The following is a 273595-nucleotide window of genomic DNA, read 5'->3' as shown; positions in this document are numbered from 1 at the left end:
GACTCGGTCGAATAGCTCGATTGCTGTGCAGACCATGACGAGTCTTACCGGCGTGAACGTCATCCAGGTATGTGTCTCACAAACCCGATGGAGATAAGATGCTAACAGAGCCCTAGTACTACCAAAGTGCGCGTTCTTGCCCGCCCATACCCCCCCCTCCAATGACGAAGAATACTGATGGCTGTGATCCAGCAACACTCTACAAATCCCTCGGAATTGACTCCCACACCATCTTAGCCCTAGCTGCTGTGTACGGCACCGTCGCGTTTATAACTAATTGCCTCACCACCAAGTATCTCACAGATCAGTGGGGTCGTCGCAAGTGTGTCTCCAGCCCAACCTAACCCACAAAATCCCAGCCACCCCAGAAACTAACCAAACGAAGTATGATCCTAGCCGGCCTCGCCGGAATCATCATGATAGAAATATATGCCGCCGTCATGCAGCGAGAGTTCCAGAACACGGACAACAGAGTCGGGAAAGGCTTTGCCATCCTGGGAATCTACCTGTTCGTGGTGGTCTACTGTATGTCCGCAGAAGACACGCAACCCATATCCCCATATTCCCGGTTACTAAGTGCCATAAACTTGCACAGATGGTATGCTCAACAGTACCACCTGGCTATACGGCGCCGAGGTTCTGCCCATTGCGCTTCGTAGCAAGATCATGGGACTGGCCGCAGCATCTCACTTTATAGTCAACGTCGCAAGTAGGATTGCCCCTTCCTCCTCATTCGCCACGACAAGTACCTCCCCCCAAAAGCCCCGCAGAACATCTACTGACACCATTGTCCTTGTTTCATGACGCAGTCACCGAAGCCGGTCCCAGCGCCTTCGCGAACATCCACGAGAACTACTACTACGTCTTCGTGGCCTGCACTGTTTTCTTCTTGGTGATCGCCTATTTCTACTTCCCGTAAGTCTCTTCTCCACGAACTTGTTCTTCTACCTTCTTGTGAAGACAAAAGCAAAACAACAATACTGGAAGGTGATATGACTAACGTGCCCGGAACGGGTGATAGGGAAACCAAACGCAAGACCCTGGAGGAGATTGCCGCGTCGTTTGGGGACAAGGTGGTCGCGGCCGGCGAGCAAGGCGAGGAGGATCCGGATGCGAAGCTCCATTCGCAGCGGGTGGAGGTTGTCTACGAAGGATAGGGTCAGAGAAAGAAGGATCACTTTTCTGCCGCAACGCTTTTCCGCAATTCAGAATATGCGCTTGTCTATACCGTTCGTCACTTAGCATCATTGGAGTCTTTCTCATCTGGCTCTTGGAAATTATCCTGATCATGTAGCAAACTAGCTGGATAGCCTATGTCCCGTGAAAGGGCTCTACAAAGTGAAGGAGAAGAAGAAACATGGTGCGGATAACGTACCGTCAGGCTTCAACTCCCACCAACCGGGCCGTTTATCCCTCGCATCAGCGACGCATCTTCTCATCAAGACCACGCCATCCCCTGTCCATATTCCCTTCCTCAAGAAAGACAGACGGGCAGGAAACAAAGATCTGTATGGAAGTGAAAAGCAAGCAAGAAAGGGCGTGTGCCCCCCTCCCCCCTTTCCCCCCTGCCCCCCTGCCCCCCGGCCGAGAGCCGCCCCTCGTTCGGCTCCGAAGCTAGAGCTAGGTAACTTATGTCTGATATCACTACGAGGGAAACGAACACAAGAACGAAAAACGGCTTCGTCTTCTATACCTATGGTAGGTACAAATTGACCTATAACATTGTGATATGTATTGCGCTGTCGATGGGGATGGGAGGTGGGCGGTGGGGGCTAGCTACATGCCGTCCGTCCCGTCTACGGCAATCAGGGCTGGCGCTGGCGCTGGCTCGAGTTTACTCCTGACGATCATGTGGGTCAGGTGTACCGGTAGTCGTGTGTGCAATGATTCAATTCTTCTACATGGGATGATGGGAATGTGAACAGGGAGGGGGGCTTGAAAGAAGGAAGACCCTGGCGAGGGTCAGGGGGGGCTCTTCTGGCGTGGAGTTACTGTACTGTACATACAGGTTACTGTGCACGGGATGGTGTGCGGAACTGAAGACGGCGCTTTCACCATATTCAGGGTAACAAGTAAGTGAACCTGAGTCAACCACTGCAGGCTCCGTACCTCTGCATGTTCTCGAGTACTTGCTTGATAGGGTTATGGTTCATGCATGCCACCAGTTCAGGCAAATGATCAGATCGGCGGATCGTCAGGTGACGACAAGTGACCGCCCTCCTGCATACTCCATGGAAATCCTTTCGGCCGGACGTCGGACTTCATTGACATTCATCCAATCATTCATTCATTAACTACCGAGATTGTCATGATCATCACGTCGTTACTACATTAGTGGGAAAAGAAACATCAGGCACAACAAGGAAAGAAAGATAAGGTGCAAAAACAAAACCACAAAAGCCAGTTAAACAAAGACACGGTTGATTCCCCTGAGCAGTGTCTCCAATCCGTCCGCCAAAGGATCATCGCCGGGCTGGGGTAAAAGGCGTCCCTGCGAGTCAAACCGGTCAGGCAAATCAATAGTAGAGTCGGAATCAGATTCCACCCCATCTTTGCGGGACCGATCTTCAGACCGAGTACGTGCAGCGAACGGCTCAGAGGACGAGTGGCGGCGGCGTGGAGTGCGGTTGCGCTCATGGCCATGTATTGATGCAATGGTAGAGTCACTATCATCCGTTTCGTATCCTGGGTCATGCTGTCCTTCATGTTCCGATTCAAGGTCAAAGGCAACCGATTTCGGCCTTGCCGGCTGGCTGGCGGCGCGGGGTCGTCGCTTTTTCGGGCGGGGGGTTCTCAGCGATGATCGTGCATCTAGACCTACATGCCATGTCAGCAAGGGCCCCTCTGTATGCAAGGCAGCCTTCCCTGAACGCACCATCTGATATGTGATCCTGGGCAACGGGGTGATGGGAAGTTTTCCATGCGGCACTCACATTCTCTTCTACCCTTCGGGGCCGAGGTGCATACGGGTCTGACTCAGGATGCGCAGGATGAGCATACGGCTGCGGTGGCACAGCGCCGGGTGGAGGTGGGTAATCGGCAGGGTTGTAAGGTGCTGGTTCCGTGCGAGGCGCGGAGCCAGGAGGTGGGGGAAAGTAATTGGTATTAGGGTAGTACTGATGATCGTCGATCGGCCGAGGGGCAGCAGGAGATGGCGGATACGGATCATGCTGGTACGGAGCTTCTTCATCTGGCTCATGATTGGTCAGCACCTGGAAACTTCAAGAGACTCAACCTTCGCTTACCCGATCTGTCTCGGTCTCGCTCTGTCTTCTTACGCTCATTACGCTGCGCAAGCTTGTGGGCTGCGTAACCGACTCCTGCAGCTCCTAAAGCGGCCTCGGCGAACTCCCGCGAGCGACTGCGATGCCGTTCGTGCCCGCCTCGTCGTCTTCTTCGGCTGTCACTTTCTGAGTCAGACGAATCACTACTGTAGCGAGCTGCCCGGCCTCGGCTGCGACTACGACTGCGGCTATAAGGCCGGCGTCTTGTTGATCCGAAGCCTGCTGCGCCACTTGCAACCGGGTCAGATGCATCCGAGTAGTATCCATGTGAGCTCCCAGGCCGACCGTAATAGTTGGCAGGAATACTACCATGGACTGGGTGTTCTCCATACTCGATCAGACCAGGAGAGGACTTGGTTGGATCAGAGTAAACCTCTGAAGGGGCGCGGCTGCGAGATCGTGAGCGTCGGCGTTCCCTGTTGCGCGAGGCTTCTCTCTTGTCCTTGTTCTTCTCATATAATCCAGTAGCCGCAGCTGTCCCAAGGCCGGCCGCTAGCACTGGCAGGGCTTTCCTGATTACGCTTTTGGACCGAGACCGATCACGTCGCCCTGGACGTGAGTGGCTCCGGGCCCTCTCGATCAGGCCTGCCACTGCTGCTCCAGCAAGGCCAGCCTCCGCCATGTGCTTTCTACTTTTGGACTGGCTGCGCTCCCCATCTTTGTTCAGCGGCAACGACCGTGTGGAGCTGGCAGCACGGCGGTGACGAGACCGGCTGCGTCTGTCCTTGTTGGAATTGGACTTGTTTCGTGCCAGGGCGACAGCCCCAGCAATAGCAGCGGCACCCAGGCCGAGTTCCGCGAGCGTCCGCGCGCGCGAGTGGGAGTGAGAGCGACTGCGACTTCGACGGCTGTGGCTATGACGATGATGGCGGTGGTGACGGGAGTGTGATCTGTGATCGTCATCGAAAGAGTGGGAGCGATGACGACTCTTGCTGCGATAGTGCTCTCTTGCACGTGAGACTGCTTCAGCAGCGATGGCACCCAATGCACCGGCACCGACGTCCCGCCCCAGGCGGCCAACTCCCTCGGGCACTTCTTCTCCTTCTTTCTTGTGATGGTTGCGAAGAAGTTCTGCGGCCCCGACACCTACTAGGGCACCCTCGGCTAGATGTCGCCGCCGATGGGGATGATCATCGTACTCCCGTGTTTCTTTGCGAATGTACACCATGCTCTCATCGCTGCTGTAGTCCTCTTCATCGCGACGGCGGGTAGCCTGCGAGACAGAGTCGCTGGGGCTCAGTTCGCGTCGGGAGCGACGGTCTTCATCCCACTCGCGGACCCGACGATGATAGTAATAGCCTCCAGGCTCGCGATCCACTTCCGACCGCCGCACAATATCATAATCAGACTCTCGTGGATTGACGTAGACGGGGCCGCGTGCTTCAAGAAGGATTATTGGCTGAGTTTCACGAATGATAACGGGGGCAGGGTGACTGCGAATGCGCTCGGGCACATAATACTCACGTTCGTAATAGTCTCTTTCGGAGCGGTAGTCAAGTGGGCGCGAGTCGTAGTCAACCTCTCGTTCGTACCTCTGGATCATCACCGGCTCTTCTCGCTCATGAGTGCGCCGGATAACCAGCTCTCGGTCGGCGGGGTCCTCATGGCGATAGAAGAAATCACGCTCACGCTCACGCTCCTCCTCCGAGGGGATGACGTAACGCTTGATAGATACGGTCGAGCGGGGTTCATCCCAGTCCCGCTCGCGATCGCGTTCTCTGTAGACGTATGACATGAAGAATATAAGTCCAAATGTGTGAAGGTAATATTGAAGTGATGGGAAAAAAACGAGTTTGTCTTAGGCAAGAAAAGATGGAGGAGAGATGAGAGGCAGTTTTGAGAAGAAGAACGGGAAGATGGAGGGACTGCAGCGAAGTGGGGTAAGCGAGGCTGATGAGAGAGGCTGCCGAGTGTCAACAACAACCGACGGGCGTCGGCGGAAGGCTGTACGAAGGTTCAACTTGATTCGAGGACGAAACAAGGCAGGCGTACACCGTCGTCAGAAAGACGAAATAGGGTGCAGGATAGTCAAAGATGACTGCTCCGAGTGAGAAAACGGGCACCAGAGGAGGGCTTAGTCCAGTCCTCGCCAAAGATCAAGTATGCCGGGCCGCAGTGGTGATTTGCTGGGGCTTCATTCATTCATTCATTCATTCATTCACTAATCATCTGTCATCTGCTCAGAGTGTTTTGATTTGCGTCAAGTGTAACACAATGTAGCATGCAGCATGTATGGAAGGAAATGTGGAACGTAGAACGTGGAAGGTGAAAGGTGAAAGGTGAGAGGACGCAATAAAGTCGATGAACGATGAACGATGATGAAGTGGAGGAAGCACAGATAAAGCAAGCAAGAAAGAGGGAGGGGCAGAGAATGAAACCTGAGGCCGCGAGGGTAGGCAACCCAGGCAAACCAGGCAAACCAGGTGATCCCCCACGTGAGGGACTGCTTCTTGCTTTGTGACAATTGCAACTCCCATCATCATCATCGTCTTCTTCATCGTCCTCCATCGTCATCAACAACCCACTATCTTCTTTGATCTACGAGTATCTGCAAGTCTCACCAGAAGGTTCAATCTGGTCTTGGTCCCTGCGGGTTCATTATTTCCATGGAAATCAGAGCATGGTTATCCAGATCTTGCCCAACCATGGAATGACAGCCGTCATACCATCGGTTTCGGACACCTTGTGCAAACCTCTTCAACCTCTAATTTAGCAAACATCAAGTTTGAGGCCCATCAGCTACTGCAGGGATCCACTGAAAATTTTTATCATTCAGCTAGGTTCTTCATACGCTAGTCGGATGCGTCAGTCTCATCCGCCTTAACCGTGTGTAAAGTACTGGAAACTTCTCCCGCGAGATCTGGAGTTGCCGAAGTCGGATCTCGGACACTGCGGTCTTCGGTGTGTTTTTTAAGCAGCCAAGCGGGTTGAAAGGACCCTACACCTGTTGCATGCTCGGTATCACCTTTACGCTGTTATCAGCAATCGAGAGAAGAGCAACCCAGTAATGCTTCGATCACCGTCATCTGAACCCCGCTTTGCATGTTGAAGGCAGTTGTTATGGATTTTCCGTTAAAGGAGGGTCTGCACGATAATCCCTGCATGGTGCTTTTGAGCCGTGGACCTAGCATACGTGCCCTACGGGGCTCAACCGTGTCAGCAATCGAATGATGACTGCCGCTTTGACCCCTCGCCTCAATCTATTCTGTGGCTTAACCACCCATGCAATTTTCGAGACCTGAGGCGCCATCTCCTTTGGGATTTGCCAAAACGCTAGCATGGTGGGTACTGCTGGTATTCTGACAGCAGACCAGAGCACCATGTGCAGCGAATCTCACCCCAACTGTGGCTGGAGCCCCTTTCGAAGGAAATATGGGCCTTTGGTGCAAAGCAAGCTCAAACAAGAACAATGATTGACAAGAAGGACAAATAGATTTACGAATTAGTCTCATAACGACCCCCTTTCTTGCCCGGATGAACATACTAGAGGATTCTGAACCATGGTTGTCTGTGGCGGTGATGCAGGAATGGACTCAGTCTGTATGCACCTAGCCACAATCCGCCGGACACAATGATTGCGACGGTTCGAAGGTCAAGCCCCACAATGCCGTCGACCCGACTTGTTGCACTATCGATGCTGGCAGACGTCATCGCCATTCCGCGCTCATCCCCCATAGGCGTTGGGTCTTCCCTTTGATCCGGCCATTCTCAAGCACGGATTGGTCAACACTGTATCCTTCTAGAATTTTTCCACCACCAAATCAGTATGAGGTCCTTGTCGGGGGCTAATAGTACGGGGATTATAGGTGATGGATACGGAGGCAGCAGAAGAGTTTTTAGATGCAAGCTGCGATCTAACCGATTCGGACGCGACAGTTTAAAGTGATAATAACGTTGTTGCACTGGGACGGAAATCTCCGTGAAGCAGCTTCCTTCTCTTACTTTTCTCGGTTGAATTAGCACCACGCCAGCGCATTCATTGTTCTTGAGCATCGGCCCAAAAAAGTTCAACTAGACCGGCGATGCCGAAAAGGGACATTGTAGGTGATAACCCAGTACAAGACTCCTTGCTCATGGGCTGCTAGACAGATTTACCTCGATATAAAGAGCACACAACACATCCTTAGAACCATTCACTTAGCATGCTGTGTTCTTCTGCACCCTGAGATCCAGAAGGTAAATTGGCTGATGCCGCGTCGGCCTTCTGTTCCATCCTGGCATATCCTTTTTCTAGATTACCCTTGCGCAAGGGCGAGCTCCAACGCTAGCTTTCTATTCTGCGTTTATTTTTCAGCGCCGTCATGACTACCTCCAATCGCTCGACCGGAAAGAGATTGCCTATCAGCTGCCAGGCATGCAGAACGAGGAAAATCCGCTGCTCTCGTGACGGGCGCCCTTGCCAGACCTGTGTTCGTCGTGGTCTGGGTGCAGAGGACTGTATTTACCTGGGTCAGCCGAGACTTGCTTCCCAACAAGCCATGACGGCGGCTCCACCTGACCAGAATGAGATGCTGGCACGAATCAACAACCTCGAAGAGTTGCTTCACGAACAGGTTCACATTCAGTCCAACGACGTTATGTCACCCCAGACTCAGAGATCGCCCAGCGGGACCGAAAGTGGAGCCGAATATGAGCCTGCGTTTGATGTTAGATCCCGAGAACTCAGATCCCGATTACCCAGTGGCGCCGGCACTCTACAGACATTCAATGCCGGATACGTTCGCTACTTGCCGTGGGTGAACAGTCCTCCGATCTTCAGGGGTCAGTCAGCACCCAATGTCGAGACCGAAATCCCAGACGAGAGCGATGATCTACAGCTGCCATTCGCCAAAAATCATGTTTCTAGGGAGGAGCTGTTAGCGATCCTACCCCCACGGCGATATTGCGATGCTCTTAAGGAAATATACTTACGGGTCTTCTCGCCTGTAAGTGATTGTCATGTTTCCTGTCAGCCTTGTGGCTCTTTGACGCGAGAGTCCCGATCTGAGTGGAACTTACTAACTCAACAACCAGCTGTTTCACGTTCTTCACGACCTCACCTTCGAAACCGAGTACCAACAATTCTGCCACGACGCCAACAGTGTGACCACCGCATGGATTGCACTTCTGTTTGCGATTCTCTCTATTGCTGTCACCGCACTCGAGGACGATGAGATTCTACTCTCCGACATTGGGCGCGAAAAGACGGCTAGTCGAAATATCAAGGCATTATCCGCACGCTATCGGTCGGCCTCACTGCGATGCCTGGCGGCAGATAATGTCCTTTCTCGACACTCGATTCACTCACTCCAGTCTCTTATCCTCGTCAACTATGCTCGAGTCCACCGTGGCCTTCCCATCTGGACCCTGCTAGGGTTTTCGCATCATGTAGCCATCTCCATGGGCTGCCACGTTGATCCTAGCCGATTCGATCTCGGACTCATCGAACAGGAGGAGCGCAGACGTGCCTGGATGGGGCTCACCTCGCTATTCACTGTCCAGAGCATAGCCTCTGGCTGTCTTCATAACACCATCACACCCAACGATGTGAAGCCGCCCTTAGACATCAACGATGTTGACCTGCTGACGGGTTCTTTCTCGGGACAACCGGCGCATCCCACGCACATGACGTACCTACTGTTAGAATCTCATCTCAACAGAGTTCTGATGATGGTGTGCGATGCGCTATTCAACACGTTCCCGAGATTCGGCCCATACCAGCTCGAGACCCAGATCCAATCCGTCCGTGAGATGTGCGACCAGCGGTACAAGCCCAATTCCGGCCTCGAACCCATCTCACCGCCACACCAGGCCAACCTAAACATCCTCTACAGCAACATCCATCAGCTCCTTCTTCTCCTTCTCCGCCCCAGTCTCTGCGCCTACCTGCAAGGCGAATTCACCCCAGAGACATATGCCGCGCGGACCAAAAGCGTCTCCTCCGCCCGGGCATCGCTGGCGATCTACCAAGCCCTCCACGAGTCGCCCGCGTACGCTTCCTACAAGTGGTACAACAGCTACCTCGGCAGTTTCCACGCCTTCCACGCGGCCGTCGTCCTCTCCGTGACGCTCATGTCCCCGGAAACGCAGTTCGAGTTCGACGAGTCCAAGACGATCCTCTGGGATGCCCTCGAGACCTTTGCCGCTCTATCCAACCGCAGCAATTTCTGCAGCAAGGCCGTGCCCGTTCTGCGTCAGATCATGTAGGAGCTTCCTCCCTCGAACACTAAGACAACACCCTTTGATCGGAAACTCGTTTGAGACTTCAAGGTTAAGGCTAACCAGATATCCATCCAGTGAAACCACCTGCACTCACGGCCAACAAGCCCTAGCATCGCTGGTCGGAATCGACCCTCATACCGCAGGCCTCATCAACCCCCCGGGTGACTTCGTGCCCTTTCCCCCGATGCAACGGATCCCCGAGCCACTCCTCGCGCAACTCCAGCCGCAGAATTGGATCAGTGCGGCGTCAGTCCCATGGGACGGTTGGGGGATCCCCAATAAGTGAATCACGACGAGAGAGAGAGCGAAAGACTGGCTAGCTGGCTGGCGGTGAACACAAAAACAAGAAGGAAAGGACTGTCCATGGTCCATGTGCAATGCCTCCTAGCACAGTGTCATTGATGATCCAGGCCCTAAAGAAAATAGTTTAGTGCCGCTTACGAATACAAAAAAAGAGTTTGGACTTGTTGCCTGGGTTGAGCTATTGTACTGTGCTGTATTAGACATGTTTGACCCTGTATTGCCATCAATGGCCTGGCCACGGATTGGACCACGAAGGTACTGATCGATCTGTCGTCCGCAGTTCTCTGAGTTATTGGTTCCGGATCTACCTTTGCGTGGCGGCACGTTCTGTGGATGATATCAGGTTCTGGAGGTCAGTGAGTGGGGCTTGGTTGGATACTCGAGTCTGAGATTAAGCAAGCAGGCCCTATGTACAGTAGTACTCTCATGCTACCACGACTGTGATCACGTCTTCATCAAGGCGTTTGACTGCGCGAGAAGAAGGCATGGCATGTATGCCATCAGGTTATACGGATCTATTAAGCGTTACCTTTCCCACACCAACCACCATTTCACAGATGCAGCAATAGCAACAGCGAAGAGCAAAAGCGCATATGTAAACGGCGCACTTCAATGCACCGGATGGATAACACATTATGTACAAGAGAGACCATACATAAATACATACATAAGACATAGAAAGGAAGCGGGCGAGAGGACGGATGTCCGATCCTGCACGCAAGACAGCACAAATTGATCAAGGCAAGAACCAGAGAACGACGCCTGCGCCACGCCCGTGGGTGTGTGGCCCCTGTGTCTGCCTTTTTTTGCCTGTCTCTTTCTCAACATCCCTCCTTCCCCAGAATCCTCCCCACTCTAATCAGACAAAAAACCGCAAATGAGTCAAAAAACTCCCAAAAGTGTATAGAAGCGCCGTTGCTGATGCATGCATAAGATGAAATGCCTTTTTCCTTTTTCAAAAGACACCGCCGCCGGTTCTCCATGCTCGCGCTGCCGGGTCAATCATGATAGATTATGTCAGGTCATCACACATCAGTGGGTCAAAGATGAAAGAGAAAGCAGATCCAACATCACAAAGGAGGATAAACAAGATGGTATGCGCCCGCGAGTTGCATAGATTGTATTGGAGCCGTGACTTGCCAAGAAAAATGCAAAGTGAGGTAAGAGGCATCGCTGAACGCTCGAGCTGTACGCTCCCAAAACGCCAGGAAGAAATCGGGAAATTAACGTGAACAATCTCTATTAAGCCGTCAAGGCTCGCTTCACCACACGGAATGTGTTTCGAACGACATCCAATGGGCTTGCAGGATCTCGGACAGTGCGCAAACTGCGTGAGAAACGTTTCTTTGCCGATATTGTAACCGTGCCGTTGCCCCCGGGACTCTGGTTGTGGTCACCATTTCCGTCATCGTCATCTCCGTCATCAGGTATGACCTTGATGCTAGAGCTGACTGAGGCAGAATAGTAGCGCGAAGTCAGGGGTAGTTGATATTTAACAACACCACGGACGATCAATTCGAACGGGTGTTGAAGCACACGTTCCCACCGTTCTGTGCCGCCCTCTTCTGTCTTGTTGCCGGGGCGAGCAAGACGTATCTGTCCTTTCGAGGTCGACGGCTCATAGCGCCATGGCGACGGCTCCAGCAGCAGCGGTGAGTCAAAATGGAAAACACGACCGAGCAACATAGTCTGGGGGTCACCCGCAGGATCGGTGGGCATAGGATCAGTGCCCTTGTCCACACCGCCGCGAGCGAGTGCCATGCTACTGAATTCGGTCTCATTCGCTTGACAGCCGACCGAGCTAGCACACCGAGCGAGTCGAGCCATCTCCGCCCTTTTCCTGCTTCGCTCCACTCGAGGGAATGGGCTCTTGTCAAGATCATGCTCGCGCCAGAATTTGTCCGTCCCCACAAATCGACTCTTGGCGAAGATATTCATATCCATATCGTCGATAGACACCGGGAACAGATTCGGATTGATGGCTTGCACGTTCAAGTCCAGCATGATTTCCTGCTCGGACGCTAGAACATTCTGGATATCGAGCACCTGAACATCAACGAGTGTCTTCGTGGTCATGATGGCGAAAGATGTGATCGCCCCAACAGCGAACAGGAGTATAGCGGTGATGAAGAGGCATGCGCCGTAGCGGGAGAAGAACCCACGATGGCGCTGCTGCATGTACTCCATCTGGCGTAGACTGGCACTGTTCGGGCGTCGCCCGCCGCTTTGACGACTTCGCGTTACTCGGGGGGAGCCAACGAGCGGAGTGCGTTCATCATCCGCGCCTTCGGCATCGAAATCATAGCTGTAAAGATCGTGTGGCTTTTTGCTACCACTGATTGTGCGATAGTTCGGGTTTGCGCGTGATCCAGGATGTCGAGATTGTCGGTAGGCGTTGCCAACAAAGTGGCGGGGGGATTTGGCACTGCCCTGAGACTGAGGGAATGGCGAATCACTATCGAACAAGGACGGATAGAGGTTGTTGTTGCGGCCGTACCGCCCGATATGGTGGTGCCGGGGAGTGTGCGTTCCGCTACCATCGGCTCGAGGATGGCTGCGTATGGTCTCATCCCCAAAGTCATCGGGGTTACTGGTGAAGGTATTGTTGGTGAACTTCATGCTTCGCTTGCCCGTAACGCTGTGGTTCCCATCTCGAATCCCGGCTCGACTCCGACCGGCCAGCTGGTCGACCTGACTAGCCATAGATGTCGCGCTCGGGGTCCGAGAATGATACCGGTTCTGTCGAACTGGATACGGATCCGGGGGATTGGACTCGTACACAAATGTCTCGTCGGAGTCCGATACATCGGCCTCGTCTACGGCACTGGCCACTTTCGCCTCGAAAATGTCTGCCTTGGACGATGCTGTGCTGGTCGTCAGCGCAGCCGGCTTCCGGGTTCGCTTCTTCTCCTTCTTCGGCCGAATAGTCTCGGTACTGGGTTTCATTCGAAGGGTCCCCGCATCCACTCGGCCAGTGTTGCCTCTATCACCCGGCACCACACCGAGAGAAACCTGAGGAATAGAGCTGACAGTTTCGGTCTCAACAATCATATTGCGCACCGAACCATCGGTCGGCTTTGCGCGAGGACCCCCACTCAGTGAGGTAGTGGATCGTTTCGGGATGATAGTATTGTTGGAACCCCGGGAACCCGAGGGTGCATGACGGCGATAGCTATCGACTGGCTCCGAGCTCTTATTCCCACCACTGTCGCTGCCACTTTCATTGTGCTGCACTCTCGAGGCCTTGGGCGTCGCATCTTCGTCGATCTTCTGCAGTTGTGAGTCTTCTCGTAATGGCAATCCCAGGATAGTCTCGGTCGATGGTGTGGACTGATCACTGGCCATTTCCTGCACAGTTTCGAGGGCCGAGCCTGGTGTATGATTTCCCCGATTGACGGCCCGGGGGACACTTCGATCGGTCTTCGTCGCATGATCATCCGGTCCGGGCGTCGAGCGCTTGATCGAGGTGTTCGGTTGGGCGGTCTCCGGCTCCGACCGTCGCGAAGTGGCCCACAATGGCATGGTGGACTTATCCGGGCTAGGCACATCGGAAGACGAATCGGCATTGGGAGGCGGGCTGAGGATCGGAGGCTTGGATGATTTGGATAATGCTCGTTGGATGGCTGTGGCCGAGGGAACGGTGCCCGACCCGCCAGAAGTGGTAGTGTTGGAGGCAGAACGATTCGGACTCCGGTCGACGCTGCCTTTTCGTGATCGAGATGCGATCCGGGGGGTGGAAGGTGAGTTGCGCGGACGACGAGAGGACCGAACCGGGGAGGTTTCACGAGAGGATATAACGGAGGGAGCGGTGGGCGTCGGGATGGCGATGCCAGGAACGACATGCGAGAACTTAGGCAGCTGTGACACGGCAGGCCCCTGGATTTGGGATCTAAAGGTCGAACGTGGCACTTCCATCATGTCGCTCTCACTGGCAGATCGGCGAGGCGCTGCAAGAGCAGCGGCAGCCTCATCGGTTTGGGCCACTCTAGATCCGCCAGCGGTCCCGTTGGGAGGAGGTGACCTCTCGGACTCCGCCGCCATGACTTCTGCTGCGTCAGAGATTTGCTGACAACCCTTTCAGAAATCAGGAGGTCCGAGAGGGAACCAGGATAAGAGTCGGTGGAAGGCAAACACGAAGAGGGGGAAAAGGACTCGAAAAATTCGGTGAGCACCAAGCGGGCGCGGGAAAGCCGGGACCAGGGCGTGGAAAAATAAAGATTAGAGAGAAGGCAAACACGGAAAACGCCCAGATTGAGACACTGGGGTTGCCAAAAGAGTCAGGAGATTCGGAGCTTGAGAATGCAGAACCGCAGACACCACTGAGTGGTCGCCGCACTTGCGAATCAATGGTTTCCTGTTGTACAACACGACGTTACACAGTCCAAAGAGTAGTCGGAGGGCGAATGGAGGCCGGCCACATGCTGCGAACGGACAAAGCACCTCGGAGCGGGAGAAACCGTTATCGAGATAGCGCGGAGAGGATAAACAATAGTCTCCACGGTAGCGGTAGCAGCCGATTTAGGATTTAGGTTGTAGGAGAGAAAGAGGGAGGACAAAATGTTGGGACTGAGGATGTATGTGAATTGCGCAAAGGTCGAGTCAGGAAAAAACCAAGTAAAGATCCAGGCAGACCAAAGCCGTAAGGGCGGAGACAGTGGTGCACATAACTTGATCAAGCAGTGAGAAGGGAGGGGAGGGGTGGTGTGTGGTGTGTGTGTGTGGGTGTGGGTGGGTGTGTGTGTAGGTGGTGGGAAATATGGACAACGTCTAGAACAAGCTTCCAAGCCGTTGGTGAGTTAGTCGAGGACCATAGGAGGACATAAAATCAGGTGAGAGCGATGTGGATAGGCTGGAGGAGGGTGGAGGGATCGAGAGGAGGAGGGGGGGAGGGGGGCGGGTTCTATTGGCAGGTGCGGGCCCAGGTGGCAGGACGCAAGGACATTCGCGAAGGTTGAAAAGAAGCCAGAGGCAGAGGCAGAGGAGGAGGAGGTGTTGTACTGTACCAGCAGTAGTAGCAGTGGTGGCAGTGGTGGCAGTGGTGGCAGTTGATGATGATGATGATGGTGGTGGTGGTGGTGTACGTTAGTGGTGGGTAACTTACAGTGTGTGGTGATAAGGGCGACACCCGCTGGCTTTTGCCCACTCAGGGGACTGGAGCACTCACACCCAATGACAGTCGCCCACGTCAAGGCACCGGCAGCTCTAGTGTCCTTCACAGGTGGCTAATGGGAATGGAGACAGTGGAGGAAGACATTCACATCCTGACTTGACCCGACCTGGACAATGACCAAAGCTGAAGGAGAGAAAAGAAAGAAGGAGGGGGGAGAAGTGTGTATGTTGTATGTGTAAGGCGAGAGAGAGAGGGAGAGAGAAGAGAAGAGGAAAGGAAGAGAACGAGAAGGAAGAGAAGGAATGGAAGTACCTACTGAATACCTAATACGGAGTACTGTACACGCAGAGAAAGAAGGATGAGTGATTCCGGAGTACGGAGTAAGTTACGAGTATTTTACATTACCAGCAGTGACGCAACTGAGGTAAGATTACCAGCCGCGTGAAGGTAATCCTCTCTTACCGCCTGTCACAAGACGTACTGATCTCCCCCCAGTCATGATGACTTCATCCGAGCCTGCCTTGGAATTATTAAAGATCGTTCGAACCATTACGGAGTTAATAATAATAAGATCATAAACATTACCTCATCGGGGTGTTCAAGATATCTGAAACACACTCATCTATACTTCTTACATTGGTAGTAGAGATACTCAGTACTTACTTGCTTCCCGCCTGATTGGCTGGCTTGCTCCCCGTATATACAGAAAAAGCATTGGAATAGGAAACACCTGGAAGCAAGGATAGGTACTGCGCAACAATAACCTTGAAGATCATCCTTGAGACCAGGAATGATTCCAACATTAAGAATGATAAGAATGACAGCAGGAGTATCACACGATTGACCCGTAAATCCCTCCCCCTCCCCCACCTGTCACGAGGTCTCCCTTCTATCCCTCCGATCTTACTCCAAAGAAGCTTTCCAGAAGGACGCCGCCAACACACAATACAGTTAACTTACCCCCTCGCTCCAAAAGCAATTCTATACAATCCCATACACGCGCTTGGCAATGTAGAATGATGCGAAAGCAAACAGAATTAATCCCCCGGTAACTGTACGCATGCAATTAGTACCCTGGTTCACCGGAGATGCAACCCACCAACCGTGGTGGAGATAAGAATCATAAACAAAAAATAACTTACTAGACCAGAACCAGGTCAGGCTGTCTACATCCTGCCCCGGTACCTTGACGTTCATCCCCCACATACCACAGATGATGTTCAGTGGCAGGACGATCGTTCCCAGCACCGTCAGCTTCCCCAGCACATCGGCGGTCTGTTCTTGCCGTTCGTTCATCAGAACGTTGATCTGCGCCAAGTAGTTCGAATGCGCCCGCGACAAAAGCCTAAGTAAAATCACCGCCCCCCATCAGTACACCACAAAACCGCCGTGACCAAGAATGTGGGGAAAAAAAAAAAAACAAAGACTTACGTCTCATAGTAGGTCAGACTGCTCGTCATCGTCATGATATGATCCTGAATATCGCCCAGGTACAGGCCGATTTCCGACTTGGGCGCCACCTCCCACTGTTCGTTACACCGTTTGGCAAACCCCTTGACCACATCTGCCTTGTTGCTCAGCAGTCGATACATCCCCATGACCTTCTTGCGGCAAACCCCCACGCGCCGGAGCATCTCGCCGGGCGCCAACGAGGTGGAGACGCTGTCCTTCTCGTCGTCTTTGGTGTTCGACACAAGCCCGCGCTCATCGGAATGCATCTGCATGATCTTCTCGTCGATCTCATCGACCTCATCCTCAATGGCCTGGATCAAGGGCCCGAACACGTCGGTGATGTCATCAATCAGCGCATAGGAGATCCAATCCGAGCTCAGAATCAGGTAGTCCATCAATTGCCGGATGCGCCGCCGCACATTCGCCGGGTGAGGCGTCTGCGAAAAGTGAAAGGAGAGCACCCCCTCGCGGAAAACAACCACGTACATGTTGACGGGCTGGAGGTAGTTCTCGCTGTTCGGGTCTTGTTCGAAGGTCCGGTAGTTGACAAAGTAGTAGTTCCGGAACAACTCCACCTTCTCGCGCGCCTCTTGCATCATGATATCTTCTGTTGTCAGCGCGTGGATGCCAAAGGCCTTGGCAAGTACCCGCATTTCGGTATCGGTCGGAGACAGCACATCGAGCCAGAAGGTTGGCCGGGGTCCGTAGCGCTTAGGTCTCGGTTGGCTCTGCTTCCGGGCAGGGGAGACGTCCGTTGACGTTCGAGCCTCCGAGACGGCCTCGCTGATCACCGACATTCGTGGATGTTGCTTGGGAATGTGGTTGTTATGATTGTTATTATTGACATCACCGCTGTGATTGGCCGGATTGAAATATCCTGTCCGATTAGCGTCATTGTGTCCATTACCAGGCTGGCTGCCTTGGCGACTACCATGGTTATTGCCTAGAGCCTCTTCCCCGTGGTGGTCTTCCGGCTCGCTCTCATCCTCGTCAGATGAGACTTCCAGCTCGGGTGGGTCGGGAATGAACAACTCGCGGAAGCTACCACCCGGTTGTACCAACTCGGAGATAGTCTGCGCGTGGATGGTGCTCTGGAACTCCTCGTTGAAGTAAGTGAATCGGTAGGGCGCTTCTTCCTCTTCCCGGCGCCAGAGTCGATACTGAGGGCGAAGACGACCCTCAACGAGCATCGGCTCGCTGATGGTCTTGGCACGCAGAGCCCCGGATCGCTCCTCCTTCTCTTGCCGACTCCATTCATCTAAGACGGACAGTTCAGGCCATTCGCGGTGGCGCCGTCGTCGACGGTGGTCTTCCCGGGGCGCCCGCAGCTCGTCCTCGTCAGCGAGTTCCGATGCTGCTTCCGTTGGGAAGCAGACATCTTCCTCCGCGGGCATGGTCTTCCGGCGCCGGAGGCCCTCATGAGGAGCCATGTGCGGCGAAGGAGGCGAAGACCCCATGGACGGCGGGGGTCCCTTGGCCCCTCCAGCATCCACATCAATCAGCACATCGTGTGAACGAGCCAGATTCTCCATGCGATTGTCGATGGATTTGGCTAGCATGAAGTCGAATTCCGCCCCCGTAACCACCGCATCGTCGTAGTTCATCTCCGGCCCCAATTTGGGCGAGGTGGGCATGGACGGGGGATTGTTGATATCGTAGTCACGATCATGCTCCACGAGGCCAGGACTCGGGATCGCCCGGGGCGAGCATCGCGACGAGCCAGACTGGCCCGAAGAACGCCGCTGACGAAAGGAGAACGGACTAGACTTGGAATCCGTCCCATATCGGGGAACCGTAGGGCTATGGGCCGAGGATGGCGGGATTAATGGCGTTCGATCGTTCACATCTTCTCCGTCGCTGTCCTCCCCCGCCCGAAAGGACTTCCCCCTCGACGATAGACCGCGGGAACCGGCCTCACCAGCAAGTCGATAAGGGGTCGAGAGCGATCCCGGCCGAAACGACTGCCCAAGGCGGCTGTCTCTCCGAGGCCGCATAGAAGGTTGATTACTGCACCGCAATGTCCACTGTTAGCCACACCAGACCTTTGCAACAAGGTTGGAAACCCGCAAGGGTGTCAATCAGACCACACATACCGATGATCCAGCAAGGCCTCGCTCTCAAGGCTCGTGCTGCTGAGGTCCCGCCTCAGGTTGTAGAAGGGTAAGGGTACCTGCGTGTTGGTCTGCCCTGCTGCCATCATGCTCAGATCCTCAGGATCAGCGACCGACGATCCAGCCGCGCCAGGGTGGGAATCTTCTGCACCGAGGAACGACTGCCGGCGATTACGGCGTTTCCGATGACGGGGTTTTCGCCGCTTGGTAGACTTGGGCGTTCCTGCTCTGCTCGCTGTGCCATCGTCCGGCTTCATGCCCGGCCGGGAAGTCTCCAGGTTGACAGAGGCACGAGGTGTTCCCGAATTGGCGTCCGCACCTCGGCCGTTGTGGACAGAGCGCTTGCTAGGGCTGGGGGCGGTCTGCCGGGGAGTTGACGGTGTAGGCTGCATGATGCTTGAGGAGGGGCTTTAGGGCCGCATGCACGAGGATCGGTTTAAAAACGCAAGTGGCAGCGAAATAAACAGGCCCGGATTTCCAGGACTGCAGCAGGAGGAAACACTGAAGGACCAATAGCTAGACCGATGAATCATCAATCGAGTAATCCAGCGCACCGAGTCTATTTCGGGGGGGAAAAAAAAGCCAAAAATAATTAAAACCAGTCACAGAAACAAAAAAAATACAACCATAGAAGAAATAAGACTAAACGGACTAAGACGCGAACGAGGGGAGATCTGTAAAAATGCAAGGTTGAATGTTCATGCAGGAGCTGGACGCCTTGTCGAGCTCAACATAGCATTCGCAGAGACACTTCATCAGGGCCCGGGGCGACGAACGAGGAGCGATTGGCGAGTGAAAGGCAGACTTGGGTGGAACATGGGGGGTTTAGGGGAGGTACGTCGACGTATGCGCAAGACAAGACTTGTCCGAAGAGGGAAAGTAGAGTGGAATAGTAGGTAGGTAGCAGACAGACGGGGAAGAGAGGAGTCAGAGGTTGTAGAGAGAGGGAGATAAGGAGAGGGTCTGACTGATTGATGGTCGATGGTGGTCGATGCTCAATGCATGACGGCACACGCTACTACTAAGGTAGGCTGGACCCAGCCCACTTTCGGCTGCTCACCGCCTTCTTCTTGCGAAGGTTCAACTCCAGCCATCATGACATCACGCGCCCACGGCACGGTAGTTGACTCGCTCTGTCGTGTTACAATTACTTATCAAAAGAAGATCGGAAGCATGAACAACTTTCATTCATCGCGTCATGTACATATAAAAAAATTATTACACACCCTTCAATCCACTATCCAACAGGAGAAAGGCAACCAAATACAGAACCATACATAAACAACACATGAATAACCTAAGTAAAAAGCCGTGATAGATCGTCAACTCTAAAAGAGATTGCGGACATCATCATTAACATCATCAATTTTGCAGATACTGAGGATGAAACCGTTCCTCATGCATCTGAAATTATTCATTACCGTTTGTGGGACGGAACCAACCCAGCCAGTCCTCCCTTGTCCAGGACGCCTTCAAGTGCAAATTCCCTGAGAAGTAAGAATCAGGAAAGAAAGAAAAAGAGAAAAAAAGAGGCGAACACATAGTGTCCAAGGAGATAGAGGGTATAAGAGCCGGTGTGCAACTTTATACCCCGTCAGAACCACCATGGATCTTGAGCTTCCCATGATTCAAGTGTGACGCCTCAAATCACGTTGCTCAAGTCCATCGTAGACGACGGAGCCGCGCTGTGCACCGATCGGGTGGCATCGAGCGACATACGATCACCACTGAGCATTTTGGACACCCTCTTATCCTTGTTTGGTCGTGCAATGAGCACTTGGGCCGGACAGACGACCACTTCATCGTCCCCGTCACCCGCATCATTACCCTTCTTCACCACCAAGGGAAATAGAACAATGCGAACCACAGCCTGCTGAGACTCCAGCTCCTCATTCGACGTGGTCTCGCCACTGCGCTCGTTCATTAGCGAGGCGTTGAAGTAGACCTGGCGGGCGAGATCGCCATTAGTGTCGTATTCCGGCTGCAGCGGAGGCAACATGATATACTCCGCCAGTTGCGTACGCATCTCAATTGACAGATGGACAGCGACTCGCAGCACCTTGCGCAGAGAATCCAGCAGCTGCGCTTCAACATTGCTAGGCGGCGGAAGAAGGCGTGACAGCGTGTCGAAGATCTCGAGAGCCACCGCTTCAGTGTCGGTCTCCCGCTGCTTCGAGAATATTGGTCGTCGTGCAAGCAGGGTCAAGGTAGTGGCTCGCCAACGGTGAATCGAACTCCGCGTCCCCACCTCGGACAGCTGCTTCTCCAGTGATTTGAGCTTCTGTCGCTGATCGCGATCCATGCCGAAAAGATATCGAGTGAAGATGTATTCCCACACCATGGTCATCACGACCGACATAAACACATCACGACGTCGGACACGGTCGGCAAGGTAAAAGTCGACCTCGGAGCCATCCAAAATGGCATTGTCGAACCGGTCGGCGATCTTCTCGTCTTGCAGATCGCTTAGCTTGCGGCAGCGACGATGATCGGAATGTTTAGAAAAGCGCAGGACCCACTGCTGCACATGCCCGCAGAGCTTCTGGCACGCAGCATCGAAGTAGTCCTCATCGCGAAAGACGAGCACCTCGTCCCGCATATTCTCCGCAATCTGTTGTTGTAGCTGTTTGACCCTGTCGCGGGTCGTCTCCAACTCCTCTCGCAATCGTCGGAGCTCGTGATCCTTCTGAGACACGGCGCCGTCAATCTCCTGGCGAATCTTGGTCTGCATTTCGGTAGAGAGTTGCTGATTTGCAGTACGCAGTTCCTCAATTTTGCGATCGTAGGCGCCCTGCATGGCCTGAACTTCGGAGGCATGGGTGGCGGTCAAACCCGAATTCGCGGTCAACAGAGATTCGTTTTCTCCTGTCAGTCGGGAGACCTCTTTCTGCAGCCACTCGACTGAGCTCTTGAGTTGTTCCACCTCTGCTGACCGGTCGCGCAGGTCAGCATCGCTTCGGTTGAGGGCATGGTCGCTTTTCCGACGAGCTACACTAGCATTACGCAATTTATCTTCGGCCGCCTCGCGAGCAGCAACGAGTAGGCGATTTTCGGAGATCAAGGAATCGAGACGGGATTCGAGTTCTTGAAGGTGTTGCATGCTGCGACGATGGCGGATGCTGGGCGGTCGGCTCGGCGACCGAGGCGAACTGGGTGTTTCTCCCCACCCCTCCTGTGACAACAACAAACAAGCACAACCATGGTTAGTTCTTCTTCTTTCTATCGGCAAAGGTAAAAAAGTAAAAGAATCCACTTACATAAACATCGGTCATGTTTCGGAGGGGCCGTTTGCCCTTGTCGGTGACGGGGTCATAGGAAGAAGAAGAAGCGATGCGCTCAATGTTCAGGTCGGAAGCAGAAGCAGAAGCAGAAGCAGAAGGAGGCTGGCCCGCCTCCGCCTCCGCCTCCAGCGCTTGACTGACCGCCCGCAAATCACCTCCGCTCATCATACTGCTCATACTGCGAGGCGTTCGTCGTAATGAGCGCTTACTCCTCGTTGGTCGCAGGATTGGTTTTTCCTGTTCAGGCGTTTTCATCATTTTTCCCATTTCTCCTGAACCACCTGATGATAATTCGCTCGGAATCCCCCGCCAATGATCTGGTAGACGCTTTTGAACTCCCTCCACTTCATCATCATCATCATCATCATCATCATCATCGCTCCTTTTGGATGTTGGCCAGGCCTGGCGAGCTAAAGCATTGTCTGTGAACTTCCTGCTTGGCGGAGGAGTTTGAGGAGTGGGTGAAAGCACATGCTCCGGTTTCATCTCCAGATGGGGTGTGCCACGACCGGGGCTGGTGGGTCTCTTCGATCGATCCCCGAGCTCATGTTCCTGGATGGTATGCAGTGGCGTCCGGGGGGGCGAGGCTGAGCCTCGACCCGCTCCTGGCGGTGAAGGCGTTCTTCCTGATGCACTTGACTGTTCGTCTAGAGACCATGATCGACGCTGAGGGGTGGTGCTTTGCCCGTGCCGCCCATGAATCGAAGGGCTACGTCGAAGCTCACACGTAGATTCTGGTTGTGATGGAGTCGGCAGTCCAATTTCCACGTCAATCGGGGGCGAGGATCGAACCAGCACCGATGAACGTTCATGTAGGGGTGACAGTGCGTATAGAGGGATCTGATGCTGGATGGGTGTGTCGGTGTGCGTTGCAGCATGTTGATCCTTCTCCTCTGTCCCCTCCCATTGAATCTCGATCGATCGGGATGTTTCGTGTGGCCCGTCCGAAAGCACGGAGACATTGTATGCAGGGCCAACCTCGACGTCAATAACAGGATTTTCAGCTTCATCCACTTGCCCGGTTTGCTGCTCTGTCGTAGTCATGTAGTCATTCAGCTTCACCTTAGGCGTAGGATCCTCGTTGCCTGAGCCTTCTTCGGTCGCGATGGGAGCTTCCAAGACCTTGTCGCTGTCGCGAATCGCTTCCTTGCCAACGGTCTCTTCCTCAGCCCCATCTTTTGCTGACCCGAGATCTGGAATCGAAGCCGGCCGACGGAAAAAGCCGCGCTCTAGCTCCGGAAAGATACTTGCTACCAGGCTTGGTTTGCTGGATTGAGCCTCGGATTCTTGGGCACGAGCACCTTCCTCTTCGTGGTCCACATCCTCAAGCTGATCTTTTCGAGTCTCTTTCCCTTCTGTAGTGGAGGCGTCAATTGCAAGGGGAGCTGTGTCAAGCCGGAATTTGCCTTCTTGGAGATCTTGTCTTTGTGATAGGCTAAAATCCCTTGCTCTGCTATATCTGCCTTGCAAGCTCGATCGTCTTGTGATACCTTCGGGGATAGCAGTCTCGTCGAATTCGGCAATGCCTGGCTCAAAGGGAATAGCGCGGGCTTCTGGGGACGAATCCGGGGTTCGCTCTGTGGTATCGATCTGTGCTTTCCCCCAGTCTATCAAGGGCCAGCCATTGTCATCCTCTGCGGGCTGCTCGAACGTAGGGTCTGTTTCCTGAGGCTTACCTTCGGAGGGATTGATGGGTACCCTTTCGGCATGTACGATGCTGGTTGCTGGCAAGACAGGAGATATTTCTGGTTGACTGGTTTCTATCTCGTACTGAACTTGCTGCACTTGACGCGTTGTTTGAGCAGCCTCCTTTTCAGCTTTCTGTTTGGCTCTTCTTTTCTCCTTCTTAGATAGCTTCCGATTCAATGGCACCGTAGTATCTGGTTCGATCCAAGAGCCTTCTGCCGTATCATTGTTCATCTCATCGTTCTTGATCAGGGGAGTTTCCGGAAGCAATTCCGAAAGAGCTTTGGAGTCATCATTCGATCTGGATCCTGGAGTTTGACTGTCTTCAACTTTCTGAACCTCATTGAAGCTTACTTGCTCCGCGGATGGGTAAAGATCATTGCGTGTCGTGAGCTTGTCGGCATGTGAACTACCCAGCGGCGAGGATTCAGGACCATAGTCTTTTACTGCTGGTAGAGGCTCTAAAGCCTCTTGTGAAGTTGTCGTTCCTTCAGGGGCAGCATGATGACTTGTATCCTGCAACAGGGCGCTTTTGGGAACGCTCTTCTCGAGCTCATTTTGATCAAGTACTGACTCTTCCCGAGCGGCTTCGTCTGATGCTGCGTCTTCCGCAAGAACCGGCTTAATTGGTTTCTCTTGGTCTCCTTCAGTTACCTTTTTCGCCTTCTTCTTTTTCCTCGCTGATTCTTTGCGACTTAAAGTCCTCCCATAATTCATCTCTTCAGTAGTCTCCTCGTGACGAACTTCTGCTATCACCTCTGTGGAGTCTCCCGCCGAATTCAGGGTTCCTTCCGTTGGCTCCGGATCCATCACGCCTTGTGCTAATGATGACGCCTGTAGCTCTGAGATATGAGGCATAGGCTCTTGCTCAGAACCGCCTTCACGACTAGGACCTACTTCGACCATTGAACGGAGATCCTCGGTCTGATCGATTGAGCCTGAGAACTCCTGCGCACCGCTCGACTCGGCCTCAAATTCTGGAACTTCTTCGATATCAACACGTTTCTCAGCTAAGGTTTCGGAGGTAGTTGCTGGCTTAGGCAGATCATTCGGCTCCTGCTCAGCCTCGACCGACGTTTCAACTGGCTCCGGGAGCCTCGCTGTCTCTTCATTCAACAGTGATGCCTTTTTGCTTTTTTTATTCTTTTTTATTTTCATGGGAGGAGACTCCTTAGATGCCTTTGGCTCTTGACTTGCATCGAGTGTCATATCCGGGATTGGGACCGAGTCTCCCTGGAACACGGAGTTCAAAGGAATATCCTCTGGCCCTGATAGACTTTTATTCGCAGGGACTGGAGCCAGAGCCTCTGGGCTCATAGCTATCAGGGTTGACCCCGCAACGTCGGTCTTTGCTTCTTCAACTTCTGCAACGGGCCCCTCCGGACGGACAATCCCTGGCAGCACAGCTTCTGGCGATTCAATTTGTGGTGCTGTGACGCTTGACCTTTCCGGTTTTGCGGGAACGGCTTGGGAGACAGTCTCAGGAATTGCCCCTTGCTGAGAAACAGCCTCAGCAACAGGTTCCTCCTGGAAAGGAATCTGCCCAGGAACAACAGCTTCAGGAACAAACTCCTTTGGGACATTCTCCTCTGGGACAACCTCTGGAACAACCTCAGAATTGCCAACATCAGGCTCAACCTCCTCACCAAGAGCCATATCTCTAGAAGTGACAATCTCAGAAGCAACAGGCTCAGGCGTAACAACTTCTGGCGCAACCTCGCGAGAAGCATCATCGAGAACAAAAACATCAGGAGTAGCCTCTGATTCTGGAAGCTCCCGCCTCACATCTTCTAATGTAACAGGCTGTAGAACATGGTCCTTCCAGTCGCCAGCCTTCGAAACAGAATCCTCCTCAACAACATTCTCGGGGATTACAGAACTTGATTCACGGTCACCGACTGGAATATCATCCTCAAGAGGGGTCACAGGTGAGATATCTTTTGCTTTCTCGAGTCCTTCATCAGGATGGACATTCGTTTGAGTATCAGCGATGTCCGCTTCAGCTTTTTCGTCTAAACTTGAATCAGGTTGTCCCAATGTATCCGGCTCTAGCTTCGCCTCTGTAGCAGGAGCTAGTGTTGCAGCAAGACCTGCATCTTCAACTACAGTTGTGGCACCAGACACCTGTCCCTCCTGATGATGACCGCTGGCTGCTGTCTCTGCTTGGCGTTTATTCCGTTTCTTGTCCTTCTTGCTCTTTTTCCGCTTGGGCTTCTCTCCGAGAATATCCGCATCAGGTAGGGAGTTGTCCTTGTTTACTTCCATCCCAGGGACAGTTTCAAGTGGTTGGACGGCTGGTTCCTCGCCCGCTGCCGGGGGACTAGCATCGTACTTTGTATCTGTTCCGGCAGGCAAAGCCTGCTCTTGGGATTCAGTGTGTTCAACACCTTCGAATTCTCTCCTGTCGACCGATGCAATACTCGTATCCTCCACGTTATCTTGACCTAGGACCTCGGTGACATATCCCGTAGTCTGCTGCTCGCCAACTTTATCCTCTTCTTGCGGTATCACTGCTTCAAACTCGCTCTCCTTCCCTGCATTTCCAGGTCGCAGCGTAGCCAGTTCTTCATCCGCCGCCTCCCTTTGTGCCGAGTCTTGGACCACGGATGACTCGATTTCTTCTGAGCCCTCTCTGCTCGGAATAATGTCCCGAAGTGGTCCAACGGACTTCACAGAGGCTGGTGCAGGCGCGGATTCGGGGTTCTCAGGTTCGACTTGGGGAGGACAAGCTGGCGAAGTTGCTTGCTGTTGCTCTACCTGCGGAACCATGTCATCAGTCCAAGTCAGATCTTTATCGTTTCCGCCGTGCAGTTCGGTGCCGTGGGACTGAATATCTTTACCGTCATCTTCGGCAGGTATGATTGCCGCCTCCTGCGATGCTTCCGCGGTCTCGGTCTCGGTCTCGGTCTCGGTCGCTAATTGAATATCGCTTGGGTCTTGAGGTTCTTCGGCGTGGATCTCTGCGCCTTCCGATAAAGGTAGAGTTTCATTGTAAGCAGCGTTGTTCGCATGTTGGAGTTTTGACAAGCGCTTCTTCGCCTTCTTTGCCTTTTTTCTTGCCTTCGCTGACATTGAAGTGGTATTTTCATCGGCTTGCTCGGCCTGCTCGACCTGCTCGGTTTGCTCGGCTTGCTGCACCGCGTCCTCAGCACGACCGGTCTCAGGAGCCGTAATTTCCACGGCTGTATCTGGCTCGTTTGAAGAATTTGGCTCAGCAGGAGTTGCCGGTTCCGTTGCAGTGCTGTCAACTGCGGACTCTGGAGTCGTAGCACTAGCATTCTCAGCGAGAGCTAATGACTTGCGCTTCTTTTTTTTCTCCTTTTTCTTATCCTTCTTGGACATGGCGGAACCGACTTCCGGCTCGGTAGTCTGAGTGAGGGTCTGGTCCTCCAGGGTATTGGAAAAAGAAGGCTCGGACCTGTCATTTGCTTCTAGACTTTCAGCCACGGTGGTTTCCGGTAGGGTGGGGGTGTCATGCGCTGTTTCCGAAATGGCCAAAGTTCCTTCCGCTTCATCGGCGCTGCCAGCGGGCATACCAGCTGATTCCATGACTTGAGATTCTTGAGTGGATGCTGCTGCCGCCTGAGACTCATTGTCCATTCCTGGAGCTGTCGGTTCTTTCTCTATCTTGTCCGAAGGCGAATCAACAGTCTCCTTCGCTGCTTGAGCATCGAATTCCGGACAAGCCTCATCAGCGACATCTGGGTTGCTTTCCGAAGGTGCAGTTTCATCGACCAAGCTCGGGAACTCTTCATTGACAGGAAGCGATTCATTGCTTTCGTTCTGCCCGGATTTCTCGGTAAGAGATGCCTCAATTGCTTTGCTTGACTCAGCTGAAGCGTCGTCTCCAGGCGTTTGCGTGAAGTCCTGGTGTAATTCCTCGCTAGCCTCCTCAAAAGGCTCACTCATGTCTGTAGACTGTCCATTTGCAAAGGCCACGGATTTGCGCTTTTTCTTGTCCTTCTTAGCCTTTTTCTTGGATTTTGCGGTCTGGAGCCCCGGCGTAGTTTCCACGGGTTGGTTTTCGGGCTCTGATACGGGTTCTTCCAAGACCTCTACCGAAGGCTCTTCTGACAATTGACGCTTGGGCTCGTCCTGGGGCCCCTGCATGGCTTCGCCTGTAAGCGCGGCTTCGACAATTTGAGTCTGCTCAGTCACTTCATTAGAACTAACATCCGCAGCTGCCGTGACCTTTGCATCGTCAGTAGAGGGAACGGCTTCGATGTCTGCTGTAGAAGACGCTTCGACAGGCTCGGTCGATTCGACTGTTGGGACAGCCTCCGGTGTCTCATCTAAGGACATTGATTTATTCTTCTTCTTTTTCTTTTTCTTGTCCTTATTCGACTTGACTGAAGACGAGGTTTGAGGCTCATCTTCAACTGATTCCTCTCGCGAATCAGCTACAACATCGTCCTGAGACTCGTTGACCTCGGAGGGATTGTCGACCAAGCTTGCCTGAGCATCTGCCTCAGACTTACCCGTACTTTCGGAGATACCATGAGTTGGGGTGTTGCTCTGGGCAGTAGCTACTTCTGTTCCTGCTACTACTGCGTCGTCCTTTTCCTGATCTGCAGCAAGCTCGAATTTTGGCTCTTCGTGGTGGGTCACAGGATCCAAGGCAGGAAAGATAACGGCCTCAGGCTGTTCTTGCGGTTGTTCAGCGGGGTCTGGATTCTGTTGTTCAGGGTCTATACGTGTATCAGCGAGACCCTCCGGATCTTCGACGCTAGGCCCTAAAGTATCCAGTGCATCAGACGTCTCGTTTCCGTTCCCCACATCTCCCTTGTCGGCATGAGCATCTTCTTGCCCCTCAACTGGAAGTGCCTCGGCAGTTGCCAATATTTCTGGTGAGAACTTCATCTCAGCAACAGGAGAAACTTCATCTCCGGCTTGCTCGTCGGCTGGTTTGGTAAGAGTCTGAGGCTCGGCTGACGTATTTTTGCTCAAGTCTCTGGCTCCAGGCATCGCTTCGGAGTTTTCGGCCATGTTTACCTCCTCTGCTGCTGCTGCTGCTGCCTCATCTGTGGCGGTATCTTGAGTGTATTCTTTGCCAGACTCCTGTTCCTCATTCTTGTCACCCAGAGTGATCTCCAGCCTTGAAGGATCTAGAGGAGTTGTAATTTCTTCAGTAGCTGAGAATTCCGTATCTCGGGGGCTCTCAGAGGTCTTGGGCGTTCCGGGCTCAGACAGAGAAGTGCCATCCAATGACTTAGCCTTCTGCTTCTGTAGCTTCTTCTTTTCTTTCTTGGCTTTCTTCTTTTGCGCGGCAGTCATCGGAGGCTCTTCAGGTGCTTGGTTTTTCTGACGTGCAGCTATTGTGTTCGATTCCTCGCTCACAACCTGCTCTTCTTGCTTGCTATGTGGAGTCGTCGCGGCAAGTTCATCCTCCGTACGAGCTGGAAAGTCCTCAAGATTTGTGGAATGTTCTTCGGGCTGAGCAGAAGTCTCTTCAGTCAACACAGGGACGGTCTCTGGAGTCTCCACAGGGGCCTCCGTCACAGTCGGGACCTCTTCGGTGAAGGCAGGCTCTTCAGTGGAAGCGGGGGCGCTCTCATTTGATGCAGAGATGACCTCGGAGGATTCGACGGGAGCTTTTGTAACAGCTGGAGCACCTCCCGTAGATGCAGGAGCATCCTTGTCTGCCGACTTTTCTCGGTTGGAGATATGTGTTGTGTCATCATTGGCTTCAACACCTTCCTCCAACGGACGATTCGTGGAGTTGAGCTCTGTGTCCGGGACTATGGCGTCCGCTGTCACGTTATCGGAAGGAGTCTCCAAGCTCTTTGAGTGCAAATCCTGGCCTCCGTCAAGTGAAACTTCACCGCTTGTTTGGTGCAGGGGTTCGGTAGCAAAGCCCGCATCGGCAGCCTGTGTGGCATCGATTTCAGGCACGGATTCAGGCTCGGGCTCGGGCTCGGGCTGAAAGTCGGTCAAAGTTGTAGACTTCCGGTTCTTCTTTTTCTTCTTGCTCTTCCCTTTCTTATTCGATTGATCTTCCTCGGTCACGTCACTACTTGCCTCCAACTTCATTTCGCCGCAGTTGTCTGTTTGACGCTCAGCCGAAATACCAGTCACAGCTTCTGGGGCACTTTCTTGGGCCCCTTGGCTTTCAACAATTTCCACCTTAGCGCTCTCAAGGGGATCTTGCCCGGATGGCTCAGCACTCGATGAATCCTCGCCGGTCGCATCTGGCTCCCCAATGTCTTCAGGCCTAGCTTCCGTGTTTGACTCGGCTTCAGCCTCCAGTACTGGTTGACTAGATGGTTCTAATTGGGGTTCATCGACGGTGGGTTCTTCTGCTGTTGCCTCTGTTGCACTTTTGCGCTTGTTCTTCTTCTTCTTTTTACTCGCTTTGCGCGACAGAGTCTCGGTTTCTGTACTGGCACCTTGAGCATCATTTGCCATCGAGGTTTCAGGTGTATCGACTTGCTCGACTAGAACAGGAACGTCGTCGCGAAGCTGCTCGGTGGTAGAAGCGCCCAAGTTGGTCTCTTTGGCAGTCAGGTCATGCTGAGCACGGCGCTCAAGACTCTCGTCCCTTTTTTGCTCCGTTTCATGCTCACTGCCAATCAAATCTGGCTCAGTTAATAGCTTGTCCGTCAGAACCTCTTCCACGGCTGCTGGTGACACCATCTGATCGACCTTATCATCTAGAGCAGAGCGCTCATTGTCATCACTGGTCACGGCTTCAGGCTTTCTAAACTCCTCAGCGTCTTCAAAGACATCTTCTTGAGTGCTATCAATCTTGACGAAGACAGGTTCCGCATCAGGATCGAGGGGCTCGCCAAGATTTTGAGATTCTTTGCCAACTCCTGATTCTGCCGGCTGGGCTGCGGGCTCCTCTATCGTTGGTACGTCTGTTGCGCTGGGCTCTACGGGCTCAGTTTCGCTCACGACTGTTTCGTCAACAACAGGGACAGGCTCTTTGTCCACTTTTTGGGAGGCTTCTTCCTCAATTTCCGAGCCCGGCTGCATGAATTCGGTATTACTTGCAGGTGCTTCATGGACCACGGCACTCGATGAAGCAGGCGCCTCCGATACAGTTGCAGTGCCTGTCTCCGAGGAGTCGGGAATCTCCTGTGGATGCTCCACCATAATATATCCATCAGATGGTCCGTCAGACTCCATTGTAGACTCCTGCTTGCTGGATTCAAGCTTCTCCGTATCATTCTCCTGAACAGACTCGGCAGTAGGCTCAGCAGCGGGTTCAGCGGTAGCCTGAGTGGGAGGCTCAACGGAAGGCTCAACAGAAGGTTTAGGCTCAGTAGTGGGCTCAGTGATAGGCTCAGAAGCAGACTCAGCGGTAGGCTCGGTAGAAGGCCCAGTGAAAGGCTCAGCGATGGGCTCAGCGATAGGTTCAGCGGAAGGCTCATGGGCAGCCTCAGTGGCGGGCTCAGGTACAGCCTCAGCAACAGGCTCGGTAGAAGGCCCAGTGGAAGGCTCGGGCTCAGAAGTGGGCTCAGCGGAAGACTCTTGAATAGCCTGGGTGGTGTGCTGAGGAATAGCCTCAACGATAGGCTCAGGCTCAGCAACAGGCTCAACGGAAGGCTCAGTAATGTCAATAGTTGCTGGGCCCTCATTGTCTGTCATAGAGACTGAGCCCTTGCTCTTCTTTTTCTTCTTTTTATCCCGCTTGGCCTTCTTGCCCGAAGCCACAGTATCCGGGGTTATCTCTTCAACGTCGATGGAAGATTCCAATTCAGGTTTCGCGACGCTGTCCAACAAAGGAGCCTCAGCAGAGTTTCCCTGCTCGAAGCTTTCAGCGAAACTGTCACCTTCCAATCGAGTAATTCCTTCCGCTTCCCGTGCTTGCCCATGCGCAGGCTCGGGGTCTACCACTTCGGCCGGAAGTTGTTCGGGAAGGAGAGATTCCTCAGCTGGCAGTGGCCCTTCATCCGTTGCCAACCCGGCTGGCTCTTCTACGGCTGCAGTTGAATGTTCTGAGCCGACTTGCTCATGTGAAGGTGGATCTTGCGAGGGCACCTCCACCTCCTTCTCAGACCCCGCTGATCCTAAACTCTCCATTCGGGGTTGCTGTACCAGCGACTGGGTAGGCTCTTCAAGATGCGTCGAGAGCTCAGGAGCATCCAAGTCGGTGCTTTCGCCCTGCTTTTGCTTCTTCTTGTTCTTCTTCTTCGACAGCTTCGGCGGTGCACTCTCAGTACTAGAGACATCGAGCTGTCCCTCAGTAGCCTCGTTGCCAGGCACGGCCGTTGTCTCAGTCGCCGGGTTGGAACCGCCGGGAATAACTTCTTGGTCGGCTAATTTACCGTCCTGCCCGTCACCAATGCTTTTGCTTTCGGGCAGCAACTCTGGCGTGGAATACTCCTCAACCGGCTTCTCAGTGACTTCTTTCAACTGTACTCCATCTTTCGCTTGATCGGAGACACCTTCCGCATCGGTTGTACTCGTTTGCAGGGGCTCTGGCACTTCGGTAATTTGTTCTGGGGTTTTCTGGGCGCTTGGCTGTTCACCGTGTTGCTTAGGAGGCTGTTCATCCTGTGTCACGTCTTCCGATGTTCGCTCTGCTATAATTGTGACCGGACTATCCGGTTCAGGCTCCTGAAACTCCACGTCAGTAGTAGCGGGTTCCGGTATGGTTGCAGTCGGAGAAGCAGTTGTCAGATTTGCAGGTTCCGGGTGAAAGACCTCACTAACAGTCGATAGAGGTTCGGTGTTCAAGGCGCCCCATCGTAGCTTTCCATCGTCCAGACAAAGACGACTAGCTTCGTTGGTGATATTTCTTGCTGCTGCATCGAAGCCCTCTGTCTTAGGTTCATGCTCCTCGGAAGGCATCTCCATGTGCATCTGTCCCACATCACCCTTGGGGTGGTCTCCTGAGTCTGATATTTTATCTTCCTGGGTAAGACTTGACCCAGATGACCGTTTCGCCGCTGCAACCGCTGAGTCAGTTGGACTCATTGGTTCCGTGGGCATATCTGCCTGAGAAGGTGAAGTTGATCGTTTCTCCTCAGTATGCAGCGGCATCGGATCGGGTGTTTCAGAAATGGCCAAGCGATCTTCGGCCTGAGTTGTTTCGCTAGCGAAATCATCTGCGACCTGTCGGTCTTGAGTCTCTGGCCTTGTTCCATCTTCCACGGCATATAGATGGCCAATATTATCATCTGCGCTACTTGTAGAAGCAGCAGCCATACCATCGACTCCGGCAGATTTTAGATTATCACTAGGTGCGTGCACTTGCGTCGGAAAGGCCGTTGTTGCTTGGGTTGGCGTCGTGTCAGTGGTCTCCGAGGGTTGGAGAAGCTTGCCCTCTGGGGTTGAAGGCCGCATTTCAAAGATGGGGGCCATGGTTGGCTTAATTTCCGTACCATCTTCGTCCTTCAGGCCAAGTGAAGAGCCCTCCGCCGACGGCAGCTCGTTCAAAGTTGGAGATGGAGGAAGATCAGGGTATGAGCTAAGATCCTGTAGAAGCTCAGAGGGAGAATGGAACTCGTACTTCAGTGCATCTCTCTTAGACGGAGGATGGTGAGGAACGTGATTGAAAGAATTTGCTGTGGGAGTCCCTTGTTGTGAATCGAGAAGTTCGTGGTGATGATCGTCACCAGACATGCTCTTGGTGTTAGAAAAGTCCAGATCGCTGGGTCGTGGTGGTCCATGGATGTATTGACTCAAATCAACCATTTCCCAGTTCTTCTCCTCTGGGAGAGCCGTGAGGTCTTCGGCCGACGCATTGACTGATGTTGTCTTGCTTGAGGGTAACGACGGCAGGGCCTCGTCGGGTTGAGTTTCAGCTTTGCTGGTACTATGCCGTTCTACGAGCCAGAGAGGTCTGATCTCCCGAGAGTTTTTGAATTCTGTTGAAGCTGGTCGGCGGTGACGGCCCTGGGTGGGAGAGCTTGGGGAAGGTGTCACGGATGAGAGTGAGGGTGATCGAGTTGTTCGAGGAGAAGTGGGAGGTCGGCGAAAATGCAGAGGAACCGCGGTGGGCGAATCAACTGTACGCAGCACAGACGACCGCCGAGACCCTCCTCCCGACTCCTCGTCTTGAGCCTCTTGAGCCTCTTGGGCCTTCTTCAGCTCCGGGGAAGTCGGTCTACTCTGGGACAGCGGAGCCGGCTGACATGTCTTCTCTGATGCAGGCGGAGACGCCGAGCGACTTCTAAGTCGTTGATCCAAGACATTAAGTCCCAAGCCCGTAATTGCAGAAGCCTCAAGCCCTGAAGCACCATGATTCGAACCGCCTTCGTCTATCTGACCTGGCAATTCAGGGCTGTCTCCTAAAAAAGCCCGTGGCTCATCGTCTTCCTGAGAGAAGCTCGGTTCCTGTACGGGGGGAAAGACGAGAAGAGAGATCTTAGTACGTGGGTCATTTGTAGCATTTCAAAAGCAACATGTGGGGATATTCAGGGTAAAGTCATGTTTACAGGTCATGCAAGATCATTCAAGGTCATTCAAAACGGAACGGGAAAAAAAGGAATGAAAGACAGCCAGGCACTATACCTTCTCATACTCTTTCAACCTTCCAGAGTCAAGAACATCATCGTATCTTTGTCGCCGTCTGCCCTCTCTTCGCTGCCTGCTGGACTTATAATTCTCAAGGTTAATGTTTTCTTTATCGGGCCCGATCAAGCTCTGATCGTCCAGGTCTCTGCTCTTCCGGGTCTCCGACTCGTTGTCCAGCGAGTCGGCTCGGCTAGAACTGCGCCGCCGAGAAGACTTCTCTTTACGCCGGGGGCCAACCTCGGATTGAACTTCGCGCGAGGAGCGCCTATCGGCAGATGAGCTTCTGCTAGCTATCGGCTCTGAAACCCTCGAGCCAAAAAGGTTACTCAAAAAGCCTCCTGAACGTTTTTCCTTGTCTTTTTCATCCGCTTTTCTGAACTTCTCTGCAGTGTCTCCGAGTCTAGTCAGGGAGGAAGCGGCTGAAGCGGTGTTTTCAGAGTGGTCACTATCACGCTTGGTACGTCTTTTGCGTCTTTTCCTTCTTTTGTCCGAAGTGCCGGCTTCAGCAAGTGACGATTTGTCATCTTCATTCGGCCCTGAATCGCTTTCACTCTGCTCTTCCCTCTCTTGTCTAGTGGGTGCATCGATTTCTCCAAGAACAGGCGCTGAGACCACGGATCTTGAATCATCCTTATTCGCATTGTTCCAGTCACTGGGTGTCTTCATTTGAGTCAATGGCGCTCCTGTGTCAAATCCTCCAGGCATAGAAAGAACCTCTTCCACGGGCGCGGCAAATTCATCGCGGGGACCGCGGAGGATTACAGTAGGTTTACTACCACTTGTCTCGAACACCCGTCTCAAAGTGTCTTTTGGTTCCTGTCTTTGGCTGAGTTGCTCAATTACCTCCTGGGCAATTGAGATCCGTGGCGGAGCATCTTTGTTCATAGTAGTGTTAGGGGGTTCGTGCTCCGGGCTAATAGAACGATCTCTACCGGACGACTCTCCAATCTCCTTGTCATAGCCGTCGTCGTCCGGTGTCTCGACCTCCCCTTCGACAAAGCCGTGAGGCTCTGTGCGCCGCTGTTCAGCATTATCCCATGGAGAGACAAAGATAGTGCCAGCCTCAGGGGCGGCGGATGCCCGCGTATGGTAGGTTGGATCATCCGTGACAAGGGAGGGGTCGAAGCCTGCGGCGGCGGTAGCTGCAGCCACGGCAGCTGCGAATTCTATGTCAGCACCACTTACATGCGGCATGCTGCCAGAACGTGGAACATCCCGAAAGTCTGCGGGAATGTCGTGAACATCTTGCGCCAAGCTTGGTTCACCCCGTCGGTCTTGTTCTTCTCCTCTAGGGAAGTCCTCAACAGACAGCTCGGAGGAAGTGGAGGGCACCTCATACTCATGTGTCTCGTGTCTGCCCCACGACACACGGGAACCAGTTGTCGGGCGCTCAGTATGTTCGCTTGCTTGGGGGCGCGCAGGAACCAATGTTATCGGTGACGAGGCACCTTTGACAGAACCACTGAGACTTTGAGGAGGCGTGGGTTCAATAAGCTTCAGTGCTGGCACAGGCCATGGAAGACCACTATACTCGGGATGGGGCTCTTCTGTCAGACGCAAAGACTCAATCGCAGGTTCCGCTTCGATGATAGTCGGCATTGAGGTGGGCTCCCGGCGCTTGTAAGTGTCGGGGCTATAACGAAGCTCCTCGGGTGCAAAGAATTGCGCATAATTGTCGTAGACTGGCTTTTTGCGATAAAGATCCTTGAATGCATGGGTCTTGACACTTTCCTGTCGACGCTCTGTTTGCGGACGTTCCTCCACCGTATGCTTCGACTCTGCTGACAATGGAAGGCTTGATGCTGTCGAACTCGAGTCTGGGATTCGACGTCTTTCGGCCCTGCGTTTCTCTCGTCGTTCCTCGTGGCGCCGCTGGCTAGCGGCTTCAGACGCTTCATCGTAGGAGCCCCTACCGGATAGCACTGTCGCTGCAACAGCAGCACCTATAGTACCTGTTGCTGCTGCACCAACCCATGATACTGGGTCTCTGTCGTGATGTGAGTGCCCATCCTCACTTCCACGTCTATCATAATCTCGGTCTCTTTGGCGGCTTGCTCGATGCTCAGACTCCCAAGATGCTAATTCCTGCTCTCGATCAACAAGCTGAACCCCATTCTGATATCCTGCATCCCGTCCCATTTCTTCCTGTCGAGTGGAACATCGCTCTTTGTCCGCCTGTTCGTCTGTGAGGTCGAACTGCACAGATGCCTGTTCCTTGGTTGTGGAGCGACGCTTCACGCCGGACACGGGAGCTTCCTCGAGAGCTTCAGTAGGCAAGACAGGTGACGAGTCGCTACGTCGGTGTGCGCGACTAACATTTGACACCATCTCGCTTTGCCTGTCGTACTCTGGAATTCTGTTGGTGCGAGCATCACTCCTCCGGTCATAGAACCTTGTTTCGTGAGGTATGATAGATTCCTCGAAGACAGGCAGTCCGCTTGGTGCACTATACGCATGGATAGACTCCCCTTGACTGGTGTATACAGCTTGTGAAACCGGGGTGACAGGCTGTGGTTGTTGTAAGGGAATAGGCCCTGGTCGAACTAAGGGTGGCTGATTGAGAGGCATTGACGATATGTCGAAATCGTTGTGAGGCGAGGATTCATTGATGGGCATTGGCGCCATCTGTTGAAGACTTGCAACGCTATTGGCACCATGGCTGGATGACTTCGCGTCTCGGTGATAAGTCGATGCGAGGGCAGCCGTTCCGAGCCCGGCAGCTACTGCCGCACCGGAAGCCAAGCGGTGTTCAGATTGGCTGGGGCTTGTCCTGTTCTTCTTCTTCTTTGTCTTCTTCTTGCTTCCCCATCCCCATGTCCACCTGTTTGTCTGGGAGTCAGACGAGTGCTGAGATTCACTGCTAGAGAACAGCCCACTGCCGCCAAAAGCGAGAGCGGAGTTGACGCTTGAAGAAGATTGGTCGCCCGAATCTAAGTCTTCCCATCCATCATCGTTGATTGCAGAGGACGCATAATCTGACCGACCCGATCGATAGTCTTTGCCGGCAAGAATCTCTCCTCGTCGTCGACTGCTTCTATGAGATGAAGCGGCCAAGGCTGTTGCTGCTGCGCCCAAACCGAGCAATGCTGTGTCCACATCTCTTTCCTTCCGACTCCGCCTGTTGGACTTGTTCTTGGGTTTCCTGGCGAAGCCACTTCCGAAGGCAAGATCCGCGTCCAAGGAGGATGACGACGAGTTATTGAAGGAAAACAATCCCCGGCGTTTTTTGGTCCTCTGCTTCTGCCGATTTTCAGATGAAGCTGTGAAAAAGGAACTGAGACCACTACTCATGGACTTTCGAGCTGGCCGTGAAATGTCAACGAAAGATTCGTCAGAGGAGGATGTTTTTCGCTGTTTGTTCTTGGACGAGGTAACTCGGGTGCTAGTCTCATGACGTGGCTCAACCTGGGACAGAGTTGCCGTGCCAATAGCAGCACCCAGCGCTGCATCTCTCAGGGCAGAGTGTCGCTGTGCCCGGGACGAAGATCTAGACCTTGAACGCGAGCGAACGTGGCTAGTCTCGAACTTGCTGGTTCTCGTGTCCGAGTAAGAGCTCCGGTCAGCCCGTTCACGGGATCTGCTGCGATTAGACCGACGATGCACGCCACGAGATGTTTGACTTCGTCGGCCAGAGGTTGGCGCGCCCTCACTGCTGTGAGAGGAATGCCGTGAACTCGCGACTCGGCCTGTTTGAATACTATAACTTTCGTCGAATTCCTTGTTGCTGAAGATCGACTTGACTGCATATCCTCCGAGCAAACCAGGCAGCCATGAGCTTCCAGATGACCTTTTGCTACGTCTCCCTTCATCGTCGGAAGATGAATAGCGGCTTGCTTTATCGATGCGGGAGGCCGTGCTATAACGATCGCCCTGGCTACGGCCAGAACCGTGGTTATGCTTGCGAGGTGCGTCTCGGGATGATGTGCCCGGCTCAAAACAATATTTGCAGATACCGATGGACTCTGTATAGTCCTCGAACATCCCCACTGCTTCGGTATCGCGCCAAAAATCGATGATTTTTTCCAAAGGTCCACGCTGACGTTGTTGAAAGGCTAGGGCACCAGATTGAAATGGAGCACCATGGTAGACAGCCGCATGATGCGGATGGAGAGGACTTGCTGCGTACCCGACTCCTGCTGCATAAAGTGCTGCCTCCTGGTGAGGGGGGTATGTCGCAAGACCGCCGTGACCCAGCTCGGTTTGGGAAAGCTCCTCGTAATTCTGCATGGTGTACTGAGAAGAATGGACACTCGAGGAATGATGATGGTGTCCCATCATGTAACCTGCTGCTGCTCCTGCTGCGGCCGCCCCAACACTTGCGCCCATTCCATGCGGAGGGGATGGGTTGTGTGCAATCGGAGGATTTGGCGGAGCGTATGTTGAAGGAGACTCTGTGTACACTGGCTCTGAGAATTCAGCTGTGGCCACTGATGCGGCGGGTACGACCGCTGGCGGCGATGCCTCGGCAACCTGAACGAATGGCTTGGGTGGTTTTGGTGGCTTAGTCGCTGGGGCCGATGTGCTTTGTGTCGGGCCCTGCTGAGCATTCGAGGAAACCGGAACCGCATCGTCATCATAGTACGAAGCCGCAGCGCCAACCTGACCCAAGCTACTGGGCTCAGGTGGCGGGTTCGGTACCGAAGAAGCCGTCATCAAATGCGCTTGGCTACTCGGAATCACCATCTGAGGCTTCGGACGAACGCCGGGTTGGTCCTGGACCGATTGGCCTTGATCGCCATAGTAGTCCGCAGCTTCTCCAGCAGGGTTTGGCGGCCTGTACGGTTCGGCGAAGGTTGTAGGAAACTGGTCGGGAAATTGCTGCTGCACATGAGGGTCGAAGAATGCCGGCACATTCGGGAGGCCCGACACCGAGGTGCCTGGGATGGAGTCATAAGAATGTGCGGAGTGGGGAGGTAGACCGGAGATATCGTATTCGTTCCTTGATCGCGACTTAGGTGGATCCTCAGCGAACGCTGTTGCGTAACTATCGCCCGACTGTGTCCGTCGACGCTCTGCACGATCACTGTCAAGACCACCCGACATCACCTCACTCCTGCGTTCATCCCGTTCCAGTCGCATGCGCTCGCGCTCGCGACTGGGGGACCTTGCCCGCTCGCGCCTGCGGAAGTATGTGTCCTCCCTCTCGCCATTGTCCCGATCCCGAGTGCGACGGTCAGTGAAGTCGGAGTCACTGCGTTTCGGGGTACGTTCAATTACAATGCGATCGGATTCAGCGGGCAAGCCCTGGTCTGCTGTCGCATAGCTCGAAGCCACGGATTCGCCGGTCGCGCTGGCGGCATACCGCCTGCTACGGCTACCGGAAGACGGATAGGTCGATAGATCACCCAAGCCACGATCACGGTCGTCACCCCGTGATGATTTGCGGCTCACTGTGGAGGATCTCGAGTCGGTGCGGCGGCGGCGGCTACTGCTTTTGGAAGTCGAACTGCTGCGGGCATCGGAGGACGAGCGGCCCCCGCCCATCAGGGCCTTGAACATGATAAGCAGCGAGCAGTAAACGCTCTAACAGCTCAGGCAACCATGGGGGAAAATTTCAACCCGTGGGGAGGTTGATTGCCAAAGCAATGAAATTGGTATTGTCTCTGACCCACGAAAGGGGCGCTGGAGGGGGGTTAGTGGAATTGTGCGCGAAAGAAAATCCAAAAGCTGAAAAGTGATAGATGGGATAACAAAGATGAACGGGGGAGGTTGGAAGGGAAGGAAGAGAAGAAGGCAGGCGGTGGGAGAGGGGAGAGAAAGAGCGGATGCAAAAGAGAGGAAAGAGAAAAAGCGAACCTTGAAGGATGAGGAGGCTGGGGTGATTGATTAGTGTGCTTGGTGGATGAATATAGCCTAGGTGTAGGTAGGTGGTGGTTAGATCGGCGGCAGCGGTAAAGGTAAGGTATGGATTGTGGTTGTTGTGTGGGACTCGAGTCGGGAGCCGGAGGGACCAAGAAAAGTAAACAAGTGAACCGTGGATCTTTGCTGGTGGGAAACCGGGAGGGAAAGGAAGGGGAAGCAAGCGGAGACGGCAGAGCCACACCCTGGGGCTGGCTGGCTGGCTGGCTGGCTGGCTGGCTGGCGGCTGGCGGCTGGCGGGCTGACAGTCAAATCCTCACGAAGGCACTGGACCAGTAATCGGCCTTAGCGGGCTGGGCAAGACCCAGAAAGGATGGCTGATGCTGGGCAGATAGATGAACTTGACAGGATTTAGAAGAAGAAGATGATGATAATGATGATGATGATGATGATGATGAAGGGAAGCGTGCGTGGGAAGGAAGGCTCAAGGAATGTGGGGTAAATATCATGGATGATGGGAAGCTGTGTCAGAATGCGGGTAACATAGACTGGAGAAGTTGAACAGATGGGAGGGTGAAAGAATCCCTGGGTAGTGGATGTGGATGAGGATAGGCTGATGACGATGGAACTCAGGTAACGTACTCGTCGTAGCTGAGCTGTCAGTCAATCTGTTTGTGTTGTGCTGTTGTTTAACCTAGCTGATTATTGAATGGTTGGTGGATCGATCGATGCAAGTCCGAGTCCGTGGCAGTAAGACGGCGAGGCTGGGCCCGACCGATCGATGCACGTGCACCGGCGGAAATGACGGCTCTGCACCTGAGCTGAGCTGCTTCAACTAGGTACTGTACTGTACCTACACTAAGTCACTGCCTACTGCGTACTCCGTACAATAAGTACAGTACTGTACATCCAACTGTAATGCAAGTATTGGCTATCTACTTGCATGTGCACGCCATCTAGCCTCTCTTCCAAGTCTTTGCGCTTTCCCCACAACAATGTGTCTAGCTACATTCGGCCTCGGCGGCATAGAGTCGATGTCGCTCGTGTATATACAGATTTAGTAGGAAATGGGCCGAGAAAAGGAGAAGAAAAATGAAAAGGAAGAATAAGGAGAACAATGGAGAAAACTCAGTGTATAGTAAGTACCCATACACAGATTCATGAGGTGCACCGCACCACAGACGATAAGGCAGTCGCCATTCAACAGACTTCCCTCGGTCAGAAGATTAACAATGCAGGGGAAGACCACCCCGACCAAACTCCAAAGAAGAGCAATATAATGAAAGAGAGACCGCAAGCATTGTAATATACGTGATCTTCACCCTCGATGCGCTGAAAATGCAAAGCAGATATACCTCCCATTTCACTGTTCACCTCGCGAGCACGAGACAGTCGACGCCACATCAACTCCCAAAAGCAGGGCCTATGCCCTTGGCCCAGATCAACTCCTGAAAAAGAAATAGAAACCGAATATGACCAACACATGATAACGGGCATTGCAAGTGGCTGTCCTGCTCCGCATTGATCCAAGGCAACCGATGAGACATACATTGAGTAAGTGAAAGACAGGCTTTTGATAGCAATCCACAAAGAGTAACATATAGCCACTGGGCATGACCCCGTGTATGACCAACATATCCCAGAACACTGAGCAGGGGAAAAAATGGCCCGCGTAGGCCGGAGTTGCCAATTGGGCACAAATCATCAATAAGCGTTGTATAAGAAGTATGAAGGGTGGTTGAAAAGAACCGGTGGCAGGAGTATCGCACAATCATTCGCAGGAATCTCTTCGGTCTGAGGCTAAGGCATCGGAAAGATCCATATGCGTATCACGCCTGGATGAAGCTTTCAATCGAATCCCCGAAAATCTTCTCGTATATCTCGCTCAGAATCTTCGCATCAGCTCGCAAGCTAGGCGAGATTTCGCGACTTTGGAGAAGGAAACGGATAGTTCGCTTCATGAGTCGCTCCAAATCGTTCCGATCGACAAGCTCGGATAAACTCGACATATACGTAGCCGACAACACCAACATGTTACCAAATTGACTAGCAAACAAAAGATCGGTCAGTACGATGTGTCAGCACGTAGGGTATCAAGAACAGCAACATACGCGTGAGCTGTGCCGAAGATGTTGGTCACAACAGGACGACCATCAATTCCGTCGAAGGCCTCGGTGCTCAGCATGGCGGAGTCGATGCACACCTTGCACGCTCTCCGCATCTTGGGTTGGAGATCGCGATATGCGTAGGACGCCCAGTTCCCACCCCCTGGGGTCGGAGTTGGAGCGCTCCGCGCGGTTGGGCCGGCATCACTAGCTAGACGTGCCATGCCAATGGCGCGTTGGCTGTGGGTCAGGGAAGGGGACACTTGTTGTGACCTCGAACCCGAGATCGCTGATCCAGTAGGAGAGTCGACGGATGCTGAGCTACCGGTGTCGTTGGCAAAATGTAGAGCATGGAATAGAAGCGGCCGATGAATGATGTACCGTGCCCCGTAGTATTTGGCACGCATGCGGGCCACATTGATGTCTTTCGATGGTGGATCCGTGTCTTTCCAGCGCATCACTTCGGGCAGACTGCTCCTCCAAAGTTCCAAATTCATGCTCAGGATTTCTTGAACATGGGAAGACCAACGCGATTCTCCCTTTCCTTGGGTGGATGTTAGCTGAACGGTTGAGGACTTACGCGGGCAGTTCACTCACTTTCAACCTTGTACAGATCTGTATGAACGCGATTGAGAACCTTTCTGAGGTGAATCTGCGCGGAATAGAAGAACATCATCATGGTGCTCGGGGCAGAGATCTCGTTCGGTAAAGTCAGTGTATATTTTCCTTTCGGCAAGGAAATTCGGCCTTCTGATCGGGATATGCCGCTAGCCGGAAGATCGAGTTCCGCAAGAATATCACTACATGGAGGTGCGAATTAGCTTGGTGAACGACCTGTCGGTGTGAAGCGGGCCCAGACTATACCTTTCCAGTTGCAGACAGGTCCAATATGCGAAGTCAATGGAGTCTTTGAGGGGTCCATCAACATACTGCTCATATCGTTTTCTGCCTCACTATGTCAGACATAAACTGCACATAACAGGTATAGAATTTGGAACTTACGTCCGCACAAGCACCTGACAAGCTCTTGCTGCTTGATAGATCCACCCGTGGCTCTGAAAAGGGTGCGCCAGTTGTCCGGCATATAATCCTGCAAGTAAGGCTGCTTGAACGTGATCGAGGCCATTGGCACCTTGTAAGCTTCCCAAGATCTGAGTCGCATAGGCATAAAATGCCAGACCGGGAATGACGTCTATGTTCCGCGGTTTCCGGGGGTGGAACGCATGCCCTGTGCGATCCGAGGACGCCTTGCGACCATCCATCGAAGAAAAGGATTGACCATCCGCCTGAGAATAGAAGCTGCCTTGCGGTGGCACGGCTGACAGAGAATCTGCCCGTGAAAGCATGTTTCGGGAGGTTGGACCTGGGATACACTCGTCTCGAAAGTTTAGAGGGACATCAGTAACCGGTCCAGGAACGGGAGGTTTTGTTGCACAGATGCTACCAAGTGCAAGAACTAGAAGGCTGATTGCATTTTTCAAAGACTTCTCGACGCGACGGCCGCTTAGGCCATCGGGCGTAATGGAGCTGGGGGATGGGACATCGCAGCCCGCACCATGCAGAGTCTCGCAGGATCGCTTTCGCTTTGCGCTCCGCGGGCCATTGCCATTGCCGTTGAGAATAGGCGCTGAAGTTGCATTCGCCGGAGGGCAGTACCGTGCAATGAACCTTTCCATTCGTTCTTCCAATTCATTCTGGTTGAGGAACGGGTGGAGTTTGTGTATGTGGTCCATGTAGCTCTGGTAATAACAGCGAACGGTAGCGGCATCCGTAGTAAAGTACCCATTCTCATCCAGAGCATCTGGCCTGGTTCTGATGGGCGTGCCTTTCTGATGAGGTACAGAGCCCCATGGTCCACCAGCAGCCGCATCATTTGGGTAGGTATGGTCCCGTGCAGGATTCCCGTTCGGCGGAGGTGACGCGGTCAGGTCCTCGCTGTCGTTATGGCCTTCACCCCGCCCATAAACAAGGATCAGACCACGTTCTTCCTCAAGCCTCATCACATAATCTTCATCATACTCGCGTGGGGAAAGAAGACTTTTAATTGACGGCCACATGAGCAGTTTGTGGGCCGCCGTCGTATGCTCAACGGGAATAGAAAGTTCACCGTCCTCGCCGGTTACCAGCATCTGTGGTTCCCCTTCGGCAGCCTTCTCAAGTTCCCGATTCACGAAATTGGATATTGTCTCGTCTTTTGTCTCGGTCTTTTGGAGGAGATCGGCGATGTCTGGTTTCGACATTCGGCTGAGTGACTGTTTCTGCGTTTCGGCAGCCTGTATGATCTTCGTGTCTGAAATTCCGGTACCTTGCAAGATAGCCGTGAGCTGGTTTCCTTGCTCAACTTGCATAGATACCACCCGTCTTATGTGTTCTATCACTGCATCTTCCAGCTGTTGCACACGGTCCATCATTTGTTGGGTCGCTCTTTCTTGTCTTGGGAGGCGGTCAGCATGCGATCACCAAGACCTAGACGAACTAGAGGGGAGGGCGGGTCACAGACTTGTGAGGGGGCACTTCTTTATAAACACATATCAAGTTATTTTCTTTGCAGTGACTGCAAGCCGGACGACCTTCATCGCACTTGGCCTTTCGTGCTCGGCATTGATCACACGCCTTGAAGGATAGCGACATTACGGAAGTCAGTCGACACGATTCTTCAGCAGCCACAGTTCCAAGAGAAGAAGACGTTCAATTACCTGTTGAGCCCGAGCTGCCTTGCGATGGCGCATCCCGAATGCCTGATTTTGGAAGTAGGCGGGATCGTAAGGTGTAGGTGTCTGTGAGAGGGGCACCGGCGGAGTATACGGGGCTGGTGGTAGGGTTTGTGGGGGCGGTGCAGGGTCACCGACAGCCACAGGCGTCTCCGGGGGAGGGAATGACATTCGTGCTACCGGAGGTCGATACTCTGGAGGTGCGGAGTGAGGTGGCGGCTCATGAGGCGCTCCGTTGATCGGCGGGCGGAAATTGGGGTGAGGCGGAGGTGGAGGCGGATGCGTCTCTGGGGGCGTATGCGTTGGTGGTCCAGGTAGACTAGTTTGCCGGGCATATGGCCCATCGAGGGGAAGCTGCGGCAGTTCCCGATTCGACATGACAGAATACGGGTGCGCGTGGAGCGGAGGCTGAGGTGCGCTCGACGTGCGCCGCTGGTCCGCAGGGTGGGTGTCGAAAGAAGGCGCGTACGGAGGACGCCATGGCTGGTCAAACACGCCGGACGTGCTGGGCAGACCGTGCGACCCTTCGGGGAGCGGTATGCGATGCATTGAAGCGAGCAAGTGCAATGGGCGATGACCAGTCGATGCGACCTGCCTGCGTTTGGGCTTCTGTTGAACAGATACTTGCGGGCTAAGCCCGGAGCGTCTGGTTGTCACAAATCAACAACCGATAATCAGCTCAATGGTAGGTAGGCCATGCAGTCACGAGGACATGATTACGATCGAAATGAGCACAAATGCTGTTGACGTGCGGCCGGAGTGCTGGGGGTAAACGAAAAGCTTGAGCTGTCCCGGACAACAGTTGCACCTCGCCCAGCGATCAGGGTGTCAGAAAATCCAATGGCAACTTCTTCGCTGCGCGTCAGATCGCTCAGCAATTGGCTTCAAAGCTGTGGGATTCTCTTTGTTGCTCGAGATTAGATCGAGGAAGACCAAAGACCATGCGCCGCACCTTGCAAGTAGCGATAGAATCGCGAGGTGAGGGGCGAGAAAGGATCAGCAGGTAGTGGTCGCTTCTTGCGCAAATAAGTAGCCTGGCAATCGTTAGCTTTGTTTGGATAGAGAATGTGAACGAATGGATGGCCGAGTGATCAAGCAACAAAGGAGCATTTTGGGCCGTACAGGGTTCGCAAACAAGGTGATGAGAGTGAGGGATTAATGGGACGGCCGGCAGCACATCGTAGTAAACAGACACAAGACTAGGGGGCAAGCCGTGCTTGCAATATCATTCGGCCATCGGTCGCAGCAAGAAAATCAACCATAAGACGGGTAGAACTCCAGGCGCATGTACAAAAAGCGTGAGAGGGCGAGTGATAGTAGCATGTATAGCAGGGGAGAGGGGTTGAAGGAGGAGGGGCGGTGGAGGGGGAAGGGGGGGGAGAGGGGGGGGAGAGAGAAAGAGAGAGAGAGAGAGAACTGCCAACGATCCGCGCAGGTAGAGAGACTAAGGTAAATCAACGAGTTAGAGGAGTGGAACACACCCAGACTGGTTTGTCGTAGTCCGTTGTGGATGAATGGATGTATGGATGGGTGGATAGATGGATGGATGAATGAATGTACGGTCAGAGTGTGTGGCTACTATTAGTGGCCGTCGAAAATAGGCCGATAAACTGGCTGGGTGAGAATCACAGACCCCGAGCTCTATCGGGAGGGGAAGGGGGTTTGGAGATTGAAAGTCGTCAGAGTCGGCCCAGTAGATAGTAGTCGCAGCGCTCGGTAAGCACTTGGAGAGGGGGAAGACAAAGAAAGTCTCGGATACAATGTCCCAGCTGCAAGAGGGACCATTACCCAGGCTCCTAGAGATGTTTGGTGGTGTCAGGCTTCGTGCATATCATGTGAGAATGTGTGAGGAGGAGAGGAGGAGAGGAGAGGAGAGGAGAGGAGAGGAGAGGAGAGCAATTCCATCACAAGAGGGGAAAAACAGAATCAAAGCAACAACATGAAAAAGAAACTCGAGAGAAAAAAAAGAAACGAAAAGAAGAAGCAAGGCAAGAAGGAAGTTAAGTGTAACATACGCAATGGGTTTTTTCCAGGTCAGATTAAATCAAATGATGATGATGATGATTATAATAATAATAATAATAATAATAAATGATCCAAAGAAGAACCCTTTCAAGAAAAAAATATTAATCCAAATAGGGTAAAAAAAGAAAAAGAAAAGAAAGAAAAGAAAAATAGATACGACGCCGACGACGGGAGGTCAAGTCTGGCAGTTTTTCGATCCAGCGGGAGATATTTAGGCAGGTAGCTAAGCCAAGCTGTCGGGTCGCCTGGGGGAAAGGAAGAAGAAAGGAAGGGGAGGAGAGTGGATAACAACTGATTACCTGGGTAGGACTCCGTACCGTAGTTAGTAGATCGAACGGTGGTCGAGGTTCGGAGGATTCAGGTTGTGTGGGCTTCTTTTTCCTTAAGAAGAAGAGAAGGAGAAGAAAGAGAGAATTTCGGCAACGGGTCCCAGAACGAAGCAGAACGGGGCTACCGGGGCGGGGGGGGGGGGGGGGGGGGGGGGGGGGGGGGGGGGGGGGGGGGGGGGGGGGGGGGGGGGGGGGGGGGGGGGGGGGGGGGGGGGGGGGGGGGGTTTGAGGGAGAAAGGGAGGGGGTGTAAAATCGATGATGGATGGATCCTCGAGGGAATTATTATTAAACTGTTGTTAAAACTGGAATTGGGCATAAGTTGTTGAAGCAGTCAGTGACTTCCCGCTTGATGACTGAATGAAGAACAAGATAAAGTCAGTCAGTCAGTCGGTCCTCTCTCGGCAACAGCGGGTTGATCTGATGGGGTAAAAGGTAAAAGGTCAAAGGCGGGATCGAAATGCTGGAAAGAGGAAATGACGATGGATAGATAGATTGATTGTTATTCCTCCTCTTCCCCTTCCTCTTCTTCTTCTTCTTCTTCTTATTATTATGGTGGAAGGGGGAGGGGAAAAGGACCCAGAGATCAATTTCACACTCACTCACTCACTCAAAATGGGGGGGGAAGTCAGGCTCCAAGGTGAGGAAGAAAGGAAGAAAGGAAGACAGAAAATTGGGGTCAAAATAATATAATACTAACAGGAATGGATGTGCGTGATGAGCAAAGAAACGAAGTATTAGACAAACGGCGGAAGAAGGAGCAGTGACAGCGACAACTGTAAGTTGAGGGTGTCGATGCCCCTCTTTTCTTCCCTCCAAGTCTCTTCAAGCTCTTTCTTTCCTTCCCTTTCTCCCTTCGAAGCAATCTACCTCTCTAGGCCAGTACCTCTACCGCAATTCAATACTTCCATCACTTCCATCTGCTTTACCTATTGACTCTTCTACTGGCGGAGGGAAAGAAGACGGATCAGGTGTGAAACAACAACAACAATAACAAAAATTCCAAGAAAAGGGAATGAACAATAGCAGCAGTACGCCAACTTAGCAGTAGGTATACCTAGTAGTTAGAGTATCTGCCCCTACGATCCTTACAGAAAAGAACGAAAGCGATTCATTTCTCACTTTTGCTGCGCAACCCTTCTGGGCCCCTTCTTCCCCAGAGTCCCTATTCTCTTCTTCAACTATTGCATATTCTGGTCCGGCTGCTGTTGCTGCTGCTGCTAGACTAGCTAAACTACTTCTACTTTCTCTTCTTCTTCATCTTCTTTCTTGCTTGTCTGCCTGCCTGCCTGCCTGTCTGCTTGCTTGCTTGCTTGCTTGCTGCTTGCTTGCATGGTCTCCGTCAGGTAAATTGGGACTGGTAAGCTCGAACCAGGATCCTGGTTTGCATGAATCAACACAAAGCCACCAAAATTGACAGATCGCTTTTCTCGAGGACCGCTGGGCTGGTCTGGGTCTGGGCTGTCCTCCGCTTGGTCTTCTTTTGCGAATAAGAAGACGGTGCCTTTTTTTTTCACTGGAGATCCCCGTTTCCTCATCCGACACCTATCTCAAGGTTCAGAATCTAGTAATCCACCGCAAAACATAGAGCCGAAATAAGTTGATCCCCCAACATAAGAGGAAGAAAATATAGTCTCGGGAGGGAAAGTCAGCGCGCGTGTGGAAATAAAAACCATTGTGTGTGAGGAGCGCGCGCCGCAGCAGCAAGTGGAGCCGCAAACTGGAGCTGCTGATAGGCTAGGATTGACTAAAAATGCTACCTAGGCTGTGAATCGTAGGAGCCCAGTTCAGCATGAACACAGCACTTTTTCGAAAAGCCCTACGGAGTACTGAGGACCTGTACATCGGTAATTTAGAAGCCCGTCATATTCTTCGATCGTCTGAAGATACTTATGAGTAGTAGCAGAAACTGAACTGGCTGAAAGTGGAAGCAGGGGGAGGGGTGACCGTTCGGGAAGTCAGAGAGAGCCTGTAACGCGAGGGTGGAAGGGCCCGCAATCAGTTCCGGTCCTTCCCAAGTGCCACATGGGTTTGACTGGAGACTTTCGCTCGGCTTGACCCAAAAGGCTTATATAAAAAAACAATCATACTGGGTAGAAGGGGAAAGCAAGGATAATACCATGGAGGTGTACCAGAGATGAAGAGCGAGGGTGTGACCCCGGTTGATCTAATATCAAACATGTTCCATTGGCAGATGCAGAGAACTCCGTCCGTAGGTGCTACTTGCCTTAATTTTCGGGTCCGATCGAGAACGGTTTTTCTTCGGCTGATGGTCGGTGCCCAAAAGCGCCTGAGGGGGGGCGGCTATCCTATTCACATGTGGTAGGAGGTTAGGAGAGTCAATGAAGAAGAAAGATGGTCATCAGGGAGGGAGAAAATGCGGTATGGGTAAGGGTGGAGGGGAATGATGGACTGATGGACTGATATTCGATGGGGCATTGTTGAAGAATAGGTAAGATGATCTGAGGGGACAGCAAAGTTGATTTGTCCATCAAAGAATGACCCAATCCCTTTGCCCACCAGCCGAGAATGGATAAACACCAAGCTACGAGTAATGAGGACACTGACTGGTGGTCAATGGGAGGAGCAAGGGAAGTTTACATGTGCTTATTGCTTCAAGCATGCTTGCTGTCGTTAGAACCATTTTTCCGGTCTCGCAGTGCCCATTCGACTAGGTACAGTATGTTTCGGACTCTTCTTACTCGTGTCTCTGGTTTCTTGTGATCGAAGGTACTCTACTCCGTAGATCCTTAGACTATGGACAAGGGGGCGACATCCGTCACCTTCAAGGCGTCTGACTGACCGAGCGGTCAGCTCTTCTTTCGTCGGTTTCCCTCCTACCCGGCCACGACCGTTGATGCCTAACATGAATACATCCAATACTGCGAGCAGCGAACGACGAGAGTTTGAACCGGGGGAAAGAGGGGGAGGGGTGATAAGGTTGCCCCCGGCAAAAAGAAAAAAGCAGAAGACGGTGAGCGTGGTTACATAAGTAGTGCAGCAGTTCAGGAGAAATTCCCAGGCGGCGAGCGCCTCGAAAAAGGCGGAGAAACAACCGAAGTGACATGCGGATGCGGTGGACAACGGATTTCAATAGTCGATGCAAACAGCCATCAAACCAGTCAGTCGGCAGTCAGTGATCGTAAATCTCATGCTGAAGAAGCTGAGGGTCACGCCACAATCCATGTTCTGCCCGAGACTCTGACATGCATATGTTTCGGACTAGGTAAGTAGCTACCACTTTTCCTGGCTCAATGCTGCCAGTTGAGAGCTCCAAGCTGGAGAGGAATGGATCTGTTTCCGACCCCACAACCAGAGAAGCGAAAACATAGTGGCGATATTGTTCCCTGGTTCAACTTCCGTTGGCATCTATTCTAAACTTTCAGCCAGCGCCTCCCCCCCCCCCCATCTTCTCTTTTCTCCCTGCCAGGAACGAACTGTGAAATAATCAACCGCGGGAGAGAGACTCTCGGGGCGCGGTAATCTACGGGAAGAAAAACAACTGCGGATAAATTACAAGGATTGTAGATCAACACCGATCACCAAACAAACGTCACCGGTCGACCTTTTGTTTCCACCAAACGCCGTTTGTAGCACTGAGATTCTTCATTTGCCGGGTGTTCTCCATACGAAATCGATCGAGGACAGGATTTTGGGTCTTGAGCTTCAAGAGATTAAGACCCTCAAGGCTCCTTTTCTGGAACCCTCTCCTTCTGCCCACCCCCCAATTTCGCCACTGGAAGGGGGGAGGGGGGCTTCGCTTGGTGTACTGTACTCCGTAATGCGATACACATTCATTCGGTATGCGGACGGGAAACCCCTTCCTTCAGGTTTGAGCCTCAGCTCGTAAGACCTCGCGCCCGGGAGAGGAGCCAAACGTTAGTTAATTGATGCGAGTAGTTACAGGAAAGGTTAAAGAAATGCACGTAACAAATCATTCTGATCTGCTTGCAGAGGCTCCCTATCATCAAGGCCGCTCAAAGAATGGTCACAGTAGTACAGTGCTTGGTCACTTCGGGGAAACTGTAGGTAATCGAGCTTAACCTATTACTGCATTTTCTATGGGGCTACGGAGTACGGAGACTCAATCGCACACTGTTGTCCGCCGGCGATCTCTTAGCCTAACCTGGTAGATAGCCAGGTAGCTAGACAGCCAGGGAGCCATCTGTAGATACTCACTCACTCACAGTAGCGTACTCATTACTACCGGTATAGATCTTTTGACCAGGATAACAATGTCGGCTTACCGTAAGTCATAAGTCATCGGGTGGAGAGACTGGGGCACAGTTTTGACGGCCGTGATCGTCCAGGGGATCGATATACATGTGTATTTTTTTCCACGGTCGCTGGACCACAATATGTTCTAGTCCCGACTCCCAACCCAGCTGGGACTGACCGACCGACAATACAATGGGGCCAATAGTTAATAAGAAGCAGGTATTATGAATCTCAAGTTCGCATATGAGATTCATTCGGTCAAAATTCCCATCCAGCTACAGAGACTCATCACCGCCAATCAAGATCCACACCACCCCTCTCCGCTTGTCATGTCTTATTCAAGTTCCATTTTCTTCTCGTCTCGCATAAGGCGATCCGCGAAGATTTAGTATCCTCCCACGATCCCGTCTCCTGGAACCCGCCCATCGGCTGGCGGCATTGTTTGTTCGATCCTCTCGGTCTGTCAAGGATGAAAAAGGGTCTCGAAGAATTGAATGGGGATTCACTTCTGTTTTTCTCTTTTCTTTCAAAAATCGAAAAAAAGAGAGATAGCATTCGATGTAAAGAGAGAGAAAAAGAGAGCCACCAGCTACTATTTTCCCCCTCTCGATTACTCACAGGAAAAAGAGTGGGGGATTGTTAGCCTCTCGCTCTCTCGATCTGTCGACTCAACTGGCTCTGATTGAACGAAGATCCTGCAAGGTTGGGCGCGCTCGGCAAGATTAGTGGCGGATGATGTGCATATTTGTACTCCGTGCGACAGCGCAAGGTAGGTAGCTCCTCAATTAGTCCACGGTAGATAAAGTAGTATGTGGATTGGATAAGTTAGGTAGTATGACCAAAGCGCCAAGGGGGGGGGGGGGGAAAGCAAGGGATAGCCCTGTTCGGTACAGATTGATTGTCCCTGTAGTTGGGTATCCGTTGGCCTTCATTGCACGTTACACGCGTTGACTAAAAACCCATTCGGCTGGAGGTGCAACTATTGTCAGCGACAAAGAGAAGGGTCCAGATAGTGAGGAAATAGTTTTGATTTCAGGGACCTTGAGTAGGGTAGAGAGGGGGTGGTGGTACTCCGTACTAGACCTGGGATCCTGATCGATTGACCTTTCAATGCTGCTGTCCAACATGAATTCGGCATCGATCCGTATCAAGGTGAAAACAAAGGCAATTCTACCCTACTGACTGATACCGTAATGTAATGGATGGTTGGAAGTCTCCAATAACCACCCTGGTATTGAAGAGTTGCTGTTTCTTCCCTTCAAGGCCTAGTCCAACCCATTTCGCTGTCTGAGCGCAGACAGCATCGAGTCGTCGATGACTGGCCGGTGCCCATCTGATAAGGATAACCTACCCATCTTCCCACTGGAAAACGGGCACCGCCACTTTGCCCAACCGCTGCACCATCCATCCATCCATCCATCCACCCATACCGTATGCTTCTTACTCTGTAGCTTGATCATTTGAACGACGATACGAATCGCAACTATAGACGGCAGCCCAAAGACAAATCCTTCAAGACGGGCCACCACCCAAAGCCCCCGTTTTCACAAAATGGCCGAACTCCGAGACTGATTCGCCTACCCTCACAGAAGGGCCCTGTGCGCAAGCGAATAAATTTCGGCGACATACTGGGAGGAAAGAGTGTTTGCTCCTGGAGATCTGGGCGAAGCTTCCAGCGAATAGACGATGGAGTGGGAAGCAACTCATCACGAGGCCCGGGCTCCATTCCGAAATCGGGTCAGACAACCTTGATTTTCATCATAGGCTGAAGTAAAATGTTGATCAATAGTTGGGCTACGGAGCTGAGTTGGTAGGGACCTAGGATGGAATTTACGTCCGTCCCATCAAGCTTGTGATTTGCCCCATCAATCTACCTCTCTCCTCGACTACCTACGGTAGGCTATTCACCTGCCCTACCTAACTCTACCGTAACCCCTATGGAGGTGCATGGTACATGTCCTCACCACTGCCGAGGGGGTACAATAGAGGTCACGAGGTACAACTTACCACTCTGTAGAGGAGGTCAGAGGGTCAGTGGCCTGCCTGACGACCGAGTAGATCTGTGTCCGATGACTCCTTTGGGGGTTCCGCCCTTTCGATGTGATACTTCCCTCCCCTTTAGTAAAAAAAAGTGCCGTGCGGTCTCGGTCTCCTCTGGGCAAATGACAGCGGGACAGCCCGCTTCTGGTGGTGACCCCGAGAGGTTGGTTCGGGGACGGATCATAATTCTACTGGTGCGCGGTAGGATCGCTGAAAAGTGAGGCTGGGGAGATCCTGGACGCATGATTGGCAATAGGAGAGGGTTTATACGGAGATTTGTTAGGGCAATTGGGTTATTGTGAAGCTTTCAGGCTGTGTGTGGCTATCTGCTACGATATCTCAAGTAAGTTATTCAATGTTGCCGGTTGTTGAGGGAAGGCTCCTGTCTACAGGAGAGTTGCTAAGTAATACTACCGCTGTGTCTCCGTCAAAGACCTTGAGAGAGCTCCTCTCGGTCATTTGTAGGGTGGGCGTCGAGACAACAGTGACCCTCCTTGCAGCGACTTGGAGAATCCGAGACCGGTCAAAATTGCTGCATCTAGTAAGCAATCAACGGTCTGACCTGGGACGGTACGCGAGGTGGATTGTAACGTCCTGGTGACGCTATATCACAATCGATCTGCTGTCGATCCGACTCACTCAAAAGTTGAGCTAAAGCCTCGTTATTACTATGAGTATGTGATGCCGTTCCCGGAAGAGCGGCGCGTTTATTTTGTTTGGACGGCTTATCGTATCAATCTCATCTTGACTGAACCAGTGTGCTACCCGGGAACGTCTCCAGCATGATTTCTTATTGCGGTTTGCTGTTTTGTTGCCAGAAGGAGCACGCCATAAGAGTATCTGACTGCTGTCCGTCGAGGGCAATCTCCCTCACACACCACGGACATGACAAGGTAGTGTGTTCACGACAACGTGGCACTGATGAGTAACATGTTCTGTGCTGTGTGGGGGGAGGAGCAGTCGAGTGACAGGGCCCTCTCTTGCAGACTGTGTGCATGATGACCTGTACGATTAAGGGAGAGGGGCGGAGAGGAGTTCCTGTACTGGACTCCTCTCATGCCAGACACCCGCACCATTGCTCCCAGCCCCAGGGTATCGGTTCTTGAATCGAGCTGCGATCGGGGAGGGGGTTCACAGGAGCTGCCGGTCCGATCGCTCGATTATTACTCGGGTTGGGGCGGCGCGCATTTGGCGCAGAGGTCAATCCAGGAACCAATCTTCCCAACTTGCTGCTTGCATGTGCAGTGCACCCGTTTCATGCAATTTGAGGGGGTCTCTATTCTCTATTCTATGCATTTGGTGCAGCGGGAACGAAGAGACCATGAAATGCGGTTACCACACGCGTTAGCCCGGCGTTGGACAAGCGTAAAGCCTATCGTATGGGAAATGAGATTCCTCTTCAGATTGGACAGTCAGTTGAAGCTGAAACAATCGTCTCGCGAAGTGAGAGGGAGCGAGCGAGCGAGAGTGAGTGAAGAAGGTGGGGGGAGCGGGGTGGATTAGATCCACAGCCTAAGTTAGCTGGCAGAGGGTGATACATAAAGACCTACGTCGTACATTCAGAATGACCTTCGATTCGACAGATGACACTAACCCATCTGGGAAGCACAGGTGATTCGGAACCCTTCGACTAGTTGTGGAGAGGCTCAGGAATCTTGCGATGTGTAAGATTTTGTGGGTAGATGAGTATGCGACAGTCTTTTGACTCGAGCACAGACTTTTTTTGCTTTGCAGTAAGTACTTAGTAACTTATGGCTCGGCTCACCCATAGACATCTTTCTGCCGGACGGGCCGTGTTGGCGGGATCGGGAAGCTGTTTTGCATGAATTCCCTGTAGGAGTACAGAATGGCAACAGGGTGCAGGGGAGATGGAATGAGAGGGAAGTACCCGGATACTCTTGCGATGAACTGAAACTTGAAGGAGGACGCACAGGGCGCACACGAGAAGGAAGAAACCGAATCTACCTACCAGAAGCAAGCAAGCCCGAGGTCCTTGTAGTGGTTTTGCACGCCACTGGATTCATCACATTTCCTATCGGTCTGCGTCCTCTCTTCTCAGATTCCCCCGAACATCGCCGACAGACAGACAGACAGACAGACAATTGCGGAACAATTGTGCAGCAGGTATCTGCCTATAACTATCTTCAGGTGAGACAAATATACTCACTACCTAAGGCTACATGACAGTACCTTATACATCAACTGCAAGCCATAAGTTAAGTACAGTACATACCGTACGGAGCACTCCGTACATTAACTGGCTACCGAATGGTAGGTATTGTATTGTAAGCCTCCCTCGGCTGACTCATGGGCGCTTTCTTCCCATCAACATTGTTGATGATGGTTGGTGATGAGACAGACTATCAAGTAGTAGTTAACTTCCTCTGTACTACAGTACTGTCGTGTCTATTTACAGTACTAACCGGTCACACACTATCCTACGAAGTACTCCTCAAAGAAGCAACCAGCCAAGACCACCTATCATCTCTTGACGAGCAATTTCACAGAGCCATATATCATGTCATAGCTTCGGAAGCAACCAAAAAGTACCTGCCTGTTGGAATACGATATCCCGCTTCCCCTGATCAGCAACCATGTGTTTGGAATGATGCTTCTTCAGGCTCTAGACTACTCATAGCTCAGCCACGACACCGTATACTTTTGTTGCTGTATGTACTCCGTACTGTGCCCCTGTCTAGGTAGTGCTAGTGCTGGCGCAGAGTACAGAGTTTACTGTATACCGTAGACTCTGTTCTTAGCAAGCGAGCAAGCAAGCAAGCAAGGAACAACAGCGGTTCTCTCGACTCCTACTCCAAGACTGTGTCATCAAACCAACACGCATTGATCGATCGACAATGTGCGCTGTCAAGTTAACAAAGGAGACAGAGAGCTTCCCTTTGCACAAGTCAATCAAGCCGGAGAAAGAATCCGTCTTCGATTGCGGGAGCCCCCCAAGGTGAGCAGACTGATGATGAGTCCAAAACCGGATCGCCTTTGCGAAGTATATGAACCACACGACTGGTTCATCAGATGGCGACGCTCTTCAAGACTTCCCACACTTCCATTTCTCCATCCGTTGCCTTGCGCTCGCTCCGACGCATACGTCTCGATAAGTCATCCACCCTAAGGATCGATTAGCAAATCGCAACCTCTGACTAGCTGGCGATCTACGACAATCCGATGATAAGATCATAAACAAGCTACCAGGGGCCCTATCGATCAGGGAGCCACATTTCCAAGCCTTTCTCATCAAGATCGCGCACGTACTGTGTACATACATGGAGACCTGTGTGTGATTTCCCCCCAAACCCACTTCTGCAGAGTATCAGACAGTGGGGCTCACGGTGTTGTCCAGTGAGAAACCTTTGCAGCCTTCGCTAAGTGAACTTGACTAATTCCTCTTTACCTACTCGGGCCTGCCAACTCAATTTATAACCGAGTGAGTACTCCGTACAGTTATGACCCGCGTTAATGTCAATCTCATAACATTCGACAACCATCAATCAGACTTCCAGGCAGCCAATGTTATTTACCTACTTGATTGAGTTCTCACCCATTTGACTCGTCTCTTCTATAATTACTCCATCTCCTAGCAGCGATAATAACCGCCCCCAGCCCACCCCATAGTTGAGGCCTACATGCATCCACATCTCCCTTTACCTTTACCCCCACAACCACAAACCTCGCCAATTCTCCCCGATCCCCCTCATCCAATCTAGCCGCATGCCACCGGATGTACCCAGCGGACGAAAGCAAACATTCAACCCCCACGCCCACCGCACTCGCTACAGAAAAGCAACCAAAGCATCTATCCACCATACAGATATCGGAGTAGTCCGACCGTCCCCAACAAAACAGATCTGGCCGGATCTAGGTACTCCGTACTGTACGTAGTATACACAGCTTCGAGGGCGAGAGGCCGAGAGGGCACCACCAGAAATGGAACCCCTTCCCCCGGCGATCCAACAACAACACCTATTCCCGATAAACCAATCATCATATCTCGATTCAGTCCATCGATGGCAAACCCCCATGGACACTTCTCCTTCTGTTCCTATTTCGTTGTTGCAGGCTGATCTTCTGATCCGATGATTGTGGGTGTGTGTTCGTTTGCCCCTATACTTTGCATAAGCGGGGACGGGTTTGTAGATGTATGTCCGACTACTTAGCTACTAGTGCCAGGGTCTATTGAGCGGTGGAAATGCTGTGCTGGGGTTGTGGGGTTACATATATGCAGTTATTCTGCAAATACGTCTTTCCCCTAGATCGCATTATTTCCCATCAATCATGCTGCTGCTCTTGATGTTGTTTGTGGTTCCATTGGTCCCTGGAGGCTGACGAGACGTCACGCCGGCATTGATGCGGCATGTAGGGCACCGAGGTGCATCTACTAGAGAGTTCGCTGCCAGTCCATGAATCAGTCAAGTTGATGAACGGTGGGACATCAGCAGTAGCCTCCTAGCTAACTACTAGTAGGTAAAGTAGCTTGTCTCTAAGGTAGGTAGGCACCTAGTATACTGTACCACCTTCCTCATTGCCATTAGACTCGAAGAGCTTGCAACAAACCCGAGGAGAAATCCAGACCACAGTTCCTACCTGTATGCAACTACCTACCCCAACTCATCTTCATCGACAATCTACATGATACAATAGGATAAACCTCAACTCCCCCGAGCAAAAAGAAAAGCTCCAGAAATCCCTATCATCTTCATCATCATCCCCCCCTATATCCCAAGACAGAAAATGCAAAGAAAACCTGTCCAACCACAAGAGTATCAGAACGCGACACACACATCCCATAAAAAAAAAGACCGCGATAGTCTGCCCCCCCTCCCCCTCCTCTCCAGCAAAATCTACTCTTTCTTCTGGGTACTATACCCCAAGCTTCCGCTTCCTAGCTATTGGAGCCGAAACATCCACAAGAGAAGGTAGTTCCCGATGTGGAACAACACACAGACAGGATTTTAGAGTTGAAATGGCATGGATGACCCCCGGACGCCCGGATAGAAGGATAAGCAGTACGACTACGACTTCCAAAAAGCCCCATGAAGTGATGGGCTACATCGGGACGAATGAGGAATGGCAGTGGGTGGATGGCTGGGTGGGTGTCTGGATAGAGAAGGTTCTCTCGCACCCACTCATCCGAATTTGCTTGCTCTTCACGGCTCTTTTTTTCGTAAGACTCGTGCAGGTAAGGACATGATTCAGACCTTTCGGATAGTTACAGGAGACGGAGAGGAAGCAAGGGAAGAAGGAAAGGCGGGTGTGTGGGGGATGTCTGTCACCGGCGCGATCTACAGTACCTTTTTTCCTTCACCGCATGCTATGCTATCGTTCTAGGCTTCAAGCATGAACGAGACGCTACCGGAAACATGGATAACGTGGGTAATGCATTGGGGCTGGGGGATGTTCCTTGGAATATCCCACCCTCAGCATCACCGTAGACTGAAGATAGTGGTGGTGGTACGGGGGGTACGGGGGGTTACGGGGGAGTGGCATGAAAAGTGGTGTAACCCGAGACTCTCTCCTGCGGAGCGGGTTGTTTGATGGGCATGCTTTTATGCTGTGCTGCCTGCATTCGGTAGTTAAGTATCCAGTTAGATAGGCATGCAGTAGGGCAGTAGGAGAGTCTAAATCGGGAGTAGCCGGAGACTCAGTACACAGTACTCGGCCCGGACTACTCAGAACAAGTCCGCGACAGGTAGGAGAGGCCAGGTCAAATCAAGGAATGAGTATCATGGGGACGAATTGTATGCTTTCTATCGGTGTCTATGGTCCTGCCATCTATATATGATGATATGATGCAAGAGAGTCATGATAGGACATCAGTCCAGGTAAACGCTGTCGCAATGTCCACCGTCAAATTTGACCGGGTGTGGACGAGAATGAAGAGCAGAGAAGGCTAGATCTGAAGGCTAGATCTGGATATCATAGAAATGCACACACGAAACAGGTATCAGTTGAGATGCTGGAAAGGGGAAGGTTGTTGCCGTAAAAGATAATGAAAGATGCCCCAGATTCCCTTGAACACTTCAAGTCGATCTTCGGCGTCGAACAAATCGTACCACTTGGTCCGTCGGAGCTGGAGAACCTGCCATGGTTGATCACCGTCCGAGACTGGTGGGAAGTCGCTGCGCCCGTGGGTAATCATTTCGAGATATCGCCGATGTACACGCAAGTGCAGAATAGCAAGATGGTGATTGATAGATGATAGCATGTAAATCTGCCCTGTCTGTCAGTATGCCTGTTTTCGTCCGCAAAGCAAGTTCGGGGGTACGTACATCATCGAAGGGACTCTCAATGGGCTTCCCGATCTGGATGTACCTCATTCGCCTATCCCAAAGACTGGGACCGGGTTCCACGATCTTCCACTTGGAGTTGTTGCTCAGTTTACGGACCAGACTTGGCCGACGCAATGCAAGGAATGGATGCTCAATCTGATGACGCTTGCGAGCATTCCCTTGCTCCACTGAAGAGGCATCATCTTCACCTTGCCCATGGCCATCGCCATCGGCATGGTTTGGCGCACCACCCCACCGCGGCACGGTCGTCCACCACTGACCTTCCCCTGGTCTGGCTTCAGTGGCTCCCTGTCGGGCTCGTTCCTGTGCGGTCAGGAGCATGGCACCCACTTCGCGGAGCAGATCACACACATCGCCGACGCTTTCACCGGGGGTGTCTTCGGGTCCTCGAAATGCAGTTTCCGGTCGACACTGAGCCGTGAAGACGGGCCCTTCCATGACACCACTACGGGCCAGCTGTCGGTCTTTGGGAGATCGAGCGGCCACGAAGGTCTGTCGGACTGGGAAGAGGACCGTCTTGGCGGCCAACTTGGGAGGAGCAATTGGCAGGGCGACCTGACATCCAAAGGGCCAGGCAGCCATCTCCGTCAATGCTCGAATGGTTTCGTCGCGCGCATCTTCCGGCATTTCACTCCCTGAGCCAATACGGCGACCTTTGTATCGAGTCACAATCTCTGGTTCCGGATCCCGAGGACCTGGTGGGCTGTCTGCCAGTTTTTCGTCCTGATCTACACCGTCCACATCCATGCGAATCTCTGGGATGTCAAGGTCCTTGGATACTTGTGGCTCCTCGTTCGTCTGCATAGGTTCATCGTCCTGAACAGGTGGCGGGGAGGCCGGGCGCTCGAAGTAATCGTCCAAGCTGGTATCCCAGTACTGAGCCATGCGCTCCAATCCCGTCCAAAACTTGCGTGTGTGTGTGACCCTGACTCGATCCCGTCCTTCCTGGGGAGGCAGTCTAGCCACCTCTCTGAATGCGTCATCGTTATCGAGTAGTAATTCACTCTGTAGCAGTTCAAACCGGTCTCGCGAGGGGTATGGGTTCTCATTGTCCATCAGAATAGGAGTGCCATCTTCATCCACCGGGGAGGATCTGGCCGACATGTTTTCCCATGGAAGTGGGGGGGCTGTTTTCGGACCCGATTGACGGACAATGCGGGCGGCAGGGACATCGGATTCCAACTTCAGATTCAGGGCCTCGAATTTCTGTGGATTGATATCTTGCGGCCGTCGGATGGAGGCTAGCACTTCGTTGAGTCTGGCCAAGGATGTTTCGGACCCATTTTCTGCAAGATCGGGGACGTGGTAGACAGGGAAGTCGAGCTCTGTGGGGGCAGACGGTGGGCAGCGCTCTTTCTCCGGTGCTGCGCTCACCGGAAGGCCTGCATCGCATCATGTTAGCAATGGAAAGAGTCAACAGATGATTTGTGTCGGGCGTGGCTCAAATTGGGCAGAGAGCCGACCGACGGGCCACCGGGGGTTATGGGGCCCTCGGAAGCATAGGCACAAGGCAGAATTGACCCCGAAGACCATTGCGCGACCGAAGCAGAAGAACTCTGTGGCTTCAGGCAATCACGAGGCCAGCAGAGCCGCCGCTTATGTCGCGGAGTCTGTGCTGTAATTACAGGGTCCTGCATGGGGGCCATCGAGATAAGAACAGTGGTTGATGTACGAGAGCAACGATTTGCATGAGAGGGAAGATTGTCCAAAGAATAGTGGGAAACGGGCAGCCTTACCCAGCGAACCAGACCACCCGAACATGATGCCGGGAAAGTCGATCGATCACACAGGGGAGAGACGTGCAAGCGTGGGAGGAGATAATCTGTAAGGTACCGGGGGTTCGTGTGCACGCCACCCAAGCAGAGAGGAAAAGAGAGGGGGAGAGAGAAGAGAGCGCTTTGATGGGTCAAATGTAAGGGAATAAATAAGGAGAGAAAGGGAGAGGAAGAAAGCTATCCAAGCCGAACTGCACAGCACTAATTAAACCGAGGCGGAGCAACCAATTGATCGATCGATCAACCAAATAGTACACATGTAGACAAATTTGGGGGGGTGAAGGGAGGGAGGCGGGGGAGATAAATAGTAATCTCCCAATGTTAGAGAAGAAGAAGAAGAAGAAGCAGAAGAAGAATGAATGAAGGGTGGGTAGTGAAAGTTGGGGTGGAGATTAGCGCCAACCAGCGATGGCAAAAAAAGTGGGTGGTGGATTGGATTGGGGGGGGGGGGGGTGAAGAGGGAAATGTGGGATGATTAAGAATGAAGCAAGAGAGTACCTTTAACTACCTATCTTTTCAACAGAAGCGAAGCTCTTGTGGTAAGAGGCAGCAAGAGGCAGAAAGGATCAACAGCGGGTTTTACTCCAATCATCCATCCATTCATTTATTCATTCCCCGGTCATGGTCATTGTCATGCACTCACTCACTCACTTCTCACTAGACTAGATAACTAACCACTCGAGTACTTACTGACTAGTTATTATCGCTTCGAGGGGATCTCCTGATCCTATCACTCTTACCAATGACCCTCATACTGCCTGCCTATCGATTTGACTGAATACACACTCGACTACATTCTACTCTTGTGTGAAGATCAACTACTCAAGTATAACCTACACGACACACACACAATGCGGGGAAATTCTGGAGTGGCGGGCAAGAAACAGGAGAAGGCCAGGACAAGCCCAAGGGACGTGGACAAGCTCATTTGGCAACCATCCTTCGAGGGTCTCCATGCCCATTAGTTTCATTAGTCTCATTAATGAGTGAGTTTTGGCGGAGTTTGGGGCAGATCCTTGGGAATGTCAGGAGCCTTTCCTTGGGCGCAGGCGAGGAACCAGAACCACTCTTGCCATGACATCAATCGTATGGCACACCTTTGCATAGATCCTGCTCTTTGCCAGCCAATGAATTATAGACAGAGCAACAAACCAGATAATGTCAAACTAACCGTCTGCTCACATTACATGACATGACCTTGTTCCAATTGTTCCTATTGTCAAATCATTGAACAATCAACTAACAATTGAGGGGAAAGGCAGACGTAGGCAGACGTATCATGGATCCAACCTCAGGCAACCATCACCGCAGCGGGAGAATGGGGCTTTGTTCAAATATGGTTAGTCTATGTGACTCAGCATGCACCTGACGCCGAGACTAGTCTACTTCGGGACTAGGGGAGCATCAGCCAATGACCAAGGGACGATCAGGTGGTCTGACCTCGAGTGAGTGAGCTGAAGTATCCCGTATCCCGTCAGTCGAGTCAAACACTCTCCCCAATCCAACGCTCATGCTTAACCTTCAATTCGGATTGTTGATCTACCTAATATCTGTCAAATATGCCTAGGTATATGCCTATATACCAACATGCTCGCATGATTGCAAGCCAATCTCATTTCACAGTTCACTCTTCATGGCCTTTCATCGCCATTCTCACCCCCATGATTGGCTCGAGTCCCGCCATCCATCACCTTGCTCTCTCCACTCAATCATCGTCAAGTGTTCCCTGAGTGTCCCCTGAACTACGGAGTACTAGGTATGAACTCTTCTACTCCTCACGCGAGGGGGGCCAAAGGGTCTGAACCCCTCTTATGCAACCATATGACCATCTTGTCAGAGCTGTCTCTGCTTCCAGGTCGGATCGACTTTGGTGGCTCTGCTGTTTCATCCAGCTTTTCATCCCCTGCTTCGCATATCAGCTTCCAATTCTACGTACATGCACACATACAAGCGCCTGGCCCCAACACATTCGGTAGATTAGCTTGCCTGCTGTTGATATCATCCTAGGATGACCAGCCGTTCTGTTTTCTTTTTTCTTTCCTTCGCGTCAACCTCTCGTGTCAGCTTTTCTCGCCCTTTTCGAGGCTGTGTTCCTTAGCATCCTGGATACATCAACTTCGACGCCTCTTCACGTGCAATCGCATTTGACCGTTTTTTTTGGCCCTCTACTTCACCGTTCGCATCCTGAAACAATACCGTCCAACCCGGGCCGTCGTCGCCTTCGACGTCCCTGTCATGGCCTGCCTGATTTGTCCAGATAGAGGAAAAGAACAATGAGAAAGATTTAGTGACTATGCCCTGAGCTGCTGTCATTCCTGCTTTTCTGTCACTCCCTCCGTTCGTTTCTAGTCGATCGTTTCAGCTTCCATCGTGCTCTCGGCGCTATCACTCTTTTACGCGCCTGTGGCCTCATAACCTGAAAGTCTCTCTTTCTAGCAATTATACCAGGCGTTTATGCAGTCTATATCTTTAAGTCTTCCGCCTTGGATCCAGCAAACTTGCATTGCGCTATTCGGCCTGCGGGCTTGGCGACATGTCCATGCCTAGTGCTTGTCTGCTTCTTCAGAGTACCAGGTGCACCAGAGTCCCACAAGAGTCCAGCATTGCTGTGCCCTCGGGGGCACCTTCGGCAATAACCAGCTTGTCATGGCCGGCAGCAGGAACTCACATCGCCGTCCCGAACACGGATGCTTTGTCGTTGATCGACAATGAGACTGTCCCAGCAAATGATCCGATTGCAACCCGCACAGATTCTCAAATTTCACTTGAATATCCTGCGCAGACCGCAGCAACGCGGCTGTCGCAGGCTCCAGCCGCGATTTCTACAGATACGCTTCCCAGTTCCGTCGCAACCACCACGACAACAGATAGTCTTAGTGCTTTCACAACCTCATACCTTCCTAGTGTTCAACATGAACACGTCCCACTGTCTTCGCAGACGAGCACCCAAACTCCGAGTCTCAGCTCCAGCCAACTCGTGCAACCGTCGTCGACGGAGCACTCTGAGTACTTGCTTGGTGCAGCCAGCCTCATCACATCAGCGCCCCAGACGTCTTTAGCAATCAGTACTGCATCGACAGCCATACCTACCACGACGGATGTGACTTCCAGCAACCACACCACTTCAGCAGATCCCGTAGATTTCCCCCACGACTCTAGCTCCAGCACCCCCTTACGTACCATCTTGGGCAGTGTGCTAGGTGGACTGGCCTTCGTGGCGCTCGCTTTAGTCTTAGGTTATTACTTCATGAGCTCGAAGCGACGCACTGGTCGAGGCTCTCCGAGCCTCGGCACAAGTGAGGAAGTTTTTACAGCGGAAAAGATACCTACTGTAGCACTCCCAGGTGGTGCTTCTCGTCCAGGGTACCGATCGCGCCGGTCCTTTCTTTCCGGCTCCTCCTCTTCTGTCCGCTCACACCCCATTCACGTGGCCAGAGTCCCCGTCTCCAAGCCCGAATACACCTACTACGACCCCCGCTCTTCCGCCATCCCCCGCGCTGCAAACGCTAATCCATTCGTCGAGCCCCTCGAACTCACCTACAAGTCCACGTCATCCCGTGGAACGACCGTTCAACGCGACCGAGTGATGCGCAACCCTTTCGCCGACCCCTATTCCAGCCCGGGAATCGTATCGCCCACCACCTCCACCTCCACCTCCACCCACTTGCGCCGATCGCAGATGTCCCAGCAGCAACGCCCCGTGTCCATTGCCTGGGGCGGCTCCGTCTACAGCGGCGGCGACGTCAGCCTGGGCAGCACGCTCATCCTCCCGAATGGCCGCAGCAGTGTCGGAAGCAGTCTCCTCAACCGCCTCAGCTACCCTTTCACCGTCAACGAGCTCTCGGACGCCGGGGGTGGCGAAGGGTATTATGATCCGGGCGCGCGGGTCAGCACGCGCAGCGACCCATTCGATCTGGAATATCCAGTCAAGGCGGCGGTCATGCATCGTCGCAGTTCGACGACCATCCCGCTCGCGCAGGTGTAGTACTCAGTAAGATCTGATTCTCGGGGATTCCGTAAGACTGGATGTGTATAATGATATGACCGAACCGACCCGCTGTATGATGATATGCTGCGTCAATGTTTCTGGGAAGAACAGGGAGTCGTAGTTCCATGTTTCTACTTTGCTTTATAACCTTCGAACTTCATGTACATGTATGATTTTTTCTTGATCTCAATAATTCCAGGAGGCACGGAAGGTGTTCTTTGCCGTGGTTCGGGTTGTATGATACTCAGCCGGTTTCCAGTCCTACCGCAAATAGGATCGATCAAGATCTTGTGCACCTATTTTTATCTCTTGAAATTTACTCCAGTACACAAAATAAACAGATTAGAGAGATGAAATGAGCACAAGCCGACAGTCCATCACCTGAAGACTAAGAAATGGCTTTCCTCCCGACCATTTAACCCTTTACCTTGGAAGGGTCGGCGCACCCGCAAGACCAACTCCACCCACCACCACTTTATATATCCAACCCGCCATCCGAGGGCATCTATGCATTAATTACGCCCACGCTGCAGATTGCCGCTTCCCAACAAACCACACGAGGTGTGGAAATCGGGATTCGTAGTTTGAACTGTGCCTGACCAATTGAATTTTTGCAATGTGTTTGGAGTAAGATGCGATGAAGCCAAGATCATGTCATACCCCCTCCCCCCCGGGGAGGCATGACTTCATTGATAGTGTCCGCCCACACACCCGCAGTGGAGTAACGGGTTACGTGCAAGTACATATGTGCAGTAACATAAGAGTTATGTAAGTACAATAAAGTTTGCCGAACATGGCAGGGCCTGATTCCTACCTAGTAGGTTGTCCCACACGATACTCATAGCCACTCTGTCAGTTTTGCTGATCAACAGAAGGAAAACAGAATTCTTTGAATGCGGGAGTCGCGTGCGTGGGCGGGTTTCCCTATAGACGTAAAACCTGGTGACAAAAAAAAAAAAAAACGGAAAAAATGGAGGTGTTTCTGTGTCAAGGCGGGCTTCCACAACCTCATGGCAAAACAAGAGGGGAATGGATGATGATCCCAATTCCCATTTCTCAAGGGCGAGTGGGTTCAATTCGGTCAAGATTTCTCTTAAGTGGGGCTCTTCATTGTACAGCATCGCGACGATGGGGTATTTATCCTACGAGCGAGAAGAGACCCCGCGATTGGACTGGACTGGAACCCTCAAGCGTGATATTCAGGAAACGTTACGACATTAAACAAGGACGTTGCGGGGGAGGAATTATAGCCGGAGGATGGGGTAGAAGGGTAACCCGACCGGAGGAAAAGGGCTAGACCAGGCCTTAGAAGGGGAGGAAGGAGGAGTTAAGAAGATAAGGTGGAGAGCAGGGCCCGAATGCGATGGCATGAGATAACGAGAAAGAAATAAAGACATCCGGGGTAGTGGCTCTGGCTGATTTTTTGTCCGGGGTATAAAAAGAGATGGAGAATGGGAAAGACCATGTGTGTGAGTAGAAGATAGAAAGAACAATGTTCGGGAATTTCGTAACACACACAAAGCGCCATGCCATTGTTTTGGACTTTAATGAAAAAGTTGGTCATTTCTCTTTTTTTTTCTTGTCTTGTTCCATATTCACATGCTCTAGGCTTTGCTCCCCGTGGTGTAAACGGGCAAAGAGGTAAAGCCAGAGGTGATATATGTTAATTTCCCCGTGTCCCCGACGAACCCAGGTGTGCCGGGTTGCCTCCTTGATACGATTCAGACAGAAGCCATGTGTCCCGGATGCAACTTTTCTTGTTCTTCTCAAAGCCAACGAGCCAGACCTGCAACGAAAAAACGGGGAAGTGTGTAGTTTTGGTCGACCTGATTTATATTCCACTGGCTGATCGATTAACCCATTATCCCCCGCTTTTCAACCTCCGCACCGCCAAAGTTCGTCAAACAGAAGAAATTTACTCCTGGGCCTCGGCGACCAGAGCGTTCTGCTTGGCCTCCTTGCGCTCCAAGCGGCGCTCACGGAGAGCCTTGTTCTTGGCACGCTTAGCGTCCATCTCCTCCTTGAGGACACGCTCACGGTGTCTCTCGGCCTTGGCCTTCTGGATCTGTGGTGGGTGAAAGAAACCGGGTTAGTTCCTAGTCTCCATCAAGTTCTGCCAGTCCGCCATAGGACTGTGTGTAGTTCCAAGAAATGTGGTGGGTTCGTGACAAAAAAGGCGGTTCGTGCAGCAAAGCAGACAAAGGAGTCAACTTACGTGCTCGATGAGGGCACGCTTGTGCTTGAAGGTGTTACCCTTGCTCAGGTGGTAGAGCTCGTGGTACAGGTGCTTGTCGATCTTGCCGGAGGCACGGTAACGGACGAGCAGGCGGCGGAGAACACGCATGCGGCGCATCCAGAGGATCTGGCTGTAGTGAGGGAAGAAAACCGCATGTCAGCACCTTCTGTCTCCAACCCAGATTTCCAGTATCGCGATCCAGTCATATCCAAAGCCTAAGACCGATCCTTCCGTTGCGTGGAGGCGAGAGAGAGTCGGGAGTGCATACCTGGGCATACGAGCCTCCTTGGTACCCTTGCGCTTACCCAGACCACGGTGTCTGCCGATTCTGCGGGCGGCGGCGAGCTCACGGGCACGGGCGCGGGAGTGCATGGTGACGGGCTTGCGGATGATGAGGCCATCGCTGACGAGCTTGCGGATGGTCTGACGGGAGTTGGCGTTGGAGATCTCATTCATCTCATTGGGGTCGAGCCAAATCTTGCGCTTGCCGCAGCCGACCACGGAGGCCGCGAGGCGCTTCTGGGTGCGAAGGTTGACCCTATTGTGTGGGAAAAAAATCAGACGGTCAGCATGCAGTCCAACGCGATCCGAGAAATTCCTTTGCTTCGTCGACGAGTGGAGGAGTGATAAGGGCCCCTCGATGGGCATATGCGGAGGAGGTAGTGCATGGTTGGGCAAAAGGGCCAAAAAAGTAGTCCATCGAAGGGCCGTAATTCTCCTCTCAAACGACACGAGCACAAATCGATGATAGGACTCACATCTTGATGTCGGCGTATCGACGGTCGTTGGCGGATGATGTTCGTTGCACTCGACGACGGGCAGAATTCCCAGCTGAGGAGTTTGAGATACGCCCACTGATTAGCTAAGCCACTGTGCTTCTAAGCGAGAAAATCCACCCTAGGGCTTGTGCCCCAGCCGCTTGTCCCGATCTGGGGTTCCGCCGCCAGAGCCTCACCTCCATGTACAGACGAGTCAGGTATAGGGTTCGCAGTGTTATCTGACCTAGACAAGTTACATGGATGATGAGGCTGTCTGCCTTTTTTTCTTGTTTTCCACTTTTCTCTGCATCCACTTGCTCGATTCTTCTCTTGATGTTTCTCTGGTGTTGGTTTCCGCCGACCGCCCAGCACGTGACTGATAAGCTCATGGTGTTTCTTATCTATCCGTACTCCATGGATAAGTAAGTAGATAGGGCTAGTCCAAGTCTAGACAGCCAAGTACGAATGGAGTCGACACTAAGTACCACCAAGTAAGATCATGGATACCTAGTCTAGGCATTAGTAGTACTTACCTTATGATATCGAATGACATGGACCATATGCCAATAACATATAACATTCCTATAAACATAAAACATTCCTAAAACCTTTTCCTTCTTTCCTCCAAGGCTTCCCCATCAGAATCAACCTCAACCCCCGAGACAAGGGTATAAATCTAATTCATGCCACTGCTAGATCAAGTCTACTTCACAACATCATCCTACCATCAATCATCTCCAAACTTCCCCTCTCCAAGATCGACCTTGCCAATGCTCCACACTTCCTTCTCGTCATCAACCTCATCATTCGACAGGCCTAGCCCACCCTGTCCACCCTCCGCCTCCTTTCGCTCTCGGGCCTGGCTGGCAAGACGCAAGGCAACACGCTTGAAGTAGTCAGACATGCTCCGCTTGGGGCCCGGCGGAAGCTCAGCCCCAGGGCCAGCCATGTACTTGTCGAATACGGCACTTTCAGACTCTACCACAGAGAAGATCGCGAGGAAGGCAGCCTCCGCCGCCAACTTCACAGGGATGACCATGTCGCGCACACTGCCGAAGATGGGGGGCGCAAGGAGAGCCAGGTGCGGCCGAGTCAACTCCGGATGAAGTCGGCTGACGGTCCGCAGGACCACCAAAGCCAATCTCCGGGTATCGGAGGGCCCACCAGGCTGAATGCAAGGCGCCAACGCTTCGAAAATGGCTTTGTTGACTTCGAAGTTGCGATGCTCATCCTCAATAAGCAGATACTTACCTGCAGCCAAGACGCTGTTGTCGGAAATAAAGGGCTATCAGGAGTTAGCGCGGTCCGTGGTCCTACATGCTGGAAACACTTACATCCTTGTTGGTGACACCTTGGCAGATGACAGCCTGCGTCTCAGTGGCAAAATTCTCAGTCAACGCGGAAGGCGCCTCGACAAGCAGAGCATTGAGACCCAAAATCGAAGAATGAGAGACATTGGCTGTCAGGACTCTGTTCTTGATGAGTGGGCCTGCTGTGGCTGGTGGAAGCACCTTGACCAAAGCACCCAGAAGCTTGGCATTGGTGATAGCTACAGTGTCAGTCTGATCGCTGGCTTCGTCATCGATCAGGGCCAGAATAGCATTCTTCGAAGCTTCACTCATGTTGGCGCCGGCCTTGCCGACAACCTCTTGAAGAGCCTTCATCATTGCATTTCTCACTCCAACGTCAGGTGTCTTGGTTCCAGTAACGAGTTCCGCAATAAGAGGGTCGACCCTAGGAGTCAAAGTGATCAGGATTCCAAGGCCCTTGGCGGCCCTGTTGCGCAAAGTCTCGCTAGTAGAGTCGGCCAGACCACGGGCGAACGTCCGTTGAAGTTGGGGCAAGAATGGCTTGACAGCCAACGGAATTTTCTCCAGGAGTTTGTTAAGAGTGAAGAAGATGGCACCTGAAGTTTATCGTAAGTTAGAGGACCGAAGACAACAGCGTTGTAAGAATGAAGAGAAGGACTTACATTTGATATCCACCGACCGCTCAGACACTACACGGATAAGAGGACCCGTGATTTGCGTGACGAACATCTTCAGAGAATCCGCACCAGTGCGATCAATGATATCGCTGATGGCAAGAGCGGCTTGAGTACGCTGCTCGACGCTTCCGTTCAAGAGACCTTGCAAGAAGATCGGCAGAACAGCAGTAATACCTTTGGGGAGGCTGAAACCTGGAAGGTTGGCGCCAGGAACGCCCACAGAACGTAACGCCTGTCGCGTGGGGATCGTAAGAACCTCCATCTCTTCCTTGCGCAGATGAGATGTAAGCTCGCTCTGTGCTGACCATGCGGCCTTCACAACATCCTTGTCGCCGTCATCGAAAGAAATGAGCAAGACCCGGATCAAGTCTTGATGGTATCTGGAATAGTCGATTTCAGCATTCGCGAAGAAGTTCTTGAGATGAACCGCAGCAGTAGCGCGACGGACGTGGTCATCGTGCTTCAGAAGAGTCATCATGGCATTCACCATCACATTGAGACCGTCATTCTCGTCAACAGACACCAAGATGGTATCAAAAGCACTGCTGAGCTCTTGTCGAAGCTCCTCGTCGGTAGTAGACACGATATTATCCATCAGGGAATTAAGAATCGTAGGCAGTCTACGTGTCATAGCGCTGCTTGCCACTTCCGCGAGGGAGGCGAGAGCCCGGGCATTGAAGGCTGAAATCGGAGAGGTGAGAAGAGTAGGGATGAGGTTCGGCAGGATAATGTTGGCTCGCGTCTGCTCAGTGAGGAGTGTCAAAAGGGCTGACAGTGCCTGCTCTGCCTCGTCGCTGTTCCTCAACAGAAGCAAGAGATGAGGAAGGACCTGATCGACGGCCCTCTTGCCAAGAATCTGTTGTAAAGCGTCAAATGCTTCGGCGGCAGCCTCACGCACGTCCTCATCATTATCAACCAAGGCCACCCGGACAGTCGAGATGAGAACCTTCTCGTAGTCCTCAAGAGCCTCAGGAGAAGCAGAGGTGATAAGTTCTCTCAAAGCAATGCAGATACCCTGTCTCACATCCACATCGGGAGATGACTGAAGACCTTCCTCGAGGGTAGGAAGCAAAGTCGCGAGGACAGACTCTCCGGCCTTCTTGATAAGGTCTCCCAGAGCGTTGCTAGCGATGACTTTGTGCTCCATGTTAGAAGAGCCAAGGCGGCGGATGATGAGCTGAGATAGAGTGGGCACCATATCCTTGAGGGTCTTGGGCGAAGCGACAAGTGACTTCCAGACACCCATAGCGGCGCTCTTGACAAGACCGGAAGTATCGCAGCGACAGATGAAGAGCGCAGACAAGACCTTGTTCCTTCTCTCCTCTCCGAGAACTTCGAGAAGCGACTGGCCAGCTTGGGCGGCCTCTTCCTCTTCCTCTTCTGCATCGGCCCGGGCCGTGATACCAGTGATACTGAAAAGAAGGTCACCAACCAGCTCAACGGAACTCAACCTGATACGGTAGCTATCGTCCGCAAGACCACGTTCAAGCTCCGGAAGAAGCAGGTCAATGGCCTTGGAGGAGAAGTTCTTGACCAACAAGCGACCAGCCTTGAGCGAGACCTCACGAATAGATTCGACGTCGTCAGCCAAACCAGAAAGGATTGGGGGGATGATCTTGCTAAGATAGGAAGCGAAGCTGTTTCCAAAGCAAGCGGGAAGGAAGATGAAGAGGGTCATAAAGCCTTCGCGAACAGATGGCTTCGAGCTGCTGACATTTTGCAGAATGGTAGGCAGCGTCTCCTCCAGTCTGGTAGTACCCAAGCCTGCGAGCACCTCCGAAAGAGCTTGAGCGGATCCCAGCCTATCACCAGCGCCGGTATCTGATTTGAGCGTAGCCATGAGATTGGGAATGAGATCGGGAAGGGCATCTTCTCCAAGCTTTTCAATGAGCGATCCAAGGGCTTTGGAAGCTGTAGCACGGGTAGTGGGTACAGGATCAACAATAGCCAGCTGCAGACCGGAAACGATGATCGGTAGGTGAGAGATGAGGTCTTTGCGCTCCGTAAGATGAGCCAAACTGCCAATAATCTGGGCAGATTTGCGTTTCGTATTCGACCTGTCGCCGAGACCGCGCTCGAGGATACGAACGACGAGAGCCAAGGAAGGAGCATCCAGATAGTGAACGAAAGACACCTTGATGAGCGAGTCGAGAGCTTCGTCAGTGTATTTAGTGGGGTCACTCAGCGCCTTGAGGAGTACGTTGACCAGGCTCTTGACTTCAGGGTTGCTGATAACTTCACCGAAGCGCTGCAAGCTGCGGTTGGCTGCATTACGCACCTCCTTGTGCGTGTCATTTAAGACAACTGTTAGCGGGGGGATAATGTCAGGCAGACTGGCCGCCAGCTGCTGGGGATCCAAATAAGCCATAGCACCCAGAAGATCACAAGCTCCCTTCTGACTACGCCACTGCGTGTCATCGAGACCATCAAGAAGAGTCGGGAGAATCTGCTTGACACCATACGAGCTGAGGTTCGAGAAGCAGGCCTTAGCCGCATCGAGGCAGGCATCACGGACGTCTGCGTTCACATCTCCGAAGCTAGCGAGGAGTTGAGGGACAATCCGAATAACATATGGCTCGAATGTTCGACCAAGAATGGTCGCGAACAGTTCATATGCCAGTAAAGCACCCTGTCTCTGATGGGGCTCCTTTCTGTTCTCCGAAGCATCCTGTAGATGAGCCATGACCTGGAATTCGCGCAGCGTGGAGATACCCCGGCCACTGACAATACCAGCGAGACCATAGGCTGCACCACGTTGAGTAGCATACTTCTTAGACTGTAAAAGTTGATCCAGCATATCCTTGACATACTGTCCGCTCTGCTGAGGGCCGCAAAGTCGGATGAGGGGTGGCAAGCACCCAGAAACTGCAGACTGCACGCTTTCCGAAGGCGTAGGCAGAGTGCCCAGAAGTTTCTTAAGGACAATCTGTAGACGAGGGTCGTCTGCTTTAAGATGCTGGGCCAAGGATCCGTACAGAACAACCACAGCCTCATTGAGCAAGTCAGAAGTCTCGCTCCCCTTGTCGGATGTTTCCAATGTAGTTTCCAGAAGTTTCATCAACTCCTCCACAACCTGCTGGCCACGTGCGGCGATGACGGATCGACCACTCTCCGCCATCTGGGATCTCACCACGGAGCTCTTGTCAATCAATGGACCCCTCTCAATCAGGAAGCGCAGGAACTCAACAATCTGCTCGCCCTCAAATAAATTTGTCATAGCACCGAGCGCGAGGGCTATACCACTGCGGAACTCCCAATGGTCGGTCAAGTCCATCTTCTTGGGCATTCCGTAGCTGTCCTTCTCAGGGACCTTGGGCTGGATCTCGATTGAATACTTCGACTGCAGCTCCGAAACGATCTCATCGAAGATAGATGGGTTTGACTCAATAGCATGGGCCAAGGCGCGAGCAGCAGCACCGCGGAGATGCGAATCCTTCGAGGCGAGATAGGGAATGATCTTTCCATATGAGGAGTCATCAACCTCCAGCGCGTTTTCTTCCCAGATATTCTCAGCGATTTCTGCATTCTCTTCTACATGATCATGGCATTCTAGCCAGATGTGCTCCGAGAAATCGAGATCGGTCAAATCGATTTCAGCTTCGATGACTTGCAGCACAGATGTACGAACAGACACCTCAGAGACAATTGTGCCCTTCAACAGAACATCCAGCTCGGCTTGAGTGATATTGGATGAAATATACCGGCAGAAGTCGAAAAGGGTGTCCTTGATCAACTTATAGTGTTGAGTGTACCTTTGCATTGCTGACAGCAAGTGGTTCAGAACCTCAACCCGAGGGAGGCGTTCGTCGGTAACTGTACATATAAAATCAGTTCCACAAAATCAGGATTCAAGTCGGATCATGGGTCTTACAAGAGCTTGAATGGAAGGACAAAACTTCTATGGCAAGGAGAACTTGCTCGCCTTCTTCTTCCCCCTTCTGTTCCTCAATGCCGTTCCGATCGAGGATCAAGAAGAGCAAGGGAAGAACGTATGCCAGTGACGAGATATCAAGAGGGCGTTGTTCAGAGGCGAACCGCAATCGGTACAGAATCCTGGTTACGAGTTCTACAGGCGTGTTAGTTACGTCGTATTCGAGTTCTTGCCGATAACGGTGACTTACGTCCAAGAGACTCAGATTCCATATCAGGAGGCAGATGTGTCTGGCCGATCGCGCGAAGAGTTGCAATACCCACGAAAGGCCGCAACGGACCAAGCCGTGAAGAAAGCTTCTCTGCACACTTGATATAGGCCTTGGAAACGACATCACCGACAAACAAACCTGCACCAGCCTCTGCCAATGCGAGCAAGGCGCTCACAGCAGGGTTAATCCAGCCATCTGCGTCAATTGCCGGGCCACCAGCAAGACCTTGGATAATTCCAGTTCCCCTTTCGATCTTCTTGATTTCTTCAAGGACCTCCTCACGGATCTTGGACTCCTTGGCAAGCTGAGCTTTGACCTTTGCCTGCTCATCAGCAGTAAGCTTCTTTGGCTTCTGGCCTTTCTTCTCCGCCAATTGCACACGTAGCTCTTCTTCCCACTTGAGGATATTATAGTCCTTGTTGTTCTTGTCGAAGGCTGGCTTTGATTTAGTGCTAAGGACATCGACGAACATAGTTCCCTCAGGTGTGCGTGCGATGGCGACATCAGTTGGAGTGAACTTGGAAACACGAGACACATCCAAGTCCTCCCGAATTTGGGCGACGAGTCGAGGTACCATAGCATCGGGGGCTACAAAGCTCAGTTCGCCGGCCGCGCTCCAGATAGCGGCATTCAGTCGAGGGATTTTGGACTGAACGGGATCCTACCAGCTGTTAGTAACCGATTGTAGAAGAATCAGGGCCATGCTTACCCCCTGCACGCGGGTCAATTGCTTCAAACAGTCATCTGCAAACTCGCGCACCAGATCACCCGGATCGGTACCTGTTCTGAGACACAGGGAGATCCAAGACGCATTCGGGATCAATTCAGGTCGAGAAAGGAGAAGTAAATCAACAAGCTGGCTCTTCAGATCGGCTGCGTTGTGTTCCACCGCTTGCAAGGTAGACGAGAGCGGGCAAATGGCCTTTAGAACGAGATGAAGGTGTCTTTCGCTTTCGGGACCCGCAGAGATGGGCGCGGATTCCTTCTCGCCTGTTCTGAAAGCAAGAATCCAAGCCCATAAGCCATTGGTGATGATCCGGCTGGTGCCAGCCACATTCTTCAAGTATACCTCTGTCAGTGCACGAGCAGATTCATCACGGAAGCTAGTGTGAAGTGCAGGGGCAGTGATGCTGTAAATGAAAGCCTGGGCCCATGCAGTCTTAGCTGCATCTTCGGCGCCATCAAACCTGGAGCTAGTGGTGACTGCAGTAAGTGCTCTCACAGCCCACTGGATCTCAGCTTGAGAAGTCAGCTTAGAATATGCCTTGGGGTTAAGCAAGAATGACGGCTTGGGGTTGAGCACCGTCGCCTGTGCGATAGTCTCGTCCCAAGCTGCCTTATCGAAGCTTGCGAGGGGAGAAGAGCGCTCCAATAGGGCAAGGTAAATATGAGCTGTGGACAATGATCCACCCTGAGCAGAAGGCAATGGGTTGGAGAAGACCTCATTGTATAGTTCTTTCATTTTGCCCAGATACTTGTTGACGAGCGGTTCAACCTCAGCGCTTGCCAAGGTCGACGCTTCTACCTGCCAGAATACCTCACTGACATTGAGCTGCCAAAGCTTCTTGAACGGTACGCGCTTGTCGGAAGACCCCTTCACAATTGCGCCGACGACATCGTCGTTGACCTTGACCTTGGAGTGTACAAGGAATGTCAGATGCTTGCAGAACGATTTGATTTCCTGTTCCAAGGCGGCTTCATTGGATTCACGCGAGAAAACAGGGACAAGACCTTGGACCACTTCTTTTGAAATATCGACGGAAGGCAGGATAGCAGCAATGGCTTGGGCGTACACGGCACGTTGTTCCGGATTGGTGATTTTTTGAGTCTTGAGAGGACCAACGACTTCGCTGGTGACCTTGAGCAAAAGGGTGTCACTCTTTGACTTCGAAAGCAGTGCCTCAAAGGAACGGACGGCGCCTTGTCTGATTGCGGGGTTGGCTGACTTCATACTCGACAACAAATGTTTCAAGAGTCGAGTATGTAGAAGCTCCGCAAGATCAAAATCATCTGGCAGGGAGGTGCAGAGAGATGGAAGCAAGCCGCTGAATACCACTTCGGGGGACCGCAGCATGGCCTTCTCAAAGGGCGGCGTCAACTCAGACGCAACATCTTCGTAGGTAACAAACGCAACGAAGAAGTCACCCAATGCATCGGCGACATGCGAAGGCGGAGCGGACTTAGAACCGACTAGTTCTTTGGTGTAGAAGGCGATGATGGCTTTCTTTTGCTCCTCCAGGATCGGCTTCCTGGTCGGAAGACGAGCGCAGACTCCGGAGATGACGCCAAGGAAAGGTGCATTCTTTTGACCCGCGGTAGCGTCGCTAGTCAATCGCTGAACAGACTGACGAATTGCATCCTCACCCCAGGTAGCGGAGCCGAAGACTGCACGTAGCGCACGTCTAGTGACTCGAAGGGCGGAAATTTTCACAGCCTGCTTGAAACCAGCAGCAGCCAGACAAGTATCTAGAGCTCTGGCGTCCACCGCAATCGTGTCCAGAGCGGCAGAAAGCGGCGCCGCGGGATCTTCAGCCACAATTTGTAGCACAATCGAGCACCATTCGACAAGAACCAAAGCCGGACCGGGAGCCAGTGGTTTCGTAGCCTCATTCTGCAATTTCTGGGTGAAGTATTTTAGATCTTCGGTCGGGACCGGAGCCTTGAGCAGCTCGCGGAGGCATTGCTGAACGGCCTGACGAGAGGGACGGTCGACATAGCGAGGATAAGTTGTGAATAGAAGGCCAATGACAGGCTGACGGATTTGAGAGGGTAATGTAGAAGCTGATGAAGCGAAAGCGCACAATTAGCATCTCCATAGAGCAGACGTGGTGAAGGAATGGGCAAAGCTGGACTGGAGGTTGGGCTGGTGGGCTTTTGCCGAGAGGACGAGAGGACGAGAGAGAGGACTGGCAACACTGAACACTGACCAATTCTATCGCGGAGCTCCTGGAGAGCACGGATTCTGCGAGCAGTCGAACTCGAAAAGAGAACGACCTGCAAACTCTCCAGGTTGCCGGAATCCACCTGTTCCCATGGGAAGTCGTCCATGTTATGTGGTGGACTGGAGCATGCCGGCGTGACAAGACAATGGGCAGACACACGCACAAACGAATCGGGGGGCCGATGATGTTGTCATAAAAGTTTTGCGGCGGTTGTGGGGAGGGGGAGGGGAGGGACTCGGGAGGGGAGCCAGCCCTCCCGTACAGTAAGTACTGTACAGTATAGTAACTACTAGTAACTACTACCTTGGTAACTTCCTACTCTCCAACTCTTGTGCGCGCAGTCAGTCCCTCCCGACCGGACAAGGCTATGACGATATCTCTCTTTCCAACCTTTCAGTCTCGACTCACTACTCGAAATATGTGCTTGGGCTAATCTTAACCTTAAAACTAATTTCTCCAAACTCCAGTTGAACAACAGAACCAAATCGCCATCCCATTGACCGACTGGCCTCTCTCCGTTCCTCCCTCTCTCTCTCTCTCTCTCTCTCGCTCTCTTTCGCTCGCCCGCTTCCCCTCCGTCCCCTCTCACCCACCCACCATCATGCCGCCCAATAATAGGAAAAAAAAGAAAGCTGTTTCTAATCCGGCTCGAGGTTTCGCAACGGTCTCAGTACCCTCTAAGCCCAAATCTACAGAACCTTCACTACCGCCCTCCACTGTGGAATCCAAGTCCGTATCGGAAAGTGACCGTCCTACTCCCGCCGAAAACCAGCAAGCGACCACAAACAGCGACAAGGACAAGGCACCTTCGCTCCAGGACTATACCCCCGAAGAACTCGAGAAGCACTTTGAGGAAGCTGAGCTGCAGCTCCTCGTGGAAAAATACGCAGCGAAATGCAGGAATGACGCAGCCAGACAGGTTACTAAGCTGGACACCGAGCGGAGGGTACTTCGGCAACAAGCCGCCTCAATCAATCTCTTGGAATGGCTGCCCTCGGACGTTTTGAATACCATATTGAGCCTGGTCGAGACCGAGGAGCGCGAGCTCAACCCCGTTCCAAGCCGGGATTCCAGCTCGAAGAAGCCCATCCCGGAAGAAGAGTTGTATATGAGACTGTGGACACTCAAGGAGACCCTTGTTAAACTCGGCTTTTCAGAAGAGAAAGTTGATGAGGCCTTAAAGCATCTACTGCTGTATTTCCCCGGTAATTTCACATCCACAAACAAAGAGGTGGTCTGCAACCTGGACGAGGCTCTAGATTGGCTGGCCTTGCACTGCGACCCCAAAGAACTACCTTCTTACACCCAGACTAATACCCAACAACGAAGCGAGCTCGATAAGAAAATCTCTTGGATCACTGGTAACCTTAGACGCTTGGTATCGCGTAAGGATCGGATGGCTAACTGGCACCAGATCGTGAGCCATCACAAGCTTCTACCCCAGCACAGACTCAAAGTGATAGCAGAGCGCAGAAGCCTAAGAGCGTTGTAAAAGGATCAAGTCCCTCGCAGTCGTATGCCTATGATTCGGACAGCTCCCTCGATCCTGATACTTTGACCCCCAAGTACCTGGAGCTGCAAACCCGGCTTTACGAGCTGCGGCCAGAACTTTTCGACCAGCCCAAGAAAGGCAAAAAGGGAAGCCGTAAATCTACTGCAACTGATAGTCAGGACCCGCAGGCAGCGAAAGTGCAACGCAAAATTGCTAGTATTGAAAGTGATGTACTCTTTGACCGGCATGAGGCCGAGTACAGGTGGAGGGAAAAGCTTGACGACTTGCGAAAGGAAGCAGCTTTTACTCGCCGAACCGAGCCCGAAGAGAAGGCTCCGGCCGAAGAGGTCACCGAAAAAGAGCAATCGGAGGAAAAGAAGGCAGAGCTAAATGGCGATGCAGCACCGGGTATCGGAGAAGACGCAGATTTACTAGGCGACATGTTTGGATCTGAAGAACCCACTCTGGAATTGGGTGTGATTACAGAAGAGCTGAAAAAGGCTGCGATCGAAATTCGCGACTTTGGAAAATGGTCTGGACTCAGCCCTCGACGAGTCCTGGAGGAGACCTGCAAGGCAAGGTAAGTTCATGCGCTCTTCTTCATGGACCTGGATGATGGGATAAGCCGGTTTACGAAACTTTTAGAGATACCGGATGCAAAATAACGTACAAAGACTGCTCATCATCATCGCATATGAATCGACACGCGGTTGAAGTGCGGTGGTCTAAACCCCAAGAGATCCCCTTCCCATTCCAATGGGAAAGTACTACACACAACTCGAACTCATATGCCACGTTCGTCTCAATGGATAAAGTGGCAACCCCCACATCGCAGCAAGCTGAAGCATTTGTCTCAACCCTGGCTCTTTTCATTCTGTTTCCTCAGACCTCCAAAGAGGGCAAAGCTTATCTGCGTCTTCCTGCCGTATGGCGAGATCTTTATACAGAATTCGCCAACGCAAAGAAGTTGCAAGAAGATGAGGCTGATAAGAAAACGGTGAAGAGTTTGAAAAAGCTACTTCAGGAAAATCATGGCACATTTGAAGATGACGTTGTCCTGTCAGATAATTTCCGGCGCAGGAACGGAACTTCCAGCAAGCCAGAGTCTCCCGTCCGTGGAGCCGGCGCCAGGGATGGTTCAGAGCCTGATGTGGAACTGATGAGGATCTGGACTGAGAAGTCCTCTACCGCATCATTCCAGTACATGGTTCAGGGCAGGATGAACCTGCCCATCTGGAATTTCCGGGACGAGATTTTGAACACTCTAGATACACACCGCGCGCTTATCATTTGCAGCGAGACGGGAAGTGGTAAAAGTACCCAGATCCCGTCATTCATATTGGAACATGAGATGCAGCAAGGCCGCCCTTGCAAAATTTACGTCACAGAACCGCGCAGAATTTCCGCTATATCATTGGCTCGACGAGTCAGTGAGGAGCTTGGGGAAAATAAGAACGACGTTGGGACAGCTCGCTCTCTTATTGGATTTGCTGTCAGGCTGGAAAGCAAAATCAGCCAGGCCACGAGGCTTGTGTTTGCGTATGTCGCTGTTCCCTATAATTCGCCGAGTGCTTGCGACTGACTTTTGGTAGAACCACGGGAGTCGTGGTGCGAATGCTGGAGCGTCCGGACGATTTCCGAGACATCACACATGTCGTTCTTGATGAGGTTCATGAGCGTTCTATTGACAGTGACTTCCTTCTCATCGTTCTCCGCCGACTGATGGTGAGAAGACCTGACCTGAAGTTGATACTGATGTCGGCTACACTTGAAGCACAACGCTTCTCGACATACCTGGGCGGGGTCCCTGTGCTGAATATACCTGGGCGGACTTTCCCTGTAGAGATGAAGTTCTTGGAAGACGCTGTTGAGATGACTAACTATCGACTGCTTGAGAATGAGTCGAATGGTGTCTTGGACGAAGACTCAGATGAGTTGGCGTCTGAGATGGCTCAAGGTGAGGCAGCGGGTGGCGGTCTTTTATCAACGCTTGATGGGTACTCGAAGCAGACCCGTGAAACCATCCTGAAATTCGACGAGTATCGCCTCGATTATCAACTCATCAAGCGCCTTGTCGCCAAAATCGCCACATCGCCCGACATGACTCATTACAGCAAAGCTATTCTCATCTTTATGCCCGGTATGGCTGAAATCCGCCGCCTGAACGACGAGATCCTCTCCGATCCCACTTTCCAGCAAGGCTGGATTGTGCATGCCCTGCACTCTTCCATTGCCAGCGAAGACCAGGAGAAGGCTTTTGTCGTGCCTCCAGAGGGCATGAGAAAGATTGTGATTGCCACCAACATAGCTGAAACAGGTAATAGTCATAGATTCTGACTACCGTAATTGTACTAACCAGGGCCAGGTATCACGATTCCGGATATCACTGCTGTGATCGATGCAGGCAAGGAGAAGACCATGCGGTTAGTATCGAGTTTGCAACAAGCATGTCGACTCCCCTCTAATGAAAAATAGGTTTGACGAGCGACGTCAACTTTCACGACTTGTGGAAGCATTTATCTCACGCGCTAATGCGAAACAACGTCGAGGACGAGCTGGACGAGTACAGAACGGAATCTGCTTCCACATGTTCACCAAATATCGGCATGACAACGTAGTATGTGTTCCATGATAACCAGATTAGCTTCTACATGCTAATCTTCTGATTGCAGCTTGCGGAACAACAAACGCCAGAGATGTTGAGGTTGTCTCTCCAAGACTTGGTACTGCGAGTCAAAATATGCAAGCTGGGCGAGGTGGAACCTACCCTACTAGAAGCGCTCGATCCACCATCATCCAAGAACATTCGCCGTGCGATCGACTCATTAAAGGAAGTCAAGGCTCTGACGAATGCAGAGAATTTGACTCCTCTCGGAGTGCAGCTGGCCAAATTACCATTGGACGTGTTCCTTGGAAAGTTGATCATTCACGGCGCCTTCTTCCGGTGCTTAGATGCCACCGTCAGCATTGCAGCCATTCTTTCGTCCAAGTCACCTTTCGTCAACACGATGGGATCTAATACGCAGAAAGATATAGCTAGACTGTCATTCCGCAAAGGTAAGCTACCGACGTTACCCTGAGCTCCTCGACACCAGACTAATAGAACTCTTTTCTTGTACAGGTGACTCGGACCTCCTGACAGTATACAATGCATACTGCTCTTGGAAACGCACAAGGAACACACCTGGTGCAAACGAGTACGCGTTCTGCCGGAAGAACTTCCTCAGCTCACAAACATTGCTCAATATCGAAGACATCAAAATGCAATTGGTAGTGTCAATTGCTGACGCCGGTCTCTTGACCCTCGACCCGATACAGAAGGCTGCTTTGAATAGGTAAGCTAGTGGCCCCCCCCCTCAAACTTCATTGTGGTTCAAGCCTCACTGACTCGGAAAGATCGCGCTACGGCGGCCGCAATCGACAATTTTTCGTCATTCCTGAAGAATATGACACCAATAGCATCAACGACACGGTCGTCAACTCGGTCATATCTTGGAGTTTCTATCCAAAGCTGCTCACCCGTGAAGGCAAAGGCTGGCGCAACGTCGCCAACAATCAATCCGTTACCCTTCATCCTACTTCTGTCAACCGCAACCCGGACCCATCTTCCCCCCCTCTCAAATGGCTTTCTTATTACAACATCATGCAGGGCCGTAACCGAAATTATAATGCTTTTGAAACAAGCGTTGTCGATGACTTTGCCATTGCCATACTCTGCGGAGAACCTGAATTCAAGGTGCGTTTCTCACTTCCCTTTGTGGATCATCCCACTACCTGGCATGGGGCCATACGCCATCGCCAATGATCCCCTTACCTTGAGTATACACACCGAGCGAGCGAAGATTAACACCCGTTTTAGATGTACTCCGGCGTCATCTCCATCGACGCCAACCGCATCCGCTTCTCCATCCGCGACTGGAAAGCCATGCTGGCGCTGAAACTCCTCAGCGCCCGTCTGCGCGAGATCCTGCAGGCGACCTTCCGCGAGCCCCAAAAACTCACCTATCCTTCCTACAAGCAGCAACAGTGGATTGCGATCTGGCAACGGATCTTTGAGCAGGCGCATGCTGCCAAACGAATTCCTTAAAGTTTATAGATTCTTCCTTTCTAGAATCCCGTGTGGAGAATCTTTCGAAGTTTGTCTTTCTATTGTTTTTTAATCTTTCTCCCCTTCTTCTTTTCTGTGCAGATATAGCTGGAGTGGACGGTGGCTTATGTGAGTTTGGAAAATAAAATGGGCTCTCGTTTCCGTTTCCATGGTGCTTGTCCGGGTTTTTGGTACAGTACATACGCGCGAAGGGGTTGTTGGCGACTGTATACATCATAAGACCTTTTGCTCTCGCTTTTGCGTCCTCGCTTCTGGTGGAATCATTTTTTGTTTCGACTTTTCTTCTGTTTTCTTGTCCAAGGCAAAAGTTATTCAAATTCTTGAAGATGGTTGGACGGTTTTATAGATGAGATACACGCTTTCTATTCACATCTACAAACTGAGTTCATCTTGCGCTGTACATGATCGGCTTGCAAAGAGAACATAATGAAGCGAGGTGCATGGATTGAATGATTTTTTTCATAGGTATACTACACTTCATGGTTGCAAGTGGCCAGTTTGGCCATTTCGTCTGTCTTTCCTTAAGCACTGCCAACAAGATCATTCCACCTACAATATACTGGTTCTCACACTTGATCGTAACGCTGAATCTGATTCATTACTCATTAGAAAATATCTGTAAGACCACAAGAAAGCTGAAACCCTGCTGAAATTTAGAGCACGAGATTCAACTATCTAGCCCCAAACATCTTCTTGCCACTTTCCCTTCCTCTTGAAGGCTTTACTCCAATCGTTCCACTCCGCATCACTCCATCCCTTCATCTTCCGCATGGCCTGGCCGACCGTCTTCTCCACCTCGCGCGCCATTCCTGCCCGCCCGCAAATGTACACGTTCGCGCCCTCCTCGATCAGCCTGACCATGTCTTCGCCGTGCTCCCCGACCCGATCTTGAACGTATTGGCGAGGCGTCTCCTCGTGCCGGGAGAAAGCCGTCACGATGCGGAGACGGTCACTCAATGCGGTTTGGAGAGCTTCCAGCTCTTCGCGATAGATGAAGTCTTCATCGGGCCGCCGGCAGCCGAAGAATAGGATCATCTCCCCGACATCACGGCCGACCTGCTGCAGCTGGCGGCGCTCGGCGATAAAGGCCCGGAAAGGGGCCAAGCCCGTTCCGGCGGCGACCATGATGAGCGGACAGTTGGCTAGGCGAGGTAGCTTGAATTTGCTCTTGCGGAGGTGAGCTAGGACTTGGCCGCCCTCGAGCGCGTCGCTGGGGCCGGGGAGGTAATAGGTGAGGCCGTGAGGGTGAGCACCGGTTGCAGCGTCGCGATAGTGCTCCGACAAGGCGAGGAGGTAGTTGGAAGTCACGCCATGGATGATTTCTGTGGGTTTCTCGGGGACGGGGCTTGAGGCGACGAGGACGGTGATGGAGGGTTTGCGAGGGGAGAGAACACTACTTGATGAGATTGAGTAGTAGCGGGGCTGGATCGGGGACATGGTTTCAACAAGATATGACAGGGGCAGTTGCGTCCAGATCTGACGGGGAGCGGCCAGCTGAAGAAGACGGCCAAGATTGACATGGGTGCGACGAAGGAAGTCAGCGTATGCGGCCTTGTCTTGGCCAAGGCGAAGCAGAAACGCCTTGGCTTCTGGCGTGGGCGCAAACGGGGCCAGCCCCAGAATTTGGTCTCGGTTGACCAGCGCTCCGATCTCAAGGTAATAGCGAAAGAGCGCAGCGGGGGTCGTAGGCGTGGGGATCTTGACTTTGGTGGCTGCGTCCACGGATCGGATTACAATGGGCACATGACGACGGTCCGTGCGGCCCAGCACTTGTAGTAGACGCTCGACCTCGACGTCAGGGTTGCCAGGCCATATGGCTAGGTGGTCACCAGTCTTGTAGGTAAATTCTGGCTGACGAGTTAGGTCTAGGTCCAAATGCAGGCAATGGCGGTCCGCCGTCGAGAAAAGCTGCCGCGCGCTGGACACAGGGAGGGCGCGTATGGCGGAGCACTGCGCAGACACCTTGCCTGAAGGATCGCGAGCATCTGGTACACCATGATGGATGTCGATGGGCTCCAGTGATTCATCTTCGTCCACTGTCAATGTAGGTAGGTATTGAGCTTCGCCTTCCTCAAAGCCCAGCTGGGTGCGGCAGGCAGCGAAGAGGTCGTCCTTCCAGCTGATAAAGTCTTCTTGCGTGGTACCTTCAGCATCATTGGCTCTGCCTACAGACAGCAATGATCGAGCACCGCGCTGCTCTAAAGCCTGGACAACCACGTCAACGACTCGGTTGTAGAACTTGTAGTTGCTGTTGCCCAGCCCGAAGGCGCAGTAGCGGAGATTGGATAGTGATCCCTCGGGGGCCTTCTGAATCCAATCCCAAAATTCCGCTGTGTTGTCACTCGGATCCCCCTCTCCATATGTAGAAAGCAGAAAAATGGCTATTTTGGAGCTTGGAATCTCGCGGATTGAATCTGGATCATAATCTGACAGATCTGCCGTCATGGTGGACTGCTGGAAGCGCAAGGCGATCTCGCGTGCTAGGCGATGAGCAAAACCCTCTGCAGTCCCCGACTGGGAGCCCCAGAAGACGACAATGTTTTTATCCGCCTCAACGAGTTTCTGGGCAATATTGCGTGTTTCTTGATGTGCGTTGGTGCCGGATGCACCGCCCATCCTCAATTGAGGACGCTCATAGAGCAAATGACGGTAGGGGTCAGGCTGATCCCAGAGCACACCACGAGATAGATAGGTAGCAGCGGCCATCGACAGGACCGTCAAGGCGGCATAGTCGGCGGTCCCAGTAGGGGTCAAGCACCTGGCCAGCTGTTGCAAGGCTTCAGGTGAAAGATGCCATGGGGCACTCATGCTGGGTGAGTGGAAGGTGATGGATGACGGTGTCTGATCAAGATGGTTCACAAGATGGGAAGCAATGCTTTCTTAAAAGCCTCACCGCAGCCAAGTCTTACTCAAGCCACCCTACTGGCTTGAATTGGTACTGTAGGTCTATGGATAGGCCGGGTCGGCATTTGACGGCCTTTCTCCATCTGTAGACGGGGCGGAGCGGAGAGGTGTGGGGAGAGGCGAGGGGGAATTGGCGAAAGGCGGGGGAGAAGCGGGGGAGGCGAGAGATATTCAAAATGGAAACCAAGGAGGTTTGCAGGTGGAGGTTTTGGAGAGCATGAGTTGTCCCTGCTGGTGTGTGAGAACGATGACACTTTCACTTCTACTCCATCATTGTGGAAGTATTCTCTCCGTACTAGGTAAAGGAAAGGGAGATATTCCCCGCTCACGGACAATATTTCCTCCCCTGGCCTCTACGCACCCGCGCCAGTTATTTACCCCATTGGGACAGACCCTCTTTATCCTGTCTCGGACACTTTCTCCCCTTCAGGCTCAAAGTTCATTCAACAGTTCCTCTCCAGTCTCCACCATCCATCCATCCATCCATCATCATCATCCCCACGGGGAACCTTTGCAAATCCTTCACATGCATATTACATGCAGAATACTGTGGCATTGAGCTATGTCCGTGCACGTCGATCTCTCGAACAAAGATTACACAACAGGTCATTCTCCAACTGATCTGTCTCGCTCGGGTATGTACTGTAGTGGTGCAACACCACCTAGGCATAGAAGGGTTACTGCAGGAATTGATCTTCGATTTCCAATAGTTACACTGCGATCAATCTATGCAATAAGCTTGTGTGGGGCAAGCAACAACAAATAAAAGTCATCAGTCATCAATTGGATCATCCTATGCCTTATGCCTCGAAATCTAAGGTGAAAAGGTAATGTGAGAAGACGCAAAACAGTTGGGGCAGAAAGCCAAGACTACGAGTCATGCATCGGTACTTTTCGCCGCCAAATCTTCACAGGCATATCACCCAAAATAAGATTCATTGTCTCCTCTCGCTGCAGTTCCCACTCCGGAGACGGCAGGGCGAACTCATACCGGCGTACCAAGGTCGCCAGAATTTTGGCCTGCTCTAGGTACGAGATGTTGCGTCCAATGCATGAACGGGCGCCAGCTGAGAAGGCAATGAAGTACGGCTGCAATGCTTTCCCTTCCTCGCCCAACCAGCGCTCTGGGATGTACTTGTCGGCTTGGCGAAACGCTCTCTCATCTCGATGAGCCACAAATGCCGACATGCTGACGGAGGTGTTGCCTGGGACCCACTGGCCAAGGATCTCCATTCCCTCCGGTGGCGTTTCGCGCGGCAATCCGTGAGAAGTAGGTGGGAAGATACGGAGCGACTCGTCCAGACATGCCCGTAGATAAGGCAGGTGCTTTACTTTGTCGTATGGCGCAATGATCTCGTCCGGGTCAAGGACGGCATCCACTTCAGCTCGCAGCTTCTGCAGACATTCGGGGTTCTTCAGCAGCTGGTACATCACGTTGGTGATGGCGATGGCGGTGGTCACACTGCCTGCGTTCATCATGATATTGACCTCAGCCAGCACCTCGCCCCATTCGAGTTGGTTGGCACGGCCGTTCTTGTCCTCCATCAATGCTTGGAAGAAGTCATCCAGTCGCTCGCCTTCTTCATACCGTCGCAGCCGCTCGGTTCCGCGACGCCAGATGATGTTGTCCCAGTGATCGGAGGACTGTTGCATGCGCTTGAAATACGGGATCACGTTCACCAGCCGGTTGAGGGTCGGATACCACTCGTAGTTCCAGAGGATGAGTGATTGTTTCCGCGCTGTAGGGTAGAGAGCCTCACGCAGGGACACCTCATACGTGCTACCATCCTTGCGCTCCGCCACGCAGAGATCATGTCCTTGATCTAGGAAGCCCAGCTTCTCTGACAGACCAATGTCGGCAATGGCATCTAAAGTGAAAAAGTTTGTCCACGCCCGGAAATCCAGAGTCAAGTCAGCTGGATCGGGAGCTTGCTTTCCCGCTGCCACTGCTGCGGACGGAGCTGCTGTGCACACACGGTCAAAGTGTGCGACCACCTTCTCGCACTTGTCGCTGACCTTGTGCTCCCATGTCTCCAAATTCTTCAAAGCATATGCCGAAGACAGAACTTTGCGCTTCCGGGCATGATCTGGCTTGTTCACGACATCGGCCAAATGGTAATGAGTGCCTGCCGTGATGACGTACGACGGGTCCTTGATGCACTTGGTGTTGTGTCCATAGATGTCCTTGATGGCGCGCACGTCTCCGTATGACAGCATATTAGGGCCCGTGCGGATAACGGGCTTCTCCCGGTGTAGCTCCATCAGCTCGCGAGAGCGGAATCCACGTGAAGCCATGAACATGAAGGGGATTACAGACATCCCTGAGATAGGAGTCAGATTAGGATATTTCCGCAGCCCTTTGAAGAGGTTAGCGGTTATGAACCTCGACGAGTTTTGCGTCCCTGATGCCTACCTTTCGAGTCGCGGAGGTACTGCATAAATGGCCAAATGAAAAGATACAAGATGCCTACCAGCCCGACCACAAAAGCATACGGCGCAACGCTGAACATAGACAACATATCGGTGGCCATGGTTTCCACCGTTCTCTCCGGTTGAAGAAGGTCTGTAAAGCGAAGAAAGGGTGATCGAGCCCCAAAGGGAGACTAGTTGTCTGCGAAGATCAAGCTCGAGTCAGATTGTATGCCAGCTGGTTTCTTGCCAGGGTGCTGGGAGGCAGTACTTATAACCTCAGAAGAAGCAAGAAGTGGCATTCGCACAATTTTTGAGTACCCGACGAGGAGCTGAGCATCCTGCTGAAATCAGAGACCGACTTGCGCGTACAGTGAAACCATGGGTGAGTACCACAAGGGTCATGTCATCATCTACTGTCTCCTCTTTTCTTCTCCACCTTCACTTTTCCTAACATCATCGCCATCGTTTCCAAACGCAAGCAGCAGGTCGGGTAAAACTACCCTTCGTGGCAACCAGCAAGAGCGGGAAGAATTTCCTCTAGAATTTAACACACTCCGGGATAAAAAGCCTCGTTGAACTCAAACAACGAATCAAAACCAATCCATCGAGGGCGGTTTCTTCAAGAACGGGAGGCATATCCTTGGTCGAGGTCAAGTCCTTGATCGACAAAGAGGATCCAGGCGGCATTTGAGAACTATGACCCTGGTTGGCGAAGCAGCGAATCAAGTCGCCGCGATATGGAGCAAGTAACAGGCATCTGGGGAAATCCGGGGTATTCTGTCAACCATGGAACCGTGCCGAGCCATGAAGCAATACCCGAAACTATGTCCATCTGAGGGGGAATGAACATGGGTACTGTCAAGAATGTCGCTGCCCCCTCACGACCAGCCAACGATGCTCAGCGTAAATAAGCCCGAGGATTTCGTCAATCTGGTCTATTCCCATTTCTGGTCAAGGTGTCTCTGCGCCGAATGTAGATTGATCCGTTGGGATTGTTCAACCTAGACTGCTCGGGAGCACACAGTGTTCTACTCTACCCTCATTCTACCATGGCTGCCGCCGAAGAACTTTCTAAAAAGTCATCAAACGACGAGGTGAAGCCACATGTGTTTCATGACGAGAACCTGGTGGTCAGTAACGGCCTAGATGACTCTATTGAGTCAACGCTGCCGGGCAAAGCTATCTGGTTGATAGCGTGCACTGTCTCTATGGGGGGATTTCTCTTCGGTAAGCATGTTATCCAGGATCCCGTCGTGTTGTTCGGCAACGGCAGCAATGGAATTATTCCCCTCTCCTGAGCTTCAGCCCCCCTTGCGTTCAGCAGATGTACTGACCACTTCTTATCGGGGCTATTGCAGGCTACGATACTGGTGTCATTTCGGCCGTGCTTGTCAATCTGGGAGATGATTTGGGCCAGATCTTATCGTCCAGTGATCAGGAATTGATTACATCTATCACCTCTGGAGGGGCCCTCATCGGCGCGGTCCTCGCCGGCTTGACTTCCGACAAGTATGGGCGCAAGCTAGCCATCTACGTTGGCTGTGCTGTCTTCTTCGTAGGGACGGTCTTGCAAGCTGCATCATTTTCTCTGGCACAGATGGTGGTTGGTCGATTGATCGTTGGCTTTGGTGTAGGGGAGGCAGCCATGATCGTGCCTCTCTACATTGGAGAGATGGCTCCGGCCCGGTATCGCGGTCGAATGATCGTGTTTGACAACATCTGTGTGACATTTGGACAACTCATTTCCTATGCCCTCGGAGCTGCGTTTACCAACGTCTCCCAAGGATGGCGATACACCATTGCTATCGGCGCTGTGCCGGCTGTTGTCCTCGCGGCTACAATGCCACTCTGCCCTGAGACTCCCCGACAGCTAGTCTCCCATGGCCGAGACGAGGAAGCCAGAAAGGTCATCGCGCAGATCTTCCCTCGGGCAACGGATCAGCAGGTTGCCGCCAAGATCCAGGTAATTCGACATAGTATTGAAGAGTCCTCGGTTTCGGTGTCAGAGAAGAGTCTGTGGTGGCAGGCCAAGCAGCTCTTTACCGTGGGAGAAAACTTGCGCGCCTTGATCACTGCCTGTTCCGTTATGGCCGGTACGTCCTTCTCTTGTCTCCGGGCCTTGGAAAGTCCACGCTGACGCACGTTAGTCTCACAACTCGGAGGATTCAACACGTTGATGTACTACTCTGCCACGCTGTTCTCCCTGGTTGGTTTCAACCAAGCAACGGCCGTATCCATTGTGGTTGGGGCAACAAATTTCATCTTTGGCTTTCCCAACTTCGCCTTCATTGATCGATTTGGCCGACGTTCGATGCTGCTGGTCACACTTCTAGGGATGGTAAGCAGTACCTTTCGCTGACTTCACTTTTGCGTATCTTCTCGCGTTCCTGACGCCAAGCCATCTATAGTCTCTCTCGCTGGTTGTCGTTGCCGTCGTCTTCCATTGGATCCCTGTCAACTCGGACCTCAGCTTTTCCGGCCCTCGTGAGATGACCTGGGCAAGTATCGTCCTGCTGGTTGCCCTCATCATCTACATTGCCTTCTATTCCGCCGGCGTCGCTCCCATCTCATGGGTCGGTACCGAGTTCTTGCCGCTAGAGGTGCGGGCTCTCGGGACCATGGTCAACACTGTCACATGCTGGGGCTGTAACATTATCATCTCATCGACGTTTCTGTCAATGATGAAGGGCATGACCCCAAGCGGAGCCTTTGGTTTCTACGCAGGGATATGCTTCCTGGGATGGCTCTTTGCGGTCTTCTGCTATGCCGAAGTGCACAATATGCCCCTAGAATCAGTGAGGGAGATCTACACGGACGGCTTCGGAGTCCAAAGGGCCAAAGAGATCCAGAGACAATTAAGGCAGATGCGGCAAGATGAAGAACTCGCCAGACAGACAGAATAATCTTCCCGAGCCGGGGATGCTACACCCTTGACTAACTTGCATCATGCGCTCCCCACGATCAATCCGAAGTTTAACCGCCATTGACAGCGTTTGCCGGGGACACACTCCTGGGGAGGTCACGACTAGTTATTTGCAGCAGCATCTACAGCAGACCTATCGAATCCAAGCGCGGAATCTGCGCGACCAAGGCGCTCTGCGCAACAGAATTTCCTCATGCACTAGGTTGTGGCAGCTCTTTTCTTTTTTGTCTTTTTTCTTTTGTTTTTGTGTTTCTTTTTTTTTTCCTAATCTCAGGTGGAATGTCAGGTACACGCAGCGAGTTTCTTGTTTCTTCCTCCGCTTCTTCCCCTTCCTTCATCTCTTGTCCGCAGTACACTCACCATCTTGTATTCTATTCCTTCTCTAGGCCTACTCACGATTCCATGACATTGATGATTCTATCGAGCAGTTCAAACATCTCTTTCCGTTCAATTTCCCCTGCATGTACGAATGGTATGGACGTGCAGTGCATACTATACTTCACTTTTCACTTTCACCCATGTAATATCGCTATACTGTACATTTACTGTACGTTAGGCGGCGCAGTCGCCGCACACCGGTCGATGTATGTATTTGCAATAGCTAGCAATCATCTTGCACTGGTAGCCAACATGTTTCAGAAGCACATACCTCTCACTGTATAAGCAGTCGGATGGGTCCAGCCAGCGTGACCAGTGCAATGTTTTCACCCATAAGCTGGGTGCAGTAGCTATCTCCGTTCAGGAGAACATCCAGCAGAAGAAGAGACGTCTTCCTTATGGACTTTCCGCCAAACGTGGCAAGCTCCCAGGCATGAATTGCTGCGCCGCCTGCAGCAAGTAGGGTTCTTGCTGCCCCGACCACCGCTTCTCAAGGCCGGGTCACTTGTCATTATGTCGTTCACTTGCACGTGACCTATTGCCTCAGGCCTCTGGGCCCTACGTTGTCGATCGGTCTTTCTCTAACTCAACTCAACAAGCTACACTCGAACCCCAAGGAACTACAATCAAAGGCTGGAAATGGAAACCCATGGAGTTTTAGATGCCCATACATGTAAGATAAAACAAATGCGCAAAACATGAACATCAGGAACCGACTCCAGTCAGCTGGGTCCCTGGAGATGCAGGAATGGAGAGAAAGGACGATGAAAACAAATAGAAAAGGGCTGGGCCACAAACAGTATAATCCAAGATTCTCGTCATAGGAAATTCGTGACATCATGGTCGTTAAATATAGCCGGTCAGAAACAATGCGCAAACCAACACAATGACCAAAAACCACACACCAGAACGCTGACCATCCCTATTGTCCCCCGAATCCGCACAGACACAGTCCTCATGATGACTGTTTTCCGCGGCAACCCACCATGCAAGAACCTCATGCGTAAACCTTCCAGACAAAAGACATTAGATGATTGAGAATTTGGGTCTCGACGGAGGCCCACAAATGCATGCATAATCCCCCCTAGCCTGCCGAACCATTACCTGGGCCCAGCCGGGTACAGGTTGTCGCAGCGGACACTCAACAAGCCGAATAAATGCTTCTTCGGTGGTGGCAGTGAGAGACCCCAACAAATGGTGGTGCAAGCTCAGAGCAACCACGCCGAAGAGAAGGTCTATTATAAAGGCGAAGAAAGCGAAACCCCCATAGTACACGCCATTAGAGAGAGACCCTTCAAAGAAAACATTTCGTCTTTTCTCCAAGGAAAAGATTGTGCTTTTCGTGATTGTTTTTTTTTTTTCTTTTTTCTTTCCCTCTTAATTCGCGGTTGTGTCTCCCTTCAGGGCCCGCACCGGTCACCGACGACGAGACATGACACCCCCTGCCTTCATGGGCTGCAATCCAAGAGCAACACCGCCAACAGGCCCTCCGACAGAGGTCTCGCTAAGCGTCTTACGCCGCTTGCTCTCAAAGTCGGGGCCCCGACTGTCAGGGCGGGCAATTCGGTCCACCTCGTCATCTTCCCTCATCCGCTTGGTGGAACCGATCGAACCATTGAGACCATTTGAATATCCCGAGGTTGGATTGGGGACTGAGTAATTTTCCGAGGTGGCACCGTTGTTAGACGTTCCGCGCGTGTCGCTGACAATGTTGTAGAGACTACTGGCAGCCGCAGGGCGCGGGGGGGTACTGTACCCAGAGCCCCATGGCGGAGGACCACCACTGGTGCGCGGGGTCATTCTTCCGGAGCCATTCTGCTGTGTAGGAGAGCCAGTGATCTCGGGTGTGAGCTGAGAATGGTCTCCGGTTAGGCTGCCCACAGATGGATTGGTGGTATAGGTGTAGGAACCGCGGCTAGTATTGTAGCCGGAATTGTCATGCTGCACGTATTCCGACTCATGCTCCGCAACCGATTCATTTCCAGCGCTGGTCACATGCCCATTGCTCTGGGTATACCGTTCGGGCTTGACATCAGTCGACTCTCCTTCCGGTTGTGCGCCCGGCGTACGGCTTGAGGGCGGACCCATCTCACTCTTCAAATATGGCTCACTCTTGAGATATGGCTCGCTCTTCAGGTACGGTTCACTCTTCAGATAAGGGGTAGAGGACATCGTCTGCCCGTAGGGTGCCATGCCACTCGGTTGCGATGCATAGTGAGGGTGAGAGGGCGGCGCCGCAGAGTAATAAGGCTTGGAGTCATAGCCTGACTGACCCTGAAACGATTGCATTCCTTGCATGTTATTCCCTGGTGGAGTTGTAGCTGGTGTGGTTGGCATCGAGCGGGCGTTGCTCAAAGCCGTGTCGATGGAGAGAGGCTGAGAGTTGGGCACACCTGATGGCATTCCCTGGTTGTTCCAGTCGTATGAGGTGTTGGAGTTGGTAATACCCATGAGACTCGAGGCACTCGCAGGAGGAGTGGGGAAAGTATGAGCCCGGTCAAGCCCCGGCCTCCCACCTTGTTGCGAGGCCACTGTGGGGGGTTGAGCCATGTGCGACGGCACACCAGCTTGCAGAGAATGATGATGATGATGCAAGGTAGGCGGCTGAGGCCCCTGAGACGTACGTGCGGCTGCTTGAGAGCCCTCCATGCGCCGCTGCTGAGACTCTTGCACAACTAGATTAGTTCTGCTTGTGTTTGTCGGGTGATACAGAAGTCCCCCAATGTTGTGAACAAACAACGGATACAGCAAGTCTGTAATCTTCTCCTTGTTAGCGAACTCGAGGGCCCGCTCGAAAGGAATCCTATTCCCAGAAGGTCAGCGTTCACGTAATGGCTAGAGCCGAGTTTCTAGAGCAAGATCATCGTACCAAACGCCCTTGAGGTGCATGGGGCCAATCTTGACGACATGACGGATCTTTTCGCTTTTCAGAATACCATCACGACGACCGCGGGTCATTCCCGCCACATTCAGAAGCTTCGTGCCATTGATCATTGAGTTGTCTGTAGAGCAGGGTTAGCCAAATATGAGGTTCTTTGTATTCGCCAGACCGACTACGATGTGCTCTAGCTCACCTTCACGTCGAGCAACACAGACTCCTTTGGCTTCAACCTGATAGCAGAGGCTTCCCTCATCCTCCCACAGTGTGGCGGTCACGCGTGGCTTCGATCCCGGCGGAGCGATCTGGCCGGTCAGATCGTATACGAAGCCCTGCGCAGGGGCGCCGGTTGAATTGCCATAGTTTTGAGTTGCCACCGCATGGCTTGTCACTGCTGGTTCGACGGGATCGGTTAGAGTCTCTGTATGTACGGTCAAAGGGAACCACGAGAATCACTTACCGGGTAGGGGCAGCAATTGAGCCGGGACCTGGCCACTCAGAGATGTCGTTGGGGGCTGGAGGCCAGGCTGGGATGAAGTTACGCCGCCTGGATAGGCATACGGGGCATAGGAGCCGGCCGGCCCATATGTCGTGGATGCTGGCTGCAGAACCGTCGGCTGCTGGTGGTATTGCGGGTAGTGAGCAATACCCCCAGCGGTGGCAGCATGCGAGGCATAAGGCTGGCCAGATGACAAATGCGAAGAATGAACGTCCATGTATGGTTGCGTCTGGTTCATGCTGCTGATCGGTGCTGGATTCTGATAGTAACTATCGCTAACCTGATTCTGCGCGAGCGAGTACTCTTGGGGTGCAGAGCCGTCCAGCGAAACGCGACCCTGGTTTGCCGCCGTTGTGAGGTCGGTCGAGGATGTTGGCGGGCTTCGAGTATCACTACCCCCGGGCGCGGAACCCGATAGACTGGTACGCGCGCTGGTGTTGTTGGACCCCAGGGCGGCGGCGGAGGCGTCGTCGTAGCTCGCCCGATAGGACTGGCCCGAGATGGCCTGCGAGGCCGTAGGGAGACTGAGAGCCGGAAGCTTGTCACCAGACAACAGAGGTCTCTCTGCGGCGTGGTGGTTATACCAAGGGATATCAACAGGACCTCTGGTGTGGACCTGCGAGATCGACGGTAGCTCCAGCTTTTCGGTTGACGGGGGTAACAGTTCTAATAATGGTAGTGAGGAGGTGCGGTGGAACGTCGGACTGTAAGATATGTCCGGCGTACCGAGAAAGTGGAAGAGAAAACGCTTGTCTGTGTTCTCGGCCTAAGCGTTCGTTTTTTTCTTCGATGAATTGGGTTCTGAGATCAGTCGGCACTTCGGGCACTGAGCTCGTTCCTGCTTGAACGTGCAATGTATCCGGGGCGAGTCTCTCAGGATAAACTTGTGCGGGGTCTGCAGCAAATATACACACCGAGTCAAGTGTCAATGCAAGTGGGCAGGTGGAATAGCTTTAGCAGGCAATGCAGGACATGCGATAATGTGCAATCGTGGCAGGCTCGTGGGCAGTCGTAACCATAAGACGCTAGAAGAGACCACTGGCGGAGACCAAGGAAATCGCTATGCAGAGACTTTGCGGACAGAAATCTAGATCCGAAGACGTGGGAGGATTTTGATTCTCACAAGCAAGCCCAAGGAAGATAGATAGACAACAAGCGCTTGCGTATGGTTTAGAGGGGAAAACGCTCAGCCGATTCAGAAGCACACAATCATGGGTCTCGTTTCAAGTCGTGATAAGCAAAGCGGAGAGAGAAAACGACGTGACAGTCCAGCATCCAACGTCGAGTGTCTTCGGGGATGCTAGACACAAAAGAGAAGTTGGTGTGCTGCGATAACGACACGAGGCGAGCAAAGTGGACTAAAATCGAGTCGTAACAGGTCGTAGAAAGTCGTTGCGTGCGGCGGGTGCAATGCTAATGTATGCTGTAGGCTCTAGGTAGAACACGGTCAACAACCGAGCCTGAAGACGCGGGAAAGATGATTGCAAGTTGAAGGTGCAAAAGAAGAAGGGCAAGTGGTAGCAGACAGTAAAGATAGCAAGAACAAGAACATTCAGGTCATCCACATAAGGTCATCAAAGGACAAGAGAGAAGGAGAGAGAGTTGTCAGATTGGAAGTAGGGGAGGAATTGTAGAAAGTAGCGGCAGAGAGATGGAGGTCCGATGTATGTATAAGAAGGCGCCAAACGGAAGGGATGGCACACTAACGAAGGCGGACAAGGGAGTGCCGAATTGGGTTTTGGGTTGGGGGGGGGAGGAGGGTGGGAAGGGAAGAAAGTAGGGAAAAAATAGAAATCTGAACCAAGGAAGCAGATCCAGCAAAAGAAGGATCGGGGAGGAAGGAAGGTGACAGAAGAAGAGGTTAGTGTGAGAGAAGAGTGGTGAAGGGTGAGGATTAGGATAAGGTGAAAGTGCGTAGGTAGGGAAAAGGTCAAAGGCGCAAGTGACAATCCAGACAGGATGCAACTAATTCTCTTTTGGGAGAATTTTGGGGGCAAAAAAATATTATCGCATAAATTCCCAAAAAGGAAAATGAGATCAGAGCAGTCAAGAAAAGAAAATAGTATAGAAAAGGAAGAGGAAATTGAGCAAAAAGGACGAAAAAGGACGAAAAATAACCGCCCAAGTCTGAGACAATCCAGATGTGGGCGATCATGACCGACCCCGAAGGGAGGAGAGAGAGAAGGCGGTGGAGGGGAGATGAATGGAAAAGAAACGAGTAAAGATAAGTTAGGTAGGATGAATAGGTGAATGAACGAAATAAAACGGATGATTGAATATGTGGATGAATGAATGAATGACTGACTGACTGACTGACTGACTGCTGCAGCGACTAGTGCCGCGGCAGATCATGGACGGAAAGGTGGAGGCTGGGACTCTGAGGTGGAGGAGGAGGGGAGGGGGAAGAGGGGGGGGGAGAGGCCGGCCAGCAAACGCAGGCTAAGCCTGATGTTCTCTGCAGCCGCCGGGGGAGGGTTTCTGGACCGCCTATGGACTTCTTCTTCACTGAAGTGGCCCAAAATGGAAATGACGATGGTTGGGAATCCTATCATAAGGAAGTCGAAAAGAAATCAAGCAAAAAGCAAATTACCAAGGGAGAAGCCAAATAATAGAAGAAAAAATACACCGATCCAGCAAATTGAGTAAAGAAGGAAAATAAGAGTAAAACAAGTGAACCAGATACAATTCAATGAGTACTTGAGAAGGAGAACAGAAGAAACTCACCTGACTTGAATTTTGGACTGTTTGAAGCTGATTATGATGGAGATGGTGATGATGCTAAAGTCGAACAGTCAAAGAATGGCGCTGGAAAGGGTGGGGAAAGTCAACCGGTGGTCACAGACGGCTCCCGCCCATCGAAGGCTCTACCATGGTCCAGAGAACAGCCAGATCGGGTCTGGGTGCGGGAAGGTGGGAGGGGGAGACAAAAGAAAAATAGGCGACAGAGAAAAAAAAAAGAAGAAGAAAGAAAAAAAAAAAAAAGAAACGAAAAGAGAGAGAGAATGAGAAAAGAAAAAAAAAGAAAAAGAACAAAAAAGAACCAAAAAAAGGTTCAATAGGTAACTGATGAATGACGGTTGAGGATCTTCGGGGCTGACGGGTGCAACCGAAACACCTCGCCCCTACTCCCCCAAGGACAAAAATGATGACAAGATAGGAATGCAAATAAAAGGGATGGATGGATGGTTCTGCTTGAAGCCACCCCCGACCTTCTTAGGTTCTAGAAAGAAGGATAGGGACCGCTAGCTTTCTCAGATCCTCTCCCAGAACTACTACATTCGATCTCTGAAGCTGTTTCGATGCAGGTGGAGCAAGACAGCCCAGTGTCTCTCTGCAGGAGTTCCAGTACCCTCATCGATGGCAGGACCATTCACAACCCCGAGGTGAGGCGGCTGGGCAGCAAGGAACAAGAAACCGCTGCAACAGCCAAAATTCTAACCCAAATCCAAAGACCAATTCAACAGGGCCAAAAAGCAATGAAAAGAAGGGGCGACCAAAAGCCCACCGAAAAGAAGATCAAGAAAAGTCGAGAAAACCAAAAGAGATACACCACATACCGGCACGTGTCTTTGACTCGGGCTCGAGATCGGTTTCTTTCTTGAGACCTGCTGCGCGGGAATGTAAGAGAAGCTGCAAGGCAAGCAGTCGGGTGCGAGATCGAGAAATGTCTCTGACGCGCTTCTGGTCCGGACGTGCTGAGCAACCTCGTTCTTCTTAGTCCGGTTTCTTATGATCCGTCGCAGGCGATCTACTCTCGAGGGGATTCTCTGTCCCGGTATCGGCTTCTTGCGAGTCACAGGCCCGTTGAGGAAGAGGAGTGGTCGGGGTTGATGAAAGAAGAGAAAGGAGAGAGGAGAAAGGGCGATTGAAGAGAAGCTGAGTGAGGGACTGGGTGGTGGATCGCTGGGCTGGCTGTCACTATAACTGTCGCCTTCTGATCGGGCAAGAAGAACAATAATAAATCAACATCCGAGGGAAAGGCTCGAAAAAGCGAGAAGCAAGAATTCAATCTAAGGGCAATTTAGGAAATCGGGTAAGAGAAATCAGAAGGAACAAGATATTGAGAGGGGGGAAAGTCCTAAAATCAGAAGAGGAAAAAATGAAGAAGAAAAAAAAGAAAAGAATTCAAATGGAAATAATTAAACTGGAAAAGAGAAACATAACAAGATGAAAATAATATCAACTGAAATAAAAATTGAGTGGAAGAAAATAAAAACGACAGACAGCATTAAAAATAAAATGGAATGGATGCTAGCAGTCAGATGTGGATCCCGCAACTCAAAACGAGCAGCAGGAGAGGAGAAGGAGTGGGATGGATTTTCTGGGACAAGAACCGTGCGTCGTGCGGAAGAGCGGAGAGATACACCGTGGGATCTGCTGCTGCTGCTGCTGCCGCCGCCGCCGCCGCCGGGTGGTGGTGGAAAGTGGTAGATATAGTGAAGTGGTTAAGTGAGATTAGTGGTGGTAGTGGTGGTGGTGCTGCTGCTGCTGCTGGTGCTACTGCTGCTACTGCTCCTGCGGCGGCGGCGGCTGCTGCTGTTGCGGCTAGTACAGTACTTACCCACCTAGTCTGACTCTCTCACTCACTCTTTTACCCTTTCAACTACTACAGGTACCTAGTATGAAGAGTACCGATCCCAATACCCTTCGTCTTTTTCGCAGGGTCCAGAAATTCCAGCGTCAAGCTCAGACAGCGCAAATGCCGCCAATCCGCCACGAAGCAAGGACCATTCGGCCGGATAAGCTAAACAAGACGCCGGGCAGGAACCACCGTTTGGGCTAGGAAGAGTATGCACCTCGGCTCCAGATTGGCTGCCGACCCAAGGGTGAAAAAAGGGAAGCGGCGCCAAATCTCGATGGCGAAAGAGTAGGCGGCAGAGCATGACAAGATCAAATGAAGAAACGTGATGCGCGATCCCAGTATCCATATCGTAGGGACCCAGGACCCTCAGCGGCAAATGGAGCAGAAGGATCAAGAAAAAAGAAAAACAAACCAAACCACAGCAAGCGTGAAGAAACAGAGAGGAGGCATGGAAATAAGCTGACAGACACATCAAGGAGAGTTCACTTGCTACGTACCTGTGACTGTAGCTGTATTGTTGGGATTGATACTGATGCTCGATAATGGCAACGTCAGGTACCCGATTCGCAGGTGAATCTCAGAGGAGCAGTAGGCTAATAGAAAAATAGTCTACGGAGTAGATAGACAAGGCCGCCCGAGCAAGTCTGCAGGGTTCAGCGAGCCACCATTAAGAAACAATTGATTGCGGGTGAAGCAGAAGCTGATCACTTTCAATCATCGATCGCGTTGGGAAAGCACAATGTGAACTCCTAATATTATCTACTTCTGCTCCGTACATACATCGAATTACGATTGCAAATGGAAATCAGAATGATCCAGGTAGAGGTTTCGAATCTCTCATGCCAATCTCACTCGGGAGACGATGGAGCAAGAGGAGATCACCACTAGATAGTAGACAATAATAAGAGCACATCGGGAAATGAGAGAGAAAAACTTGATAAACCAAGTCGAGTTTCGAGAACAATACTAAGCATGATACTATGACCATCTGTCAAGGAAAGGAAGAAACCCACTGGGAAAAATGGAAGAGGAAAAAGGAAAAAGGAAAAAGGTGGTGAGACCATGAGAGTGACTTTTGGACTCCGGGCGGTGCGTGAGGGGCCACACGGTGAACTGTTGGGACGGATGGATCGCGCACTGCTGTAAGTCATTCGATCGTCCTGCGCTGCCGGGTTGATGCTGAGACTAGTACCTAGTAGCCATCGGGCACGGAAACGGCGAGAATACTTTAGCACGGAGTACTCCTAGATAGTATCTTCAGTAGTTAGATAGTGCTTGTAGCTACAGAGCACAGGCTGGCTCTCTTTGCTTCTGCCGGGGGCTTTTCCATGTTCGTTCGTGCCATATTCTTCGATTCACTATCCTGAGTAGATAATCTCCGAAAGACATTCTACAACAAAGTGTTCTGTAGTTTGATAAGCACAGGACCCCGCATGTATCTCTGAACAACAAATTCAAGAACCTGCCGAGACTAGGCAGCCGAGACCGTTACCGATTGAAAGGCCCACGGAAGCAGGAAGAGAAGAAGCCGCGGCGAGGGCAGCATAGCAGCAGCAGCCGCCAAAAAGAAAATTAAGAAAAAAAAAAAAAGAACCAAGAGAAAAAACAAAAGCAAAGCAAAGCAAAGCATCGAGGGAAAGAAGGGGGAAAAACAAAAGAAAATGTATTAAAAATAACAATATTGATAATGACAGGCGCGTGTTCCAGGTTCGAGCAGCAGTTGTCTCCACGATGGCCGCGGGTCCCACTCAGCGTACCCAAAGTTCAAAGAAAGAATTGACCATGGGTAAGCTCGGCCACGAAGCGGCGAACCAATGGTCAAATCCATGGTCTGGAATGACTGCCAACCTAGGTACGCTGTGATTACTGTACAAAAAGGTACCGTGCTTGACTAGGTGAGTTAGATAGTAACACTACGTGGTGAAAAAGGCAGTAAGCAACTTAGATTCGAGGACGTTGAAAACTATGAGTATGAGCATGCAGTCAATGATAATCATGCTTCTTGTGCTTCGGGCATAGGATCGGTAGGCCGGCTGGCCTGCTAGCCTGCTTCACATCCTGCTGTAAGGTATTCTTAATCTCGTCAAGGTTGATCGTGAGAACGCACGAAGCAGTCTGTTGGGTGCATAGAGTGCTGACGGCGGTCGAGATCATCCATGACCAAATAAGGTCTACAACTTGAGAATGCATGTATGACAAAGCCAGAGATGGAGAGAATGAGTGTACCGGTATGGTACTCAGTTTGTACTGCGATCGTACCGGCTGGTAATCGATTGCTTCTTCTGGGTACTGCAAACACACATTGGTAGCAAGCTAGCTCACTGCCTCTCATCCCATCAAATAGTAAGTACCCTGCGCCAGTGGAGAAAATAGAGAGGGGGGGCGGTGGGCGGGTTGATTTGCGCAACTCAGCGCCTGGGGGGGGAAGTCGCTTTCTCTCCAGTCTTTTCTCCCCTTCCCCCTTCCGTTTTGCCCAAAAGACCATTTTCTTAATATGAGTAATATAGAACTAGCAGGGATCCATCCGCTCTAGTGAGATGGTCTACAGGGAATGCCAGTCATTGCCAGTTATCGTCAGTCGAAAGAACAATAGAATGGGAGATGGGGGGGGGGTCCATTAGATGGATGCAAGATTTGCGCACTCTAAACGGTGCAGTGGATCGTCCCAGCATGTAAAGCAGCGGGAAGCGGTTCGACACAGACCACCCCCAAAACTATCGGAAGCGACAAAGCTTTGAAGATCTTACCCTACCCTAGAACCAAACCTATCTCTTAGCCATCATCCACGAACGACAACGGTCAGCGGGAGAATAGTTACAGAGTCACCCACCCGAAAGAAAGGAAGGGAGGAATGGCGGTGACTTGAGCAGCATGAGGAGAAAAAAAGAAAAGGAAACAATAATCATATCGGTCGAAAATGGAAAGTCGTGGATAAGAAGCTTTTACAAGGGATAAGATACGACATATAATGCCTGGAGCAGCTCAACCACAATTGCCTTACCCTGCACGGCTGCTTTACCGGTAGTTCTTCTCAACTGATCGTTGACGCGGCGCATCCTAGATGGGTAATGGAAAATGTGCTTTCACTCTCCTCATTGTACTTTACGGCACAGGATCACATTGTTTTATTCCGAAGCATGCCGTGGGCGCTCATTGGCATTATTACACTAACTTAGCTACTAGTAGCATTGTACTTCTCCGACGCCGATGAGCCGAATGCTGGGATTCTTTTCGGTCGCAAATGGTCTACCAGCTGATGACATAACAGGAATAGTGAATATGACAATAGGTATTATGATTATGATGGGACCGATCACAAAGATGGTCCGGAGGACTCTTAAGTTTCCATTTCAATCTCAATCAGAATGAATCATCAGAGACTCCAACTTCAGATCTTTTCATTTGCTTGGAACTCAGGAAGTCTTCCGCGACAAGGCTAGAGAGCGCCAGTCCAAGAAATAGCCTGACTAGCCAAGTGGAGCCAGCCTTCTTGGACTGGCACTGGGCTCTTTTCCACCCCCCCCCACCTCTCTCTCTCTGTGTCTTCGCGTTCCTTACCTAGTAGTAATCCATCACCACCGTAAATTGCAATTACTCTTCCCTTCTCAACTCCTTCATCATCTGTCTTCCCCTTTCGTAAAATGTGAAGCGGATGGAGGATCCATTATTCAGGTCTTTGTGCACCCTACTATCATCGGCTAGCTAGACTTGGCTCATGATGCTGGGGGGTTGGATGCGACACTTTATTGGTTTCATCAAAATTATGATTTTTATTATGGTTACCATTATGATTATTGTCATAATTTCTACTCCGTATTATCACCATTATTACCGTCATCGTCATGGTTGTTAACAACTCTAAGCTGTTGGGGGCGATCTGGAGGTGGGCCCCGCCTGGAACACGGCCCCTTTCGCAGGTGGGGATGACAAGTCATCCAAATCAGACCAGTCTTCTGTGACTGATCATGGCGGAAGATAGGAAATCGGAAACGAGGCAAGTCGGTGGAGGACGATGACGAGAGTCAAATTAAATAGATCCGACGTATTTTGAGGTAGGGACGCGGACGAGCAAGAGAGCGACAACGAGGGGGTGAGAGGCGATCACGAGTCAAGGGATTATTGGATTTGGGAAAAAAAGTGAGCTTGATGGGCCAAGAGAGAGGGGCTAAAGGAATGATAATTTGTTCAATTAATTGATTTCACCCCGGTGCTACTTCGTACCCTGACCGAAGAAGTATACAGGGCTATCTATTCGAGGTATTCCGGACTCTAAGGTAGATAGTTAACTCACACCGTACCTAGTACCAGTTACTACCCTACCCAGTGGTTCGTTCCTATCAGCAGTCCCTATCTAGGTTAGTAGTCAACTAGACAGGCACACGGTAGGTAGCTACGGACACTGTTCCCAGCCAGATAAACTTATTTTTCCAACGCAGTCCAGAGTAGAATATACTGCAAGCAAGCGAGGCGATCCCTGGGTTACACAGCGCAACAGAAGAAATCGACCAGGATAGGGCCGGATTGGCAGGGATACATGCAGATGGCAGACCAAACCACTGGACCAGAGTGCACCACGCAGGCAGAAGTGGCGTGCAAGCAACATTCGATCAGGTCTGTGTTCTTCGATTTTTCCCTCCCACCCCATCATCCTTCAAGAGCACTATCCACATTCTGGGTTGGTCGGTCGGGGATGAGCACTGTCAGTTTGTCAGTCTGTCAGTCTGTCATCCAGTCCATTAACTACTAACAACCTTACTGTTTTAGGTTAATCAACAGCGGAGTAAACACCAGTTGTTGATTCTCACCTCGTTGCGGATTCTTAGTCACCCTTTTCCCGGCCGACTGTGAATATGCAGTGTTATTTACCGGGGGGGGAGAGGAGTGAGTCTTGGTCTGTCTCATTTTAATTCGGTTCATCAAGCTAAATTTCTGGATTAGGGGAATTTGGCCAAGGAAAGAGTGATGCTATACAAAAGCCGTTCGGTCATCCGTGTCTCTTTCTCCGCCACACACACACACACACACACACACACACACATTCATACTATTCAAATGACACTATTTCGAACAGCAATGCAGTGATCAAAGATAGGTTGCCGTAAGGCTTTCCAACAACTCAAGATTCACAAAATTCCGCCTGTTTCATCAATAGCTTAGTCGAATAAGGAACCTTCACGCAGGAAGCAAAGAATGAAAAGATGTTCAATTCACCTGACGAGGCGGCTCCTTGGATACATCAGACGGAGAGCTCAAGCTCGCGAGTCGGTCAAGAAAGCCCAATCCCGGGTAGTTAGGGATCATGACCCTGGCCACCATAGCAATAATTCTCCGCTTGAGAGATCAACTGGCGTTTACCATTGGCTCCACACGACCGGGGGGTGAGGTCAGAGATCGCTGGGTCTTGGTTGGTGTTTCACAAAACGAAGCTGAGAGATCTGGAGTTAATTTCCATCTTAGGTAGGCCAGCTTAAATCTTGCGGGCTCGGGCGGCTTTCCAGCCTGATTGATCTACGTCAGAATCAACGATGAATACCTGGAAAGCGGTCTCCTCGTACAAAACAAGTACCTCAATACCGTCATCTGTCTTGGATCTTCACCAGGAAGGTTGTACAGAGAGGCGACGGAAATTCTGGTGATCCTCCTTTCTAGATTGAGTACAGTACAAGATGGAACGCTAGTTCTCGTGGAATGATGGCTTGTTTGCCCCTCCGATACCGAAGTAGTAATTTCGTGCTCACGAACGACCTTTTAGCTATATTCTCCGCCGTATAGCATCGCTGGTCAACCATTAGAGCACCAACTAGTTAACTGCTCCGCACGATCCGGATGGGGGATCCATGCCCACTACGGAGTGTTGCGAACTATGAACGGAGGCGCGCGTACCATCATCAATATAGTGATCTTGATGGATCGATGGAGACGGTGAGAGGCATGAGCCGCCACCTTCTGGACTGCCAGGCCTTCATCTGAGTTGTTCTTTTGGCCATGTCTTTCCACGTTTCCCGCTCTTCATCGCTTTTTTCTGAAAAGAATTGCCTCAGAAATTGAATCCGGGGTCCAGACGAATCGGTGTAAGTCACAACCCGGATTTCAGGCGTGTTCAGGCGCAAGGGCAATGAACAACGGTGACCGACAAGAGCGAGAAGCTGGAGAGAAGGACGAAAAAAGTGACTCCAGGCCTCACCGCTGGTTTCATCGCGATGAGAATGACATCGAAAGTCTGATTTGGGCAAGAAGGGGGGATCAAAGGGAGGGGGGAGGAAGACTGTCATTTGACTGACAAGCTCTATCATTCCAGCTGTCCATGCTCGGCTGATGGCGCCAGGGCTGGTGATAGGCCCGGGAAGCTTCTTCCTGCACTTGCTGCAGCACCTCCTCGCAACCCCTTGCGTGTAGATAGTGGAGAAGAGGTGCAGCGACGATGTCCCACTTGGGCGGCCCAACCCCACCTTTCTTTTGTTGTTGCTGCTTGCTGTTCGGTCACTGGCCCATGAATTATTCTCGACGGACTCAGAGGTACTGTACGGATAGCGCGCCTCCATTGTTCGAACAAGGTCTTGTCTTTCTTTTGTTTCCTTTCTCCCTTCTTTCTTTCTTTCTTTCTTCTTTTCCACCCTCCATGCCTCGTGGTGGTGGGAGGAATGAAGAATGAAGCTGACAGGTCAGGGACGAATGTCGTACAGGAAGTGGATGAGAAGACGTGGTCCTCAGTAAGAGTGGTGGTGGCGGGGGTGGAGGTGTAGAGATGACGGAAGGGGGGAGGGGGGGAGGAGTGTGCCCTTCCCACTGAAAGCTCTCACGTTCTTTCTTCTTGATCTGTCTTCTCTACCTCGAGAATCAACCGAATCTTTGTTGCTGCTCTTCTTGTACTGTTAAGCGCGTCTACCAAATTAGCTTTGCACTTCCTTCTCGAACGTTCCAGATTACTGTAACATTCCACTGTTTCTCTCTTCTGTTAAGTCTGTTGCTGCCTCGTGTTCATGTGCTCTGATCTCGACTGCTGATTACCGGAATAGAGAAAACATCATCCAGCATACCACATGCTTCAGCTTACATCCAAGTCAAAACATGGCCTTCCTGCCGACAATTATGCAGGTATAGGGCGGAGGGGAGTTCACTGTATGCACATCGAAAAAGCACAATGCGCTGCGCGGTCCGTGTTGAGTCTGACACGAACTATGGACGATGTGTGGGATGAAGAGGATGATCCTGTGGAGATAAGTCCAGGGCTAAAATTATGATCGGCCTGTGGATGCTAACTGCAGTTGTATTGTACCTACTTACACAGTAGGTACTACCCTACCAAAGCTCTGACAACTTGGCTACAACCCTGTCAAGTTTTCCTAGAGACTAGGTTCGAGAGACAGCTGAGAATTAAGATGTCAATGAAATACCATCGGACCCCGGTTATTATCCCGTGTCAGGTATCATTATAAGTACTCCGTACGGAGTTAGAAATCAAATGATGGGACAATCAAAGGCCGAGAGGGAACCAAGAGGGAAGGGAAGGGGAGCCCGCTACGGACGGGCCGACTCCCGCAGCCGTCGTACATACATACTTACATACAAGGTTACATACCAACTTACTTACCTACCTGCGGGGTCCAGCCCGGTCAATACCTAGGTACTCATTCGTAGGTATAGTCAGTCACCTTTATACTCTTCCGTCTTCCGATTCGGAGAATTGGCCTGCGTAGGACAAGATATAGATAGGAGATAGTAATATAGTCCCAATTGGGAATCAATCTTCCCCAACAATATAGCAAAAGAGCGGCATAAGACAAATTGAGAGAGAGAAAGAGAGGGAAACAAATGAGAAATGAATAGGGGGGTGCAGAACAACACTCATTCCCAGTTCAAGGGATCCGTTCGGAGTTACAGGGAGGATCTAACCATAGGCACTGAGGCAGGCATACAATAGTGCCGTTACGTAAGTAGGTGTCAAAGCAAATCAGTTTGACCTCAAGTTTTCTCCCAGTTGGCATCCTAGCCGCCTGTCATTAGCAGGCAGTAGTTAGCAACAGCAGCATCAATCAGCATCATTCATTATCATTACTACAGACTATTATCTATTCTATCTTCCCACCGTCAGCGGTCCAGCCCAGGGATCATTGATGGCTCTGCGCTAAGTCTGCGCCTGATCAAGCTTGGAGGCTTTTTTAGTTCATTTAGTTCGGTCCATTTAGCTTGATGGGCTAAAGATTTCCATCCAGTGCACACCAATAATCTCTTCCGATCCCCACCATTAATTCATCTCGGCCTACTCCCTCTCTTTCAGTATCTACCGTAGTTTCCCCTCCCCCCTCTCCCCGCCCCCCCCCACTTCATTGGAAATTTCAATCAGCCAGATGGTTGGCAATTGACATTTCACCATTGACACTCACTGATTGTGACACACTGACAGAAAAGAAAGACTAACAGACTAGCGGCTCCCTAAAAAGTGAACGGGCTCAACGGAGTCAACCGCCGGCCCCTTCAGCATCCGGGCCTATCCCTGCCACGCTAGGACGAACTGCGTAAATGCACGGGGATCAAATCAGATCAATCACGGCCGGGGATCGCGCGCCGTCTCGCTCATTCGATGCACCATTCAGGACGAAAAGGCTTGGGGCTGATTCGTGATGACCGGTCCGGCTGTGTCTCGCTTTCCTCGAAGGTGAGGAATTATCCCGGGTGCAGATGTGGGGAACGAATTTGACTCATTCACTGCTGTCCTCCTATGGGTGCGTAACTTACACTCTAGTACGATAGCCCAAGGATTCTTCTACTTTCAAGATTATTTTTCTTCCTGGGATGGAGCTTTGGGTCGATTCAGTCGGACTGGTCACTGGCGTATGTAAGGACTACACAGTATACTGACCATACTCAGTACTAATTAACTTTTAGGAAGGTTGCGTTGGGCTAGCCATGATTTTACCTGTCAAATCCTCGGCTGTACCTGCAGCTGCCATGCAAGCGCAAGCAACGAACCACCCTTCCAGGTTGCCTCGCGCCTAGTCTAAGAATTCTTCAGCTGTCTGCCAATTCTTCTCCGTACCCTACAGACTTCCAACCGGATGCACAACAGTGCAGCTCCGACGATGACTAGCACGGGTGGGGGAACTGACCGGGAGCTCCGACATTCTCCTTCCTCCCTCCCCTCATCTTCCATCCGCCTATCCGGGGCTGAGAGGGTTCGAGCCGAGGCCATCGATAACGAACTAGCAAGTAATAACCCCCTTCACTGTCTGAAGACCCCTTGGGGGGGGGGAAGGGCAAAGACAAATCTCCGTCTGCAGTGCGACCTATGCATTAACTTACTGATAGGCGATGCGGGAATAACCGATCAAGAGAACGTAAACGTATTCCATCTGAATTCTTTGTTCCGACCGGACAATTTGCACCACCACCACATCATTCTCGTATCATCAATCTCAAAATCAACTTCAAGTACTACTGTACTCTCCGGTCTCAGAAGACACGAATACCGTGCGGATCATCGAGTCGAGTAGGGTTAGGGAATGGCCCCCAAGGACATCAGCTCCGAGCAGGGACTAATTTTACTCCATTCGTCCACCGGCCGGCGCTTACAACACCTGATTTCGCGCAGGGATTCAATGACCGGAATGTTAGTCGGTTTTTGCAATGATACTGCGGCCTATCTTTGCGATTGGCTCTACTTACTGAGTATTTCTCCTGCCCTTTCCGTATTTGTTCGGCACTTGTCGAAGCCGCCCAGAAGTCCTCGATCCCATCGACCGACCATAACAACCCAGCTCAGACCGAGTCGCTTTCTTCGTCCGTCCGTGTCCGACTACGAGGGCCGCCATGGCTATAACCAATGAGCCAATCAAAGGTCGCCTATGGCCTTAATATATGTTTCTACTGTTCTTTGGGGCGAGGCGGGTAAATCCTTCATCATCTGATGATCCGAAGTCGCTTTTCGGTGGTGGAGGGCGGGCTGCACGCAGTAATTAACCTTACATTGCATGTTCCGGCGAGTTACCCGTGCACGATCGACTGCGCAGGTGGACTGCCTTGCGTTAGATTAGTGGAGGACCAGGAAATTGCGGATGTGGGATCCTGCTCGCCATCTTCTTGCTCACTGGCTTTCTTTCTTCCCTTCTTTCTTTCTTACTGTGGTCTTTTTCCCAGATCAGATCCCAAGAATAATTCTACAGAACAAGATATGCTTACTTTCCACTCTGGTAATCCTGAGCGATCTGGATTCGATACACAGGGGGCCTTACCTGGGCCAATTGCGACCTTTCGATCCAGAATATTGTACGGCATGTCACGATGGCATCATCCCATACCCCAAGAAGAGGGTGTCACAGACACACTGAGAGGTGCCACACATACATGGTGGCGATGGTTGGCCACCGGGCTGAGGATCCATGTCCCCGCGACACGGACCCCTTCTCCTCTTTTCCCCCCCGTTAATCATCCAAGAACAGCATCTGAGCTACCTATATTAGGGGACAATTAAGACTCTTCGGATTGGCCAAGTTTGATCATGCATTGATTGGCAGCAGAGGCAACCACGTATGTGCTGGCAAGGACATCTACTAAATCTTTCTCTCTGTCCCCCTCCATCTACTATTTTTCCCTCTAATTCTTGATTTTCTTTCTTTTTGTCTTTTCCCCCTTTTTCTTTTCTTTTCTTTTTCTTTTTTTCTCTCTTTCTTCTCCCTTCCGTCTTTCATTTCTTGCCTTGCGCCCGTCTACCGTTGATACCGGCAGCCGGAGAACATGGCTGGCTGTTGCAGTGCCTTCAATTGGAGACCTCGATTGATTGACTGGCTGACTGACCGCTTCTCTTCTATGCCATCCTTGCCGCTCCTCGCGCGTCTGTGCCAGGGTCGGTTTCAGCTGCAACGACCCGTGATGCATATGCGGACGCAGGGTTGGGTTGGCCGTTTTGCGAGGACAAGTCGCTAGCATACCCGGAGGTGGTGTTGGGGATGTCGTTTCTGTACTCCCCCGCTAGAATTCTTTTGATCTCTCTAGTTTGTGACCCTTTGCACAACTGTCGAGGATTGAGCTACAGCACGTAGTGTAGTAGTGTGTGCACATTCCAAGGTGACATACATATGTATGTCACTTCCATAGCGGCCGATCCACGGCCCCTCTCTGGAGGGGACGATCTGCCCCTAATTATAGCTTGTCCAGCTGATCAATGGTGATTGAAGTCGACCATCCATCAGCCATTCATCCTTCCATCCCTTGATTACACCACTGGCCGCCCACCCAGCCACGCATTCGCCTCGCTTCACCGTCTTTCTGCTGCTGCTGCTGCTGTCGCCGCCGCCGCCGCTCCGGAATGCGTGCGTTGTGCGCCGTGAGGCAGGATTGATTGGAGTATTGAGATAATGGCGAAGAGGAAGTCCCTCTTTGTCAATTGCCATCTTAGCACGCATTCTGATTGGAGGTAGACTCAGGGAGTGAGGTGGTGTCGCGCTGCGATGCGATGTACTGTAACTTTATTGATATCTGGAAAATGATTGCATCGGTGCTGCCCACGGTCAGTGATATATAGATCACAACTGTGGACATCTGAGTAAAAATGTTGTACTTTTTTTTTGTTTTGTTTTTGTTTTTTTTGTTTATTCTTTTTTACCCACTCAGAATCATGTTGAGGATGTGCATACTATGAAGGGAAGAATGACCCATTCGTACTCATTCTCCTCATCTCAGTACCAGTAGGCAAAAAGTTGATTCCCATCATTCCCATTGTACAGTAAGTCAACGATAACGACCTAGCCAGCTTATCGATAAGCCCCACCGCCCCCAATCATCACATGACTCCATCCCTCCCTCTCCGCCTACGCAACCAACTGTATCCATGGATCGTAAACAAAAACATTCTTTTTCATTTTCAAACCTTCGACACCTAATCGACAAACCACCAAAGTCTAAACGACAAAAGCTTCCAGCCCCCCTCAACTTACAGCCGGCAGAATATACCCCACGCGTACTTGATTCTGCAGAGAAGGAGAACCCCAAATCTAGCCAATCTGCGCCTTCTCTCGGGAAGTAGCAAAAATCAAAAAGCGCAACTTGCAAGGGAGGTGAGTGGTTCCGGCCTTAAAAAAAAAAGGCAAGAGACAATGCCACCACCACCACTTCACAAGGGATCCACATTCAGTCCGAACCCACAACCTCGAGCCCGCTTCTTCGACGTCTTCAACTCCGCCTCGACGGGTCATCAGGTTGCCGATGGCGGCGGCGCCCGCGGGCGCGAATGGCGGATCACCCGGCAGGAGAAACTGGCGCGGCAGTTTGGGTCGAGGGATGGGGATTGCACTTCTTCGCCTGTCTTGACACCTGGTGCTGCTGCCGCGGAGGGAATGAGGGATGAGGGTGGGGAGGAGGAGGCGGGGAGGGGAGAGTGGGTGTTTGCTGCTGCTCATTCCGATTCTGTTTGCTCTGGAAACAACAACAACAACAACAACAACAACAACAACAACAATAGCAGCAGCAACAGCAACTACTCCAACAACGTCGGTGCGGGGTCGCTGTTCGCTGCTCAGCAGCACTCGCAATTGCGCTCGGCGCATAATGGGTTGAGACATGTCCAATTGGGGGTTCGGGCTTCCTCCCCATCGACAGCTACGGGTCAGATGGATATACGAAATATGCTTGGTGGGCAGGTTCGCAAACGAGGATACCCTGGGGCTGTGAGTGATGGCTGTGGTGGTAGTGAATCCAGGGCAATTGGGATGAAGAAAGCGAAGGTGCAGACGCGGTATAGCCTTGACTGGGCTACAGGGATAGCACCGCCAGCAGCAGCAGCAGCAACGACGACAACAGCAACAAAAGGAGGTGTATCTGCGATACCCCTCATACCCACTTCCTTCAAGTCTCATCCCACACCTACACCTACACCTACACCTTCCATCACCTCGACGACTACGACCACGACCACGACCACGATCAAGAAATCAACATCAACACTTCCCTCAACGACATCTGCAACGACCCCATCTACCTCATGCAAAACTATACCGCCATCCCTGCATATCGAACCAATGAACAACAAAAATATCTTCAACTCCCTCACCATCCACATCAACGGCCAAACAACCCCTCTCATCTCCGACCACGCTCTCAAGCGCCTCCTAGTCTCTCAAGGAGCCACCCTTAGCCTCTCCCTCTCTCGGAAGATCACGCATGTCATCATTGGAGTCCCCAATGCGGGACCGGGCAACGGCGGCGCGGGAGGTGGACTCGCCGCTACCAAGATCCAGAAGGAGCTCCAGCGCGGAGGATGGAAGGGGGTGAAGATTGTAGCGGTCCAGTGGTAAGTTTGCCTCACCCCCGCCTTTACGCCCCTCGCATATGCCACTGTCTTTCAACAGGGGAATCCGAGTTAGAAAAGGTGTAAGCAGTAAGTTAGGTAAGTAGGAAATACCCGTGCTGATTGAGACCTAAAATAGGGCTTTGGATAGTATCAAGGCTGGGAAGCGGCTCGCAGAAGGTAGGTATGCGGTTCAGTTAGGAGGGAGGCAGAGGAGTGTGCTTGGGTTCTGCTCCTCGTCATCTGCGGCAGTGACACCGACATCTGCAGAGGGCGTATGATGCATACATACACAATTGCTCCTGCAATACATTTCCAACATTGACATCGACATCGACTACGACTCCATTCACCACTTGACTTTGAAAGATACCCCATGCAATCTGCGCTCCATCCTCACCAGGCCATCATACATTTGCGCAAGCTTATCACGATAATGCGTTAATCTCAACAAGGATCAAACACGTACACACATACATACATTAATATATCCAAATCCTCATATATACATTATCGAGTTCATCAGTCATCATTTATATCATATATCATACCATTTGGCTCAGTTCTTAAAGAAATGCCCCCTTCTTCCCTGGAAGGCCTCCACTCCCTCCGCCACTGCTCCGTCCTGATTGATGTCTCCGCCAGCCCTCGCTGCTACCTCCTATCCCGCTCCCGCGGGTCGGCGGGGACGAGACGAATGTTCCCGCGCTACTGTCGGACTCGCGTCGTAACCCCGCCATTCCGATTGGCGCGTATGGATCAGCCAGCGGTTCTTCATCGGGCAGAGGGGGCAGCGGGTTCACGCGCAGTCGTGCCGGATACAGTGATTCGCTGGAGAACATGCGATGCGATTCAAGAGAGTCGGCTCGGTGGGATTGACCCGATGGTAACGGGTCCAGTCCGTCGTTCCAGATATCGTCGTCATCATAAGCACTGCCCAGGGCCTTCTCGTCCAGGTCATCCGATCTCGAATCCCCTCGCACCAGGCCAAGGCGTTCTTCCTCGGTTGCGCCCGACGAGCGGTGATAGTGGTGATGGAGGCCGCTCTGCCGTGAAACAGGACGAGCCGCGACAGGTTCGGGGCTACCGGCTTTCATTCGTCCGAGGACACTGGTGAACGAAAATTGCCGTTCAGCGCCTCCGTGCGGAGGGGGGCTCGGAGGAGGAAGAGGGTGATTGTCATTCTCAGTATCGACCGCTGACTTGATGGAGCGGCCGTCTCGGCCAGCATAGTGAGTATCGGGGTATTTGCGGTTTGATTCCATAGCCTTCAGCGACATGGGATCAGCCTCCGAGAGATGCAACGGCTCTTTGTGTAGCGGTTGCCACGTCGGGTGGAAGATACTGTTCGCGCGTGAGCGGAGGTCATCTAGGAATGAATTGTTGCTCTGTGTCGTAGTCGGTCGGGGCGGTTCATCGTCCTCCTCATCCTCGCATTTCGGCTCCTCTGGTACGCGGGCCATACCCAGCGGTGGAAGTGGATGGTGTCGGACGGACGGGGTGCGTGTGCGAGCTGCCATGGTGGGACCCTCGCCGAGAACGGTCTTGCGCCGGCGCAGTCCATCCCACTCAATGATCTCATTCTCGGCCAGCGGAGTGTGTAGGTCCTCCTGGCGGTCGTGATAATAGCGGCGGGCTTCTTCGGCCTCCATGGTCCGGCGTGGGGTAGAAATGCGGCGGATGATGGCAGCGGCGCCGCGGATGGAGTCGGCCTTGGGCTCGAATTCGTGTTCTTCCTGCGTCGCAACCTCGCGGACCTGGTCCAAATCGCCCTTGAAAACGGCAGCATCGGGGACATCTTTGGCAGATTTGGATAGCTGTAGCAAGACCACGCCTGCGCAGATCTGTAGGAACCCGAGGACGACGGTGACGATGTCTTTGACAGAGCCGTGGAAACCCTGGAACAAAACGGCGGAGGTGACGATGGTTGCGCTGGTGAAGAAGACGTAGTAGGTCGGAGTAACGAGGGCAGCATTGAAGATATTCAGTGCTTTCTGTATTCGGTCAGCAGACATTCATCTTGGGCAGGTGGGCGGAAGGAAGAGCACACACATTTAGATAAATGATTTCTGTCAAGAGCGTTGCTACCACAAACACTAACAGAACATACAAGAACCATTCCTTGAACTGCGACTCCCCATTGATCTGCGCCAGAATGGCCGAGCCCAGCCCCTGTGTCGCAACAACGCTCAGCCCCCCAATCAGCGAGCAGATACTGAGATACACGAACATGGACTTTTTTCCGTATCGCGGCCCCAGATATAGTGCGACGAAAGTACACCCGACGATGATCACCCCGGCATAGGACAGAAACCCGGGGGTGATCACATAGTGTTTCATCTCCTGTATGTCGCTGACGGACGACTGCTCGGGCGCATTGAGCGGGATCACCACGGAGCCAATAATGCAGCAGAAACAGCCGACCTTGCCGACGAAGCTGAGGCGTTCCTTGAGGAAGATGGCGGAGAGGATGGTACACACGACGACGGTGAGCGCGCCCAGCGGGGTTACCAGGATCGCATCAACGAACGCATAGGCTACGAAATTGCAGATCTCGCCGACGATCATGAGGGTCATCCCCCCCCACCAGTAGAGGTTCTTGAGATAGCCGTACCCCTCGCCGGCCTCTTCGTTGTATTTGACATTGGCGCGGAGGAGGCCGATCTTCTTGAGGACGAAAGAGGTGCCGATGAAGAAGCCGGAAGCGACGGCGAGGCAGATACCGACGACTTTATAGGAGGCGGGTCGCGAGGAAGAGGAGGAAGAGGCGGCGGAAGAAGTTGTTTCTCGTGCGGCCAAGAGGGCGGCTGTTGTGGTGTAGTTGTAGAGCGCTGTCATCGCTGCGGCGGTTGTCGTGGCAGCCATGATGATCGAGAAGAGGGCGGGAGAAAGATAAGGGAATGGGAAAGAAAGTGGTTCAGAGCGGAGAGAACCACATGGAGATGGGAGATGGGAGATGGGGAGAGGGAGAGAGAGAGAGAGAGAGAGAGAGAGAGAGAGGTGATTTGATGAAGACACACTGCCAGCAGTGAATGACTGAAATGGTGGTACCTAGTCAGCAGAGAACCCCCTTTTTCTTTCTTTTCCAATTGATCCTGTGCCTTTCCTGTGTATGGTCTCAGGCTGAGGTTGGGAGCAGGAAGGAAGTCGGGGCGAAAAAGAAAGATCGAATATAATTAGACGGCGCTAAAGAGCGTGGGAAAAGAGCGTGGGAAAAGAGCGTGGGAAAAGAGCGTGGGAAAGACGGTGGCTGAGTTGCGACAACACGGGAATGTGGAGTGAGCCGGTGGGTGGGAATGTGTCAGGTTGATAACATAAACATTCTAATCTACTTGCCAAAACCTGGGGCTGTCTGGACTCTGGACACAAAAGAGCAGAAGCGATGTAGTAAGTGAATAATTAAAGTTGCAGTAATGTTGATAGATATCTGAGAGTCAAATTTGTGGTCATTGTAAGATGGACCGTCAGAAAATAAAAAAAAAAACAATAAGAGAGAGGCTGGGGAAGCACAAAGAAAGGTTGAGCTGCACGTGCAGCGGGTCTGTCTGTCTGTCATTTACGTACAGTACAGTACATACTTCACTTACTCGATACTTTAATTACAGTACAACATGACCTCTCAACAGATCTGGAAATATAATAGGAAATTCATTCACTCATTAGGGTATCCTTCGATTCAATATCATCAAGTCAAGTCCTCAGTCAAACTCCTCTCTCTGGCCTCCTTTTCCTCCACTATGCTTTCGACGGGACTTCTTCGGGTATCCTGACACCATAACGTCAGCAGCCCCCCCTTTCTCCATTCCACAAAGTATTAGGCAGGTCATATCATAGAATTATCTCCCTCATCGAACATGATAACTCGGTTTCCGCTGCTTGTTCACCACGGGGGGTTCATCCATAGGATATGGCGGTCGGGTCTTCCCGCCCGCCCCGGAATATCCGTGGCCACTATTTGTCGTCATCGGAGGCATCACTGTCGGCATCGGCATGGGAATTCCCCCAAGTTCACTGGGATGGTCAGGATAAGGAATGGGGGTTTTCGGGGGCACGGGTGGAGGCATTTCTTCCCCGTTATGATGCGACGGCAGCTCAAAACTAGGCCGCGAAGATCCATGGGGACTTGGACTGGCCAGATCACTGCCTGAGCCACGCGCTGGGGAGCCTAGAACTGCATCGTGCGGCGTCGGATGCGCGGGGAGTGTATCATCGGTCGCCGTCATCGGTCGTAAAACAAAATCGCCTGGCAATTCGGCAGGCAATTCCACCGCCATCGGATGGGGCAACGGAGGCTGCACCGACAGGACGGGACTGCCCAGGATGGAACTGGTCTCCTCGACTGCCTCATTCCCTCCAGTCGCCGCCGCATGGTCGGCCAGTCGTCGATGCTGTCGGTTGATTTTGGCAAATTTGACCCCTGCATCGAGGATCTGTCGCTTTACCTCTGGTCGAGTCAGATAGCGCCTTGTATTAGTGCTGATGTCCGCCAGGCGATTCCACTCGTTCATGCCGAACTCGCCTACCCCGACCTCAACATTCAATCGGTAATAGTTGTCCTGGCTCACGTTGCGCTTCGAAAGATGGTCGCGCAGCATGGCCACATGAATGTCTTCACAGCCCTCGATTTTGGCGATCAGTCGCCGACGTGCCTCCGCGAACGAGCCCAGCGCATCCCCGAAGAAATCCTCCCACCACTCGTGTTGGCGGTTGTTCGTGCCGGGCGGTCGCTTGCCGGTGCCGACGCTGACGAACACACCTACTTCACGGCCCGGCCACTCGTTCACCGTCGCTTCGTCCAATACCTGTGGCGCCGGATTATAGGTGCCGGCCCCTTCATCAATGAACACGTGTTGGCCGATCTGGATCGGCTTGAAAGCCATTCCGGTGGCCGAGGTGGCCCGACCGGCCTGCCAGATTGTACAATTGAACTCGGGTGGGGGCTCTTTGCGGGAATCGTATGAACGGAGCATGACAGACGACCCATTTCGGGTAGTACCTTTGTAGAGAGCGGTGACCGCGCTGAAGAAGTTTAGTAGAGTCCATGTGACAGTGGGAGCGCAAGAGGCCATACGTTTTGGTTCGATATTCCCGATTGTCATACAATAACGCATCCGGGTTTCCCCACCGCAAGCCGTTCACAAATGTAGAATTGCGATGACTGTTGTGACCGGACGAATGTGCCGTACTGGTGGTGCTGAAACTAGCGCGACTACCCGAGCGCTGCGGAATGGCGATCGCATTGGGGCTATAGGGGGCACCGGCGAGTGAATTTCGCGCGCTGCCGGGGGTCATGTCGTTCCCCTCGGCCTCGAAAACGGTATGTTCACGGACGCATTCGCGAATGGCCTCTTCGAGTCTGGAGGCCTTGAACAAGGTGGAGCGAAATGGGATGCCGGCAATGGTTTTGTCGGTTTCGAAGACCCGGCGGGTCATGCGCACATAGACTTCCTTGCAGGTTTCGAGGTCAAGGCGGAGACGGCCCAACATGAGGGCAATGAGACCGCCGGTTCCGGTACCAACGATCAGATCAAAATGGTCGCATGGTTTGGGAATCTCCTCACGACGAGGTGCCTTTCCTTCGCATTCAACGTAGACACGGTACATGAGTTCTTGGAGGATAATGAGCATGGAATAGCCCCGGACGCCGCCACCATCTGGGTGTTGAGAGCATAAGAGTTAGTATGGGAAGTAAGAGCCGGAGATAAATGCCCTACCTAGCGAGAGAATCCTCAAGGGAGGGCCCTTGGTGGTATCCTTGCGGCGGAGATTGACGGAGTAATCCATGACCCCGCGGGGTTGAGACACGCACGATCAGGCGTAAATGGTTGTGGTTGTAGGCAGTAGAGGCGAAGAGTAGTGCTCCTGATGATCCTGGTGAGATGGCACAGAAATGAAAGTAGACAAGTGCTGACCGAAGATTGGATGAAAGATAATGGTGGGAGAGTGACAGATATTTTTTTTTTCTTCTCTGTCTCAGCCTCTGGCGGCAAGAAGCGAGGAATGGAGTGAAGAATGGAGAATGACTACAAAATGATTACTCCGGAACGAACGGTGATGGCATGAACGGCTGATGCCGGCTGCTGCGCCACGCCCCGCTGAGATAATCAGTTGGGAATCAGAGAAGACACGAGCGGGTCTTGTAGGGCAGATAAACCGTCATCTGATTGGTCTCATGCAGGGTGCCGTGCAGGTGGCGGTGCAGAAGAGAAAAAGTGGAACCGTGCGTATTTCAAGGTTGCCATACGAACTACCTTCACTGGGCTGCCTACCTAAAGGTACCTGACGTAATGAGCCCAATTGGGCAAACACTACGGCGGGGAGTACCTTACCTTGCCTGTTAAAGTACTACTACGTACTAGGCACAGTACTACCTAGTACTCGGTAGGTACGCGAAGTATAAGTGGTACGAGTAGTTTGTCAGGTTTGCGTTGAATCGGATGGGCTGTATATTTTTGTAATAAAAAATGTCATTGATGAGGGAACCTATCAGTACCAGCAGCATCCAAGCTTAGCTCTATAGCCAGTTGGCCGCTTCAACCATGGGACTGCCCATCCCAGGAACCGGAACAAGATCTTTCCGCGGTGCATTGTTGTTGACTTGTTGACTAGGGTCTTTGTCCCACATCCTCCTCCCTTACAGTATGCTCCCTCTCGTATCTCGTGCCCAACCCCCTAGATTTCAATTGGTCAACCCGGGCCAGTCTATGCAAGTCATTCAGTCAGTCATGCCAGTCACCGTCGAGTTCGTATCACAAGTCATTGTGCTCTGCAGTCAGTACTCACCGTACACCATTCGTTCATCCATGCGTCGAGTGACAACCACCTCATCACCCACCTGCACTGTCTGACCCTCCGACTCACCGTCGAGAAAGACATACCGACCGAAGACTGGGCTAAATTTCGCCCCTTTGTCGACCCTACGGTCTTTCATCAATTTCTTCAACACATTGCCCATCTCCCCCTGTGCCATCGCGCCCGTCGCATAGTCGACATTCAGACTCTGACACCGAACGCAGTTGGCTGTCAGCAGCAGCCGCGCTTTTCCTTCTTTGCCAGACCCAATAACCACCTCCGCCCAGAAGTCTTCCTCGAAGGCCTCTTTCGCGCCAGCCACAACAATGTTTGGGCGGAACTTGGTGACATCCATGTCCAGGCCCCCTCCCAGCCGCTCCGACACGTTGTCCACCGATGTCGCCGACACTAGCAGATACGGGGCCGTATCCGCGAATGTGATGCGTTCCTCTCCTTCCCCTCTTGTACTGACTCGATCATAGATAGCCTTTCCCCCAAGCATAACCACTAGCAACACGATCACCGCTGCCGCGCTGGACATCGACAGTGCTTTCTGTGCGCCCGTCGTACTCAAGCCCACTAGTAGATTGAACAAAAGGGTCATCCCAGCGATCCCAACCACTGTCCCCGCAGTAAGCATGCCCGCATCATTTTTCTTTCCTTTTGGCTTTCCTGTGGTTTCTTGCTTGATCACCCCCGCATGCGCTGCACTTTTTGAGGGCTCGAAACTCCCGAGAACCCGCCTCGAATGTGGTCCCAGGTAGGCCAGCACAACGGGGTATCCGAACCACTCGCTGAACCAATCATTATACTGCGCCCCCATATTATATCCCTTCGTGGGGCTCTGATGCATCACGATGGCCAGCTCTTCCAATTGCCGCGTGTCAGGACAAAGGGGGAGGTGGAGGATGCGGGTTGATTTGGTGCCATTATCATCGCTGAGGGTCTCGCTCGCAGCTGGCCGAAAGGTCACTATAATCTGTCCTGGTTCCGTACCACCCTCGCTAGGGAGGACAATCTCGGCTTGGAAAAGGGACATTTCTGGAAAGTGTGGAACATGCATGTTCTTCAAGGTGCCATCGTCAAGGACCTTCAGGAGCATGAACCGTCGATCGTAGAGAAAGCCTGTTCGGGTGACGGTAGCGGACGAGAGGGCCGTCCCACGAATCGACTTGATAGGGTAAGTGTATAGCTAGATAGACGATGAGTTAGTCTTCATGTATTTCTGATCACGTAAAGCGAAGGGTTCCAGCCCATCTCTCGGAAGCTTGGAACCCTTCATCTCGCGAACGAAAGTCAGGTGAAGATGATGTAGAACTCACTTGGAGAAGTCAGAGAACAGACATACCTGGCTGATATGCATGGCTGCGAGATGGCTGGGTATGCAGCGTAGTTGTTGCTGTTTCTATCAATGATACTTCAAATCAAGTTGGAGCCTCCCTCCCTTGGACATTGAAACAGGATACGGGCGTCATGTTGTTGGGGGCCAACTGATACGGAAACGAGCATCTATTGCACGTGCTGATTAGCTATCTTAGGTATGTATCAGTCTGACTAAGACTCGATCGATTCCATTGATCAGTTACTCAGTAACTTGGTAAGTTAAATATGTTGTTGTTGGGGCTGTTTCAGGTTCAAGACAAGATAGAGAAAGTGTTTTATCGGCAGTGATGGTATCTGGTCGGACATGTTGCAAGAAGTGGTGGTCTAAGCAATGTGCAGCACAGTACGCAGGACGGAGTACATAGTAAGTCAACTGTTGCGACTTGCAAGTGCGGTACAATGTCTTGCATACTGAATCATAAAATTCGGGTGATGACAAGCCGCTTCGGACAAGATATTATCCGGACCGATTGGGAGAGACAGTGCCGTGGGTGCCAGCCAGTTGACTGACTGTATCCCACTCAAATGCGGGCGAAGAATAACCCTACGCTCACTACAAATTATTCCTCAGTACGGAGACTTGGTTGACAATAATAAAGTCTCCTTTTTTCCCATACTATCCGACTTTCGCATTGGGAGCCAGAGCCAGAGCCAGAGCCATAGAAATTAAACTATTTCCCTCCATTAATTGAACCTTGTTCTTTCCCGAGACACCACAGGCTGAGCCATTCTGAAGTGGGCAAGGATGGTCAGGAGTCGCCCAATTGAATGGGTCGGTCCATCCATGACTTCCACGGAACACCTCCTTCTCAGGAACACCATCTCCCACTCACAGAGTCTCCTCAACATACTTGGTTGACTCTAAAAACAGAATCTTTCTGACTAGTTAGGCTGATTGAGAGTAAGACCCTGGGGAGGGGAGGGAGGGGAAAGATGAGAATAGACCCCTAGTCTAGTGCAATGAGGAGCTCGAATCCAAGTCTAGCCTCGGGCGGAGGGTTGGAATTGTTTGTTTTCCCCTCTGGTACGGAGTCAGTTAGTTGGTTAAACTACAGTACATATACTAAGCAAGTTGGAGACCAGCTGATCGAGCCAAGCCCTACCTGGTGCCTTGCGTCCTGCACTACCATCACCATTATTACCACCACCAACCACTATTGCCATCAAAGTACGGAGTACGGAGTACACACAGTGACACACCGTCTCTTTGCACGAACACTGCACTCGATTCCCCTAGTCAGGCACACACGAGCTGAAGAACGCCTTCATGCGTGGAGCCCTGGCAAATATTACGGATCCGCCCCCGCTGGAGGTGAAACAGGCTAGTAAAGCAACTAAACCCTCATGGATTGCCCGCGTTGATGAGATTTCATTTAATCTCCCATAGAAAAATGACTAGTCAACCACCAGTCCAGGAAATGAGGTAGTTAGTCTAGTCGGCTGTAGTCTAGTCCCTGAGTGATCATCCGTTGGCCTCCTTTTTCTACGCCTCCTCCGCCCTCTTTTCTACCTCTTCCTCCCTCTCTTTTCTCTTCTCTCTTTCTCTCTTTCTCTCTCTCACCCCACGCACTCGCTGTTTCACCTTTACAATCCCGGTCTCCGCGCCGATTACGTTCTTTATCTCGACACAGTCGATCAATCCCGTCAATTCGTCACTCTTTTTGACACCAATATAAACTCAGCGCAAATCAATTCTCCGCCAATCTCGAGCCCTCTACACACACAACCACAAACACACCAAATCCATAAATCACCCGTCAATCATTCATCATGCGTGTCTCTTCTGCTGCTGTCGTTGCCTCCCTGGCTGCCGGTGCCATTGCGACCGAGTACAAGACCGTTGTTGTGACTGAGTATGCCACTTACTGCCCTCAGGCCACTTCTCTGGCTGCTGGTCCCGGTACTGCCAGCCAGGGTAACCCCTCTGCTGCTCAGGTGAGTGTTTATGTGTGAACCTGCTTGGATGCCTATGTGACTAATTGCTGGACAAGCCTTCCACCGTCACCATCTCCGGCACTGCCTACACCTACAGCACTCCTCTGGTCACCTCCACTGTGACCCACTGCGACAAGTGGTACGTCTCTCTCGTGTGCCTTCAACGGGGAACCAAGTGAATCGCTTTGACTGACAAGGACGATCTAGCTCTGCCACCGCTGCTCCTGCCACTGAGACCGGTGTTGCTGTTGTCACTGGCACTGGTGCCACTCCCAGCACGGGCTCGGGCTCGGGCTCGGGCTCTGGCTCGGGCTCCCCTAGCTCTGGCTCCGGCTCCGAAGCCTCCCCTAGCGGTGCTGATGCCGTTGGCACCGGGCCTACCCCCAGCTCCGGTTCCGGCTCGACCCCCGGATCCACTGGTTCTGAGACCTCCCCCAGCGGTGCCTCCTCTGGCAACACTGGTTCTACTCCCAGCTCCGGCTCGGGTTCCTCCGGTTCTAGCACCGGCTCTGAGTCTTCTCCCAGCGGTGCTTCCTCCGGCAACACTGGCTCCACCCCCAGCTCCGGCTCTGAGACCTCCCCCAGCGGTGCTTCTGCCGTTACCGGTGGTTCCCCCAATGAAGGCTCCAGCTCCTCCGGCAGCTCCTCCGGCAGCTCCTCCGGATCCTCTGGATCCTCTGGATCCCCCGGTGCTGGCGCTTCCTCTCCCAGCGGAGCCACGGGAGCCCACCCCCAGGGAGTCAAGCCCACCCCTGGCCCCAGCGGAATCTTCTCGACCCGCCCCGTGATCCCCTCCGGCCGTCCTTCCTCCTCCAAGCCCATCCCCTCCGCCTCCGCCAGCCCCGTGGCCAGCGCTAGCTCCAGCTCCAGCTCCTCTTCCTCCTCCAGCACCGGCTCCTCCCCCGAGGGTGTTTCCGCCCAGGGCACTGGCTCCAGCTCCGGCTCGGCCACCAGCCCCTCCGCCCCCGTCTTCACTGGCGGTGCTTCCCGTGCTGCCGTCGGCGCTGGTGCCGGTCTCGCCACCGTCTTCGCTCTCGTCGCCTACCTGTTGTAAGCTGCCTTTCACTGTACCTGAAATGCTGAAAAGGGGGGCGGCTCTTGTTGTATAGATGACCCGGGTAAGAAGGGATAAACCGAACAGATGGAGTGGTTGTAGGGAGCCCCAAAGCTTCCCCCCATCTCTTCTTCTTTTCGGAACATCCTATCTTTCGCTCCGGGCCCATACCCGGACTATGAAGAGAGCAGAAAACAAAATCTAATCCATTCCAATGCCAAATCACTACTGCTGTTTCCGATGATGTATCTCCTATCGTCCTCCAGCTGCAATCAACCACGTGAATTCTGTTGTTCTACCTTGAAGGAAGAAGAAAAAAAAAGGAAGGCGACGCAAGATGGTGGCAGCCAACTGCAGTGGGAGGGGAGAGATGCCTGATCTGATCTCGCCGTACGTGACTGAAGTGATTGGTAAATGGGCGGGGATGTTGGCAAGGACGGTCTCCTTTGTTCGCGTGTCTTTCCTGACTTTGACATCTTTTTGGTGTATTTGTGTGAATATCTTTTTCTTTTTCTTTTTCTTTCTTCTCCCTCTCATGACTTGCCATATAACTTGGTTTGATTCTTTTATGATGGCTTGCGCTTTTTTCTTTTTCTCTCTTTTCCCCTTCCTAACTTCGATGACCCATATTATCTGTTTTCCCTGGGCTTGGGCTTTGCATGTCTTTACCACCTCCCTTTTTTTTTCTATCAGCCCTTCTCATCTTGTGTATAATTTTAATGTCGATGTGTGAGGCATGCTCCTCGGACCACTGATTCGATTGACCTAAATTGTTCAAAGTGAAAAGAAGTCGAAAACCAAATTGATTCTCCGTCCTTCGATCCCATCCCGACTCCACGTCATCACCAGCGCTCTCCTCGTAGCCCATATAAAGCTCATCCAGATGATCGGGTTCCTTTGAGCACCATTCCTGCGTCATGATGGTATCCCCACTACCACTTCCCGCGTGGCCGACTGACACCCCCCCGGCCCCGCTTTGTTTATTGCTAGACCGCGACAAGACTTTGCCATACGGTGCCCCAGTACCGCTAAGGGAGAAGAGATATGCAAACTTTAGACATGCTCCTCCCCACCGTCATCAAGCGGTAACTCAGGTTAAGTGGTAGCTCAGCACTGTCGTGTACGAATTGGGTGAAAAAAGGGCCTGGGTAGGCAGCCTGTAATGCAAGTGACCTACATTACATTCAAGTCGTGCTTCGCCTCGAGCAATGCCACCTCGTTGATCAAGATCAAGTGGGCATATATGCTACAATCTCCTGTGTGCTCATCCAATTGTGATATGGGTGGGATTTTCCTCCCTTCATCCGCGCCCCTACAAGAGTTCCGGTTGTTCGACGCAGTCTTCCGTGAGCGCCTCCTGGGTCTTCTGATCGTCTAACATTTCCCGCAAAACTAGTCTGCGGGGGAAAAAAAAAGAAAAGAAAAGAAAGGACTGGCCCAAAATTTCCTGGATTGAAGCGTTTCATTCAATTTCTCCCTGGATGGCTTACTGATACTAAGGTACTCTCGCCCTTACCTCTACACACACAAACACACAAAGACAAGGAAAAAGCAAAGGGACTGGGAGAGACTGCAGCTATCCGTGCTGGAAACCACCACCACCACCACCACTTTTTGTTATTGTTAAAATATTCAACAGACGAGGGAAATGTGGGCAGTACCTGGTGGTGCGTAGGATCGGCAGATACTTCAATCCCAACCAAACATCTCCATGGTAAAATCCTTCGTTAAGGACCAGAATGTTTAAGTCAGAGCATCGGGCTAACAAAGTGACCTTAGTTAGCCACACGGACAAAATAACACGACGAACTAGAAAAAAAAAAAAAAAAAAAAAAAAAAAAGAGACGAAAGCGCAAGGCGAAGAGGATACTGGCATGAACTCATCTCCTCTCACCGGTAAGAAGCAGAACGCCTAGACAAACTGGTGCAAAACGCTCCCTGCGGGTAACTGCCTCAGAACGAAATTGTGTTGAAACCTAGCCTACCTTAGCCCCACAGTTTCTGCAGATAGCTACTCGTATGTCGCAGAGCCCGCCAAGTATTGCGACGTGCATTGGGGGGGGGGGCACTTAGGCAAGATATCGATGATGTACAGTACCCAGAGAGCTGCAGGCCGAATGGGTAGTACGATCTTGTCCAGAGATCCTCCCCGTCTGCCACAACGGGGTAGGGGAGTTGCGTTTTCTCCCCCGTCAATCATACTCCAGAGCATAAGTTGCCATTGCTCATTTGGTGGTGATGGATGCAGTTGTCATTTGTTGAGATCTCCCCATCTTGTAATTAACTTACCCGGTAGTGTCGATGGGCTGTAGCCAAATCGGCCCCACTAGGCAAGATCCTCGGATTACCTTAATTATTGTTCATACTATAATGGCCGGACCACTGACCCTGGTACGGCTAGCATGTCACTTGCAGCTGTGCTGCATGACGCCATCGGAAGCGCCCGGGACCTTGAAGAGAGATCAGATGAACTCGTTCCTGCGTAAGTAGAGTGAAGAACGTGATTGTCTGCTTGCTTGCTTGCTTGCTTGCATGATCTAAAAGATCAGCGTTGTGAGGCAAAACCACTAGATTTGCACGCGCACTAGAGAAAGAGACTGAGTAGATCCAAAATATAGTATGTAGATAGACAGTAGAAAGCTGTGGGAGGAGATAACGTCCCTGGCCTCAGATGATCAGGGACACCTCGTGAAGAGCATAGCGTCATTTCCACATTGCATTCTATCATTTAATTTATTGGGTCTTCTTTTGGTCTTTTGGTCTTTTGGTGGGGGTACAGATGCGTCAACATGAGCACAGCAAAATCAATGGGTTTAGAACAGAAAGGAGAAAAATAGAGGAGAAGGGGGGGGGGGGGGGGGGGGGGGGGGGGGGGAAGGATATAAAGTAAAGGGAACAGAACAAAGCACAACTCATAAGAGTTCAGCCGTAGGGTATCATATCGCAATGCCTGCTAAACGGTCGACTGCCATATCGTTGCTGGCTTCCAAGCGAACCATTCATTGAAATCCCATGTCCACCAATAATCTCCATTGCGCCCATCACACTCTACCACCCTGATGTGGCTGTCATCCATTTGTAAGGTTGTCGGTTGCTTTCATGCTGTTGCCTTGCACCATGGTGAAGCAGGGTTGAAAGCAGAATTCATATCCAGGTTGGGGCGGGGCCAACGGGCATCGAACCACAATAGCGATAGAAATAACAAGATAAGAATAGAACAGGAAGAATGAGAACCACACGCAGATTATTGCGAAAGAGCGCAGATAACAGACAAGAAAGAGGGCACATGAGGTGCGATACTTTCTTTGGTACTGGGAGCTCCTAGATCCGCAACCCTTTGAACCACAACACCCTGCTGTAGTCAAAACACCCTGCGGTAGAATCCAAGAAATGATCACCCGCGTACAACACAGAGAATAGATAATCGCAATTCATGCATCAAGCATAGCCTGATGCTCTGCCTGCATTGGTGGAACAAAGTGCACCCATGGTAGCAAAAAAAAAAGTGCTTTCAATACAGCATAACACAGCAAACGGAAATGATTTGCAGGCTGCACTCTCATATAGGCCGTAAAGATCGGCGAAGCGTCAAGCAGCCAATATGAGTAAGGGTACGATAATAGATAGATGTCGTGAGTTGGGTTGAACGGGTTTTCGTAAGAAAAGTCACATATGCGGAAGGTTTTGAGCCCTGCCACCGGCCCATTTCCTGAATCTCGGCAATTGTGTCTTGCGCTTCCTTGCAGGGTCTAGACCAGTATTGAACGGTCCGAAATAGAGCCAGGCGGCTGCATGTTTATATATTGCCAAGATCATAGGATTGTGCACTTGAATGGACGTCGATGACTGCCATTGCGGTCAGGTCGGAATGACCGAGGATATTCGGGGCCAGGATCACGGGCTCCTCCTGTCGGCCGCCGGTCTTGCGAGCGGCCCTGCTGCTGACGTTGCTGACGGAGCATGCGCACGACGTCGTAGAATGCCTTTTCCACATTGATGCAATTTTTGGCGGAGGCTTCGACAAATTCGCACCCGAGGTCTTTGGCGAGAGCCTGTCCTTCCTGTGCTGAAACCGCGCGCTCGACAGCTTTGTCGCTCTTGTTGCCGACCAACATGACAGGCACAGGGAGCGAAGGGCCAGAAGGGGTGTGTATGGGCGAGCCCAAGTAGCTAGCACCTGAGGGCGATCCGGAGTTGGCCGATTCTTTCACCATCTTGATCTGATTATAGAACTTCTGTATGCGGGAAAAGGAAGCTCGCGAAGTGATGCTGTAGACAAGTACGAATCCCTCTCCGTCGCGAATCCACTGATCCCTCAGTGCTGTGTACTCTTCCTGGCCGGCGGTGTCCAACACCTCCAACATGCATGATTGCTGGTCAATGACCACTTGTTTTCGGTAGGAATCTTCGATGGTCGGATCGTAGGTTTCAACAAAGTGATTCAAGCACAACTAGAGCGAAAGAAAGGGGGTCAGTTGGCCGAGGTTGAGCGCAGACATTTATGGTAGCAGCTAACCTGGATTGTGAGAGCCGTTTTCCCTACACCACCGTCTCCGAGCACCACCAGCTTGTAAAGTGTCATTTTTCCCGACATGATGAGTTAAGTATCTGTTTCGTGGCCAAGCAGTATGATCACTTTTTTCAAGACACCTGGCGTAAGGCGAAGAAGCCAGAAAGCGGTATTCTGGTAGAACTGCCGAGTGTAGAGAGAATGAGGGAGAAATGAAAAGGCGAAGGCGAGAGAGATGTATGCGGGCTCCACGGCGAGCACAGACGCGGAAACGGAGCGTTGCGAAACGATGGGGGTCCGAAGAACTAATTGGGTAGTGCGATTAGCCACTCAAAACCAAAGCTCTTAGACCGCTGCCCAAGCTCGCATACCCACCCCGGAAATGAGACGAACAACAAGTGTCCACGGCAAGACTTCGGGAAGAGCAAAGAAATTATGAGAGTAAAAATACTAAATGAGGCATACCTGGATCAATTGATATGGTGATGGAAACAGGTTTTGAGTAGCAGTGCGATAAAGACGTATTGCTGGTAAAGTTGCGTTGGCGACCCCCGAGAAGGTGGTGATGTGGGCGTCTGAGAAGCGGGTGTGAATCAAGGAGACTGAGGTTGAAGTTCGACGAGAAGTTCCGAGTTGACTCGAGGAATCTCAAGTAAGCGGCCACCCACAGTTGCAGAAGGGTACAATCAAGCGGGCGGAGTTTGATCGATTGGCTGACCCGTAACTCCGCGTGAACCGGGGGGGAATGGGAAAGCGATTGCGGGAGAGTAGGGGGAGAGGGGAGAAATTCCCCAGAAGAGGAGGAGGAGGAGGAGGAGCGGGAATAATCAAATTAAGGAGGAATCACTGAAGTTCGCACAAGTTGCGAGACAAAAAAAAAGATGACGATGAAGTTCGAGATTATGGGTGCTTCACAATGAATGCTAACCACGTGAGAAGAGGGGCGAGATTGCAGTGAAAAATTGTCAGCAAGGGATTAATTGGCAGAGAAGTCAGCCTGTGTAGATGAGCTTAAGGTAGAACGAACGACTTTCTGAATTGAGTTGGCGGGAAGGGAGAGAGGGGTATATGCGCAGGACCAAGAAGCAAGAAAGGCTTGGCCAGTCGGAGAAGTGTCAGAGGGAGGGGTTAACCTATAGATCTCTGTCTCGATCCAAGACCTTCCCTGGTTTAATACTGGAGAGATGGGGGGCGGGGGGGGCAGGGTAGCAGGAGAGCTGAGAAGACAGGGAGCAATGAGGTAGAGAGGGATGATTAGAAGTAAGTGGGAGAAAAGAGGGAGGGAGAGAGAGGGAGGGAGAGAGAGAGGGTGAGAGATGGGGTGAGAGATGGGGTGAGAGGGAGGTAACTAGAGACGACCGAAAGATGTGACTAAAGGTAGACTAATCGGGAGGTAGGGTTAGGAAGGAATGGCTGAAAAGAAAACAAATTCAAGCTGACAAGAGAAAGAGAGGGACAGAGAAAGCGCGAGAGAAAGTAGAGAAAGCAAAGAGGCGAGGTTAACAGAGGAGAAATATTGGTTGATAAAAATGAAGCAGCGGAGACCGTGATCCCTGTCGCCGGAGAACAACAGCCGCGGTTTAGTCTGTTTAAGATTGGTTGATGACTTCGGTGCAAGCTGTGGTGCACTAGCTTTAAAACGACGAGTCCCTAGGGGAAGGGGAGGGGAGCGTAGGGGGAGAAGGGGAGAGGGGGGTGGTGGAGGGCAATATGGTTTAGGAAGGGAAAAGATACGAGAGGGAAAAGAGGAGAGATGGAAATGTGGGAGGTTAAGCAAACAGAAGTCGGATGTGGCGTCGTGACTACGGAGTACTGACTATGTAACATAAGTTAAGTAAGTATTGAGTAGTGAAAAGTGTGCCAATTGCCTACCTATGTACTCCGTACATACTGTACAGTTACTTTATCAGGCAGGTAACTTATCATACCTAGTAGTGAAAGGCCCCGGGGAAGAAGAGAAACTGTGCAAGGTGACTTGACCACGGAGTGTAGTACATTACAGTACAATACAATCCTCTGCTAGCAGTCAGCAGTCTGCATGCAGCCACTTTCGGCTTGCCATTACCATACAATATCCCTCTAATAATCCGTCTCTTATGAAAGGATTGTTGACTGTATTAACCTATGTAGTAGCTATCGAGAGAACTCTTACTCTCATAACATAGCCATAGTACAATCGCTAGACGCCAACTCTGCGCTTCAATCACACTCTCATGGAATATTCTAAGTTATGTAAGTTTCTTATTGCCTCAAATCCAAGCATCCCCTTGGCTCTTGTTACACATTTGAGCTGAGAAATGGAAACAAACCAGCTACAACAGCATTCACTTACTCAGCCATGATAGACTCGAGATTCAAGACTTTACTCTTGGCTCGCACTTAGACCACGAGCATGTTTGAACTCAATCCGGTTGCTAAGAATCTTTCCTTTCCTGAAACAGGCCTAACAGACAACCTGAGGCTTCCCTACAGAGTTCCAAGGTTCCAACCCATCGTATGCTTTGACCGATTGATACTCCCGTCGGTGCCTGCGCCAATGATCTGAACATTGCTTCCATGTGTTAACTCCTACCCCCACCGCGATTCCTTTGTTTTCTAAGCGCATTGCAAGCCTTCCCAGTACCCAGTATGCATGAATGTATGAGCCATGCAGTCAGTAAGTATTCTTCAGGATGGTTTCGGGTAGACACGAAGTGGGTGCTCAACGGCACTAGTACCTTCATGGCTGCTCCCCACACACAGAGAAAAGACGTGGTATCGGTGGTATTAGACTACACCCGGTCGGTCAGGAATCGCATACCAGACTCATGTGTCTTGCCTCAAGTCTGATGTGGTATCACCCGTGCTTCAGGACGTTTTGTCACACACTCTAGATCGCGCAGGGTCAATTGACCTGGTGGCAAGCAAGAGATTCGGGATGTGTCTCAGGTTCGGATGGATGCCTTCAAGTATACAGCAATTATGGGCTATCGTCTGGACCAAACGATGCAAAACAGGCGAGGACCCATCCGTCCCGCGCAGCAGGGAGATTTTCACTGTTGGTGATGTCCTTAGAAATCGTTGTTCCACACAAGTGCTACGGGGAGAAGGGTAGAATATTCCGCGGCCCCGTAGAAGGAGACTAAAGCCCATCTTCCTGATTATCGGGATTCCCAAAGCGTAACTTTCCCGGTCCCAGGATCATCCCACCTCCAAGAAAGTCGCACTCCATGTCAGAATTTTCTCTGGTAACAAAAGCGACATGAAACGATGAGGAGGTGAGGGCAAGAAAGGAAACTAGATAGAGTGTAACAAGATACCGTCCCATTTCTCATCCTGCCGCTGCTGCTGCTGCTGCCATACCATATGTATCTACACACTTCCCTTTGCCTATCTCCTGAGTGCTGAGGAGAACCGAAGCTCAGCAGCAGTTTTCCTAAGTATATGACGTCTAGGCGAAGTTGGCGAACCCTCTGCCAGTCCAGTCTAGTTTGGGCCTCCCGTGGAAAAGGATAATCCGTGATAGCTAAGCAGCCCGGTGGATCCCAATTAACCCCTATTATCACATCGGTTCTCGGTACACGGAAGGTACTCCAACCTGATGAGCTTCCAGAAAAATCATTGAATTGCTTCTGGAAGGCACTCGGCTTTTATTACATCAGTTTACCGCGTCTCCTGCTACTATCTATGAATCGACTCCTAGCAGGGATTCCACGTACCGGCGAGAACTTGAGGCGCAGCCGGAACAGAGAAACAGATGTCGGGCCGAGCCATAGTGTGAGCACGGGAGGTTCTTGTTCCAGTTCCAGTAACCCAGCCAGTCTGTCTGACTGATTGACTGACTGATTGATTGGCAACTCTGCTGGAATGGAGGATGAATGTTCAAAAGGGGAGACAGATGAGCCTAGGATTTGGATCGGCGGCTAATTAGGCCGACAAGCAGCGTTGGTTGAGTGAACACACGATTGGCAGAAAGAGTTCCTTCCTTCCACCCAATGCTTATCAAGCAAGCAATTAGCCTGGGCTCTTGCCAATGGTGAACCAGAATAACAGTCAAATTTATTCTTAATATGAACCAGCATACAGCGGCGTTTCCTGGCGAGGTTCACCACAGCTCTTCCGCCTATCTAATTTCCCAGCCCCGGCTTTCATCCCACGTGGAATGCTACTAGCTCTCGGAGACTGCACCGCAGCGGTCCGTAATCCCGAATCAGTTAGATCACTTTACTCATTACTGTCGATACGTCGTTGGTAATCTGCCAGGTGAGTATGTGTCCTTTCCCAATTTAACTGACTCGGTCCTCTTCAACAGCAGATTTCGAGAGCACTAGTTCTCAATAGGCAGCTACCATGGTCATCCATGATCACCAGCCATGATAAATCATGCTGCATCAATCATCAACCATCGTGTCATCGTTAGGGTGCCTAAATAGGCCGGCTTGTGATAACTAACTACATGTACCTAGTTATAAGTTACAGACCCTAGACATAGGTCATCGTCTTTTCATACTGACTATTGTACTTTGATAGATATGCAGCTAAGGAAGTTAGGAACATACTATGCCCGGGTGCCTTGAGAACGTAAATGTGGGCCAGTGGCAACTTTTTATGACCGCCTTCATTTACCTTTACCGCTTCCTCTATAGGCATGATCTGAAGCTCTTCCACGAATGCCAATCATGGGTTGTGATAAAACCGGCAGATCTCAAATTATCTAATCCAGTTCCACTTTTACGTTCTCAAGGCACCCTACCGAGTACTACACATTCATATGCACCGTGGGTGGATAAAAACCATCATGGATACGGAGAACGAGATCAGGGGCCGGCGTCCCACCGCTATGGGACGGTCGCTGACTTGCGGCAACCACCCCTGCCCACTCGAGCACATGGCCATTCCCCGTGCACCTTGACAGTTGGTTACCAGTCGTTACGAGTTGTTACGAGTTGTTACCACTCCGTTACACTCTGTATGGTAACAGCAGATCTCGTAAAAGTGACGAAAGCAAATTAGACATGACGTGGATAGTCAACATAAAAGATACAACCAAAAAGCGCGGTAATAGTTACTTTCTATGATGGCATTAGGGGAGAGGAGAAGGGGTAAGGAGGAGGAGGTGGTGGTGGTGGAGATACCTAGAATGCCAAGTCTCCCATGGATACAGCGACAGCAATTGATCCTTGGCTGTCCGGTCGTATATTAACCTGGCTTGCAGCATGAGATGAGATGACGCTGGATGGAATAATGAGGAGAGTAGAGTTTAGTATGAGTACAGTATAAAGAAGAAGATCGTGGATCTTTCCCGTTCCACCTGCCTTATGCTACGTACCTACGTTAATCACTACCTAGTACTTATTTACCTAATTGCCCCCTGGATGTACCCGATGCACTCGAGGCACCCAACCAGTGCACCGACCTCACGTGCGTTTCAGTTAAGTTCCATGGCTTCTCGGATGCCTGGCCGCCATCGGAACTGGACATCCAATGAAAACAAAATCCAATGAGTTTTCTGTTCGAGCAAAGTCCAATCCATGACTCTGAAACTGTTAGATACGACTGTGAACCCTTGTTTCTCGCGTGGTTGGGACATTTCTGGTAAGCTAGTCCGTTATCTGGACAATTGCGTCTTGGTATATTGTATCGAGCTGGAACACTCTGTCGTTGGAACTGGTGAAACACACTGCGATCTACTAGCCAGGAGTGCTCGAACACTGCCAACTGACTCTGTCTAACTTCTAATATATTCGACCTGAACCGACCTTTCAGCCAGCGTGAACCCTGTTTGCAGCCCGAGCTCCGGAGATCACCCGGCTCAACTAGGAGAGGAGGCACGACGATCCTCGCAACCTATTATCCCTGCATCGAGATCATGAAAAGGTGAATTACTACCCTATCTCCGTGACAATGGCGTTGGCTTAGGATAGCATGTCAGGGCCTCTATAGCTGTGAAACAGTACTGCAAGTGGGGTCTCTTAGAAATATACACCCTTTCATGGGAAGGTATGCATGGGATAAGAGTGCGTTAGTCACATGGAGATCGCCAGATCGCCCCATCTAGCACTGATTAGTCTCCGCGCCATGCATGCCGCCCCTCATACATTATAGGCTCGCAGGCAGGATGTCTGGAGCCGGGCCTGCCGGAATGATCGTCTGTAGGCTGCCCAATCGCTTCCCTAAAGACTTCAGGTACCCGAACTTATACTATCGGATGACATTAGTGATAGTCCTAGTTTGATGTATCAATGCCCGACTCACAATTTCGAAGAACGTAGTCTTCTTGAATGCTCCGCCTTGGGTACGTGAGGTCTCATCATAATACAACCCCCGATACCAGCGGTCAATCAACGGGTAGTCATGTCTGATCATCTTGAGATTGCACCGAAAGATCAAATAGTAAGCCACATCGAATCGAGCAATGGTCGGATACAATCGGATGTCTGCTTCCGTGATCTCTTTCCCGAAAAGATATGGTTGATGTCCTGGCTGGGCCAGATGGTCTTCAATCCGATCTAGTGCTTCGAAAAGCGGGTATAGGTTGTCTAGATAAGCCTCCTGTGTCGTGGCAAATCCAGTTTTGTACACTCCGTTATTGATTTTGTCATAAACCCATGAGTTCATCGCATCGATCTCAGCTCTCAAGTGTGGCGGGTAGAACTTTCCACCAAGCCGGTGGGTCTCTCGCAGCTCATGGGGAAGTAGGTCGTCGAACTCGGAATAAAACATGCGGATAATCTCGCCACTCTCATTGTTGACAATTGTCTCTTTTTTCTTGTCCCATAGCATTGGGACTGTGTATCGGCCTTCATAATTGGGATCTGCCTTGAAGTAAAATTGGCTCAACCTCTCGAAGCCATACAAAGGATCCACTGGCGCAGACCCATATCTACCAGAGAAGAACCAACCGTCCGGTCCCAACTCGGGATCGAGAACAACTAGCTGGACTATATCATCTAGACCTTTGAGTGACCGGACTAAATTAGTCCGATGTGCCCATGGACACCCAAAGTTGATGTATAACACATAACGATCCTTCTGCGCCGGAAATTCTGCGTTAGGATCACGCGAGATAGAGGAGCGAAACGCAGCTGGTTTGCGCCTGAAGTGGCCGTCCGCATCGGCATGAGAGTGTACGACAGATTTCTAAGAAGTCAATAATGATCGCTAATCAACAACAGGTAATGCAAACATCCATACCTGCTCAGACATTGTGATGACACCGAATTGTCAAAGACTGCAATCGACCATCACGATCACTGCATCAGAACCGTCCGGTCATCTTGAAACTAAATAGCCTGGCTGCTCGAAGACTGGGGGACTGATTACGAACCTGTGCTGACCGCTGACAAATCGACGCGATGTTGTCATTCCTGCAACCCGCATGAATTACATGACTAGGCCTGCGCTGATAGACCAAGAGCTACTTGACTGGTTGAGAATCAATGCTACAGCATGCAGTCAGACTTGCGAAGCGATGGCCTTGCGTTTGTGGGTATATTGATGAGATGTGTAAACATTGAGTGCTTGCGATGCCAGAGGTATCATGATACACTGAGTCCAGGTTAAAGCCGACCGAGCCTGTGGGGCCGTATCGTATATAGTTTTTCTTCCTACAACTCTGGAGCACGAAGACCAAGAAAAGCCCACCTTCAGGTCTATTGACATGTAGTCGCTATGTCAGGGTTCTTCAGAAAATGCCTAGGCGCCGGGCGACCTCAATCAATCCATCCGTGGCACCATCGACCCACTCGTCCACATACTGCTCTTTGGCTTGAGCAATCTCTTGAGGAGTGAGACTCTCCTCATTTCGTTCCACATAAATGGTCACAAATCCTAGGGCTTTGGCGGCTTTCAGATCATAAAGGTGTGCAGCCACCATTGCACAATTGCGGGGATCCAGTCCAAAGCGCTTTGCTGCGCCAGTGTACACCTGTGGCGACGGCTTATATGCCCCAAAGTGTTGAGCACTGACAATATCCGTGAAGGGCAGAGATCCATGGCGTTGGAGGTCCTTCAAGAGAGAGACATTGCCATTGGACAAAGTGCAGGTCCGGAAACGGCGGTTGAGCAATTCAAGGCCATTGACTGAATCAGGCCACGGCTCGAGTCGGTGCCAGGTAAGAACAAGCTCCCATAGTTCATCCTCGGTGAACAGTCCTTTTAAGTTCTGCTCGTGGAGCAGCTTCTGGATGGAGTGGAAATGGTGTTCATCAACGGAGACAAAAGCTTGGGTTGGGTCAAAGGTTCTTGTGAATCAGCCGTAGGATGCCCTCTATTCTTCCACCAAATCCCGCCAGTCGTTGGAGGACATGGCCGTCGCGCGGGCACGCAGAGCGGACGAGAGTGTTTTCCTGGGGTCTCGCAATGCGCACTCAGCAGCTTCCCTCAGAGAGTTGGCGACACAATGACGCCATTCTACAACCGTTCCAAAGACATCGAAAAACAGCACTTTGAGAATTGATGTGTTCGCCATCAGAGCGTGAATGGGTTCCCGTAGCGATGAGCTTTCAAATATCTGTTTCTCACCTCACTTTCTGTGCTCAGTCTAGTGTTATCTGAAGCTACTCAGTCCGCGTGCAATTAATGAGAGCGAGCCTGATAGCGCAATTTATCGACGTCCCAGATCGTGGTTGTCGAGCCGAGGATAAGACGTGGCGGGGTAAGCTGGTTAGAGTCCATAGCTAACTTTAACTTACTACTGCAGTTATACGTAATGAGTAATGACCAATGACCTGCATTGAGTTGATTAGTACTCCGTACTCCATAGGTAGGTAGTCGCTCCATACTCCCATAGAAACATCGGGTCAAATAGGAATCTCACCAAGGGGGCAATAAGATCAATCTCGTTTGATGGACTAGAATGATAATCATGCGAGGGCCATCACATCTCATCATTAGCGTACTAAGACCTTCTGCATTTAGGTCGAAGGTCGGTCGGGAAGGCTTTCCAAGCTTTAAAATGAGGTAGTTATTATTGCATGGTCAAGTGAAGAAAGAGAGGGGAGGAGAAGGGCTGGCTCCCTGCATTAGTCATCTTCTATTTGGTCATTGTGACAGCCGCAGCTGCAACCCAATGATCGCCGCGTTCAACGGCGCAATCCCAGTGCGTTGCAGTGTTCGACCCAGACATCCCCCTGGGGTCTCCAAGCAAACGTACTGTACATAGTAGGTACTGTGTTTCTTTCTTGCGGCTGTCTCTTCTTTCATTCTTTCTGCATTGTCCTAACCAATTGATAAATCCAGGGAGAAAGGTTTGAAAATGCTAGGTAACTTACTAGGTACTAGGTACTGCTGTATCTTGCCTACCTACCCGATATCTACTCCGTAAATGCCCTCTCTTTCCTTCGACAGCATCGAGGTCAGCATTGCTGTGGGTGGGCAGTTATTTCAATGCTGACTGACAACCCTCAGCATCCGAGACACTTCTTTCCGTGCACGGTTGACCTGTCAGTTCCAAGTCGCGCGCTTTTGCCCCTGAGCCGGCGTCCGGCAGGCGCAAAAGCTAGTCGTTTTGCCGCGTGGGTCGCCAAGGATAAAGCCAGTCTGGATGATTTATGGTACAGTACGGAGTACGTACCGTACCTAAGTTACTATGTAGCTGCGAGTCTGCGACAGACTACTTATTCTCCACGTTCATCTATTTCAAGCTCCAGGCTGACTGACGGCCGATAGTTATGCTATAAGCAAGTTCTCTAATTCCACAACCTGCCTAGTGCACATCATCATAGCCCTTCGATGACGATCGAATGCGAACGGACGCATTGCTTAACGGGAAACTTCCACCTTGAAAGGCCCTGCGAAAACTCCCGTCCCCCAATTGCCCGCCAAGGTCATAATTCACTATGATATTAATATCGACCCGCAGGTCCGAGATTTGTGCTGCCTGACAGATTCGTAAAACTCAGCCCATTTTCAAGCGCATACGAGCAGTCAAAGGAAGAACTACACCGGCGATTCGACCACCAAGGCTAAGCAAGGGCTTGTCGCTGCTCCGCCTCTAATTTCCGGAATGGGGTCACTTCTCAAAAGTTGAGCGCCGGCCCGTCCGTCGCCTCTGGTGTCTATTCCTGAACCAGGGAACGGCGAAAAAAAAGGGGTGGGGAGCTCGAGCTGGGCCGACCCAACATCCAAGGATCCTTCCCGGCTGGTTTTCTATGCTCGTTTTCCCCCTCAGACCTTGCTCGATCCTCCAGGATATTTCCAACTCCGACATCAATTGAAAAGCACGAGGCACGCTACACCAGCATAATGCTCATCGAAGCGCGCTCGACGGTCCACCAGCGTACGTTGATCTATCCACCTCCTAGAATATTGCGCGAGTCTATTTGTAGGCTGGGCTCCCTCATATCGACTCATAGGGCTAGTCAGAGGGATACCGGACTTGACCAGTTCAATAATGGCGTCTACAACACGGGCCACGGATTTTCGATGATCAACTCGAGGGTAGACGCAATATTGAGAGCGTTTCCGATGATGACTTACTAAGTCACCACTGTAGAGATTACTGAGAGGCGAACGACAACGCTGCTTGCTCTCTTGCACGTTGACATCTGGTAAGCCTTCAGAACGCTATGCGCAAACGGACTACCATTGTTCACCTACCCTGACCGGGTCAAGATGAAAATAGCTTGCTCAACCTGGCCAACAACGAAGAAGGGCTGGAATACAATCATCATAAAGTTATGATGCTCGGGAAGGATACACACTCAATACCCAGAGTGCCAAAAGGCGAATTGTCTCAAAACAGCGGGTCCCGGACTAACTTGACTAACTAACTATAGTACGGAGTAACTAGTTAGTGTATCTAGCTCCACGGACCACGACTAACTAACTGCCTAGCGCTTGACACGAACCCCCGTCACAACCGGTGCTTAGCACTTTGCGTCTCGAATCTCTCTTAACTAACTACAGCACCTGCAGCCTTCGCTACTGTATTAGTGACTTAATGGCTCGTGGATAAACACGGTTGGTTTTCTTTGTTCGTGGACTCCATTTTGTTCATCCATTTTTCATGATATATGAAACTAGGTGATTCTTGTCCCTCTCTTTTGGATTATGGAAAACAGACAGTGACGATCTTCCGCCTAAATGGACAGGCAAGATGGTTGACCTCCTTTTCCCTCCCTCTCTCCTCTCTCCCCTCCTCTCCCCCTCCCACCTCCGGCACGCGCGCCGTCGTTCTCTCTCCTCTTTTTCATCTTCTGCTTCCTCCGCCGCCTCCTTTTATTATTCCCCACTGGCTGAATCAACAGAGCTGATTAAGTTACTAGCATAACAAAGTTAGGTTGTCACAGCGTTTCAGATTCTACGTACTCACTCATACTGATTACTCCGTAGAGTCCGCACATTCTTTCTTCCTCCTCCCACCCCATGTACCTGCATCCTCAGCCGAACCCGTCGCCCTACTCGAGTACAACCTCATCTCTATCTATCGAGATTTGATTGGATCGGGATCGCTCTCTAGGCCAGCAGTGGCAAGCTCTGGTGGAGTCGTTTGGTGACCTCTCCTCACTAACAAATAATTGGTAGGTACGTGGAGATTGCCTTCGATGATAACTCATCTCATTTGCGTTCCCCTTCCCCACCAAAGTATCCCACATCCACATCCCCCTAATCTAGCGAACACCCCTGGTTGAAGCTAACCCCGTTGGACTTGTTGTTCGTCCTTTTGTAACGTTGTCTAAGTTATCTCGTCCTAATCCAATCAATGACTATGACCGGCCGACTCTCTATCCGAAGCTCGGACAAGGTTTCTGTGCAGGCGCAAGCCCCAATTTAGTGCTTAATCGGGTGTGATCAAACAGACGCCTTCGCTGATAATCTTTCCGTTCCCCTCAGATAGCCAGTCTGGCTAGAATCTCGGACCTACTGGGATGTACAGTACATGATTTAATTTTGTCGGTTCTGTTTTTTTCTTTCTTTTTTACTTTCTTTCTTCTAAAAAAGGCAAGGCAAGGCAAGATAAACCAAGTCAAGGAAGAAAATATCATTCGTGTTTCCGGGTCCGCGACGCCGCAGTTGCGCTGCTACCAGATTCAGTACTTCGCCTCTGTTCCTCCATACTTCCTGTTCGACTCCCCCCACGTCGCCCATCATACTTCAAACACCTTCCCTTCCTCTCACTAAGTGACGGGCAGCGTTCTATACCACAGATATCTTGCTGAGTATCCTCACGCCCGCATCTGCCTGTTCTTTCTGCACGAATCGCCCAAGAAGGCCACAGGACGCGCAAGCGTCGAGTGCCGGCTTAATGTATGCCATTTCACTACCTCCAACCATGTTTTCGGCCTTTCGCTCTGTCCCTTGAACATCAAATACTGACTGGTTATGATGAATGCTATCTGTTGTCTAGAAGTCGGAAAGTCTCCTTGATCGAGTCCTACAGCTACTGGTTGGCCGACTACTTGTTCTCCATCGAGGGGTCGGCGGAGCTATTCTACGCCACTCAGGAGACGCGGCATACATGGATGCTGCATGACACATTCCGGCAAGGTCTGATTGATCCGTCACCATCAAGGGGAAGCTTCTTCAAAGCTATCTCTTCTGTTACGAACGCAATGGCCGCCAATAGCATATATACCAGCTCTCCAGTGGCAAAGAGCTTTCCACCTCTTTCGTCTACACCCCCAAGAGCCCCGTCCATTCGATTACAAGTGGACTTAAGTGACCTCTCCTCATTCAATTCACTGCCAATTCACAGCTTCTCGCCCCCGGGTCTCAGCGACTATGATGATAATGTGGAGGACGACAATCTTTCACCGCTAGATCCGCGGCGGTTCACCCCAACTCTGCATGCCTCTTTGGTGTCAGAAATCCTTTCGCTCCGGCGAGATGTGGAGAGTAAACTGAAGGCGATTGAAAGTCTGGAGCATACTTTGGACGAATCACGTACAGAGAATGGCAGCCTTACTGAACGACTATCGAAGAGCATGAAAGAGTCTCGCTCGCTCAAGCAGCAGCTGCAGCTTCTGGAAGGTGGCTCGTCCTCCGCTATCAGTGAACTCGCCAAGGAGCGGGACCAAGCATTCGCAAACATTGCAGATCTTCGCAAGAAACAGGAGCAAGCACAAAAAAAGGCTCGCAGTCTTGAAGAGGAGACAGAAAGAACAGTGCAGCTGTGGGATCGAGAGAAGGACAATTGGGACCGGGAACGCAGAACCCTGGAACGGAAAATTCATGTGGTTGAAGGTCGGCTGAAGGTCGTCTTAGATGAGGTGGCTGCAGCACAGGAAGCACGCTCTTTTCATCCCACGCGGGAGAGCGAACGCGTGACAGGCGCCAACGAGAGGCTTACAAGCAAGGACAGTGATTCCACGAGCATCGTCTCGAGCAGCGAAGGACGCCGCCGGACCAGCATCACGAGTATCAGTACTGGCAACTGTGACGAATTCGACTACCACAATGTACGCTACTCTATGGCAAGCGTTACCAACATTCCTGTGGTCAAAGGTGAAGGATTGAATTTGGCCCAAGAGCTTGCTTTTGATGAAGATGATGAGTTTCAGTCTTTCGACCACGGCTTCAGACCTGTATCTCCTGAGGCTCTACCAGAGGAGCGGCCTGTCTCGGTACATTCACAGCTGTCCAGCACAATTAGCATGGGGGCAAAGGCTAGGAAAATCCTGGGACTTTCGCTTGGTAGCATGGAGGGTTATGGTGCCAAGAATGAACCAGTGTCGGAGCCTGGTAGCCCTCTGAGATTCTCTTCAAACACATTCGTGTATCGAGATACCGGGGTGCAGTATTCTCTTCCTCCGTCACCCACATCGGACTGCCTACCTGAGATCGACGCCTCAGCTCGGGCTCCGGACGAAAATGAGAGTGAAGAAAGCCGGTGTTCGTGCCAAGTGAGAGATATCAGTACATCAACTCTGACCATCGACATGGTATCCGCTTCCTGTCAAACCGTGGCAGGCCTCCCCACACCCCCTTGGACACCCAGCCTAGACGATGTCCAAGCACCCAAACCAGTTTTGATGGTTTCATCTTCCATGCAAACAATTGAATATCCAGTTGGGGAACCTGATGAGCAGCGAATCAGTGTGTCGCTCGGCGACATGAGCGCGTCGGGTCTCGAGATACCGATGATTGCAATACACCCTCCTTGCTCTGAACCACCTTCTCCTCGAGGTAGCGTAGTTCTCCCACCACAAACCAGGAGCGTGTCTTGTCAAGCCAGTTTTAGCTCGAATTCCGACTGTCGGGCGATTGGAATTCAAACAGAAGAGATAAAGATAAGTCAACAGCCAGTCAAATTGCCGGCTAGCTTGCTCCCATCCGCTATTCCAGACCTGCCGTTCTACAATGTGACCGAGGATCTTCCTGTTCAGCCATACTGCCCACCGCCTCCCCGGTCTAAGAAGAGAGAAATCAAGCCTAATCAGGAAACCGGGCCGCTTGCGACGGTACAAGCTTATCCAGGCAACAATGACAATGGTCCTTTGGTAGAGGGATCTGAAAGCAAGCTCAGACGTCCACTTCGCTCGAGTAGTCTCTTTGCTGGCTTTGAGCAGGGAAGTGATGAAGAGTTACCGAATAAAGTCAACGAAGTCCTCACCGATGACGATCTCCTAAATCGACCATTCGCTTCTTATACGCTGAAAAGAGGCAAGCTGGTCTCAACTCAAGACGGCTCAAGCTTGGACGGAGGTGTGTTGGCCGAAATTGATGAGCATATATCAAAGTCAGAGGCTTGTGATCCAGAAGTATCCCTAGACTACGAAACTAAAGACAGGCCCGGGTCTTCTTGGAGTCAGCGAATGGGACAAGGTCACCGGAGACAGAACTTTCGCAAAGCAGCCATGGTACCCAATGGAACAGCGGCTCGTCAAACTTCGCGTGCTCGAAGCCCCAGTGATCCTAGTATTGATGATGGCCGCGCAAGCAGTGCCTCCCACATTGCTCCTCCTATTCCTGTCCCAATCCGGCTCAGTTCAAGAAAGTTCCCCGCCCGTCGAGGTGATGGTCAACAAAGTCCAACACCATCGAATCCTGGAACTTTTTCCGATCGTGGACGTGGGCGGGTGATGCGGCGTCCAACCCTCCGGCGTGTGCGGTCTGCGACTGCCATGGCGCAGACAGAACGGCCTGAAAGCCGGTCGTCGCCGACATCTACTTCGTCGTGCAGTCCTGTCAGTCCGCCGCACCCTTCACTTCCATATGAGGAATTTACTGCCCCATCCGAAAGCCAAGCTGTTCAACGGCGCTCAGCTTTTGCTCCAACAGCATCTCGCACCTTTTCTCATGGACGGCAAGATTCTACAGCAACATCCGTCCAGCCCACCAGTGTTGTTGATGCTATCGCACAGACCATGGTCGGGGAATGGATGTACAAATACATAAGGAGGAGGAGATCATTCGGTGGTGTTGGAGAGCACAAAGAGAGTTGGGAAGGGCGCAGTGCCGATGAGGTATCGGCGAATATCACCAATAGTGGTGTAAGGCACAAGCGCTGGGTTTGGCTGGCACCCTATGAGCGTGCCGTCATGTGGAGCAGCAAGCAGCCTACGAGTGGGCCTGCGCTGCTGGGCAAGAGTGGCCGAAAGTGTGAGTGCTCTCTTATGCGACCCAATAAGTACCTGGCGTGACTAACGTGGTTACAGTGATGATCCAGTCCGTTCTTGACGTCAAGGATGACAACCCGCTGCCGAAGGGATTAAATACACAGAGTCACTTTAATCGATCAATTCTCATTTTGACGCCACAACGTGCTCTCAAGTTCACGGCCACGAGCGTGGAACGACATTATGTCTGGCTGACGGCATTGTCTTTCCTAAGTCACACTCCTAGTGGTATTCATGATCTGGCTGCCCTGCCCCCCGTGCCACAGGATGAAGACACTGCAGCCGCCCCATCGCCCTCTCTCCGCCGCAACCCAATCCGTGACTCAATCCGGATAGCCAAGGGTCGGCCCCGGCCCCGACCCAAGGGGAAACGATCTTTCCTCGGTCAAGTCGAACCCGTTCCTGAGCTTCCTACTGGCTTTGAGTCTAATCCATCTATGGATGCTGCTGACCCTCCGACGGTGCCACGGTTTTCAAACCATTCGCGAAAACGAAGCAACACCATGCCACGGATGCCAATGATGCGGAGCTTCTCCAGTCAAGGCTCAATACCGTCGGTTGAGTCCACGCGAGGCTCCTCTGACACGTATGTCGCTCAGTCTTACGGGCCTGGAATTCACAGCATACCCAACAGCGTCAGTCGACGTACCTCTGAGACTGGCGCGAGGACGGGGAACTTCTTCGATGCAATCGGAACTGTTCGCATGGAGGCCTTCATTGATCAAACGAACAAAACCCGGGGTCCTCCGTCTGGCCGACACAGCCGGAAGGCATCTAGCACATGGAGCGCGGCTCATAATCCTACTTCTCCGCATCGAACCGGCGGTGAGCCTGTTCGCCGTGTTGACCCCTTTGCAGAGTTCTGAGCAGGTTGAGACAGCAACGTCTCTATCTGTACCGTCACAGAAACGGTAGCAATAGAGGCTATTTTGTCCTCTTTTAACCGATATGTTACATGCATTTGCTTTTTTTATTCTAGCGTACCCGATCTGCAGGCGTTGTAAGCGTCTTCGATACCATCTCTCGGTCTGTCTTTCTCTTCTCTGCGCTTATCAAAGATGATATTGTCTAATGTCTTATCCTTTATGGGTGCGGAAGGTATCCCAAAATTGTAACCCTCTTTGGATGCAAACATGCCGTCTTTGGGTGAAAAGAATATAATTGAACTGATAAAAACCATAATCCCTCCCGCTCGAATAATGCACAGCAACAAGATTGGGACCTCCACACACAAGATCGCCAGCCCAGGCAGTATGATATAAATGATCATCCCCCCCTCATCCTTCTCTCTAGCTCACAGTCCATTAACACATGCTGCAGTGTCTGCAGACGAGTTCGGTTCCTCTGTCTGTATATGTGTACATGCTCTTCTTTTGTTCTATCACGGAAGCGAGGAATCGAGACATAGGGAACCACACGGACCCTCCGTTGGGGGTCAAGGGGAAGAGCCGCGGAAAGAAAAACAGGACAATCTTAGAGACAATTATGGGTTCGAATCGTTATCCGCAGTTGGCTTCGGTTTCACAGCTTGGCGGCTTCCTTGATCTCTCCGACCTTCAGCTTGGGCGTATACTTCTTCAGCACACCCTCGTTGTGATACTAAGGGGCCCGCGAGAGAGGACCAGTCAGCCCCGGTTGTAAACTCAGAGTCGCATTAAACGAAAGAAACGAAACAAGAAGGGACAAGAAGCAACACGAGCCGGGTAGAGGGACGGGTTGTTGCGCGCGTGTGAGAGAGAACCGGGCTCGGGGACAAAGAACGGAAACCTGATCCCGACACGGCACCCAGGCTTCGCTTCCGGAGGAAGGGATGGGTGGCTGGCTGGCAAAGACCATCGAGGATGAAAGAAAACGAACCTTCCAGAACTGCTTTGTAGCGTCCTTGCCTGCCACGCGCTTCAGAATCTTCGCGCCACCAGGGTGTTCATCCACGAAGTTGGTGACATCGAAAACGGTGTTGTCGATGATGATGTAGAGACCCTTGTCCGGGGTATTGTGCGCAGCGACATCGGTGGGGGTGAAGGATTGAGACATTTTCTCTTTCGGTGTGTAGGTCTGGCTTTCTCTGTGTAAGTGAGTGGGAGAGCGGGAGTTGGATAGTATTAATTGTTACGGAGTAGTTATTTCAGGAGGAGTGAAAACAGGAAGTCAAAAGGAAGTGGATGATGAAATGGGGAAACCAAGTAAGTGGAAACGCGGGGAGTGCAAGTGTCAAAGTGGAACATGCCGAGGTCCAGCAATAGAATCTAGTTGAGACTGCCCGACTAGTCTCCAGCTTCTCCTAGACGGTATAGTTAAGTTACATAGTAAGTACGGAGTACGTAGTAGGTAATTAGCAACCCGGGATTGCAATGCAGGGTTGCTGGTTGGCTGGTTGGCTGGTTGGGTCCCTGGGGCGGCACTCACTCCCAACCAAGTTCCTTCCAAGTTGACTTGCACATAGTTAAGTTACGGAGTACATGTTCTTCGGACTATCTTTGACCCGAGGTTTGCTGATCTTCGTAGTAGAAATGTTTCAAGTTGTCATTTCCAACAACACACCCGACATATACATATGGTAATCATCCAAACAGAAACACATATAATGACATATATTACATGCATCCATGCACAATCATCTGAGTCCACACAAGAGCCCTGGCGTCCCTTGCCTCATCTAGTCCCGGCTCTTTTCTCCAGCGGCCCCCTGTCCCTTCATCTTCTTCTCCAATCCTAAGGTCTCCAGGTCCTTCTTTTTGTAATAGTGCGGAGCGACCTCCACCAACCATTCGGCTTGCAAAGGCATGTTGCTGCGCATATACTCCTTGCTCGTCAAGACCAGCTCAAAGTAGATCACCCACCGTGGGTTCACCTCAAACAACGTGCTCGACGGATGCAGGTACACTGTTTGTCCGTTCTTCACGGTGCGATAACTATCCCCACCGCGTTGGAGTCGCGCCGCATTAGGGAAGAATCCGGCAGTGATGGCCTTTTGAATCGGCACCAGGTTGTTCGACCCGCAGGTGCTAACCGTCACCTCGACCCGATCACAGAGCTTGGCAAGCTGATCACGAACATCACGGGCGCGCGTCAAACTGCGCTGCTGCAAGAAGTTCTCCTTTGCCCACACGTAGCTGAAGTCTGAGTCGACCCATTGGTTCCAAATATTGAGCAGGGTAAGGTGGTCGCCACCATCTTTAATCGTGAATCGGTTGCGGGCACTATCCGCGTGAATCTTCTTGTCCTTGGGTCGAAAGAATAAGGCGCTGGCCTCACCCAACATTGACACAATCGACAGGACCTCTTCTACACAGCCGTACTTGTCCGCGGCGAGGATCGCTTTGGCTAGCATAGGGTCGGTCGGAAATTCGGCCATTTGCCTACCAATCTTCGTCAGCTCGCCGCGGTCATTCAGCGCCCCCAGAGCGTACAGTTGCTCCAAGGCGCGAATGATCGTTTCCGCCGGTGGCGGGTCCATGAAGTCGAATTCAAGCAACTGGTCAATCCCGAGCGACTTCAGCATCAGGATAACGCTGTTGAGATTCGTCCGCTGGATTTCCGGTGTCGTGCTTTCTTCAAGCTCGTTATGGTAAGCCCACTTTGTGTACAATCTAAAGCATTTGCCTGGACCGACACGTCCAGCGCGCCCAGCCCTTTGGTTGGCAGAAGCCCGCGAGCATGGTGTCACCACCAGGCTTTCCATACCCGTACGTGGATTGAAGACATTTTCTTTCACAAAGCCCGGATCAATCACGTAGACGATTCCATCAATGGTAAGACTGGTCTCGGCAATGTTCGTTGCCAGCACCACTTTCCGTGCCTTGGGTGGCGTAGGCTCGAAGATCTTGGTCTGCAACTCAGATGGTAAGTTGGCATAGATCGGACAAATGATCATTTCCGGGATCTTATTCCCTAATTTTCGCGCAGTCTCCTGAAGGCTCTGTTCGGCCGCCTCAATCTCCTCTTGGCCGGTCAGGAAAACGAGGATATCACCTGTGCCCTGGGTGATGTGGATTTGAAAGACGGTCGTGATAGCCGCAGCCAGGTAGTTAGCCTCCGGCTGGGAAGTGTAGTGGATATCCACGGGATACCGGCGACCCGGAATATTGAATATGGGCGCGTCATCGAAATACTGCTGGAACTTTTGCGCATCCATCGTCGCAGAGGAAATTAAAAGCTTCAGATCCGGTCGTGCCTTCGCGATGTCTTTCAAAAGGCCGCAGGCGATATCCGTTGGTACAGTTCGCTCGTGAGCTTCGTCGATCATCAGCGCCGAATACTGACCCAAATCAGGCTCCGTGAGAAGCTCTCGCAACAGCATCCCGTCAGTCATGTACTTGAGTACGGTTTTGTCACTTGTATTGTCTTCGAACCGGATAGCGTATCCAACCTCGTTGCCCAACTTCACCCCCATTTCATCGGCCACACGCGACGCCACACTCATTGCGGCGACTCTACGAGGCTGTGTGCATCCAACCTTCATGCCACCCTTGGTGAAGCCAGCTTCGTGGAGGTACTGGGGAATTTGCGTTGTTTTACCGGAACCGGTCTCTCCCACGATGATTAGCACCTGGTGATCGTGCACCGCCTGAATGATTTGATCTCGGAATTGATAGATAGGCAGGCTCTTGCGCGTTTCCTCCATTGACTGTATTTTTTTCTCTGCGGCGTCTAGCTGCTCCTGAAGCCTCCGCTGCTCTTGCGTCATGGGCTTTCGTGTACCCTCCATCTTCGCGTCCATGATGAAATTGATTTTTTGTGAGTCGTCGAACACATATTCGTAGTCTCCTTCATCTACGAATTCTGCACGGTTAATTTGGGCCTTGGCCTTGGCCGTCTGCTCTAGCTCCCACTCTTCATGTTCTGTGATGAAGCGCTCCTGACCGTGCTCGTCACGGTCCACATACCGCTTGTAGAGCGCGTCTTCCTTTCTCTTCCGGTCGATTTTGCCCTTTTCCGTGATGTAGTCCTCCGGCATCATGTAGCCATCCCGGTAATCGTCGATCTTGAGCCGTTCCTCGGCAATCCGCAGAACTTCTCGGTTTCGAGCAAACTCCTCCTTTTCCCGTCGTGTCAAGGTAGGATTATCACGTAGCTCTGCTGTCTCCTCCGCGACTTGTCGACGCAGTAAAGCCAAACGTTCCGTCTCTCGTTTTTTGAGATACTCTTGCCGCGATCGCAACCGAATTTCAGGCATCACGGCTTCCCGGGCAGAAGCGTCGTCAGCTAAAGCTCGTCGTCGGGCAGCCTCGCCCGCTCTAGTCCGGTCTTCCACTATCTTCTTCGATTTGCTATCATCTTTTTTGGCCAATCGTTTGGCGAACTCATCCCGCTCCTCGAGGTCTCGTTTCCGCTCCAACTCCTTCTTCTCCTCGGGATCCAGGTCAGCAGACACATTAGACCGTGGGGATGCAGGTTCATCGTGCAGCTGGATCCGCTTGGAAGGTGACTCCTCCAAATCGCTGACTTGCTCATCACCGCCATGGAGTTCCTCTTCTGGAATCTCTTCGTCACCCCAGTGAGCATCGAAATCGTCCACACGCTGTCGCAGCTTTTTGGTTCGTGGACGTTCTCGGTCTCTAAACCTTTCCTCACGGCTGCGGTCACGCTTCCGGGTCTGGTGTTCTTCCCGGCGACTGCGAGCTTCAGGCTCCTTACCAATCCGGCCACTAAGTCTGTCTTCCTCGTTGCGTCTCCGTTGATCCCTTTCAGCCTCGGCGTTCAAGGGGCCCAGCGATCCTCGTATATCGGGACTATCGTCCTCCATGTCCAGTAGCCGATACTTTTTCTTCGCTGCGGCGCTCACACGATTCTTGCTCGTTGCATTACTGCTGTTCCCGCTAGATCCAACCGTCGCGCCTGTGCCAACTCGCCGGTAAAGCTCTGCGCAGAATGATCCGACACCATCGGAACTGCCGTCTAGGAAAGGGAGAAGCTTGTCATGTAGTTCGGTAGCAGATTTTGCCGAGATCGCGGTTGCGAGTACGTAGTCTACCACAGTGGGATCTGATGCATTTGTCAGGCGTAGTAGGGAGTCCGACACGAATGTTTTGTGGTCCATGACGTATGGCATACGGAGAATGTAAAGGTCAAGGCGCAGAGGGATAAATCGGCCGTGGTTTCTGGAGCATTAGCCGTCCATGTGACACCAGCATGAGATCTTGCACTAGAGCTCTAGCATGTACGCGTGCCAGCACCGAAGTCTTCTGAAGAAAAAGAGAGAGAACGGAAAGAAAAGAAAAGAAAAAAAAGTAGTCGCATACGGTAAGAATAAAGATACAGACCACGTAGTGAGGCGACGGGCTGCCGATGAGAATGCAAATGCGGCAGCGAGAGCGGTGAGGAAGGTGGTGGGAGGCGGAGAGCCAAGCTTGACATGGGCGTCGGCGGCTGGTGGCGAACCCCCCGACTTGCTCAAGCAGCACTGTAACAGGTACCAACTTTATGATCCACAAGGGCTGATATGCCACGCTACGAACACGTTAGGTCGCATCTTCAAACAATACCAATCGACCTTGCCAGAAACTGAGGTGTCATCAACATTACTTTGTTCGACTAAATACGGCAGTTTCCTGTCTGCCTAGAACACATAGCGACATCCATAAGAAGTGGGATGAGAAATTGACAGTGGATCGAAAGCAACGCTGAAGAGAGGGCGCATAGTACAGCCAGGGGATATTGGTTACATAGACATGTAGGGATATGGGAAAATCATCAAACGCCCAAAGTACACGGAGGAAATAGTGACCATACCAGGCCGTCCGGGTTTCCGCAACCAGGGAATCCATTAAAAAAGACGGCAAAGGTAGTTTAAGGCAAAGAGAACGGAAAGTAGGAAATTAGGCAAGCCATAGGCCTGCCACGTAGTGTGTGATATACATCCTCGCTCAAAACGCAGGACGTAAACGCAAAAGAGAGCGGATCATCGTCATATGTCACTTCAGTCATCACAAACTGCAGATGCCCAATCATGCAGAAGACACAGGTACAAGGCGAACAGAATAATAGTAAAGAGGATGAGAATGGAAGGGAGGTCGGTAATGTATAAAAGAAGCCAGGAGTCTCGTTAATCAACTGACTCATAAACATAAGAAATTTGCAAAACGAAAATGAGTGGACAACCACCGTGCAATGAGCCCGGTCATATCCGGTTCAAATGAGATGGTCGAATGGGAATCTCGATCCCGGCATGGTAATCGAGAAAGTCAAATGGACATTAAGATTGATAGTTCGGAATCTCACATAGAACGCCGTCATTAGATGGTATTGTAAAGGAAAGCACCAACTCCGTCGAAATGCATTAGATATGTCAAGTCGTACTGATCAAACATCGATCATTTCTGCGTCTTCAACAAGGACCTCATCAGCAGGGCCCCAGTTGCCTTCATAGACGGTGGCTCCAGCGCGACGTCGGCCGGCAACGAACTGAACGCCGTAGGTCTCAAGAACTTGCTCCGCCGTTGGTCGATCAAGCGGTTCCGGTGAGATCATCCACCGCACAATCTTGTCCAAAGCTTGTTCATGGCTGGCGTCGACCATGAATTCAGGAGGGTCTACAAGTTCGCCCGATCGTACAAGAGGAACCGCGTTTTGATCACTAGGTTTGCGGCCCCCGAGGAAGCTGTCCATTCCAAAATCGTCATCCCCAAAGTCGGATGCACATAGTTCCTCAAACGATGGTTCCTCTAAGATGGGGTTGCCGGACGCATCACGGAAGATGCTTGTCTCGAAACTGAATGTTAAGCTTGGGATGTCACTCATGTCGCCGTTCCGCAGCTTCTGCCACGAAAGCCCATTGTCGGGCAATTCAACATTTCCAGCGATTTCGAACATAATCAAGCCCAGAGAAAAGATGTCTGCCGGCTTGTCAAAGCGACCCATCAGTATTTCGGGGCCTATATATTCACGATCACCTTCGCCTTCGATACCATCCTCCGCTGGCCAACGTGCTGCCATGCCAAAATCAGCGATCTTCAATACTCCCTCGAAGGTGATCAGGATATTTGCAGGCTTCAGGTCTAAATGAATGAACCCCATTTCATGAATGTGTTTCAAGCCCTATCGTACTCGTTAGTGCTTTTTCTAGCTTTCTGTCGTCTGCGAAGCACAGGAATCCGAACGTACCGTTGACAGCTCCAATAAGATCTTCCAGATCCGGAAGTCATCTAATCGTGCCTTCAATCCAACTTGAGCAAGGAACACATCCAAGCTACCTTCTTCGCAAAACTCTGTTTGGATATAGAGGTGACCGTTATCCTCCCAACTGTCCATGAAGGAGATGATATGATCCGAATTGGTGAGAGATTTGAGTATGTCCACTTCACGAATGCGATTTTCACGATCCTTCAGCCCAGAGTATGGCTGTTTTGATTTTTTTACAGCCCAGACTTGCTCGGTGAGTGCTTTAGGAGTATGGGTGCCATCCGAGCGTGAGGACGATATTGGCATCTCCAGGGGTTCCGCGACTCGATACACCTGGGAAAATTCTCCTGTACCGACCAGTTCCACTCGTTCGAAACGTGAAGTCAAACTCGGATCCACATCTGGTGCATGGTAGCCAGCCAATGAAAGGCTAGGGCGCTTGCCTGACTGATGAAACGAATCACGAGGACCGGTGGGGGTCGCTGGAAGGTTAGAAGAACTAAAGTCGAGTCTGGTCAAATGCTGCTCGTTGGATATCGATAGCCCGCTCGGGTCAGGAAACAGATGGTCTTGCGGGGTGTGAGGGGATCCCCGCTGGAATCGGTCGTGTAGTGGGCTTGAGCTCGCTCCTTTAGCTTCCGCAAGCCTTTCCAGGGATGCGATCTGTGAGATGGGAGGAGGATAAGTTCTAGAAGGAAAGAAGCTTTGCTTTGTAGGTGTCGGGGGAAGATCTGTTTCACAGAAAGATTGACTGTTATGGCGGCTAGAGGGCGATTGAGACGCAAAAAAGTCATCACCGTCGACGCTCGCGAAACTGCCCCGACGAGATGCCTCAGGTTTGTTGAAAGAGGTCCCGAAGATCCCCATGCCCCGTGCAAATGGGCCCGGTTTGGGCCGGTCACTAGGTGGATTGAACGGTGAGGGCGGTGCCATCACTGACTGACGGGCTGAGGCTGACATGTCCAGAGGTCGTTCCGGCTGCAATTTCGAACCAGGAAAAAGGTTGGTCGGCCTTTTACAAGGAGTGTCTGGCATGTTCTTGCTGAATCCGAGACCACTCTGAGGGTCTTCTGCATTGCGATTCTTTTTTGAAATGAGACCCGTGGACATGAAAGCAGCCGGAAGAGGTTTGACTAGCTTGTAATTCTCCGGCGTTGCAAACGAGTCGATGGACGATGTCGAATCCTCCCGAGTGAGATGCCGTAATGGCACAGGCCGCGCGCTTCCCGCAGGAAGAGACTTGGAGAAATCAAAGACTCCCCTTGGACGGTCGGACTTGTGGATGGGTTCATGGGTCGGAGAGTCGTCAACCAAGCTGGAACCAGACGAAGATTGCGTGATGGTCCTTGAAAGCGGATGGGCAGCAGGACGAGCTTGTGCCGCAATGCCTCCTGCCGATGAGAACAGCGAGCTGCCAGACACAGTTCGAGAGGCAAAGGGACTCTCTCGATGAGGTTGGAAAAGATTGTTATCTAGAGACATGCGGGGCCGCACAGGATTTAGTGAGCGATCGCTCTGTCGCTGCTGAAGGGTAGATCTCCGAAGAGATGATGATCGTTTAGGAATTGTAGCGAAAGGGCTGAATGGAGTGGCATTGGTTGGGAAGGGCGGCGTCGTGGACTCGGGGGACGATTCGACCGCAGGATCTTCTTCAATCTGGGAAACATCTTCATTATCAAAGATGCTAAACTCGCTCGACAGACTCGTGGCCTGAACGCTGCGTCTTTTTGCGGAAGGGCTACCACGAGATGCCCGGTCCAGATTCATGATTCCGTCACTACGTTTCAGTGGACTGACGGCAGCGTACGATGCAAATGTCCCGCTCCGTCGCTTCTCGATGCGGGAATGCGTTTGCCGAGGTGCCAGTGTAGATTCTAGACATATGGGCGTGTCACTAGAATGTGCATCGACTGCGGTGTTGTCCAGAGACGGAAGAACGAGCCCAGGGGTAGTGGGGGAATTCTCCACACCCGGCGATGTTGGTGTTGATTGTGCAGGCTTCGCATTTCCGTGATCTGTGGAGATATTTAAAGCGCGTTTGACGGGACTTCTCGGGGATGTGCGCACGCGACGCATGATAGGCCTCGTTATTTTGGTGCTTGGGGGATAAGGTACGGCGAATGGTGATTGATGAGATGAACTAGGGAAGAGTACAAAGTTGCTCTGTGCGGATCGCCGGGAAGGTGACAGAGGTGAGGAGATGAAAGGAGCTGTCTTCGACGGGGAATGATGTCGAGGTGCCAGCAGTGAAAAGTTTGAGTTCTTGGAAGGCGAGCGCGATAATGACCGGCGTAGTTGTCGAATGGCCGTATTAGCGTCCATATGGTGAATACCACTATGAGATGGCAGGTGCAATGTGCCACCCGCATCGCGGTGCGGCGAGAAAGTTGCTACCATAATGGTTGTATATGATTGTCAGATTGAGGAACCAGACCTGTGAGTATTTCACGTATGATTTGGAAGCAGGTCAGATAGAGTCTGGGATGGTCTGCAAAGTGTGCTTCTGCCAAGTCACAGATCGACGACCAAGGCAGGCTTTCCAGACTCTCCGAGTCGTGACAGACTTTCACAACAGCCAACAGCCTCGGGAATTATCCTGTGGCGGTGCGCTCTGCCCCGGCTAAGCCAGTTTTCAACGCGAATATTGTTTGTAGTGGAATGTTTGAGAGGTAAGGCGCTGCGCCAGTGGTTGGGTCTGCGTGATATGTGTTTTCGATGCGACACGACAGATGAATGAACATCAGCAGCTTAGGTCGCAACCGCGGGGGCTTCGAGAGCGCTTGTAGAAGCCTCCATACACCCCCAAAGAGCAGCAACTCCTCCGTGCGTATGCCGATGTTCGTAGAGTGTAGTTGAAGGAAAACAATCAGCCTCCTTTGCGATCTCAGGCACGGGGCCACGCGTCAGAATCAGACACGCAGACCACGCACACAATGTCCTTGAAGCCCTGCGCAGTACGTCGCTGCGCTTGAGACGAAACAGATCTCTATGGAATGTTTCAGATTGATAGCAGACGTCAAAACAAGCAGGCGCGACGCGAAGATGCAGGAGCGACAGGAACGAGGACGGACGCGACAAGAATTCCAAGACAGTGCGACCAGCTGCAAGCGATGCGCGAGAAAGAGGCAGGCGAGTTGCAGCGCAGGACTTGAGAGGATTGATTCTGATTTGATGAGAAGGGAACCACAGCAGCAAGATTCGCCTCCCTTCCGTCTCCCTTTCTTCCTTTAAAACCTGGATGACTGCGCTTCTGCTGCAGAGAGAACCGTGGGCGCAAGGGGTGGCGATTTCGAGGGCCCCCAAAAAAAGAATCAAACAGCCACGCGAAGTCGAAGAGGGCGAGACGAAGGAAGGGATGAGGATGAGGTGGAAGGATGGATAACCCGATGGAGGGGAGGGGCTGGCGATAGGCCGGAGAAGTTGCGGTATGCAGAGCCAGCCTTTCAATAATGATGAATCAATCGTCCGAAAAGTTACCGTTATGGGGAGGAAAGTTCGCGAGTTAACTTTGGAGGGGAAGGCCGATAGTCATTCGATGATGATGATAATAAGTTTGGGTGGGGAGAAGGGAATAAGAGGGACAGATGTGGATGGTAAGCAAGCGTAGGAAGGAAGGGAACAAAAAATTTTGGGTATCTCAAAAAAAGAAATTGCAGAGTGCAAGAGAAGGCCAACGTTGTTAATCGGTGGTTAGTGAGCGAGCGGTTAGTTGGAGGGAGAAAGGTAGTGGTAGAGAAAGAGGGAGGACCTGACCAGGACAAGGATGGTTCAGGTACCCGGCCAAGTTGGTCGACTCCTTCGTCTTTCGCTCCTCGACCAGCCAAAATCCCCAGGGCGGGACTCGATGTTTCTCTTTGCACGCGCAAGTCGCGTCGTTTGTTGTTGACGGCAGACTGGTTTAGGCTTAGCTCCGGGAGCGTCACGCGTAACCCCAAGATTCCTTGGGGATCATACGATACATACCGGTAATTTTCAACCTTTCGGCGCCCCGCCTCTTTGCAGTTCTTTCCATCTCAGGCCTGGTTTCAGGCCAGTTGATGCAAGATGCGATCTCAATGGAGAGAGGGAAGAATAAAGACTGATAACAGAAATAAAGAAGGAAAAAAGAAAGGAAGGAAGCAAAGCAGAGAGATATTGCAGGCCACCATATCTCTACCACTTTTACCTAGACTCATTACCATCTTTCCATTTATCTTCCCTTAAAAAATTTGGCCAGGCTGCTCTCACCGCATGTCAAGGCGCAATTAAGATTTCCAGAACCCGGTCATTGGATAGTCCCGTAACGTGTAATATATTTTTAGCGTGGTAGACGGTAAGGCAAGAATACAAGACCCGCGACTGAGGGCTCCCGTACCAGTTGAGAGAAGTCCCGGATGACTTCATCAGTGCCACTTTACCCCTCCGCATCACCCGACGCTTACTTATCCATCCTATCGATAACTAATGTCGATAAGACGCGCGGGGGGGGTGTTTTGGTTTGGGAGAAGAGGAGAGCGGCGGTCGGATCAACTGTACGTACCCTTCCAGAGTTTATCTGACTACTCCCTTGCATGCGCACTGAAATAACTAATTACCTCAATCACCCCTCCTCCTCCACCATGAGCAGGCAGTTGAGATCCGTCCGCAAACCCCATCATTGAGGCTTTGTTCTAAGACTATGTCGTTCTTCAACATTATTATCATAAGCTTTGAAATCGGTGTCGCAACTTCCTCTTCCAGTTTATAATCTCTCTGCAAGTTTTTCCTTGTCCCTCCCCCACAATTAATGTATAATTCATTGCTTTAGAATCTTCCCAATAATAAACTTGAGCAATTGACTACCCACATATGTGGGCTATATCAACAATCGTTTTCGGTGTCATATTCGTCTTATGCTCGGGCGCGACTAGAGCTACGTACTGGGGCACCTCTTTTATTTTCCCTGCCGGGGATGGCGAGCCTTACAATTACTTATACAGTAGCAGTACTTCCTAATTGCGGATGCTTTATTCTCTGATCCTTTTAAAGCTTTGGATGCTCTTGCCCGTTATTACTAGCTGGCCTGGTGCCCAATTCTTCTCTCACTATTCATACTTGTAGTTAACACCGGACCACTTCCCCCCTCTCCCCCCTCTTCCTTCAGCAACACGTGTTGGCCCTCGCAGCCTCCTTCTGGCTATTCTCGACATGTCCGCGGCAGACAGTAACCTTTTTTTTTTAAAAAAAAAAAAAGTGCTTTTCATATCATACTGTACTTTCCTGTATGTCTTTGATATGCAAGCTAGCTTTGCAATTTTACACCACCTCTCGTATCTTCTGTAAGACTGGGGTTCGGACATCACCCCACATGATCTTTCTTCCCTAACCATTCAAACTAGGTAAGCACCTGGAAGAATATGAAACGGCCCCATAGCCTCAGACAGATGAAGTCCTATGATATTGCACACCATGATGCTACAACATGATATTTCTTGTTGTAGCGCTTCCGAGGCAATTCGCTTTGTCGGTCTTCACCCGAAGCCCGCTCGAGCGCATTGCCATCATCCATTCTGAGGGTGTTAGTCGTTCCTGAGTTGTGGTTCAAAGATTGAATCAAGTTAGCTTGGTGCAAAGCTGGGTTTCTCGAATCTCTAGCAATAATTGAGCCGATCGTAGAGAGGGCTATAGGCTTTCACCCTTGATTCAATTAATCAATCTATTGGGGAGAGATAGCGCACGCAGGTCGGTCCTCGGGAGTACAGCTTGACGGCCTCAGGCACAACCAAGGTAAACTTAAATAGTAAGTAAGGTAGTCTGATGAACTTGGAACCTTGAACACCTGCACTGCAGGCATTGGCAATCAATCATCCCTTGGTGCCCCGGCCGCCCTATCCATTTGGCTCCTCAGCTTATCCCTCACCCCAGTGACCCCACTCCTCCTCTCCCTTACACCGCACCTTTAGGGTCGAGCAATTCCCGGCTTTCTTCCTTCCTTTTTTTTCCTTTCTTCACGTTTACACATTGACTTATGGGGCTATCTATCTCTTGGCAGATTTCTACCGTAATTCTTCCTTGGTCATGGCGGCGCCCGGTCGATCCAAGACTTTTTTTCTCTGGGTCCAAACACTTGAATTCTACACAGTAATGTCCTGCGGCCTTGCCTCGAATTGTTTCCCCACCCCACCGCATGAACCGCTTACCACATTTGCCCTTGTTAGTACTGTGGTCGTTGTTCTAAGTTGACCCTCACGGAAGATTCCCGGCCAAGGCCCGCGGATTCTAGATCTGTTCACAAGATACCCATGCCGGTTCCGCAGTCGACATTCTTTTACCTACCCAGACCTTGCCCGAAAGTCTCAAAGCTGGACTTATCAGGAAGGCGAGGCGCCGAGGATGCCTGCGACTCCACTGATGCGTCTGCCTCGCCCATTTTGTCTGGTTCAGCTGCGCATACTCGTGGGGCTTTGTGGCCTTGTGGTGAGCTCAGCTTCTCGACCTTCTTTCGGCCACCTGTCACCTGTCGATGCTAGCTGCATCCGGGACGTTCATCAAACCATTGCAGACTTCCGGCTTGCCGGGGTGAACCAGTCTGCCTGATTGGGCTCCTTGTTCAAACTCTGCGCGTCTCTGGGTGAGGAAGACCTCTTCCATGTTGTCAGTTTGTTCAAGGACGCCATCGGATACGATTGCAAAAATGGTATAGCTACAATTGAGAAGCAACAACTCAATCCTCCGACGTTCGTGATTCTCCCGGCATTCGAATTATCTCGTGTTCCTTCCAAGCCACTTGAGTTTATATACATAATCGACTCATAGTTCAAGAGAGAAACCCTGGCTTGAAAGTGCCACTATGTCTGGGGAAGCTTGTATGCGTGTATTCAAAATTGGGGCCCTAGATAGGAAGAACACTTCCACAGCCACATATTTCGCGTTGGCTAGGAAGGCTCTCTGTTTGATGCGACAGCCTCGGGACTGAACAGCATCCGACTATATTTTCCTATGTACACTCTCCCTCCTCGCACTGAATAAATATGTAGAGCCTTTGAGTTGGGCCGCTTTATGGCCGGGTGGTTGCTTAAGCTCAATGAAGCAGGCCTTGGCTATCACGATGATGGCTAATGTCTCACTCGGACCAGACTCTCCGGACCGAGTAACCGCTGCACTTCATTTTTTATATTGCACATTCGTTGCGCAGCAAGGGGATGGGACCAATGTGACCTCCCAGGTGTCAAGCACGAGACACGTAACTAGGAGGCGAGGACCTAAATATTTTGAGCCATCTCATTACCAAGGCACTGAATAAGATAACTTGAAGTGGAGTTTAGATACGGTACGCACTGTAATAAGCCTTCGGTGCTTTATCTTTACAACCCGAATCGCTGTGTGGCTAAGTTGTTTGTGAGCAGTCGCCATCCATGGTACATATGTATGCAAGCTCCAGCAGACATATAGTAACTGCGCTAATGTACGTGACCGCCCAATGGTACTAGCTATCTAGATGCAGTTATAGTTCGATTCTTATTGGTATTCCTAAATCTGCCTGGATTATCTTCCCCATCCCCTGAAATCCGGACGGATATGGAATTGGCATCACGAGTCATGATTGGTTTCGTTAGCTTCATACATTATTGTTGCTTTGCTGCTATCCTATCTGCCAGGATCAAATTTGCATGAGAAAAGACTTCATGTAGCTTTGATACCACGTATTGTTTGATATAAAAGTCAAGTGAGACAAAGATACCGAATTCCTGTCATTGTCACAAAATGCCTGCCTGCGGATTCGCCAGTACCCAATGAGGCAGCCTTCTGATCAAGCTAGCTTATTCAGAAACACACCACTGCTGCAGGCTTTGACTCAAAGGGACTGTATGGGTACTTGCCTTAGCAATCAGTCAAGTATCTGTTTAAGCACAGCACAGAACACTTGGCTAGCCTGCTCGAGTGCAGCACCTTCCGAAAATCTACCAGTCTAATGCGTGTCTGTAAATATGTACGGTTTTCTCTTGATATGTATGCAAGCATATAATCGTTAGTATGCGTTTCAAGAATCGTAGCACTAGAAAATCGTCGGGCATGAAATCGCAGGGCCCCGACGCTGCATAATCTGTAGTTCATAGCTGGGTAATGGTCTCTCTGTCAACTCTTAGTCGAGGCGAGAGGAATGGTCTCTAGCTAGTGGGCCGTGACCTATAACATGCACGAAATAACCGAGTGATACTTGTCACGGACGAGGGTCTTCCCAAGGTTCCGTCATTTCCTATGTTTCAACCCTGGGGCTGTCTCGTTGTTCTCTATTCTATCCTTTGCTACTTAAAAGCTCGGTCAATAACCAGGTATGACGTGAATTAAGAATTGCATGTCTGACAAACTTATTGAGCGTTGGTTCTTGAATAATAAAGGGCCTCGCATCATCCTGTTCAACCTGCACGAGACAGTAAACAGGAACCATATACCTACTGAGATTTGGGGCTTATGACTTTAGTACGTATTGTGCTTAATGCTTCTCAAACTACCAAGTGTTAGTCATGCTCCGTCATTGTGTCTGCTGCCGCTGTAAGATTCGCTCTTAATACAAGGTCAACTCGAAAGAGAAATATTCAAAGGATTATCTATACTGTAATCGCTTTCTTTAAAATAATCGGCTGTTTGTGAAATCATTTGTTAGAGAACTTGATCGGGTGTGAGGCTACGTATAGATTGGGATCTAATTGGTCTCTAACTGCGAGATCATACCTTTACAGCTACCTAGAAGGATGGCTGGCTAACATGCTCTACCATCAAGCATACTAACCTGGGCTTGCTCAATGTCTGTCCGACCTATGGGCAAGGCAACCCGACTGCTTGATTGAGATCAGAGGTAACAGCATGCCTGGCCAGGATGTATGATAATCGAACATAGTGCTCCTACCACTCTACCAGTGTCGAGAGAGTGTGTACTTGAGAAGGTGGCTTATAGCTGGGTGTCGAGTTACAGCATGGTTCAAGACATTTAGCTCATTGGTTCCTGAGATGAACTTGTCGATGACATAATATTGAATATGTATACTACAATTGATTTGATATCTCAGAGATTACACCAGCCTATTGAGTACTAAGGTATGCCCTCGACTGTCTCTATCTACCCAGTAGGAAGTGGACCCTCGACCCAGACAACATTCCACCTGTTTTGCTACTGGACATCAAATCGAACTGGTTGTCTACGAAGGTGCAGCAAAGACCTTATAGCTAAGTCATCCAATGATGCTGATACTATCGGGAGACGAATTCATATTCAAGCTCTGGCCAGGAGTGAAGGTCTGGTGGCAACAAATGACCGACTACTAGTATAACTTCTCGTGAGATACAGCTACAAGGGCCCTGTTATATTTGCTTTTGGTCATGCGCTTTTCAGCTTGTCAATTCATGGCAAGGAAGGTCTAGTTTTCCAATCATCAGGGACGCGTTCGAGCCTGCTTCTGGCGCAGCATACACTTTACCTCTGAGAGTAATCTGCTTGGGCTCTAGGAGCCTGTCGTATGATTATTATCTGAGGGGAAGTCTTTGCATGATTGAAAGACGAAGTATTTTACTGTTGATACTGGCTGCCCGGACCTCGTTAGCCATTTAATACTCAATCCTCACCGGAAGCTTCATACTTAACAGTTCTAGGTATAATCAGTGCTATCGGTACCATGGGTATGCGCCCATCTTTCAAGTCATACTTCGAGTAGGGTATCACCCAATGTATACTATGTATATCACACAGTAGGTGGAGACTGTTGCTCTACCAAATTTATCCAGCCTGTAGGAATCAAATAGAATTGCAGTACCAGGGTCTGAGACAGGTCAGCAATGTTAAAGTCGAAGATACTGAGCCTGGTATAACAACGCCTGTACTCGCATGCTGGCAATGGCTTGTTGCCATCTGAGTGATATAGCTAAAAGAAGTACTGCTGATGTAAACTACCCCCCTGCTTTTGATCAGCTATTCGACCAAGATATGTACAATACTCATATATAGCACACTTGCACAGAAGAAGAATCTCAGGTGCATCATGTTACTCTAAAGTATTTCAATTCAGACCTCTTACAGCACCCATGAGCTCTGAAATCTGTCTTTGTTGACGCAAATGTTGTCTTAGCACTATTACGTCTACTACTACGGTCTCTTGGTATAGGTAGGGAAATGCTGTAATAGCATACACATGCCTCTGAAGAAATTAGCAGTAGTCAAGGGTGATAATGTGACTAAGTATCTTATTGACGGTCACATTGAGGCGAACGCCTTTGAGAGCCTGTGGTGTAAAGTCACTTGCATCTTTTACAGTAACTATACACTGAGAGTTCTGACTGTATTTAATCAAAGTTCAACCAACTAGAACAAAGGCATTCATAATCAAACAAGAGCGGCCCGGAGGATGGGTTACAGTACTAGGTAGCTAGTGAGGGGTAGGTAGGTGCCTTCGCTGTGGTGTAACTTTCTTCCAAGACCGTGCTTATTCTACCATGGTGAAGGCGGGGTTAGATCCGGGCTCCAGTAAAAATCACCTCAAACCAGCTGATTATAGAAAATCACACCATTCCTGCCCTCAACATAGAGACTCACCGATCAATGACCGTCACTAGTCGCAAGCCAGTCGTTATGCCTTTGCGCAGTGCCAACCAATGTTAAGTAGGGGTTGGCGCGAGGCAAATGTCCACGGTCCAGCATCTAGGCCTGTAGAAGGCATAGGCACCTCATCCACATCCATTCAACAGGCGGTTTAGATTAAAATGAGGTATTGGTTCATGCATATGGCCATCAGACAGGTTCGTGATCAGGGTGAGACTGCTTAACAATTGGCTCTGCCTACAGGGTCCTTCTGCATTAGTATGAAGGTGAGTAGAGGTTGTTCCCAACGCCTAGAGAGGCTCCCGAGCGGCCCTTGATGCTTCCACAACTGCTTGAGGCAGCACACTACTAGGTATAAGTAGGAGCGTGCAGATGAAGGAAGTCTCTCGTGATCGTGTGCTGACAAGCTTCCCTATCAATGTTTAAACTGCTATGTTCGTGCTTGAAGGCTTTTTCTCCACTGCACTGATTTTGGCCAACTAGTTGTACTGTACCTAGCAAGTTGGGAGATACCTACTACCTATAACTACCTATACATTTAGAAAAGGGTTCTTTTTTGTTTGCTTGGGAATGAAGAAAGATGGATTTATTGTCTGTATTGTAAGGGGAAAGAATGACAAGACAATTACATATACAACAAATACATCTATCTGTATAGGTATGTACAGTACATAGCCCGTCGGGGGCTAGTCCAGTTTTCCGACATCGGGCGACTGCGGATCTAATCTAAGCGTCCATCACACTTCCACTTTCCACTTCCAGGATTCTACACCGAACGGACTGCGGGGCACACTCGGGTCGGACTCTTCACCCACTCCTCCCTCCCCTTTGGTGTATCATTCTGTAGTTTTGGTACTCAAGTACAGTCAGTACGGTAGTAAGTACGTACCTTGCTCTTACCACGTTTCTTGGGCCAGTGGGACCGTGTGTCCACCCATCCATTCATTCACTATGCTATTCCTGGCCCGCTGTCAAAGCATGGCCAGTCGAATTATGCTGGTGCGCTGAAAAAGCAAGCAGGAGAGATGAGGTAAGTTATATTCAAAGTCGAGAGAACGCTGCGTTAAATACAACTGCGTCTACAGACACCGAGATTAACATAAATTAGAAGGAGCCTTAAACAAAAACAGAAGAAGAAGAAGAAGAGGAAAGGAAAAGGAAAAGGAAAGGGAGAGAGGGAGAGAAAAGGAAGGAAAAGAAAGAATTGATCGAACCACTCGGGATTCCGACCTGCAAAAACTAAAAAGTCTCATAGCCTTAAGCAGGATCCGTCGCTTCAAGAAAAAATAATCTTATCCATCTTGGGCTCCCCAGGAAACCACCACCGTCCGTCCGGTCTGTGGACCTACAGTACGTATTCGGTATTTAACTTCCACCGATTTTTTCATTCGTAGATTATCAGATCGGTTTTATTGTTTTTTCCTGCCCCATATGGACAGTCATAATTTATCCGCTTCGATTATCTTGGATTCCATTTTCGGCGCGCCTGACTCCATCCTTTCTCTCCATTGCCCCCATCGATTAATCCACCGGTGCATATAACTACCTACGACCCCTCGCCCGTCACCTACCGCAATTTCCTCCCTCTCTTTCTCTCTCTCCCTCTCTCTCCCTCTCTACTCTCTCCCTACCTCTCCCCAAACGCTATCTTCTGCTCTTTCCAAAGCCCGCCCACGGTGTTTTATGCTCCCATTCCCATCCTGATCTTGGGACACAGACCTTTCTGATTTATTTCTCGCCAGCTACTCCCTTTTGCCACATCTTGTCTAGCATAGCTAACACCAATGGAGTCTATCGTCCGGAAGCCTGAAGTGAGCTTCCAGAGCCACCGCGACATGGCTGTCAAGCAACAGCGGGAGCCATCCCGTCTCCGAGCAAGCCCCCAAGACGAGCTACACGATTTGCTTTGTGTGGGGTTCGGTCCTGCATCGCTCGCAATCGCAATTGCCTTGAACGATGCCTTGGATCCTTGTTTGAACAAGTCCACCTCCAGCTCCGGCTGGCAACCTAGAGTCTGCTTTCTGGAGCGTCAGAAGCAGTTCGCCTGGCATCCGGGCATGTTGCTGCCCGGATCGAAAATGCAAATCTCTTTCATCAAGGACCTGGCCACCCTCCGTGATCCCCGCAGCAGTTTCACCTTCCTCAACTACCTTCACCAGAAGGAGCGGTTGATTCACTTCACAAATCTAGGCACGTTCACTCCAGCTCGCCTGGAGTTCGAAGATTATATGCGCTGGTGTGCGCAACGGTTCTCCGAGGTGGTCTCCTATGGAGAAGAGGTGATTGATGTGGTTCCGGGCAAAACCGACCCGACAGGCTCGGTGGTTGACTATTTCACTGTTCGTTCCCGCAATGTCGAGACCGGAGAGATTTCCTCCAGAACGGCACGGAAGGTCGTAGTTGCGCTTGGTGGCAGTCCAAAGATGCCCCCAGGCCTTCCTCAAGACCCCCGGATTCTGCATTCGTCCCAGTACTGCACCAATCTACCCGCTCTACTCAGCGACGAGCGCAAACCTTACAACGTTGCCGTTCTTGGAAGCGGCCAAAGTGCTGCGGAAATCTTCCACGATATTCAGAAGCGTTATCCTAACTCTAAGACTACCCTAATAATGCGGGATACCGCCATGCGACCCAGCGATGACTCCCCATTGTAAGCGCAATCACCTCATATCACCTCCTCCCTCAACCTTCTGGCCCTGTGAGCTGACTCAGATGTTTAGCGTCAATGAACTCTTCAATCCCGAGAGAATCGATAAATTCTACAACCTTTCTGCGAATGAACGTCAGCGTTCCCTCAAGGCCGACAAGGCCACTAACTACAGTGTCGTCAGGCTTGAGCTCATCGAGCAGATTTTCGACGACATGTATACCCAGCGAATCCAGAACCCTGACGAGACACAGTGGCAACACCGCATTCTACCTGGCCGTAAAGTCACCCGAGTTGAACATCATGGTCCCCAAAGTCGGATGCGCATTCACGTTCGCGCCGCTAAGGATGGAGCGGACAGCTTGGTTGGTGATGGCAAGGAGACATTGGAGGTGGATGCCCTCATGGTGGCAACGGGTTACAACCGCAATGCACACGAGCAACTTTTGAAGAACGTACAGCACCTGCGACCGGCGGGGCAGGAAGTTTGGACCCCTGGCCGGGATTATCGGGTCGATATGGACACCAGCAAAGTCAGCGCCCATGCAGGCATTTGGCTTCAGGGCTGCAATGAGAAGACACATGGCCTGAGCGACAGTCTTCTGTCTGTCTTGGCCGCTCGAGGCGGAGAGATGGTGGAATCGATCTTTGGTGAACAGCTGTCGGGTGCGACGGTGCCGGCCACCAGATTGCGCGCCATGCTGTAATACAGGAATCTGATCCAGGGAGGCATCCGCAGGTCTGTTTCGTCGGCACAACTTCCTGATGCCTGGGAATAATACTTAAATGATCAGAAGAGAAGAGGAGAAAAATAGAGGGGCGGGTGAGATGAAAAAAGAAACGCTTGCTTCAGGAATTACCTTGACTGTAAACAGTATATTTGTCAGTTATGATCGTTTACTCGTGTTAAATATACCATTTACATACAACTTTGATACTGAGAAACTCAAGGTACGTAGCATATTACATAGAGATTGAGATGAGATACATTGTTGCTCGAATCAATACTTTCTAATTGGAGCGACGTAGAAAATAATGCCATGGCATTGTGCTGTACCTACAGAATGCAACTCAATGATACCCTAGGTTAGCCAACGAGGGACAGAATTGCCGAACGACTCTACTTCAATGATTTGAAGTCATTAGCTGTCCCATGTACTGTGTTATCAAGAAAAGTTCAAATTATGTGCCTTTGGGTGAGTGGTGGGAGGGTAAAGGGAGGGAAGAAGAAGAGCAACGTGTCTGAGGCCGGCGTGGAGACGATAATTGGGGTACTTCGTTCTTATGAGTACCTACGATACTGTAAGTTACAGGCCCGCTGACGTCAAGCGACCGGAGCTGATTGGCCTACACCGGATAAGTTTATGAGCTACACCAAGGTCATGAATTAGTCACGGTGCACAAGCAGAAAATGGTAACATGAAGGGGGAGCGAAAAAAAAAAAAACAACAACAACAACAACAACAACAACAACAACAATTGGAAGGGGTTGGGGAAAGGGAAAAGACTCCAAAATATGTTATCTAACACCACTCTGTGGTCCGTCTGTTCTCGCCGTTCGGAACCCGAGGCGCATCCTCTACCAAGGTTAATTGGAAGGGGGGGAAATATCGGGATCCCTCCCGATAATCTGATCAGATAAAATTTTTCTCTTGTTATCTGATGGCGCCATCTTGCAACACCCGTAATTCGCTCACAGTTCGGCCCGGGAGATTTTGAGACCTTACAGTGCAAAGAATACACACATGTTCTGGAGCTTGCAGCCCAAGGTTGCTCCTCAAACTCGATGGGCAAGTATCATTTCCTTAACCGTTCAGTACTGCTTGTCCTTTTTTTGATGTTGGGTCATTTGTACTGGCGGGACGTGGACACGGAAGGGGTTGCTTCACAAAGGCCCGGCCCAAAATACCTCCATACTATCCGTGTACGTACGTACCGTGCCTACGGACCGGGAGTAGCAACCTAGCCGTATACGCGAGGAAGTATTGCGGTCCACTCACTGATTTCCGCTGATTGATTAGATGAGACCATGTCCCCCAAGACCCACACCTTCTCTCACAGTCGGGTGCTTCTGGCCCGTTGTTGGCTTCTGAATTTCCGATAGCTTTTGCTTGGAGCTTTTTTCAATGAGAAAGAAAAAAAAAGAAGGGGGAAAAAGGAGTTCACATAGAATTGTAGTCGCTTCAGTACACACCTGAACAGAATCCAATTGCTGGCCCATTTATGATCGGTCATAGGCCAGTGACTCTCTGAGGGGGATCGGGAGAAAAGGGTTGACGGTTGATGAAAATCCAGGCGCCCCACTCCCAGCCCATGCGGTGCCCACAATACCAAGGCCCTAACAGAAGACGAGGGATAAAAAAGAACAAGTGCTTTTGCTGCCCGGCTCCGATAGCGCCTCAATCAGTCAGACCATAGGCCAGCAAGTAAATAGTCTCCATTGAGCTAGGTCTGTAGGACCTCTTTCTTTCCCGGGAGTTTCCTTCGCCGTGACAATGAGTATACTGTACGTAGTGGTAACAATAGACTTGGGCAAACCTATCTCCTCTCCGGTATAATGTACCGAGCATACTACTACGTACTGTACTGTACAGTATATGAATATTGGTATTCTTTCTCGGGTGAATTAATACATACATGTATGTACATGCATTCATGCAGGTAAGCGCTAAACGGGCATTATGTCTCGAACCTGTCGCTAGGGCCTGATCCATCCAGCCACATCTGCAGACTCTGCTTCGGTCTGGACCCAGTCGTTGTTTGGTATGTATTGCACGTTGTGCCAACGCTGCATGATCCTCTCTTACTAGCTATGTTACCTCAAGTGAGGGGTCGGTCGGAGGTGTTTCCAAGTCTCGGTTCCGTCCCTTACCTAGCGGTCCATAGTCTCCATACGAAGATGTCGGCATTCATGGGTGTGCCCTTCGCAGCAAGAGAGCTAACTTAGCTCGAAGGCTATTATTTGAAGATTCCCACGTGTTCCTGGTACACATTGATAACCTTAGAAGGTATATATGTACAGTACTATATGTACTGTACCGTACATTATACATAGTATCAAGAAACCTGTGATCAGCGGTGTCGCTCGTCGGCCAAAACCGCCACTCTCCATTTTGAGTCAAAATCGCAGGGTTCAGCTGTCTTACACACTGCATGGAATACATACATAATGAGTAAGATAATTATCTTTGTGCCCTAATCAATCAGTGGCCCTTTGCCCCTCCCTTCTTCCTTCTCTATTCTCCTTCTCCTCCGCTGCCTTCAAACCAATGGAAAATATTGATCTCAGGCTAGGCAGATTAGTAGAGACACAGCGGTCGAGCCCACATGCTATAAGACACAAGGCATCTCCATGCCCACTACCCATCTCAGCAAGCCAGTACATATAGGCCGATAGAAACCACATACTCAGTAGATATGCATAGGTGTGATTGTGGGTGCACTACAGCCACTCTGTAACATTAAACTACAGAAAAGACCTATCCACATGCAGATTCTCCACATACTCATCAAAACACTCTATCGGCGATTACATGCAATAATAGTTCATGATTGACTTGTTTCTCATTTACTCTACTCATTTGAGGGAAGGAGAAGTAGAGATTCAGAAAGAACGAGACAGCCGACAAGGTTCCAAGGATGAAAGGAAGTGGTGGTGTAGCCTGTATGTATGTACCTATGCAACTATACTTACCTTGGTATATACCTACGTACCTCCTACACTACTCATACTAGTCGATGGCGCCTGCCGAGATAAGATCTTAGCATGATTGTGGGTTTTTGAAATCTGCGACATCGGATCTTTTGCTACATAGTACGTGGTCCTGGGTATATTACTGCGGTATGCTTGGTAACTTCGTCTTGTACTGATGATGTAAATACCGGTACATCATACTGTACAGGCAAAGGAATTATGAACATTACATGAACGAATGTTTGCGGTTCCACTTATGCTTATACACTGGGCATACATACGCCCAGTCCCTATTCGGCTCCGAGAGCTCTCTGCAGCTTTCTTTACAGTCCCTGCGCTGGAATTGAACCCCCCTTTTGTGGCTCTGACCCTTCGTCATGGCACTGTTCTAGGTATGATTATGAGAGATCCATCAATCGCAGTTTCGGCAGATTCAAGCGCAGGTGTCAACTTCAAATATCCATACAATCCTCATATGCCGAGGCCATCGGTGGCTATCATCTAGAATATAATTCGAGTATGCAAAGCATAATATACTGAGACAGTGATGAGCCAAGAACAGGTAATGATTGCCATCTATGAGAGGTTCATCCATGCATCTCCGTTCCGCACGGATTCGCGCGACGCTGATCTGCAACCTCCCCTCCCAAGCATGAGACCATCATAGTTTCAGGTTCTTGATTCAACGACTCTGAAGTCGTGAAGGAAGAGAGATGATTTAAGCATTTTGCTCTAGGTCATTGTCGGCCAGGCTACGGTAGCCCCCGCCGCTGTGCATTCGCAATGGAATCTCATACATTCGGTTGTAATTGACAACTTCACCGCCGAGGATGGCAGAACCTGGCTCTCGTCGTCCGAAGTAGGGAGCAGGGTCGCACCAGAAATCCTGACAGTTAGTGACAATGCCACGGGAAAAGGGATTCTTTGGCCGGGCGGTACGTGGGCCGTCCCGTAACCCGTCCCGCGCTGTTGCAAAGAATGTATCAACTCCCAAAAGAGAGGACCATTGTTGCAGGCAGCCATTCCGTTGGTGCCTATGTGAAACATTTTGCGCCAGAGCCGGATTGGGACCTTGACCGGCGGAAGAGAGGCCAGCCGCATCTAATGATGTCGTACCTGCCGTCACAGCCGAGGCAAATGCTCGTGAGCTGGGATAACTCCGGTCAATCGAATGGCCCCTCATGTTTTCGTAAGTCGTCTGGTTTCGGGAGATTTGGACAAGCTGAACGGCACAGAGCATAGTTATCCAAACCAGCTGAATGAGCACCCAGATATCGAGAACTAGAGTAAATGTGTCACGGAGTACAAAATCACACAATGCATCATTTATGACATTGCACTGTGGATTCGCAGGAGCTGGAAGAACGCTGATGTCTTGAGTTTCGTCAGCTGGAGCACGCTCCGCTTTGCGCTTCCCTTCAGATGAGCCAAGAACAACTTACAATTGAATGTCAGGCGCAAGAACAAGATGATGCCGATTTCTAAGCAGATGATATACGAGACGAAGTGCCGCAGATTGTTCGCGCCAACACAGTTGTCGATCCATGGGCAATGACTGTTTGGGGTTAGTGGACGCTTTTCTGACAGCGACTGGCGGGAACCTCACTGATCATGCTTTGCGACGCATCGCCCACAACGCTTACAATGCTTGCTTCGCAAAGGCTTTCGAATCATACACAAGACGCAGAAATTTTCCTCGTCAAATTTCCACTGCTCGAATAATTCGGTGACAACGGCTCGTTGCTGATTCCTGCTGCTCATCTTCGGAACAAAACCTGGATCTTCGGTCATCGCACAGAAATAGAAGTATGCCGTCAGAGAAAAGAATACGGTGAAGGAGATGTTGGAAATCGGTGATGAGGAAAACGTCGCTAAGCGTGGGCTAGTCAGTTGGAATAGTCCCTCACCCCTCTCAATGCGCGGATCATGCCTTGGAGATAGACGAAGCGGCCTGAGGGAATGGAAGATAAGAATTACTGACCAGGTAGCAAGTAGAAGGCATATCTAAAACCAACCCAGAAAAGAGAGCCTGCAAAGACCCCAGACAGGTAAGGCTTAGTTCAAAATCAGCGCTATTGCGTGACATGGATTGGGGCACAATCGGTGCTTGCTTACCGTCTTTTGGAGGATTCGATACTCTGAAGGGCCTTGATTAGCGACTTTTTGAGCCATCCATTGAAGACCATAGACCGTAAGCAGCATGAGCGGGATAGCGAAAAACACAACCACATTGCTGAGAATCCAGACAGCTGCAAATATCATAAAGAAAGGCCACAGGAAGAAGAACCTCGACATGGCGTTCTTACTCCGCACCCAGGGCGTCAGGCCCATAGGCAGGATTTTGGTGTTTCCGTCGAAGTCATGACCACATTCGTCTAGAGCGCGATACCATATCCGGGTCGTATTCATCTCACTCGCTACGGTTGCTGGCGTTTTACCATCTCTGGTTTTTGCGAACCTATCTGCGCCATACTCTATGAGCTTATGGACGCAAGGAAGAGATCCCTTGACCAAGGCCCAATGGAGAGGGGTTAGACCGCCATCATCAACCGCATTGGCGTTGGCACCCCAACGCAAGTAGATATCCACACATGCAGGGTAACCTTTATACGCCGCCCACATTAGACCTGTGTGGCCTTGTTGGTCGGGAACATCCACCGGTATTTCTTGGTGTAAAAGAAGCACAAGCAGGAATGCATTTCCATCAATCGTGGCAAGATGTAGAATATTGTAGCCTTGGACATCGGTAAGAAGAGGATCTGCGCCATGCTGTAGTAAGAGGTGTACGATATAATAGTGGCAACGTTGCGCTGCCCACATAGCCGGAGTAGCCACCGATTCTCCCCCCTTGGCATTAACATCGGCACCAGAATCAAGAAGGAATTTGCACATAGCATATTGATTGTTTATAGCAGCCCACTGAAGTGAAAAGACACAATGTCGGTCAGCAAATTATGACGCAATGAGGACTAGGCAGTAGGAACTGCACGACGTGGGATTTGTGCCGCATTCTTGAGCAATATAGAACATACATGTAATGGGGTGATTCCTTCCTCATCCTTGTAGTCAGCTCTGAATTTTTCCTCATCAAATAATTTCTGCATGACTGAGATCTCTCCGATGCGAGCAATCTGCATAATGTCCTCGCCGAGTCGAATCGCACCCTTTATGTTGCTCCGCTCCGTCTTCATACTCTGGAGTTCGACGGTCGCCTCATGCTGGGCCACTTTTAGAGGGGAGGTACTGCTCTTGCCGCTGGGCAAGGACGGTGGACGGCCCAGTCCCGCAGAGTCGCGGTTATTCTGCGGTCCAGTCGAGGAAGTCCCTGACGCCATTTCGAATGCAACACGATTTCTGCAGTTGCAAGATGAAGCAACAGCCCTTGAATTACGGCGGGAAGAAGATAGAGAATGGCAGGACAGTTTGCGGAACGGAGGGGGTAAGGTCGTTTCTGGAGATTGACTAGCTGGGAAAGTACTCTCGACACATCTAATGACGCATAGCGGAAGGTGATTTATTGAGAAAAGAAGAGGTCAACAACACGAACGTGCCTTCCAAGTCTCAATGGCTGCCTCTGAAGGCGATGGTAATGCAGAAAAAATATCAAAAACAATAATGGAGAAAAAAGCAACCGGACGAACGGGGCCTGGAAAGAACACCTCTATTTGTTGTATGGCGGAGTCACAAGGTGGAAGATGCGCGCGCGGTTGGGCTGGGGGCTGGGCTGACCAACTGCCTGGGGGCCTGGGGGCCTGGGGCCATCTATAGGGACGATGGCTAAGTTAGGTACGGAGTGGTTACTCAGCCACTCATTAATAATAGTCGTGGTTCTAAGTGGTTGGATAGCATTTGGGAGTTCTCTCCACCATGTTGAACATGGTGAATTTCTCGACATTGTTCTCGACATTGGGCAAATTCACAGTCAATGCTTCCACACTGATCTAACGAGACAGTAAAAATTCAAATAACATGTCGCTGTTTGCAAATAGCATATATACGATGTCGCTATCCAAGATTCTCTGCTTGCCGTCCTCAGCTTTTGACTAAGCAAATCACTAACTACCTACTAATTAGGTAGTTAATCGACTAAGTGACTAACTAAACAGTTAGCCAACCAGTTCATCGAATTGTGGTCAGGCTAGGCAGCCGCATTCAAGGTTGCGATCAAAGTAGTCTAAAGTTTTTGTTGTTTTCCCATGCCATCGCCTCCAATAGAATCGACTATTCATCCCCACTGAGCTTTTCGATCGAAGGTCGCACCCAACAGTCGGTGGAGGTTACCAGTCAAGAAATATCATAAACCATCATCACTGGGTATCAATTCCAAAAAAAAAAGAAAGAGAAAAAAAAAGAGAAAGAATAATAATAATATGCAAAATCATCCTCCGAGGTGCTGAGCAAACGTACGCCGTTCTTTCCTGAAAAGCACAGCGTAAGTCATAGCAAGGAAAGCAGTCAACATGCCCTCACTCTTGGCATGAGAAGCCCTCAACTGCTTCGGGAGGATTGTCGCCAGTAAGATCCAGCCCGGCCTGAAGTAGCCTTGCCTGCTCGGATAACATGTGCGCATCAACCCGTAGATCGAAATCTGCCAAGAAACAGAAACTGACTTCGAGTTTGGACAGCTCACGTTCGGTCACTCCGCCAACCTTAGCAACCCGGCTGTGTGGATAACTTAGGTCTTCCAAAGTTTTCATAGCAACTCGAAGCCCAGCAAGAACTAGACGGTGCATATTCCTTCCATTTACCTGTATCACTTTCTCAGTATTAACCATTCTGGTGATATACATGCTCGTAGCCAGATAAACGCCTGTGGACATGGGGCAATATTGGTGAAGCCGTAGAAGGTAATCTTTCAGAGTGATCGGTGGTACCCGCTTCGACAGAAACCTCTTGGAAAGCACGCTTTGTTGAACAAGGTCGTGCCCCAATTTTTCGTCATTGGCTGGAAAGCAATGCAATTCGGAGGCTCTAATGGGCGTGGTCTCGCCACTAGAGATGTTGTCACCGGGTGTCCGAACACCGGGAGGCGCGGCGTGTATTTGAGATAATTGTGGATCATCCGAGGATGATTTCAAGAGGACCTCGATGCTGGAGCACAATAACCCCAGCGCAGTGCTCGGAGAGATTTGGAAAACATCGGCTACAAGCCAAGCCTTCGAGTCGTGCCCAGTGCCAGCGTGTAGAACACACTGATCGGAGATCTCTGCTAAGGTTGTAACAGCAGGTAGAATTTGAACCACTTCACATTCACTTCTTGGATGATTCATTGTGAAGTGCTGCAGAGAAAGGCAGAAACAAGCGTGGTAGTATGTAGAGCGGCCTTGAACCTACAGGCGAAGATTAACCTCTCTAATAGGGATGGCATGGTATGACTGAGCCCAGCGAATAAATATACTAGTCGAACCACATCGAATGATTGTTGACCCAAGTATAGATTATGTTTGGAAGCAAGAGAGGTATGACGGGATTGTGTCAAGGAAAAGGCGAGTCGTCCAGTCAGTTGCAACGTTGAGGAACATATGTTAACTGCTGCAGGCGCGGTCGATGCCTCGGTCAACTTCTGATTGATTATGGTGAAAGGGCCATTTCACGGTACCTGCATGTAATTGGAATAGTCAACGACGGCTTGAAAAGCCAAATCGAAGCCGAGTAAAATGAATCAAGCGTCCTCTTTGCGCGGCAATCCATCCAAAACATAAACAAATGCTGAATCGGGCAGACTTGCTCAATATGAGAATGGACCGGACATTAGTTCGTCCGGTTTCGTGCACCCAACCCCTTCCACTTCAATCGCCGAACACCTCGTAGGGATGGATGGTCTAATCTTATATTTAGTTCACCCCAGATGGCTCGGGACTCGCAGAAAGAGGACCTTGAGTAGTGCGACAATCATACATCCTCTGCGATGCAAATAATTCTGATATCCCTGGGTCTCCAGTTTCTTTCGCTCATCGATTGTCGAGCTCAGGGATTATGAAGAGAGCCACGAGAGCGACACTAGCCGTCATACTAATTTGGAGCTTCATTCGCTCATGGACAGTTCACTAAGACTCGTACATGTGCAAGACCGAAGTTCTTTATCAAATTTTGCATCATATTCATGTCTTAGATATGAGATACCTGTCCTTCCCATCTCTTCAAAAATATTTGCAGGCATGAATCGCGTTCAGAAAGCATATCAGGCTTCAGTCTCTTCACCTTTTCCTGAATACGTTCTAGTTCCGCTTCAAGTTCAGAAATCAGGAGCTTATGGTCAATATTGGAGAGTGACGCCTTGGAACCCGAACTGGTTTGGAGTCGAGGCAGAAGAAATTGGATTGCCGAATCGGTAGGAAACAAAGCCGCTTTCAGTGGCGAATCTGCAGCCAAGCCATAACCTTTTGAAGACTCTACGAGATTGCGTCTCTTTTCCTGCAAACTTTTCAAGGGCCCACCTCTTGCTTCGAGTGATAGGTTGTCCAGGGTTAAGCCCATTCTGCGTATCAGACCTGCGAGAGCTTGGACCTCGGAGAGCGGGACATAATGGCTTCTTGAAGGAATATTTAGAGACGCTGCCAGTGCGACTTGGGTCTTCAATGTCCTCCGCTTTGGAGCAGATGAGACCAGAAGCAGCTCGCCTATTTCAGTCTTATATGCAGCAGTAAAGGCTTCAAGTGTCCCGCAAGACGAATCCTGCTCCTGTAATCCTTTGGTACACTCTCTCGTTGTCAATACCATCTGCGAAAGAATGCCTCCGAGCTGCAAAGATAATCAGCAATTGCGCCAAATTTTTCGACGAGCGACCTACAAGGTGCAGTTTCTGATTCGAGGATGCACATAGCGCACCGTGTTGCGATTGGATTTCGCGATGTATGGGATCGACAAGTTGCTGTCTAGTAGACAATTCTGCGAGGATGCCTATCTCAGAGTACAATGACCCCAGCTCTTCTTCGAGGGCTTCCGATACATCAGAGTCTGCCTGTGTTGTCTCGTCCTGCATCACCCCATGGACCTTCTGTACAGTTTCCAAGTATAGGCGGTCAAGACGGTGCTGTATCTCTCCTGCGACATACTGAGCATGATGTACACCCAGATCCGTAGCCTGCCTGGAAATAGAAGCATCGTTCCCAACATACTCAAGCCCGTGGGCAACTCTTTCAAGGTGTGCGAGGGTTTTTTCATCGTCCTTCAATCGAGTAGTCAGAGAAGAGAGTAATTTTCTCCCTTCTGTTGCTACCTTCTCCAATTCCAATTTGACGTCGAGTTCCAGCTCAAGAGAGGTCTCAAGAAACTGAACAGACTATAAGCAAGTAGCTCCGGATTTCGATTCACCCCTCAAGTGACTTACTACGGCTGTAGCAGTCTGCCTCCCGGATAGAGTCTTCAAACGCAATCTTTCTGCATCCCTCTTGAACCCGAGCTCTCTTTTTTCCTTCTGATGAAGCTGTCTGTTCATAGTTTCGCATTTTGAAGAGAATATCTTCTTCTGCCGTAGGATTGCGGTCGTAGAAGCGTTAAGTGAATCGATCGCTTGCTGAAGTTCTTCTTCGAGAATTGGCCGAGTTGTGCGCGTACTTCGATTATTGAGTAGTTTGCTCAGGACATTCGATTTCTCGAGAGCAGAATGTCTGCAGGCTCAAGAAGAAGCAGGGGTTAGTTAATCAAAGGTGGATTTTGGTCATGTACGCAGGGCGTGGTGGGTACAATGTAAACTCTTCTTGTGACAATAGTAACTCGCTGGCGATATGCTCCGTCACCCACTTGGCATGAGCTGCAGCGCCTGCCGCATTACTGAAGACTGACAAGACCTTATTTCGATCGACCGGGAGATTGCGCTCCCTGAAAGTATTGATGACAAGAGGTGTTGACTCCATTGGATTGACTGGGTCGAACATCGGTACACTGGCTCTGCAAGTCAGCCGCACACGGCCTAGAAATAGGAAGCATCGGGAAGCCTCGGCACATCATTTTGCGGGTGGCCAAGCAAATTCCCATTCTTCCCCACCATCCAACATACAACATACTACCTACTGTAAAAGAAGTGGCTACGTACAAGCCAGATGAAAAAAGAAAACCAAGAACGGATTTCGAAATCGTTACTGAAAATTACACCCAGGAATAAACTTTCCCTCAAGAGATACCGTCTAGTAAAGGAACTTACTTGCACAAAGTGGATGTCGAATAAGTTCTGCTGCAATCGACCTTCACCTCCAGTATGGACATAACACGAAACGCCCTCTCAATAGCTACACCAATAATGCATCTGACCCACCTTGCGGCTCAATCTGGGGGTAATACCATGTGCTCACGGCTATAATCACGTATACCAAAACACACAGACCCCCTTCAAGGTAATTTGATTTACCGTCACGGAGGAAATTGCCGACAACCAGAATAGACAACACTACCAGAACAATCATGAAGATCTCGAAGTTCAGGCCCAAGTCTTTCCCTAGACCCCATCCAACAATCACTGCCAAAGGCGCATTCAGCAGAGCCGTCTGAATAGATGGCCCCAGGCAGTGGAAGAGAGCGAAGTTGATCTGATTATCCCTGGACAGATAGTCAGCAGAGACCGGCAAACGAAAAGCTGCTGCAGTACGTGGTCGGGGGCCATCCAAAAGATTCACTTACCAAGCTTCATCAATTGCAGTTAAATGCTCTGCCGCCTTTTCGACCAAAGGCACAAGGATAAGGCCAACAAAATTGTCGGACACCCCTCTATCGACAATATGCTCGATTTCTTCTACCAAGAAGACTGCTGACATACAGACACAAGCGAGGGATGTCGCAATAGCGATGAAGCATTCGACTAGAGTGAGCTTTGCACGCTTCAATTCCTTTTCCCTGTCCTCATCCTGATGCTCGTCGAACTCGAGGACTTCGTCAAAAATGCTGTGGTGACTGTGAAGATTGTAGAATAGATACCTGAACCGGTTAGCATGATGCTACAGAAATAAGTGCTATTGCAGGCATCCACCTACATCAGGAACGCGACCAGGAGGATCACGGCGGTGGCTCGACTGATGATCAAGGTAGACTGGTTTAGTTGTGCTGGTGTAATCTGTGTATGTGTTGAACTGCTACTCAAAGCGGAGTAGAAGGCACTGGGAATCAACAGACCGAAGCCTGCTACCAGCAAAAGCCCTGATCCTACTTCACTCACGGCTTCATGAAATGACTGCTCCTCCCGTGTAATACCACCAAAAAAGAAACAAAGACCCAAGCAGAGTAAGAGATTTGCCAGCACGGAACCCAGAATCGCAGCCTGAATGACTGGGATGAGGTCGCCGTTTCTATCGTTATGAATCAGAACCATGAAGAGAACAATTTCCACCACAGAGCTTAGCGTTGTCTCCAGAAGGACGCCAAACACTTTGGGCAGCTTCTTCGCAAGCTCCCCCCCCGCAAACCCGAGTAGATTAGCGGAGGGTACTATAGCTATATAATTGAGAGCGAACACCCAAACATGCAAGTCTGGCCGTGCAAAATGGATGGCGATAGCAGCTGGGACAAATGGCCAGAGCACGTTGACCAGCATGGACAAGGTACACGTGCTTCGCAAACAGACCCGCAGGAAGTGAACGGGGTGAATACCAGTTCGGCCGCTTTCTCCCGCAGTATCGATGCGAAACAATCCATGGTGTCGTTTACGGGCTTGTTTGGTATGCGTGGGAAGCACTGTATTGTCTTGCGACCCGTCAGCCACGTGCATAGGATCTGGCGATAAGACCCCGAGGGCACCTTGAAGACCTTCCTGTCGCCCGGATTGCGAACGCTGGCTCATGTCGCTGTAAAACGCGTGAATCGTGAGGGCTGTGCACACAAACGCTCTTGATCGAGATTCACCAACCGCTTGCTGAAATTTTCTGTTCTAGGTTATGGTAAAAGGGTGGTGGGGGGTCGAAGAACTAGGCTTGCACGTCTTATTACTGACAAACAAGAGATGACATGATCATGGACATCAGAAGCCGGAGGTAAAGAGGAGGTAAAGAGGAGGCAAAGAGGGAAGTAATCCTCAAAGAAGATATGCAGGTAATCGTCGAGACCGAGGCATGATGGGCTAGAAGCCCGCGCATATATATATATAGGAAATGAAGATTCGAGACCTCAAGACCAGTCAAGGGTCTTGGCAAATGTGTTGGCAGCTGGCGAAAGGTCGATCGTACATAGTATGAAGTCTAGTTCTATCCTGGTCCCACGCGGCTGGATAGTACTGTACAGTACGGAGTAACTTCATAACTAGTAGTAACATAAGTTACTAAGTTACTCCTGTAGCATGGAGTCTAGCCTTCTAGATCGAGCTCAGACAGTCAGCACCAGCTGAGTAGCCGAACCAATTTTCAAATACCCTGTAATGTTAGTTGATTAATCGTGCCTACACAAGTTAATCAGGTTAGTTAGGCGCCGATGAGAGTTCCATGAAGAGCCGTGACCATTGACCCCCCTTTTTTTTTTTTTTTTTTTTTTTTGCCCGAGAGCATTGCTAAAGTATTGAAGCCGAACAGGTTAAACACCTCTGAGCGGACCTTTAAGCATACTCAAACTTGGTTGGAGTAAAGGCACCTTGCAAGGTACAGTACACTTGTACTGTAACCCAGCGGTGCCCGCCGCCAAGATGAACACAGCCACAGCAGCAGGGAGTCTGTAGCAGGTGCCCAGACTCATCCCGTATCCGTACAGTACAGAATATACATAGTACGGGGTACAGAACATGTAGTTAAGTACGGAGTAATGAGCATCGAGTACTCATCGTGTTAAAACAGCCCATGATAAGCCTGAGCTGACCTCGAGGAACCTCAGCTGAGCGCAGGATCCAGGTTCTGAAGTGCTCTTCTCCATAATAAGTTGAGCTGGAAATCAATGTCTGAGAGCATTGTCCCAGCCCAGCCGACGGCTACGGCTACCGTCGGACGATAGGAGGAGGGGGAAGAGATTACGAGATTTTTATCCAGATTTTCTCATTGCCTCAGTAGTTATTCCTTCCCATTCCCTTCGTTATTACTACTTTTCGCATTCTCCGTCTTTTTGTCTTTGTGTGTGTTTACACTTATCCCAGGGTACAAAATTCCATCTACTTTATAACTTCGGTTGCTTCTCAATCTTTATCCCTCAATATCTTCTTACCGTTCCCCTCTCGCATTATCCGCAGTCGGCGCTTTCCTCCCTCAATCATCAGCTATGTCGTCTATAACCGCTCCCGCCGTCCCTCCGGTGGCCCTCGAGACCATCACTCAACACATTGGTAATACGCCTCTAGTACGGTTGAATAGAATACCGCGCAGCTTGGGCATCGAGGCCACGGTGTATGCGAAATTGGAATTTTTCAACGCAGGGGGAAGCGTGAAGGACAGGATTGCCTTGCGCATGATTGAAGAAGCAGAGCGGTCGGGGCGCATCAAGCCCGGTGATACTTTAATTGAGCCTACTAGTGGAAACACGTACGTAACCTCAGGCCTTCGCTACGCTTGTCTCTCCGGAAAGTATGAGCTGAATTAACATTTGCTTTTTAGTGGCATTGGTCTTGCTCTTGTCGCCGCTGTCAAAGGTGAGTCGAGTCGTCTTGCTCGGATCATTTGACCCCAAGTCTCAGGTTGCCAATGTCTAACCCTTCTGCTGCGTTTTGTATAAGGCTACAAGACAATCATCACTCTCCCCGAAAAGATGTCTGCTGAAAAGGTCGCTGTACTGCGAGCCTTGAATGCCACCATCATTCGTACACCCAACGAAGCTGCTTTCGACTCTCCCGAATCTCACATCGGTGTGGCGAAGCGCCTTGAGAAGGAGCTTCCAAATGCGCATATATTGGATCAATATGGCAACGTGAACAATCCGTTGGCACATGAGCTAGGGACAGCTGAGGAAATCTGGACCCAGACGCAAGGACAGATCACGGCTATCGTTGCCGGTGCAGGAACCGGCGGAACTATCACCGGTCTAGCTCGTGGCTTAAAAAAGCATAATCCCAGTGTTCAGGTCATAGCTGCTGACCCTCATGGTTCGATCTTGGCTCTCCCTGCTACATTGAATCAGGAGCATCTTAATGAGCCCTACAAAGTGGAAGGAATTGGCTACGACTTTATTCCCGAAGTCCTGGATCAGAAACTCGTTGACAAGTGGTACAAAACTGCTGATAAGGAGTCTTTCCAGTACGCTCGTCGCCTAATTGCAGAGGAAGGGCTTCTTGTTGGCGGAAGTAGTGGTAGTGCCATTGCGGCTTTGGTTCAGGCCGCCAAAGACCAGAGATTCGGCAAGGATGATGTGGTAGTTGTAGTCTTACCGGACAGCATCAGAAGCTACCTTACCAAGGTATTTTACTGTTTCCCATACAACTATATAAGGTGGCCATTGTTCTGATTTGATTATAGTTTGCGGATGATGACTGGCTTGCTGCGAACGGGCTCCTGACAGCTCCCGCCACTGCCCCAGCATCTTTGTCTCCAACGCTGAAGCCTCAAGGACAACAAGATGCATTTTCCGGCTCAAAGGTCAAAGCTCTGAGACTCAAACCGATTACCACGGTTCGGTCGAATATTCCATGCGAAACCGCCATTGAGATGATGCGTGACAGAGGCTTCGATCAACTTCCTGTTTTGGCAGCCTCTGGGAAGAAGCTTGTTGGGCTTCTCACCTTGGGCAACATTCTGAGTCGGCTTACCCACGGACGTGCTACAGGCAAGAGCCCTGTGGCGGATGTCATGTTCGACTTCAGCAAAATACCTGAAGTCGTCACGGATCCCAGAGATATGGGCATGGCGAAGCCCCTGGACGCCCAACAGACATCTCAGATCAAGAACCGGAAATTTGTTGAGATCACCATGGAAACGCCCCTCAGTGTGTTAAACCGATTCCTGGAATGGAACAGTGCAGCCGTTGTCACCGAGAGAGGCGAAAATGGAGCGATGAAGCCAGTCGCAGTTGCCACGAAAGTCGACCTGTTAAGCTGGATGCTTCGTCACAACGAGGATGGCGCCTCAGAGTCTCAATAGAAACAGTCGTCTCGCATACTGTCTGTTTTGGGGCGCGATTCCGTCTGGGCTACGTCCTCCTTTTTGCTAATAAGCCCGGGCCTGCCAGCACCATCGGCCGCTACGCTGTTATATCCTTAATGAAGAACGGGGTGTTGTGGAGTATATGGTGGAGTCTTATGGAGATAGTCTCAGGTTGAGAAACGAAACATGACTGTTTTTATTCTCTTTTCTAGATTTGATTTCACATGCTATTGGGTTGTATAAGGTTGGTATTATCGCCAGAGTCAGAACTACAATTAACCACATCAGCGATTGCCAGTTGTTGCAATTTTCCTCTACGGGATGCAACTCGGTAGAGCTCTTGAAGAACCTTACAATGCTGGCACTATGATGTGCACTCTTTGTTGCGATGGCATTTTAGATTGATAAACTGCCGGTTCAACTCACACACAGAGAAATCTGGCCGCTCAGCACAATTTTTTAATGAGAAGACTGTTTCAGTGACGGCAAATCTTTTCTGGCAAGTTAACTATTAGCGAAATCTACCGCCATCTCAGTGGGATTGAATCGAATTTTGAAAGTAGTCGGATCGTACAGCTAGTACCTGTTTGAGATGTCAGAGGGTCCTCTGGCACCAATTGTTGCTGTAAAGCCCTCAAGTACTGCAGCTTGCACGCTACAGCTGGATACTCCTATTTGTGATCATGATAACACTGTCAATCTTGAATGTTTTCTGACTAAGAAACCCAGGGTTTTGAACATCGTTCTAGGGCCAACAACGTGGAGATGATGTTTGAGTCAGGAATAACTAACCGTCACCAGTCCTGATTGCAAGCTTGTTTCCGCAGATGATCCTCTGCTAATTAAGGTGTAGTCTAGCTACCATTAGCCAAGCAAAACCAGAATATGCCTAGATCCTTGTTACCACTGAGATGTTATATCCCTTGTGTCGTGAAGTAGGCTTGTTTAAATCCACCATACTCTATGATCCAATCCTTAAGTCACACAATATATAAGGTATGTTAAGGATGATGCCTGTTCCGAATTAGTCTACAATCCCTTCACCAAAGCATACACATATGATCACTGAGGTAGTTCCTTCATTGCTCTGTTCTTCCCATCTCTTTGCCCAGTATATTGGCAAGTATGCCCATTGGCTCATGTGACTTCTGGGGTTGACGAGATCTCGCCGGCAATGATAGACCTCGCACTCCGTCAGCCGTGAGCGTATACCTTACAGGCATTGACCTATCCATTCCTCCCATTTGCGCACACCAGATCCAAGATTGCTCTCTTCATCGCCCATGACTGCTCCTCCGACAATGTCTACTACTATACCAACTTCGTCTTTCAAAGACTGGAACGAGAATCTATCATGGGGGTTGCTGCTGCCTAGAATATCGTCTTCGTCATCGGCAATGCCAGCGTCAACACTAGCATCCAGAAGATTTTTGCTGCGAGAGTTCCGGAGTTTACTAATCTCATCCTCCAATTTCTCCCGCACGGATCCAGGCGGTAGGGCGGTGAAGAGGTCTTGTTTGTTGGCAGCCACAAGCACAGGAACTTCAGATGCTGCTTTCTTTCCCCTACTCAAAGCACGTCTCTGAAGGATCAAGAGCACATCGTACAAGTAATTGGCCGTATCCCGTAGGGTTTCGGGGTTGGCAAGTACTGCAGTGTCCACCATGTACAAGACACCACGCAACTTCGACTTGGCATCCTTTGAGGCCGACATGGAGAGCAACTGCGAGATAGCTTGGGATTCACGGAGTTTTCCATGACCAGGAGTGTCCATCAACCGATATTTGACCGGGTTCTTGGCAATATCCTTCAACGAAGTATCATTCACCGATCTGTAGCGATTTGATGCGGTCGGCACCGAGGCGGGAAGGCTGATGGTAGCTGCAGTAGATGTTTGGGACGTATGAGTGACTCGAATATCTGTACGAGCAGGAGACGACTTTGCTTCGAGCTGTTACTCATGAGGAGTGTGTCAGCTAGACGTGGGAGAGCGAGAGAAAGAGCCTTCAAGGGAAGTCAGACCAGAGTCAAGAGAGCGGTCTTTCCAGCTCCATTAGGGCCCAAGAGCAAGAAATTGCTAGACGGCGGAGATGCAACCGTTCGGTAAAAAAGAAGATGCAATAGGACGGGCAGTCCGAACGCGATGAAGACCGTAATAGCAATCGCGATAGGGCTGCCGTCGAGCAAGCTAGTAGCTATGCCTTCTAACGAAACCCAGTCCCCGTGCGAACGCATTTCGACTGGATGCGCCCGTGAGATAGAGGTCTTTCTAGGCCGTTGAGCAAGATGATTAGCGCCGTGACAAAGGAGGAGTGCAGTGGTTGAGAGCAGGAAGAGGAGGAGCAGGGCGGAGAGTACGAGTGAGCCATTGGAACATACGTAGCTAGATGGATAAGATTAACTCGACTGGAGTGGGCCTTTCACAACCGACGCTAAAACCGCCTTCAACCGAAAGGCTCAGTTTTCAACCACCGTTCCATAGTCTCTAATGTACCTACCCTGGCAGTAAGGTACGTAGCAAGATCAAGGCTGGATGGAGGTAAGCTTAGTGGTCTTCCTGGGGAAGGGAGTGACGCCCAGGCAGGTACCTATCGGTATCTAAGAGGGATTATTATACCACCTTCATTGAAAAGTTCTCAAGGAATGGGGTTAGTGTATGAAGTCTAATCATGCAGAGTACTAGTAGGATGTTAATACCTGACGGCCATGAGCCCGCTACGTGCACTGTTCCCTTTCGGGGCCGCGTCCCTTGCTGCCAGCCAGGTGCAAATGCTATGGAGGGGGCCAGCATGCCGTTGATTGCAGGGGCAACACAAGGGCGTTGATTTCTCGATTCATCAGTTTACTCTGTTTGTTTAATCTCTCTGTCTTGTAAGTAAATGCCACAAGTCAACTCGCAGCATCATCTGCCTCTGAGAAACTGAGAATACTGTTCGTTTCCAATCTCTCTCACACACACTCTCTCTTTTCACAATATGATGATCAGGCACCTAATATTGTTCCTTCTCGCTGCGTTGTTTCCACAAGCACTTGCGGATGTGGAGTTTATGATTCCACAACCCGGTGCCAGCCTACGAATCGGGGACGTTCTTACGGCCCAGTGGAGGGAATCAGGCAGGCTTCCCCTGATCTCTGACCTCCTACACTATGATCTCTATCTCTGCGCCGGCGGGCAGGTAGCGGGCACTTATGTGGGGCTCCTGTCCCTACATATAGTTTATGTATCTATCGGAAGCCTACTGACCATTGCGGTTGCTGCAGGAAGATGTCGCTCTGCTTTCGAGAGGTAACCTCTTTGCGAGGGGTAACTCACTATCCTTCACGCTCGACCGCAGCATAAGGGACAATGGTGCAAATACATAGTAAGGGGAATATGGCAGTGTGCATCTGCTGTGCCACACCATACCATCAAGTCATAATGAGCAGCCCATCGCTAACTCTGGCATCACTGACAGCTTTTTAAAAATGGTCTCTTGGGGCGCGGGTGCCTCCGTCATTAATGTTTCTGGACAGTTCACTATCGCTAATATGACCAGTCCTGTCTCAACATCCGTCTTGCACAGCTTGCCTCCCACAATTAACAACTCTGCACTTTCGGATTGTGAAATGTCCAGACATCATGAACTACGAAAGAGACAAGTAGAAGAGGCTTTTACAGTCCCATATCAGTTGCAGACCGGGCCTACCAGATATGCGCCAATGGCCAAGAAGCCTGCAAGCACGATTCCAGCCAAATTGCCGACTCCCCAGTTTCCAGCAAGCGCATATACCATCGCCACAACCTATCTCCCCCCAGCAACCGTTCAGGTCACCCTCTCCGCCTCTGTGACATACTCCGTGGCCAGCATTGAGAATACTGTATGTTTGGGTTGTTGCTTGCCCCGGCAGATGTCCTCTCAACTGTGGTATGACCTCGAAGATTGAGCTAACGGGATCCCGTACAGGCCTCTCCCGCACCACATTTGCACGACGCACAAATGAGGCGATTCTTAGAAAGATGGAAAGACTAGGTTTGGAGTCTCGTAACAACGTTCACGCCATCTCAATAAACGTTGATGTCCCTATCGTACTGCTCATGTCTCTCAACCGCTAGGCGGATCATTACTGAGCACGTCTCGTGCACTCTCCCGGGCAACCGGTTTTCAAAGCTCCTAAAATTGACCGGAAATTACCCATGTTATCGTAATGATGGATGGTCGTTTGATCACTGTAATGGATTTAGAATCAAGAAAGACCTACTTGATCATGATATATATCCTTGCGAGATCCCATCATAAGCTACTGTCAATTAATGAAAACTAGGTAATCTTAGCCAGGAATGGTAGCACCATAATCTTCAGTCTAACTGAGCCTTTCGGCGCAGCTGTATTGCTTAAGACTTAGAATGGGAGAGGGGGAGGAAAGGCTAGAAGCCTACCGAATAGGTCTTTCAAGTGTTCGAAGAATGTGATCAACAAACTCAGTATCAGCACCTAGCTTGAGACTCTGGTGGGATCTACCGACCTGAGCTGTCATCGGTTTGCAGAAAGGCGATATTCTCACGGAGCGCCACATATTCACTATCGGCATACCCAAGTAGCGTATGGATTTGTGTGCTCCTGTGGCCCTTAACGCGCTCAATCTCGATACTGCCATAATTGACCAAGGCACGTCCAACTTCCTTGGGCTCTTGTCCATGATGAAGGAAATCACCATCGAGAGAGTCGGGAGAAACTTTCCCAATCACGACTAACCTTACCACTTCTTGTTGAGAGAAGTGACCTTCCACCCCGATTACACCGGCAGGGAGCAGGCTGGCCTTTTTCTGAATAGCACTATATGCACCGTGGTCTATATAGACTGTACCCCTGGGCTTCATTCCGTGAAGAAGCCAAAATGATCGGGATTGTATTGGATTCTCTGATGGAATGAATCGCGTGTGTAGCGGAGGCGAAGCCCGAGAGCTGCTTGATACCTCAAAGCTCTCGACTGGTTCGGCCGCTGCATCTGGTACAATAGGCCTTCGACTCTGCTGTTGGAGATAATTGACAATATCATGCACATTTCCGGGCTTCGAACTCTTGGTGATGATAGTCGTTACGCCAGCACTAGTTCCAAGCTTTGCAGCGATGATCTTGGTACCCATACCACCGGTACCTAGAGATGATCCAGCCGATGAAACATCTGCTTCTAAGGTTGAAATATCTGTGACAACTTCAATTGGGCGCGCGTCGGGATTTGTACGGGGATTAGCAGTATAGAGACAATCAACATCCGTCATCAGGAAGAGGTAATCGGCCTTGACCATCGCTGCTGTGATCGCTGATAGTGTATCGTTGTCACCAAATTTGATTTCCTGGTAAACTCAGTATGACATTCCGCGACGCAATAGGTGGAGACGAAGGGTCAACCTACGGAAACAGCCAAAGTGTCGTTCTCATTGACAATCGGGATTACACCCATATCGAATAGCTGCGAGAAGGTATTTTGAGCATTGATGTATTGTGTTCTCTATTATCTTGTTAGGGATAATGGACATTCTAGTTAGTTCACAACGATGCTTACATCGGCAATATCGTTCCTAGTTAACAGGATTTGCGCTACTGGGAGACGCAGGTGCGCAAACAGACCATCCCAAAGACTCATCAGCCTACACTGGCCAACGGCAGCCAATGCCTAGAACACCATGGTCAGTACTTGCGAATCTAACGCCTGCACAAATCAATTCCGTAATGTATACCTGTATCCGAGGTAAGTGTTTAGGTCTCTCTTCCACATCCATTCTTCGCAACCCCACACCAACAGCGCCAGACGAAACAAGAACAACATTATGACCTTCTCTGTGAAGCTTGGCAACTGTTTCGACTATGAGCGTAAGGATGGACAGTATAGGTTCATGGGTGTTCTCGTCTACTATGGAACTGGTTCCTGCGCAGCAAGTTCTTGTTAGTTTCTGCCTTCGGTCAATCATTGCATAATCCGCACCTAGCTTGATGACAATGGTCAGACGCTTAAGAGCCATTGTGACTTGAGACTCAAATTATTGAATGATCAGCTCCCAACCATGATTGTTACACAGTGCTATTGTGGGGCGTCGGAAGTTGGCTGTTAACTTGGGCTTTGATTGTTGCTGTGAGTCAGCTGCAATGACCCACCTACCAAGACACCCTTTTTCTGCCAGCTCCCACCGCCCATTTACTCCACGGAGCTTGCCGCGGAATCAATTGTCGAGAGCATACAAGGACAAGCGATTCTTGAATAGAAGGAGGATATCTAGGTTATATCCCTCCTCCAGTGCTCATACATGATGACGGACTCTCGGGCAAATGATACCTCATCAAAGAATGAAACCTCTAACAACAGTGGCTTTATTCCTGGTGACGATACCTGGACGCAATGGCGCAATATCTTCGCTATCCTGACCGATAGAATGACCGATGAGGGCAAAGAACAATTCCGCATTGCGCGCGACACGCGGAATGAAGCTGGGGACTGCAAGCGCTGTGAGGATCAGCGAGACTATTTATTGCAATTCAGTGGGTCACATCCATATCTGCCTGCCAGCCTGCAATGAAGACACATGAGTTCAAAGTTGTACACAGCCCGCTGATTGAATTCACTTGAAGGTCCGGTGATCCGATTCATGAGCGACAGCATCCGCCAGCTAGGTGGTAATCTTTCCAGTCATAATATCTACTGTCGCCGATGTACCAGTCGAAAGGCAGGGGGATTTGATCCTGACTACGGTATTCTGCTTTGCGCAAATGAAATGAAGGACCAGAGCCACTTAGAAGATACATTAGCACATGAGATGGTCCATGCCTATGATCACCTCAGGTTCAAAGTCGACTGGTCAGACAATCTTAGGCACGCTGCTTGTACAGAGGTAAAGAGCCATACCCTCAAGCCACCTGCGCCATCGGGTAGATAAAAATGACTAATCGTGGGTAGATTCGAGCCAGCTCGCTGAGCGGGGAATGCAGATGGGCACGAGAGTTTTTCCGAAGGGGTCAGTGGAAACTGACACAGCAGCACCAAGAATGTGTACGACGAAGAGCGATCTTGTCGGTGCGGGCACGGCCGGGATGCAAAGATGAAGCCCACGCCGAGAAGGTGGTAAATGAAGTTTGGGACAGTTGCTTTAGAGATACTCGCCCCTTTGATGAGATTTATCGCTAGTTACGGACGTCCGCTCCCACCAAAACTCTTCCTCGAAGTGTTTGTCGTATGTTTAACTTGAAGTCCAAGTGCCAGTAAGATCGATCAAAGCTCCATCGCTAATCCAGGAAGACCAGCATCCATATTAACAGTAAACGCCAGTGTAATCAATCCCATGGTCGTGGACCATGGCAATGTGAAGGGAAACAGTACAGAAAGGTAAGAACTTCTGAACTCCGAAACGCCCTGAAATGCCCGGACAGTACAGTCATGCTTTGACATCCTTTGATGTACCAGAACTCCGCTTCGTTTCCTTAACACAATGCTTGAGAATCCATGGATGGCGTTGAATCTCATCCAAAGAAATTCGCCTCTCTGGGTCGAGTACAAGTAACTAAAAGGTTGTTAGAAGGGTTCGGCTAGGATATGGGACTTCTGCATACTCTTTTAATTAGATCTTTTGCTTCCGGACTCACGAAGGACGGTACGGTCATGTCGGCTCTGGCAATTCTTCGCTGCGTCATGACAGGTGTATCTTCAAAGGGCGCTTCCCCAACTAGGAACTCGTATGTCAAGACACCGAGACTCCACAGATCAACCTTCTCATTGTAGTAATTGTCCTGAGACCCGGGTTTAAGCATCTCAGGGGGCAGGTAATCCAGTGTCCCGCACATTGTCTGCCTCCGATTGTTAGGTGCATGAACACTCCACCCAAAGTCACTGATCTTGATTTCACCATGAATCCCAACAAGAATATTTTCTGGCTTGATGTCTCGGTGCATGACGTGCTTTTTGTGTAAGTATTTCAAAGCAGCAGCCATCTGAGCAATGTACTGCGCAGCCTTCCACTCAGGGAATCGATGTTCTTTTCGGAGATGCTTGTACAGTTCTCCTCGACCGGCAAACTCGAGAATAAGGAAAATCCGTTTGCTATCATGAAAGTGGCCATAAAGCCTCAAGACGTTCGGATGACGAAGGTTGCTTTGTATCTCAATCTCTCGTCGGACTTGCTTCTGCACTCCACCCTGCTGCAATTCGGATTTATGCAGTACCTTGAGTGCGCATACGAAGCCGGAGGCTCTCTCCTTGGCGAGATAAACTCGACCGAACTTCCCCTTTCCTAAAGGTTTGCCAATCTCAAACATGCCCAAGTGTAACATTTTGGGGGATGGTTGGTCGTAGAGTGGAGTTAGGTGTCGTTGCTCCCCATTCTCGTCGAGATTACGGTGTGATAGCGTACTCTGAGAACTCTTAACCGGTGACAAATTGACGTTCATTGCGTTCACTTTATTTTCATTGGTGTTCTGCAAAGCCAGCTTGAGTAAGTTGGATCGGCCGGAGCCATTATATTGTCCGGCACTCGTAGGGGGCATGGCTGTTGACAGTGTGCTCTGTCAAGATCATTAGCAGCGTCCACCAAATATGAGGTGTAGGTAATATGACTACCTTGGACTTTTGATAGGCGCCGCCATTTTGCACGCTCTCATGTTCCTCTTTGACTGAAAGACGCTCGAGGCGCGCTTCAAGTGTCTTGGTAGCCATTTGCTTGTGAGTGTGAAGCAGGTATGACTTTCGCGATGGAGGGTTTAAAAAAGCTAGCAGCTCAGTGTCGACACAGACTTTGAACTTGTTGGAAGTTCTGGCTCAAGCTCACAGTCTTGGAAACCACATAAGACGAGAGTTAGTACCGAATCGTATTGAGAAACAAGTCGGAATTGAGTGGAACCATAGTCGCACGGATGTTTATCAGTTTCAAGGATATGCTCGGTCGCCCCAGCAACTCGTCGGTCCGCCTCTCCCTCCGACACCCGCGGGGTATGACCTGCTTCAGTCTGGGGGAGTGAATAGCTGCTCAGACGAATCATACACCACCAACTGGAGGCTTCTTTGATACAGAATGAACATTTCAAGTTGCAGGCCTTCCGGCGAGGCGGACTCAGTCTCAATCTCGCCGCTTCGTCAGAGGCCGAAATCAATAGCGATCCAAGGCTTCACGGTCACTACTCAAACACTCCCGATATTAAAAGCAGAGCCTATAGAGAAGATGACAAAGGATTTAGGGATCGCCCCCCCAGAAATGATTTTTGGCGACAACTATGTTGAAATTGCGCATGAGGGGACTCAATGGAAAATTGCATTCAATGCATTTGACGCCTTGGATCTAGTTGATAAATCTGGCGAATCCATGCTACAAGTCGCCTACTCGAAGCAATGGCAAAGAAGCAGGTAATCGAATGAATTCATTTCCTACCAAGCGATCTTGCACAAAGTTTTTAGCAATCACTGAGGCTAACTTCTTCTAGAGAAAAGACTCATGAGGGTATCAAAGAGATTGTCAAGCCCTTCGACTGGTCTTACAGCACGGACTACGCGGGGACTCTCGGCCCTGGTAGTCGACCGTTTGAGGCAACGACCAAACGTATACCAACTGATCTACTCAAGCGGCCAGATCCGATTCTGTTCTACGATGATGTGGTTCTTTATGAGGACGAACTAGCTGACAACGGTATCTCCATGTTCTCATGTAAAATACGTGTTATGCCGGCTAGACTCCTGTTGCTCGCCCGCTTCTTCTTGAGACTCGACAATGTTCTGTTCCGACTCAGGGATACAAGGATCTATGTTGAGTTTGGTACTGGGGAGGTAATTCGAGAATATCAGTCCAAAGAATGTGATTATGAAACGGTGAGACAGGTAGGTTGCTACGTCGCTTTGCATGCTGTAATATGGTTAATGAGTATTTCAAGGCTCTGGCCTTAACGAGGGACGATGTTCCAGCCGCTATGAGGGACCCCAACAGACTTTCAGGATTCCTCCGCCTTGTTGATACACGTCTAGAAAGGGCTGTCCTTGTGGCCAACTGACAGGCCTGGGTTCGGATCCAATTTAATCCCTCCGCACCCTCTTCTCCTTCCATTTATACTCGAGGGAATGACACATGTTCTCAAACCTCCATAACCGTTCTTTAAATGAGACCAGGTTGGGCTATACAATCTGTACATAATGGATTCTTCAAATTGTTGGCCTGTGGCTCCCCCATCTCACCTACAGCTGCATCTGGTTAATTGGCATATACGTGTGCCATAACTTATCGGGCATAGTTTTGGAGCGCGGTGTAATACTGTCAGGTCCCGTTATAACGAAATAATAGTGACGTGTGTATAAATCTGTTACGTATACAGGGATTTCCGCTACATCAATTTGTTGTATCCCTTCCATGTGTAGGCAATGAGGTTCTGTATAGTTTACAATCTTACCGCCTGCTCTCTTCAGCTGATCTGCCGCCCTCTGCATAGACTTCTGTAATTGATTGAAATACTACAGAAGCTAATAGTCCCTCTGCTTACTATTTATAGGTAAATAATAATATAACTTTCTATTTTTTACAACATCTGCTGACTAATTAATAGCTGTCTATTTTTTACATTTGTTTTTTAATCTAAATCTTTTATTAAGACTATTTTTATTGTTTTAATATAATCCTATATGTAGAAAAGGTTATTTTTTGGTCCGAATTTGGTAATGTAATACAAAAATATAGCAAATTTTATATAGTAAAATCTATTGGACTGTTGTAGCAATGCGCTATATCCCAAGAATTTGCCTCTTAATTCGTTATAGCGGGACTTGACAGGTACTATGAGCGATCCACAAGGACTCCACAGATAAAGTTATAATCCAGCGGAGAGCGGAGTGAGCCAAAATTTCCGTTCAATAATTTTCTGGCGGTAAATGGTGTACTCGTGGCGTTCGAATTGCTGTACGGAGTACGTACTCGAACATGGGAGGCTGCATCGACTTGACCCACCCGAATGCTCTGTGAATTTAAACTGCTATCTTATTGGTTCGTCATTACTAAAAAGCAAGGGCAGTGCAAATAGTGCAAACACAGATGCCAAGCTATGATGACAACGAGCTCTATCTCAAGCAAACTTCGAACTTTTTACGCATGATACAGGCTTAGCCTCTTGGATACCAGTAGCATGCAGACCCTCAAAATGCCGTCCAGTGCAATAAGATCTATACAGATACAGGATCTGTGTCTAGCGCAGTATTCAAAATCCAAGGTATGTTTTACAATACCCCTGAACCGCTCTGATCATAGCCAATTAAACCGAATCTTGTAAGGTTCCTTCTCCCAACAGACTATCTAGACCATGCCTAGCCTCTTATCGATCTATGTGCAGCGCTAGCAGTGTTACGCAAAAAGTGACTCACGATTCCTCGGTCCTGAAGAAGCGCTACGCTAGCCAACGGCTTGAGCAGACCGCATACCCAGTGTCTGGATTTCACTCACAAAGTGCTCTAGCTTCATCACAGCTAGCGCGGGCCATTGCTTCACGCCCTGGCACACCTGCAGAGACATACGTTGCGTATGGTCTGACTCAGAAGCTATTCGAGGCCTGTTCTACCCAAGCAGAATACACTATACCGCAGTTGAATAAAAAAGGAGGACAGGTTCCCAAGACTGATGCCGGAGAGGATCTTGGGGTTGGCGAAGGATGGTGGTATAAAGGTCAGTTTACTTTCACATTCGGTGGAATCAATCTCCATCTCATATTGACGGATGAATTCTCGCCAGAATTGGGGCTCTTACCCACATTTTCCACATGGTCACAAGTCACTTTCCTGCACATGTACCTATTGACTGCCCGACTACGTGCTCTGCCATCACATGAAAGCCTTCAAACTTATTCACAACACTTGATCGACCACTTCTCGCACAATGCCGAGCATCGCATGGATGTACTTCATGGGTTGACCAGTCGTGCTATCAGGAATAAATTTCTCAAGGACCTATTCATCCAGTGGCGTGGTGCATTGGCAGCTTACGATGAAGGCATAATCAAGGGGGATGCTGTACTCGGCGCTGCTATCTGGAGGAACTTGTGGAAGGCCGGTCACACCGCTCCTAACGGCAATGAAATGGATTGGACCAAGGTTGCCCTTGTTGTCGCATATATGCGACGGGTGCTGCATGATCTCTCTCTCGTGAATGAGCCAGATCTGGCACTTCAGTTAGGACGTGAAAAGGGAGGCCGGCCTGGTATATTCTCGTTCTCTCAGGCAGATAAGAAGCTGGTTTACGGGAAATGACTGGTTTGTTAGCCGTGCATTCCAGATTCCAACCCACTATTTCTGGCAGGCTGTAGATGTATTCTAATCAATTATTCTTCATTATCACTGGGTTGGTCTGGTCACTTGAATTATTGGCCATGTCCCGCTCTGTCCGACGATTTTCAGCGAACAATTTTTGGTCTAACAAACATACGGTCCAGAGGTCCTCTAAATGTAAATCAAAGTTGCACTAGATGTGCGCTTAGTATGAAGTAGTGGTTTCGTCGATGTTATCCGGCCCCCTGGGTCGCAATAAGTGATCAAAGCATAATGACAGGATGACAGGATGACAGTTTAAATCAGGCATCTTTCTTGCCAAACAAGTCCTTCTCGACCATGGCGCGGCATATAGGATGATAGAAGGCCTTATTCTGCTCGAAAGTGTCAACAGCGACTGGGCGATTGACCTTCTGCAAGCTTCTATACCTGTAAATTAAATCAGCGCCTGAATCCTTTACTTGCGAATGGGTGGTCTGCGTACAAAGGCCTCACGAATTTCATCCTACCAATCCTACCAAGCAGTTTCGTTGTTGGTCCAATAACACTGCTGTCACCAGCTTTCAAGCCGACTTGGAGATAGAGATTGGCGACTTCTATGTTTTCGCTCTTTGCAAGTCCATAAACATCGCCCATGAGCCTCGACAACTCCGGTGTCAGTGGTCTCTCGAAGAGAAGCACCTGCTCCAGGAAGACAACCATCTGATTGGCTGTGAGGCCATCAATATCACTAGGGTGTGGTTTGAAAGAGGAGCCAGGAAGGACCTTCCACTTGTTTGAAAGGCTGTAAACAACGTCAACAAGCGAAGTATCAAAATCCGGCTTTGGAGGCAAGCCCGGCGCGTAGAACCATCTGTCCCAATCAAGCTCGTTCAAGAGCTTAGAAGCTTCCGCGTCAGACTCGAAGAATTCTAGTATGGTCGATTTGAATTGATAGGAATCCAAGGATTTCTCCTTGAATATTGTGAAGTACTGTATCGAGAGGAATCAGAATATGCGCATAATATCTTCGCTGGGGCGACAGGCAAAATACATGAGGGATGAACTGGTCAAATTTATGCTTTCCAATCATATTCTCCAGATAGAAAAGAAAGTTGAATCCCTTCTCATATGGAATACTAGAGAATGCATCATCAGGGTCTTTGCCTTTCAAATCCGTGACTAGTTTTGTGAATTCATGGTCATGTCCGAAATGCGCGACAGAATCTGTGAGGGCTTTCCAGCCTATGATAGCAGAGAAGTGTCGATACGACTCGCCATGACTTTAAAATAGTTAGCACCGGTGTGAAGAGTACACAAGATTCTAGCACTTACACCACAGCGAGGATCTATATTAATATTTGAAAAGGCAGGTTATACACTTTGTCGACAAATGGTAGATAAAAGAAGTGGAAACGATTCGACTTACCCGCCTTTCCAAGTAGGTGGTCCAACCCTCGTTGAGCCAGAAATGCTCCCATGAAGCATTAGTCACAAGGTTACCACTCCAGCTGTGCGCAAGTTCATGGGCAATGACATCGATGTTCTCCCTGTCCTGGTCAAGATTAGCACCCATGGGCAATTAATCGGTTTGGAATCCATCGACAACGATGTACCTTGGAAATGATACTGGGTGTGGCGAAAGTGAACACCGGGTTCTCCATTCCTCCATAGGGGAAGCTGGGTGGGAGGACCAAGACATTGTACTTCCCCCAAGCGTATGGGTAGACAATTCCCTATGCCAGTGTTATAAAGCAATAGCACCTGAATTCTGACTGCGTACACACCTCGATTGCTTCGATGAACTTCTCCGTATCGGCCTCAAGCTCCCATTGGCATTCGCCGAGCTTGTCGGGGCTGCTAGCAACAATACTTCGGGGTCCAATTCCTGCCTCGGAAATATCACTGCAGATGGTCAATTTAGTGATCCACTTATCAAAGCTAGTTCACACTGAGGTCTATCAGGCACGCTTACCCACTGGCCAGAGCGAAAAGATAGCTCGGAATGGGCACTCGCTGATGAAAGCGATACAGTGACCTGTCGTTCGGTAGTGGCGTCCCCAATGAGTCACGGACTGGCAGCCCACTCGCAATCACGGGCAATGGTGACGAGATGTTGAAATCAATGGTGGACTTGACGTCAGGTGTATCTTGACATGGAAAAATAGACCGGGCATGAATCGCCTGACATTGAGAGACTGTCGGAAGGACAAGCATGCGTGGTTAGTAGACGAAATGACCCTCAGGGTTTCTCGTTGTTAGGACGGGAAGAAAGCAACCCACACATATACGGATGCCTTTTATTAGAGGTTTGCGCCGGTGTCAGCCACTGAAGGGCAGTGCATTTCTCAGTGGTTTGAAGAGCAATCTACGCACAAGTTCTGTATGTTAGGCTAAGGCTGGGGTTACTCTCCGGTGAGGCACATACCTCGATGTCAATCGTCTCATTCTTCTTCACACTCCGGTCGAGTTTGATCTTCAACGCCCTGCCGTATGGGTCGGAGGGCGGAAGAAGCTCCCAAGCCAAAGGCCTGCCATCCAGGGTGATGCTACCGATTTTCACATGGTTTGAGTCCAAGACGATCTCTTGCGACTCACCATCGGTGGCTGACTGGAACGTCTGAGTGACGCTGCCCACAAGCTTTTTTTCATGAAACAAAATATCAAAATTGGCAGTAATGTGGTTGCACCGCCAATTGTGGTAATTGCTGAGGGTATTGGGATCCCTCGGGACATTGACGATAGTCGCCATGCTACGACGTGTGGAAGCTCGAAAGATTTGAACACTCCAGGATATGCGAATGAGGGGTCTGAAATTGAGAGTAGATGGAGACGTGCGAATTGTTCCCCGCGAAAAGCTTGTTCGCCAGAGTAGGGCCAGAGAAACGCCGTGCATAACAAGAATAAATGAACGGCACTAAGGAAAATATGCCTGCGTCCCTTGCCCCTCCCCAAGTAGTATTTCTGTGGCAGTGACGGCAAGCGACTGGCTGGTACTAGTACTGGGTCGATGGAGGTAGTAGGTACCAAAAATACCCTAACGTGAACTGCGCCGCAAATAAGCGGTTTAAGATGTACTCTACTCGAGAAAGGCAGCAATTCGGCCTTGACGTGGTAGGTTACCAAGTGGACATCGGCAAGGGCCGGTTGTGGCCGGAAACACTATAAGGTCTATCTATGAGGTCTGTTCTGTCAGTTGGATTTTACTAGCCGATCATTGAGTATTGTACTGTAAGGATGTATGCTGAAACTTCTGCCTCGGGTACTGCACTTGGCACTAAGCCCCATAACTTATCGTCCGTTTCCGGTTAAACTGACACGTCCAGGATATTACAGCAGCCAACCACTAACGCGTTACAGACCTGTGCTGGTCTAGGTGAATTCCTCTCCTGCATCCATAATTGGGTTCTTTGACATCTATACCACTTCATTCAAGAACTTCTTGATCCTCGCGCAGCTCCTTATCACTTCAATTACTGCTTTGGTCGTGTAGATCCATCTTGGGTAATGGATACTCCTCAGGTGCAAGTTGGAGTGCCAGAGGAAACTCATACTCCTCGAAACACCGAGTCTCAAAATGTTGAGAGCACGGCAACCCCATATCCTGAAATTAAGACAGCTTCCAAGGCGGTCAATGAATCGCAAACAGGCATAACACCAGATATTGAGATGCACGATGCACGCCCAGCTCCTGAGCTCGAACAAAAACCACTAGAACCCAGAAGAAACCCCGGCCTCCAATTTCTTGAGTAAGAACTCATCTTTCTTCGTCTTTTGCTTTCTTTTACTTGGGCCTTCGGGTTGTCACTCGATGGCGCAACTGCTCGTGTTCGCAACTGCTAGAAGGCTTTAAGTGCTTACAAACTTATTCAGTTTCTTAACGTCACCTATTGTGGAACTCGTTCTTGGGTCCGGACAGTCCAGGACCATCTTGACAGCTCACCAAAGTCTACTTTTGGAGTCTCCGCTTCTCACGGAGAAGGTCGCGGCCTTCGGTGAATCTGGTCCTGTAAGCACATATCCCTTACCCTGGTTACTCTCTGGCAAGAACACTCACCGCTGACATCTCCAAGCGGCGCATCGAGCTTCCTGCGGAAAATGTGGAGGCTTTCGGGTATTTTCTACAGTTTCAGTACACGCGTGACTATTGTACCTCTCACACTGAAACTCACACCGAGCAAGAGACGGTAGTCGGGGAGATTGACGACAGCGGAGAACAGTTACTGAAACACGCGCGGGTGTATACCTTGGCGGAAACACTAGGCATCCCTTCACTGAAAGCTCTCGCACATTCAAAGATCCATCGTATCAACAGCACATCCCAAGGAGAAATTGCATATGCGCGTTATGTATACACAAACACACCTGCTGATGATGTCACTATTCGCAAACCTGTGGCCACCTTTTGGGCCTTGCGAAGCCATGTTTTACGTCACGAGGCTGAGGAGGAATTCAAGAATTTATGCATTGATGTGCCTCAATTCTGCTATGACGTGCTCAGCCTTGTGTTAGACCACAAGGAGAAACGTGCACATGATAGGGCAGAGGCAGAGTCTGGGGTGAAAGGAAGCGGAAGAAAGCGGCTGCGCAGTGGTCTATGATTCCCCACAAGCTGGAGAAGAAGAGCGCATATGTATGAATTAACCGGGATGCTCTATGAACAAAGCCACTTGGTGTTGCAATGTGCCTCGGTTCGACAAGTCATAGGCTGCCGGGCTTCTCTCATTTTCAGTTCTTATATTCCAGTAATATTCCTCCAACTTCTGTCGAGAGCGCTTATCCTATATTCAAAGAGCCAATATTCATACACGTATTGTTCAATGATGTGACTGCAGTGACTTTCTCATGTATAGACACATCTGTACCCATTCAACTGACATGAGGACCCGGGCTGGCCATGTTCCAACCAAGGCCCGGCGATTGAAGAGTAGGCAGGATAGGACAGCCTGAAGGTGGAATCTTTGACAAAGGTACAGAGTGGGCAACGGTCTATGAAGACAATCTTTCCACCTCTTCGACGGTCTTTGGTGCTGTAGTCAGGTTCTCGAATCCATTTTTCAGGATATGAATGTTATCCTCAATGCGCACACCACCTACACTCCAATATTTCTCCAAGACATCAGTGTTAATATATTTGCTTGTCGTGGTGGACTCGAGGAAAGGTTCGATTATGAAGCGGCAAAAATAGATCTAGACGAGTTAGAAACACAATTTGAGCGGTACCAACGTGTGATCTTATACTTACGCCTGGCTCTACCGTGATAACCGAACCAGCAGGCAAGCGACCCCTTACACGAAGATACTTGAACATCGTGTCTTCATCTTCATAATTCGGGTTGCCTCCAGTATCATGGGTGTCCATACCCAGATAGTGTCCCAATCCATGGGGGAAAAATGCCACGCTGATCCTCTTTTCCATCAGTTCGTCTTCGTGGCCACGAAGAATTCCCAGTTTCTTCAGTCCCTGAATAGCAATGCGGTGGGCATGGATGTGTACGTCCTCCCACTGAACGTCTTCTTTCAGCATCTCAATGCATTCTGTCTGCATCTGCAAGACCAGTTCATATATTTGGCGGGTTTCTAGCGGGAATTTGCCACCCAAAGGAAAGACTCGTGTGATATCAGCACAATATGTGCTGTACTCCCCTCCCGCATCTATCAAAACGCTTCCTTTTCTCTGGTTGGTGACAGGATCGGTCAAGTCAGTGTCATTCTTGCCGTAATGAAGGGTGGCACCATTATCGCCGCATGCAACGATTGGATGGTATGCTTGTTCGCGTGCACCGTGGGCGATGCATGTCGCTATGAAAGCACCCTCGATCTCGCGCTCATTTGTTGCAGTCTTGGAGGCTTTTATGGCCGCAATATGTGCCTTCGCGGAGATGTCGTTTGCCTTCCTCAGAAGCGCGACCTCATATTCATCCTTGACGACACGAGATGTCCCAATGATACCTTTGAGTAAAGAGGTGTTGACCTCAGAAAACCCATGGAACTCGGTGCCCTCAGAAATTTGGTCCTCAATCGCAAAAGCAATTACTTTTCCGGCATTGTTCGAAACAATCGAAGATAGGGTAGCGTTCACTGCAGGCGTCGGCAGAACATAGTCAACATCATAACGCCTTTGCGCTTCTACTGCAGACATTGGCAGGCCGGACCAGATCACATCCTGTGGATCAACTGGGGGGATGAAAAGGGTAAGTTCATCAAGATCGATGTTGTAGATAAGACAGGAATCTGGCAGTAGACATCCAGATAGATAGAAGAACGGTCGGCGTTGTCTAGTATGAAACGGTTGTTAGCCTTGAAAAGTACAGAAGCTGGATTCCAGTGCTTCACAGTACCTAAATGGCATGGCCTCGTCATTGTCCTCGATGAGTCGAGTTTTCTGTGCTTCGAGGTAGATAATTCCATGGCGGCCATTTCCATAAGATTGAAGACCTTGGGCCACCCGGCGTGCATGAGCTTTTGCAGGGTATTTACCTGCCAGGATTGATTCCAGGGAAGTCATGTTGGCTCTAATTGTAGTAGTGGTTCCCATCAGGTTGAGATTTGTAGGAGGGCTGTGAGTCAGAAAAAGGCCCAACCGAAGGGCGGGGACCATTTTGCGGGGTTCGTCTAAGGCATTGAGTCGCCGCCGCCTTTGGATCTACGCAGCCAACGAGGTTGCCTGGATTTCTACATCGAATGTGACTAGTTGTCGGGAGCTTTTGGAGATTTTGATTGCCCGATGTATTAGCAGAGCGCCTTTCGCTCTAACTATCCACGTCTTCAAGGGTTCTTCTCGGGGGGTAGGAATATGATCAGCATGATGGTTGTAAGAGAAACATGTAAATCCTTATCTGAAAGCATCGCTCCCTTGACTAGCGGCAATAGTTACATCTTCATATTCCAACTCCCATTTATCGATATCCGCAAACTTCTGTGCCTGCACTCTCAACTCCTCGCTGAGATACCTAGCTTTGAGCGGTTCGGATCCCGATGGCATACTTGAGTGATCGGCTTGTGAACCGGGCAGTAACGATAGAGGCGAGGACAAAGGTGACGAAGAAGGTGACGAGAAAGGTGACAAAGGACCCTCCTGAAATGCATGGGTAGTTGCACAGGGTAGCCGGTCAGCCCCCAGTCTTGTCTTCTTGTTGTTTTGAGTTTGACCACGATTCCTCTTTCTTGACTCAGCCATGACATTTGTTGGTTGCTCTTTTTGTGGGTTATCATAGGACTGTGGAGGGCCCGGCTTGCCAGTGTGTCTTAGAGGTGCCCGGGTGGCCTTCCCTAGTGGGAAGTCACTCTCATGATGCTCCATTTCGGAACAGCTATCATCACTCAGCCTGCTCTGTGTCTCTAGATTAGGACCCCAGCATTGGCGCCGGATTTTGATTCTCCGAGGTAGCAGTTCATTCTGAAGGGCCACCGTGGGTAAATTCGTGCCCACCTTGCTTCGCTCAGCTGGAATTCTCAGCGCGATTCTGGAAAGAGCTAGAGGCTGTTCGGCATAGATCAGCGAAGGTGCAATTGGGGGGCTCATGGAGGGACTGCTGCTCATAGGTGGCGCCATTGTGGCGCTCGTGGCCTCAGGAGACATGAGAGGCTGGGATAAGCGTATTGGGGTCTCATCTTGCTGCCCCATTATCATCGTAGGAGGCGAGTGCCGCACTTGTTGCGGACGTGGTGCAGAACAAGTATCCCCAGACGAAGGTGTACGCTTGCGCTGTTTGCTGCTGGAAGGCGATGGTAGGCCTGGTGACGATGATGCGGCGTGCCCCGCGATGAGTGATTTCCCCCTCGATATATCCAAGGGTGTGGACTCGTCCTCAGGACTTAGTCCTCCAAGAAAGTCCTCATCGTCCAGATCTGAAGAATCGTCATTCGCTTGCATCATATGGAGAATGCTAGGTTGCCGTGGTCGTCTTCTAAAATTGCTCAATATCGAACTCTCGTAAGCAGGTGTGCCTGGAATCCTCGAATTCCCATCACCTTTCCGACCGACGATGGAGAGAGTAGATGAGTATCCACGAGCCCTTGTGACCGGACGACTGCTACCCGCTCCACGCTCTTCCAGGGGTGATGATTCAATCGCATAATCATGGGATTTGACTACAGGCGTCTGGTCTTTTTGATGCAGCGCGAGATCAGATGCTGGGAGCTGTGTGATCCGCAAGACAGCCGGCGATTCACAGCTTGAGCCGTTTGGATTATGCTTCGTCGACCCGGCATTGTCCGTGACACGTTGAAGATCTCTGTTCCCAGTCTTCGAAATTCCAAGTGTCGGTCGATTACGCTTCGTAGGGGGTCGCGGCATGTTTTTGTCGAACGGTAGACTTTTCAGAAAGCCGGTTATACGGCCTGAGCCTTCGTAATCACTTGTCGATTCAATCAAAATCTAGGACCTAGACCGGTGACGACGGTAGGTTGGTGCACAGCGAAGGATTAAAATGCGGCTCGAATCCCTGCCTGATAGATAAGAACGCGACGTGCTGAGAACGCGTACGCGTGCAACAGATCTCAAGGAATCAGGCTTTTGAAGACACAGGACCAAAGCTGATGAAATCAAACTTTCCGTTTCTCTTCAGGAAGAGCGCTTAGATGTGCTTCTAATAGAAATAGATACACCGTGCCATAATATGTTTATGCTTTGATGTAGCTGCATTATAGCTGCATGTATTATAGTTGTAGATATAACTAGGCCTTTAACTACTGCCTAGGCGGTACTACCTTCTGCAGGCGGTCAAGCACTCGGGCGTAGGTATATTACCAGTACTTTACAACAGAGAAATTGCTACGCTACGGTAGGCGGCAAGGCTTTTTTACCTTGTCTGCTACTATCTTGCCATAGGCAAAGTAGTAGTAGTTATACCTGATCTTACATTTTTTAGGATTCTACACCTAAATAATCAGATTCGACAACTTAACTCCGGGAACCTGTAGTTAATGCAAAGAGAATAGTAAGCATATTCTAAAAGAAATTCCCTGATAATCATATCTTCAGCCTTTGGAAACCCCTAATAGCCCCCTAATCCTAATATGAAACCGGGTTACATGTGCAATGTATAGTTTGATGCCTATATTTGAAATCCCTGGAGTAAGTGTAGTATTACTTCTATTTACTACAAGCAGTAGCAGGGGGACTTTTCAAGGTTGGCTTCCTGCACAGTCTAGTATCTCAATGGGGCGGGCACAGCAGCCTACTACAGTGGGAGGAAAGTAGTCTGCGTACTCCCCCCACCAAGTTGTTCAGGTTTGGTTCCGGGCGCCACTTTCTGCAGCACCGCCCTCCTAATTGTTTATTAAGGCATATGGTTGGTACAAAGACCTGGCGGTGGTTGCTTTTGCCGGCAGAATTAGGGAGTCACTAGTCCTAAATAGGAAGAAGACGAACTCCTGGTGGAGGGAGTACGCAGACTACTTTCGCGGGACTGTATGTGAAAAACAATCAAATCATAAACTATATAAGGAAAAGACATAGGAACCATATTACAAGTGGAAAAACTTCGGAGGATCCATGTGTTAGATTCTCTTTTCAGTTGGTTAAAAGGAGAACTGACATGGTAGGCAGCTTGGAATGGTATGAAAGCCATTGTTGATAGAACAAGAGAGGAGCGCAGGCCATTGCAGAAGCAAACGGAAGGGCCCCTACAGGTGTCCCATACTATGTAGGTTATGCGTAGTAGATTTCATAGTGCCTCGTGGGCAGTGTACATACTCGGGCTCCGACCCAAAATAATCATAAGACTTGTGACGCAGAACTGACCTGAGGTGTACATAGTAAGTTCAAGATGTCCCGTTGAAAAGAAATGGTGATGTGCAGTGAGCGTCTGCATATATGGTGATCTAAGCTCAGATGAGAAAGAGATTGACGGTCTCCAGAGAGAAGTCGACACTAGATCCGGACTTCTGGTAAACTACAGGTAATGAGTATGACCAAGATATTTCTACGGAGTAGTCACGGGATGACTCAAGCTGAAATTGCACACAATATATTCAGGGCTCTTAGAAGAGGGCCAATCTGATTTTCCTTCCACATTACGCCATTGCACATAGGGCTAGTGGCCCACAGTGAAGGATGACATCATTAGCAAAAGGGGCAACCTTGTAGGTGCTCGGATATGAAGTAATCCATCAAAAGAGAGTACTCGCAATGACAACATACTAAGTATGACTAGCTGTGCTGATGATACCAGATAGCCACCAAGCCCGCAAGTCCTTGACCCTGATTGGCTTTGGTAATGCTCGTCCAAAGAAGGTGTCAAATTCAAATGGGGATTGACGCGCCTCCCCGAACTTGACGAAGAAATGATAGTCACAGTAATCTACAGGTTGGAATCGGGAATCCTTGCAGAGAACTTCCGGAGAGCCGGCTTGTTCTACGTCATCAAGCTCATAACAAGGCACTCGAAGTCTATAAAATCGGATGATAGCCTCTCTCAACAATTCCGTTGATTAGCTACATATCACCCGAATCACAATACCTACAATATTATCTGCTATCCACGCTTCACTTGTCATTCGATCCATAGCATCTACATACCTGCAGCAATCATGTCCAACATTATGAACCCTATTGATGACCCATCATACAACGTTGACGCGACTGAGCAAGCCTTCGGAACCAAGAGCATGGAGTCAAACCATAGTGCCGGGTCCTTGGGACACGCCAATGCCAGCCGCAATTCTTACAGTAGCAGCGCTCAGCCCATGGCCTTCGACAAGCCACAGAGGAGTAGTATCGACGGTGTTCACCCCATGGCGGGTACGCAGAGCTCATACAACGCTTTCGGTGCCTCGACTGCTCGACCTTTGAGCCAAGAAATGTCTAATTCAAACACTGCATCGCCCAATGTAACCTTGGGGACAGAGAACGGTCAAGGTTTTCAGGAAAACATCCCACATCACCCGGCACCACACGGCACTTTCAGTCCATCGATGAATCTCGATAATGGAGCCACTCAATCCACCCCTACGGATAGAATGCTCTCCTCGACAAGCCCTCTGGGGTCCCTGGCAGAGGGTACCGATATTGCACGTGCGAAGGCCAACCGTGGCAGTGTCCATGCGGCGCAATACAATACAGATCCGTCCGCAGAGATCAGCGGTGGAGGTCGGCATACCTCAGGCCAACTATCGCCTTCGAATGAGCATCATCTAGAGCACATGTCGAGGAACACTGATAGCTCACGGGCGGAGATCAATCGTGGCGGGACCCAGGCGGGACAGGTGGGATACCATAAGGCCGTGCCAGATGATGGTACCGCCGGCCTCAAGTCGGGAAACACTGCCTCACGCGTATCCCATAGTGGCACCGAGTCGCAGAAGCACGATGCCACTGGCGATGCAGCAAACGCATCAGCAGGGAACAAGAAAGAGCGCATGGAAGGAACGCTGGACAGTGACCTCAACGGAGAGAAAGTGAACGGTATCGCTGGCGTGATTCCCATCTCTGGCAATGCTGGCCCAACTACCACGAAGACATTCGACCCACATGCCACAGTGGGTGGCGGTAGCCGCCACAACATCGACACTCGGTCCTCTACTGCTGCAGAGCCAGGGATTGGCGAAATTGAACCCAGTCGAGACAATCGCGCCCATTCTTCCGACATTGCTGGTAGCAGCTACAACACTCGGGGCCGTGGTTCCGCGCATAGTACGACAGAACCCGTCGACAGCCAAACCCCGGGGAAGAATAGCGCCGGTATGACGTCGGGTTTGGAGGGTTCTGCACCTTCGGGGTCTCAACGAGCTGCATAAATGGTCAGTCATCAGCGTCACGAGTAAAGGAGGATTTTGAGTATCCAATACATGTCACGAATGTAGATATCTACAAATGATTAATGAGACCTAAGTACATACTCCTGCATGTGAGAAGCTTGAAGTTGTTGGAGGTATTGTATAATTAGTTAGGCTTTGTGTGTAGTCACCGTGTCTGTCTTGTGCAATCAGATTCCGCAATGATTTTCTGAGATTACCCCGCATGATAACTAAGTTACAAGCATTTACGTAGCTACCTAGCACCTAGTAACTTAGGTGGTTATAGTGACTGTCAAGAACCGTCAACAACAACATGCATTTATAATCGAGAGTGATCGGTGATTGTCAACACTATGCTTCAATAATTATGTAGCACCGTACATTTATAGGTTTGTGGGAGGTTAGCTGTTAATGATAATCTACCTTGATTCAAGTTGAAACTACTAACCGGTCGTCTGTTGCTCTTAGTCCACCTCTCACTACCGAGGTGAGAGGCCACATTCTTATCGTAATGACATGGTATACAATACGAAGCTAAGAGTACCAAATGTTGCCTGCATTTCAGGCTCATTACATATGCAACTTATTAACCGACACCTGATGAAAGGAACTTATTGGTCCAAGGTTTCGGTCACCGTGGGCTTTCTTTCTTTGCATCTTGCGGGGAAATCGGGGGAAGAGGGGCATCTTACCATGTGGTCGGACCCTTCAGTCTTGTCATAACATGGGCCAACATCGCCCGCCCCCTTCTCTGTAATATATCTACGCGGTAAGTTACTAAGGAGAATCTCCGAACACCTGATTGTCTTCGAATCATATGTGTCCGGACTAAAGCTAGTATAGACTAGTAAACGAATGGTTATCGATCCGGCTTGTTTGGAGGGTATTATTCGGTCTGTGCAGCCGGAGCAGTTGATCACTTTCGCAAGTGATCAGTTCAGTTAACTACCTCGACCCATCTGTCTCCCCTGACAGTATCATGGGGAGTTCATGAATATGGGCTAGGACACGTCTTGTTCTTTCGAGAAACCCCAGCCGACGATTCTCTAGTGCAACTGGGACTGCCATTTCTCTCGATACTACGCAGACTTGACTTTGTTCTGCTTCTTCAGCGAAGGCATCCCTCGGCATCCTAAGGTCTTTTAGAGCAACTGATTTAACCTCGAGATAATTCACCGAGCACTCAGTCATGTCTGCTCATGACATGGAGGAGGCGCTCGATCCCCCCTTAACCCGCAAACGCTATCATGCTGAAGCAGTCGATTATCCTCGACGACGCGCGACTGTAGCAGTATGTTTTTTCCTTTTGTTTGATCCCTTCCTCTTTTTTAAAGACATATGGTGCTATTACCTCTCCAAGATGGCCCGAGGTTGGTCTTGCCATGAATGAGTGCTTTTCTTGGCAAACATAGTACTTCGTTGTGTGCATAGTTGACGACGGTGATAGTGTCAGATCTGCCGTTTACGCAAAACAAGATGCAATGGCGCACGTCCGAGATGCCAGCTATGTATCGACCTTGATGCGGAGTGTATTTATCGAGAGCCGGGCATCAAGCTAGATGCCGGGGACAAGCTAATCATTGAGAAACTGGACAGAATTGAGGGCTTGTTACGTTCGAGGATGGCTGCTGCGGCCAGTAATTCACCCCTGTCTTCGACAACAACTGAGACTGTCAATGATCCTGCAAGTAACGACGATTCCGCCGTCAACATGACAGAGGACACCACAGTGTCATCCAGAACATCGGTTGTCGGGCTTGGATCCTGGGCAAACCCGCCAACGAGCATCTCAACAATGCCCAAGCTTCACACGACGCCAGCCTTGAATCTATTACAATGGCCATTCATCCGAGATCTTGTTGCTGCACCTTACGATCCTCACACCCTACTACAGCTAGAGATGGCACGTGAGCCACTTCGGATCCCACACTATGTTGGACTCGATCTCTCTAACGCTGTCGCACATGCTCGGGCTTTTTTTGCGCGGGTTAATGTCTGGTACGCCTGCGTTAACCCATATACCTGGCCTCGTTATTATGATATAGCTATCTCATCTAGCTTTCAAGAGGGAGCTGAAAGCTGTATCGTTCTTTTGGTCCTTGCGCTAGGGTGTGCAAGTCAATATGGAAGCATATCAAATCTTTCACCTGAGGCAGACCCGCCAGGGCTGCCATATTTCGTTGCCGCATGGGGCCTTCTGCCCAACGTTACAATGCGCAATTCTGTTCTCGCTGCCCAATGCAACATTCTCGCATCTGCCTATCTATTCTACTTGGTAAGGCCATTGGAGGCCTGGTCGCTACTTTCGAGTGCTAGCTTGAAGCTACAGCTGCTGTTTGGCAATCCGTCCCGTGTTTCTGCTCAATGGAGGGAATTAAGCACCAGACTATACTGGAATGCTCTTCTATACGAAAGCGATCTACTGGCAGAACTAGACCTTCCACACTCAGGCATTGTGCACTATGAGGAGCTTGTTGATCTTCCAGGTGGCTTCGAACCAGAGGATGACGAAGATGAGGATCAGAGCAGCACACCCCGGGAAAATCACGTTGTAGATGCGGCAGTAGGGCACGACGAGCTCTGGTACTTCTTGGCCGAAATTGCTCTGAGAAGGCTTCTTAACCGTGTCAGTCATGTCATTTATCAAAAGGATAACTCTCTTACCCTTGCATCTCTTGGGCCGATTGCCTCCGAGCTGGATTTTCAGCTTTCACAGTGGTACGAAGGACTTCCCCAAGCTGTTCGATTCCCCCTTTCCTCTCTCCAGACTTCGAACTCTATCCAGACCGTTCTGAGACTTCGGTACTTTGCATGTCGCACGATCATTTATCGTCCCTACATTCTGGCGGTACTCCAGCATGAACAAACATCCGCAGACCCAATGGTCAGAGAATGTTGTCGACGATGCTTAGACGCGACACTGAACCAGCTTGATCACATTAGTCGCCATCGTGAAGGCCATCTCCCCTACCTCTGGCAAGGCGCCCTCTCTATGGTTTCACAGACGTTACTGATTATGGGGTCAACCATGTCTCCGGCGCTTTCAGTACTCCTACCTTCAGCAGCCCGAGTGAATGCGATAATCAGCGGTGTCATAGAGGAAGTCAATCGATATGCGCACCTTGCTCCAAGCCTCAAGCTCTCGGCAGAAATTATACGTGATGCCGAGAAAAAACGGCAAATAAGCCTTAGGTCAGTCGCTAAGCAAATCTAGATATATGGTCTCGAATCTTAAGTATTGCTCTTATCGATCAAGTATGATCCGATCAGGTTAGCATGGGCCCTAGGGCGAGATGCAACAAGACTCCTATGCCAGCCCGGAGGCATGTTCCAGGCGAGAACTGCACAACAGGAAACCCTTCTACGGTGCATTTGAAATTGTGATATGAGACGTAGCATGACGATTTGCTGTTTTTTTTGCATTATATGTGAAGTTTGTGACGCCACAGATCAATGTAGACTCCGGTACAAGCTGAGAATATGACAGATACATGAAACAGGGTATCATCAGGCATTTTTGAATCAGATCATAACCCATTCACTGCCTCTCTTGATAAATTTATCAAGCATCAATCCGATATCATTCAAGGCAAAGCGACAGATGTAGAAACCAAAGAACTCTGCAGCATGACGGGTGCTTAACTCAAGACCAACAAGAGTCGGAGACGAATGCTTCAGACCAGGATCTTCGACCTGCTGGGCGATTTGATCTGGACATTCCGCAACTTAGTTTTCAAGCACAAAGCAGGATCCCAAACAACAACGAAATTGACGAACCTAAAACCTGAACGGCATCACAAAGCCGGGCCAGAGCTCCCATGTAGTTACTGGCTCCGTTGAGCTGTAGTTGTGAGATGTTGCGCTTGGCGTGTTGAGAAGCAGGCACTGAAGTCATCGGGACGGTATTACTAGTAGAGAAGTCCCTGCTTGACTCTTTCGACGCGGACGCCGAAGACGCCACAGCAAAGCCGGAGTTTTTAGAACGTAGTTTGCGCCACGATGTCAGATAGGACTTGCTGGGGCCAGTAGACGGCTTCGAGACCAGATTATCAACATTCGTCGCATCGTCATAGGACAAGCTAGACCTTAGAAAAGCCATAGCTCCTTGAACACCGACTTCACTTCCAACTTTCTTTGAGAGTAACATCTGCACCTGGTCAAGTACACTTTCCAGTGACTGCATTTCCTCTAGAACAGCGTCGGCATCATAAGTATCAACTTGGGCCAGTTTCAGTAAGGCAGCCGTCAACAAATCGCAACTTGATACTTTTTCCTCAATAGCTTTAATTTTGACATTTTTCACGCGCCAGACATCCCGTGGGACGAAAAGCTTTGTGGATAGGTAGCCACCACGTGGATGTGCCATAGTCTGATAGATGCAACGCATGAGCCAGAATGGCCGTAGAAGAAACGATTCAGGGCATGGCTCCAAAGGAAGTGGAGGATCAGTCGCCATCACATTGGGTGAGCCGGGACTTGTTGGAGAATGGATGTTTGTGTCAAACAAATTAAGACCACCGCTCGGTGGCCCATTTGCAGCAATGCTAGTCCCGGTTGGTGTAGGCAGTATGGGTATAGACGCAGTCATCGGCCCTTTCTGGGCTTCTGACACAAGAAAAGCATTGTTTGATGGAGTTTTGGGTGACTCGGAGGGAATTTCTGTCCCCGATGCTGATAATTTTCGCGTCCGGAAAGGGCCCAGCCCAGTATATGATTTTCCCAGACTGTCTGGTGCCGATGGCACCTTACCGATTGGTCGAGTCGGGGAAGGAAGTTTCGCATGCCAGGGATTGCCGCTGTCTTGAGTCTTTCCAGCAGTTGCATGTGCCAGCATGTCCTCAGTGAAAGAACTGACTGACACATTGCGCCTTTTGGCTTGTATGATTGATCGGAAGCCAGAAGCTGAACCTGGTGTTTTCTGCGACGAGTTACTATTTCTCAGCAATTGCTCATCTTTGGAAGCCGTTTCTGTGGGAGGGACAAATGGATCTGGCGGCTGTATCGATGTGATTTTCAAGCGAGCGTCGAAGTGGGGCTTTGTCTCGATCTTCAGCTCGGTAGTATGCTGGCCTGACAGCCTTCGTGCCCGAACACTTGATCCTACCGAGGAACCAGATGTGGGCTTGGTGATCGAAGCTACGAGGCTGTGTTCTGGCTGAGTGAAATTGTTGGGCTCAGATCCTGTAGCTTGGTGTGAGGTATATGAATTCAAGTCCACAGCTCCATGATTAGGAGCTAACCCAATGCTCTCTCGTGATCGGCCGAGTTGGCTGCTTGAAACTGGCTGCCGAGGCAGGGCGGACTTAGACTGAACACCGAATTCGAATTCATCCATGATATAGCCTCTCGTCATTTCCTCTAGTAAGCGCTCCTCTTCCTCGACTTCATCATCCACATACCCCTTTGCAGGACCAGCAAAACTGTCCAGAGGTGCCTCGTTATAGGTTAGAAGCGATTCCTGGATTTCAGGGATCTCCCCACTCTCCGTTGCAGATTCTCTGACCTGTTGATTCCCTGAGTCGACAGTTTTCCGCCAGCTTTGGGCCATGCGATAGTCAGTTGAACTAGTTAACAGCTGCAAATCCTCATAATAGGCGGCTTCGACGGCTGCATCCAGGGCAGCATCAAATTCAGCCTCAGTACCATAGATTGATTGATGACCTGTTCTGCGACGTAGGTAGAGAGACGACGAAGTTGAACGGATAGAAGCGGGCGAAGAAGCACCAGACTCGTCGATAGTATCGAGCCATGATGTTGTTTCGTGAACACCCTTACCTTGAGTATCAAACAGAGGCATCTCAGATAGCGGCGGTTCAACAGATTGTTGGCCTACACCAGCTTCTGGTGTAGGCTCATTGTAAGTAATCGAGCCTCTAATGTGCTCGTCAGATCGCCGAGAAGCTGCCTGGGACATTTTTTCCTTTAGTTCCAATGCCTGATTTATCCAGTCATGGTCAGAAGTAGTAACCATTTTATCATCAGCAGCAGCAGCATCATCAGCATCATCATCAATTGCAGATGGCAGAAGCAGTAGCTGCCGCGGAGAGGGTTGACTGTATGGCATCGTTTCTTTCATTTCAAGGACCAAATGCACATCGGAACCGTGCTGTGAGCGGTTCAGGTCCTCCTCTTTGAATGATGTATGTCTGTTCTCCTGCATTGACGAATATTCCACATAAGACTCTTCACTGCGGGGCCGCTCAGGAAGGGCTTTACTATCCACGTTTCGGACTGAAAAGTCCATACGTTGGAGCTCGTTTACACGAATCATATAGGTATCGCGCTTTTCTTAAGCTCAGCCCGCAGTACTAATTTACGTATCTGCTGCAGGGGAACTCACTATTTCTTGAAGTTTTAGCTTCTCGTCTTCACCCCCATCACTTCGATCCATTACCAACTGAAGTAAATGACAAGCATCGTTGTACGCTTCCATCGCTCCTTCAAAATTTGCAGCGTTGTCAAGTAGGACGGCAGTGTTTGCTTTCTGCAGCGCTTTCGAAAGCATGACTTTCTGGGACTGACCACGTTTTCTTCGTTCGTAGGCCTTCCCTTTCATAAGAGACAATTCTGAATCTGTATGAACAGGCATGTCTAAGCCTTGAGTGCGAGGACTGTCTGATTCAGACATAGGGTGAGTGCAATGATCTTCGCGCTCCAACCTCCCCTTCTCAACGTATTGACTGCGTCTCTCAGTCCACGGGTTCTGGAACAGACTAGGAAGAGGCTGAGTAGTTCGCGGCACTTGTGCATCCTTTTGCGGCGAGGTTGCATTTATAGCGCCCGAGGTGAATGAAACTACCTCATTTGCGGTCAACGCCAAATGTTCACTGAGATCTTGATGTACAGATTCTCGGAGAGAACGGTATCCACAAGAAGTTTCATGATCTGCAGGTGCGAATGATGTTCGTGAAGGATTCGACCCCACTTTGCTGCTTGGACTCATTTGATCGCCCCACAACTCATTGTTTGTGAAGAACGCTTTATGCGAATTCCTGCTAGATGTTGTCGACTGAGACCAGCGATTAAGACTCCCAAGTCCTTCGCGAATGTCATTCTCTTCAGGGTCATTATTGATTGCTATATCAATATCTGGTGTAGCCGTCATTTCTGCGGATGTCTTTGGACTGCGGTTGGACCTGCGATTTGTGAGGTTTAAATGGTGCGAAAGCATTTGTTGCTGTGTAGATTGAGGGGGGCGGGAGCCTAGAGATTTGGGAATTGGTCCTGACTCATGCTCTGCTGGGAGGTTGAAGAACATGGTGCAACAGTGCTCGGCGAATCTAGGAGTGAACCCTAGGGTGGCAGCAGTACTTAGATGTTCTCTTGAAAGTTGCATATATCGAAGCTTCAACAAATACCTTTCGACTTTCCAAGCCAAGGCAGTGTGGTTGCAAATTTTGCTGGAACAGAAGAGTGGTGTTTCCTAATAATGTAGACGCAAATTGTCGCAAAGAGTGGCACTCGTATTGTTGAAAGCGATTGAAAAATGAGTTATGCTTTGAGATTACACACAGGAAGCAACCAAGTCGTAAACGCTGCAATCTCGTAGTCTGTTTGGGCAAATTGAATACAGCCGTGCTGACTCACTCTTTGAACTTCAACATGAGTAAAGCCCTTTGAGTAAATGCACTGCTATAGAGATTTGCAGCAGACGGCACTCCTGCCGATGCATATGAGGCAAGCTGAACGCCAATCGAGCAATTTCAGCACACCTGGTGGCAATGCATGTGCAATGTGACAGTCCAGTATGCGGATCAGCCGATCAGTTTTATGATTAGAGCAACAGATTATTCCAGTGCCTGGAAATAGCAAAGGGACAAGGACGTGCGATGTTGTTCTGATAGGCAATATTGCTTTCAGGGGCGTTTGCGGAGATCGTTTGATAAGGCCCGGAAACTGGAGTTCCTGGCGGACTTAGCAGGGGTTGCTAGTCCGAATCTAGTGGCGGGATTGTGTGGGGCAGATATTCCACATAATCTAACATAGTACATGTGAGACTCGTGAGTACTTCCTACTTTCCATGTGGATCTTGAAGAGAACTCTGGCACATAGACAACTTGGAAACGAAAACCTATTGTTTTCTGTGGACCAATCAACTACTCAAACTACCATAAGTACACACATAAGTATGTGGACGGAAGTTACGACCGTACTGGTTTCAACAGACACTAAAATATCGATTTAGATCTAGAGATGCCATTATGCAGTGATAGTGTTTGCATGCTTCTCTGCAATTATCACCCTCATACTATAGATAGAGGTCACAGCAAGTTGAATAGCAAAAGAGGCCGGTGATTTGAAGCCGAATACATATTTCCCATAGCTGCAGACCATCAAACAAAAGCCTCTTTCCCCCAGCGAGCTTCTTGCATTAATCTAATGTATCGCGCTTGAGTACATGCAGGATGTTATAGAGAATGTGAATCGTGGTGTACGATTACTTATCGGCAGTCTTCCGTAGCTTGGGTTATAGAGCATCTATTCGGCGTAGGGTTGCCAGCACTGTACTGCCGGCATATTTGTCGATGGATGGGCAATACTGGTCGAATAAGAGAGCAGTGGTATTATGGGAGACTTGATAGCATGGTTTAGTGGCCAAGTTTAACTAGGATTCTCTCGCTAGACTCGTCTAACTCATTCCTCTCCGCTTTCCTCGTCACTTGTAGCCTCAATATTCTTTCGCGGACTCTCAGAGCTGGCCGGGGCATTGACCTCTCCAATTGCCTCATCGTTTGCTGAAGATTGCACAATTTCATTGTCATACGATGGTCGCGGAACTGATTCGCCGTGGGCTTTGATTGCAAGTTCAATGTCGGGTAACACAGTCACGAGTCTCGCATACTGTTCGATTGGCAGAGAAATTCCCTACTCAGCAATTTAGATAGATCCAACTCAATAAACTCCAAGATTACCTTCTTGCCGGGAAGCTCATGACCATCCTTCTCATAATATTCCCTGATATTGACCATGGCCTTCCCTCGGAAATTCGAGACTGTCACACGACGGGATTTCGATAAGTCCCAGTAGTTATCACCACTCATGTCTACCTTTGGCAATGCAGTGGATTGTGTCTTATTTGGTTGTTCTGTGTTGTCTGACTTCGCTCTCTTTGACTGGCGGTGTTCAGTGGTCTGTGGGCTGTCATTGTGACCTAGGGTGTGCTTCTTGACCCGGGACGTCATGTCTGCAGGTAATGTACAGTAACTGCTGCAATGCGGGAGCGAAGATGACCAATATGCTATTCCGATATACCAAACCAGCTGGAGAGGTCTTCACATTTCCGGAAACGTGTCAGTGGTGCCGATTAGTTTATGTAAAGTGTACGCCGCGCAGTATGAACCTAGTCCAAACTTAGTATATGGTGCTTGACCGGGCGGGCCAGGAAGACAACTTAATATATAAACAGATTAATAGTGTGGAGTGCCTGGCCTCCCATTGGCTGGGCAGCTCACCGCCTTCGGCCGGCAGTTAGATAGGTGTCTAGATAGCTTGAATCTATCTTTCTTTATATTTTTCTTAGATTATAAGTTTTTTTTTTATTTAATATTCTTTCTTTTTTTAAAGCGTTAATTTTATTAATATTTTATTAAGAAATCTTATATTTATTAAATTTATATTATTTATAATATTTTTTTTACTTTTTTTAATTTTTAGATTTTTATATATATCGAGCAGTACTGCGGCCAGCTAATTAGTAGCTGGAATACTTTTAATATATATTAAGAATACCGGACTAAAAAACTACTTTAAAAGATGGAGATATTATTATCTAATACTATATATAGTATGAATAAAAATATAAAGTTTTTTTTAATAAGCTGCTAGATTTTTTACCAGTAATATTAATACTTTTTATAAATAAGTAAGAATAGAATATCTAATTATATATTATTAAAATAAGTTTTTATTTTTATTGTATAAAAGATTTTATTAATATAATTTTATTATAATTAACTCTAGACGAAGAATATTTTAATATATAAGAATAATAATTAATTTTAATTAGTAGATAGTTTATAAATTTAATATTAAAAAATATATTTAAAAAATATTTAAATTAGTTTTTAAAGCTTAAATATACTAATAAGATATTTACTGTTATTTATAGAATTATTTATAAAAAGAATATATTTAGAAAATAGACTATAATTATTAGCTTTTTAACTATAAAATTCTTATAGTATATAAAACTGTTATAATTTATTAATATATTTTAATATAAATATTTAGATATTCGGGCTTTCGGCTGTAAGATAAATATTTATACTATTATTTTTTTATACTATTTAAAAAATAACTTCTTATTATAGATAATAATATATAAAAATAATATTAATAAAAATTATAATAATTTTTATAATAATATTAAATTTTTTAATTTAATTATTTATTTTAAAAATATTATTAAAAAATAAGAAATAGACGCCGGTTATATAAATATAACCCTATAAATACTCAAAAAAAATAATAAATTAAAAAATATAATTTTAGTAAATATATTAAAAAAAAATAAAAGAATAATATTATATAGTTATTAAAAAAGCTAATAAATAGTTAATCTAATAATTAATTTATTTAGATTTAGAGATTATTTTTATATAAAAAAAAGAATAATAAATATATTTTTTATAATAGATATAAATATAGTATTAATTTATACTTCTATTTTTATTTAAATATATATTTTTAGAAATAGAAACCGTAGATTTATATATAATATTATAGATCTTCTATTATAAAAAGAAATCTTACAGCTGCTATATATTTTTATTATATTAATATATTTATTAATATAACTGTTGCTAAAAAATCTAGTAGAAAAAACTGTTTTATTATATAAATATAAAACTCTAATTTTAGATATATATTAATACTAGACTTTAATTTTTTTATTAAATATAAGATATAAATATTTAGAAAGATATATTAATATATTAACTTTTTTAGCAGTTATAATAAAATTAAAAAATATAAAAAATTAAGTTATATTTTAATATTAAAAACAGCAAAATTATTAAATTAATTATAAAAGTAAAATATAATTTTAATATTCTATATAATCTACTATTAGTAGAAAAAATATTTAATAATTAAAATATTATTTAATATATTAAAAACTATAAAATTAAAAATTTTAATATTAGTTATACTACTAGATATATATAACATAGTAAAATATTTATTATTAAAATATATAATAACAATAAATTATTTAAATATCTTTAACTTACTATTATTAATTTATATTTTTTATACTGTTACTTAAACTATATAAATAAGTTAAAATTGATTATTATAATAAAAAGTATTAATAATAAAATAGTTAATAAACCAGAGTTTAAATATAAGACTTATAATACTAGAAAAATATATAAAAAGATATTATAAGAACTAATAATTAAAAAATAAAGTTTATAAAATATTTAGAATTATAATATTTAATATTTAAAATTTATAAGATTTAAAAATAAGAAATATTATTTAATTCTTATTAATTTATTTACTAGCCGCGTAGAGATCCGTCTATTAAAAAATTTTAAGAATAAAGCTAGTAATATACTAATTATATTTAATAAATAATATAAAAATATTATTAATTAATATATTATAAAATAATATTTTAATAATAGCTGTAAGTTTATAAAGTTTAGAAAGTAATATGAATTTAAAAATATTATATATTTTATATCAGCTTTATATTATTATTATTAAAATATTTATATAAAATAATATAAATAATATATTATATTAACAGCTAGAATTATACTAATTAATACTGGTTTATTAGAATATTCTTAGTTAAAGATAGTTAAAATAGTAGTTTATATTATTAATTATCTAGTTCTATTAAATAAAAAGTTATTATTAATTTTAAAATAATATAATTATTTTAATATTAAATCTCATATTATATTAATTAAGTATTTTTATATATATAGCTGCAGAGTTTATATTCTAATTAATTTTAATAATTTTTAATATATTAAAAAATATAAATTTAAACTATAAATATAGATTAGTTATTTTATCGGCTATAAAAGCAACTATAGTTATATATTTTAAATTTATAAATAAAAATTTAAAAAAATTATATACTCTAATAATATTAAATTTTTTAAATAATATATATAATAATAATTATAATAATAGTATTAAAGATATTTTTATATATTTTTTTATTAGTTTTTTTTTACTGCTAGAAAATTAAAGCGCCGTCTGGTCCAAGCCGCCGAAAAATAATAATAATCTAATACTAATATAGCTAATTATATATAAATAATAAATAGTTTTATTAAATATTATTAAGTTATTAGTTTATAAATAAATTTAAATCCAGATTCTATTTTTTTATTATTTTTTAAAATATTTTATATATATAATTATAAAAAAGACTATCGCAGACGTTTTTTAAAATATATAAAAAAAGATAATAATAAAAAAGTTTTTTTAATTTATAAATAAAAAAATTATTTTTTAAGTTTTAACAGCAGAAGTTTACCCGGAAGTATTATTAATAATATTAAATATTAAAATATTTTTTTTTAAATAAAAAAATCTAATTAGTTTTTTAAATAAGAATTATTTTTATTTTTATTATATACTATAAATATTTAGTTTGTAGATTTTAAATAAGAACCGTCTCTGCTGCTTTTATATATTAAAAAAATAAAACTTAATATTATAAATAAGAATTATTCTATTTTTTAAATAATAAATAATTTTATTATATTTATAAATATACTATAGTAATCTTAATACTATAAACTATTACTATTAGATATTATTATATATAAGATTTTATTAAATTTTATTATTATAGTATATATACCGGCGACGGTTAATAATACTAATTTATAGATTTTATTAAATAATTTAATATTTATATATTTAAATATTAAAATTAATATATTAATTATTTATATATAATATCTATATATATTTAATTTAAATAATAATTTTTAAAAGATATTTAATAAATATATAGTAGTCTAAAACTGTTACAGCTAGCAAGATTTTGATAATAAATATAACTAAAAGTATAAAAAAATATTTTAGAATTATATTAAAAAAAATAAGTTTTATAATTTTATAAAATATATTATTATTATACCGCCGGAAGACCCGCCGCCGAAGCTGCTATATATACTAATAATAAATATAAAATTATATAATATTAATATTTTATTAAAGTTATATTAAATTATAATTTTAAAGATATTTTAAAAATTAAAATAAACAGTAGTTAATATAACTATTAAGATTTTATAATATATAATATTTATAGATTTTAATCTTCGGATTAATTAGAATATCCAGCCGATGCTATATATTATTTAAAAAAATATATAAATAATTAATACTAAGTTTAAATAAAGATATTATTTTTATAAAAACTATAAATTTTAGCTATTATAAATATTAGATTATTTAATTAAAAATATATTATATAAATAGCCTGGTTTTAAGAGGATGTTTTAATTATATAATATAATATTTATATATATTAATAAAATCTTAATTTTAAAAATTTATAATATTATTAAAACATCTTTTTAATAGCCGATTTAGTTAAAGATAATAGAAACTAAATATAAGAAATAATAAATAATATATTTAATTTTATTAACCGGCTGTTTAATATTTATATTCTTTTTAATAAATAAATATATATTATAAAGGCCGACAACAGCAGCTAAATATAATATTTTAAAATATACTAAATAATATATAGAAACTATTAACAGCTCGGTTTTAATTTTAAAAATAACTATACCCCGGTTCTAAATAATATTATTTTAAAATTTATAATTATTATTATTATATTTTTATAGTTATAATATATTTAATATAATATTATTATAGTATATTTTAATACTAAGTTCTAAAAATGATTTATATATATATATCAATTAATAAGCTTTTACAAATCATCCGGTGAGATCTAATATTTAAAAAAATATTATATAGTTTTAAATAAGTAGTATTCTTCTAGAATAAAATAATTAATAAAATATTTTATATATTTAGTTTTAAACTATTAAATTAAAATATCTGTATTTATATCTATAAAAAAATAATTTTATTTTTATATATAAATAATTTTTTTTATTATATTTAATATAACAGAAATTAAAGCTGTATTATACAAGCTTAAAAAATTATATAATTAAGATATTTTAATAAACTAGTATAGTTTTTAGATAGTTTTATATACTAAGATTATAAAATTAGAATAGTGACTATTAGTTAATAGATTTATATTAATAAATTTCTCGCAGACTATAATATAATTAATTATTATATAAAAAAAATCTTTATAAACTTTAAATATTAGAATATACTATATAAAAACTTTGATTTTATTAATATAAATTAATATAAAAAATACTAAAAAAACTAAATTAGTTAATAATAAAAATATATATTAATATTAAGTATACTATATACTAACTTTAATATTAAGTAGCCTTTTTATAATTAATTAATAAAAATATTATTAAATATATTTTATATTATTTTAAAAATTTTATATTTAATATTATATACAGCTATAATTATAGTAAATAATTTAAGATTTATATTAATACTTTATATATAAATAATAATAATATAAAATTTATAAAAATCTATATTATTATATATATAGAATTACCGGTATTATAGTTTATATATAAATAAATAGTTTTAATAATTTTATTTATATTAGCTAAATATATAATATTTTATAAAATATTTTATAAAACTATTTCTCTATATAAATCTATTATAAAACTAGATTTATTTATTAATAAAAAAATAATTATATATATAGATTTTGATAATACAGTTAATTTTATATATATATTTACAGTTCCGAAGTTAATACAGTAGATTAATATTAGATTATTTTATATAGAAAATATATATTAAAATAGTAAGATAGATTTTTAGTATATTAATATAAAAAATAATTTTATAGATAGTCTTATTAAGCTGCTTTTTATAATAGATTTTATATTATTTAAATATTTATTTAAATAGGTGATTCAAATATTATTTATATTATTTTATATATTTTTATAATATTATTATATAAAAGACTAGTTATATCTTTTAGAATTATTCTACCAGTGGTATTTATCGATTTTATTTTATATAATTATTTTAATATTTTAATACTAAAAGAGTAGTTTATTTTTTCTATTATAATAATTTTATATAGTTTAAATAATTTTAAAGTATTTAGATCTTACAGCAAGCTGAGAGAATATATAAAATATCTAGTTTTTTATTAGCTAAATAGCTTATTACCTTCGGCCGGTAGTTAGATAGGTTTTTAGATAGTTTGAATCTATTTTTCTTCACGCTCTCCTTAAATAGTTAGCAGTCTATTTGTGTACTAATAATAGTTATAGTTTAATAGATATAATATTAAAAACAATATTAATTAGATTTTAAAATCAATCTAAAGGTCTTATATATAATATAAAATAGATTATTTATTTTATTTTTATGGTGTACTTTGTGGTTGTTAATTCTGCTGTATGTTCGGCGGCCCGCCTTCTATACCGCCTATAGCTATTCTTTCAGTCTTTTTAACTTTCTTTTATTTTTTTTATATGATTAATCATATTAATCTTTATTTATTTATATTTATTATATTCTGCTATAATTAATAGTATATTCTTATTTTAACAGTTCAAAATATTATGTTTATAAAATAACTATGTATTATTTTGTCAGAATAGCAGATCACCTGGGTGTTAAAACCCTATCCCCTAGTCTTTTTAATTCAGTTATCTGAATAAAAGCTATTATTTCAGCTTACTCTATTTTTTTTACTTCTATATTCTTATTCTTATATTTATTAGTCATTTTATATATTCGAATTAGAAATTCTGTCAGTTCTCTATTTAGAAAACTAATTAACAAAAGATATAGCTTAAAAAGCCTGATATTTTCTGTCATTCTTCTGAATTTATAAGAGCTGAAGTAGTAAGATAGTATAATAAATAAATAACTCTTACAGGGTCTAAGATATTAGTATATTATTTTAAAATATTATTACTAATTTATTTATTTATAAAACTATTACTACTGCATACTGCAGCTATACTTATGATTACTGCCGCCCACTATACAGCGGCTATCTATATGGTAAAACCTAGATAATATAAAAAAGTTAATTAATAGAATTATTATAATTTAAATACTTATATTTTAGTTTATAATATATTAGTAGTATTCTTAACTTTATTTCTTACTTCTTTTTGTTAAAACGCAGGTTGGTATCTGGTTCTTAGTCCAACTAATCAATAGGAATAATAGCTCTAACTAAAAGATTTTTTATAATAATTTTTTTAAATTTTTTATTAGCTATTAGATTAGATTATTTTTAGATTAAGAAATAAAATATAACTTAAAGAACTATAAATATAATTAAAAATAAGAGAAAAATAAAAACTTTTTATATATTATATATAAAATAATTAAAAAAATAATAAAATTATTAGAATTAAAAGAATAAATTAAATTAAATAAATAAACTAAATATATTAGATTTATATTATAATAATATTTTTTTAAAAAACTAAATTTTATTAAAATATAAATTATAATTTATTAAAATAATAATAATAAAAATTTTTAATTATCTAAAAAATATTTTTAAATATTGAGCGAATTTAATAGTTAAATTTAGATAATTAATTTATTTTATAATATATATTAATTAAAAATAATTATATTTTTTATAATTCTCTATAAAATTAAAAATATTTTTGTCAGACTGGAAGGTCACCTGGGTATCAAAACCCTAAGCCCTAGCCTTCTTAATCCAGTTATCTGAATAAGGGCTATTATTCTAGCCTGTTCTATTTATTCTATTTCTATATTCTTACTTCTATTTATTAAATGTCTCTAGTTTTCTATTTAAAAAATTAGTAAAGAGAGATTTTTGCTTAAATAGTCTAATATTTTTTATTATTTTATTAAATAAGTTTAGTTCTATTAATCAGAATTATATATTAAATTAGGTATTCTATTTACTTTTTTGTTTATTAAATTTTTAATTTTTAATTTTATAATTTTCTATTTTAATTTTATTTTTATCTTACTTTTATATATAATCTATATAGAAAAGTAAAAGTTAATTAAATTTTATTTAAAAAAACTAAAACTTTAATAAGTATAAGTCCGGTAGATTTTTTATTTTAATTTATTTAATATCTTTTTATTAAATAAATAATTAAATTATTAACCTAATTATATTTGGGGTTATTTAATATAAATAATCAGATTATTTAGTAATCTAATAAAATATTATAATTATATTAATTAAATAACTAGATTCTATAAATTAATTAAATTTAATTATTAATAATTAATAAAAAAATATATAATTTAATAATTCTAAAACTATTAACTAAGCCTGCTTATCTGATTTGTTTTAGTATAATTAATATTAAATAAATTGAATAATTAGTAAATTTAAGAATTAATTTTAATAAATTAGACTATTTTTTTATTAAAAAATAAAATCAAATTATTATTAAAATTTTAAGAAATTTGATAAAGTTATATTAAAACTAGTCTTTTTAAGTCTATTAATTAATTCTATATTAAATAAATAGAACTAATATACTATATTTAATTTAAAAAAGCTTTATTAAATTTTTTAAGTTCTATAAAACTAATTAATATTTATTAATTAATTTAAAAAATAAGATCTTATTAATTAATATTATTATTAAAGAATTTTAATAAAAGTTTTTATTAAAATCTATATTAAATAATAGAAATTAATATATTCTAAAGCAGTAGAGCTTTAAATTAATAAAATAAAAAAATTAATTAAAATATTTATAATTTCTTTAAATTAATTTATAAAATAATAGATATTTTTATTTTAATATAATAATCCAGACATATTAAAAATGGAAATAATTAAAAAAAATTTCTGAATTTTTTTAAACTAATATAAAAAATGTATAACTAGATTAAACTAAATTTTTTAAATAAATAATCTATTAATAAATTAGTTAGAATAAGTTATATTATTTTTTCGAATTAGAATAATTAAAATAAACAAACTTTTAAAAAAAGAATTAATAAAAGAAAATCTAAAAAAATTATATAGTTTAATATATTTATATAAATTAAAAAAAATAATAAAAACTATAATTTTAAAAACTATAAATATATTAATAAAAATCTTTAAAAATTTATATAATTATTTAACTTAATTATTTCAAACTGAATTTAGTAAGTCTATAAAAATTTATAACTTAGATATATTTATAAAAAAATCTATTAAATATATTAAATAATTCTAGTTATTTTAGAGATTTTTAAAAATTAAAAAACTAAGTAGTTTTTATTTAAATTTATTTTATTACTATATTAATATAATTTTAAATTAGATAATTTACTAATAAATTTATTAACATAATAAATATTTAATACTACTTTTAATAATTATATATATAATTTATTAGAATTATTTACTAAATATAATATAATAAAAAATAATTAGATATATATTAAAAATATTTTTAATATTATTTAAAGCTATAGAATAATTATATTTAGTTTTATTTATTTTAAAAAAATAGTATAATCTTTAAATTAAAAAAACATTATTTTTATTTCTAGATTCTATTATAATATTATATTAAAATAAAAAGCCGAAGAAAATAAACTATTTTTAAATAAAAAAACTAATTTTTTAAAATAGTTAATAAAATATTAGTTTGTTAAATTAAGCTAATTTATAAGTTATATTTTATTTAATAAAAATAATTACTTAAATTTTTAATAATATTTAATTTAATAATTAAATAGTTAATTAGATCATTTAAAAAATCTTAAATAATTTTTAAAACTATAAAAAAATAGTATAATAGATTAGGATATTTAAAAGAAAAAGTTCTAAAATATTTTAATTAAAAAACTTAAAAAATTTAAATTATTAATTTTAAATTAGATCTAATCTAAAAATACTCTACTTACCGAGTCAGCTAATTAAATTAATAGATTTTAAAATAAAAAATTAACTAAAATATTAAATTTTCTAAAATTATTTATTAAAATTTAATTTATTTAATATCTAAAATAAATAAAAAGAGATATATTAATTATTTTTATTATTTTTATTTAAAATTTTATTTAAAATAAGTTCTAACTTTTAAAAAAATATTTTATAGTTAATTATTAATATAATTATTTATATAACTAATTAATATAAAACAATATCTAAGTAATCCTATTCAAACTAAAACCAGAATTTTAGTAGATTTTTAAATTAGACTAACTAAAAAAAATTAATATTAATTTTTTTTATTTACTAATTTAAATAGAATCTATTTACAGAAAAAACTAAAGCTTTAATTATTTTTAAAATAAAATATTTATTAATTAATTCAAATCTTTTTTATTTATTTAATCTAAAATAATAAAAACAGCTATTTATATTTTAAATAGAATTTTAAATAAATAGCTTAATTAGAAAATATTATATAGAACTATATAAAAAAGTTTTTTATAATAATCTTTTTAGCTATATAAAAAATCAGATTTTTTTTTAAAAAAATATACATTATATATTTATACTAGAATTAGTAATTTTTTTAAAAAAAAATAAGCTAGGATTTAGAATTCTAATTAGTTTTCTAATTAAATATAAAGTTTTAAATATTTAGTAAATTTAGATTCTAATTCTAAAATATATAATATTAGTATATAATATTATTTTTAATAAAAAATCTAATTATTTACAAATTTTTAAATTAAAAAGTATATTAACTAATTAGTAACTTACTTAAATAATTAATTTTATTTAAATTAAATAATTAGATATTAAACTAATTAATTAGAAACTATTTTAGTTAGATAATTTAGATATTAAAAAATCTATAAAACTAAGATTAGATAATCTAAATAAATTATATAATATCTCATATAATATAAAAAAATTATCTAAAAAAAAGTAATCTTTATTATATAATTTTATAGAATTCTTAAAAAATCTAGTTTTAAAATTTTATTCTTTATTCTAAATTACTTATTATTTATCTTACTGCTGAAAAATGTAATTAATAATATTTTTATTAATTAAAATATTATTAAAAAAATTAATTTCCTTAATATTAAACTGATTAAAAATCTAAAATACTATCATTTTAAGTTATTTAATTAAAATAACTATTCTTAAAAAAAACTAGTTTTATAAATAATCTAAATAATAATTAATTATATTAATAAGAAAAAATTTTATATATTAATAAAAATCAATTTTTATTATTTTCTATTAATTAAAAAAATTAATAAATTATTTTTATTTATTTAGTTTCTTTAGATTTTAAAGATAGAACTTAATTAATTAAATATTTTAAATATCTAAATCATATATTTAATATATAGTATTAAGAATAAAATCCTTCTATTAAAATAAATATAGATTTATAAATTTAATAAAAAAAATTATCTAATTAGTTTTAAAATATATATTTATATATAAAATAATCTGCAGATATCTAATTAGTTAAAAATATATATTAATATATTTATAACTAGATCTATCGGAATTATTTTAATTTTGATTATTATATTTAATTTAAAAATATACTAATTAGATATAGTTACTATTTTTTTAATAGCTTTATTAAAAAAAGATTTATATAAATCTATTATCTGAATTAGAAAATAAATAAATAGTTAATTTTTATAGAAAGCTTTATATAAACTAAGATAATTTCTATTTTTATAATAAAAAATATCTAGAATAAAATTTAAAGTTTTAAAACTTAGTTTTATTAAAAAAGATTAATATATTTATATTGATAAACTTTTAATTTTATTAATTTTTATAAATAATATAATTTATGTATTCTTCTAATTAAATTATAAGAAATTTAATAAATTTAAATAAGAATTAATAATATTATTTAAAATAAAAATTTTTAATAAATCTATATTATTTTTAAATATTTAGATATTATATAATCATTAAAATAGAAAGCTTTAGATTAAATAATCAAACTATATTAATAAAACTATTAATTAGTTTAATTTAGGATATTTTTAAAATTTTAAGTATTTATTTTTAAATAAAAAATTAATTAAAAATCTATTTTTTAAAATTTTAGCTACTTAAATTTATAAATTTGAATAAAAAGTAGAATTAATTTTATATTCTATAGTTTAGACTAGATCTAATATAGCTAAATTATATTAATTATTTATAGAATATTTAATTAATCTAAATTCTAAATATCCTAGAATAATAGATTATTTAATCTCTTATTTAAAAAAAATAAAAAATCTGATTATTAAACATAGTTCTAGTTCTAAATAAATAGTTATTTATATAACTAATAATATTAATTTTAGTAATAATTTAGATTATATTAATTTAATAAAATATATTATTTATTTATTTAATAAACAAATTAATTTATTAAATAAAAAATAATATTATATAATTTTTTAATAATTAAAATAAAATTATTAATTCTAATTATCTTAGTTAAACAACTTTTTAGTAAAAATAATTTTTTATATAAATAAGATTTAATTTTAAGTATTATTTTTTAATATTATATAATAATATTTAAATAATTTAAATACTAACTAGTTCTATTTTTTAGACTAGTCTAAAATATATTAATATAGTTAATTACTAGTTTAAATAAAAAGTTTTAAATAAGATTATTAATATTTATCAGATTCTAATTAATAAAATAAAACTAGATAGTCTAATTAAATAATTTAATAATTAAAAATACTAATAATTTATTTAATAATTTAATTTAGTAAGAATTTAATTATTTATTTATTTTCTATTTTAGTACTTTATTTATTTTATTTATTTACTAGTTTATTTACTTTAATTTTAATAAAGATTATTATTTTTTAAAACTGCAGGGGTATATTAGATTAGAAATTTATCTAAATATTAAAATTCTAAGTTCTAGTTTTTTTAATCTAATTATTTAAATAAAAGCTATTATTATAATCTGTTTTATCTATTTTATTCTTATATTTTTATCTCTATTTATTAAATATCTCTAGTTTTCTATTTAAAAAATTAATAAACAGAGATTTTTGCTTAAATAATCTGATATTTTCTATTATTTTATTAAATAAGTTTAGTTTTATTAATTAGAATCATATATTGAATTGGCCATTCTATTTATTTTCTTATTTATTAAATCTTTGATTCTTCTGATTTTATGATTTTTTACTTTAACTTTACTTTCACCTCACTTTCACACATAATTTGTATAGAAAAGTGAAAGTTAATTGAACCTTATCTAAAAGAACTAACTCCAACAATTTTTAATTTTTTATTTTCTTAGACTATTAACTTTTATATATAATAGTAAAAGTTAATATTAGTTTAAATGTAGTAAAGACGAAGTTCATGAATATATAGTTGATTATATTAAGAAAGAGGAAGCCGAGGAATCAGCAAGGCCGAAGTTCTTCTACTTAGGTGGTAAATAAGACGGTCTCTAGATAGAAGATAGAATATTAATATATATAATACTTACTATAGATACTGGTCTTTAAAACTAATATTCTCGGAAGTTATATATATAGATAAATTAATATAGTCAATAAATAAATAAATCATAATCTAAAATATATAAAAACAAAGATATTTTAATAAAAGATTATTAAGTATAAAACACCTGTTACTGTTTGAGCATGTCAATATTCTGCTGTTTATTTGTGTGGCCGCCCTCCTCACCGCCCTAGCAGCGGAACTTTAAAACAGCTGATTTCTTTTATTCTTTTTTATTTCTAATAATTATAATTAATTATATTAATTATATTAAACTTTCATTATAATATATAATAGCATATCCTGCAGCTGTTTAGATATATTTATAGTATATTTTTAAATATACTATTTTTTATTACTCTGATATCTATTTTCTATTATTTTTATTAATTTTTATATTTTTAAATATTTTATAATTATATTTTTTTATTTTTTTATTTTCTGTGTTTTATACTATAGTTCTACCAACTACTATAATTTTTTATATTTCTAATTTTTATATTCTATTTTTTATTTATAGATTATTAGATTTATTAAGTCCTGCTTTATTTACTTAATTAGTTAAGCCGATTTTTATATATATATTTATTATTTCTAAAATGATTTTTTATTATTTTTTAACACATTATTATTCTATTTTATATTTATTTATCTAATTATATTTTCTTTAACTATATTTATATCTATATTTATATTTATTAGTTTTAGTATATTTTATTTTTTTATCTAATTATTTAATATACTTTTATACTTCTAAATATATATTTAACTATTATAATCTTAATATTATTAAATTTATTATTAGAAAGTTTTAAATTTATTGTTTATAATATTTAATATTTAATATTAATATATATATCTAGCTTAGAATTAGTATATTAGATTATATAATTCTTTATATTTTTAATAAATATAAATTAAAAATAATTTAATATAAATATTTTATTTTATATTTATTATATTATTTATATTATTTTTATTTTTATATCTATTTAAAGTTATTTATATCTATCTTCTTAAAATATTAACAGATTTATTTTGAATAAAAATATTGTTTTTGGAAAAATCTAATTATTCTTTTAATTCTAAATCCGAACTATTTATATAGTAGTTTTAAAATTTAAAATTATAGAAAATCCCAACTAATTATTTTAAACTACTTATTCTTTTTAGTTAAACCTGTTTAAGATCTATAATTTATTTATTAATATTATTTTTTTATGTATACATTTTATAAATAATATATAAAAAGATTTATTTTATTTATAATAAATTTATTTTAAGATTATTAGTTTATTTTTAATTACTATTAGACTAATATCTAATGATAATAAATATTATTCTTAAATAAATTTTTTATTATTTTTCTGTTTTTAAAAATAATATTCAAAATAATTCTTAGTATAATATATTTATTTATTCTTTTTATTTTTTTAATAGTAGTCTTTTATCTAATAGTATACTTAGAGATTTTTTTTAATATTCTTATTCTAATAATCCGAATATTATTTATTATACTATTTCTTTTAAAAAATTAAAGCCTGGAATTATTAGTTTCTTCTATTTTAATATAACCGGTAATAAAATAATAAAGTGAATTAGTTAAAATATATATTATAAAAATATCTTTATTTTTCTTCATTACTTTAAAAATGTAATTAAATATTATAGAAAACCTATAGTTAAGATAAATTTATAAATCTATTTTTAAAATATTATATTAATTTAGTATATAACTAAATTATTCAATATAAAAAAATATTTTATATTATAAATAACTCTTATAGACGGTTAGTTTAAAAAAATAAAAAAGATATAAACTAAATATATTTATTATAATAATAAAGTTAAATATTATATATATTAGTTAATTTACTTAGAATATAATATATTATATTTATAGTATCTAAATAAATAATATATTTAATTAAATTATCTATATATAGAATTATTTTAATTTCTATTTAAAAACTAATATAATTAGACTAAATAAAATTATAATATTTGATATATTTCTAAGCAGCTTAATTAATAATAGTATAAGTAAAAAGATCTTATTTATATTATAAAAGAAACTAATAGTAATTTTAGATTCTATAATTAAAAATAATCCTAAAAAATTATTAATTTTAAGATACTTGAAATAATACTAATAGCAGAAATTCGTAGAATAATAAATTAAATAATTAAATATTATTTCATTAAAATTAGAATTAATATAAAAATTATATTATTCTTTTTTAATAATCTTAACAGTCTAATTATTAAGTCTTTAATAAAATAATTAGATATATCAACAGCTGTATTAACAGCAGCTATATTAGTAAAATTATAATAATTAAAATATATAATAAAATTAATATTTTTATTAACTATTTTTATATTTATTTTTAAATACAAATATAAATATAAATAACTAACAGCTGTAGAATTAATTATATTAATTCTAGAATTAAGGTTAAAATTAGTATAATCAAATTAAAACCAATAATAATTAATCCTAGAATAATTATTAAAATCTATATACTATTATTATAAATCTTATTTTATTTAAATCCTAGGAATATTCTAAATTCTAATATTAGTATAATAGTTCTTATTAATATCACTATATTTCCCCATATAAGCCTTTTTATATAAAATAATCTATTAAATATAAGAAATATATATTAGTTAGATTTATCGAAAAATTATCTAATAATCCTATAGAACTATATAATAAACAATTTTTTAATAATATTTATATAGTCTAAATCATCGCAGATAACTTTATTAATAGATAATTTATTTTATTGTCTATAGATTTTCTAAAAGTAGTATTTTTTAAGTATATAAATAAATATCTAAACTTTTTATTTAACTATTTTATATTCTTTATTCCAACTAATAGTTTTTTGGTCTTTTATAATAATTATAGTTAGATCTTTTTATTTAATAATATATTATATAAATATTTTCTTTATAATATAATAAATATTTTCTTTATAATATGATAAATATTATATTTATTATTTCTATGATTTATACTAAATAATATAACTTCTGTTGTTAAATCCGACTATTTAAAAAAATATTTATTAATTTAAATAATATTTATTTATATCTTCTAATCTATTTTAATATAAACTATTTGTTAACTATAATTAATATTAAGCTCGGTAGATTAATTCTTAATATTATAATTAAATCCATTAAAATATTTTTAAAAATTATTAATATTAGTTTTATATACTAAGTTCAGGAGTTAATTATTTTTAAAATCTATTTTTATATAAAGTTAAGAATAAAGCTTTTTTAACTAATTATCTTTTAATAAATATTATTATTTTTTATTTATTTATATTATTATTAAAATATATTTAGTTAAAAACTTACATCTAAATCTACTTATTAAAATTAATATAATTAATTAAGAAAATATAGTCATTAATTATAAAAATTATACTATTATTATTTATAATTATAAAAATTTTATATTTTTTATTTATATAATAGTAAAATCTGATTATATTGATAATTCGGTATATACTATCTAATCTATTATTATTCGAATATATTTAAAAATATATATTCTAGTTAAAATATATGTATATATTAATTTTTTTTAAATATTAACTATATCTTCGAACTAAAAAATAATGTTGGTATATTATTATATACTTATTTAATTAATACTAATTTTTTTTTAAAGCTGTTAATAATATTAGTAAATCTATTGTTTTAAGCAGACGCGCCTGTATTAATATTTTTATTAATAATAATTATATAATTATTTATATTATAAAAGACTATATTACTAAATCTATAATATATACTTTATTTTTTAAAATATTAAAATCCTATAAATAATTTTTTTATAATTATTTTTATATATTTTAAGAAACTAAGAAATATTAAGATTCGGATTTTATCAATTAATATTATATTTATATTACCAAAGCTTTTATATTTACTACTAAAATAACTAAAAATATTAAATCTAAAAATAATATTAATAACTAGTCGAAAAATAATATATCTAGTAATTTTAAAAATAATAATAATAATTTATATAAATATTTAAATATTTATTTTTAAGTTTTTTTCAAAGTTAATATAACAATAATACAGTTCATCTATCAAATAATTTTATTATTTATAATAAAAAATATATTAAAGAATTTAAAAATATTTTTATAAAGTATAATATCTAGATATATCTGGATAATAATAATAATAATGATAATGAATTTATTCTTACTTTTAGTAGGCTTAAACCCTGTATAACAGTAGTTACTATAGCTAATTAACAATTAATATAGTAAACTATATATATAATAAAATAGTTATATTATATTATATATTTTTTTTTCTAGCTGTACTACTTTATTTAGTATATTAGTATAAACCGGATAAAGTAGACTATTCTATTTAGTTAAATAAATTAGTTAATATATTATAATAAACTAATAATTTAAAAAATTTGTTATAACTAATTATTATATAATTAAATATTTTTTTAGAATATTTTCTATAAAACCTCCTAATAGATATTTTTTAGCTATAATTTTTTAGAAAATGATTTTTATTTTAATTTTTTTTTATTAAATATAAATTTAGTTATATTTAATACTTTAAAAACTATCGGATCTAGCTTTTATAGTCTATATAAATAATCTTTTATTTAATAGTAAATAAAATATTATAAATATTTTATTAAAAAGTTAATTAGATTTTCAGAATATTTAAAAATTCTTTAATAAATTCTTAAATGAAATAAAAATTCTAATATTTAATATAAATTATATTATATGTTTTACTTACTTTAGACTAATTAGTATTTAAAATAATAATCTTTTCATAATATTATTTATAATATACAGTTTTATAAATCTGTATATTAAAAATAATTAAATAATATATAACATACTAATTATAGTTTTAAGTTATAAAAATAGTTAATACTAGTTCTAAAAATAAACTAGCGAAAATATATTTTAAAATTAATTTTTTTTATTTATATTTAAATAAAAACTACTAAAATAATTTTACATAAATTTTTAAATAATGAAAGACTTATTATATTTAATAAAAAAAAAGTAAAATATATAATAATATCTCGGGGAATAGAAGTTTATATAAATTTTTATATCTATTTAACTTAGATTTTAAGTTACTAAAAAAACACTATGTTAAAATAAGTATTTTAAAATTAAAATTAGATTTAAATTCTAATTATATAGTTTTAATTTATTTAAATATTATTTTAATAATTTATCTAATAAGTTTATCAGTCTATTCATTATTATATACTTTAATATAGCCGGAAATCTATTATATATAAATTTTCTAGTTATTTTAAAAAATTTTAAAATATTTAATAATCTCCTAAAGATATTTCTATTTAAAAGATTTTTTTAAAGTTTTATAGATTTAAATAGTAGCTTAGTTATTAATAAAAATTATTATAATAGTATTTAGCTAAAGTAGTAATATAGTTTAAGAATATATTAAAACTTTATAAATATTATCAAATTTAATTATATAAATTATTTATATTATAAGAATTTTAAGATATATAATATTAATATTTAGACTAGAAATTATAATAGTTTTTATATTTTTTATAGTCTTATTTTTATTAGTATATACTGAAAGAATACTTCTCCGAAGAACTTTTATATATATTTTAATAATATTATTTTTAATAATTATAATAAAAATGTTTGAAAGATATTATTATAAAAATATTATTTATAATTAAATAATTTTAAAATATTAAAAATTAATTAATAATTAAAGTTCCAGCTGTTATAATAATAAAAATAAAAATTTTTAATTTAAACTATATTTCTATTGATAATAAGATTTTTATTTAATAAAAAAAAGTTTAAATAATTTAAATCTAGATATATATTAAATAGATATATATTTAAAGATATATTAAAAAATTTTAAAATTTAAAACTATTATTATTAATAGAATATAAAAATAAGCTGTAAGAATAAGTCTTATAATAATATAAGAAATATTTATAATATAAATAAAAATCTATTTTTAAATTAATTTTATAATTTAAATTAGATAGCTTTAAACTATAATAAAGTTATATATAATTTTAATATATTATATTAAATATTAATAAAATATTTATAATTAAAAAATAATAGTTTATATTTTATATAAATATAAAATATTTATATTTTAAATAAAGCCGGTAATTAAAATAAAAACTAAGATTACAAAAGCTATTTTAATTTAATAATAAATTATATAAATTATATTAATAAGACTGCAGTCTAAAATTATATTAAAATAATAAAATATTAAAATAGATTTAATTAATATATTTTAAATAATTATTAGAATTTTTATTAAATTAGTCAGCTTAGAAATATTCCGGCGGTTTTTTTAAAAATAAATTAATATATTTTATAAAAATAAAGTAAGAAAATATAAATAATTTTTTATTTTTTATATATAAAATGAATATATTTTAATTAATAATAATTTATTTTGATAGAGCTGCTTTAAATTATAATATTAAGATTATTAATATATATACTGTAATATATACTATTTATATAAATTATAAAAAAATAATAATAAATAATATTATTAAAAATGTTATATATATTAAATACAAATAAACTAGTTATATAATAATTTATCTATTAGATTATATAAATTTATTTTAATAAAAAATAAGAAATATATTTAATTAAACAGCTATAACAGCTGTTAATATAATTTCTTAAAATAATTTAAACTATTTTATTAAATAGTTTAATTAGACTACTACTATAATTTTTAGAATTTTATTTAAAATATTTAATAATATAATAAATTAGTACATCTTAAAATTATTATAATTAGTTTTTTCTAATTTATAAATAATAATAATAATAGAAAAATAAAAATACTTTAGATAGTAATGTAGTTTAAAATATATATTAAAAAATATATTATATAAAAAAAATTATTAAAAAAACTTTTTATAAAATAGTATTAAAAAAATTATTAAATCTAAAAGTTTTGAAAAATATAGTATAATTAATAATAGTTTTAATCTTTTTAGAAATAAAAAAAATCTTTATAAATATTTTTTTAAAATAATTAAAATTTTTAATATTACTAAGATCAGCGTCCGGTAGTATAATAAATAAAATATTTTATAAAATTTAGATTTTAATTTTTAAAATAATAAATTTATATTTATTTATTTAAAATATGAAAATAAAAATCTATATTAATATACCCCGGGTATAATATTATTTAGCTAGATTTTAAAAAGCTTAAAAAAAGTTTATAATTTTTTTAATTTTAAAATAAACTTATTAAATTATTTTATTATTTATATAGCTAAAAATATTATTATTATTTAATAATAAAAATCTTAAAAAATTATAATATAATTTAAATAAAAATATTTAGTTAAAATAATTCTTAATATTAAGATTTTTATTATTTTTATTAATTAGCTGATAAAACCTTTTACTATAATATTAAGATTTTTAGTAATGTTTAACTATAATAAAATCTACTTTTTTATAATAAATATTTTAATATATCAATTCTAGTCAGTCGTCTGCTATTATAAATAAATAATAAGAAGTAAAAATTATAAAATAAGATTAAAATTAATAATAATTAATATATAGTTTATAATAAAATACTAGTTTTTATATATATAATAACTAATTAATTAATTAATTATTTTAATAAAGATTTATATTAAGTTTAGAATTATTTAATTATTTATAAAGCCGGTATAATTATTAAAAGTTATTATGTTTATAAAAATTAATAATTATAGATTATAATTTTTAATAAATTAAATTAATATATTTATATTAGATTTTTATTATATATAAACTTTATAATTTTAAAATAGATAATAAAAATTAAAATCTTTTATAAAAATATAATAATTACTAGAAGTTTTTTAAATAATCTAATTTAATATCAAAAAAACTAATTTTTTAAAATATTAACAGCCGGAGTCATATATATTTAAAATATTAATTAATCTAAAATCTAATATTTTAAATATAAATATATTTAGATTTTAATTTATATAATAAATTAATTATATATTAGAATGAATTCGCCGGTTAATATATATATAAATATATAATAGATTTAATATATTTTTTTAAATCTAATTATAAATAATTATAAAAATATTTATAAAAATTTATAAATATATTAAAACTAGATTAATTAGATTATTAATTATAAACTTTTAAATTATTAAAAAATTATAATTTAATATTTTTTAATAAAAAAAATATAGCTATTTTATTATAGAAACTATAAAAAGTAGTTTATAAAATAAATAATAAACTAATTATTATTAGAAAAAATTAATAATATTATTTATTATATTAAATTTATTTTTAAAAAAAGATTTCTTATTAATATATTAGCTGTTTTTTAAATTATAATTTTTTTAATATATATTAATAATCTTAAAAATAGTTAAATTAAAAACTAGTAGATTTTCTACTAAAAAAATAATATTATAATTATTTTAATACTTATTTTTACTATATTATAATTTTTATTATAAATCTTTTTTAAATAATAACATTTTTATTTTTTATTATTAAACTATAACTTAAGCTATATCTGGGACTTACTAGCTATTTTATATAATTATAAAATTAATTTAAATTTTAATTTTTTTAATATAAATTAAGATCTGTTTTTTAAAAATTTTTAATAAATATTTAAATTTAGACTTAGACTTAAACTTAGATTTAGACTTAACTGAAATTATAAAATACTAGTAGATATATTTTTTAGCTATTATATTATTATATAAATCAATACAGCTTTAAAAAATATTTATAAAAATAATTTAATATATAGATTTGTTTTCTATAGTCGTTACTGCGATAGGATAAGTATAGGGGTGGTTTTAGTGGGTGCCACAGGGGTTTTTTTTTATTGATTGATTAGTTTAATAATATTATAAACTATTGATTTACTAATTATAAATTTTTTTAAATTTCTTAGTGCTTATCAAATAGCTGTAATTATAAATAAAATAATTATTTTTTTAGATTTTTATTCTATATATTAATTATATAATAAATAATAATATAATTTTATATTTATAAATAATTTTTAGAATTATAGTTTTATGAATAATATATATAAATAAAACTTTATTTATAATATTAGATAATATATTTATATATCTCATAATTAAAATATTATTGGATTTTATAATATTTATTATAATAAAAATAATAAAAGTTTTTATTATTAAATATAAGATTATATAATATAGCAGTTTTTATAGTATAATTATTATTAAATTTTATAATTAATTTAAATTATAAATTTTTTTTAATTTTATAGCTATCAACAAGCTAGTTTATTTAAATAATTTTAATAAATATTATAATAAGCCGGCTCGTATTATCAGTTTTAAGTTTTATTAATAGATTTTTAAAATTTATAATAATATTTATTTTTTTTATAATTATTTTAAAAATATATTAATAGATTTAAATTTTTTTATTAAATATTATAGTCCAGCCGGCCGTCCGGTGTAGTTAGATTATATTTTTAAAAATATTAATTTATAAAAAAATATTATTATTTAATAGTATTTTATTTACTAAGAAAATATAATAAAAAATCTTAGAATTTTTAGATTTTTATAAGATTTAATTAGTTTTATTAGTAACCTTAGCCGAACTCTGCTAAAAAAATTAATTATATAATAATTTATAAAATAAATAATAATTTTTAATTTTTTTAAAAAATAAAAACTAACATAGTTAAGCTAGTACTAGTATTATTACTATTATAAATATTATTAAAAACTAAAAACATATTAATAAAAACTTTATAAATCTAGTTAAAATTAGTAAAAATTCTATAACTAAAAAATATAATAAGAGAATTATATTCTAATATAATTAGATAATTTATTTTAATATAAAGATTTTGATATTATTAATTATATAAATTAAATTAATAATTATTTATAATATATAAAATATATTTATTCAATATTTATTCTAGTTTATACTTATAAGTTTAATTTTTAAACTTATTAGTAATTTAATTTAAAAACTATTTATCTATATTTTATATTTTTTTATAAGAGATATTATAGAATATATAAAATTAATAAATATATTTAGAATATTTTTTTTAAATTTTAGTAATTTATAATAACTTTTTAGCTTTAATATAAAAAATATATATATAGATTCAAAATTTAGTTTTTAGTTTAAATATAAAAAAAAATTATAATAAGTTTTTTTTTTCTTCGGTACTATACTAGTCTGGTTGTAGTTAGTAAAATAAATATATAAATTTATAAATTTTAAAATTAAAGTTATAAAGTCTTTGCAGATATATTTTTTGATTATTATATTATTATATAAATAAGTATAGCTTTAAAAAAGTATTTATAAAAATAATTTAATATATAGATTTATTTTTTATAATTATTACTATAATAAGACAAGTATAGAAGTGGTTTTAGTAGGTGCCACAGGGTTCATATACCCGGATAATATAAATATTAATTTTAATAAAAAACTCTAATAAGACTTTTAAATCTTATATTTATTATATTCTATAAGCTGATAAAAATATTATTAATAAAATATTTAATCTATTATATAAAATTAAAAAAATATCTTATACTACTAGTTATATACTATTTATCTATCCGGTATTTATTATCTAAAAAACTGTTAATAATATTTATAAAAAATATATAGTTAATATATAAGTAATTATTAAATATTTTATATAAAGAAATATATTTAGCTTAATAGAATTTATAAAATATAAATAATAAATTTGTTAATATCAGCTGTATCTAATTAATATTAATATTATATATATACTAAAATAATCTATTATTTCAATAATTCTATAATTAGTAATTATTATTCTAAAACAAATAATTTTATCATTAATACTAAACTGTATTAGTTTTATTTTTGTTAAAATAAAGTTTTTTGATAGATTATTAAAAATATAATTAATACTAAAACAGCGGCGACTGATATAAGATCTATTATTAATTTTAAAAATATTATAATTTAAAATACTAATTAATAATATTTATCATATAAAATATACTAAAAGATCTATTAAATATATAAAATATATTTATCTAGTTATATTTATTATAAAAGGTCTAAAAATAAAAGTTCTAGCTGTATTACAGCCGACTATTTCTATTTTTTTAATTATAATAATTAAATTATTTTAATATTTATTATAATTCTTTTTATAATTATTATATATAGTAATCTTATTTCACTACTAAAATATCCAATACTTTAAATATTATAAAAGTATTAATAATATAAAATATTTTTTAGGCTTAGAAGTATTATTATATAAATCTGGATTAAAATATTTTTACATTACATATAACTAATTATATATATCATTAATATAAGCAGACTGTATATATAATAAGATTTTTTAAATAAAAATACTAATTAATTAATTAATATAAATATTTTTATAAAAATATATAATATTATTAAAGTAGTATATAATATTATATATATTTAAATTAAATTAATTATTTTTTATAATTAGGAATTTTAGAATAATATTATTATAATATTATATTAATAAATTATATCTAGATATTCATCTTAACTATAGCTTTATTTTTATAATTAATAATATTATAAAAATAATTAATAAATAAATAAATATTTTAATAATATATTTTCTAACTATTTATATTCTTATAGTAACCGGTTATTAGATTATTAAAAAAGTAATCAGACTAGAAATAGCCGATTTTATTAGTTTTTTACTAATATAAATACTTAGAAAAATTAAATATAAGATTTTAATTATTATGTTTAATATTATATTTAGAATTAAAAAGATTTTTATTTTAGTGTTCATTATAATAATATCTATTACCTCCGCTATAATTACTGCTATAGCTATTTTAATATTTTAGAAAAAATAAAAAAAATTATTATTATTTCTATTACTTAAACTAGAATTACTGAAATTATTATTAAATTAATATAAATAATAATTTTTATATATTAAATATCTTTTATTTTTAATATCTTAATATTTTTTATCTTTTTTTAGATATTTCATATTTTATAGTAAAAGAAGATTTTTATAACGGTAATTATTCATACTAAAATACTTATTAATATTTTTATTAATAGCTTAAATTTTAGCTTATAAAGTAATAATTAAAGTATAAAAACCTTTCTAAAAAAATTTAGATATAGTATATTTTAAAAAATAGAAATATTAAAAATAATAATTAGATTAACCAAACTATCCGATACTTAAATAATTAGATTTTTAAATAATTTTTATTAGAGTTAACTTATTTAGTATTTATTATTTTAAATATACTAAATAAGTTATAAATCTCTATATATTAGTAATAGACAGTAATTATTAATATAATAAATAAAATATATATAAAATTAGATAAATTAGATTAATTAAATATATTAAAAATAATAAACTATTTTAAATTAGTAATAAATATAGTAGTACTTAATACAGTTAAATATATATATATATATATATATTTTAATAAATTTAATATTTCTATTTTATATTAAGTATTTAATTTATACTTATCTTATTATATATAAAAGCTCGGTAATTCTAATATATAATATATTAGATATAGAAACTTAAAAACAGTCTTATTTACAAATAAATAATTTATAGATTAATCTAAAAACTATTAGAATTTATAATTTTAAAAAGAATTTAAAGTATATAACTATATATATTTAATATATTAAAAAATATGATTATCAAGCTGGTAAACAAACTTATAATAAATATAAAGCTAAAAATTCTATAATTAATAAGCTAGCTTAATAAAATATTTTTATTTATTTAAAGATTTTGATATTAATAGTTTAATAGTTTACTTTATATTTATCTAAAATATTTTTAGAAAAATTAAATAGATTATTTAAAAACAGTAAGATTAATTCTTATTTAGTATAGTGAATAAAATAATATTATTTTTTATAGTATTTTGATAATATAAAATAGATTAATTAACTAAACAGCCGTTATATATAGTATATAAAAATTATATAAATAGTAAAAAAATAAGATTTAATAAACGCGGAAGTAATAAGCTCTTAGTATCTTTATAATATATAAAATTAAATAAAACTATTTAAAACTATTTTTTATTCTTAATAAAAAAGAAGATATTATAGCAGTTACTAAAATAAAAAATATTATAATAATAGATTACTAAAAAAATAAAAAATATTCGAGCAGGCGAACAAATATCAAATAGAAAAAAATAAATAACCAGATTTTTAAATAAGATCTAAAAATAATATGTTTTAATATACTTTTATATTTTATAAAGTAAAAAAACATGTAGAATATAATATTAAAAAAAATATAATTTTTAAATATACTATAGAATTGACAAAGTAGTTGAATATATATAAAAAAATATATTATTAACTATAACTAAACTGTCTATAATAAAAAGTAAATATAAAAAAGTTATTTATTTAATAAAAAGTCTAAAAGACCGGACGACTAAATATATTTTTATAGCAAATATTAGATACTAATACTGCAAGCAATAATATAAAAAGATACGGAGGTCTTAATATATTAAGTGGTAAAGGCCACAGCCATAATACTATATAAAGAATTTATTAAGCTTAAGAATATAAATAATATAAAATATAAAGAATGTGTTGAAAATAAATATAAATATTTTTTAATAAAATAATTAAATAGTAAATATAAAAAATAAGTATATAAAAAATATAAATATATTAATTAGAATATTTTTAAAATTATTTTTTAACAATATATAAAATATTTTTAAGATAAGAAAATCTTAATAAAATATTTATAATAGTATTTAAGATTCTGGAATAGTATAATATAAATAATTTATATTGTTAGATATATTAAAATATATAAATAAAATATAGATTTAATTATTTGATAATAATAATATTAAATATATTCTATTTAAAAATAGTAATAATACTTAAATAATTAGTATAAATAATAATAAAAAAATTAAAAAATACTGCTTATATAAAATAATATAATTTATATAATATTTATATAAAGTAGAATATCTTAAACTTAGTAGACTAATAATTATACTTGGTAAGAATTAGAATATAAAATATAAAAAGAATAGATTATATATATATATATAAAAACAGCTTACTTAAATTGATATAACTAAAATTATTTATATTAATATAATATATTATAACTCTATAACTATTTTAATAAATATTAAGATTAATATATATCTAATACTTCAGATTATAATATACTAATATTTTTGAATTAGTAAATTTATTTTTTATTACGTTAAATATTTAATACTTTTCGTCGGTAGGACTAAATATAATATAAATAATATAATTTTAACAACTACTAAAATAGTTTTTTAATAAAAATAATTTTTAATTTTATAAATATAATATCATTTAGAAATAATAAAAAATATAATAATAAAATTATCTAGTTAATTTTAAAATATAGTTGAGCTCGGCGATATTAATAAAAAAATTATAAATTATTTATGAATTATTATTAGATATACTAAATCTAAAAGTATTTATTCTCTATTTTAAAAATATAATAAATAAAAAACTAATAAATATTTTAAATAATTTAAGCTTAAGATTTATTTACTTTGAATATTTAAATATAAGATTAAAGAATTTAATATATTTATTATAGATATAGAATATAATAATTATATTATTAATATAAATATAATAAAATTTTTTAAATTTAGTGAAATTAAGATTTATTTATTTTTATATATAAAAAATTAAATTAAGAAATCTTATTATACATATATAAAAAATCTCTTAATTATAATATATAATAATAATAAAATAATTATAATAGTCTTTGGCTATTAATTATTAATAGAAATAATATATAATATCTAAAATAATAATTTATTTATAGTTTAAAAATATCTTAAAGATTTCTTTTTAAATTAAAATAAAATAATAATTGAATTTGATTTTATAAGTAATATTATATAAATTAATAATAGTATATTTCTTAAATTTATTATTTATAGTATACTAGTAATAGATACTAAATATAATAATAAAAAATATATTTTTATATATAATATTTTTTTAATAGTATATAAAAAATAAAAATAATATTAATTATTTTTTAATTATACTACAAAACTTAATATATATAAGCTTTTAATATACAGTCTTTCTATTTTTTTTAATAATATTTATATTTATTAGTTTTTAAAAATATTGGTTATATTAATATTAGAACTATCTAAAAATATTTAAATATTAAAAAATATTAATACTTTTTTTAAAATAGTAAATAGTATTAGAATTATTATCATTATAAATAGTTATATTATTAGTAAGTTTACTAATTTCGGTATTTAGAATAATAGATATATTAATATAAATAGATTAAGATAGTTTTAAATATTCTAATTATTTTAAAATATAAATTACTTATATTAGATATTTATTTTAAAATATTATTTTAAAAATAAACTATTTATTAAATAAATTAAAAGTAAATACTAAGACTTGTAACATATAATAATAATATAATTTACTAGATATATTATTATTTTTTGAATATAAAAGATAAATAGTAAAAATAACTAAATAATCTAACTTAGTAATATAATTTTTAATATAATATATAGTGATAAAATTATTATTACTTAAAATATTAATATAAATATAATATTTAATTATTATAAACAACAAAATCTTATTAATAATTTTAATAAATTAAAAAATATTAATTAAATAAATATATATAAATATATTAGTATTATTTTTTAATATAAAGACATAGTTAATGTTAGTAAGATTAGTATAAATCTTAACAAATATATTAGTATAAGTATATAAAAACATAATAATTCTTTATATTATATAAATAAAAATATTAATTTAATCTTATTTAATTTATATTTTAATTAGAAAAAATAAGGTTATTATATTTATAAATTATAATAATCTCTTTCTTAATATCTAAAATAATATTTTTATAATTTATTATGTTAAAGCGGATTGATAGATTTAGATATATATTTTGAATTCAATATATTTTAATAATAATTATAATATATAATAGTTAATTATATAAATATACTAATTTATTATTTTATAACTGATAAAAAATATACATTTTAAATATAATATATATAATAGAATTATAGTCAAAACTAATATTAGTAATATAAATAAAAGTTTTTATAGAAAATGGGAACCGCTACCGCCACACCACATCCGCTACCGCCACACCGGCTAGGCTAGTGCCACACCTTTTTTCTGCCACCGCCTTTTATAAAAGAAAAAAATATTTTTTTATATTTATATTTATTATATATTTATTATAATATTTACTTTCTAATATATCAAATTAATATTATAATTATTAAGTTTTTTAATAATAAATTTAATATTAATTATTTAAAGATATTATTGATAAAAGCTTTTTAATATATATAATTTGAATTATTTTTATTTTTCTCATTTATTAATATTGTTTTATTAAAGAATAAACTATTAGTAAGTTTAATAATATTATTAAATTATATAACTATTTTTCAATTAAAAAATCTAAAGTAGATATTATAAATAAATCAAATTATACTAAATATTTATATTATAATTGTTATAATATTTATTATAATAAACTTAGTTAATAAATTATTGATATTAAAAATTAATTAGATTTATAAGATTTTTATTTTAAATAATTTTTTAATATTATAAAATATTTTCTATTATTTATAATTTCAAAATTTTAAAACTTAATTACAGTTATAAACTAATATTTTTATATATTTATTTTATATTATTATTATACTATTATAAAATAAAAACTTAAATTTATTTAAAAAATCTTATAATTAAAATTATATATTTTTAGATTAATATTAGTTTATTAGTTTTAGAATGTAAATATTTATATTATTATATTATTTATTTTGTTATATAATATATCTTCTCAAATATTATATAAAAAAAGTATTAAAAATTAATTTTAAAATAAACCAAAAATTTCTAATTATTTTTATTCTATTTGACTATTATTTTTATTCTATTTAATGGTTTCTAATATTATTAATATATTATTAAATTTATTTATTTAATATAGATTGAACTAGTTTTTTTATATATAAAAACTTTTTATAATTATTTTTTTATTTATTAATACTAGTACTAATATTTTTATACTATTATTAATAATTACTAATATATTTATTATATCTATAATACTTTTATATTTATAATTTCTCTTACTATTTTAATTATTATTTTAACTATTCTTTCTTATTTATATTATACTAGATTTATAACTATTAAAAATATTAGTATAATATTTAAAAATCTAAATATTATTATTTAAAAGTTTATTATTATTTTTATTAGGATTCTAAAATCTTTAAAACTTATTATTAACTTATTAAAATTATTATAAAAATTAAGAATCTTTATAAAGTACTAATTATTATATAAAAAATTTTCAAAAAATTAAATTATTAAATTTTACTTTTAATAACTATTTTTAGTAAATTCTTCTAAAAATAAATTAATATTTATTTAGCAGATAATATTTCTCAATTAAAAAATAAAAATTATTAAATAAAATAGAAAATAAAATAGAAAATAAAATAGAAAATAAAATAGAAAATAAAATAGAAAATAAAATAGAAAATAAAATAATTTCTATATAATAAATAACTTATTTTATTATATATTATTTTTAAATAAATGAAATTATTTTTGATTACTTTTTAATTACTTAAATAGACTCTAGTCTAATATATCTCCAAATAAAAAATATAAAAAAAATATAATAAAAAATATAATAAAAAATATAATGAAAAATATAATAGAAAATATAATAAAAAATATAATAAAAAATATAATAAAAAATATAATAGAAATTATAATAAAAAATATAATAAAAAATATAATAAAAAATATATTAAAAAGATATATTAAAATATAAATATAAAAATTTAATGCTTTTTCCTTTTATGGAAGGCGGTGGCAGAAAAAAGGTGTGGCACTAGCCTGGCCGGTGTGGCAGTAGCGGATGTGGTGTGGCGGTAGCGGTTCCCTTTATTAACTAATAGTTATATTCTAATATAATTAATATCTTACTTATAAATAAAATAGATTAAATTATAATAAAGCTTAAAGATTTTTTCAGTTTTTACTCTTTTTTATATTAAATATACTTTAAATTATTATTAATTATATAAAAAAGTATAATATTATATTTATACTTTTTTAAAAAAGTTGATATTAAGACTAAGATATCTAGCTAGATTATAATAATAAAAGATATCTAAATTTTAAAAATAAACTTAAATATTTTTGAATATTTTAATTTTTTTTTAATATTTTTAATTAGTATTTTAATAGTATAATCAGCACGGGTCTGGTTTATCTTAATAAATAATTTTATTAATAAAACTATTTTATATTAGTATAGTAATTAAATAATGATTAAATAATTATTAAATAATCTAAAATATAAATTTATAGTTAATCTATTAGTTTTAAATAAATTTCTAATTATATTAGTATAGTTGGAAACTTAAGTTTTAAAATAACTTTAAATTTTTTAATAATTATTATTATTTTAAAAATATTAATTTTATACTCTAATAATTTAACTAAAAAATCTTATAAAAAGTTTATCAGAGCTAAGTTATATATATAAATCTTTATATTTTTAAAACAATTAAATATAAATAAATTAGATAATTATTAAGAATATTAGAAAATATAAATAGATTATTTATATAAATATATATAAATTTATAAAATATATAGAATTTATTATTTATATTTTATCATTTATATATCAGGCTGTTAATAAAGTCTATGAAATAAATCTTAAAATATTTCTAATTTTTATATTTAATTTTATTTAATAAATCTTAGAAGTTTAAATATACCTGATACTAATAGAAAAAGCTTTTTTTTTTAATTTTTAATTATATAATCTTCTTTTATAATAATCTAATATAAATATTAAAAATAACCAGCCTATTTCTTTTATAAATATTAATAATTATATATAGTTTTTTTATACATAAACCGTCCGGGTTTTTAACTAAATACTAAACTATAAAAATAAAGAATAAAATAGATACATACTAGTTTATAAAAGCTATTTTATTAATTTTATATAATATATTAAAATATTTATTAATTTTTACTTCATTTTATAAAAATAATTTATATATATAATTATAATATTTTATTTAGTTTTTTTAATCTAATTTTAATAATATTATTAATTATTTATATATAGACTAATCTATCATTAAAATTAAATTTTTTTTTAAAATATTTATAAATTTATTTATTGTATTATAAACTTATCTTTATATTTATTATTTTTAGTAAAGATTATAACTTTATTTAATAATTTATAGATTTTAGTATTAATAAAAAAAACTTATTAATTTAAAATTCTTAAAGATTAATAGCTGGTAATATTGTAAGATTAGTATAATCTAAAAATATATATATTCCTAATAATATTAAACTTTATAAAATAACTAATATATAAAAATAATAATATATTATAATTAGATTAATTTAACGTCTAGATATAATTTAGATTTATATCAATTATATATATATATAAAATATAAGTTATAAATATTATAATAGTTTAAATAATTATATTCTATTATATTATAAATTTAACTATAGTTAAATAAAAATCTATATTATTTTATTAACTGGAAATTTATAATCTCTTATCTTTTATATAAACTGAAAATACTAATATCATATAATAAGATTTAAGTTTAATTTTTATTAGAAATTTAATATTCTAGTATATTCTAATATAAACTATATATTTTTTAAAATTAATAATAAAATTTTTAAACATAAATATATCTACTTTTAGAAGTATATTTGTCTTTAAATAATTATAAATAAAATAAACTTTCACTATAATTTTTGTATATATTTTCTAATTTTTAATTTTACTAGAAAAGTATAAATATAGAATTATAAATTCTATAAATATAAAGTTTTTATTAATATTATTTATTAAAATTAGTATTAAATATTATTATATCTTTAAATTACAAGCTTATTTTAGAAAAGACTTTCTATTAATAATTATTATAGTATAATTATTATTTAAATATATAAAAACTAGATTAAAAAGATTATAAATAATTATACTTCTTTGAGTATATTTTTATATATAAAAATACAGTCTAGGAATATTTATATAAATAAGAATATTTAATTAGATAATAAAAATATCTATTATTATATAAAAATATTATAATTTAACTATAAAATTATAAATTATATACTATTTTTAAACAGTAGCGGCTTGTAAATATTTTTAAATATAAATCTATAATATATTATTTAATAAAAAAACAATTTTATAAAAATAAGATTATTAATTACTCTTAAATTTATATTTATTATAGTATATTTTTATATTCTAATTTTATTTTTATTCTAGTTTTTTTAGTGTTCTTATTTATAGTATATATAAATCTGTTTTAATTTATTATAAAAGCTAAACTGTAAGAGTATATTGTTAATATAATTTTAAATAGTTTAAATAGAGTTTTAGCTGTTTTTTAAATTATTTTTTTTATAGATTATTAATAATTCTATTATTTTTTTACTAATTTTAATTAAACTAATTATTTATAGCTTTAAATTTATTTTTATAATTAAATGTAAAAAAAATCTTTAATTATTATAAAATTATTTTTATATATTAAATAAATTAAATTAATGAAACTAATTTATCTGCTTATAAAATAATATATTAATAAATTATAAAATAATAGTTTCTAGATTTAGTTTATTGATAGTATATTATAAAAAAAACTTTTTATATTTTTTTAATAAATTTACTGTTTTAGTTTTTACTGTACTGCTTTACCAGATTAATAACTTTTAATATATAAATAAATAAAAAATATTAATTTTTAATATTTTAAACAGTATATTATATCTTATTTAAAACTATTTATATTTTATTTATAAAAGTTTTAAATTATTTTTTAAATTAGTTATACTTTTTATTTATAATATTACTATAAAGTAATTTATATTAAATAAAAAATCAAGCTTACTATTTTATTATTATTATATTTTACTATAAAAACAAAGACTAATAGTTTTATTTATCAATTATATATTATAATTTTAAAATATAATTTTCAAATAGTTTATAAATATATATATAAACTAATAAATTATTTTACTATTTTTATCTATAATTATAGCGCGGCTAGAAAAATCAGATTAGAAAAATCTAATATTATTAATATACAGCTAGTAAAAATAACTGTTACTATATTATAATAATATTATAATAGCTGAAATATGTATAATATTAGTAGATGTATATAATTATAATAAAAATATAGTTAATTATTTTATAATTCTATTATAATATCAATACTTAGAATTAGAATAATTATAAAAATAGCTATAAATAAAATAATATTAGTAGTATATAGCTGTTTTATAAAACTAGCTAGAATAATATATTTTATAAAACTAATTAAGATAGTATATAACTATACTATTATAAAGCTAATTAGATTAGTATATAGCTATACTATAAAAATAGTTAGAATATTTAAAAAGAATATATTTTAAATTAAATCTAGTAGAACAATTAAAATAATATTTATAAATAAAAAACAGCTTACTACTAAGCTTACTAAAATATTATTTATAATTATTTTTAGAATTTATTATATTAATTTAAAAATATAATTAATATAAAAATTAATTATAATTATTATATTTATTATATTATCTATAGAACTAATTTATTAACTACTTATAAAACTAAACTTTATACTATTATTATAATTAATTAATTAAAATATTTATTTTCTATGGTTTTTTAAATTATTTATCTATTTTAGCTTTAATATAATAATACTTTTTTTATGTACTAATTATTTTTTTATTTATTAAACTATCTTTATATCTAAGCTTAGAGATTTTAGAGTATTACTATAATAAATAAAAAAAATTCTTTTATAAATATAATAATATAAACTTAAAAAACTATACTAAAACTATTTTATTAAAAAAAGTATAAAATCTTAGTATACTAAAAATCATAAAATTATAAACAAATATATAATAAAATAAATTAGTATAAACTTCAGATTTTTAGTAATAAATATAAATAATATAATTTTAAATATAATATTTAGATTTTACTTTAAAAATATTTTAGTATTTTATAGCAGATCTAAACTATTATTAATCTGATATATTAATATTTTATTATTAATTATAAAAGTCTTAAGGGACTTTATAGCTGAAGCTATTATATTAAAGATATATTAAATAAAAAAATCTAAGTATGTAAAATTATTATCTTTATATAATTTTTATTTTAATAGATTTTTCGCGGTTTTACTATAGATTCTAATATATAAATTACAAAATAAAATAAATTTTAACAAAAACTCTTTTATAATTTATAAAAAAAATCTAACTACTATATTAAATATTTACTAATTATAAAACTAGTTATTAGATAGGTTTTATATTAGATATTAATATAAAAAAGCTTTAAATATAAATATTTAATAAAGAATTCCAGATTCTAGTAATAATCTAAGAATATTTTAAAAAAAAAGATATTATATTCTTATTTTGATATTATTATTAAAATCTTTTATAAAGCCGTAGTCTGTATCTAAAAAAACTTATAGTTTATTAATCAAAAATGTAACTTCTAGTATAATTATAAATTAATTAGATAAAGATATAACTTCTAATATAATTATAAAGTAATTAAATAAAAATATAAAAAATAAATAAAAAATAAAAATTAAAAATTAAAAAATTGAATAAAGAATACTACTAATATATTACAGGCTAAAATATAAATATTTAATTATAATAATTCTATTAATTAATTAATATTCTCTAATACTATTTAGATTTTACTATATATAGTACCGCTGCTACGGCAGGCGGCAGCCTCCATAAGTACAGCCGCAAGTGCGGTAACACAGACTATATATAAATAGGATTTTCTTATTTAAACTAGTTAATAGTTTTAATTATATTAATTAATTTTTTATATATCTACTAGCTCTTTTAGTTCTAATTTATATATATATATATATAAGTTAATTTATATAATAAGATAATTCTTCATAAATAACATTATTTAATATTATTAATTAGTTTTTTTTATTTTTTTTATAGTTTTAATTTTTTTTATATATATATATTAATTTATATAGTAAGATAATTTTTTATATTTATAATTCTAAGCTGCTAACTAATGTTTTTAATTTTTAATTTTTTCTATTTATTTTTATTTACTGTGTCGGCCGATCAAACCAACTGGATTTTATTAATATAGTACTATTTAAACAAAATCTTAAGTATAAAAAGAAGAAACAAAAAAGAAAAATAACTATATTTTCTACAGTATTATATTATCTAGATATAATATAAATAAAATAAAAAGATTAAGTAAATTAAACTAATTCTAATCTACTGTTTTATTTAAATATTTTTTATTTAATTCTTATATTATTTTTCGGATTAGTTTTAATTATTTATAAATAAAAAGTATTTTTATAATTTTTTTATAATTATTTTGTTAATATAATTATAGACTGTAAGTGTTCTGCAGAATCTAAAATAAAATTATTATTAAAATAATTAAAATTAAAGATTTTTTTATAACTGTTTTTAGTTAGGTTTCTAAATATTTTAAAAAACCGGGACTCTCTAAATAAAAATTATAGAACGTTTTTAGAAACATAAAAATATTTTTTAGATTTTTTACTAAGTATTATAATAGATTTATTTTATTTAATTCTTTTTATTTATTATAATATATTAGACATTTTTAATATATATAAAAAAGAAGAATTCTTTTTATTTATTTTATTAGTTTTATCTAGTTCTAGGTTTAATCTAATAGTAGTTTATTTATTAATATAAATTAAAGTTTTTTAGAATAGAATATTAAATATATTCTAATATTAGTAGATAATTATATTTAGAATATATATTTTTTTATTTTAAGATTTTATATAAATTATATTATTTATTAGCTAGCTTTTTAAATAGTTGTTTTTAGTTTTAGTTAGAATAATTAATATAGATTTTATTTTTAGTTTAGATTAAGTTTTTTTTAATAATAATTACTTTGTATAGTTTATTATTCCTAAAGATTAATGATATTAATTTTAATAAATTTTTAAATATTTTTAAAATAGATTATAATACTATAAATATAAATAATATTTATATATCTTTTTGCTACCGCACTTGTGGCTGCACTTATATAGGCTGCCGCCCACTATAGCAGCGGCGGCTATACCTAGTATAATCTAAATAATATTAAAAAATAATATTAATAGAATTATTATAAGTAAGTATTTATACTTTGATCTATAATATATTAATAATATTTTTTATTTTATTTTTTAATTTTTATTTTTTATATTCTATTTATTTTTTATTTCTTATTTATATTTTTTATTTAATTATTTTATAATTATACCAGAAGCTATATTTCTAGCTAATAAACTATAGACTTTTTTTAAATATAAACTACAGCTTTATAAAAAACTTTAATTATAATATTAAAAGAAAAATATAATATTTTTTTAAAAATATTTTTAGAGTATTAATAGACCCAGAAATATTTCTATCACATATTTATATTTAAAATTTTCTATATTTTAACTAAAATAGTTTTAAAAAACTTTTCTAACAACTAGCTTTATAACTAGTAAATATCTAATATTATAAGTAGACTTTTTTCCAAGCTATAAAATTTATTTTATTTGAAAATTTATAAATTAGAACTTATAATAAAACTATAAAAAATCTACTAAAATAATTATACATAAAAAATAATTTAATATATTTAAATCTTTTTATTTAATATATTTTTAGTATAATAACTTTAGTTATAAAATTTTTTAAAACTTTTATAATTAATAATAAGATATTTATATAATAAGAGTGGTTTTAAGCTAAATAATAGTTTAAATCTACTATAAAATATTATGATATTTTTAGAATAAAATCTTAGTATTTTAAATATTATATCTAAAATTATATTATTGATATTTATCATTAAAAACTTTAAATTTATATTATGCTATTCTATTATGTATCTTCCTATAATTTTATAATATTTAGTATACTAAAATTTAATATTCTTTTCAAAAAATAGTTTTAATATAATTTTTTTAACTTTATATTATTATATCTGCAGAGGAATTTTTTTTATTTATTATAATAATATTCTAGAACTACTAAGTCCAGGAATAAAAATAGTTTAATAAATAAAAAAATAAATAGTATTAGAAAAAAAACATTATTATATTAAAATTAAAAAAATAAACAGTTTAAAGAAATAATAAATATTTAAATTAATTAATTTTAGCTGTAGTCTAAAACTCAGTTTTATAAACAGTTAATAAATTAATTCTATAAATAATATAATAAATACTATAATTGTAATTAATTTTTATATTAATTATATTTCTAAATTAATATAATATATTCTAAGAATTATTTTAAATAATTTTCTAATAAAAATAAACTATTTTTTATTTATAGATATTAGTCTAACCATCTTATTAGATTTAATCTAGTACATACTTTTTTTAATATTCTAATTATTTTAATTAATCTTATAGAATATACTACTTTAATCAGTTTTATAAAGTAGTTATATACTACTAGTATTTTTTTATTTATAATTATTATATATATATTAAATATTTTAGTAGATACTATTATAAATTTTTTAATAAATACTACTATAAATATAAATATTATAGTAGATATTATTATAAATATTTTAGTAAATACTACTACTAATATTACTATAAATATCTTAAATAATATTACAAAATAATTAACTATATTTATTTTATAATTATATATATTTATAAATATCTTATTTATTCTAACAGCTATTATAAATATTATTTTAATATAAGAATAAATATTCTTAATATTTATATACTAATAATATTAGTTTTTTTTAATCAGACTTATTAAATTATAGTATAACTATAAATAAAAACAATAAAACTATTTATTAATTTATATATATATTTATAAATTATTTTAGAATTATATCTTAAAGTTATAATATATAATTAATAAATAGAATAATCAGCTTTTATTTTTATAGTAAAATCTAATAATAATAAAATAATAAGTTTAATTCTTTTATCTAATATAAGTTATTTTATAGTAATATTATAAATAAATAATATAATTAACTTAAAATATAATTTAAAATTTCTATAAATAAGATATAAACAGTTTTAAATAAAATATAATATATAATAAAAATTATTAGAAACTAATATTTTTTATTTATATATATATTAAAAATTATTAGTTTAGTAAAATAGTATAATGAAAATTATAAAAATAAGTTTATTAAAAAAATATAAAAAAGCCTAACTTTTTTTTATAATATATTATTAATAAACTAAACTTAAAAACTATTATTCTATATTTTATAAATATTTTATTTTGTAAATCGATAAATTAGTTTAATCAATTTAGTTTATTTAATATATAAAAATAATTCTATAATAATAAAAGATTTTTTTTAGATTTAATTATAAAAAAAGATTTAAAGTTATAAATAAAAACTAGTTTAAATAAAACTAATAAAAAAACAATAAAATTATTAACTATTTATAAAAAAACTAAGATTTTAATAATTTAAAAAATAGTTAAAATACTATTTAGACTATCTAAAATTAAATTAATAATATATTTTTATAATCTAGCTTTAATAATAAATCTAAATAGATTTAAGTATATTATAAATAAAAAAACGAAAAAGAACTAAAAAAGACTAGAATATAAAAAATATACTATAATAAATATAATTTAAAAAATAATTAGTAATATTATTTTTATAAAATAGTTTTTTTATTAAATAATATATTATATATTTATATTTAAAAATACTTCTAAGCTGCTGCTGCTTAAAAATAATATATAATTTATAATCTTATAATTAAATTATAATATTTTTATATAATAATAAATATTTTTATTATCTAGTTAAATAATTTTATTTATATAAATATTCCCGGATTATATTTTTGTATATAAAAATATATATATAAAGATATAATTATTTAGAATTTTTTAATCTTATTTTTATATATTTAAATAATAGTTATATTATAATAATTATAAACAAATAGTTTCTTATAGAATAGACTTCTAAATTTAGAAATATAATGGTATTTAATATTTATTTTGATAAATAATATTAAAAAAAAATTTATATTTATTGAATTTATTATATTAAATATATATTTTTCTAGTAAGATTAAAGACTAAAAAATATAGATAAAAATTATAATTAAAACCTACTTAATCTATAATTATTTAAAGATAAATATATTTTTTAATATAAATATATTTATATTTAAAGACTTTATTATTACTTTTAAAAAGTATATAATTTATATTAGAATATATTAGAATATTAAATTTCTAATCAAAATTAAATCTAAGTTTTATTATATAATATTAGCTTTTCCAGTTTATATAAAAAATTAAAGATTTTAGATTCTAGCTAATAGAATAGAATAAATCTTTATTTAATTATAGTTAAATTTATAATATGATAAAATATACTTATTTAAACTATTTTAATATTTATAACTTATATTTTATATTTATATAGTTAATATAAGTTTAAGTTATATCTAGATTTTAAATTAGTCTAATTATAATATAATATTATTTTTATATTTTGGCTAGTTTATGAAATTTAATATTATTAAAATTATATATATATTTTTAGATTATACTAATCTTATAATATTATTAGTTATTAGTTTTTAAAAATTTTAAATAAATAAATTTCTATTTAATAAAATTAAAATTTTATAAACTATTAGATAATATTACTATTTTTACTAAAAATACTAAATATAGAAATAAGTTTATAATAATAATAAATAAATTTATAAAGATCTCAAAAATAATCTAATATTAATAGTTAATTAACTAATATATAAATAATTAATAATATTATTAAAATTAGATTAGAAAAATAAAATAAAATATTATAATTATATATATACATTATTTCTGTAAGATTAAATAGAAATTAATAAATATTTTTATATATTGTATAAAATTAATAAAATAGTTTTTATAGATTAATATATATTTATTTTATTTTCTATTTTTATAATCTAGTACTTAGTTAAAACCCCTAATAATTTATATATTAAAAAATTATATATAATTATTAATATTTATAAAAAAATAAATTTATTATTCTTAATATTTATACTAAACTATTATAAAAAAATATTCTTTATTTATATATAAAATATTTTTATTTTTTAGTTTTTAATTATATAATTCTTTTATTAATAGTAGATATATTTAAGCTTCTAACATCTATTAAATATAGTTTTTTATGAAAATAGGAAATATTTTAAGATTTATTTAATAGACTTTATTAATAGTCTAGTATATATTTAATAAAATCTTTAATAATAAGTTTTAAAAACTTTAAAACTTTATATATATTTATATAAATAATTTATTTATATTTTTTAATATTTTTAATAATTATCTAATCTATCTATATTTAACTTTTTAAAAATATAAAAATTTATATATACAGCTTAATTTTAGTAACATTGTTATAGAATTCTTTTTAGTTAAATTATTAGAATATAAAGTTAATATTTTTAAAATAACTACTACTACTAAAAAGCTTAAAACTATTATAAAACTTAAATTTCTAATTATACTAATTTAATTTAAAATCTATTTTAAATTAATAGATAGATTAACTATAAATCTATATTCTATATTATTGTATAATTATCTAATTAGTATATTAATAAAAAATAGTTTTATTATTAAACTTATTTATTAAAGTAGGCTAGGCCTATAGCGGTTATATTATAAAAATACTAATTAAAAATATTATAAAAATACTAATTCAAAATATTATAAAAAAATTAAAATATTTAATATTATTTAAATCTATTTTTAAAATTTAGATATATTTTATTATTATAATCCAGCTAAATATCTTAGTCTTAATATTAATTTTTTAAAAAGATATAAATATAATATAATATTTTTCTATAAAATCTATAATAATTTAAACTATACTTAATATAAAAAAGATTAAAAATTAAAAAATCTTTTAGTTTTATTATAATCTAATCTATTTTATTTATAAATAAAATACTAGCTGTATTAGAATATAACTATTAACTAATAAAATTTGAAATATTCGGTATAATTTAGATATTTTTTTACTTATAATCTATATTATAAATAAATAAAAAAAATATTAATATATATTAATTATATTTTTATTTTTAGAATTATTATATAGACTACGCTTATATTAATAAATATAAACTAATTAAATATATATTTTATTAAAATAAGCTAATTCATTTTAATCTTTTATAATTTATATTTTTTTTATAAAATAAATAAAATATATATTATTTTAGATATTTTTTAAAACTATTATTATATACTTAAATATTTTTTAAGAGTTTTCTAAAAAAATATATTATAATAGTCAGCTATTCTAGTAATATTATTAATATAATAAAATTTAAAGCAGTTCTAATCCAGCTTTTATTTAAATAAACTATAAAAATAAGAAATAGATATATTAAAAATATTAAATAAAAAAAGGTTATTATTTTAATTACTAATAATTATCTAGATCTAATCTTATTATATATTTTAAATAATAATTTATTTTATTTTTAATTTAATTTTTCTAATACTAAAATAAGACTTTATACTTCTAAGTTATATATTAAAAATATTATATAATTAGTCTACAATAAAAAAAGTTATCTAGATATTAATTAAATAATAAATAATTTATATAATCTAATTTTTTATATATAAAATATATTATTATAAAATATATTATATACTATTTATTTTACTAGAATAATTAGATTTTATATTATAAATTTTATAAAATATTATAGTTTATAATTTTTTAATATTATATTATATTATTTTAATTAATCTAATTATTATATTATTAAAGTCTTTTAATATTATTATATTAATTATCTACAAGTATATACACCGGATTATAATTATATTAAATAAAATTAAATAGAAAGTAAATAACTAAAAAAATATTAATAAAATATTTAGCTATTAGTAACTAGAATTAGTTAAAAATAATTATAATAAACTAAGATTTATAATGAACTAATAATATATAATATATTATATATAAAATATAAAATACTAATCTTCTATATATTATTATATATCATTTTGAAGCTAATACCTAGTCTAAATATAATAATTAAATTATTAAAATCTATTTTAAATATATAACTACTTTTATAATTAATTTAGAATAATAATATAAAATATTATTTTAATTATAAGCTATTATAAATATATAAAAAAATAAATTTCTTGAGATTTTATTATATAAGTTAATATATAATTATATAATATCTAAATTTTTTAATCTTAGTTTTACTAACTACTAAAAGTATAAAGTTTTAAAATATATATTAAATTAAATAAAATAATAAAAGAAGTTATTATAACTATAGAAACCTATTATAATATTAAATAAAAATCTATAAAATTTAGAATAAATAACTAAATAATACTCTAATTATACTATAACTATAATATTAGCAATGTTAATAATAAAAAATTAGTCAAATAGTTTATAAAACTTTTTAATATTTTATAATATATAAAAAACTAGCTTATTAATTTAATCTTTTAAAACTATAATATTTATATCTAATTATATCAATTATATATTTTAAATTTTATTATAAACCAGATTTCTTCGGTTGTAATAAGAAATAATCTGATATTATTTTTATTAAAAAAGATATAAATAAATATTAATTATATAAACTTAAATAGATACTAGTAAAATATAATATTATAATAAAATTAGAAAAACTAAAAAAAATTAAAATATAATATCTAATAAAATTTCTAGATTATAGAAATATATATAATAAATAATATAATATTAATAAGCTAAATAATATTAAAAAGCTTATTAAGAACTTTAAATATATATATTTAATATACTAGAAATACAATAATAAATAAAAAATAAACTAATAGATATATTATTATAAATAGACTCATATATATATTATTTTCTAATTCTATTTATATTTTTTTAACTTTTAATAATTCTTTAATCTAATTATTTCTTTTTTATCATTTATTTTATTTTATTATTTAGTATCTTTTTTATTTATATATCTAATTTCTTTTTACTTACTACTTCTTTATTTTTTTTTTATTTTTTATTTTTTACTACTTCTACTTCTTTGCTTTTATCTTATTTTCTATTACTTCTATTTTTGTATTTTTAGATTATTTTCTATTATTTTTTTTATTTTTAGATTATTTTGTATTTTTTTATCTAAATCTATTATTTATTTTATTTATTTTTTATTTAAATAGTTTTATTATAACTAGTCTGTCTTATATTTTTTATAAATATAAATATTCTATAGAATTAAAAATATAATACTCCAACTACTTATATAAAAATAGAATTAGTTATTATAATTATAGCAGATTTATAAATAATATAATTAGTATAAATATAAATAAATTAATAATAAAATGTAATAACTAGACTAAGTTTTAATAATATTAGTATATCTAATATACCCGACGCCTAACTATAAGCTGATCTAATTAAACTAAAAATTAAACTTCTTAATTAAAAAAAATTATAAAATAAATAAAAAAAACTTAGTATTTAAAAATCATATAAAATAAATAGACTTTTTACTAATAGAACTAAAATCTAATATATAATAAATAAAAAGTTTAAAAATTTTTAAGCTAAAATAATCTTAAATAATATTAGTACTTTAAAAAAATATAAAAAGACTATTAAAATTAATTAAATTTATAATACTTTTTAGAATATTATATTTCTAATTCTATTTAGTAAAAAACTAGCTTATAAGTAAGATAAATATTTTTATAATTTTTATAATAATATATTAAACTCTAATTAAATTCTTTTTAAAACTTTTTTATTATTTTATAATAAATAATAATATATTTTTTATTCTAGTTTTTATACCGGTCGAACCTAGACAGAACTATAAAAAAATAATTCAAGTTTTTAATTAAATTTATTAAAATTATTATAAAGAAGATTTTATTTTATTTTAATACTAATATAATTCTATTTTATATTAATAATAAAAGATATTTTTATACAATATTAAATTTTTTTTATTTTTAATAAAGTATATTATTTTATTTATACTAATAAAATATATATTAATATTAATAAAATTAATTATTATAACAGTTTTTTTAATAATATTAACTAGATAATTATAATAATAGATATAATTATTTAACATAAATATTTTTTCTAAAAAAATATTTAAAATAACTTATACTTACTAGAAAATCTAATATAAATAATAGAAGTATAATATATTTTAATAAGCTTCTACTAAATTTAAATTTTATAATAACTAATTCATATTATTTTAATTATGATAAAAAATCTAATATTTAATAAAATCTTATTTACTCTGTTTTTGCGCGCTGCTATAGTAATATTAAAAATTTAAATAATAATAATAAATATAAGATTGTAGAAGAAGATAAAGATAAAAGAAATAAAAAAGATTTTAATAAAAAAATAATAAATAAGCTTATTTTATATTTATTTTTTTATAGTTTTACTTTATATTATTTTTTTTAGTTTCTAACTGTTGGTTGTCTAATTTTAAACTTTGATTTTATACTTTTAGTTTTTTATATTTTATTTTTCTTTATATTATATAGTTTTTAGCAGTTATTCATATAGTAAAAACATATAATTTTTTAAAATAATATTTACTATTATATCTATAGCTGTATTTATAGAAGCTGCTGTCTACTATAGCAGCAGCGGCTATATCTAATATAATCTAGATAGTATTAAAGAATAATAATAATAGAATCATTATAATGAAGTATTTGTACTTCAGCCCGTGATACTTTTAGTAATATATAAAAATTTATAGATATATACTACTATAGCCGGTTAGTAATAAAGAAAATTAAAATAATGTTTATGTTTATAAATTATATAATTATTTAAATACTAATAAATATTTTTATTTTAAATATTTTAATAATAATATTATTTAACTAGTTTTAGATTTTGTTTTATTTTAAATATATGATAAATAACTGGCGGTACATTTTATTTAATAATTTTATATATAGATTTCTTTTAATAGATACTACTAAATATTTATGTAATAATAATTTATTTTAAAAAAAATAAAAATTATTTATATTAAGATTATTTTTTTAACTAAGTTCAGTTAATTTATAGTTTATATAAAAAATTTATTTTAATTAATAGTAATTTTTTATTTAATAAAATTAAAATAAATACTTATAATATTTATAATATTTTTAGATTTATTTATTCTAATTATAATATAATCTAAATATATTTTTAATTTAATAGTTTATAGATTTTTGTTTATCAAATAAATATATTAATCAAAATATTACCTTTTTTAAATTTATATTAAATTTTAAAATAATATTTAAATAAAAATTTATTTTAATTTATTTATTATATATTTAGTTTTTTTAAAGTTATAAAATATTTTAGTATTTAATAATTTATAAATATTTTAAAAGATTTTTTTTATTGAAAGTTTTTTAGTTCTATTTTTTAAATTTTTATAAATCTTATAATAACTAGTATTTTTTTATTATAAATATTATAATTTTATTTAATAGATATTATAATTTTTAAGAAAATGAAATTAAATATTATTAATTATTAATATATTAAATAAGGATTTTATAATAGTTTTATTTATAGTATTAGTCTTTAATTTAATAAAAAAATTAAAATTATAATAAATTTATATTAATGTTAAAATAAAAATATTTTTGAGAAATTTAAAAATTATTTAATATTTTTTATTTTATATAAAGAAATATTTTTATATATAAATAATATTAGTAATGAAACTAGCCTATTATAATTTTTAATAAATTATTAATAAAAATTATGAAATTTTAGAAATAATTATTTTTTATAAATTATTTTTAAAACTTTTTATTTTTTAATAATTATTATTTTCTCCGGATCTAGTTATATTTTATTAATAAAAATAATAAAATCTAGAAACTTAGTTTTTATAATATAAAATTTATATTTATAAATAGTAATTTCTAGACCGGCTTTATACAGTTTTTTAAAAATTAATTTAATATAGATTTAATATTCCAAAGAATTATTACTATAAATAAAAATATTATTAATATATATAATTATAAATTTATTTAAATATTTATATAAAATTTTATTTATTAATTTTTAAAATACTACTAGTTTATTTATTAGTTTAAAAAAAACTTGATATTTAAATATATTAGATTATATTTAAAAAAAAGTTAGATTTTCTAAGTCACAGTTTATATAAATATAATAAAAGTTTTATTTAATATTTAATTTAATAAATATCTTAGTTTATTCTAATTGGTCAATAATTTTATTAATTAATAATAATGAATATAGATTTCTTTTAGTTAATATATTAAATTTCTAATAATTTATATATATATAAAGATCTTTTTCGGATTTTTGAACTATTAAAATAAATAATAAAAAAAGAATTAAGTTTAGAATAATAAAATCTTTATTTAGATTTTTAATAATATAGTATTTTATAATTTTTAGTTTTTTAATTATTATTTTATATAATAAAAAGAATTCTAATAAAAGCTTATTATTAAATTAGATTTTATAGTTATAAATATGAAATAATAATAAAATATCTAAGATTTATTTAAAGAATATTTTAATTGAATTATAATATTAAAAAAAGAGCTTTAATAATCTTTTAATATTCTTATTTAATAGAAATTAGTTTTTTTTTATTAATTATTTTTTGAATTTTTTATTAAAAATATAATAAAAATTTCTAATTTTAACTTTCTTAAATAGTACTAAAAACTAATTATTTTCATTAATATTATTTTTATATTAGTTATTTTTAGTTTTATCTAATTTTTAAAATATTTATTTATCAGTATATTTTTATATTTTTTTTATTAAAATATAATATTTTATTTGTTTTATATAATATTAAGATTTAATTTATATTATATATTCTGTTTTTATTCGACCTTTATATAGTCTATATATAAAATAAAAAATTTAAGTTTTTATTATAATATTTTTTAATTATTTTTTTATTTAAAGACAGATTACTATTTATAAACTATTCTAATATTTTATAGTTAAAAAAAAAATATTATATACTAATTACTAATTATTTTAAAAAAATATTTTCATAATTTAATAAAAAAATTATTTATTAATTATTTTTTAAACTTATTTATGGCAGTGTATAATAAATATGGATATGGGTATGTATGTAAGCTTGATTAATTAAGAAAGATAAAAAGAAAGAAAAATTTAAAAAACCAAAGAATACCTATAGGCGGTGTGAAAGGCGGGCTACTAAAAACAGTAGAATTAATAACCACAAAATATACTATAAATCCTATAATTTTAAGAATAACACCTATATTAAGAATTATATATATAAAAATATATTAATATAATAGTTGTTAAAAATAAAAGATAAATAGTGAAAAAATATAATACTAAAATATATAATATAATAAATAGAAATATAAAAAAGATAATAAAAATAATGTTAAAAAAATAAAAAAATAAAAACATAAGAAAAATAAAAATATATATAATATTAAGTATAAATATTAGATAGTTTAATAGAACCAAAAATAAAAATATAATATTTATAATTATAAATTAGTTTAGTAATAATAATATTCTTTTTATAAATCTATTTATTAAACTAAAGACTATATTTTTTTCTAATAAATAAGATATTACATTAGAAAAATACAGTAACGGCTATATAAAATAATATATTTATTAAGAACTATAATAATTTTCTAATAGTCTGATTATTTAAAAAAATAATTATTTATAACATTTAAAAAAAATATATTAAAATAACTAAATAGATCTTTACTAAGAGAGGCAGGCTTAAAATAAGCAATCAAAATAATAAGATATATGTACTAGAAATTAGAGAGATTAAGTTTATATATATAATAACTAATAAAAATAATAATATAAAATAGACTGGTATATTATTATAAAAGCTTAGACTTAATATTAATATTATAAATAATAGGAATATTATAATTTTTATATAAATATAAATATATAAAGTTACTAGACTTAAATTTAAAGGACTTATAATAAGAGTTATATATCTTTTCTATATAAACAGCAGCAAATTTTAATATTTTATTAGTATTAAAATAAAACAAGAAGGCTTAGATAATTTAGATATTTTTATTAATAATAACCTTTTTAGTATTTTCATAAAAATAACCGGAATATTTTTTAGTTTTAATATCTTAAACTATCTTAAGTTTATTAATATTAATATTCGGAGATAAAATAAAAATTTAAATAAATAGATATTTGAAATATTTAGAAATTTATCTAAATATAAAGATATTTAGAATATTAGACGGAATAATATTCTAATATTTAGAAAGAGAAATAATAAAAATATTAATAAAAATAGTTTTAAAAATATAAAAGTATTTAATATAGCTGAGAATAAATTTGATAAAATATTATAACTAACAGAGATTTATATGAAATATTAATATACATAGTATTTTTTTTATAAAAATATTTAAGCTTAAATTAATACTTAAAATAATAGATAAAATAGTTATAGATTATTATTAAGTTTTAGTAAATATATATATATAATATATTATTATTTTAACAGTTTGGATTATTTATTTAAACTAACTATTAGTCTAAGAATAAAATATAGTAAAATATAATTATATAAAACTAAGCATATTAAAAAGATCTTTTTAGAAAGATAATATAAACTTAATATTATAGTTCAATATAAAGAATTTTAAAATATTTTAATTATAATTTTTTATATAATTAATAAAAATAAGACTTTATTAATCTATTTTTTAATTAAAATAATTTTTTAGAATACTAATATACTTGGTAAACTAGTCGACTATAATAAGTATAATATTATATTTATATTTATTTAGAAGTTTAATAATAAAATTTATAATAATAGTTTTAAATAGGCTGTTTAGAATAATTAGTAAAAAAATACTGTATAATAAATAATAATATATCTTATTTTTAAGATATATAGAATAATAGATAATATATTAATAAAATAATTTATATTCTTTATATAAAATCAGACTGTTTAGTTTTAGAATATATTTATTAAACTCTTAGTAGCAGTAATTATTATAAATTATACAGAAATTTTCGGGTATAAGTAAGTATAGTAAGTATATTTATAATTTCTTAGAAATTATAAAATTATTATTTTCAATATTAATATATTTATAATCTTAAATAGTTATTTAACTAGTAATAATATTATATATAATATATTTAAATATAAAAAGCAAACTATTTTTAAAAATATAGAATATATTAATTTTAAGATTTTTTAAAAACTATAATAATTTTATAAATATATTTACTAGATATATAATCTTTATAAATATATTATTTAAATAATTTATTAAGATTAGTAGAGTAAACAGTAAATATAAAGTTAATATATTTAATAAATAAGAAGATATTAAAAGTTTTAGTTATATATATATTAATTAAATATATATTAACCGGAGTATTTTTAAGGTTATACTTCTTTAAAGTAATATGTAAAATATTTTTTTAGAATAAAGAGAATAGAATATCTATTATAGTATTAGTAATACTAGGACGGTAGTAGATATATATCTTAAATTATTATATATATAAATTTACTTAAACTAGATATAAATTTAAATACTTAAGAAGAATAGTATTAAAAATATTTATTTTAATAAAATAATTATATTTAAATAATTAATATAAAATATAATAGAATAATTAGCTGTTTAAATTATATAACAAAGTTTTTAAAAGTTTAAACTAGATATAATACTTCTAATTTAATTAGTTAGTAATTTCTTTTGGCTGGAGTTAATAAATAGCTGAGAAATAAGACCAGATAAATAGATACTTTTAAAAATAATTTTAAGAAATTTTTATATTTATAATTAATAATAAAATAATATATTATAATATTTATACTAATACAGTAAATAGTAAGATTAATATATAACTATTTAAATTAATTAAAATAAACTAATATTTTTATAGTATAGTATTAATAGTAGTATTTAGACGGTTTAGAATCTTAGTCTAATTAAAATATATAAAAAGAAATTTTATATTTTTAAAGTAGAATAGCTTTAGATATATAATACTTAACATAATAATAAAATTATCCGGTAAAATTAAGATAGTACTTAAAATCTAATAAAATCTTTAGAAATTTAAGATTTTAAATAGTTTGAATTTTATTTTTAAATATAATAAGTTCTAATATATCAACTTTTTAACTAAGAAGAATAATTAAAAAAAACTAATATATATTTTAAATAGCTTAAATTTTAAATTTGTATCTTCTAATATATTAAAAACAGTAGATAAATATTTATAGTAATTTTTATACATCTTGGAACTAACAGTAAAATTATTAACATAAATATAATAAAATTTATAAAATAGTTTTAATATTAAATCTATTTAGTATTATATAAAAAAACAGAATTAATAAATCTTATAATAATAATATAAAAGATTTTTTAACTACAGTAAATAACTATAATAGGATAATCTTAATGAAAAGAATATACAGCCTATTAATAAAAGTGATATATAATATTAAAAATAAAAATATAAAGATATTTTTTAAATATATGAAAAACTTTATTTTAAATAAAAACTAGATATAGATCTATTTTTATTTTCTTATTTATAGTATATAAATTAATAATAGTATGATTTTTAAATATATTATTAGCTAGTTTTTATATAATAAATACAGAATATATAGTTAGTATATATAATTTAGTAAATAATATCTTATTAGTTTTATATAAAAAATTAAATATTTTATTAATAATATTATAATCTTTTTTAAAAAATTAATAAATATAAGATTTATTAATATAGAACTATTATTTTTTTATTAATATATATAATTATTAATCTTTAGATATATTAATAGTATTAATATTAGAGCCATCGGGGTATATTTAAATATTAAAGAATATAATAAAGTCCGCTAGTTCTTTTTTATAGCTATTTTTATATATAGTTATACTATTTAAAAAAATAAAGAAAAACTTAGAATTATTAGACTTAACTTTTAAAAATAAAAAATAAGACTTGGAATTAATAAATAAATAAAATACAGAGAATATAAAGATATAAAAATTAGGTATAAAAATAAAAATAATTAAAAATAGTTTATTAAACTAAATATAAAATAGCTTATTAGAAGTAATAGATAGAATATTTATTAAAATATCTAAATAAATAAATAATTTAGCAATATACTATCTATAGTTAAAAGTAATAATCAAAAAAAAACTTAGATTAGTATAAATAAATTTAATAATATTTTTATTAGTAATATATGTAATAATATATTCATTATTTATTAAAATACTAAGACAGACTCTGCAACTAATAGTAACTAGCTTAAATAAATTATTAATAATTTTAATAAAAAAAAAGATATTTACTAAATATATATATAAGAATATACTAGTATAATTCTTAGATTAAAAAATATAATTTATATTCTTAAATATAAGCTTAGTTTTAACTAATATATACATTTTTAAATATAGCAGAATAATAACTTGCTTTATAGTATAAATATAAGTTTTAATATAATTAGAATAAATAAATATTTTAAATTAAAAAGTAAAATTTTTATATAAATAAATTATACTAATTGATTTTTTATAGTCTAGAATAACATTTTTATAACTAATAGTATTAGTATTTATTAGAATATTTACATAGAGGTCTTTGATAAGGTGAATTCTAACTATAAATAATATATATTAATAATAAAATATATTATTTTAAAATCTAAAAATATAAATCTTAAAGAAAATATACTTAGATAAATTATAATAAAAACTAATATCTTAAATATATAAAAATATTAAAGTCTTATAAATCTTAATATTAGGAATAATATAAATAAATTTAGTATTACTGATTATAGAGAAATAATTAGTATTAAAATATATAAAGATATAGTTATTTATAGTATTTAAACTGATTTATACTATTATAAATATTTATATATAAAATGATTTATTAGTTAGAATATATAATTCTTTTTTATACTAGTTAGATATAATAATAAAGTTGTTATTAATAGTTAGTTTAGTTAGAATAACAGACATAGAAACAGTATTATAAATAGTAAGATATTTATATAATTAGTTTTTAAAGAGAAAATATATATTATAATTATAATATAAAATAAGAATATACTTATTATTTTCATTAATTAGTTTAGTAAAAAATAAAATAATAAAAAATATAATAATAAATATAAAATATATATTAGAATTTTAATTAGATATATTTTTATATCTGTTAATATTAATAATATTAATATTAGCAGTATATATATTATTTTTATAATATAAAATATTATAAAACTTATTATATTTATTTTTATATATATTATTATATAATTCTTAAGATTTATAATATATCTAATCTTAATATATTTTATTTTATAGATACTGAGTATATTAGGAATTATTAAATTAAAAAAAAAGATTAGATTAATGAAATAAAAGATTATTAATATCTTTAGTTAATATAGGATTTGTTATAGCAATATATATATAGTAGTTATTTAATTATAATTAATTATTTATTCTAATAATTATTTAAATAAGACTAATTATAGTTTTCTTATTATTAATTCTAATAGTTTTAGAATTTATAATTTTAATTATTTTAATTCTAGGAATAATAGTTGTCTATATTTGTATTTTATATCTAATCTAATTATATACTATATTAGAACTGTTAATCTTACTAGTTATAGGAAATATATAAATATTATTAGTCATAATAAAACTACTATAACTTTAATTATTATAAATAGCTTTAGTTATTTTAAAATAAATAATTATTATATTATTTTTGATTATTAGTATTATTTTAGTATTTTTAATTATTAGAATTATTTTAATTATTATAATCTTAATATTCTTAAAACTAGGATTCTTAATTATAGGAATTCTAGGATTAGTTATAAAAATCTTAAAAAGAATTATTATAATAATTCTTATTTTTATTTATATAATAAATAAGATCGTTTTATTTAGACTATTATTTATTTAATAAATATAAGAATATACTAATAGTTATAGTTTTAGTAGGCTTAGAAATAATTATATAGAGATAGAAATTAATATAGTTTTATAAATAGATTAATTAGTTATAGAAATCTTCTATATAAATAATATAAGTAAAATAGATTATATTTTAAATAAATTAATTAATAGACTTATTGATAATATTATTAAATTTAGAATAAAAACAGTCGAGTTTATTTATAGTAGTAGAAATATTAAAACAGAAATAGTTATATAAGATTTTTTTTATTCGGTTCTAAAAAAGATTTTAAATATAAGATTCTTTTTAAGTTACTTATACTCAAGATAAACTATATTAATACAGTTTTATAAAGATATATTTATAAATTATTTCGAATTATCAACTAATTATAGAACTTAGCTGTATTTTTAATATAATTAATGAAAGATTTTTATATTTTTATAATATATATTATAACTAATCTGTTTGATAGAATTATTATTTCTTATATTAGAATAAAAAAAACTAACATTTTTAGGCTTTATTTTTTAATATATATAATAAATTTATTTTAGGAATTATTATCTTAATAAAATAAACAGTTATAACTTTTTAAATAATAATTTTTAAAGCGGCGGGTATAATTAGAGTAACAGCTTTAATTAAAATAATACTTAGAATTATAATTCTAATTAGAATATTTATTTTGATTTTTAGAAAGATATTTTTTAATAGTATTAAAATATTCTATTATTTTTTAGAATATAATATATATTTTAGTTATATTATTACTAAAAGGCTAAATACTAAAAAATAAAATAGAAAATTTAGAATTAGAGTTATTTAATAGACTGGTAGTACTAGTAATAGTATTTATTTAACTAGATTAATCAGCTTAGCTATTAGCTATAGTATTAAAAGATTTAATATATTAAGCTTTATATATTTATAAAATATATAAATAGGCTGATATACTAATATCTAAAAATAGTTTAAAAAAATAAAACTATATTTAAAATTATATTTAATATTAGAGATATTATATAAATTATTAGATAAAGTATATATATACTTAGATTCTAGAATATTTTAAATATGAGATAATTTATTTAGTATAAAAATAGTTTAATCAATAATAATAAATATTGAAAAGAATATATTAGTTATAGATAAATTAATAAAATAACTATAAATAATAATAGAAAGATTTTTAGAAATAAAATATAAGATTTTAGTATAATAATGATTAAATCATAGTATTTTTAAATAGTAGGAGAAGATAGAGGTTCGGATATATTAAGCTTTTAATATCTAAATATTTTTAGAACAAGTTTGATATTGTTTAGAGTAATTAAACTTAATATAGGTATTTTTAGAGATTTAGAAGATTAAATAGAATAAGATATAAATATTTAAGTTGATAAGATAGTAGTTAATTTTAAATAAATATAATCTAAAGGTTTATTTAGTTTAATAAAGTTTTTAGATATATACTAATAGTTTGAATTAGCCAGTTATAAAATAAAGAAATTATTAGTAATAAGAAAACTAGTATAATTAAGAAATTTAATAAGAGTTTTATATAAAATATTATAATTAATATTCTAAAATAAAGAATATAAATAATCATAAAATTAAGAAATAAAAGAATTAGAATATTAAATAATATAATAGGTATAATATAGTATTTTACTATTTAAATAAAATTAGTTTATTAATAAAAAGAAGAAATAGAACTAAATAATCTAATATACTATTTTAAATAATATTAATATTATTAAATAAGTATATAAATATATAGTAGAACTACCGAAGAAATATCTTGAATATTTTTATATTAATAAAATTTAAGAATAATATAAAAAATATAAAAAGGTATAAAGGATTAGTAAGAAATTTTTAAGTATATAATAAATATAGAAATAGTAGAATAGAAAGATGAATTTAGTGCGATTAAAATATTAAATATATATATAAAATAAATTAGTAAATTAGAATAAAAAATAAAGATTTTACTAAGATAAGTAATTTATATAAAAGAAGTAGATATAAATAGTAGAATTTAATAGATATAAAATATATAAGATAAAGAATACAGAGAATATAAAAATACTTAGTAACTGAATGAAAATAAAAGAAGAGAAATAAAAATAAGATTAATGTAATAAATAAATAAATATTTTAGAAAAAATAATAAGATAGTTATTTTTATAAAAATAATAATATTTTAGATTATTAAGATAAGAATATATTATTAATTATAATAGTATATGATAAATATGGATATAAATATATATATAAGTTTATAATTAAAATAAAAATATTTTTCTTTTAATTATAAACTTAATATTAATATTAATATAAGTATTTATTTTAATAATTATTAAACTTTAGATAAAAACAGCTATCATATTCTTTAAAATTAGAATTTTAATTATAAAACTATTTTAAAAGATTTTTGTCGGCGTTGGTGGCCTGGCATCGCCGGGTCACGTGACGGCCGAAGAGTTTAAAACACTATATAGCTGTATTTAATTTCTTCTAATAATTAATTAATATTAATTTAAATAGTCTTAATTTTCCAGCCTCTGTAGCTGTTTTTTTGATAGATTATAAGCCCGGCTCGGACTAAAGTATTAAATGAATTATTTTTATACTAATATATATTCTTTTAGTAAAAAGAATATTATTAAGACGCGTTGCTCTACTAGTTTATAATATTATTAATTATTATTAAAATTTTTACTAAAATATATATTAACTAACTAAATCTATTACTAAGCTATTTTTTATATCTAGTTTTTGCCAAGCACCAGCTATTATTAAGATTAGTAAATCAAGTATAAGAATTAAATAATATAAAGTATATAAAAGTATAATAAAATATTAGATAGTTAATATAAATAAACTACCAGCTTTTTAAAATATTAGAAACTATTAATATTAGTCTAAGGTAGTTAAGATATATTTATAAAGTTAAAAATTATAGTATTTTATTTTAGATATTATAGAAATTCCGAGATCTTCTATAAGACTTTTTAATAATTCCAGTAAGAGCACGGCTGTTTAAGTTATTAAGTAAGTATATATTAAAAAACTTAAAAAATATTAAACTAAATAATTGGAATAATATTAAAATAATAAGAAAGTCTATAGTACTATATATATTATATTATTATCTAAAATATATTATAAAATAATTAATCTAGAGTCAGCTAGTACTATTCAGAATAAACTTAAGAAATATTATAATATTATTTTAAATATTTAGTTTTTTAAAGATTTTTAGACTGCTATATCTCTCTGGTATAATAACTGTTAAAATATTAATAAATATATTATAAAAATATTTAAAATATTAAATAAGTTTTAGTATAGTCTTACTGCGGACGATAAACTGAGTAATATTATATAAATTTAATTTTTATTTTATAATTTAAAAAACTAATAGTTTATTTTTTGATTTTTTATTTTAATTTTTGCTATATTAAAAAAATAATAATATAGGATTAGATTACTTAGATTTTTATATAAAAAAAGATATATATCTAGTTTAATTTAAGCAGTACTAATTTTATTAAGATATTTAAAAACTGAAAGTTAAGTAGCTTTAAGTTAAAAAACTAATAAAGTAAATTAAGCCAGTCGAATAAAAATAATTCTGAAAAAAAGATATTATAAGAAATTTAAGAATTAAAAGTATAATTACTGTAGTAAAATTAGTTATAAAAAATCTTACTATTAGAAATTTTATTCTAAGAAAAAGCTATTTAAATTAATTAAAAATACTAAAGAAAATTTAAATACTAATACTACTA

The 273595-nt window shown here is 42.4% G+C and overlaps 58 protein-coding genes across 58 annotated transcripts in view; 22 read left to right on the top strand and 36 right to left on the bottom strand.

Moving 5' to 3' along the window:
* Positions 1 to 1256, top strand: part of hxt8 (putative MFS monosaccharide transporter (Hxt8)) — a 2617-nt gene extending 1361 nt beyond the window's left edge. Inside the window, exons 6-12 of the mRNA XM_025645260.1 lie at positions 16 to 67; positions 117 to 126; positions 193 to 322; positions 386 to 525; positions 596 to 709; positions 810 to 915; positions 1022 to 1256. Coding sequence (XP_025507475.1) covers positions 16 to 67; positions 117 to 126; positions 193 to 322; positions 386 to 525; positions 596 to 709; positions 810 to 915; positions 1022 to 1157 — 688 coding nt within the window. The 3' untranslated portion in view covers positions 1158 to 1256. The remainder of the gene's footprint in view (positions 1 to 15; positions 68 to 116; positions 127 to 192; positions 323 to 385; positions 526 to 595; positions 710 to 809; positions 916 to 1021) is intronic.
* A 1148-nt stretch (positions 1257 to 2404) lies between these two features.
* On the bottom strand, positions 2405 to 5019 carry BO66DRAFT_398507 (DUF3824 domain-containing protein; the record flags this gene model as incomplete). The annotated part of the gene is made up of 3 exons (XM_025648646.1): positions 2405 to 2844; positions 2876 to 3190; positions 3246 to 5019. The coding sequence occupies 3 exons, from the start codon at positions 5017 to 5019 to the stop codon at positions 2405 to 2407; spliced, it is 2529 nt and encodes an 842-aa protein (XP_025507474.1).
* Positions 5020 to 7159: 2140 nt separating this feature from the next.
* BO66DRAFT_388748 (Zn(II)2Cys6 transcription factor) lies at positions 7160 to 10137 on the top strand (the record flags this gene model as incomplete). The annotated part of the gene is made up of 3 exons (XM_025646631.1): positions 7160 to 8209; positions 8298 to 9466; positions 9561 to 10137. Coding segments are annotated over exons 1-3 (2000 nt in total), but the record flags the coding sequence as incomplete, so codon positions are not given.
* Positions 10138 to 11030: 893 nt separating this feature from the next.
* Positions 11031 to 13829, bottom strand: BO66DRAFT_314794 (putative phospholipid metabolism enzyme regulator; the record flags this gene model as incomplete). The annotated part of the gene is made up of 1 exon (XM_025643445.1): positions 11031 to 13829. One exon carries the CDS (start codon positions 13827 to 13829, stop codon positions 11031 to 11033), a length of 2799 nt encoding a protein of 932 aa, XP_025507472.1.
* A 2050-nt stretch (positions 13830 to 15879) lies between these two features.
* BO66DRAFT_435126 (cora family metal ion transporter) lies at positions 15880 to 18853 on the bottom strand (the record flags this gene model as incomplete). Its single annotated transcript, XM_025650827.1, has 4 exons — positions 15880 to 15950; positions 16041 to 16243; positions 16330 to 18357; positions 18444 to 18853. 4 exons carry the CDS (start codon positions 18851 to 18853, stop codon positions 15880 to 15882), a joined length of 2712 nt encoding a protein of 903 aa, XP_025507471.1.
* A 1250-nt stretch (positions 18854 to 20103) lies between these two features.
* On the bottom strand, positions 20104 to 21561 carry BO66DRAFT_314777 (uncharacterized protein; the record flags this gene model as incomplete). The annotated part of the gene is made up of 1 exon (XM_025643443.1): positions 20104 to 21561. One exon carries the CDS (start codon positions 21559 to 21561, stop codon positions 20104 to 20106), a length of 1458 nt encoding a protein of 485 aa, XP_025507470.1.
* A 12322-nt stretch (positions 21562 to 33883) lies between these two features.
* On the bottom strand, positions 33884 to 39391 carry lah (involucrin repeat protein; the record flags this gene model as incomplete). Its single annotated transcript, XM_025643444.1, has 2 exons — positions 33884 to 38831; positions 38865 to 39391. The coding sequence occupies 2 exons, from the start codon at positions 39389 to 39391 to the stop codon at positions 33884 to 33886; spliced, it is 5475 nt and encodes a 1824-aa protein (XP_025507469.1).
* Positions 39392 to 41381: 1990 nt separating this feature from the next.
* Positions 41382 to 45450, bottom strand: clcA (putative C6 finger domain protein). The gene is made up of 7 exons (XM_025642533.1): positions 44493 to 45450; positions 44297 to 44409; positions 42799 to 44229; positions 42661 to 42741; positions 42394 to 42596; positions 41803 to 42340; positions 41382 to 41737 (listed from the first exon to the last, which is right to left on the bottom strand). The coding sequence occupies exons 1-7, from the start codon at positions 45054 to 45056 to the stop codon at positions 41521 to 41523; spliced, it is 3147 nt and encodes a 1048-aa protein (XP_025507468.1). The 5' UTR covers positions 45057 to 45450; the 3' UTR covers positions 41382 to 41520.
* A 13163-nt stretch (positions 45451 to 58613) lies between these two features.
* Positions 58614 to 61268, bottom strand: BO66DRAFT_417867 (uncharacterized protein). Its single transcript, XM_025649707.1, has 3 exons — positions 61156 to 61268; positions 59399 to 60801; positions 58614 to 59340 (listed from the first exon to the last, which is right to left on the bottom strand). The coding sequence occupies exons 1-3, from the start codon at positions 61178 to 61180 to the stop codon at positions 59074 to 59076; spliced, it is 1695 nt and encodes a 564-aa protein (XP_025507467.1). The 5' UTR covers positions 61181 to 61268; the 3' UTR covers positions 58614 to 59073.
* Positions 61269 to 63617: 2349 nt separating this feature from the next.
* Positions 63618 to 65260, top strand: BO66DRAFT_202111 (uncharacterized protein). The gene is made up of 2 exons (XM_025642532.1): positions 63618 to 64557; positions 64630 to 65260. The coding sequence occupies exons 1-2, from the start codon at positions 63728 to 63730 to the stop codon at positions 65177 to 65179; spliced, it is 1380 nt and encodes a 459-aa protein (XP_025507466.1). The 5' UTR covers positions 63618 to 63727; the 3' UTR covers positions 65180 to 65260.
* A 1837-nt stretch (positions 65261 to 67097) lies between these two features.
* Positions 67098 to 68066, bottom strand: BO66DRAFT_314673 (60S ribosomal protein eL19; the record flags this gene model as incomplete). The annotated part of the gene is made up of 3 exons (XM_025643442.1): positions 67098 to 67247; positions 67398 to 67548; positions 67687 to 68066. 3 exons carry the CDS (start codon positions 68064 to 68066, stop codon positions 67098 to 67100), a joined length of 681 nt encoding a protein of 226 aa, XP_025507465.1.
* Positions 68067 to 68903: 837 nt separating this feature from the next.
* BO66DRAFT_366607 (putative translational activator) lies at positions 68904 to 77386 on the bottom strand (the record flags this gene model as incomplete). Its single annotated transcript, XM_025645259.1, has 7 exons — positions 77233 to 77386; positions 75015 to 77086; positions 74285 to 74966; positions 74035 to 74229; positions 70149 to 73976; positions 69511 to 70082; positions 68904 to 69461 (listed from the first exon to the last, which is right to left on the bottom strand). The coding sequence occupies exons 1-7, from the start codon at positions 77351 to 77353 to the stop codon at positions 68904 to 68906; spliced, it is 8028 nt and encodes a 2675-aa protein (XP_025507464.1). The 5' UTR covers positions 77354 to 77386.
* Positions 77387 to 77848: 462 nt separating this feature from the next.
* On the top strand, positions 77849 to 82826 carry BO66DRAFT_314807 (putative ATP dependent RNA helicase; the record flags this gene model as incomplete). Its single annotated transcript, XM_025643446.1, has 11 exons — positions 77849 to 78608; positions 78662 to 79319; positions 79385 to 80278; positions 80332 to 80879; positions 80982 to 81056; positions 81105 to 81162; positions 81215 to 81356; positions 81412 to 81796; positions 81861 to 82074; positions 82136 to 82475; positions 82599 to 82826. The coding sequence occupies 11 exons, from the start codon at positions 77849 to 77851 to the stop codon at positions 82824 to 82826; spliced, it is 4302 nt and encodes a 1433-aa protein (XP_025507463.1).
* Positions 82827 to 83448: 622 nt separating this feature from the next.
* On the bottom strand, positions 83449 to 85655 carry BO66DRAFT_468500 (NADPH cytochrome P450 oxidoreductase family protein; the record flags this gene model as incomplete). The annotated part of the gene is made up of 1 exon (XM_025652659.1): positions 83449 to 85655. The coding sequence occupies one exon, from the start codon at positions 85653 to 85655 to the stop codon at positions 83523 to 83525; it is 2133 nt and encodes a 710-aa protein (XP_025507462.1). The 3' UTR covers positions 83449 to 83522.
* Positions 85656 to 86621: 966 nt separating this feature from the next.
* Positions 86622 to 88270, bottom strand: BO66DRAFT_461560 (cytochrome P450; the record flags this gene model as incomplete). The annotated part of the gene is made up of 2 exons (XM_025652346.1): positions 86622 to 88108; positions 88165 to 88270. The coding sequence occupies 2 exons, from the start codon at positions 88268 to 88270 to the stop codon at positions 86622 to 86624; spliced, it is 1593 nt and encodes a 530-aa protein (XP_025507461.1).
* Positions 88271 to 89212: 942 nt separating this feature from the next.
* BO66DRAFT_461558 (myo-inositol transporter) lies at positions 89213 to 91066 on the top strand (the record flags this gene model as incomplete). Its single annotated transcript, XM_025652345.1, has 4 exons — positions 89213 to 89390; positions 89522 to 90256; positions 90311 to 90501; positions 90572 to 91066. 4 exons carry the CDS (start codon positions 89213 to 89215, stop codon positions 91064 to 91066), a joined length of 1599 nt encoding a protein of 532 aa, XP_025507460.1.
* Positions 91067 to 91216: 150 nt separating this feature from the next.
* BO66DRAFT_201662 (uncharacterized protein) lies at positions 91217 to 91900 on the top strand. Its single transcript, XM_025642531.1, has one exon. The coding sequence runs from the start codon at positions 91366 to 91368 to the stop codon at positions 91747 to 91749; it is 384 nt and encodes a 127-aa protein (XP_025507459.1). The 5' UTR covers positions 91217 to 91365; the 3' UTR covers positions 91750 to 91900.
* A 980-nt stretch (positions 91901 to 92880) lies between these two features.
* On the bottom strand, positions 92881 to 96393 carry BO66DRAFT_408565 (apses transcription factor StuA; the record flags this gene model as incomplete). Its single annotated transcript, XM_025649127.1, has 5 exons — positions 92881 to 94267; positions 94334 to 94466; positions 94539 to 94733; positions 94803 to 95507; positions 96297 to 96393. 5 exons carry the CDS (start codon positions 96391 to 96393, stop codon positions 92881 to 92883), a joined length of 2517 nt encoding a protein of 838 aa, XP_025507458.1.
* An 8725-nt stretch (positions 96394 to 105118) lies between these two features.
* Positions 105119 to 106126, bottom strand: BO66DRAFT_388731 (uncharacterized protein). The gene has a single exon (XM_025646630.1). The coding sequence runs from the start codon at positions 105963 to 105965 to the stop codon at positions 105312 to 105314; it is 654 nt and encodes a 217-aa protein (XP_025507457.1). The 5' UTR covers positions 105966 to 106126; the 3' UTR covers positions 105119 to 105311.
* Positions 106127 to 107976: 1850 nt separating this feature from the next.
* On the top strand, positions 107977 to 109121 carry BO66DRAFT_201548 (uncharacterized protein). The gene is made up of 4 exons (XM_025642529.1): positions 107977 to 108255; positions 108310 to 108380; positions 108437 to 108630; positions 108730 to 109121. Exons 1-4 carry the CDS (start codon positions 108217 to 108219, stop codon positions 108912 to 108914), a joined length of 489 nt encoding a protein of 162 aa, XP_025507456.1. The 5' UTR covers positions 107977 to 108216; the 3' UTR covers positions 108915 to 109121.
* Positions 108978 to 109952, top strand: BO66DRAFT_201544 (uncharacterized protein). Its single transcript, XM_025642528.1, has one exon. The coding sequence runs from the start codon at positions 109328 to 109330 to the stop codon at positions 109889 to 109891; it is 564 nt and encodes a 187-aa protein (XP_025507455.1). The 5' UTR covers positions 108978 to 109327; the 3' UTR covers positions 109892 to 109952.
* Positions 109953 to 110938: 986 nt separating this feature from the next.
* Positions 110939 to 111526, top strand: BO66DRAFT_201580 (uncharacterized protein). Its single transcript, XM_025642530.1, has 2 exons — positions 110939 to 111104; positions 111166 to 111526. Exons 1-2 carry the CDS (start codon positions 111055 to 111057, stop codon positions 111440 to 111442), a joined length of 327 nt encoding a protein of 108 aa, XP_025507454.1. The 5' UTR covers positions 110939 to 111054; the 3' UTR covers positions 111443 to 111526.
* BO66DRAFT_398490 (uncharacterized protein) lies at positions 111513 to 112903 on the top strand (the record flags this gene model as incomplete). Its single annotated transcript, XM_025648645.1, has 3 exons — positions 111513 to 112705; positions 112764 to 112792; positions 112854 to 112903. 3 exons carry the CDS (start codon positions 111513 to 111515, stop codon positions 112901 to 112903), a joined length of 1272 nt encoding a protein of 423 aa, XP_025507453.1.
* Positions 112904 to 113174: 271 nt separating this feature from the next.
* BO66DRAFT_201526 (DUF803 domain membrane protein) lies at positions 113175 to 115798 on the bottom strand. Its single transcript, XM_025642527.1, has 2 exons — positions 114755 to 115798; positions 113175 to 114696 (listed from the first exon to the last, which is right to left on the bottom strand). The coding sequence occupies exons 1-2, from the start codon at positions 115565 to 115567 to the stop codon at positions 113269 to 113271; spliced, it is 2241 nt and encodes a 746-aa protein (XP_025507452.1). The 5' UTR covers positions 115568 to 115798; the 3' UTR covers positions 113175 to 113268.
* Positions 115799 to 116245: 447 nt separating this feature from the next.
* Positions 116246 to 118708, bottom strand: BO66DRAFT_426148 (putative Patatin-like serine hydrolase). The gene is made up of 3 exons (XM_025650274.1): positions 118417 to 118708; positions 117774 to 118356; positions 116246 to 117721 (listed from the first exon to the last, which is right to left on the bottom strand). The coding sequence occupies exons 1-3, from the start codon at positions 118484 to 118486 to the stop codon at positions 116548 to 116550; spliced, it is 1827 nt and encodes a 608-aa protein (XP_025507451.1). The 5' UTR covers positions 118487 to 118708; the 3' UTR covers positions 116246 to 116547.
* Positions 118709 to 119474: 766 nt separating this feature from the next.
* On the bottom strand, positions 119475 to 120857 carry BO66DRAFT_408562 (MOSC domain protein; the record flags this gene model as incomplete). Its single annotated transcript, XM_025649126.1, has 2 exons — positions 119475 to 120686; positions 120843 to 120857. 2 exons carry the CDS (start codon positions 120855 to 120857, stop codon positions 119475 to 119477), a joined length of 1227 nt encoding a protein of 408 aa, XP_025507450.1.
* A 1790-nt stretch (positions 120858 to 122647) lies between these two features.
* BO66DRAFT_435109 (putative GPI anchored protein) lies at positions 122648 to 123866 on the top strand (the record flags this gene model as incomplete). The annotated part of the gene is made up of 3 exons (XM_025650826.1): positions 122648 to 122812; positions 122869 to 122951; positions 123020 to 123866. The coding sequence occupies 3 exons, from the start codon at positions 122648 to 122650 to the stop codon at positions 123864 to 123866; spliced, it is 1095 nt and encodes a 364-aa protein (XP_025507449.1).
* A 1477-nt stretch (positions 123867 to 125343) lies between these two features.
* Positions 125344 to 125846, bottom strand: BO66DRAFT_201460 (uncharacterized protein). Its single transcript, XM_025642526.1, has one exon. The coding sequence runs from the start codon at positions 125740 to 125742 to the stop codon at positions 125443 to 125445; it is 300 nt and encodes a 99-aa protein (XP_025507448.1). The 5' UTR covers positions 125743 to 125846; the 3' UTR covers positions 125344 to 125442.
* A 1832-nt stretch (positions 125847 to 127678) lies between these two features.
* rasB (Ras small monomeric GTPase RasB) lies at positions 127679 to 128460 on the bottom strand (the record flags this gene model as incomplete). Its single annotated transcript, XM_025643449.1, has 2 exons — positions 127679 to 128317; positions 128383 to 128460. 2 exons carry the CDS (start codon positions 128458 to 128460, stop codon positions 127679 to 127681), a joined length of 717 nt encoding a protein of 238 aa, XP_025507447.1.
* A 5739-nt stretch (positions 128461 to 134199) lies between these two features.
* BO66DRAFT_201382 (uncharacterized protein) lies at positions 134200 to 135685 on the bottom strand. The gene is made up of 3 exons (XM_025642525.1): positions 135550 to 135685; positions 134611 to 135495; positions 134200 to 134556 (listed from the first exon to the last, which is right to left on the bottom strand). The coding sequence occupies exons 1-3, from the start codon at positions 135559 to 135561 to the stop codon at positions 134455 to 134457; spliced, it is 999 nt and encodes a 332-aa protein (XP_025507446.1). The 5' UTR covers positions 135562 to 135685; the 3' UTR covers positions 134200 to 134454.
* Positions 135686 to 136039: 354 nt separating this feature from the next.
* On the bottom strand, positions 136040 to 136830 carry BO66DRAFT_468491 (haloacid dehalogenase, type II; the record flags this gene model as incomplete). Its single annotated transcript, XM_025652658.1, has 2 exons — positions 136662 to 136830; positions 136040 to 136598 (listed from the first exon to the last, which is right to left on the bottom strand). Exons 1-2 carry the CDS (start codon positions 136823 to 136825, stop codon positions 136040 to 136042), a joined length of 723 nt encoding a protein of 240 aa, XP_025507445.1. The 5' UTR covers positions 136826 to 136830.
* Positions 136831 to 140909: 4079 nt separating this feature from the next.
* BO66DRAFT_408558 (putative nuclear migration protein) lies at positions 140910 to 144781 on the top strand (the record flags this gene model as incomplete). The annotated part of the gene is made up of 2 exons (XM_025649125.1): positions 140910 to 143898; positions 143955 to 144781. The coding sequence occupies 2 exons, from the start codon at positions 140910 to 140912 to the stop codon at positions 144779 to 144781; spliced, it is 3816 nt and encodes a 1271-aa protein (XP_025507444.1).
* Positions 144782 to 144833: 52 nt separating this feature from the next.
* BO66DRAFT_201251 (uncharacterized protein) lies at positions 144834 to 145350 on the bottom strand. The gene has a single exon (XM_025642524.1). The coding sequence runs from the start codon at positions 145183 to 145185 to the stop codon at positions 144886 to 144888; it is 300 nt and encodes a 99-aa protein (XP_025507443.1). The 5' UTR covers positions 145186 to 145350; the 3' UTR covers positions 144834 to 144885.
* Positions 145038 to 146170, bottom strand: BO66DRAFT_388718 (cytochrome b5-like heme/steroid binding domain-containing protein). Its single transcript, XM_025646629.1, has 2 exons — positions 145773 to 146170; positions 145038 to 145514 (listed from the first exon to the last, which is right to left on the bottom strand). Exons 1-2 carry the CDS (start codon positions 145947 to 145949, stop codon positions 145437 to 145439), a joined length of 255 nt encoding a protein of 84 aa, XP_025507442.1. The 5' UTR covers positions 145950 to 146170; the 3' UTR covers positions 145038 to 145436.
* A 5047-nt stretch (positions 146171 to 151217) lies between these two features.
* BO66DRAFT_408555 (tyrosine protein kinase SWE1) lies at positions 151218 to 154433 on the bottom strand (the record flags this gene model as incomplete). The annotated part of the gene is made up of 2 exons (XM_025649124.1): positions 151218 to 151952; positions 152019 to 154433. 2 exons carry the CDS (start codon positions 154431 to 154433, stop codon positions 151218 to 151220), a joined length of 3150 nt encoding a protein of 1049 aa, XP_025507441.1.
* A 4505-nt stretch (positions 154434 to 158938) lies between these two features.
* BO66DRAFT_201197 (uncharacterized protein) lies at positions 158939 to 159328 on the top strand. Its single transcript, XM_025642522.1, has one exon. The coding sequence runs from the start codon at positions 159079 to 159081 to the stop codon at positions 159295 to 159297; it is 219 nt and encodes a 72-aa protein (XP_025507440.1). The 5' UTR covers positions 158939 to 159078; the 3' UTR covers positions 159298 to 159328.
* A 4660-nt stretch (positions 159329 to 163988) lies between these two features.
* BO66DRAFT_417852 (lysine N(6)-hydroxylase/L-ornithine N(5)-oxygenase family protein) lies at positions 163989 to 166130 on the top strand. The gene is made up of 2 exons (XM_025649706.1): positions 163989 to 165235; positions 165306 to 166130. Exons 1-2 carry the CDS (start codon positions 164370 to 164372, stop codon positions 165937 to 165939), a joined length of 1500 nt encoding a protein of 499 aa, XP_025507439.1. The 5' UTR covers positions 163989 to 164369; the 3' UTR covers positions 165940 to 166130.
* A 3407-nt stretch (positions 166131 to 169537) lies between these two features.
* Positions 169538 to 170808, bottom strand: BO66DRAFT_201140 (DHHC family palmitoyltransferase). Its single transcript, XM_025642521.1, has 3 exons — positions 170533 to 170808; positions 170369 to 170481; positions 169538 to 170300 (listed from the first exon to the last, which is right to left on the bottom strand). Exons 1-3 carry the CDS (start codon positions 170715 to 170717, stop codon positions 169645 to 169647), a joined length of 954 nt encoding a protein of 317 aa, XP_025507438.1. The 5' UTR covers positions 170718 to 170808; the 3' UTR covers positions 169538 to 169644.
* A 958-nt stretch (positions 170809 to 171766) lies between these two features.
* On the bottom strand, positions 171767 to 172080 carry BO66DRAFT_388712 (uncharacterized protein). Its single transcript, XM_025646628.1, has one exon. The coding sequence runs from the start codon at positions 172061 to 172063 to the stop codon at positions 171896 to 171898; it is 168 nt and encodes a 55-aa protein (XP_025507437.1). The 5' UTR covers positions 172064 to 172080; the 3' UTR covers positions 171767 to 171895.
* Positions 172081 to 172898: 818 nt separating this feature from the next.
* Positions 172899 to 174612, bottom strand: BO66DRAFT_388710 (putative cyclin-dependent protein kinase complex component). The gene is made up of 2 exons (XM_025646627.1): positions 174526 to 174612; positions 172899 to 174458 (listed from the first exon to the last, which is right to left on the bottom strand). Exon 2 carries the CDS (start codon positions 174194 to 174196, stop codon positions 173393 to 173395), a length of 804 nt encoding a protein of 267 aa, XP_025507436.1. The 5' UTR covers positions 174197 to 174458; positions 174526 to 174612; the 3' UTR covers positions 172899 to 173392.
* Positions 174613 to 174617: 5 nt separating this feature from the next.
* BO66DRAFT_461512 (uncharacterized protein) lies at positions 174618 to 176782 on the bottom strand (the record flags this gene model as incomplete). Its single annotated transcript, XM_025652344.1, has 4 exons — positions 174618 to 175667; positions 175717 to 176199; positions 176257 to 176536; positions 176613 to 176782. The coding sequence occupies 4 exons, from the start codon at positions 176780 to 176782 to the stop codon at positions 175035 to 175037; spliced, it is 1566 nt and encodes a 521-aa protein (XP_025507435.1). The 3' UTR covers positions 174618 to 175034.
* A 372-nt stretch (positions 176783 to 177154) lies between these two features.
* Positions 177155 to 178623, bottom strand: BO66DRAFT_314814 (hydrogen/calcium exchanger domain-containing protein; the record flags this gene model as incomplete). Its single annotated transcript, XM_025643448.1, has 3 exons — positions 177155 to 177461; positions 177543 to 177836; positions 177893 to 178623. The coding sequence occupies 3 exons, from the start codon at positions 178621 to 178623 to the stop codon at positions 177155 to 177157; spliced, it is 1332 nt and encodes a 443-aa protein (XP_025507434.1).
* A 1020-nt stretch (positions 178624 to 179643) lies between these two features.
* BO66DRAFT_200988 (cystathionine beta-synthase CYS4) lies at positions 179644 to 182195 on the top strand. Its single transcript, XM_025642520.1, has 4 exons — positions 179644 to 180349; positions 180422 to 180456; positions 180541 to 181217; positions 181277 to 182195. Exons 1-4 carry the CDS (start codon positions 180090 to 180092, stop codon positions 181895 to 181897), a joined length of 1593 nt encoding a protein of 530 aa, XP_025507433.1. The 5' UTR covers positions 179644 to 180089; the 3' UTR covers positions 181898 to 182195.
* A 226-nt stretch (positions 182196 to 182421) lies between these two features.
* On the bottom strand, positions 182422 to 184135 carry BO66DRAFT_398474 (signal recognition particle receptor subunit beta; the record flags this gene model as incomplete). The annotated part of the gene is made up of 4 exons (XM_025648644.1): positions 182422 to 182571; positions 182693 to 182738; positions 183118 to 183851; positions 183923 to 184135. 4 exons carry the CDS (start codon positions 184133 to 184135, stop codon positions 182422 to 182424), a joined length of 1143 nt encoding a protein of 380 aa, XP_025507432.1.
* Positions 184136 to 184728: 593 nt separating this feature from the next.
* On the top strand, positions 184729 to 186194 carry BO66DRAFT_388704 (putative beta-1,6-glucan biosynthesis protein (Knh1)). The gene is made up of 4 exons (XM_025646626.1): positions 184729 to 185091; positions 185162 to 185262; positions 185356 to 185758; positions 185845 to 186194. The coding sequence occupies exons 1-4, from the start codon at positions 184876 to 184878 to the stop codon at positions 185908 to 185910; spliced, it is 786 nt and encodes a 261-aa protein (XP_025507431.1). The 5' UTR covers positions 184729 to 184875; the 3' UTR covers positions 185911 to 186194.
* On the bottom strand, positions 186110 to 187998 carry BO66DRAFT_200793 (glutamate 5-kinase). The gene is made up of 5 exons (XM_025642519.1): positions 187865 to 187998; positions 187620 to 187807; positions 187445 to 187555; positions 187295 to 187390; positions 186110 to 187235 (listed from the first exon to the last, which is right to left on the bottom strand). The coding sequence occupies exons 1-5, from the start codon at positions 187899 to 187901 to the stop codon at positions 186396 to 186398; spliced, it is 1272 nt and encodes a 423-aa protein (XP_025507430.1). The 5' UTR covers positions 187902 to 187998; the 3' UTR covers positions 186110 to 186395.
* Positions 187999 to 188100: 102 nt separating this feature from the next.
* On the top strand, positions 188101 to 189368 carry BO66DRAFT_388701 (mitochondrial inner membrane protease ATP23). The gene is made up of 3 exons (XM_025646625.1): positions 188101 to 188415; positions 188506 to 188765; positions 188831 to 189368. The coding sequence occupies exons 1-3, from the start codon at positions 188184 to 188186 to the stop codon at positions 189056 to 189058; spliced, it is 720 nt and encodes a 239-aa protein (XP_025507429.1). The 5' UTR covers positions 188101 to 188183; the 3' UTR covers positions 189059 to 189368.
* BO66DRAFT_468478 (aurora family serine/threonine-protein kinase) lies at positions 188969 to 190732 on the bottom strand. The gene is made up of 3 exons (XM_025652656.1): positions 190484 to 190732; positions 189481 to 190428; positions 188969 to 189431 (listed from the first exon to the last, which is right to left on the bottom strand). The coding sequence occupies exons 1-3, from the start codon at positions 190577 to 190579 to the stop codon at positions 189306 to 189308; spliced, it is 1170 nt and encodes a 389-aa protein (XP_025507428.1). The 5' UTR covers positions 190580 to 190732; the 3' UTR covers positions 188969 to 189305.
* Positions 190733 to 190901: 169 nt separating this feature from the next.
* Positions 190902 to 192131, top strand: BO66DRAFT_426132 (TIP41 family protein). Its single transcript, XM_025650273.1, has 3 exons — positions 190902 to 191263; positions 191341 to 191731; positions 191785 to 192131. Exons 1-3 carry the CDS (start codon positions 190935 to 190937, stop codon positions 191899 to 191901), a joined length of 837 nt encoding a protein of 278 aa, XP_025507427.1. The 5' UTR covers positions 190902 to 190934; the 3' UTR covers positions 191902 to 192131.
* Positions 192132 to 192951: 820 nt separating this feature from the next.
* On the top strand, positions 192952 to 194295 carry BO66DRAFT_388698 (uncharacterized protein). The gene is made up of 3 exons (XM_025646624.1): positions 192952 to 193104; positions 193166 to 193553; positions 193620 to 194295. Exons 1-3 carry the CDS (start codon positions 193036 to 193038, stop codon positions 194132 to 194134), a joined length of 972 nt encoding a protein of 323 aa, XP_025507426.1. The 5' UTR covers positions 192952 to 193035; the 3' UTR covers positions 194135 to 194295.
* On the bottom strand, positions 194156 to 197158 carry BO66DRAFT_388696 (bifunctional aminopeptidase/epoxide hydrolase). Its single transcript, XM_025646623.1, has 10 exons — positions 196560 to 197158; positions 196415 to 196499; positions 196107 to 196329; positions 195919 to 196036; positions 195748 to 195867; positions 195561 to 195686; positions 195467 to 195480; positions 195186 to 195414; positions 194637 to 195124; positions 194156 to 194581 (listed from the first exon to the last, which is right to left on the bottom strand). Exons 1-10 carry the CDS (start codon positions 196881 to 196883, stop codon positions 194455 to 194457), a joined length of 1854 nt encoding a protein of 617 aa, XP_025507425.1. The 5' UTR covers positions 196884 to 197158; the 3' UTR covers positions 194156 to 194454.
* Positions 197159 to 197203: 45 nt separating this feature from the next.
* On the top strand, positions 197204 to 199171 carry BO66DRAFT_461492 (uncharacterized protein; the record flags this gene model as incomplete). Its single annotated transcript, XM_025652343.1, has 5 exons — positions 197204 to 197245; positions 197492 to 197507; positions 197568 to 197880; positions 198005 to 198140; positions 198205 to 199171. 5 exons carry the CDS (start codon positions 197204 to 197206, stop codon positions 198730 to 198732), a joined length of 1035 nt encoding a protein of 344 aa, XP_025507424.1. The 3' UTR covers positions 198733 to 199171.
* BO66DRAFT_314528 (aminopeptidase P family protein) lies at positions 199121 to 200639 on the bottom strand (the record flags this gene model as incomplete). The annotated part of the gene is made up of 3 exons (XM_025643439.1): positions 199121 to 199321; positions 199377 to 200409; positions 200473 to 200639. The coding sequence occupies 3 exons, from the start codon at positions 200637 to 200639 to the stop codon at positions 199121 to 199123; spliced, it is 1401 nt and encodes a 466-aa protein (XP_025507423.1).
* A 211-nt stretch (positions 200640 to 200850) lies between these two features.
* Positions 200851 to 202769, bottom strand: BO66DRAFT_388693 (uncharacterized protein). Its single transcript, XM_025646622.1, has one exon. The coding sequence runs from the start codon at positions 202428 to 202430 to the stop codon at positions 200967 to 200969; it is 1464 nt and encodes a 487-aa protein (XP_025507422.1). The 5' UTR covers positions 202431 to 202769; the 3' UTR covers positions 200851 to 200966.
* Positions 202770 to 204667: 1898 nt separating this feature from the next.
* BO66DRAFT_435087 (uncharacterized protein) lies at positions 204668 to 205873 on the top strand (the record flags this gene model as incomplete). Its single annotated transcript, XM_025650825.1, has 1 exon — positions 204668 to 205873. The coding sequence occupies one exon, from the start codon at positions 204668 to 204670 to the stop codon at positions 205871 to 205873; it is 1206 nt and encodes a 401-aa protein (XP_025507421.1).
* Positions 205874 to 206654: 781 nt separating this feature from the next.
* On the top strand, positions 206655 to 209380 carry BO66DRAFT_388691 (putative C6 finger domain protein). Its single transcript, XM_025646621.1, has 2 exons — positions 206655 to 207164; positions 207321 to 209380. Exons 1-2 carry the CDS (start codon positions 207063 to 207065, stop codon positions 209085 to 209087), a joined length of 1869 nt encoding a protein of 622 aa, XP_025507420.1. The 5' UTR covers positions 206655 to 207062; the 3' UTR covers positions 209088 to 209380.
* A 15-nt stretch (positions 209381 to 209395) lies between these two features.
* On the bottom strand, positions 209396 to 212978 carry BO66DRAFT_408538 (uncharacterized protein; the record flags this gene model as incomplete). Its single annotated transcript, XM_025649123.1, has 3 exons — positions 209396 to 209583; positions 209651 to 212156; positions 212214 to 212978. The coding sequence occupies 3 exons, from the start codon at positions 212976 to 212978 to the stop codon at positions 209396 to 209398; spliced, it is 3459 nt and encodes a 1152-aa protein (XP_025507419.1).
* A 1476-nt stretch (positions 212979 to 214454) lies between these two features.
* BO66DRAFT_342021 (transcriptional coactivator p15/PC4 family protein) lies at positions 214455 to 215228 on the bottom strand. The gene is made up of 2 exons (XM_025644451.1): positions 214786 to 215228; positions 214455 to 214738 (listed from the first exon to the last, which is right to left on the bottom strand). The coding sequence occupies exons 1-2, from the start codon at positions 215053 to 215055 to the stop codon at positions 214508 to 214510; spliced, it is 501 nt and encodes a 166-aa protein (XP_025507418.1). The 5' UTR covers positions 215056 to 215228; the 3' UTR covers positions 214455 to 214507.
* Between the last annotated feature and the right edge of the window lie 58367 nt (positions 215229 to 273595).

Source organism: Aspergillus aculeatinus (genome assembly GCF_003184765.1).
Source record: "Aspergillus aculeatinus CBS 121060 unplaced genomic scaffold BO66scaffold_6, whole genome shotgun sequence".
Classification (NCBI taxonomy): domain Eukaryota; kingdom Fungi; phylum Ascomycota; class Eurotiomycetes; order Eurotiales; family Aspergillaceae; genus Aspergillus; species Aspergillus aculeatinus.
The sequence above is the reverse complement of the archived record's forward strand: the minus strand, read 5'-3'. Positions and strand labels throughout refer to the sequence as shown.

Coding starts and splice junctions, on each gene's coding strand:
- clcA (XM_025642533.1), bottom strand. CDS start 45,056: ATGCATCGCATACCGCTCCCCGAAGGGTCGCACGGTCTGCCCAGCACG. Junction 42,742..42,798: donor TGTCAGGTGCTTGTGCGGAC/GTAAGTTCCAAA, acceptor ATAGTGAGGCAG/AAAACGATATGAGCAGTATG. Junction 41,738..41,802: donor ATCTTCGGCACAGCTCACGC/GTATGTTGCTGT, acceptor TTTGTTTGCTAG/TCAATTTGGTAACATGTTGG.
- BO66DRAFT_417867 (XM_025649707.1), bottom strand. CDS start 61,180: ATGTTCGGGTGGTCTGGTTCGCTGG. Junction 60,802..61,155: donor CGGGTGGTCTGGTTCGCTGG/GTAAGGCTGCCC, acceptor GATGCGATGCAG/GCCTTCCGGTGAGCGCAGCA. Junction 59,341..59,398: donor TTGAGAGTCCCTTCGATGAT/GTACGTACCCCC, acceptor CAGACAGGGCAG/ATTTACATGCTATCATCTAT.
- BO66DRAFT_202111 (XM_025642532.1), top strand. CDS start 63,728: ATGTCCATGCCTAGTGCTTGTCTGCTTCTTCAGAGTACCAGGTGCACC. Junction 64,558..64,629: donor GGTGGTGCTTCTCGTCCAGG/GTACCGATCGCG, acceptor TCACGTGGCCAG/AGTCCCCGTCTCCAAGCCCG.
- BO66DRAFT_201662 (XM_025642531.1), top strand. CDS start 91,366: ATGTCAGGTACACGCAGCGAGTTTCTTGTTTCTTCCTCCGCTTCTTCC.
- BO66DRAFT_388731 (XM_025646630.1), bottom strand. CDS start 105,965: ATGGAGGCGCGCTATCCGTACAGTACCTCTGAGTCCGTCGAGAATAAT.
- BO66DRAFT_201548 (XM_025642529.1), top strand. CDS start 108,217: ATGGAGCTTTGGGTCGATTCAGTCGGACTGGTCACTGGC. Junction 108,381..108,436: donor CCTGCAGCTGCCATGCAAGC/GCAAGCAACGAA, acceptor AGAATTCTTCAG/CTGTCTGCCAATTCTTCTCC. Junction 108,631..108,729: donor CATCGATAACGAACTAGCAA/GTAATAACCCCC, acceptor ACTTACTGATAG/GCGATGCGGGAATAACCGAT.
- BO66DRAFT_201544 (XM_025642528.1), top strand. CDS start 109,328: ATGATCCGAAGTCGCTTTTCGGTGGTGGAGGGCGGGCTGCACGCAGTA.
- BO66DRAFT_201580 (XM_025642530.1), top strand. CDS start 111,055: ATGAAGGGAAGAATGACCCATTCGTACTCATTCTCCTCATCTCAGTAC. Junction 111,105..111,165: donor TTCTCCTCATCTCAGTACCA/GTAGGCAAAAAG, acceptor ATAACGACCTAG/CCAGCTTATCGATAAGCCCC.
- BO66DRAFT_201526 (XM_025642527.1), bottom strand. CDS start 115,567: ATGGCTGCCACGACAACCGCCGCAGCGATGACAGCGCTCTACAACTAC. Junction 114,697..114,754: donor CAGAAATCATTTATCTAAAT/GTGTGTGCTCTT, acceptor GACCGAATACAG/AAAGCACTGAATATCTTCAA.
- BO66DRAFT_426148 (XM_025650274.1), bottom strand. CDS start 118,486: ATGGATTACTCCGTCAATCTCCGCCGCAAGGATACCACCAAGGGCCCT. Junction 118,357..118,416: donor CTTGAGGATTCTCTCGCTAG/GTAGGGCATTTA, acceptor CTCAACACCCAG/ATGGTGGCGGCGTCCGGGGC. Junction 117,722..117,773: donor CGGGAATATCGAACCAAAAC/GTATGGCCTCTT, acceptor AAACTTCTTCAG/CGCGGTCACCGCTCTCTACA.
- BO66DRAFT_201460 (XM_025642526.1), bottom strand. CDS start 125,742: ATGCCAGTATCCTCTTCGCCTTGCGCTTTCGTCTCTTTTTTTTTTTTT.
- BO66DRAFT_201382 (XM_025642525.1), bottom strand. Junction 134,557..134,610: donor AGACTACGTTCTTCGAAATT/GTGAGTCGGGCA, acceptor GTCATCCGATAG/TATAAGTTCGGGTACCTGAA.
- BO66DRAFT_201251 (XM_025642524.1), bottom strand. CDS start 145,185: ATGATCATTTATATCATACTGCCTGGGCTGGCGATCTTGTGTGTGGAG.
- BO66DRAFT_388718 (XM_025646629.1), bottom strand. CDS start 145,949: ATGTCTCAATCCTTCACCCCCACCGATGTCGCTGCGCACAATACCCCG. Junction 145,515..145,772: donor CTACAAAGCAGTTCTGGAAG/GTTCGTTTTCTT, acceptor CGGGCCCCTTAG/TATCACAACGAGGGTGTGCT.
- BO66DRAFT_201197 (XM_025642522.1), top strand. CDS start 159,079: ATGAAGCAGGCCTTGGCTATCACGATGATGGCTAATGTCTCACTCGGA.
- BO66DRAFT_417852 (XM_025649706.1), top strand. CDS start 164,370: ATGGAGTCTATCGTCCGGAAGCCTGAAGTGAGCTTCCAGAGCCACCGC. Junction 165,236..165,305: donor CCCAGCGATGACTCCCCATT/GTAAGCGCAATC, acceptor TCAGATGTTTAG/CGTCAATGAACTCTTCAATC.
- BO66DRAFT_201140 (XM_025642521.1), bottom strand. CDS start 170,717: ATGACCGAAGATCCAGGTTTTGTTCCGAAGATGAGCAGCAGGAATCAG. Junction 170,482..170,532: donor TGCGTCGCAAAGCATGATCA/GTGAGGTTCCCG, acceptor AACCCCAAACAG/TCATTGCCCATGGATCGACA. Junction 170,301..170,368: donor CTTGCGCCTGACATTCAATT/GTAAGTTGTTCT, acceptor ACGAAACTCAAG/ACATCAGCGTTCTTCCAGCT.
- BO66DRAFT_388712 (XM_025646628.1), bottom strand. CDS start 172,063: ATGCAGATTGCTCGCATCGGAGAGATCTCAGTCATGCAGAAATTATTT.
- BO66DRAFT_388710 (XM_025646627.1), bottom strand. CDS start 174,196: ATGAATCATCCAAGAAGTGAATGTGAAGTGGTTCAAATTCTACCTGCT.
- BO66DRAFT_200988 (XM_025642520.1), top strand. CDS start 180,090: ATGTCGTCTATAACCGCTCCCGCCGTCCCTCCGGTGGCCCTCGAGACC. Junction 180,457..180,540: donor TCTTGTCGCCGCTGTCAAAG/GTGAGTCGAGTC, acceptor GTTTTGTATAAG/GCTACAAGACAATCATCACT. Junction 181,218..181,276: donor TCAGAAGCTACCTTACCAAG/GTATTTTACTGT, acceptor ATTTGATTATAG/TTTGCGGATGATGACTGGCT.
- BO66DRAFT_388704 (XM_025646626.1), top strand. CDS start 184,876: ATGATGATCAGGCACCTAATATTGTTCCTTCTCGCTGCGTTGTTTCCA. Junction 185,092..185,161: donor GGCAGGTAGCGGGCACTTAT/GTGGGGCTCCTG, acceptor CGGTTGCTGCAG/GAAGATGTCGCTCTGCTTTC. Junction 185,263..185,355: donor GACAATGGTGCAAATACATA/GTAAGGGGAATA, acceptor CATCACTGACAG/CTTTTTAAAAATGGTCTCTT.
- BO66DRAFT_200793 (XM_025642519.1), bottom strand. CDS start 187,901: ATGGCTCTTAAGCGTCTGACCATTGTCATCAAGCTAG. Junction 187,391..187,444: donor CTAGGAACGATATTGCCGAT/GTAAGCATCGTT, acceptor ACAAGATAATAG/AGAACACAATACATCAATGC. Junction 187,236..187,294: donor ACGACACTTTGGCTGTTTCC/GTAGGTTGACCC, acceptor TGAGTTTACCAG/GAAATCAAATTTGGTGACAA.
- BO66DRAFT_388701 (XM_025646625.1), top strand. CDS start 188,184: ATGATGACGGACTCTCGGGCAAATGATACCTCATCAAAGAATGAAACC. Junction 188,416..188,505: donor AGACTATTTATTGCAATTCA/GTGGGTCACATC, acceptor ATTCACTTGAAG/GTCCGGTGATCCGATTCATG. Junction 188,766..188,830: donor GGCACGCTGCTTGTACAGAG/GTAAAGAGCCAT, acceptor AATCGTGGGTAG/ATTCGAGCCAGCTCGCTGAG.
- BO66DRAFT_468478 (XM_025652656.1), bottom strand. CDS start 190,579: ATGGCTACCAAGACACTTGAAGCGCGCCTCGAGCGTCTTTCAGTCAAA. Junction 190,429..190,483: donor GCGCCTATCAAAAGTCCAAG/GTAGTCATATTA, acceptor TGATCTTGACAG/AGCACACTGTCAACAGCCAT. Junction 189,432..189,480: donor CAAAAGATCTAATTAAAAGA/GTATGCAGAAGT, acceptor ACAACCTTTTAG/TTACTTGTACTCGACCCAGA.
- BO66DRAFT_426132 (XM_025650273.1), top strand. CDS start 190,935: ATGAACATTTCAAGTTGCAGGCCTTCCGGCGAGGCGGACTCAGTCTCA. Junction 191,264..191,340: donor AAGCAATGGCAAAGAAGCAG/GTAATCGAATGA, acceptor AACTTCTTCTAG/AGAAAAGACTCATGAGGGTA. Junction 191,732..191,784: donor ATTATGAAACGGTGAGACAG/GTAGGTTGCTAC, acceptor GAGTATTTCAAG/GCTCTGGCCTTAACGAGGGA.
- BO66DRAFT_388698 (XM_025646624.1), top strand. CDS start 193,036: ATGCCGTCCAGTGCAATAAGATCTATACAGATACAGGATCTGTGTCTA. Junction 193,105..193,165: donor CGCAGTATTCAAAATCCAAG/GTATGTTTTACA, acceptor GAATCTTGTAAG/GTTCCTTCTCCCAACAGACT. Junction 193,554..193,619: donor CGAAGGATGGTGGTATAAAG/GTCAGTTTACTT, acceptor AATTCTCGCCAG/AATTGGGGCTCTTACCCACA.
- BO66DRAFT_388696 (XM_025646623.1), bottom strand. CDS start 196,883: ATGGCGACTATCGTCAATGTCCCGAGGGATCCCAATACCCTCAGCAAT. Junction 196,037..196,106: donor CTTTTCGCTCTGGCCAGTGG/GTAAGCGTGCCT, acceptor GACCATCTGCAG/TGATATTTCCGAGGCAGGAA. Junction 195,687..195,747: donor CACCCAGTATCATTTCCAAG/GTACATCGTTGT, acceptor AATCTTGACCAG/GACAGGGAGAACATCGATGT.
- BO66DRAFT_388693 (XM_025646622.1), bottom strand. CDS start 202,430: ATGCCGCGACCCCCTACGAAGCGTAATCGACCGACACTTGGAATTTCG.
- BO66DRAFT_388691 (XM_025646621.1), top strand. CDS start 207,063: ATGTCTGCTCATGACATGGAGGAGGCGCTCGATCCCCCCTTAACCCGC. Junction 207,165..207,320: donor GACGACGCGCGACTGTAGCA/GTATGTTTTTTC, acceptor CGACGGTGATAG/TGTCAGATCTGCCGTTTACG.
- BO66DRAFT_342021 (XM_025644451.1), bottom strand. CDS start 215,055: ATGACGTCCCGGGTCAAGAAGCACACCCTAGGTCACAATGACAGCCCA. Junction 214,739..214,785: donor ATGAGCTTCCCGGCAAGAAG/GTAATCTTGGAG, acceptor ATTGCTGAGTAG/GGAATTTCTCTGCCAATCGA.